Source organism: Hippoglossus stenolepis, chromosome 4 (assembly GCF_022539355.2).
Source record: "Hippoglossus stenolepis isolate QCI-W04-F060 chromosome 4, HSTE1.2, whole genome shotgun sequence".
NCBI lineage: Eukaryota > Metazoa > Chordata > Actinopteri > Pleuronectiformes > Pleuronectidae > Hippoglossus > Hippoglossus stenolepis.
Window position 1 is genome coordinate 20,973,228 of NC_061486.1, and position 251,665 is coordinate 21,224,892.

Consider the following 251,665-nt stretch of genomic DNA (forward strand, 5'->3'; position numbering starts at 1 on the left):
GAATTTTACATTGAGTAGGCTTAAGGTTTAAAAAGAAAATGAATGCCATGGTATCTTTGAAGAGACAAAGTAAACAGTCCCTTTTCAAACTCTACAATGAATAACATTACTTGATACTTGTGAACTTGTGTCAAATGGCTCCAGTCATGAAGTCTTCCTTTGCTTTTGGCTAATGCACCATCAAACCCGCTGTCACGGAGAGACACTGTGATCGTCCGCTGTATAATGTGTGTAGCACAAGGCATATGCTCGAATGGTAGACTCCTTGCTGCCGCTACCATATTACGAGCACTATCTGTTCCAATAGTGATGACCCTGTCCGTTATCCCCCACGTCAAGAAACTGGCGAGCGCATGCTTCGGCGAAATGCCTCGCCTCTGTTTTCACTACACCTAACGCAAACGAGTGCAGCTGCCAATTATCATCTATTAGATGAGCTGTTATGCCGAGGTAGTTATGGTTGCTTACTGATGTCCAGTGGTCTCCTGTCAGTGCAATAAATGAAGCTCGTGCCAGCTGCTCCACTTTCGTTGCCTTTTCACTTCCATAGACTTCATGGATTCTTGTGACAATAGTTCCCCTCGAAGGCGTTTTGTAGGATGAGTCCCCTGAGGCGATCTGGATAATGTCTCGAAGCCCCTTGTCTTCAACTATGTTGATGGGTCTGCAGTCTAGTGCGACCCATTTAGCGATAGCATTAGTTAGCTTAGTTGTTGTCGTTTTGTTGACAGAGCCGGCTCTGCTGCACTCCGCCAGTGTAGCTTGACGAGCACGGCTTGATCTCGTCTCGGTGTTAGCGTCTGTGTTAGCAAAGATGTGCTTTGCACGAAGATGGTACTTCAGACTCGTACTACGGTGGAAAGACAGTTCATCGCTGCAGTATGTACACACAACTTTGGTTTTATCTAAACTCCCATTCCGAAGCTTTTTAAATTTAAATTAGCCGTTAAGCACACCGGGGTCCGTCTCCTCACTCATCACTTCACTACTTCTTCACCCACAGGCAGGTAAACATCCGCGCTGGAGGACTGCGGCAGGAAATTGTGGTCAGACTTGGTGATATGATTAATTTGCGTTAAAAAATAAATAACGCGTTAAGGTTCCCAGATTAACCGCATGCGTTAACGCGTTAACGTTAACAGCCTTAGTTTAAATATAAAATAAATAAAAGAGGTTTTACATGTAAAACCTGCTCAAATCATGGTGCTGTGCTTTACTTTTTTAAATACAGTTTAGAAAGTCTCTATGCTGATTTGGTGTCTTTCTTGAATTGGTTGTGACGCTTACACTCGAGTTTTGTAGTATTGTTGTTAATGACCATATGAATGACAGTAGGCTACTTTTTTGCTGGAATCGGCAGTGGTTGGTCTTTCTATTTTGGGTTTTTTCAAAATGTCAACCACAGTGTATATTTAGGTAACTATAGTATTCGTAACACCCAGTTATGGTGGCGGCTGAGTTCTTGGATTTTGAAGCATGTAGTCACTGGAACGCGACGCACAGTTTAGCACTGATTGACAGGTGTCGTGCTGACTCTAAGGAGTCATGTTTAAAGCACCTATGTTGTTCATTAATAAATAATACTATTACCAGAAGAGATAAACAGGACCATTAAATGTGGAGTATTAAAAAGTAGTTCCTATTGATTTAATAACTTTTCATTACGTTGATTGATTGATTTAATAACTTTTCATTACGTTGATTGATTGATTTATTGTTGGCAGCAAGAAGAATAACTTAATCTAAAAAAAAAAAAACGCTCAAATTAGTTCTACTAACAACATAGTAACATAACAACTAACATAATTACAGCTATAAGTATCGCGGTTATTATTTTCATTGTAACAACCCGTCTGTGCACAACTGACAACAGTGTTCCCGGTCACCCTATCGTCGCTCCCCTCTCCCCAACCCTTTGAAGCAGAAGGCCGCCCACATTTAGCTCAGTTTAGTAGGTTTTTTCCTGTTATTACTTTTTCTATATTGGAAGGTCCTTACTATGTTAAGTGCCTTGAAATTATGTATGTTGCGATTTGGAGCATGACTGTGACTCCTCCTCCCTGGAGGAGGAGTCACAGTCCAGTTTAATAGTCCACTCCAGCTTAATAATCAACCCTCAACCAAAACTTAGAATTCAATTGAAAGTAGCCTTACTCCCCTTTATTTCTGGTCTTGTTTTTAAAGTCATCCTCCTAAAAGTTAGTGCTGCATTTAACAGCATTCAAAGATTAAATGTTCAGAGACTGAAACATGTTATTGGGATTGAATGAACCATCTGTGAAGCCAGATTAAACTAATCAGGTCGTCCAACTTCAGGAATTCTATCTTATAGACATAAAGGTCTGGATGAGCTGTAATTTCTTCCTTGTAAATTCAGACAAAACTGTTTTATATTTAACATAACTGTATTATACTTGGCTCAACACACCACAAAGACATTATCTGATAAGATGGTTACTTGATGTTGATGGATGGTATTACCTTGGCCTCCACCACTGTAAACTTCTTGACCAGTGTGTGCCCTTTGACTCACATGTAACACTCCTGGACAGTCTATAGCACAGCCTTCTTCCTCCTACACAACATGCAAGCTTACACAAGATCCCCTCCACTGATGAAAGTCAAGTCGATACATTTACTCAAGTAATTGAGTTTAATTAAAATATGAATTAATAATGTAAATATTTGTATCTATTTCAATGATTTCTATTCTAAGCTATGTTATACTACAATCAAATTTCAGGTGTTGCACTTGCACTTGCTGATTTGGGTGGAATGACAAACTTGAAACTTTGAACAGTTACTGTGACCTGATTGGTGGTGGGATGAGCATGAGAGAGAAGCGAAAAGGACACATTACATTTAAATATATGTCTTTCCATTTCGTTTACATTGTGAGATGTGTGCAACAGTTACGCAACGTGTTTGACAATTGTGTCAGGAAATCTTTGATGGATGTAAAAAAAATCGGACATATTTGTGGTGACATCTTTGAGTGTGTACGATTTGGTTCAAATAATAAAACAACTTCCTTTATACTTTTATTTATCTATTTCTTTGAGGCTGGCGGACTTGTAAACACTCAGCCGATTGCTATTCTATTTCTGGAACAAAGAGTACCAAAAGACGTTCATTGTTATGACATCAAATCCATTCAGGTCTGCCTCCACTGTCACGCTATGTTCCTAAATCTATTCTAGATAATATACGTGATTTTCTCTGTCAGCCCATCAAAGACGGCAGACTGAATGCTGAGCTATGTTAATTATGATAAGTGTTCCGCTATTGTCAAAGCAACTGGTCTGGCAAAGGAGTCGTCTCTCTGTACATAATTATTAAACATGTTTCTAAGTCTTGCATTGAAGACACTCGCTGGGCCTCTGGTACAATACTGGAGGTGTTGAACTGAGATGTGGTACCTTGGCTCTGGTTGTAGAGTAGAAACTTGACGCTTCCACTCAATTCCAGGAGAATATGAAGTTCACTTTTAATCTTATTGTCCATTATATCAGAACTTTACATGCTACACAGGCCTTTCTGTAAAATGTCTGCAGAAGGTCTTGATTGTTTTCTATGTCTGATGGGACTTCAGTTATTTAATTTACTTTTACTTTTCTCAGTTTGTGTTATGCTGTGTCTCATGCATGTTTGTACAAACAGTACTCACACGCCCATGTGTATGATGAAAGCTCCTCAGATTAGCTTTGGTTGAACTGTTTTTGCACAGAGTGAAGACTGTGCAGTTCATCCTCCATTACTTACACTGCAGTTCATCTCAATCAATCTAACTGTGTACAAAGACCACGTATTGTGGCCCTAAGTGAATTCTTCACATAAAAATCCATTTCTTGCCTTTTACACACGTGTGTTGGGCGGGTGGTGTCTCTCAGGTGTTCATTATGATCTGAAAATTGTAATTATTCTCCTCCTCAGTTCTTTGTTCACTTGGCCAACTTTTGACACATGAAACATTTCCATCTCTTGAAGATTCCTGTATAGGGTTAGGTAATTTATGCTGGTAATTTAGATTATCTGCATGTCTGTGGACTGTGGGAGGAAGATAAGATAAATATCCATTATCATTTATTTCTAAATTAATCAGCGTTAGGTTAAATAAGGAAAGTGAGGTATCTTCTAAATCTGATTATAATCTCTTTAGGATCACCTTTTGGGTGGGAAATGCATGTTGTCCAGGTTACCCCGAACCTGTTAGCTGCAGCTTGCTTCCACACTCACTGCCAGTCACTACAGGGTCACAACAATTTTTACACAGCAACAGCTTTAGAGATTTAACTGGCTAGATATATGTCAGGCATCTGCGGTGCATCAGCAAGTGTCTTGAATCGCGTTTTTGAACCCATCACAAATAGAGAGAGGGTGCTAATTTGTCAGGTGGTCTTCATGGCAATCACCAAAAAAAGTGTTTGCAAGAGGACGATCAGGGCTAAAATCATATAATCTGAACTGGACCTCAGCAGCCTAAGAGTAGTACATGGACCAGTCAGACAGACTAAACCATTTTTAAGAGCCTCCACTTAAAAAAAAAATGAAAATAATACTAATAATAATGTTATAAATATTTTTTCCAGTTTAGGCTTTTCGAGGGCCCTCCCTCTTTGGGACCCTATAGTCAGTCTCACTTCTGGAACTCACGGCATTTTCTCAGCCAATTTGTGTCTCACCTGTGCGGGAAACATATAATTTCGAAGTTTGACAGCACCGTGTTTGTTGACTACTTGAAAAGACAGAAATATCTCAGGCCCTGCAGGCTTTCCTGAAAGGTGGCTGCTTTTTTCAGTTGATGCTTTATTATAGTTGTCCCCTGGGGACATGCAGTCAGGGGCGGCAATAAGACACAGTCAGATGATTCTAACATTGCTTGTTTGACGTTGGAGAATGAACCCTAGCCCCTTTGGTTTTCCCTGCACTACTGAACTTCCACAGCCCAACAAATCTCCCTGGCTCTCTACCTTTTTCAGCTTTTAGTCCATGAAATCCCTCTTCCACCTTTGTCCTCTGCAGGTTGCCAAGTAGCTCTGTAGTGCACCCAACTTTGTTGAACACATCTTTCTGTCTGTTGGTGTAGGGAGATGATTGATCTCTCAGTCATCTGCGATGTGGAGGAACTGTTGGATAGATCTCAGTAACAATCTGGGAAGTAAAGCTGCTATATTCAAGATTTTCATGATGGATGGATCAAATGACTAGACATATGTGAAAGGTGTCACTTGTAGACACCAGCCCCCATATATTTATAACCCAACACAGCAAGCAGTGATTAAGCTCTGATGAACTCATTGAGTGCCACCTGCCTGGCACAAAACAGCAAAGCTGAACACTGTGAAGCATTTAGCAGCCAAAGAGCCAGATATTTTCCGCAGGAGTTGGTGGAGATATAGTGAAAAGTAAAGCAATGGCTCTAAATTAATCCTAATATTATAGAGGGCAGTTTATGGGAGGGCCATAAACCCAAAATAGCCAGAGACAAATGATTCTATGTTAAAATAGATGAATTGGTAATGATGACTGCAGTATAAGGAATTGTTAGGAAATGCTTTTATAGGCTCAAATTATGTAACCGTAACCCATCCCATCATTATCGCATAAAACAGTGAATGTTGATGTCCATATACAGTATATATATAATATTCCTTCTCTCAGCTGATCTACACAATGGTTGAAGAGTAGTTAGGCATAGCTCAATGCCTCCAAGCTCAATGTCAGACCTCACTCTGTTTAACAACACTCACTGTTTGAGGCCCCAGTGGGCAGGTTGGATTACTCTTCTTCTTTCCACTAGCGAATGTTCTTAAAATCACAGGCTCAAATTTATAACATCCAATCCATGGCTTGATGCTCATGACACGTTAATACGCATCTCTGAATTTGTCCTTTACTGTAACACTTTTGAGCTCACTATTCTCTAAAAACAATTTAAATTTTGACACGAGCTACAGTATCATCTTGTTGTAAGGCATTACAACAATATTTGAGACATACAAACATACAAGAGACCTAGACATAACTATACAGAGTCATCCCCCATGGGAAGGAGGACCATAAGGGGTCATGGTGGCTAAACTGCCGGCTCAGTCCCACCATAAATTGTCCTGTTTGGCCCCATCATTTTGAGTCAAATTTATTTTCTCAGTTTTAAATTAATATGTTCCTTTAAATTCCTCTTAATCTCAATTATTTGTTGCCCATGTGATTTTATTCTATTTACATTGAAACCCAAAAGAAATGCTACAGGGCATAATGAGATATTTATAACTTTATTACCTAGCCCTGAATGTTCTACTGTTTTACTATGGCCGAACCAGAAAACTTCAATTTACACATGCGACACTGTTTTCTCATTGGTCAGTAGTGAGAAATGCTCCCAGGTCTCTTTCCCACCAGGCACACGTCACCCCTCTGCTCACCGACCTCCAGTGGCTATAGCAGATTCAAGGCACTAATATTTGCCTACAGAGCGACTTCTAGGTCTGCTATCATCTACTTGAACTCAATCACATTATCTGCCATAGCATTGCTCTTAAGTCTGGCTCAGACTATAGTCGCTATATGAACTCTGAAATGATGCAATTCGAGGGAACTCGAATTTGGCTAGATTTCTAGCAGGCTAAATATCTAGATGAATCAGCAACAACTACAGCCAATCATAGCGCAGGACGGGGTGATGGTGGTAAAGGTACATGTTGCCGTGAGGTGCCCCCTTACTTTTGCATATTGATTTTATGTAAGTATTTCAAAATTAATTTAATTGTAGGCTTAAAGTGAGTATTCAGCACACAAAGTAAATAAAATACATTAACTTAATCAAACATTGTTATTTTTCCTGAGTTAGAAAAAAGGTAATGGCATATATGAGAAAAAATTACTATTTGTAGATTGCGGTGTGTGTACTTTAAATGTTAACATGACAATAATGTAATAAGCGGGTTTCGTGTGAGCTGAAACGTGATCATGGCTTCCCACTGTTTTCGATCACTCACCTGTGAACTGGGCGTGGAGCACAGGCCCCGGGCAGGGGGCGTGTCCCTCCCCTCCCCGGTGTCGACAGTCGGGTGTGACGCAGAGCTGTCAGTCACTCAGAGGCAGGTGCTGCTGCTACTTGTCATTCCTCGGAGCTGAGAGTTAGCGAGAGACACAGCTCGTGACGACGTTTCTGTTCAACTTCTCTCCAGTTGTTCAACATGAGAGGAAAATACAAAAGAAGGGACCGCAGCGACAGTGGTGGCGAGACGGCTGACGTCGCCCCAGGGCTCTCTCCTCTCCCCGGGGAAACCGCGGCGGGCTTGGCCGAGCCTGACACGCCTTTCCCGGGCTTCACCCTCCAGGATGACCGTCGGAGGAAAAAGGGTACGAGTTGTTGTTCTGGTAAACAAACATGGAGTTACGGAGTGTTGTTGTCCACAGATCGTCAGGAGACACGTTTCTATGTTAGTTTTTCACCCGCTAGCTTGATTGTTTGTTAGCTTGGGGTAGCTAATAAAACACTGAAATAACCACACAGTGTTTGTAAGTAGTGGGAGAAATGTACATTTACATATAAATAATAATGGATTAGGTTGCATAAAATAGGAAAATACAAATAAGATAAGTATCTCATTTTTTTCGTCAGTACAGTAATAATTTGAAAGTAATGTTCTTAGCGCCTCAGTGGAAAAAGTTAGTGAGGTTTGTGAACATTTGTTCTAACGTAGTTAAAAACAGGCCAAGCTTAAAAAGAAATTAAATATTTTGGTCAACATTGTTTTTGTATGTGTGATACTGATAGAATAATGCTTTGTAACAGCAGTTGGATAATGTTCAGTCTATATTAATTTTCTTTGTTTACTCAGATAGTAAAAACCAGAGGAGTGTTTCATATTTCATGTTCATAATGACCTTTCTGTCAGCAAGATAACTGTTGCTGTCATCTCTATGGACTTCGTGTGCATGTGGCTGTATGTGTAAAGAAACTCCTGATTCTGTTACTGCGTCACCATTGTGCGTCTGCTCCCACCATTGTGGCTCACTGTGTGTTGTTTCCTCTGCAGGTGTAAGATGCTCCACGTATGACAGTGAGAAGGTCTACCTCGGAGTTCGTGTCAAGTGCCCAGTGAGGGATCTTCTGAGGAAAAAGCGTCTAGCCCTAGGCTGGGAACCTCAAAATGTTCAGGTGACATTTTTGTCTGATTTAGTTTCCAAAAATAGGAGGTTATAATTGTAAATATCTCACGATGGGAATTCAAAAGATAAACATAATCACTAGGGCTGGGTCACGGTAAATATTTACAAACCGGCAATAATATTTGGTCAAATCCCAGAGACAGAGAGAGCCAATGAATGAGTGTGCTGCGATCAGGGCTGCAAAAGTGAGTGCAGCCCCAAAATGTGTTGGAAAAAACCCAGCATTTACCCACCGTAGCAGCTCACACAGCAGCTCCAACACTTGCAGGAGCACCAACGACCAGATGAGTTGCTATGAATCGCCTTTACCAGTTTGTACGTTAGCTCACAGCAGTGAAATGAGTCAACATTTTAGTGCGTTCAGCCACATTTCAAAAACCTGCTCATGTTTACTTACATACGGCTCCTCAAAAAAGCACAAGACCTTTCTCGTAAATAGGGTTGCAAAGGGGCGGAAAATTTCCGGTAAATTTCCGGAAACCTTCCGGAAACTTTCCATGGGAAGTTAAGCTCGGGAATTTTGAAAAAAAAATGTTACCGCAAATTAAACGCTGAGCAATAAAAAAATAATTCAAAACTCTATTTTAAAGATGTATGTAATGCAGCACACGCTGCACGTTGAATTTCAACCCTGCACTGTGCATTTCTCCATCACATGCGCAGTGCATTCTTCCATGTGCAGTGCATTCTTCCATCACATGCACAGATAATTCCCAGCATCCTGCACACTACAGCAGGGCTATTGAGGCCACACTACTGCATTAGCCCAAGAACTAGTCAGGGAAGTTTTGATGATATTACTGGGGAAAATATATAAGCATGCTGATTGAGGATTGTTCATCTGTTCATCTAACCTATTTCTATTCATTTATCCATCAATTGTAAAATATTTTTAAAGACGATTCCAATTGTTTAGCTAACTATTTATATCTCTGGTTTGCATTAGTGTTTTTTACAAGCTTTTTTCTCATCTTATCCTACAGAACAATGCCACGTGCACTATCTCATGTGTGGAGACATTTCACCCCAGCCAATGTAGAAGGAAAGGCTGTGTACATTTGCAAATACTGTGCAAAGACCTGTTAAGAATGCCACAAAGATGCAGAGGCATATAGTCAAGTGCCCAAAGTTTCCTCAGGGCTCAAATCAGCTTATGACAAAACAAAATGTTTATATTTATGTCTGTATATGACAAGGTAAATACAGTTAGTATAAATTACCCACAAAATTCCCCGTTAATTCCCGTATATTCCCGTATATTCCCATGGAAAGTTTCCAACTTTGAATATTCCCGGAATTTTGCAACCCTACTCGTAAACACAATGTGTGCTGTGCGCCTCTTCCTTCACCAAATAAGGTAGTCCAAATAATGGAAATATTAGAAGCAGTTTTGGTTTTTGTTATGTATTAGGTTTAGATTATTGCAGCAATAGAAAAAATTATATAATATAACTTAAAGGTAGGGCTGGTAAGTTGTTTCTTTTTTTTTCAATCTTATATGTTGAGATCCTCTTAATGTATGTACACATATTCATACCATAAACACGCCCACACCCCTGTGATGTGTCCGCCATTGGTCTGCAGTGTGGTTTGCTGCAGTGTTTTGAAACGTCTTTTTCAGGGTTTCTTGCTGAATGCATTTTTTTGTTGCTTGAGCTCTGTTTTGTTAAGCGTCTTTGTTGGGCTGCAGCTCTATAGAACTAGGCTACAGTATGTAGGCCAGCATTACACCATTATTTCTTTCCATTTAACTGCTGTTAAAGCCAATGTGTATTTGCCTGGTTTGAATAAATACTGTTTTGTTAAATTGAACTGGTTTGTGATGCAAGGTTAAAATTGTTCCAACAGAAACCACGAATGAATTTAAACAAGAATGCCATAGTGCAGACTACAACAGGGACAAGTTGTTGCAGGGACAAGTAGAATCTTCATTCTTGTATGAAGGGAGATGTGGCATTCTTCATTACTAGTACTATTTCAAATGGTTAGACACATTTGTGTAACTGCTACAGTGACCTGGTGCACAACCATTGTTTTTTTTGGCATCTGCCTTGCGATACACAAATTACTGCCAGGCGATGGATTTGCAGTTGTTCTCTTCATCCGCGCCCAGCTTCTATTATTCTTTCTGAACGCTCTATAAAGTATGAATTATAAACTCACTTTGGCGCTTAATTTCATCTGCCCTGTTCCCTCCAGATAAACATGTCTCCCCTCTGTACGTTCCATAAACAGGTTATAGTTTTGGATTGGAGGGCGAGTGTGTGTGTGACAAATGTACAGTACATGTGCTTTTTTTCTTGTGTCTGTTTGAGGGAGAGAGCCATAGAAGAGAGCGAGGTGAAAAGCCAAACCAAGTCTCATGGCGGTGGCTTGAAAACATGTCTTGTCAAATTGCACTTGATGTTCCTCATATGGTCTTTTTCTACACGTAACATAGAAGAAGCCGGTAGACATCAAGCAGGATCGATATATAACCCACAGTTATGTGCAGCAGGAGGTTGATCGAACCACTGACCCCAGACCTCAAAGAGTTTTCAGTCTTTTAAACATGAGATCTATACAGATATAAACCTGTCCTGTCCAGCCATACAATATCTACACTAATGTTTGTTTCTGAAAAGCATATATACAGACCTGCACTAATATAACTTTTTCTTTTCTTTTTGCTTCACACTAATGCAGGAGGCGTTCAGCAAAACAGTCAAAGGTCAGTATATACCACATGTATCATAGTAAATTATGTGTTGTGTAGATTAATTCTCCTTTAACAGATAATGTGCTTTATTCTGTCAGTTAAATACAGAATAAATTTTTTTAGATCACCACCATTAAGCAATCAAATCTACCAGACACCAGCCTGCAATACTATACAATGCAATATTACTTTGTGGGCTAACATGGTCTACTCTCTGATTTAAACTTCACTGTTTCTACCACAGGAGACAAGAAACGTGTCAAAACTCGTACAGGACACCAGACCACCAAGGTGAGTGTTGAAAAACACAGATCTAAACTCCCCCCAGGAGGTTCCTCAAAGATGTATGTAAATTGCGGGTTTAGGGATCACTGTCGATCACATGTCAGTTTTGAGCAGCACTTCAGATACCCCTGCATACTTTACCTTGGCTCTTGCTTGTTTACAGAAAATATGTCTCACAAAAAGCCTGGAGGAGCTGGCAATCATCGTGGAAGTGCTGGAAGAGGATCTTAGGGCCATCAACACCCACCACTCCCTTTCCCAAACTCTGTCCTCTAACCCTCCGGTGTCCCCTGCGCAGTCTCCAGCTGGTAATTCACGCAGACCAGATCCACATTTATACAATATGAGCCTGAAGAACATATTAACAGTCACTACTACCACCACTCCTCACATGCAATGTCTTCTCTCCAACATACAGGGTACAACAGTGACGAGTCTGATGAAATGATCCCCAGCCCACAGTCCTACATGTCGTACCCACTGGGCGGAGTGGAGTACTACCAGGCCCCGTCGCCTCTCGGCTTCATGCACACCAGCCTTCAGCCTTCCAGCATTGCAGGTGTGAAAAGAGACAGTGGAGGAAGGGAGGAGTGGCTTGATCCCCAGAACCACAACTGGAACATGAACAGCTCTGCGTTCTTCTGGGCCCAGCTGCAGAAAGAAGAGAACCAGTTGAGGGACATCTCTGATGCACCACTACTGGCCACCGATGAACATGGCAGAACGTAAGTTTGGTGCAAGTCAGGGAATTCTGCTTTTTTATGAGAATACAATCTAGAAAGAAGTGAGGACCCCAGACCAGCAGACTGTCTGCAGTTCAGTTGCATTGTGGTTAATTTAGGCCCAAGGTTTTAGCAAGAAAGAAGAATGTATAAGTTTAAAAAAGATAATCTCTGGTTCTGCATTTATTTTGATATTTTTTGTAAACTGTCCATTATAAGTTACCTCTTACTAGCATTATGCCTTTGGCCAGTAAATACCTGTATTGTCATATGAATTTCTTTCTGTCTAAATATGCTGGATTGTGTGTCTCTCTCCAGGGCTCTCCATAAAGTATCATGTGTCGGAAAGAGGGCACTGGGCTACGCCATCGCTAAAAGGATGTCTGTACTCAACAGCCTGGACCTTAAAGACTCTGATGGAATGGTACAGTACATTTCACTTCAACACATTTCAGATTTACTTCTCTAGTTTTTGATAATAAATCTGTCTCACTCAGTACTGAAATTATCATCTTTTGTGTACAATTCATATTTGCGATTAATTGTGTTAATTGGATGGATTAAGTCTGCAATTAAAAGTATTAACTTCATAATATAATAATGTAGATCACTTAAAAACTCCACACCAAAACTGTAAAGTCTCACAGATACTCATTCAGTTTACACAATATATGAAGGTACAATAAAGAATCATACTGAAGTGTAAAGGATGTGTTTGAACCTTAATTCTAAAAATGTACAGCTTCATTTACACAGATTTTCAGGGCATTCACATCAATAACGATGTGTTAAAATGTCTAATGCTGTTGGTGCCTTGGCAACAGATATAAGCAGACAAATTCATAATCAAATTTATGCTGCATGTCTTATCATTAGACAATATGTAGTTTAATGTTAATGGCCTCCTTTTCCAGACTGCCCTGCTGCATGCGGCGAATCACAACCATCACCTCATGGTGGCAGATTTGATCTGTTTGGGGGCCAACGTCAATGAGACCAACAACTCAGGAAAGTCCTGCCTCCACCTGAGCGCTGAGAAAGGCTACATCCGAGTCCTGGAGGTCAGAGCCTTGTTTTTCTCTCCACTGCCATGTGTTTGAGACAGTGTCTTTCAGACAATACCAATAGAATTTTGTGAAAAACATGAGGCGATGATGTTTCTTATCATTGGGTTTAAAATGACACTGATAGGCCACCGATTACATGTCAGTTTTTCTTGAAAATGTAATTATAGTCAGGTTCAAAAGAAGATGTGTCGTGGTCAAAAGATTGAGTGTGAGAGCCTCTTTCCTCTTTGTTTATATTTTCGTGATTATGGAAATGGTCTTACCCTTTCTTTACACATCAGAACACTTTCACTTTTGAAGAGCAACTTGACTCCATTTGTTACTGGTTGCAACAAATGTGGTTGCCTCTGATCCAAACAGGTTGAACAGGTACATGTCCTGTATACTTGTGAAGGTTTCATCTGCCTCAGTAAATAAAGTATTTTGTCTGCGCCGGTGAAAAGCTCAGCTGGTTCTGTGAGACACGCTGCACTTAGTGTGTTAAATCAACCTGTTTCATGTCTGTATGATGGATGACGCATACTGTCGAGAATGATAGGTAGCATTATATCAGATAACCTACTATAGAGTGGTGTAGAGGGTACATGATGCTTCTGTGCATTGAGAACACACTGTTCATAGCAGATGTTCCAGGTTTTCAGGTTGTCAAAGCTGAAGATAAGTAGCACCTCGGCCAACCTGTCATTATGCTTCTAGAGGAAAATTTCTCTGTATTGTATTAACTTTTATAGACCAACTCAAAGACATACAGCAGATGTTGTTGGACAAGAGAAGTGTTTTTTCACATCAGAGGAAAACTCACCCACAGACTTTATTTTCTTGTAGACTCACTGCAGCAGTGAAGGCACAGTGGTAGTTATTTGTAGAGGTCGACCAATTACTCAGTTTGCACTTGTACACACAGGAGTTGTTACACCCTGAGTGATAGCTCCACCAGTCACACAGGCATGTGTCGCAGCTTTGCCTGCAAGTTCCATTCAGTCAAAGTATTGTTATTGTGCGCCTAAGATGATAGTTTATATTTAATTGGAGTTTAACTTACAGTGAGTCAGCTAAATTTGCAAACTAGAATGGCAGTAAGAAGAGTGCATACCTCAACCAAGGCCCCTTATGAAACCACATTTTAATTAACTAGATTCAGAGTTTTATTTGGATCTTCACCAAATTTTTAACAATCATATATATCAGTCAATAGTCTCAGTCTCAACTTTTTGAGTGATCCACAAAAATGTTGAAAAACATCCTCTCTCACAAAGTTTAAAGGAAGTGTGGGAAAAAATCCTCGATCCAGGCCCTGATCTGGATCCGCACCAAATGTAATGGGTTCTTACCTCACCCATACCACATCCTTCTGCCAAGTTGTGTGGTAAACCAGTAGTTTTTACGTAATCCTGCTGACTCAGACAAACAAGCAAAAGCAGAACAAAAGCAGAACCTTGGCTGCAGTAAAGGATTGTTGGCTGTATTATGGCATTTTTAATTTATTAGACTGAAGATAACTGCTGCTTCTGCTGAAAGCATGCTGTCTCTGTTTAGCTTGCAAGATAAAGTAGAAGCAAGTTTGACGACACAAGTGCATACAACTAACAGTGGCCATATCTGATCATTTGAGGGCCACTTTTGCTCAACATATCTATGTGAGAGATAATTTTCTCAGAAAGCATTGCTATAAAACTTTCCACACATTATTCTTGCGATGGGGTTGGGAAATATGACCTAAATCTTTGCAGTCACCTGGTAAAGATTGGAACAGCTAATTTTAAATATAACGTGATCCATTTTCGGTTTCTTTTTTCCACAGATGTCACATTTTAAAAACATATCGCAACACAACTCGATAAAGGGAGACAGGAAGGGAAAAAAGCTATTCAACTGTATCTTTATCAGTTCAGTGTTCTCTCTTCCAAAAATGTCGGTCCAACCTAACCATGAAAGGAAATCCCAACACATTAGGATCATCCATACTCCATGAATATGCACAAACATTAGTAAAAGAGTGACATTTAACAGTGTAAGAGGATGTAATGTTGAGCTGCACAGAACAGTGCTCCTCCCATGTTGAATACAGCATAAACATTCAGGCATTCAGAAGTAGCTGGTAAGGCTACTTCAGAAGTAAATCATGTCCCCCATGATTGCCCAAATTCTAGCTGATGATGCGATGATAAAGGGCTAATTCACTTTTTAGATGTCTGCTTAATTTTATAATGCTTCTGCAGTTTTTCCTCAAATAAGAAGTCTAATAACCCAGAAAGCTTTTGTGATGACAGCATTTGTTTCTAACATCAGGAAATGAAAAAAGGTTTTAGTCCAACATTACAACTTTAGTGTCATTTTCTCTCATATTGAAGTGTAACTCAAATCATTCCTGTAGATTTTATTAGTAGTAAACACATACAAGTTGTAGCTATATTGAATTAATTAACAATGTTAACTTAAAACTTTACGGCTAGAGTTTGACGCTCAGTGATACAGATTTATTTGTTTCCAATATTTAGTTTTTGTTACTTGGAATGTCGGACATGTTAGATACTTTTTTTCTTGGTCCATGTTGAAATGTTAATCTGGAAAATTATGAGGGACTTGTCTCTATTTTCTGATCATTTATAGACTAAACAATGAATTCATTAAAGAATAAGAAGATTTATTCATGATAAAATAAATCAAAAGTGTATCATCAGTTTCAACATACAATGCGTGCAAGTGCACTCCGGGAAGTGCAAACTTTCATCTACCTGCAGCCAATCTGAAAGCAGCAGTCGTTTGTTACATGAATTGCAAACATTTCCAAAGCTTCATTCTACAGGACATGCTAAACCAGTTGAGTGAAACATAATTAAACGTTGTGCAACACAAAAAAAACCGCACTCTCAGCCCCATCAAACAACACACCTTTTTAGTCTTTATAGTTTAAATTTGCAGCTGGGTATTCAATCCAATCACTTTACATAGTAAGGTTGAGACCTTCTGTCTCGACAGGTTGGGGTGAGCTGAGAAATATGGAGAAGAGAGGAGAGGTGGGTGGAAAGGGGGGGGGCAGGAAGAGTTGTGTAACCATCATTTTAAGCTACGGACTGGTTGTCATAACAAAAATAGTAATAGGGATAATTACAGATGTGTATGTGATGCTGAAGGGACACATAGGACACGCTGACAAAATTACTTTCTGTCAGTAAACTACATAACTGAAATATCTCAGGGCTGCCATTTTCTCCCCTCTGTTTTCATCCAAGAGCAGCAGAGCCACAGCTGCTTTAGTCCCTCAGAGTGTGTCCTGTGCTGCCCTGTGCTGTAGTCACATTTGGACTGGTTTATTGCAACTGTCTATATCTTGGCCAGGAGCTGGTTTGTACTCTATTACCAAACCTTTGTGAAATAATATATTTAACTCATGTGTTTGTTTTCTTTTAGGTTCTTAAACACTCAATGATGAATGGTGTGTATGTTGACGTCGAAGCCACTGATAACTGCGGTATGTACTATAGAAATTATAATAATAGAAAACTTTTTATATAGTCCTTTTCCAAACTGGACGCAAAGTACCTATCTTTCAGTTATGCATAATGTAAAGACAAAAAATAATTAAAACAACATTGTACCTTACAATGGAAATATTCGATCAAAAGGCAAGTATAGGAGTTGATGCTGTAACCACAGTAAAATAACTGAAGAGCTTTCAAATGGTACTTTTTAACTAAATCAAAACATGGTAAGCATTTTTATTTATATTAATATTATTGTAACAAACAGTAATAATATATGAAAAACCAGTAGTAGTAATATTGTAAACATTTTGTGGTTGAATCTGAGACTGGTTTCAGTCAAGCTCGTGGTGTGTTTTTCTTTGTTTCTTTGACCATGTTACAGTTAGGTTTAGGAATGCTCAATTTTAAAGTGAAAGATTAAGGTGCACTTACAGGGAATGAGTCCAGTAATAATCCAAACGGCTTTTGTGTTCTCAGGAATGAGCGTCCTTCAGTGTGCCTCAGTGGCTCTGAAGGCCACAGTACGTGAGCTGGAGAGCAGTAGATCTCCCAGTCACACCAGACTCCACACGCTCCGCCAAGAGCAGATGATGGAGACCCTGGAGTGTCTGCTACACATGGACAGCTACCTTCACACCATGGTGCATCACCCTATGAGAGTTAAGGTTTGGCCTCTTTTCATGTTTCATTAAAAAAAATGTAACGAAGGGAAACTAGGTCCCTTTACCATAGGACATAAATTATGTTTCAGTTGTAGGTTTTAAAATTACATTTCAAGGACATCTGTTCATAGTTTTTTTTACATTTCTGGGGCATTCCTGCTGTTTTTAGGTAGTGACAGTAGAGAGAGACATGACAGGACAGGCAAGAGAAAGAGGGGGGATGCTAGTAAGTAGCAAAGGGCCTGGGGCTGGATTCAAACCCAGAGCTGTAATCATTCAGCTTTGATATGTAGTGCATGTTACACCAAGCAAGCTACCAAGGAGCCCCCTCGTTTGTTTTTAAGAGAAAATCTTTTTTACAGAAGCAGTAACCACGACCCGACTGCTGTACCATCACTCTCGTGCACTGTTTTTGTCCTTGCTCACAGCCAACTGACAGTTGTAGGCAGAGGGTCATTCAAACAGATTAAACAGTGTTGATGACAGCAAGCCCAGTTGTCTCCTATTTGTAGTTCAGCTTTTTGGCAGAGCAAAGCTGGATAGTGAAGTGTATGAACAAACAATGATTCAGCATGTACTTGAAAAAAATTTAACTAGTGTGTATTTACAGAGATATACATGTAGGTCGGGTTCCTCCCTGCTCCCTTGTGGTTTTTATAGTGTAGCGCAGTGGCGAAGAGCCTTTTCCAATCAAGGGTCATTTCCATTTCTGTAATATCCTTTTTTTACACTAATCTCTCTAATGTGATGGCTGGAACTGCTTCTTTGTGAGCCTGATGTCAGATGGTAGTAATGGCGATGCTCCTCACAGATCATTTTCCTGGTTTGGGTCAGTCGTTCTTCGGTCTTTGCAAAAGAACAAACAAAGATGCAGACTTCAATGTCTCCTCAGAATGGGAGATCATAGGATGTACATGAAGTTAATAGAACTCCAGTCATCCACTCATTGTTTGCTTTGCAGCTTAACAATTTTGTGATGTTGGTTTTCAACAAATATGGGTTAGGGTTTTTGTTTACTTTTCAACTTAAGCCTGAAGGACTATTGAAATGTCACCAGCATGTTCAGATGTCATAGCCTTCCCATTTTGCACTTGCAGCACGTGTATGTCGAACAGAGGCGACAAAAAGTGTGAATACAGGGTTTCCCGGACAGACCACTAATACAAATATATTACTATTATATAATATGCTATATATATATATATATATGAAATCGAATGGAGACCATGTGATTCGGAATCAAATCGATTTGGGAAATCAGTTGCGATACCCAGCCCTATTTAGGAACTGTCCAGAAACGGTATAATAGGTGTATTATTGCGGTGCCAAAAGGTGCACCTAAATTATGTGCTGGTGCAACCAATGTAAAAAGTTAGTCTGGAGTCCTACCTTGCGTCAAACTCTGCTGAATATGTCTTGTTGGTGCTATTTGTTATGTCTTTTGTGTCATTGCAGGCCAGAAAAACTGTACATTTCTTGTGGTGTTCTCAAGTTTTTTTTCCACTTCATTTCATATCAGTTATTCATTCTGCAGCTGTTCTTTGAGACAAATTGACACCGTGGAACAATTCTACTGGTTCCACAGCAAGGCTCCTTCTCAGATTCTCTTTTGATTTAGTTTTCGGATTCTTAGCTATCAGCTCGCTTACAACTTGGCAGTCTTGTAAAAGCTGCTTGTTGGTCTTGACAAAAGAGCATTCGTCCTTACAACTCCTCCAGTTTAGCTGCATTCTCCTAGCTGTAATGACACTGGGATTTCTTTTTGTTTTTTAATTTTTGTCTGTTAGAAGCGCCATCAACCCCCTTAGTCGCTCGCGGTGAATCCAGTAGGGGATCACTGGTGAATCCAGTGGGGGATCCCCTGTGTTTAAACATGGACTTCCCCCGGATTTGGATGAACTTTATCTGAGCGTCTCACTCGCACATTTGCGTTCACAAAAATCAGGAGGAACTGCAGAGTCCAGTCCATGTCTGAAAGCAGCCCGTGTGTTGCGATCAAACAACTGGAAGGGACCGCCCTGTAGGACATTTTTGTCCTTTTTTGTATGAATTCCCCCTGCGGGCTAGTTCAAGTTGTCTCTGAAGCTTGACGCTCCCCAGGCCTGTTGTGGAGTATGTTATTGTAAAGTACGGTTAAGTATGCTGTTATGCTTGTGTCATGCAGAAAAATTTGCGTGAGCAGTGGTTGACATGTTCTGTGTGGGAAAGTTATGTTGACACACGCTGGTTGAACGGCAGAGACATTTGTTTCTCTTCTATTTTTAGACATTCTGTCTCTGCGTCTAAAGTCTTGATGAGAATAGGTTACCATGACATGAGACACATTTGATCCCCAGACAATGAACAGTGATGTCAACATTTGAATTTGTTCAACACATGTAATATCAGTATCAGCTATTGTTTTAGACTCATTATGAGCATGTTGTGATTAGCCTGCTAGTATTAGCATTAATTCCGAAGTGAGGCTGAGTTGAAGAGACAACATAGAACTGAGCCTTACAAGATGAATTTAAAACTGAACTTGTTACTGAACTGATCCAGTAACAAATGTTATAGCAATACAAACAATATTTTTTGTTCATTAATTTTTGTTCTCTCTCTCTTTCTCAGGGAAGCTGGAGCATGCAACCTAGAATTGGTTGAGCCACTGGCACCCCCGCCTGGCAGGGCACTTTGGAGACCCAACAGTAATGTTCTGAGTTGGTTCAGGCCTGAATTTGTCATGGAGAGACCTCAATTATTGGGGTTCTTTTCACTCTGAGAATGAGTTCAGGCCTGTAATGTAAAGCATCTGATGTTTTGTGTGTTGTAAAAATGCCTGACTTGCAATCAGGTGTTTATGGTTACATGCACAGAAACGTCAGGTGCCCATTGGCTGGTTTCTGTGAAACTTCCATTGTTTGTTACATTTGAGTAACAAGTTGTTCTCAGTAAGTGTGCCTATAGAGATTCATATGTAAAATCCTATGAGAATATTTTTTAAATATTACATGACAGCAAATTTACATTTTTTGGACTTCTGCACACTGGTTTTAAGGGTCCAGGCATGTTTTAAAAGCCCGGCCCCTAAATACCATATTTTCTAGCAGGGAGGGAAAGTCACGGTTGCCTTATGGACATAGTTTTAGCTTGGATTGTATTTAAGCAGCAGCGCCACAGTTTGTTGCTGCATATGATCCAAAAATTGTTGATTCCATTTTTTGGTCAAGAATCCGGCAATAGATTTGTTATTCCCCACTGGGACCCAGCTTAGTTAAAGAGCTTTACAGCCATTGATTTTACATAATTGTCTTGAAGACATGACAGTTTTACTAAGTATTGTAAGGTGATGGGGAGTGAATATAGTTTGATTTAATTGCCTTCAAATGTCTCGCGTGCAGGGAGTTTTTTTACCACTTAGAATACACTCACTGAGCACTTTCTGGGAAACACCTGCAATTATCCAATCTGTCAATCCTGTCAAAGTGCGGCAGCACATTGTACAAAACCACAGAGAAGTAGGTCAGAAACTTCCTTTTAATGTTTGTATCAATTAAAAATGAGGAACAAGTTTGATGTCAATGACTCTGACACAGTTGTTGGTGCTGACCTGGTTTCAGTACCAGTCTCTATCAGAAGTGGGTTAACTCATAATCTATTTTCTTTAAAGAAGCCCTTCCAGAGGGATAAACGTTGTGTGTTGTAAACAGTGACATGTAAGACAACTCTTGCATATTTAGTTTGCCCAAAAATGTGCCAGTAGTATTTGCACATTGTCACTTTATTTCTAATGCAGATTCTATACTGGCCCACAGACTTTATGGTGAGACACCGATGATATTGTGTTTTAAGTCAACTAAGTAGTCTATGGGCCAGTGGTTTCTGTCACATGGATCAGACGTTGTTGGCCAGAGTGTGTCACCATTATAAAATTATCATTATTTGTCAAGTGGCTGTTTGCAAATATTACTATATAAATAATTCTACTGCTTCAACCCCAATTTAATGGGTTATTTTCTGACCCGTACCACATCCGTGGTTCCGTGGTAATCCATCCAGTAGTTTTTGTGTAATGTTGCTCACAAACCAACAAACCAACAGACAGGGGTGAAAACATAAACAACATCAGAGGAAAGTTTCCAGCATCTTGTCCAATCAGCGATTCAGCTGAGGATGTTTGAGAGCAAATTGACATTGGTGGGTGTAGACTAACCATTTGTATGGTGTTGCTAATAAGTGCTCAGTGAGTATATAGCAAAGTTTGTCTACAGAGACACTGTAAAATATATTGTGTTAAAAGGACAGTTTGTGTTTGCTTTCTTACTGAGAGTGAGAGGAGAGCATCAGTTAATCTCTTTGTGTTCAATAGAAAAGCGTCTTAAATGTGTTTAGTTTAGCCAGCTTAGTTTAGGACTGAAAGTGGGGTGTGAAGAGCAAGTCAAAAATGCTGTCCAAAAACTGTCACTAGTGCACATTGTATCATCTGTATTTAATACATGTTGATATAGAAAACAAAAAGCAATTAGCTCATGCACTGAAGCTATTGACCAACGTGTTGCGCTCATCAGCTGTAGTTATAGTTATTTTAACAGGTATTCATGGGAAGTGTGACACTTGATTGTGCCTCAGATCAGTTTAGGCCATGTGATTCATGCAGTCACTAATTTTCTTTAAAATATATATTGCAAAAGTTTTTTTTCACAAATGAATAGTAATTTGTTTTCTAGTGGATCAGACAAAGATGGTGGTATGAGGTATTTTTCTCTACTGTTTTTATTTTTGGTCTATAGAAGACAATGGGATTCATTTTCCAGTGAGTGGTCAAAGTTATGTATACTCATACTTCTGTAATATTTGTTGTGTATTTTTGAATTATCTGCTGTGTTTGTTACTACTGATGATATTCATACAATTTTTTTTAACACTAATCAATAGTTTTATTTACTGATTAAAGAGACATTAAATGGTGACAGTATTTTTTGTTTGAACAACAAGTATTTACAGTATTCTCATTTACACTATTGTAGTATATTAATATAGAAGTATTTTTTAAGTATCTTACATGTGAATTTATGGCAAAGGGTTTTCAGAGTGGGAGATGAGTCCATGGGGGCTCCAAACCATTTGAGGGCAGACTCAGTGTGTGAAAGTGCAATGATATTACATTAGTAATTACAAAGAGATTGCATTGAACAGACCAACTATGTTTGATGTGCTTATAGAGACTCCCCCAGAGTCCAATCCCCCAGAGTCAGAAACTAATAAATGCCTTAGGAAAGCCCTTTCTGTGTTTGGTGAAGTCTGAAGTTGTATCAATTCAGCAATGTTAGGTTGTCTTTACGTAATTGTTATAGCATCTCTGGGATCAAATACGTACTCATGATTTCACAGGTTTCCACAATTCCAGAGCAAGACTATGCAGAATAAGGTGGTTTGAGTGGGCACATTTTTTACAAGATTTTTTCCCCAAAAATCTTTCCAATTTTTCTCTCAGGGAGTCCACAGTCTAAGACTGATGAGGATATGATTTATGGCAACATGCAACTTAGATTATAATGTTTTCAACTATATTTTTCCCACAGGGATGTCACTTCATATAGCTCTTAGTAAGAAATGAAATGTTACATACCTGTGTTTGTGTTTAATGTAAACCGATGGGTAAGGGATTTTGGTTTCTATTTGTACTGGACTGTATTACGGAAGCTGACAATGTCAATATGACACTTCATGCATGATGTTAACAATTCATTTTAAAAAGTTCAATAAAGCAAATCTTAAAACAAAAAAAGAAAAGTTTTGTGTATTTTTCTAAAGAATTACATATGATTGAAGACTGCAAACGTTTTGTCGAAGCCAATGGAAACACTGGTCCCTGCTTTGTTCACAACAAAATATATGAGTCGAAGTTCCTGTTGAAACAGGAAACAGTTTACGAAGTAACAGTTTAAACAAATGGCAGAAAACATAAAACCAATAAATATACAAGTAAAACTATATGTTTGACTGACTACTCAGTGAACATTACCATAAAAAATTAAAGTTCCCCTTTCTTGGCACTTTACAGGTTCATCATTTTTGTGGCTCTTCCAAAAAGTGTTTACCTGCCGTACACTGCTGCAGCCCCTCTTTGCTCTTGGCCCGCCTCCCACAAAGCCCAGTCTGCTGTGATTGGTCAGCCGGCCCTTTCAACTGTATAGACCGAAATGTCGCCTCTCACACAAAGGCCTCCTGGTGAGCAGTGAACACCACTGCAGCCATGGTAAAAATGCCGTTGGTTCTGCCTTTCCAATTTGCCACCAGCCACGTTACATGTTACCTGGTAATTTAAGGAAAACTAGCCATTAGGACAATGGAGGCATTTCAGGCTTTTCAGGAGCAACGTGTTCTGTGAGAGAGAAGGACCCACTCCACCACCAAGTTTGGTCCTTTTAACTTTGTAAGATTAAGATATTATATGGCCAGGCCATAGTCATGAAGTGAACATTGGGGGGGACCAAAATCTCACAACTCATTATTAACAAACAAGATAAATGTTTTATGTATTTTGCTATTTAAAACAATGTTTAATACTGTATTGTAAGTCAGGTGCTTGGTAATATAAACATGTTTATGTGTATTTTATATAACTTTATATATTCATTTTTTATATTAAAAAAATACAATTACATAACTATATCAAATTATATAAAATATACATAAACATGTCAAATATTGAGATACAAATTAGGGCTGTCAAAGTTAACACTATAATAAAGAGTTGATGTAAATTCCTTTTAACGCCACTAATGTTTTTGATGGGCGCTTAATGCGCGCACGTCCTGTGATTATGACCCTCGGCCCACCCCATAGTTTGTGAAATCAGGAAGCGATGGAGCAGTAAAGTTGTAGATGACAAGCAGAAACAAGCCTCAAATGGATAAAGAAAAGGGTCTTTTGAATGGCAAGTTCAGCTTCAAAGCCAAATATTAGACAGTATTTGTCTTTGCTTTGGATTGTTGCAAAAATAATAAAGACATTTTGTATAAAGCAAGCATATGATAAGCATTGATAAGAGTATTCAAAACTTGAAAAATATCTCTTTAAGGTACATTTAGAACAGATCAAAAATGTACGATCAATTTTTGATTCATCGTGAGTTAGCTATGGACAATCATGCGATTAATCGCGATTAAATATTTTATTGCATTGACAGCGTCGTTCCAGAGTTGAGGAGCCCTGACAGCAAACGCACAGTCACCCCTTGTCCCCATCCTTGACTCAGGAACAACCAGCAGGTTCCTGCCTGAGGGGTTAATAATTTTAAAAGTAGTTCGGGGCCAGGCCATGAAGTGCCCTAAATGTAATCAATAAAATCTTAAAATCAATCCTAAAACAGACAGGCCACCAGTGTAGGGAAGCTCAAATCGGAGTGATATTCTCTCTTCTCCTGGATTTAGTTAAAAGCCCAGCAGCAGCAATCTGAACAATTTGGAGCCTATTGAGTCTTTTTTGCTTAAGACATGTTAAAACACTATCACAATAATCAAGCCGTGAAGAAATAAAAGCATGTTTGATGATTTGAAAAGATCGATCTGATTCTGGATATATTCCTGTGATGGTAAAAACATGTCTGAACAAGTTTGTTAACAGGGCTCTCAAAGTGTAGGCTGGGATCAAATATGAAACCAAGGTTTTTGGTGACAGACCTAACATTGTTGGATAGAGGACCCAGAGATGACTGAATTTGTGAATGTAAGTGATTTGGGCCAATAATGAGAATTTCAGTTGAGAGTTCAATTGAAGGAAATTATTAGACATCCAGTCTTTAATATCTGATAGCAGTTAACTTAACGGGACAGGCTTGTAGGGTTGCTGGGCTTCACTAGAAGATATAATTGTGTATTGTTTATTATTAGCAAACTACTGACTACAAAAAATATTAAGATACAAATACATGTAGGCCAAGTCTGAAAATTCGGATAAGACTGGTATGAGGTCCTTATTTGGTTCTAATCATCAACACAAACCTTTTGTCACTCACCTCCATGTCACCTGCTCTCCCTGCCCTGACCGCATCCTCATTCTCTCCTTCTCTCTCTCTCTCTTTACTCTGAACCACACACAGTGAACATGAATGAAATACTATCAGTGAAGAGGTTGTGTTTTCGGCCAATACGTTCCGGAATGAATCATTTAAAATGTTTGGTCTGAATAGCCCCAAAAAACGTCTGAATATCACCGGCACCCTTTCTCTTCGACATGACAGCACTCACTTAAATCCTTGATAAAAACAACAATGTTAATATTTTAGCTTATGCGCATGACTGTAGGTCGCTGGGTGAGTGGCTGAGTGTGCCCGGTTGCACAAGATGGCGTCTATCAATTTCCGGGTATGCGGGATAAGCTTAACTGTTTTCGGTGGAAAGACTTGGATCGCGATAGCAGTAGCATAACGTTAGCAATAGCAGAATTGTGATCTTTGGTAGATCCTGGAAACAGAAAGTATAGAAAGTCATTTTGTACACCATCTTCAAAACCGGAAGTAGAAGCACGGCGTCTTTACAACTAGTGAATAGCATTCATGGAAACAAATAATGTTAATGACTGCCAATATTTCTGAGGGTTGATTGCCGTCCGTAGCTATCGCGCATGCAGCACAAATATGCTGGACCAGTTTTTTTGGGATGTGTGTGTATGCTCGAAAACAGAAAAGCAAAGCCACGAGCAACACTCATTAAGATACGGTGTATCCGCCGCTGTTTTTGTTGTTGTGCTTAAAGTTAGTGCTAGCATTAGCTGGGAGAGCGGCGTCATATAAACAGACGTATACAGTGACGTCATGAGGCTCACGTGGCTCTTTGAACGGCACTGGCCGGTGGAAAAGCAACTACGTTGGTGGAAAAGGGATATTGGACAAACCGCATGCAGAGCTGCCATAAACACTATATGAGCTGCGCTACACCGTAATTCCTTAATCATTCAAAGTTTCATAGTGACTATTTCGGACGTGTCCCCCCCAATGTATATTATGACTACTGCCCTGTTATATGGGATTTTCGGTCATAACAACAAAGACCTTTACCTTAAGGCAGTCACACAGCACCCTCCTCAAACTGTCAGTGTGTCATGTGTATCTTAATTTACGATTGTTGCCTTCATCTGTCTAGGCTTGCAGGGTTGGCGTGGGTAGAGGACTGCCAGCTATGAACAGTTTGGTTCTTGGTGCCAACTTATAATATGAGTAACAAGAGCATTTGGCAAACTAAGGGACTGTAAGTGACATATGACTCACAGGTTTACAGGGAAACAAGATTTACATATCTCAGCTTCTTCAGAACCCTCGTACACTTTCGCATTCTTAACAATTCCAAGGAACCACAGAACAATGAACAAAAGATGGAGGAGAAATTAAACGCCATTACAAGCAGGAAGGCTAAATGTTTGTGGGCTAAGTCAAAAAGGAGCAACAGGCGGTGCCCGGAATGAAGTTTTAATTCAGAAAACAAAATCAACCTGAAGGAATTTGCATGCTTCATACACCTGCATGTTCAAATACGTAAAGAATGTTTGTTCACCTGAGGGAGAATAGTTATTGCCTCAACTACAGTGTGACTACATGAAGCTCTGGTTAGTTGGAAGGAGAACACATTATTTATGAAATAGCATTGAATGTAACATAAAAAAATATATAATTCATAAATATTAATGAAAAAAAGGGCAGCTGAATTCAAAAACTAAATTTGAACAGTAAGCGTCATATAGAAGCTTTAAAGTTCAAGAATAAGAGAAACATTTTCAAGTTATGGTGTTACTTTTCAATAGCCAACAATAAACACACACAGTGGCAAAGAGTTGCTTTAGTGCTGTGAGCAGCAATATAATATTGACTGTGTTGTGGGGAGGATATATATATATATTTTATTATATATATATAATAAAAAAGAACGTTAACGAATCTCACAATATATGGGATAAAAAAATATATATAATATAGAACAAAATGTTGTAAAAAAAATTGAAATATACATTACAGACATAAAAAAATAAAAGAATATTAAAATATATATATAATAGAAATAGAAATATACAATAAAATATTGTAAAAAAAAAATACTTAGAATATAATTATAAAATAAAGGAAAGTAAGTATGTATTCAATAGATTTTGACTTGTGACCCCAGCGAACACCAAAGACTAGCATTGTTATGAAAAATGCTACACCTGCAGCTAAACCAATAAAACCATTAGTTTATCAAAATGAACAATGATGCATTTTCATAAAACCTCACATTGATGAGCAGCCAAACACAAGTCCTTCAACATCAAAGATGTTTGTGGTTGTTGTGTCCGCTCTTAACAGGAAACTACCTGCAGGGCTGCCAACTAGGACACAGATTTGGATTCATTGTGGATTTTGATTCTTGACGGACAGCTTATGGAACCTAACAATGGTAAGACTTAAAATAATGGCCAGATAATCTAAGAGGTAAGAGATAGAATGTGGAGCGTTTTTGGGGAATTTGGGCAAACTAGCCGTTTAAGATGGGAAACTGACGATGCTCTACATGTTCAAAAAACCTACCAAGAAACACAGCAACATGCAGAGAAGAAGACAACTTGCTAGCAAACATTAAAACAGTAAATTCTAAAAAATCTGCTTCATTGTCTGTTACGCTGCCAAGGAGGTTGGGTTTTCACCCCGTCCATTTGTTAGTTTTGCTTTAAGCAAGATTACATAAAATCTACCAAACGCATTATCAAAATACTTGGTGAAAAAAAGCAATATAGGTCGTTAAATTTTGGTCCAAGAATCTTTTTTCACTTTTATTAATATTGTGAGTTCGGACATTTGACATTTTCACAAATTTTTCAGGGGATAATTCATGGATCTCAATTAAAAATAAAATTGGTCCTATTTAGGGCACTGATATCCACAAGTGTAAAACAATTTATTCAGCTTGGTTGATTTTAAGGGACTGTTGGGCCTTGGCGAACGTATGAGCTCTATGAGTACAATTCTAGTTTATGATGCATTCATAACATTTGCTAGACATCAGGGCGACTCACTATGTTTCACTAAGAAAACATGAATACAAACATAAGTCAGCAGGATACATTTCATTTAACAGCAGAGCAGAACACAGCAGCAGCCACTAAGTGTGCCAAGAAGGATCTACACCTGATCCAGTTTGGTCTGGATTCAAAGAAAAAGATTTTAAATGCATGATTTTTTGGCATTTTCATAAACAAAATGAAGCTTCACAAATCTGAAACTGCATTTTTAAAAAGTATTTAGCCTGTCTGAGATAAATAGTCCAGATGGACTACGTGGTCTAAAAATTAAACAATGAAATGGCCGTGTTTTGCTATAAATAAAATAAAATAAGGCTGTTTCATTGTTTGCCGCAATGCTTTTTTATTGTAATAGATGAAAGTACTGAAAAAGATAAGAGAAAACTCAACTTTATAATTAAATACATTTATTATGTTTGTGAATCCACTGTTAGTGTTGTGGAGGCTGTGGAAGGTTTTACAGTGAAAGTGCAGGAATTCACATTAGAGCGACAGCTCACACTGTCACTGTTGTGTGTTTGACATAATCGGTGCTGGCTGAAAATGAGGATTTCACACTATTATGCTTTTAATTTTCAAGAAAGAAATCATGTGCAATGCAAGGAGGGTGTGTGTTGACCTCTAAACAACAACCACAACAACAGGCCTCTATCATCCTGCACAATTTTGAGAGGGCGCCTCAGGAAAGCATTGAGGAAAAATGTCACGTACGTGATAACCAACAAGCCAAAGTTCAATTGATGTGACAGTGGGGCTCAGGAGTTTGGGCTGCTTGTTGGCCGGTTTGATCCCTGTGTCCTCCGCACACAATGTCGAAGTGTCATTGAGGGAGACCCCAGACTCATATCATCCTGCAGAACGTCTCACATGTGCAATTAAAGGAAATCAACATCTAGTCCTACTTAACTGATCTGAGAGTCATTGTGCAGCTTTCCAGCGAGCATGCAAACGTGTGTGTAAGCTGTTGTCAGTTTAAAGCTGTTGCCCAGAGTTAGATACCTGAAGAGTTTGCAAATATTAGTGTTCCACACAGGAGAATGTTTTCTAATGATGCTGGTGTGACACAGATGTGTCCCCTGCTGACCAACACATGACAAGGTTCCTCAAACACTGACGGACAGATTCCGTGAACTCTGATTTGAAATATTCATGCCGTGCAGAGGAGAAAACGAACCTTTTTGCTCCAGCATCAGAGGAGAAACATTCAAATCTAATGGCGTGATTTCCATAAAATTACAAAGTGTGTTCTTGCTCCCAAGAGGATAAACCCTCTCAGCATCTCATCATCCCTCATCTTTGCCCACAAGACATCTAAAAATCTCATAGGAGGTTTACATTTGTGGGCAAATGTCTACTTTTGATTTAATCCTATAGTTTAATCGACAGGGAGAGAAAAAGTGAGTCCAGGGACTAATTAACACTTGCATAATGACATGTTACACTAATGGTAGAAATGAAAGAGTTGTACCCCTGGTCTGGTCTTCAGTCACATGAGAGCCCCCCAATTCACCCCCACCAACTTTAACCCCACCCCCCCCTCAGCCTCACAGCTCCTCCAATAGCTGCACACATCTGCTCATAATGAATTTAAAAGCTGCACGCTGGTTTACACACAGCCTCAAACTGAGCTGCAGGCCATTCTGCAACACAGCTCGTCCTCCTCTCTCCACCGACTCCGAATGCTCGCTGCGGTCCCTCCACCCGCGCCCCCCTTCCACTTCTCCTCTTCTTGCATCACTCTCTCGCCTCTCTCGCCGCATACCCACCTCACCCCCAACCCCCCAACTTTAATATAATCCCGCGTTGCATTCTTCTTACCCCGTTGTTTCTTTCGCCTGCATGACCACTCACAGTAATATCAATATTGAGCACGTACTCCATGTGATCTAATTTGTCTTGTCTTTATTTATTTTAGTATTAGTAGTATTAAATACTAATTCCTTACTAATTCAAAACAGCCATTACAAAGAGGAAATAAAAACAAGAATACGAAACATCTAAGACAAGAGGCTAATTAATACAATGAATAAAAAAAGACAAATACAATACAAAATCTAAAATCAACGAGAGCAGATTAAATAAGACAATCTAATTTTAAAGTTAAAGAAAAGGATAAAAAATGACAGAAGTAACAGAACACAAATGGACAAGATGAAGGACAAGTCATCCAAAATGGCTTGAAAAATGTTAACCACTACAATTCAAGGAAAATAAGCAAACTCCATCTGCTGATGAAAATAAACACTGTTTATACTATGTATCTCACACCTGAGGAATGTAAACATGCTAGAATTTGATCCGTATCTATTGAAATGGATTTTATAGCTACCAGTGTGGGTCAAATCAAGGAAAATGGTGGTTTTAGGATATCTTGAAAATGTGAAACTGTACATGTCATGTCTGTATGTATTTTGTGGTTCAAGGGGGACCTTGTCTGTCTGTGTTCCCACAACATTTTCTCAGGTTCCCTCAGAGACAGGCACCTGGTCTCAGAAGGGTCAGATGGGAATCTCGAAACTGTGAAAGAGTAAAACAGCATAGTGATCATATATGGTACACATAAGGAACAGACATGCAGAGGTCAGAGAGGGCCTTGACACAGACAGGAGATCTGCACCTGCAAGCACAAGCAATCTAACAAAATAATCTAAAAATAAACAAATTTGAATTTATTCTGAGCTAGCTGAGATAAAAACAGAGATCAGAAGAGGGGTAAGGAGGGGTCACAAGAATATAAAGGTGAGTGAGCTGCCATTTCAGCGACTGAGGTTATGGCAGCAAGACAAAGTGTGCAAGAGGCCCTTGGTCTGACCAAGATGAGGAAGCAGATAGTGATTTGGAGGAGGATGTGTCAACATGGAGGAAAACTCAGATTACAGCCCTTCTGATGAAGACAGTTAGGAAAAACATTACTATGTGAAGTTTGTCCTCACTTCCACATCAAGTTCCAGGCAGGATGGCAGCAGAAATCGTCATTCTAGTGACTCGTTTTAATGGTTATACATGGTCATACATGGTTATATAATAAATCCCAACAGCTCCAAAATGTTCTTGCCATTCTCACTTTCAATAAGATATTGAAAGTGAGAATGGCAAGAAGCTTCTATATTAGAATCATAATGGCTGTTATGTTTTTATGTCTTAGATAAAACAGGACATGATATTGTGTGATAGGAGATGTTTTTCTCCAAAAACGATTGGTGTAATACCTCAAAATTACACTCTCCCTGCTCTCTGAAAGATAAATTAAGGATTAATCATCTATTTATTAATGTCAGATAGGCTATTTTACATTCTAAATAGATCTGTAGTTCAGAATTCAGTATAGAAACGTATTATGAGGGAATTCTTACCCTGTGAAGCCGTTGAAATATAAACATTATGTAAGGGTTAACATTTTATCATATGACATCAATGGGCTTAAGTGGTTTTATAGCATAAATTATCTCTGCATGCTCTCCAATCCACAAGCAGTAAAAAGAATGGTGCGTCCAGAGGTTTGACAGATCTCAGATCATCTGGCAGATTATTCCTGAGAACAGCAATAGTGCCAAAGTAATAAAAAGTACATACTATAATTACCTGTTACACAAAATACAACATCCTCAGTATGTTAGTGTTTTGATGACACTGCAGCTTTGTCTACACTCGATACTGGGAAAAGAATCCAAGTGAAGAGTGGTGCCCAGTAGGAGGAACTAACCTTTAAGTCCAAGCCCAATCTGACGGAGCGGTGACGATCCCTTAAAGTTACTGCCAAATCTTGGCAGAGCATCATGCCACGCCTGATCACCTATTACCGATACACGCGTTACGTACGCACGGGCCTACCGGAAAACCGCACAAACTCTCGCCCAAGGGCACACGCGGGGTGTGCGTTCGCATCGCTACGTCCGCTACTACCGGTAGTTGACAGTCAGGCTTAAAACACGTAAATGACGCCGTTTCAAGTCGAACTTGAATGTCAGGGCTTGCGGACACTTGGATGACACCACACGAGCACTATGGAGGCATGCTATGTCAATTATTTTTTTGGTTATATTTCGTCTGAAGAAGAGGTGACCTTAATGTGTGATTAAGTAAAGTGCATTTTTAAAAGTGCTACATAAGTCAAATGTATTATTCGTAACCATTCTACTGGTACTTCCCGTCATTTAGTTTCCAGTGAACAAAAAGGAAAGAAACGTGAAACCACCTCAGGTGTCATGAAAACCTGAACTTCAACTCAATCATCTTCTACTTGCACAAGTCCATTATGAACATGTTTACCACCCAGGCAGGTTCACGTGACATCAAATCATTCTTCTACACTACGGTGTTTCATTATTAGACTCACTTCAAGTGCAACATCTGTGTTTAATCCTCTTCTAATAGTGCTATTGACAGACACTGTTTCCCTTCACTGCTTTTTGTCTATAAAATGTGTTATTTATTAAATGCACCTACTGGGTACTGGATCTAGTGTGCACTCTATACAACACACTAAATGCCACTTTAGATGTCTATTATGTCTCAAGGCAGAATAAATATTTTAGTAAATTAGTAGTTTCTACGCCAGCTGTAATTACTAGTCACTTTATGCTTGTAAATACCAAACATATGACAGACTTGAAATAGTAAATCAAATAGAATCCATTAGAATTGAAACCATCCCGGAATATGTCACTCCCACATTAACTTAAGTTATATAACAATAATTTTTAAAAACACATTTTAATTTCAATTCGTCCGTACTTGTAAGAATTGTAATTGTAATGGAGCATATGCAGATACTTTTACTGAAGTAATATATATGGGTACTTCTTCCACCACTAAGACATTTCTTTCTATTGAGCATCTAATCGTGTGCTTCATTTCGCTGCTGTGACACTTTGTTGATGCTCTGTGGGGTGTGATTCACATTAGGAACCAAACTATGCACAGCATCCAGACTGAAATACAGTGTGTTATTACTGTGTATTGTTTCAGTGTAACTGTGGAAATCCTAAGTATGAAATAACAACCCTCCAAGTGCAGCAAGTCTGTTTCTGGGCTAAGAGGGACACCTGGTGGAGAAGAAGCCCGATGCATAGTAAGTCCTATGGGAATATTCCACCGACAAGTCTCTGTAGACCTGCTCATGTGAAATTAACACATATTTGCATATATGTATTAATCTCTTGTCCTTACTTGTTACATGTTTATTATTACATTAGTCTTGATTTCTGTGTAATTCTCAGATATTTTCTTTGTTATTGCTGTTTAAGTTTTGTGCGTCATATATCTGGCCCAACATACTAATGTTAATATAATTATAATGTAAAAACTGAAATTTAATTCATACATTTCAATTCAGTGTTTTTGTTTGACATGTTGTATAATTCGTCAGATTTATACCTCATATTTGCTCCATATGCTACAGTATATTTATATTTGTGTTGTTTTTTTCCAGCTGTCATTTCGCAAATTTGGGAACATTCATTTTTTATTATTGTATTCATTTGGATTATCAGTTCTTCTAAGGTATTAAATAAGTAATAATGAAGAAATTTATTGAACACGCTGCAAAAACAGGTTATATTACACATCAGCAGTACAGTCCGTTTTTACATTTCATGTGTATCAAACAAACAGGGAGAAAACTGAATCGACAGATTTAATGGCATTCTCTGTCAACCCAGTACTTTTTTATTCTGATAGTTCACTTGTATCTCTCTCCTCCGTGTGCAAGTATTGTGTGATATTGCCTCATGCACTTGAAAGGCCTACGACTGCTAGGAGAGATACCAAGAGATTTCACACACTCACACACACACACGCACACACACGCACGCACACACATATGTGCATGCATTCGCACACCCTCCACAGGCTGGGAGATGAGATAGGCAATTTATGTTGTCTGTTGACTGCCGGAGCTTCATATCACTCCCCTCAGCCCTGCGGATCAATCATAGTGCAGCAACATAGCACTGAAATATGGGGAAAAATAACAAGAGGAGGGTCCATTAATATTTATCCGAACATACCCCCTCCTTATTGTGCGGCTGTTTAGACAAGTTAACAAACTCCTGGCTCCAAAATCTTAAAGCATGGCAGGTTGTTTGTTTCTGGATTGGCAGGTGTCTTTCAAAGGCTGCCTTGATGTGCTGCCGTCCAGTGGTGGATCCTGGGAAAGAACCCGGACTCAGACTGCATTGCAGCCAAAAAGAGAAAAAGAGAGCGGGAGAGAGAGCTGGAGGCAGCTGATATGGGGCTGAGCAGAGTAAAAGGCAGGAGGGGCAGAGTGGGTTTATTCTGCACCTCTCTCTATCTCTTAATCCCTCCATCTTCTTATTCAGTGTGTGTGCTGTTCTGGGTGCAGTTCATGTGCTTTTGGCGGCTGTAGCGAGGCGTTTTCAATGGCAGCACAATGAATGCGTAATGAACAGCATGCAGTGAAAAACAGTCAGAGATAAATGATACTAACTCTTTTTTTATTTGGCTGCAATTTACCTGATGTATAAATCTCCTGACGCTGACATTGATTGTTAAAAGAACCTGAATTTCAGATACATCAAATTGATCAATTGAACAACAAAACTCCCATGTAGTCGAACCATTACCCAACAACGATTTATTGTTGCGTCAACAGGTGATTGTTTGTTCGCAAAAATACAGCCGAGAGAGAGAGAGAGAGAAGAGAAAAAGGGGGGAACAAAATGAAGCCAGTGAATGTTTCTGTTTCTCAGAGCTGAAAAGCAAAACCTGAGCATGAGCCACACTGGAAAGAGAGAGGGGGGAAACTCAGAGAAGAGTTAAATTGACGCGGTGGAGATCTTGAAGCCATGCAGTTAACAGAATATTGCCTTCAAATAACACTCGCACATGCTTTTCCAAAATCAAACATGCATTGGGTATTTCAGTGGGGAAAGGAGGTGTAAATAGTCGACATTTTAGCAATACAAATTTCTAAATGTTTCTGATAATGAACATTTGTAGAGCATGTTACACACTTTTTAAAAAAAATTCAGCAATCCCTTTTATTCACTTGATTGTTTAAAGCAAACGATAAATGAGCATTAATAAGTAAAAATAAAATACAAAATAAAATATATATTTAGTATGGATCTGCCTCGATAATGCCGATGTGTGTCACAAAAAACCACGAGCAAATTCAATCACTACTACTAATTCAAAGAGCGTTTTTGTAAACGATCAACCATCGCAAGCGCAGACTCAGTCGTCACAAGGCTGTGAGTGCAGTTCGGATCACAGTGGTCACGGACAAGTTCAGCATCTCCTCTAGAAAGAAGCCACCTCACTAAGGCTTTTAATAGTTTTAGTCACCCATCTGGAAACTCCTCCTTTCTTTTGTTTTTCAGAAAGGTGTGTTTTCGTGTCGCCATCCTCTTGGAACAATCATATATATATATATATATATTTTATATATATATATATATATATATATATATTTTTTTTTAGAAAAGAACTACGAAAATCATGCAACTACCATTTCATTTTCGTAAGACAAAAATCAGTTGGTGCTCTTGACTTGATTTTTCTCTTGCTGGTTGGGAGATTTTGGGAGGTGAGGTCAGCGTGGGCATTTTTTAGGCACTGCCATCCTGTTTGAGCCGCTGACTGCGAGCCTTGTAGACCTCGATCAGTAAATCTTTGACGTACTGGATTTCTCGCTCCACCGACTCAGCCTTGTCACGAAGCTCCCGGTTCTGCCCCTCCAGGCCATGCAGCTCCTCCTCCAAACAGTCCAGCTCCGCCCTCTTACGCAGCCTGTACCTGCGAGAGAAAAGAATGCCCTCGGTTGGTTTCGCAGGTTCGTGCAGCCTTGCATCTTTATTCATGAGTCGAGTGAGTGAGCGTGACCTCTGGGCTACGTCTCGTGGATTACCCACACAGCTCAGACACACCTTCCCTCATAGAACAGGCTGTGCTGTTTATTCCACCCACTGCAATGATCAATCTCTACCTTTTCTACTTTTCTTCTAACTTCTTCTACAGACTTTTACGATGTACATTTAAATTTTACACAGATATGAATAGGTTAAACACACAAAGAGACAGAGCAGACTTGTACAAATGGAGAGGTGGGGCTGAATCTGGCAAGCAGTGAGGGACTTTCCATTTCCCTCCTACACTCTGTAGGACATTTAAAGCACTGGGGTGACTGGTTTATGTAAAACTCCAGCCATGTTAACAAAACACGTATTATATCATTATATCATTATATCATTCATCACTATATTATATCATGCATTGATGGATAATGACCCACTCAAACAATGGCTGATTGAAAAAAAAGCTTAACTTAGCAGTGGTGGTGTTTTTTTATTTTATTTTATTTTAAATTATAAACCATGTTTTCAGACTTCTGAGCACAAAGTCTGGTTTTAGGTGTTTATGAGAGTTGAAGTCTGTTTTAGTGAGAAACGAGAAGAAGGAGGAAAGTCACATGTTTACCTGTGAGCAGCAGTTTTGTTCTGGTCTCTCTTCTTCTGCTTCCTCTCTCCAGTGTGGCCCTCCAGAGAAGGGTCGCCCATCACCAGAGACGGTTTGAGGGAGCAGTGCTCATCCTTTAGCCTCTGGGTGGGGCGGTGGATGGGGGCTCCCATCAGCGACTCCTCGCCCTCCCCTCTGGACAGACATTCGTAGCTTTGGTCTGCAAGGCATTCTGGATAGAGGTAGTGGCCATGTTGGGGCTCTACAGCCTGTGCTTGTGACGGCTGATCTAGGTCACCTATAAAGCTATGGTAAGGCTCTGTGTTGGCCATGGACTGGTGGAAGTAGCCGTCACCGGCCACCATTGTCTCTTGGGGAATACTTCCAGAAAGTCCTCCATCTTTGCTGCAGTGCAAAACATCGAGCCCCGAACTGTCGTAACTTACATTGACCTTCACGTTGTGCATCAACTGTCCATCTCGCTTGTGGTGGCTCTCGTACGAGCCGCCCAGACAAAAACCTCGAGCAATCTCTTCGCTGCAAAACATTCCTTCTGAGAAACAATAACTCTCCTCTTCCTTCAACGATAAAGCACATTCTCTCACCTTCTTGACGCTGCCCAGGCTGTTCTTGCTCACTGTCTTCAATGTGGAGTAGTGGTTCACAGACAAGTCTGTGCTTCCTGAGTAACCTCCCCTGGAGCCCCACGTATCAAGTCCAACTTCCTCCCCGACTTTCACAGCCTCGCTGATGATTCTCCGCCCGTTGTTGTGGTGGTAGCGGTGATGGTAGTTGTATGGAGCGGGTCGAGCAATTTTGGTTCTGCCGATGGGACCGCCACAGAAGCTGGCCAGGTCCAGTTCCCCTGTTGCCAAGGTAACAACCACGGGGCTGGCTTCTGATTGACTGGACCCATACGACCCATAGGGTAACTGATAATAAGACTGGGAGCCCATGGCTTGAGCACCCTTGTCACATTTTGAAGATTTCTCCAACTTGCTTGTTGTGGATGTGGACTCGGAGCGGAAGTAGTCCTCCAGCTGAGCCAGCTCCTCCTGCAGCAGAGAGGTCATGACCTCCAGATCCGAGGGCACCTTGACATCTTGTTCTAATGGCGAGGGTGGAAGGGAAGAGCTTGGAGAAGACTCGCTCGTCGACACAAATGAAGACAAATCAACTTTTTCCGTCATCCAATCTGAGTGACCATCACCTATAGGATTCATTAAAAAATAAAAACCATACAGTGAGTAAAACAATCCATTTTTTTGATTCAGCTATTTGTATAAAATAACTGAAATAAAAACTACAAATTCAGGAAAAAATTCCTAAACCACGCAAGGCTGAGAGGATAAAGGCTGAAGTTAAAATCAAGCAAAACATCCGGAAAATCAAAGTGAACAACTAACCGATCATCTGAAAATGATTGAACAGCATCGTCTGCATTCGATAAATATCCACTTAGCTGTACTCACTGTACGACATTAGCCCCGTGCTGCACTGCGGCTCCGACCTCGGGATGTGGAAAAATAAAAAAGCGTCTTGGCGAAACTCACCAATTAAGTGCTGCCTCTCCACAGGCTCCGCCCCTGTCCTGGCCCGTGATTGGTTGTGGCTAGCCTGTTGGAGAAGGGGAGCGCCGAGCTCGCCTGTGGAAATGGGAGGAATTTTCCTGCGAAGGATCGATGCCGCCATTGTGTCGTCTGCTGCGATCAAATTGTTCAAAAGCACAAACCGTGCACTGGGTGGATGAAAGAGCGCTGGAAGACCTGTGGGGGGGAGAAATTAGGAAATAAACAAAAAAGTCACAAATATAAATTCAGCCTTTAAATCACCAATTTCCCCCTGTACAGCTGTTAATAATTCAATCAGCCATTAATATCCATAATTAATAATGACATTATGAATATAGATATGTAAAAATAGCACTAAAATAATAACTTTAATTTAAGGGTATATTAAGTTAAATTTAACTTTTCCAAACACTTGTCAGCTTATACAATGAAAATGTATGGCACAACAATATATTTATGGAGAAGATGACAGACTCAGACAAACAATAAACTAAAGAAAACAAGGAAAACAATAAAAAAACATGTTTATGACATTTATATTACTTGACTAACTTGACCTACATGATATAAAAAGTTATTTGACATGATGTCAAGTAGAGAAACACTTGAATTTATCATTTATTATCAAATAAAAATAAATTCACTCCTCTTACACCTGAAAAAATAACTTTGATATTGTTGCATGGTGGAAATAGTAATAATGGCTGAAAAACAAGGTTGGAGAACAACACAACATTAGTTTGGGTTGCTTTACAAACTAAGTAAGTCTCAGCTGGCGGAGCGGCTCAGTCCGCAGACACACAACACTTGGTGACTTACCCCATAGTTCCTGAGTGGTGCGGTGGAAGTGCGCTGCAGGAGCGGAGCACACGGAGCAGTGAGGCGAGCACGAACACGGAGACACTTTAAAAAGACATCTTGTCTCCTCCGGAAGCCGCAGACTCTTGTCGAAGCGCTATTTCGCCGAGATCACTTGCGGACAGAAAGTTTTTAAAAGCCGCTACTTCTCCAACTCCTGATGCCCGGGACCTGATCACGCGACATGGGATCACTGCGCGGTTTGCAGCGCTCACCCTGGTCGTTACGTCATGGACCCGGGGACTTTCCCATGATTCCACAGGCCTGACACACACTCTGCACCCCCCCACCCCCTCCTGCTATTCATTACACTTCATCCTCTGTTACTCTTTCAATTTTATATTTACACTAAATCTGAATCGTTTGTTACAGAATTCATTAACACTAAGTATCGCATTGCAACCTGAAGAGCAGTCATGTTTTCTTTAGACATCAGAAATTACTTCTTTATAAATAAACAATGTACATGAGTGTTGCTGTTTTTTTAAATAAAGTTTTTACCCTGTTGGAAAAAGTCTCTCCCAGGACACAGCTGTCTTTAAAGTCTACACATTCTCAGTGTATCTCATCCCATCCACAGTCAAAGTAATAAAACAGCATGAAAAAGACACGATTAAAACCCTAAACACACTTTCACACAGGGGAAGCGCTCAGCAGACGGCACAGCCGGCACTACTTGTCTGTGCGCCTCGGCGGAAGGACATGCTGTTGCAGTTCGAAGGTGTAACTTTAGTTGCAGCCCTGTTGCATCAGATCCGCTGGGGATTCGCTGAGCGCTGTAACAATGTGGCCACACCATTGGTTTATCCGGGGGAAGTTTTCTGTTTCTATTGGCCTGCCGTCAGTCTCACACTGATTGCTGATCATCACACATTAGCACCGACCTGGGACCGGAGGAGAGTCTGGTACAAGCAGCGGTGATGTGGTGCTGGAGCCTAAACTCACTCATCACTCTGCACTACACTTTGTTTATGTTCTCCACCACCACCACTTTCTACTGCTGCTGAGTGAACCCTCTTCATGTGTGGACTTAGTGAGCACTAACTCTAATGTTAGCAAATCATTTTATACTGACATTATTCCCTTAATCAAAGTCTTTATGTAGCGAATACTGAAAGGTTCACCAGCTTACTACAACTACACCTGGAGAGGATTCTGTTCATATTTCAGAATTCAATTGTTAATTAAAAGTTTGCAGAAGTATTTCTTTAATACAAATACAGTAGATAAAGGCCTTTTGAGTATTTTAGAAGAGTCTGAACTAAGTGAATTATAAGTATATATATAAATTCACTTAATTATATAGTAGTTATAATCTTAAAACTTTAATAACAGCACTATATTTATTTTCTTATTTCCAAACATAATCAAGCCATATATATAAAATTGTATACTTTTTCACTCTTCTAAAATACTCCACATTTTTGTGATACTGCTTACTTTATATACTTTTTGTTTGTAATTATATCTGACATATCAACAGAAGCCTCACCACAGGTGTAGTCATAAACTATAGTGAATTTTATTAGCTACAGTAAGAGCTTTGATATAAGAATTTATGTTGGGGGAAAATATTTGCTAAAATAAATGAGTTACTTCTCACTAAGTATATGTTTGAGGAAGGTTCACACAGTAGGACACACAATGTAGTACACACTCATGGGAGCGTACAACTACTATATGTGTGTGTGTGTGTGTGTGTGTGTGTGTGTGTGTGTATGTATGTGTACATATATGTAGAAAATATATATATATAATATATATAATTTCTACATATATTTTTGTGATGCTTACTATATACACTGTATTTGTATCTAAAATAATAACAGATGCCCCACAAGGCAGTAGTAGTAAAGACAACAATATAGATCTATTGACTATAAATGGTAATATAGACATGACTGTCAATGACATAAAAATACATTAAAATAATAATTTCTTTAGTTCCACCTCTGACACCTTTGAAACAGTCATCACTGTCACAGCAACATCATTATCATTTCACAGGCCTCTAATAACAGGATCTTAATTTGATTGTGGGGTTTATGAACCGTTATTTTAACTACAGTCACAGCACAAACCATATAAAGAGTTGTAAATCAATCACACATGAGTGGATGTGGATGTTTTTACAGACCTGTAGCTGACCGTCACTTCAGGTCGCTGAAGGACACACGTTAATTCAGCAGTGAGTGATCCTAAATGCCCAATAAAGTGACAGTGACAGGTGAGGTTGTCAGGTTTAATAAGACAAAACTTTTCTCTGGTGGCAGCAATAACAAACTGAAACGTGTGTGTGTGTGTGTGTGTGTGTGTGTGTGTGTGTGTGTGTGTGTGTGTGTGTGTGTGTGTGTGTGTGTGTGTGTGTGTGTGTGTGTGTGTGTGTGTGTGTGTGTGTGTGTGTGTGTGTGTGATAAACCATCAGCAAACACAGTGTCTGTTTGAAATCCTCCTGTATTGTGGTAATGAGGCTGTTTTATACCACAGCAGGTAACGATTACAGTTTTTCTGCAGCCGGATCATATGTGTTTATTCTCTCTCACCAGGCTGTCGCTCTGTTTGTGTTTCTTGTAGCCGACCCCCCCTGGGGCTGCTCATGTGGCGTGACAGGCAGGGTGACAGGTAGGACGTGTGGAGGTCGGCCAGGCTGGCTGACACCCAGCTCGTCCCTCTGCCCTCATTAGTAAAACCAGGATGGCTCTGCTGGCTAGAGCTCCTCTGCCTATCCACGGCCTCCCCAACAAACCAAAAGCTGATTGAAGCAGCCAGGTCTTCCTGTTGCTATAGTAATAGGCAACACTGGCTCGCCCCTCTCAAAAAACGTGTTTTTGGCATTGCAGTCGTGGCTTTTACGGCCTCCCCCTCAGAGCTCAGACTCCCCCATTGTTTACAATAATCGTCTCGCTATTTTTGCAGGCATTGCAGTTTTTTATCATGCGTGATGCACCTCTTTAGTTGCGCATCAATTTGTGACCATCCTGGCTTGCGGAGATCAGGAGAAAGTTGTGGTGATATGTGCAAATGCCCCTGCAAGAATTTGATATTTAATCCCCTCTAACAAATCACTCATCAAAATCAGTTATTGAACACATCAACAACAGCTTTTCCTCTTACAGTTCTCACCTGAAAACTTAACATTCATTAAACATTATCGACTCAATCAAATTTTAAGTTAACTATTAATGTGTTTTATTTATTTTTTACTAAATGTTCAAATGTCACATTACATTTATTATTATTGTTGCAAATGTATAGACATAAAATATTGATATTTGCATTTTAAAAAACGTGAAACCTCCGTGATCTTGGCCTACAAATGAAATATTCTGTTTGATATTAATCCCCACTTCAGCTACTGTATATATTTACAGTCCACAGATTTCAGCCTTGTGTGCAACAGTGAATTTACAATGAATTCCTCAACTTGCAGGCGTTTTCGATATTGCGGCAAAACGATTGCTTGCTTTTTGTGCAGTATTGCCCTCCATCTGTCCTTTTGTACTGTACAACCATACAGGAGCCCTCTCCAGCAGAGCATCGTGGGATGGGAAGAGCCTCCTTCAAAGACGCAGGCGGCCATGCACTCCTCTACTATGGCACATTGGTATCAGTTACACCATAATTTCATCACCAGCAGCTCTCTGTGAATCCTGCTTACATTAACTTTTTACAGGGATTGGCAGCAAAGAGGCAGAGATGCATGTCAGTGCCAGCACTTGAACCCATTTAGAGTTAGCCTCCAATTGAATAGTTTTTCTCAACATATTGTTATTTGTTGATGAAGTGCTGCATTTGAATGAACAAATGGTCTGAATTGTGAATAATCCCTGCAGTTACAGTGGGATTACATTGAGAGAATAGGCGAGGGGGATTTAAAAAAACAAGAGGACGGGGAGACTTCAAAGTGGCAAAGTGTGCAGGGCTGTGTTTGAATGATGGCTTGCGTATTGTTTTGATAAGTGTTCCCTGAGGAGGACATGTGAGGCGACGTGTCACTTTCTCCTCTCATCTCTGCGATACAGGGAGCCGAGCACCGAGGGGATGTCAAAAGGCAGCCGTAATTACAGCGTTCATACAACAATACTGCAGAGCGGTTGGCTCGCACTCGCACAGCAGCACAAACGAAACATGCAAATGAATTAATTTGCTCTAAATGTGAAATTAAATTAACATGTTAGACCCTGAGATGGTAATAACAACACGGGTGCACTGGGAGCAAGAAAGAATATAAAAGAATATAAAATGTAGACAATGTAAATCAGTCCCCATGATACACACATCTGCTTTCATCACTGTGAGATTATCAGTTACTCTAAGTGCTTGTTATGAGACAAAACACGATGTCAGATACACAGTGAATTTCCATATTTGTTTAATGTGAGTCTGAGACTGTAATTAATGCTGCATTGTTTCTGCTTACAAATTCAAATTACAAACGCAGCATGAATAAACATGAGTTAATTAACCCATTACTTTGGCCATGAACATCTTTTAGAAGATGAAATGATGATTATGGGAGGTCGCATTATTAAATCTCTTCATGACGACACTTTGACTTGTTTCATAGATTTGTAGATTTAAATATTGCCGGCACACATACATTACTACCTGGAAAACACACAACTACGTAGACCTAGTCTTTTGTGCATTAAACTATTCTCCCTTATATGTTTCTCGCTCTTATGCAGCTGCAGTAACATCATTTTGTTTTTTAACAGCCTGACCATGGTATTTAAAAAACTGGAACAGAAATGGCACAAACTTTTGTCTAGGTGAGCATTTTCCAAGAAAATTGAAATAATCATTCAAATTAACAGTAGGAGGCCCCAATAATAAAAAGGTCCCTTCTTCTTCACTTTCTTTTTTTCCCTGAATTACTGCATTGTTTTGGCGGCTCTGATCCAAAAAATAAATATTCTCAGACACACACTCTGTAAAGAGAGTTATAATGTAGCTTTGCATTAAGAGGAAGTCACACACAAAAGCCAAGAATATTTCATCTATTAGGCCCCAAATCACAAACTTGCATTAAGGGCTTTGTAATCTGTACAACATAGTGCTCTTTATTTGGACGTGGGAACCGACTAATTAGTGGGGAAAATAAGGAAGAGAAGGAAGAACAAATAATTCCAGGATGACAGACAGAAAAGATTTGGAACCTCTGATCTACACGTGAATGTGTGTGTGTGTGTGTGTTTGTGTGTGTGTGTGTGTGGACAGACAAACAGACATAAAAGGGACCTAATTTAATTTAGATTAATTTGAATTTAATTGGGCTCCATGTGAAAGAATTTTACTGAGATTGAAAAGAAAAGTGGATTCAAAATCATCAAATCTACTAATAATCTGATGCTCTGATGTTGGCTGAGTGCAGGTTAACAGACATATAGGACTGATTTGGGTCAAGGGCCTTTGTTGCATATCATCTCTGTGCCATCATTTCCCGTCTGCTTCTCTACTGCTGCTATCTAAGTAAAGGCCAAATGTCAACCAAACATAATAATCTTTAAATCTCTAAAATAAATAAAGAAGACAGGTCAACAAGCAGTGTCAGAGTACTGAGAGAAAAACGGTGTCATGGACAAATGTTATTCCCATGCACAGCAGCTGTTTGATTAGAGGAGTGTGTGTTATTTCATCATAAAGCCAGATAAAAAACGATTAAATCTTTACTTTGGTTTTCTAGCAGGATCTCAAAGCTGAGCAGATGAGTTTACACCCAGAGAAACCCACATTACTAGATTACTGTTGTGTTTCTCAGGGTGTTCCACTGCAGTCTCTCGTAACGATGTTGTGGTTGGGGGAGAGTGTACCGAGCCATCCCAGCTATTTCAAGTCTTCGTGGTCTCATTACAGCAGGCTGTTGGTAATCCTCCGTCTTTGATCCGGGAGCTAAAGGGAGCTGCGTTTTGCTGCAGTTCAAACAATGTTCTCTGTGCTCCCTCAGCACCTCCACCAGGAGCCCTGTGGTGGCTGAGGAGCCACAGCCTGGCACACGAGGAGACGAAGGTTGGGGGGGTTGGTTTGTTTTTCAGCTGAATGCAGGTGAGACTGAGCGACAGATGGAGGTTTGCTGGTAGTGTGCTAATGTCAACCTGAGGTTAACCACAAGGAGATGTGGGGTGGGGGTGTGGAGGGGTTCCACGCTTCAACAATGGGGTCAGATGGAGCGTGCTTTCAATGCGAGTCAATTCCGAATATTTTATTCATGCCTTAAGGGATGATTCAAAGCAGGCGAGCGCACAAACAATGAGAGACTGGAGCACAGAATATAATTCATACACAAAAACCCACAAAGAACAAAATTAATCAACAACCTTATCATCATACTAATGTCTGGTCACAGAAAAGATCCTTTATACATCTGCTGAGACACGGCCATTTATTACAGAGCTTAGACTCATAATAAAACCAAGTCCACACATTTGTTTTATGTAGCATCACAGTAGTTTTATATAAAAGACTCATTGTGTACATTACATTAAGTGGAGTTGAAAACAGACATGTTTTTTAGGAACTACTATGGAATAGAATTCAGTGGGAGGATTGACAGCATCTTACAGCGATGGATGTAAACAAACAAATGAATGATACGGTTGGAATATTTTTTATTTTTTTTAAAAAGTCATAAAATGCAACATAGTCATAATCCTGATGTCAACTTGTCTGAATAAAGTCACAATGATGCCACTTTCACTCTCAGACTTTAAACCAATAAAGCACTGTCAAAACAAAACAAAAACAGCTATTCTAAAGCAGTTCGCTATTTACTGCTGTCTTCTATACTGCCATTAAGATGTGTTCTGTGTCTGCATGTGAATGCAGATGGATCAGAATGCTTATGTGCACCAGCCAGAAAAAAGCATCTGCACAACAAGTGCACTAAAGACTAGTGCTGCGGTCAAATCAACTGTGTTCCAGTAAAATGACTTAGAAGTGTTTCAACAGCAACCTCGTTAAGAGCTGTGTGATCTCTCTAAATGATAAGGAAATGAGCCTCAAGGATTCCTATCTTATCTCCTTCAGCATAGGAAACACCTGACCCTCCTTTCTGAACAGAAAGGAGAAAATGCCTTCCCACAATTCATTGCAGCAGCAACATTTAAAGCCATGTAAATATAGAAGAAACCGAACAGCTGTTTTATTCTCTCAATACCCCGATTGTGGACAACACAAAAAAAACTAAAAGAATTCTCTCCACTTAACAATTATATAAAAGTCAAAAGTATCATGCCAAGAAACACGATATACTTTTGACTGAATATCATTTACTCTGGCTCTTGGCAAAGTTATTCTATTTTCATTCAATTGTTATTTGAATGGCTCAACTTAATCTACTTGTACATTCTTCACGTATCAAATTATCTCAACTTTTCAGTCCAGTTTATTTATATTTCCAATAATATCTACTTTCCCCTCTTTATAATCTGAAAACATATTTTCTTAGCAGTTGTGACTCTGTACTGGACAGGAAGCTTATCTTGCATAGCACAGTTTGTCAGTCTGTTGTAAGTAAAGTGTGTTTTAGAAAAACCTATGTTTCTTTTCCTAACTAACTTACAGCTTCTCCTTCACATCTTTTCTTGAAATTTTTCATTGAAGTTTTGGAATAGTGGTTGGGAAAGGAAGTTATTTTTTTACTTTTTCATATATGTTGGGCAGCACCTCTAAAACACACAAGTAAAACATGTTAAACGTTCAGTGCGTAAGATAGAGGTGAAAGGGATCTATTGGCAGAAATTTAATATAAAATAATCCTAGTGATGTTTTCACTAGTGTGTTTCATCTAAATTGTACCAACTATTGTTTTCTATACACTAGAATGGGCCCTTTATATTGAAATACTTTATAGTTACATCAGGCCGCCATGTTTTTTACAGTAGCCCAGACTGGACAAACTTTTTGAGTTTTTGTGAGAACAGAAGGCTACCACAGGTTCTCTTTCATGTTTGGAAGGGAGGGTGAGGTGAGGGGTATTCAGCCGCAACATGAAACTTCACCACTAGATGTCACTAAATTTTACACGCTGAACCTTTAAATCGGATGACGTTCCTCAGAGGTAATGGCGACAGTCAAGAAAGAAAACTAAAAAAGATAACAATTTTTTTTTTTCATTTTTCGTATGGATGAAAAAATATAACATGTTATTTATACAACATGTTACATTTAGAGGTGCTGGGAGGCATTAGCTGTTTCCACTTGTTCCCAGTCTTTCTGCTAAGCTAACAGGCTGGTGACTGAAGCTTTATGTTGATATGTTTTAAAGATAAATGACATGACTTCTCCCCAAAAGTGAATCCAATCCATCTTGATTGCCCCCTGGTGGCCAGCTGTAATATAGGTTTTGCCTTCCTTATAGCCGTTCCGACATGAGCTAAGAAAAATGTCCGGGACAATTGCGTTTGCCTTTCACACATGAACAACACAGCAGGAGATTTTGCGCTCAGACACGTTTACAACAACATAGAAATCCCTGGAGTGTTCAGGTGAGGGTAATTCTCCTTGGACTTGTTAGTACAAATAGCACTTTTCACATGTGACTTGTCATGTGACCCACCGTTCACATAAAAACATTAATATTAGCTGAGCCTGGGTCTTATATATGTTGTGGTTTAAACATGTGTTTTGGTTCAAAACATGCTCCTCGGTGCACTGATAGATCTCTGGAGCATATACTGTTTACTACATTGCTTCACTGCAGGCTTTCATGGATGCTTATGTCATCAGCTCAGACAAACCCACCAATGAGGAACAAGCAGTTGCAACAATAAACAAGAATTGCAATGATAATCTTAATAATTTCTTTCTTTAAGTAAAAAAAACAAATGTAGCAATTTTTTCTTCAATGAATACAGCTCAGGTACATATCCCCACCTCTGACTTAAGGTTAGTTTACACTCCTTGTTTCAAAGCTGGCAAAAAGAAAGACAAATGTAATGTATTAGCACAGCCGACATGTCCTGGCCTTTTTCTGCAAAAACCTATTCCAGCTCAATTTAAATTAATTTTCAATACATTTTCACATTTGTTTTTGTTTTAACACACACATACAACATCACCTCCTCTTTAGTAAGTCTTCTAGGTAAAAGTACAATATTCGTTTGGTTGCTGCAATGCTTTACTGTATATTGAACTGAATTAGCCGACATGCAATGTATAAAAAAATAACACTTAACAGTTAAGTCAATCATTCAAACGTATATATAAACTACACACGTGAACAGTAATGAAGCAAATTCAGTTTTGTTTTATGAAAAATATTGACTATAAAATCGTCATTGCAGATAAACTAATTAGGATGAGCACAAAGTTTTCTAACTTCACTCTGCACCATAGACTGTTTATAAAAAGCTCTGAACACAAGGTCCAGCACATGTCGTGTTCTTTTATCCTTAGGTATGAGAAGGGTCGGTCTTAGTTCAAAAAGTATTTATTTAGAAGCAATGAAAAGGTACAGCATAGCTATGGGCACTCAAGGCACAGCCTCGGCTTTTAGTCAGTAGCTCGGGGTAGTCAAGAGTCGCCCCGAACGGACGGCGGGTGCAATATTTATAATAGTAGGTTGAAGGCGTGGTCCCAGCATCTTGGAACTGGAATCCACCAATGATGAGGAGCCGCTCCCAGGTTCGTCACTCCTTTGATAGTAGCTGGGCAAATCTTCACATTCTGACAGTGTTAAGTTTTGTGTATTAAGAAAAAGCCTTTATCCGGCTGAAGCTTTGTGAGTCTTCAGTAGTTTTGCAGACACAGTGTTTTTGTTCATTGGAGTGTGAAACATTGTGTTTCTGTTTTATCGTCTGTATGTTCTGTGTGTGTAAGCATGCGTATTTATCAGACAAGACAACGCCTTTCCTATCTGGCCTTCAGAAGCTGGGGCAGCTTCTTGATTTCTTTCTAAGGCATAGGTCACAGTGTCTTAATGAGCACAGTGCATTCATGTATGTGTGATGTTGAATAAAGCTAAAGGAATACTGTAATATATATAAAGGTTTATGTATGAGAACAAGTTTAAGTACAGTGTATTGTATGCCACGGATTACAGTCCTAACACATAACAAAACATAAATTCTTTCTGTTAAGGTACAAACATGGTGCGTGTAAAATCGATCCTTTTCGGGGCTATAGTGTCTAATTATATTATTAAAATCCTAACACACACAAACAGATTGAGAACGGACACTGCAGTAGTTAAGTGTAAACTTCAATAGCAGTTAAAACAGTATCCTTTAAAAATAAAATGCTAAAACACTAAACTAAATTGGTGAACATCTGCTAAACATGTACATGATAGCGTTGTGAGCACGTTATCATGCATTTTACTCAAAGCAACGCTTTGGTGACTTTGGTGCCAAGCTGCTACATTAGCTGCTAAATATCCTCATGTAAACATCTGTCACTGTAGGCATGTTACATGCTAATGATTTAACTGTAAGAAGTGAAGAATGACATATGTTTTGCAGTGAATAAAGTTGCTGCAAACAATAATTATTTAAGTGGCCACAATATAAAAACAAATAACTGGTCAAAAACCAAGTGAAATGTCACAAAATGATATCTCACTGAAAGTGTCTGAAGAGGACTCTTCCTTTAAATCTTAAGTTGTTTGCAAAGCACAATAAAGCTCAAAGTGTCCGGGTGTCTGTGCACCCATGGGACTGTTGAATCAAACCAAGGCAATAAACCCCTGGAAACTACACAGCCAATAGAACTGAAGAGACCAAAGGCAGCCAGCTCTCTGCTATATCCACCACCTGAAGCTCTGCATATCCCTGCCCAAGCACTGTGGAAACACACACACACACACACACACACACACACACACACACACACACACACACACACACACACACACACACACACACACACACACACACACACACACACACACACACACACACACACACACGCACACACGTACACGGATTGTCTTATACCAATATGGGAATCATACAGTGTGATATGGCCTCACTGACAAAAATTCTCTGGGATTGTGCTCATCGCTGGCTCATGTACCAGTGCTGTGGGCTTCTGTTTGTCCCTGATCTTCAACATTTTGGTAGAAGTGTGGATTCCAATAAAGGCTTGTTAAACAACAGATTTCATTCTCCGACTCAAGAGGGCCCTACATGGCCCAGAGGCGTAAGCTGCTCCTTTGAACATCCAAATCCCCATGCAAGCGACTGACTTCCCTTTGTTATTCACTGGTGGATGCTCCTCCACTGTTTTTCCGTATGTGCTATCACTCTGGAAAGGCTCCAGTGTAGAGGGAGCTTTTAGCTGTAAAAGATCATCTCATTGAGATCATCAAGCCCCAGTTAATTGAACTTTTATATGATATCCTTGTAGGAGCATAGGGTGAACATATTGTTTTAATAAAGAATTCATCAGCCAGAGATGGGGAGCCAGATTTAATGAGCCCTTCCCTGTAATGGGGATGAGAGACATGGAGCAAACACTCTGCTCTCAGCCGTGATGTCTGCTGCCCTCCCCTGTCTGCTGCTGTGAACACACACACACACACACACACACACACACACACACACACACATTCTGATACAGTGAGTATGTTGAAGCCAATGAAGTGTTTTAACAACAAAGTACTTATTGTTCAGCATTTAACCAAATAATAATTACCCATACCCACTGGCAGCATAATCGTAAAATCCAAGACTGTCCATACAGATGTTCCTGGTATGTCAGTTGGTTTCTGTAATTTTTTTAATGTTGACATAAGCTTAACACAAAACTTTAAAGGTTTTTTATTATCAACTGATGTTTCGCCCTTTTTTTCCTTGTCTTGCAGCTTTGTGTGAAAATCTGGTTTAATTAATTTACAAATTGATGTGATGCATTGTTTTGGTCATGTTTAATCAAACAGCAACAATTGACATTACTAAGACTCTGAAAAGCTGGGGTGAGGTAACATTTCACAACATGAGTTTTGGTTGGTGAAATAATTATGTGAGCTGATTACAAATGCAATATCAAGTGCATAAATATCAATATCAGCACCCGATTAGGTCAACAGCAACGTGAATGTGAATCTAGTTTGAAGGTTTCCAGTTGCTCTCAATGTTTATATATATGTGTATTTCAGTCAGACAACTCACGTTTGAATGTTTATTCAACAGTAGAACAGGTTTAGTGTTTGGCGTCTAGGCTCTGACTTAATCACTCCCCCATATGATTACACAGGAATGATGGGAGTGATGAGCTAATACTGTAACCCCCCATCGGAGCCTACAGGTGGATGCTGGGGTGGTGGAGGGGCTGAGACAATTGTCTGTGATACTGCGTAGTAGTTAGGAAGCAGAGAGAGGGATGGGAATTCCCTCTGCTTAAATAGACCGCCTAATGAGGTGGATGAGTACTGTAGATGGTAGTGGCGAGTGAAGTATGTCACATGACGTATGTCACATGATGTATGTCACATGAAGTGTGTCACATGATGTATGTCACATGATGAGTGTCACACAATTGAAACAGCGCAGCTCGAGTTGCCTGCCAGAACTAGCTCGCCGGTGTCGCTCCATATGTGTGAATATATATATCCATTTTATATATCCATTTTTTCCCCATGTATATTCTGCAAAATGTAAAAGAATACCACAGACATCTCCTCCTTATGAAGTATTATTTGATAAACTGGAGTAAAAATATTGAATTCATTAAGTAGGAAAGAAAAGAAAATTCTCTTTTCATGGCAAAGCTAAAACAGCTTTGTTACCTGGCTAAAAGTAAACAAGTAAAATTTACTCAAGTATTAAAAGTAAAGTGTGGAGAAAAACAGGGTTTGTTGTCACTGTGCTTAGAGACCATGCACAGTGGTTTCACAAATGACAGCCATGACACCTTGGTGGACCGAAGATTGTCCCTCTTCTGCATTATAATTTTTTAAAGCACACAAACATTGTAAACACAGCTGTCACATGCCCACCATGGTTATATTAAACCAGAAATACTTACTACTTACTACAGAAATACTGTCTACTAATTATGCTAGCCATGCTAGTATTCATTTAATGACTGAAGGCATCTTGTATAGATAACCTTTAAATAAAAATGTGTTTGTTATTGACTCAATGTGATGAGTCAATAACAGTCTTTACTGACTGGCTTGATTTTTGTATGCCTCTGTTTCGGTGACAGCCATAGGCATTATATTTTTGGGTTGTCCAACTGTCTGTCCGTATGTCCTTATGGGCGTCCAACCGTCCCATTCTTGTGAATGCGATATGTAAAGAACAGCTTTTGGGAATTTCTTCAAATTTGGTTCAAACATTCACTTGGACTCAAGGATGAAGTAATCCGATTTTGGTGTTCAATTAAAGATCAAGGTCACTGTGGCCTCACGAAGCAAATTGTGAACTCGATATCCCTGGAACGCCTAGAGGGAGTTCTTTCACATTTGGTGCAAATTCCCTTAACTGATTTGAAAGCCAATATGATTTTTGGACTCAAGGATTAACTGATGAGATTTTGGTGGCCAAGGTCAAGGTCACGTGACCTCATGTTCTTCTGAACGCGATGTATCAGGAATGCCCAAAGTGAATTTCATTACATCTAACACAATAAATCACTTATGGGGACCTGTTTATAATTTGGTGGTCCAAGGTAAAGTTCATTGTAACCGTTCAAAACTCATGTTTTACCTTGTGAATGTAATATCTCAGGAACACCTCATGAGAATGTTTTCAAATTTGGCACATTTGTTCACCTGATTAACTGCTAAAACTTGGTGGTCAAAGGGCAAAGTTACGGCCTCATAAAACCATTCTTTGGCCTCTTGAATGTGATATCTGTCGTGTTCTTTTATCCTTAGGTATGAGAAGGGTCGGTTTTGGTTCAAAAAGTATTTATTTAGAAGCAATGAAAAGGTACAGCATAGCTATGGGCACTCAATGCACAGCCTCTGCTTTTAGTCAGTAGCTCGGGGTAGTCAAGAGTCGCCCCGAACGGACGGCGGGTGCAATGTTTATAATAGTAGGTAGAACTTCATTGGTCAATAACGAGGGGGAGTCACCGTGGCTAGTGCACAGGCTGGTCCCAGCCTCTAGGCACTGAAATCCACCAATGATGAGGAGCCGCTCCCAGGTTCGTCCCTCCTTTGATAGTAGCTGGGCAAATCTTCACATTCTGACAGTGTTAAGTTTTGTGTATTAAGAAAAAGCCTTTATCCGGCTGAAGCTTTATGAGTCTTTAGTAGTTTTGCAGACACAGTGTTTTTGTTCATTGGAGTGTGAAACATTGTGTTTCTGTTTTATCGTCTGTATGTTCTGTGTGTGTAAGCATGCGTATTCATCAGACAAGACAACGCCTTTCCTATCTGGCCTTCAGAAGCTGGGGCAGCTTCTTGATTTCTTTCTAAGGCATAGGTCACAGTGTCTTAATGAGCACAGTGCATTCATGTATGTGTGATGTTGAATAAAGCTAAAGGAATACTGTAATATATATAAAGGTTTATGTATGAGAACAAGTTTAAGTACAGTGTATTGTATGCCACGGATTACAGTCCTAACACATAACAAAACATAAATTCTTTCTGTTAAGGTACAAACATGGTGCGTGTAAAATTGATCCTTTTCGGGGCTATAGTGTCTAATTATATTAGTAAAATCCTAACAAATCACAAGGCAGCCTTTAGGAAATTTCTTCTACTTTTGTTATAGTTTAACTGATTACATTTCAGTGGTTAAAAGTAAAGTTCACAGTGACCTCATGTGTATGGAAAAAACATTAAAGGGCCCATATTGTATAAAATACATTTTCTGGGCTTTCACTATCCGTAATTACCCTCAAAGTATGATAACAGTCACTCCGCGGACTTTTTCACTCAGTCCATTCTAAGAAAGATGTTGTCAGAAAATCTTGTTTCGTACTTCTTCCCCCGTATGATGTCATTCGGGATCGCACTCGTCTCTCAGCCCCAACCAGCCGGAACCAGTCCAGCCTCCGAACCCACCACCCCCTGCTCCCCACCACCACCCCTCCACACCAAACTCGACAATAAGCTGTTGCTGAGCTAGCAGCTTGTTAGCTACCACAGGCTAACCACAACAAACAACACTGAAGAAACACTGCAGCTTGGAGGGATGCAAGGAAGAGAATGTGTCCTGTTTGAGACCAGCGGTTATGCTTTATTTCTTCTGACGTTCCGTGTCGCTGTGCTCAGTACGGAGTAACGTCTACGTTACACCGATTGAAACTCCGTTGTGAAACTCCGTACTGTAACTCGGGACGTTACTTCTACATTGGCCGACTGTCCTGCTAAAACCTGAACACACATGAGGAGAGTGTAACTTACCGTTCAGAAACACCCTGTTGTAACCGACTGTGAACATGTGGCTGGTCTTCTAAAGCTGTATCCAAACATAACAACGTGTCTTTCAGCTGTGTTTACCAGAGTGAATGTGCCTGATAGGCCTGGTCGCGTGTCACTCAAAGTGCAGTCAGCCAATCAGAGGAGGGGCTCAAGAGGCAGGCGAAAACAGCCTGTTGTGTCTGCAGCTCCAGAGAGAGGCAGAAGAGAGATGGAAATACACATTGCAGCAATTCTTTCGACCACTGATATATCATATTAGGGGTACCAATACCTCAAATTAAATCCCAGAAAAGTGTAAAATATGGGCCCTTTAATGTAGATGGAAACTGCACTGGTCAGCAGCGGCAGACGACCACAGTGCGGTATTTCTGGTTTATTTTTGCTATACAGGCTAAACATAACAAGCTAAACACATATGGAACACACATATGTTCAGTAAAAAACTTGAATTCAGGACATAACAAATAATCTTGGATATTGAATGCAGTCTTGCTCCCAGACCCCTGATTTGTGCAAAATATCATACACTGACCTGAGGAATGATTTTGACTGCAGGTACAGACTCTCAGACTAAACTAGAAGTCTAACAATGTAGGTAAAGCTGACACATTTAATATGGATTAAAATAGGTCTGCACACTGTCTGACTGAAGTACAGTACATTGTTAGCATTTCTCTGCCATTCATTCCCATATTTGATTGATTTTTTTCAGCAGCAGTGATCAAAAGGCAGGAGGAGACAAAAGATTAAAGAAGATAAAAGAAGAGTCAGAGATAACACATCCTAAAACTGTCACCATGTCACCTCCAGTCCTGGTTAACAGGCAGCCCAGCAGACCATGACATATTGCTCTTCATATTTTTATGCAAATGTCTTGTACTTTAAATTTGCAAACTGGGAAGCTCAGACCATACCCTGTCTTTGCTGTGGAAGTAACCAATCATCTCCTCTCTGATTCCTGCCCTCAGACAGGAATGAGCAGAGGGAGTGTGGCATGTCTGAGAGAATAGTTTGAATATCCAGAGAGGAATTCTCCCCATGTTTCCTCTCTCCTCACAGGATGACTGGCCTCCTCCCAGTTACTCTTGATACACAATGTCATGTGGCAGATTCCCTCTGCTGTGTGTTTCACTCACCTCCATCAAGTTACTGGTTGAACCCATAGACTGTATACAATGATTGATGACATGACAGCTTTCCAAAAGTGAAGCCAAAGCTCATAAACCTTGCCTCTTCCATTTCAGTTAATTGGACATGGACCAAATTAAAAAGTCAGAGTAGAAGTAAAATGGATGGTTTCTGGCATTTTATGTAGCTTTAATCACACTGATGTATGTTCAAGTGTATTTGTTAGTTATTTTATGCCATGAAAATCAGTTGAAATGTTATGACTGACAGCTGAGACTGACTCAGGATCGGTCGAGCGTGTGTATTGACAGGACCTCGCCATCGTGGGTCCATCTCCTGTGCAGAATGTACAAAATGGCAGCATTCCTATCTGGGATATTTTGGCCTCATTTCTGGAAGTCAAGGAGCACCATCCATCTTTATTGATAGGCTATGAAATGCACATGCACAAGCACTATACCACACACACAATATTGTCACACTCACTGATCTACAGGTGCTAATGCACTACCAAACCAGCAATTGTGTGCTCTTTTTTTCTTTTTTTTCACACCTGTGACAGCAGAGGCATTATGTTTTAGGGCTGTCCGTCTGTCCTATTGTTGTTAACACGATATCTCAAGAACAGCTTTGGGGAATATCTTAAAACTTGATAAATTCGATTGGACTGAAGGATGAACTGATTAGATTAGACAGACCTTACAAAACAATGTTTTTGCCTTTTGAACAGAATATCTCAAGAACGCCTGAAGGGAATTGATGCTAATTGGGTACAAATATTCACTTGGACTCACAAATAAACTGATTACAATTTAGTGGTCTAGGGTCAAAGGTCAAGATCACTGTGACCTCACAAAACTCTTTTTGTGAATGTGTATAAAAAACCCTTAAAAGAATCCTTTCCAATTTGGCACGGACGTTCAATTATTAGACTCACAGATTAATTGATTAGATTAAGACGGTCAAAGGTCAAGGTCACATGACCTAACACAACATTTTTGGGCCTCTTGAACCTTATCTGTCAAGTCTGCCTTTAGGGACATTATTCAAATGTTGACCTGTTTTCACTCGGACTCAAAGATGAACTGATTCGATTTTAGTGGTCAAAGGTCACGTGGCCTCATATGAGTCTGGAAAAACATGTGTGAAGGCTCAATCAGCACTGGTTGGTGGAGGCATACAACCACAGTTTGGTATTTCTATCTTTACAGCTGAAATAGAGAACAGCATATAGAAATAGTTATAGCTACAAAATGTTTGCTGACAAAAGTCATTCTTATACCTACACTAATGTGAAGAAAGGACCACAGGGGGTCTTCATAAAGTTATTCAGGGCCCCCACAGACTTGTAATCTTGGCATGTTCACTCTGTGTTACAGAGCAGTTTGTTGGGGCATGTTGTTTTCCTCTGAGACAATGAAATACTATTTGGAAAGTCCAGTTGGAGAAACAGTTATATACACATCTAAACACCGCCAGGAGAACAGCTAGGGAACAAGTCTCAGCCTTCTGAGAAGTTTTCTCTGTTTTCATCAGAACTGTTGTTGCTCAACCGTGCTGAAACTGCACGGTGACCTGGTGTGTATCACACAATGCCCTCCCCAAAACTCTCAGCTCTGCAGAAAGTGGGTAGTGGAGGATACTGGCAGGACTATGACATCTCACTTTTGGGAATGGGGAGGTGGCTGCACGGTTCCAACCAACTTGGGGGAGTGACTCCGATGGAGCGGGGGGGTGGAGGTGCTTTGGGGTTATAAACAGCAAACCCCCGCCCCCTGCGCTCGGACAACTTTGTGCACATCCCTCTCTCCCTGTGGTTGAGTCCGGGCAGGAAGTGCGTCCTTCTCCTCCGCCGCAGTCCGCTTTCTGTCGCGTCGTCTGCAGACATGACACCTGTGCTCCAGCTCTGCGCTGTCATCCTCGCGTCGGTGCTCCTGCGCACCGCGACGTCGGCGCACCTCAATGAAACGTAAGTCCCTTTGCTGCGCTGCAAAAGTTTGGCATGTGCGTCACGCCAGCAAGACGCCGAGTGCACGCGCCAGGTTAGGGTTGGTTTAAATGCATGCGAGTCCAGCTGCGCGTGATTGGGTTAGCAAAAAGTTACTCAGAAAGTCAAGTTGTGTCGCGGTCTGTTTTTGTGTGTTTGTTATCGTCAATAACTTGGTCCCAAATAAAGTCCAGCGGTTGGCCTCAGGACACCGTTACGCAATGAAGAGTAAAGATGTGGCGTGAGTGCGTGTGTGCGTGTGTGTGTGTGTGTGTGTGCGTGCGCGTGGTGTGTTTGTATGTGATTGTGTGTGGCAAAGTCCCTCCACCATCCCATCAACAATCTGCTTGTATCTGCCAGTTATCTGGACAACAATGAGAGAATGTGCTGTCACAGCTAAAGTGGTGAGCACACATCGGTTTGAAGAGCTCACTGATTTTTGTTGTTCATGATGACTCCTGACCACTGTCTCTGGATATTGATTTCCATTCTGATCTTTGTTTTGCAGTTGTGTGTCTGTCTCTGTGTGTGTAGGTGTGTGTGTGTAGGTGTGTGTGTTCTGCTCTGGGTCCATCATGACTCTAAAGGCTTTTATAGATCAGAGTCAGATGCTCAACAAGATACAACTTTATTAATCCCACACTGGTTAGAGCAGCAGATAGTCAGAATGAGGTCGATGAAAGTATATAATAGGCATAAAATATAAAAATATATATATACTTATTACTAAAGATGACGGAAAGTATTTGTAGAGAAATGTACTTGTGTGAAGTGCAGTGGCACAGGAGGATTGCACAAGAAAGTCCACTGTATATGCATGAGTATAAATGTGATATATAATGGCTATACATTTACCGTAGTAGCTTATACTATATAGCAGTATATGATAAGAGGCATACACGTGGAATAATACATTTAAGTCATGCAACAGGACACTAATGTGCAAAATGACATTTTGGCAACACACAATGCTTAATTAAATGTGTCCTTTATTTCTACTTGGCATCAGCAGCTTCCTGTGTCGAGCAGAGACGAATTGATCCATCTCAATGGTGGAAGAAGTAATAGCTGTTTTTAGCAAAAGCACCATCACCACATTCCTTTACACTGCCTTAATATTATAATCATCAAACTGCACCTCTAAATCAAAAGCTCTTACATTCTGTAGTAAAGTAAATGTTATTTCTCTCTCAAAAGTAGCAGATTAGAAGTAGAAAGTAGGACATCTGAAGTGTACTTGTCCCCACTAGTCATTTTTGTGCTTTTAAATCTGCAGCAACTGATTTTATCTGCCACTTGGTGACAACAGAAAAGAGCTGCGAGCAAATGTTGTTTAAACTGTTCAAGTCGATGTGGCAAACTTTTGAGCATACAGTTGTCTGTTTACACATCCAACAGACATGTGGCAACATTATTTGCATTGAGTCGTGTTTCTAGCTACTTGATTAATGTTGAGTCCAATATTCACTCTCCTTTTTAGCTCTGTTTTCGTTTCCACCAGTTCCAGAGGAAAAAGAAATGTCAGGGTCTTAAACAGAGAAGAATATCCTCCTTTATGTTCACCAGCTAATGCTTTCTCTACCTCCAGTATTTTCGCAGTGACCGTGAGCTCCCGCCTCACAGCAGGTAAACAAGAGACTGTGTGTGCCCAGATCCACGGCCCCACAGAGCCCGTCTCTCTGATGGTCTCCCTCAACATGGACTCTGGCCAAACCGTCCTCCTGGAGGAAGCTGTCAAACAGGACTTTTACCGGTGCTTGAACTTCCAGGTCTGACTCAGCACGTGCACACACAGTTTGCTTGCTCGCAAATGTTTTAAAAATATTTTCCAGGCACAAAGCTGTTTCCTCATCCCCTAGCCCTCCATTAAAACTAATTGCTCAAATCCTGTGGTCAATATGTACCTAATTATCCAGCCGTAGCCATGACTGAGGCTGTCAACTCCAATGGTGCTCTGTAAATTACTGCTCTGGTTTCTGTCACATCGCTGCTCGCTGTTATGCAACTTACGGGCCTTGCTACATATTGATGCGCAACGATCCACCAACCCCAATTAGCTCTTTGACAATAGCACTTAGTTTCACTTCATTCCCCTTTGGTTGGGCCTGGAGCAGGACTGGTCTGGAATTTGTTTATTTGCAACTAAACAAAGGCTGCAAAGGCTAGTTATGTACCTGCATTCCTCTGGGAAATGTCCTCTGACCCCCTACTCTCAGTCTCACCACACACACACACACACACACACACACACACACACACACACACACACACACACACACACACACACACACACACACACACACACACACACACACACACACCACACACACACACACACACACACACACACACACACACACACACACACACACACACACACACACACACACACACACACAAATCACCCCTGACAGTAGTTGCAGTCCCTATTATGTAACGGCAGCTCCATTATTAAGTGAAAACATATGCTGCGCACGTACGACGGCACTTCATAATTAACCTTTTATAGTGGAAGAGGTACGGTATTGCTCAATATCACAAGAGCTCAGATGGATTTGCTACCTAGTACTCATTCTGTAACATTATAGATGACGGGTGTTTCACAGCAAACACACTCCAAATGAGGAAAAGTTCAATTCAGTACAGAACAAATTGTGCTTTTGCATGAGACAGCATTTAAAACTGCACATTGCTCTCTGATCCCATAGGTCCCAACAGTGCCCAGCAAAACTGTGGCAAACCTCTGTGTGACTATTCAGGGCGAGAGTGCCTCAATGAGGAAGAGGACGAAAGTTCTCATTGAGCCGCCTGCCTTCATCCATATTATCCAGACTGATAAACCCATCTACAAACCTGGACAGACTGGTAGGTGTCTAACGTTATGAATCATCATCAAGAAGCTGGACGCATCAGAATATGATGTGTGGTAGAATTTGTAATACTCTGCTGCGGCTGGACTGTTCATTATGCCCACATTCTCTAGACTGCTTACAAATTCAGCTGTACTTGCACAATTTTTGGTTTTTAGTTCATGAAATCTGCATAATGCTGAGCTACGACCTGACAACTTTAGGAATTATGTGTAAAATGATCACACAAAGAATGGCTGTTCCTCTTGAGTTCTTGGTGAAGTTGTTTATAATCCACATCTTTCTCATAAAAAAAATACAATGCAGGTTTTAAGCGGGGGTTTCCCCCTAATTTTGTATTTGTGTAATTGTTTTTGGAGCACAATTGCCTGTTTGAACAGAAACACGCGTCTCTCTGACAGAGCAGCTAGCACTCAAAGGAAAATGTTATATTCTGTACAATTTATTTCTGTCCATTAGCTTCATTTTGATTGATGGTTATCGTTTGTTTCCCTTTTCTTTAAAGTCAAGTTCCGAATCGTGTCCATGGATACAAATTTCATCCCTGTAGCTCGGGTGGTAAGTTTTATTTACTTTCTTCCAAATCATGTGATACTGTGTGATGTGTGCAATCATTCCAAACAGTGAACTTTGCAATGTGGTGTGTTTTCCACCAAGCAGTCAGTGAATCTTAGAGTGAGGTCTATTTTGGTTCAGGAGAGTGGGAGGTGAAAGGAGGACTGTTTGTTGATCTTGAAGACAGCGTGGGTGTGTAGCGCTGTGTGGAGTAGTGTGATAAACATGCTGTCAGAGTTCATTTGGCGCACACTGCATTTGACCCAAACATCTGAGTCAATATGGGCTCAAGGCCTTTTCCGTTGGTGATGAGAGGCTGGAAACATAACGGTGTGCAGTGACTGTGAAATCCATTCAAATATATCGCATCATGAGGGTGGCATGCTCGTAGTATATCCCATCAGTTATAAAAGATACTTCAAAGTGTCTGAACATTAAAGCTGAAATGTATATAATCTAAATGTTTTTACACACTGCACCACAGCATCAAACACTATGTATCTACTTATTTGGACACGTCATCTAATACAATATTTATATGTTTTTAGAGAAGCAAAAGTCCCTTAACATTTACACATTTTGTGTAACACACAACCTGCCAAATGGACTAGTTTTATCTCTGTAAACTAACTAACTCTGTGAACTAAATGGATATCGAAACTACTGTTATATCACAGTGTAAAAAATACACTATTCTTCATTAAAGTTGTTGTTTCTTTTTTCTTTTAGTACAAAGTGGTGGAGATCCAGGTGAGGAAAACTAATTGACTCCTGCCAACTGTATAATTCATGTCAAGTCCATAATTGTTATTATATACATTATTGTAAAATAGTTATTTGTACTGTGCTCTTATTATGCCCCCTTTTTAAGCCCCTATGTGTTTGACTTTAACCTCCAGTTGTACCAATAATAGCCAGCTCGGCACTGATATCAACCAATCATTTTTCTAAAAACAAATCTGCATTATTTGACATAATAATCACATGACAATACTACACCTAGGGGCTTCAATATAGTGCAGGTTGGAGCAGCCTTGAATAAATGTCTCTTTACTGTTTGTAGGATCCCAATTCAAATCGCATTGCCCAGTGGTTGGATAAGCCCATTGACGGCGGGATCCTTGATCTTTCCCACCCCATGATTCCTGAAGCAGTACAAGGAACTTACAAGATCACTGCCTCAACGGACAAAGGGGAGCAAAAATCCCACCAATTTGACATCAAGGAATACGGTCTGCTGCAGTTACATCCTAACAAATATCTCACATTTAGTGAAAAGTCTTTTTTTATATGTAATATCTTGTTTCCTTTGCTTTAGTTTTGCCAAAGTATGAGGTAAAGGTTGACCTGCCCAGTGTCATAAGCATCCTGGATCAAGAGGCAATGCTTAAGATTTGTGGAAAGTGAGTGTCCTACTTGAATACAACAGATAGAGATTCACAATGTCACTGATGTTTAGGATGGACAGCACGATCTGTTTAGTTGAGTCACACTGAAAATTTCATTCTAACTTTTGTACTTTAATGTACCATCAATGATCAGCAGCCATAGCGCTGTATCATATCACAATTATTTCAATTGAAAACACAGCGTTGCGTCATAATCTGTGAGAAGAACCCCCCCTCTGTGTGTGTGTGTGTGTGTGTGTGTGTGTGTGTGTGTGTGTGTGTGTGTGTGTGTGTGTGTGTGTGTGTGTGTGTGTGTGTGTGTGGTGTTGTGTGTGTGTGTGTGTGTGTGTGTGTGTGTGTGTGTGTGTGTGTGTGTGTGTGTGTGTGTAACGCACACACATTTATTCAGTTAGTATAATTTCGGATTAAGAATATTTGAATTGTATACAATTCTTAAATTTTATTTATGTCATGAGTACAAAAATATAATGTATAAAAGTCAGAAAAGTAATTGTTAAATTAAGCCATTTAGACTTTGTATCCATCAGACATGATGAATATCATGCTGTTTAGTTTTTCGCTTTCTCATTCAATTTTACACTGGCTATGGTCACTCAGCTTTAAATGGTTTAGTTTAAGTAAACGGCTTTCTTTGAATCCGTGTAATATCAGGATCAATTGTTTGTGCTGTTTCCTGCAGATACACTTATGGGAAACCAGTTGTTGGTTCAGTCAAGGCAGTGCTTTGTAGAAAAGCTATCCGGCATTACTGGTATTCAAGAACCCAAGGCGAGGACATCTGCAAGACTTATGAGCTAACTGTGAGTATACCAGATGAAAATGGATGACTCTGTAATCACTGTGATTTATTTTTGAAATTTGACTTTCAGAATATTTTTGTTATTTATTTTTTTAATGCTTTTTTAATTTTTTGATATATCTTCTAGACGGATAAAAATGGATGTGCCACACAAATTGTAAATGTGGCAGACTTTTCCCCCTACAAGACCACTTACGAGGATGGTTTCGAGGTGAATGCTGAAATGGAAGAGTATGGCACAGGTAAGTTGACTGGGTGCCAGGTACTGTTCATTAAGGAGTGAGCAGCAGTTTCTAATGAGCTGTGATCTCTGTTTATCACCATCCAGGGGTCACCCTTACAGGCAGTGGGCAGACCAGTTTCAGCTATCACATCCGAACTGTCACCTTTGAGGATGTACCTGAATCATACAAACCTGGCATTCCATTTGAAGGAAAGGTAATCTGTCTGGAGTGACATGTGTTTCTTTTTATCCATGCTTGTGGCATGGTTATAGGGTTGATGATGTCAGACGACCAAATACTTCAGTCCAGACTGAAATATCTAAACAAACATTGGACTGATTCCCATAATTTTTTCATTCAGGGTCCTCACAGGATGAAACATGTTGATGATCTTCCTGCTTTGCCAACAAAACAGATAGACGTTTTAAAGTCAACACTGTAGCAGATTTTTAAGCTTGGTGGTTGAATGTTCGTGACTGAAATGCTCCTTGGGAGTCTTGGTTGTCTCACTTCCAAAGGTATTTGTTTCTGTGGGTTTTACGTTTCAACTTCTACTCCGAAAAACAAGGAACCAAATATCCCAGAATGCAGTTACTCAACATTTGGACTAATTGAAGTCCAGTGTTTTTCAACCTGGACCCTATGTTAACAAATGTGGTTGTGTAATTGAATGGTACTTACAACAACTTTTTGAATTAGCCCAGTAGATCGCGACCCGTGGCAGTGGCTACAATAGCGACAATCCACAAAATGTCGCTCACTGAGAAGTCTCACTCTCAACCATGCAGCAGCTTGATGTCAATCCTCTACTTGTTGCCTCTCATTACACACGTGCCTTGCAGACACGTGTGTATATTCTCAGACTATTGGCAAATATGCTAAAATAACAATTTGAACCTGTACTCGACATTTCACAGATTCCTGATTCACCATCCTCCCTGATGGGCATGAAATAATGAACAAGGTTATTTAGAGTCCCCAGTAGGTGAATACTTGTTTTTGTAGACCCCTCACAAGAACTCAAATGCCACCAGCACATCAAACTTTATATTTAACCTCATAACAAGGCAGCTTAACAACTATTAGACAGGTAACGATGACAGAGGCTGTAAATCCTCCTGGTCCCCAGAGTTTTGATAACTCTAACCTGTTCACTTGTCAGCAGTCAATATGAAATCAAATTGTGCATTGATATCAATATTTATTATATGCACTTTGATGCTTACCAGATGATGAACCATTTAAATTTCAGACACTCTATTCGCGTTCCTCTTTGGCCACCTACACTACTCTAGCACCATTCCTTATAAACCTGCACTGTAAAAGTCAGATTGCCAAGAATATTTCAGAGCACATTCAAGCTCCAAGAAGTAACAAATCAAATGACCACCTCAATGACATCACTGCAAAGTTAGAGTTTGTATTCTTGTCTTGTTTGCAGGTCAAACTGACTGGTCCAGACAATAAACCTGTCGCCAACGAGCTGGTGTACCTGCTTGCCACCCCTTCACAAAACGTCACACTCACTACAGACAAGAAAGGCATGGCTTCCTTTTCTCTGGACACGTCTCTCTGGAAGGACACAGTGAATCTGCAGGTTGGTTACTGCTCTTCAGTATTTATTCACCGGTTTCTTTTAGTTTCCACCAAATTTATAATCAACATTTAACTATAGCAACTGTCAATGCATCCATTATGTTGAAGGTGGCCCACTTAGGTTTATATTCTAATTAATCATGTTGGTTTTGTGCTGGAGATGTTGTGGTTGATAGTTGAGTGTGAATTTTACCTTTTGACCTGTCACTATTTATGTCAACAGGCAAAGTCTCAAAACAACAACGAGGATGAACCATATATGCAGAAGTTGCGTAGTCCAGAGTACAGGTCGGCCTACCACCAAGTCACAGTGTTTTACTCTAAGAGCAGTAGCTTTTTGAAGCTCATGCAGGTCGGAGACAAGATCCCTTGTGACAAAGATGCGACTGTGCGTGCTCAGTACATCATCCAGGGGGAGGAGCTAAACAGTGGACAGGAAGTCCTTGACTTTTTTTACCTGGTATGTGTCACGGGTTATAAGCTACTCAGAATTGTAACATCCATCTTTTCCTGTGTTATTTTGTACTAACACAGTCTATAAAAATAACATCATAGGGACACTTGTGATTCACTGGAAGTAATGTCTGTGGCATTCATCATATTGTGAGATCACTTGGATTAATTTATACAGTGGAAACTGGATATAGTGATCAACCATTTATATGGATCAAAAAGCTTGAGACAGAATCCTTCCAGAACATATCACGTAATCCGCTTACAGTGTTCATTTTGGGTCTTTTATATATATTTTTTACAGTTTTTACCGGCTCCTCTCTGTGTTTCTATCATTCGTGCTGTGAACAGCCAAACTGAATCGAGCCAAACTGAGCTCTCGCCATCTCCTCCAGCTCTCCATACACTGACTAAGTTCACAGATTATGTTGTTTTTACCCAGTCTGAGTTTACACACGTGTCCGATGACACTGTTTGTTTGTGTGAGTGAGTGTATCGGAATGAGTTTGTGTCAGCGCGAGAGAAAGAGATCTTACTTGTTAAAGAAAAGTATCGTCATTATTATTATTATGTGATGATGAGTGTTGATATTGTGGTGTCATTTTAAAGAAATGAATGTCTAAGCTGTGAGAGAGCAGAGAGAGATAATTTTGACCTGGGACAAACATGATCACTATAAGCAATTTCCACTGTATTAGATTATGGTAATATTTAGTTGACCAATAATTAAACCCAATCCTCATGGCTACATTCCAATGGCTCAGTGTCCAGAGAAGAAGCAGATGTAATTCTTTAATTAAATTTCAAAGAGGGATTTTAATGTGAAAAACCCACATCTGTGCCTGTCTGTCTTTCATTTCTTTCTTTTCTCTTTCGTTGTAGGTGATGTCCAGAGGAGGAATTGTGCAGCATGGCCATATCCCAGTGGCTGTTAAAGCAGGAACTGGTACAGAATATTTTGTTATTTGAACAAAGAAAACTTGGTGATATTCTGCATTCAACAAAGCTCATGAAAAGACCACAAGCTAACTTGAAGTATTTTAGAAAGGCTGCACCCACATACCTACATTTTATTTTTAGAATACAACTCTGCTTAAAGATATGCCTGGTGTCCACACTACTCCATAGCCGTTCTCCATTTTAAAGCTGCTAAAACGGAGAACGGCTGGTTGAGTCATTGAATTTCGATTACGATTACAGCTTCCAACGATTATGAATTATGATGATTATGAAAACCGACATGAAACCATGAGTATCCAGTGTTTCGTTTTGCAATAAAGCTCCATCGTTCACACAGGCAGCGTTTCTGCTGCGTGTCCTCGAATAAAAGTCGGGCTCAGGACACTACAGCAGCCTTTCAGGATCAGGACAGACGCATGTTATGGTCCGGTATCTTTTATGGTGCTGTATCACACTGCCGCATGTCCTCCCTTCTCACTCTCCTGCTGACCTGCGCTCACTTTACACGTTAACAATAAACACCAACACCAATCAGAAGTTATTAGGACATATTCAGTACTTGAAATTTACTTTGTGTGTGTTTGATTGGCTCTAGAGTTTATGAGACCCATATTTAAAGTCATGGGAAAAAATTCGAACATTTTGCGCACGCTGTTCAAATACCACACACACACAGGATGAGACGTGACGCACACAACCAGGACATCAGGGTTAAAGTGGCTGGGACGGATTCACGATCATTTATTGATAAATGTGATTATCAGTTTGTGTGTGAAGAGTAACGGAGATGAGCAGACACACACACACAAGCACTCCTGCAGACAGAAGAGAAGTTCTGCCAGCAGATTATGACACAACGCTGTGTTTTAACTTCATTGTTGCATAAGAAGCGATGCCCCGTTTTATCCACAAACGTATGAAAATATGAATTCAGCAGGTTTTTATAAAGATCATTTCTATTTGTGGGTGAAGTTTGGTAAAGAACAGAGGAGCAGAGTCACAATGCCACGCTGTGCCGGAAACTCACTGCTCATTTAGACTGTGCAGACACTAATCTGTTACCATGGCGCCGAAATTATGTACTTTTCTTTAAAGTTCAATTAATATGTGATGTTTCCAAAGTCCATGAGTAATCATGTTAAATAATCGGGATTACAATATTGATTGAAAATAATTGTGATGCTGATTTTTGCCATAACCATCAGCCCCTTTAAAAAAGAAGTTTGGAAATGCTGCTGGTCCTATTTTAGATTGAAAACTCCAGGACTGTATTTTAGTCTGGACGGGCAGAACCAGAACTGTTGAACATGAACAGTGGCTGTAAAGGGTCACATGATGGGTGATTTCAGGCTTGTTGGTATGGACGTGAGTTATAACTGATATGGAGCCAAAACACTTGTGGACAGATGTCATTTTGGTTTGAAAATGGTGTTTTCATAATGAAAATATGGATGGAACCTAAAATTAAGTCTAGGCAAGTCTGATTATTTCTTATTCCTTTTACCATGGCGCTCCATTGACAACATATCAATTTGACCCATTGTACTGGTAGTCATATACCTTCATTACCATGTGTCCATACCACGTACACTGTCCAGCTAATGTAAAAACAAAAAGACCAGGAATTTTCTCCTGGTTAAATAAGCTTCGACAGAAATTGGAAGGGCCATTTGTTTTAGGAAATTACTTATTTTCCAAAGTAGCTCAAATCAGTGTTGTGCGATCAAATTGCCCTTATCAACTTACAAGATGGGGTTGGTGGCCTCAAAGGGAGCTGGGAGAGATGGAGAGCATAAAGGAATAGATAAAACACTGTTGGTGTAAGTGATTTCAAAAGCAGAATACACCCAGACGTATCCTCTTTCTGTCTTGATGTGAATTGGTTGAGGTTAACCACAAGTATGGGTTTTTTGCTTCAGGCCAACGTAGCAACCTATTAGTTGCTCATGTGCATAAAACAATATTATTTCATTCGGCAAACAAGAAATATATAATTTCTGTTCATTTATGTGTTTTGATAATTGTGTCACGTTTCTTTGTCTCTGTGTTTCATGCCTTAGTCAACAAAGGGGAGTTGTCCATATCACTCCAGCAGGTGACAAACCTGGCACCATTTGCCCAGGTGGTAGTTTACACTGTGATGCCCGGTGGAGAAGCTGTGGCCGACAGCCAGGACTTCCCCATTCAGCTCTGCCTCAACAACAAGGTTGATTATTAAATGAATACAAGACCCTTTTGATGTTTAAAAAGATATATAGATTATTTTTATACATAAATTTGAGGCTTGACAAGAGGATAGACATAAACGTCATCTAATCTGCTCCAAAACTAAAGCAACTGCACCTTGTTGTCTGCTGTGCAGGTGGTTCTGAAGTTCTCCTCCATCCAGAATCTTCCAGCGGAGAAGACCACACTTAGTCTCCAGGCTCACCCAGGCTCCATGTGTTCCTTGAGGGCCATCGACCAGAGTGTCCTCCTGCTGAAGCGACAGCAAGAACTCTCTATCAACTACGTACGACATTGACCTTCATTGCTTATTTTGCCATGTTAACAACTAATCCTGTGCCAAAATGTTACATGGTGTTTGTATTGTAAATTACATAAAGCCTTGGTTTTAGGGATAAGTGGAAGTAGCGATTTATTCACAAAACCCAATGTCTCAGAGTGTTTTCAGTATTTACATCATCACTGTGTGGACCTCCCATCATTCAGTGTGCTGACACACCCCTATTAACACTGGTGTTTTTGTGCAGGTGTACAAACAGCTGCCTTTACAGAAGATGTCAGGTTACACGTATGAGGTTGAAGACCAAGAGCCATATCCCTGCCTGATTGTACTCAGCGCACCTCGTCGAGCGTCACGCTCAATCTCCTTTGAACCTGATCAGAAGAACGACGTCTACAGCATCTTTAAAGTAGAATTTTGGATTGTTTTGTTTGGAAGGGGATAAAATAGATATTGATCAGAGATATGTGGGCTATTGTATATTTATAAGATCTATTGATCTGTGGATTGCTTTCTTATAGTACAGTATTTTTTCTTTACACTTTTTATTCTATTACTCTATCTAGTTCTGACTAACTATTTTTCTCAGTCACTATTTACCTCTCTTTCCTTCTCTCTTCTGTCTTTATGTATCGTTCTATCTCTGGCTCCTTCTGTCATTGTTTTATCTCTTTTGATTTTTCCTCTAGCTGCCTTGATCTAGCTTCATTTAGTATTTAACAGTTTACATGAGGTATAGCATCTGGGTTCACCACTAGCGATCAAATTCTATACAGTTTATGACTTGACATTCTCTCCTTTGGTTTTATCATCACTCTGTCTCTTCTTCTAGGAAATTGGAATCAAAATTGTGACCAACTCCGATGTGAAAAAACCTATTGACTGTGACCGTTACTATATCGCAGAAGGTACGATTTATGTTTTGCAACTTGTATTGTCCACTGACTGCTCACGCAACTGTCCATTGATACTGGTCCCAGAATAAGAAATTTGTCATTTTACTGTGAAGTATATTTAACAGATATGCTTTACAACGATCTGAGTGCTGAAGTTCACCGAGAAGGAACTGGAAAGACAAAGGAGACTATTAGAACATACTTCCCTGAGACCTGGATCTGGGAGCTGGTTTTTGTTGGGTAAGTTGTGTAATTACTGTTTTTGTGTTTGTTTTTTTTATCCAAGCGTTCCTAGATGTCCTAGACTCTCCTGTCCCCATGGCCTTCAACATGATGCCACAGAATTCAGGTGGCGCGCGCAAAGATAAAGATGAACACAAGAAGGAAACCGTCAGGACATTCTTCCCTGAAACCTGGATCTGGGACCTAGTTACTGTGGGGTAATAATCATATGAAACCATCAAGAGATTATAAGATTTTCAGACATGTGCATTTTGAGTTGTGAGAGTATGCATTAGGAAAAATGTTGACTTTTATATATACATTTTTTTTAAATTTTACTTACAGTTTACCAGAGGCCCTGAAGTAAATGTTAAGTCCAGATTGCTTTATCGATGTAACATCACATATTTCCCCATGTGAAACTAATCTAAACTATGAAGCTATGTGAAATTTATAAGAAATAGAAAACAAATACACACATCTTTTCTTTGTGCAATAGCCAAAACAGACATGCTAGTGCTGTACCCCATCACTCACAGTAAGGTTAGTAAGCTAATTGGGAAAATTAGTTTCTAAGGACTTCAAATGTTTGTTTTACCACTGTTGACATGTTTAAACAACATCATGTGCCATGAGGTACTCTGTTTTTAGCCACTGTAGCAATGTAGTTTAAGGGTTTGGCACTTTGTAAAAATGTTGTGCTGACGTTGCTTTGTTACCAGACAAAGCAACCAAATGACTTTAGTGATCTGCAGACTTTTCCCTTAGCACCACAGTGAGGTTTACCTGGTCTCTCAGGTGATTTGCAGTAAATCACTAAAGTTATTATTCCAGTGACAAGCTAAACAATAGTCTGGAGCATGGTATACATGCTTGTTGGTTGCCTTAAATATTATTATTGTTATGAGGTACAACACACAGCCTCAGCTTCTAACATGGCTGCAGAGTCATAGTCATAGTTATTTTTGGGTGCCCTGGTTGTGCAGGAGTAAAATTCCTGTCCACAATCTCTGACACAGTTTGATCTCTGACTAACATGATTTCAATCAGGAGAACTTGTAGAGAAACAAATGGCAATGAGTTCATTAGAATGAAATAAAATGTATGATATGGAGGACATCCACCCGGAGCTTAGGCACTGATGGTGATGAGTAATGGAGCACGATTTGTGACATTTTACGCAGGGCTTCTGGTTGAAGGATGACGACCTGGTATCCAATACAATTGATCTTGGTACTGAACTGACAGCTGAATGACAAGAGGGAGAAAGAAGACAGTGTTCCTGATTAAACCGTTGCTAAACTTAGTCAATGTAGTAGTGATGAAAACTTTATATAATTAGTGAGTCCTGTTCATTCTGCTAGGGAACTAAGGGATTGACCATCTGCCTCCATCTTGGCCTGTCCTAGGCTACGTTTTGGGCCTCTCTTCAAGTCAGATCCATCTCTTTCAGCTTGGCTGTCAAAGTTCACTGCCATGTTGTTTTGGACTGACATCGTTTACGTTTTCCTGGTGGTATCTATCTTGGTGCAGTCTTTGTTATGTGGTTCTGGTAATTTAAGGACATGCTCAAGCCATTGTGTGTGCTGGTATCGGATCAGTAGCACCACACTCCGGCTCTTTGTCTCAGTTCAGATGGACTGCAGTCTTACAAATGGTCTGCATGCTTTCCCAAGCCTTGGATCTGGTGTCCTTTTGTGCTGCATTGTGTAATCTGCCAAGGTAGGTCCTCAACATAGTCAAGTGGGTCACCGTTCATTGTGATGGCATTTATGCACATCACTTTGGTTTTTGAATTGCTGATGACCTGTTCAGACTGTCAGTTTTCTCCTGCAGGTGTTTTTGAGGAGGGAGGCATCTAGGTCATTGGCAAAGTCCAGGTCTTCAAATTTGGAAAAGAGAGTTTCCCTAATGTCTCTGGGTTTATCAGCTGTTTCCTTCAGTGAGATCCAGTAGATAGAGACCAGAAAGAGGAGTGGATAAATGATACATTCCTGTCATACACCAGACTCGCGTAACTGCTATTACTACTTAGCAGTAATAATGTAGCCATCTACTACTGCTACCACTAATAATACTAATAATAACTTTATTTGTATAGCACCTTTCAAAAGAAATGTTACAAAGCACCTCACAAAGGAAGTGCAGTGCCAAGTTTGGTGCGATATGGACAAGCAATATGTGAAATATACAATTGTAATAAACAGGAAAGCAGTGCCTTATAGTCGGTCAGGGCAAGGCTTAACAGGCAGTCTGTGGACGGAGTTCAACATGTCTTCCTGTCTGGCCGACAACTGGCGACCCGTGGGTTAAAACTGGTCCACCACCAATGATATCTGTCCCGCCAGATCGTTTCGATAATTTTACATATCTCACCACATTTTACTGCATATTGCCATGAAATTTGTTCAACATATTCATGTGTCCAGTTATCAGACTTTTTGGGAAATACCATGCCACTAGAAGTTGTTGATTTGTTAATCGGTTGTCTGTTTGTGCAGTGAGAGTGGTTCAGTGAATGTGGAGAAGACCGTCCCTGACACCATCACTAAGTGGGCAGCCGGAGCATTCTGCGTCTCCTCTGTCGGCTTTGGCGTGGCACCCAACATTGGACTGACGGCCTTCCAGCCATTCTTTGTCAGTCTCACCTTGCCCTACTCTGTCATCAGAGGGGAGGTCTTTACACTCAAAGCCACTGTCTTCAACTATCTCTCCAAATGCATTATGGTAAATATTTGAATGACAATGATGGACGGAATGACTTTCAGTTAGTTCCAAGTATGTAAAGATTGTCTGTGGGTAAGATTTATTCAAACTGTAATGGCTGTGAGCTCGTCAGGGATTACAGACATGGGATAAATAAAAGATTTTTTTACATATTTAATGTACCTTGTGCCTTATACTTAACCTATTTGAGCTGTGATGTATTTTTTGCCTGTCTGCAGGTGAAGGTAACACTGGCTGAATCAGACCAGTACACTCTCAGAAACTGTGATGGCTGCCAGTACACTGTGTGTCTGTGTGGAGATGAGAGCAGGACCTTCTCATGGATTGTTACTCCAACCGCCCTTGGTATGGATGTTTTTTTATATTTGTCGTGTATTATTACAAATTATATATGCTATATAGTTATTCACGCCACACAATGAGCTTCCACTGTTAGGACACTTTTCTTTTTTTTTTTTTTTACTGGACAACTCAACAAGAATATTCTGTAAATAATAATTATTGACAGATTGAATTTCACTTATTTATTACAATTCATATATATATATATATTTTATATTTAATATATATATATATATATATATATATATATATATATATATATATATATATATATATATATATATATATATATATATATATCATGCTGTATTTTCATTCCAGTATCAAAATCAAAGTTTTAGAGACTTAATATAGTTCATTACATTAACCTTGATAATATGGCTTAGTGCACTTTAACTTTAAAAACCGTCAGTGGTGGAAAGTACATTTAATCAAATACTGTTCTGATTCTGAAGTGCTTCTACTGCTACTATACTAATATATCACTTTATACTCGGCTATACTTATTTAATGGTGATAGCTGTTAGTCACTTGACATATTGAAGATTTTACTCAGAACATTTCATGAGTAAATGAAATACATTGTCATAGATAAAACTACAGCATTAAGTCATTACATGATTTGAACTACTGGAAGTTACCTCAGCTCCAAGCCCATGAAGAGCTTTGTATGCAAGGAGGAGGACATGAAGAAACCGTATCAATGTGTTTAGAGCAGTTTTGAACGAGCTGAAGTATCTGTTTTTGGGGAGGCCAGTAAAAAGTGTTTCATATGAACTTTAAGGTCAGTTAAAAATAAAAGTATGAGTAGTATTTTGACCAAAAGCCTAGTTGGACCTTGTTTTGATGATAGTTAGAGGCTGTGATAAGACGATTGGCAGAGAATTGGTAAATTAAACATTCATCCTCAGAGCAACTAAAGAAACGTGTCTAAATGTCCTTTTAGAATTAATTGAACGTTGTCTCAATCTGTTTCAGTCACAGCTCTCACTACTCTTATTACAGATAAATTATCCAGTTGTCTGTCATCATTATCACCAGTAACACCATGTGCTTTGCATATCTTTAAGATGAAAACTGATGTTTGTTAGGTACAATTCAATGCTATATACACTGCTCAAACAAATTAAGGGTACACTTAATTGTCACAGTATAACACCAAGTCAGTTCAACTTCAGGCATATCAATCTGTCCATTTAGGAAGCACAAGTGATTGTGAATCAATTTCACCTGCTTTGGTGCAAATGAAAGTGACAACAAGTGCAATGCAGAGGCAAGACAACCCCCACAAAGGACATGGTTTTACATGTGGTGGCTACAGACAGTTGCTCTCTCCTTCCTGACTGATTCTTCTCTAGTTTCGTGTTCTGCTAGTGTCCTTGTCACTACTGGTAGCATGAGGCGGTAGCTGCAGCCCAGTCAGGTTGCACAGGTAGTCCAGCCTCCTCCAGGATGGATCATCCATACATGCGGTCACAAGAAGTGTTGCTGTGTCTCCCAGCACAGTCTCAAGAGCGTGGAGGAGACACCAGGAGACCGACAGTTACACGAGGAGAGCTGGACAGGGCAGTAGAAGGTCATCAACCCAGCAACAGGGCCGGTATCTGCTCCTTTGTGCAAAGAGGAACAGAAGGAGCACTGCCAGAGTCCTACAAAATGACCTCCAGCAGGCTACTGGTGTGCATGTTTCTGATCAAACTGTCAGAAACAGACTGGTGCAGTGGGCCCCTGGTTCCTCCTGGTGCAGGACAATGCTCGGCCTCATGTGGCCAGAGGGTGTAGGCAGTTCCTGGATGATGAAGGCATTGATGCCATTAACTGGCCCTCACCCTCCCCTGACCTAAATCCAATTGAGCCCCTATGAGATGTTATGCATCGTCATGTTGTGTATCATCCGACGCCGCCAAGTACCGCCACAGGAGTCCATGAGCTCACTAATGCCCGGATTCAGGCCTGGGAGGAGATCCCCCAGGACACCATCCCCGACTCATCAGGAGCTGCAGGCACGTGGAGGCCACACACACTACTGAGTCACATTATGAGTTGCTGTGATGATGCAAGCTGGACCAGCCTGTGATTTAAATGTTTTACTATGATTTTCAGTGTGGTTTTGAATCCAGCCCTCAGTGGGTTGATGATTTTGGTTTTTCATTGACCGTTGTTGCGTCATTTTGTTCTCAACAATTATACAATGTATATCAGTAAAGATTTCCAACATGAATAATTTGTTCATCAAGATCTGATGTGTGATTTAAGTGTTCCCCTAATTTTTTTGAGCAGTGTACTTTCAGTGATGAAGATAAAACAGAACAAGCTAATTAATCCCTGTTAAAGGCGCTGACAGCTGTTGTGTCTGCACTGCTGGAAGCAAAGACAGCCGTCTGTCGTCGTTACGCTGCCTGGGCTGAAGGCAGAGCGTTTCCATCAGCCTCCATCAGGCAGGATGGAGATGAAGCTCTTGTGAATGCCAAATTGCACTCCTCTAACTCCCCCTTAGAGGAATGCTGACAATCACTTGTACTAACAAGTCAGGTAGTATCTCTGACGAAACACTCAGAAACCTCTCCCTCGGGGGGTGATCTGTACTTGTCCTCTGTGTGAAGGATTGTGGGCTGTGAGGGGAAGAAGGGAGGGGTGTGGGAGATGGAGCCGTATGGGAGAGAGGCAGCATAATAAGGCAACAAATGGGGATTAATGAGGGCAAATAAGATAGGAAGCAGGGGGAGGAAGTACAACTCAGAGAGGAGGGATGGAGGAAGAGTGTGGATAATGAGCTGGATTGAAAGCAGATGGGAAGTGATATTTGCCTCCGTGTGCAAAATGTGACTGTGACAGGGCGAGGGAGCTGTAACCAAACGTGGGCTTTCAGAATAAGAGTATGTTTGTTTGTGTGCACACAGGTGAGGTGAAACTGAAGGTGAGCGCTGAGGCCCTGAAGACTGACGCACTGTGTGGCAACGAGGTGGCCACCGTCCCTGACATGGGCGGAATCGACACAGTGGTCCGCACCCTGCTGGTGGAGGTCAGTGCCTGTCACAACATGACACTTAAAGGGGACATAGCATGCAAATTCCACTTTGTTAGTGCTTCTACAGGTTAATGTGGGTATCTGGCATGTCTACCAACCCAAAAACTCTGGGGAAAAAAACACTTGCGCGTTTTGTTATAGTTCCTCTAAGTCAGAAACGTCATGCTTGAGTGACTCGATTGAGCTTCCTGGGTTTTGTGTCGTAACAAGGCACTGGAAGTCTCCCTACATGGCCTTGCCCCCCACCTCATCCCCCACACTCGTTACGCCGGGTTTACACCGGAGGCAGCGAGGCTGCGAGGCAGCGCAGCCGTCTTCCCACCGCAGCCGCCTGGCTGTTCACACGGGACGAGCATTTCTCCGCTGGTCAGCCCGCGATTCACTCACATGTGGCATTTGTCTGGATCGTTGGGACTGGGAGGCTGCAGCAGTTGCTCGGGCACGACCGCTCGCTCTCCCATGCGTGAGCTGGAATTTGTGTCAGTGCCACACAGCCAGCAGTGTGGAAGACTTCCGCAGTGTTCAGCACTACTGTAACCCCGGCCAAACACACACACAGAGCCCCCCCACTCGTTACGCCGGGTTTACACCGGACGCGGAAGCGCCGCTGCGAGGCAGCGCCGTTCTGCTCGCAGCCGCCTGGCTGTTCACACGGGACGTGCATTTCTCCGCGCTGGTCAGCCCCATAGACTGTATATATAAGGTCAGCCCGCGATTCTGCTTTCTCCACTTGTTGTTGTACCCGTTGAATGTCGGGGTTCGGGGGTAAATGATGGTCTTCATAGCCCCCCACCACCCCTTTTCTCTCTCTGTCTGTCTGCTTGTGTGCTTGTAGTGGATGGGCAGAGGGGACATTTAATTATGTGATTGGGAAAATTAAAACTCCAGGACAACAGAAGGGAATACAAAGTATGGGATGCATATTTGATAATTTATATCATATAAAATATGTAATTTATATCGTTTAAAATCATGAGGGGGGAGGGGGGAGCTGGCTTATTAGCATTTAAAGGAACACGCACTCAAAACAGGTCACTCTGTGGAGGGCTGTTTTATACAGGGTAAAAAGGGTGCTGTTTTAAATGATCCTTGTGGTATTTTGACCAAAGTATGTTACAGACATTTCATTAAGACCCCAAGGAACCATATCAACTTGTGGTAAAATGGGCATGCTATGTCCCCTTTAAGCAGTTTGTCACAAGATAAGAGTTACTAATCCAACCACGGTTCTCTGAGTTGGATAAAGACAACCAGAAACACTGAGTTAAGCCTATGAATCCATGTCCATGAATCAATTCAAATCAATATTGTTCCCTAACATCTTGATTTCCTGTGTCTCCAATAGGCTGAGGGAACACCACAGATGGTCAGTCACAACGCTCTCCTCTGCCCTGCAGGTGAGCGTTCAGACATCAGCTATCTGAAAGCCTCCAGGCAGACGGCCATGTTGACCCTCTCATTCAGAGAGCTTAAAAGATGCATGTTTAAATGTCATTCTGCTCTGGAGACCTACGTTCGTCTGGGTCAGAGGTTAAAGTTCTCACAGATGTTTGTTTGGCATATCTTTACACTGATGCATTGACATTTAGCTCATGATTTGTACTCACCAAAAAAATGTATCATGAGTTACATATTTTTTGCCTGACTGCATATAATTTAATATTAAGATGAATTAATATATATAATTAAATGTAAATGTACTGGTTGCCTAACTTTAGTGTTTAGTCCATGATATGATCTTGTACTTCAGTTGAAATTGTTGGTTTGATCACATTAAACCTGAAACCTGTGCAAAGTAAAGGATGACAGACATAATCCAAAAGACACCCGTTTTGAATCCTACATTGGAAATGTAATATTGTGTTGTATGGAAGTGCTAAAGAGAGCTCATTCCTTTTTCTCCTCCAGTTTGTGTCATGTGTTGTGTTTTCTCTGTTGCCAGAGGGACCAGTGGAGAAGAATATCTCTCTTCTGCTGCCTGAGGTGTTTGTGGTTGGATCAGCCAGGGCCTCCGTCTCTGTACTGGGTTAGTAACATCAGGTTTCTTACTCTCTGCTATCATGACTTAGTAGAGCATACCTCTACCCTGTCACATAGACAATGTTTGCAATGATGAAATCATCTACCTTCCTTTTTTTTGCTTCTGCAGGTGATCTGATGGGCCGGGCCATGAAGAACCTGGACAAGCTGCTGGCCATGCCGTACGGCTGTGGGGAGCAGAACATGGTGCTGTTTGCCCCCAACATCTTCATCCTCAACTACCTGCAAAGCACCGGTCAGCTGACCCAGGAGATTCGTGACAGGGCGACTCGCTTCCTGGAGAGCGGTGAGTGGTTAGGACCGCCTCTAAAGTCAGTAATGTCAGAGAAACATATGAGATGGACTTACATTAGTGAAACTACTATTAAAAAAAGGTGAAGGCTTTATCCCATGGTTTTCTCTCTCATACCACCTTTCAGACAGCAGACCTGTGAATGACATAGCTCAACTCAACACACATTCTATGTTTTTTCCCCCTCCCTTTATTAAAGAGTCTCTGGAGCAGGATTTACTGATTTCATGTTTAGATTTTGTAATGCTTTCACTCAAAACCCTGCGCTCGCAGTCAAGTCCGCCCTGCTTGTGCTTAGATTTCCTTCTCTTCAGCTTTAGCTCTTCCTCTCGCAGCCACGCTGCTTTTGCGAGCGCGTGAAATTATGCTATTGGATTTGTTTCTTCTGGGCTTGGATTTTTTTTTGGGCAACAAGTCTTCTAAAATTCCCCAACCAATAGGAGGCCAGGTGAAGTCACCAGGTAATCGTTGACCCTCACTGGACTAGAACTGTAATGACTCAAGTCTACAGTGTGAATTACATAACTGATAAACATCTCCCCGCGTCTGCATGGATTTACTCCCACAGTCCAAACGCATGCGGAGAGAGCAAATGATCTCTGTATGTCGGCCCTGTGATGTGTTCATGACCTAAACCTGCCTCTTGCCCAATGTCTGCTGGAATTGGCTCCAGCTCCCCAGCACGACCCCCAAACGATAAGGGTTATAGATAACGAAATGGATGAATGGACTAATAAACATGAGAATTACACTGAATGATATTGATAAATTTATCAGATACATTCATTGTCTTAATCCCCCAAGTGTACACTTTCTATTATCTCAGTATCATTTAATAAATTTACATTCCTGATAACACCAGTTCTCCAAAGCTCTTGGTCGGCTTACGCAGGTCGACCCATACAGATAGACCCCTGACGTGGGGTTAACCCAGGTCGGGTTAACGGGTTGTCAGTTGCACCATCTCTCACTGAATACAGTTTAAATCGTCTGGTCTGGTCTGCATATTGCAGTCAGTCATTATCTGAGTATTTAACCTTTTTTTAAGCTTTAACAAGTAAATGCATAACTGATGCATTCAGGAAAACGGCTTCATTAAGTTGAAAATATATCGGCACCAAAAAAATCTAAAAGTGACTGAATCTTAACTATTTATGGCAACTGTGAATAACCAGTTTAATGCTAAAGGTCTTGTGGGATTGAAGGACCTAACAATGTTAATTTGACTGTGTGTGTGCTTGCGTGTTTGTGTCGTAGGATATCAGAGAGAGCTCACCTACAAGCACGATGACGGCTCGTACAGCGCCTTTGGAAAGAGCGATGAGTCTGGAAACACCTGGTCAGTAGAAATGCACACACTTGCTTCAGTAACATGAGGTATTAGATGCTGCTCAGGATACGTGCACTACACAAAGGGATCGTTTGATTGGAATGACTTAAACAAATGAATGTAGAGCAGCAGCTTCTCTAAGTTGCAAATCAAAACTTTCCAGTATTTAACTTGCACAACAATATTGAACATTTTAAACCAGTTACAAAATGTGTGTCATGACATAAAATCACACAAAATTATATTATACCATTATGTATTCTATATTGTTGTGATTTAGCAACACTTAAAACCGCATACATACACTCTAGAGGCTTTTCATTTCATTATACATTTTTGGATGTTTTTAAATGAGTATTTTATGATAATTCTAGTTTCTACATTTTAGTTGAGATCAAATAATTTTAAAGAATTTAGCCAAAACAAGAGTAGAATTTAGTTAAAACTAGTATGGCTTAAAACATCAGAAGCTACAAACAAACCAAAGAAGCTCAACATGGGTGCGTAACTGTCAAATGAAAACTCCTCAGGTCATTGAGCCGTTCCTAAAAACCCAAAATACAGAGACGCGTAGACTCAGTGTCCTCTATTTCAGCCACAGGCAATGAAATGAATGAAAGAAAATTATTTCATTATCCACACATATTTCTTGTGAGAATAAGTATAAACTGAGAAGGAAGCACTTCTCTTAGAACTGACCATTTTTTTTACGTCATAAATATACCACAATAATGAATTAACTCATGAAAAAATGTTGAAAAACCTTTATTTAGAGCTTTGCTGCTAAACAGAACGTTTCAGCTCAAATCTCACACTTCATTTGACGAGAAAATAGAAAATGACAAGTTGAAATGGTGGGAGTTAGACGCGCGCGCACACACACACGCATACACTCACAGTGTCCTCTTTGGTGTTTGGCACCAGCAAGCATTCTAATAATTTTACTTTCTGAGGAACATGCCAGAACATATTAATATTTTCATGTAATGGGCTTAAAGCACGGAGCCTGCGGGGATTTAACAAACCCTCTGCTGTTTTGAAAGGGTGCTGGGCAGTTTGGCACTTGGTGTGTGTGGGTGTGTGTTTGTGATTAGGGGAAACTAGGGCTCTTACTTGTTCAATTACGCTAGAATTCCATCTGGATATTTGATGAAAATAGCCGCATGCAGTGATTTAGAACTTTGAAACTTTTATTAAAGTGTGAGCAAATATATTCATGTGTATTGTTTATATATTGCTGCACTGAACTATGCAGATTTTCCGCACTTTCTCCGGATGAGGTGTGTGTTTGAGTGCAAATGCTAGAGGCTCTGGTTTATCTGCGGACTGTCTCTGCCTGGCCTCCTGGTATAAAGTCAGCAGAATTCGATGTGTGAACACAGCAGGGGATCACCCGCTGGATGAAAGGTTGATGACTGTTCTAACAAGCCTCAGACGCAAAAATGAAAAAAAAGACATAAGAAAAGGAATAGCTCCTGGTGAAAAAGCGGTGTCATTCACGTAGAAGACGGTGTCTGTGTGTGTTGTAAAGAAAATCAAGTGATCTCCGCAGCAGAATTAATATGTTACCCTCTGCCTGCTGCACAACCCCTCACCTGAATAATATGGAGGACTTGTTGCTGTTGTGAAAGCGTCTGTGTAGAGAAGCTCTCCCTGTGTTGTGCATGCAAACAAAAACTGCAGATAAAGTCTGCAGGTCATGTCTGAAAGCGGCTTATGTAACATGAAAGAGTCGCTCAAAGAAACGACTGCTGTTTCCCTCAATGCCACTTTCTCAGGCATTGGTGGAGTAGGTGACTGAATATTGTACTCGTTGTACCCTTTCACACATTTGTGAAAGGGTCTGGAACCATCTTGTTTCTAAATGATAATGATTTAGCGGCAGTGGCACATATCAGTTGTTGGTTGTGATTGGCCCAGCCTGTCTGAGGACGGATGGAAATCTGAACGAGAGCATCTGAAAGAGTGAATAAGCATGAGCTCGCTGATTGGTGTGGATTCCAGGCTACATTCACCATGTGAAACATGACTACGTGATGGATACTGTTGAATCTTGATAACACTATATGACAGTGTGAGTTTTGTGCTTCCACCTACTAATTCCACAAATGTCTGTGGATCGCATATCTCACGAAGCGTTCGTCTTTTCGGCTTCACACTTGTGTATTGTTAATGGCCAGAGGATGTTAGGTGCTGAGTTTGGTGCGATTTGGACAAGCAATATGTTCAATATTAATACAATTTGAAATAACAGGCATTAAGCCATATAAAAAAAAAAATATTAAAAAAAACTCTCATAGTTTTAGTTTTATACAAAATAAGAACAAATAATAAAAAGGAATTGAGAAATTAAAAGAAAAAACACAGATTGCAAACAGTAATAATCAAGCAAATTCAGTTTAATTTTATGATAAACATTGACTATAAAATCTTCCTTGCAGATAAACCAGGTAGGATGAACTCAATTTGTTCTAACTTCCCTCTGCACATAGACTGAAACAAGCATGTTTAGAACAGGCACTGCACTAGTTAATAGAATTTACCTTAAATTTGCTCTAGTAGTTATTTTATCCAGCTGTTTTGAACCCACTGTAAACTACCTGCTCGATATCAAACAGCAGACAGACGAAGTTAGCGTTGACCCAGACGTATTATTTTTCTTGCTTGAGACCAAACCAGAGCTGAAAGGAGATTAAATACGAGACTGGATCCCGCAAGAGGACAGAATGTGACGATGATATTTCAATATTGTGTTAACAGCCTGTTGTACTGCCCCCAAGTGGCCAAAAAACAATTGCAGTTTGAAATATTTGAATGATTTATCATTGTACCATTCATTGTGTGTAGTAAGTCTATAACTGGGATCCTTCAGAAGCCTGACTCAAGAGTAGTTTTTGAAAACATTACCCAAACATAAAGGCTGTGGATATTAAAATATCCCAGGAGCTTCTCTGTCTGCTCAGAGGAAATGTGTTGTAGACGCATCTCAGGCCAAACAACAATGTGAACGATTTACTTTGTTAAAAAAATTGTGTGTGTTTATGTGCGTTTGACCTTCCAGGCTGACCTCTTTTGTGATGAAGTCCTTCGGGGGGGCGAGACCATACATTTTTGTGGATCCCAAACACATTATTGAAGCCAGGAGGTGGCTGGCAACACACCAGCAACCTGATGGATGCATCCGATCCGTCGGAAAGCTCTTCCACAACGGCATGAAGGTAATGAGCTGAGATATATCATATGCTTTTTAACATGGTTTCATATTCCTGCACTGGTGAATTTGTCCTGTAAAATAAAAATCACACGAGTAGCTCAGTGTGAGGATTCGTTGGAATAGAGAAGAGTCTCATGGAGCTGTAAATGTATGCAGAGACTGGAGATTGCCCCGGGCCTGCAGGGCAGCACGCACGCACGCACAGAGAGAGAGAGAGAGAGCGAAGGAAATATCCCAAACAATTTATTTGTAGCCAAAAAGCTCTGACAAGTGTGTCTGAGAAATCCACTGGGGTTTTGCTAGGGGAAGCCAGGTACCTGTCTTTTATTTGTTATGTATGAAAATCTTTTTGTCAGCCGCGTACTGAGGATTATTATTATGTGTTAAAACGGTTTACAACTGTGATGAGCAGGCCAGTCTAAAGCAAATGCTAGTTGCACTACTTCTCCTTGTTTCCTAATTACATCAGAAATCTTTTTTTTAATGAGTGAACCATCTCTTGTACCAAGACATGGTGTCCAATAAGATACGAGCTTATCTGCTCTGCTGCCACACACAAGATAAGAACTTCAAAATGACATCCAAGTCTTTTCTGATAAATTTGGCTCAGTGGCAATAAAGACGCTGGTGACAACTTCAAATGTTTGACGAGTAGAAGGACGAGTGTTTCATCATCGTGTTTATTGCACAGGTTTCTGTTGAGTTTATATTCAATGATGTCACCTCAACAAAACTAATGTCTGATGCTAAGAACAGGGATGACGCCTGGTGGCCTGTGGGATAAAGACATCAGTCTTTATCCCACAGGCACCAGGGCATCGCAAAATATTGTTATATATTGACATTGTTCATAAATATTTCTAATGTGGGGAGAACTGCAGTAAAAGAGGGACAGTTTTTAATTAAAGAAATTTCAATGATCATTTGAATAGTGTATTATTTAGTGTTAGCTGAGGCTAGCCTTTAGTTACCTTATAAGTTAGCATTCACCTCATAATGTTCTCTGTCTGTAGCACTGTGTTAGGCTTTTACTCTGAAACTGTCAACCTAGAAATTACTAATTTTTATGACACTTATTTACCTCCGTGCGTTTGTTTGTATGTGAGCAAGATTATGCAAAAACTACTCGACGTAAAACCACGAAAGTCGGATGAGTCAGAAAAAATCAGATTAAAATGTAGTGCAGACCCTGATCAGGGGGCGAATACAGGATTTTCTCTTCACTTTCTTTAACATTGTGAGATGGGACGTTTTTTTTTACATTTTCATTGTTTTCTCAGGAAATGTTTCATGAATCTTAATTAAAAGAATCTGTATCATTTAGGGAACTTGTATCTATGAGTGTGTGAAATGTGCTGCAGCTTGATGGACTTTACTGGGACTGTTGGGCCTTGGTGGAGGTGCTGCGTTCTCCTGAGAGCCATTCCAGTTTTACATTTTGTTGAGATTCTGAAACTCTTTGTTAGTTTGTGTTCTCGAAGAACGCTATATGACAATGTCACTAATGTTATATGAAGTTAAAACAAACCAATAACAAAAATATCACACAGCACTAAAATGTAACAAAAATATAACAAAAACAGTAACAGTTTGCATGTTCCTTCGTTCTGTCATTATTGAGAGAAACAGTGTTGACGTTTTTCAGTTCAGTGAAAAGAAAAGCCAGGTTGCTAAGTTAGGGAACTGACGCTTCCTGTGTTTCCACAAGGGAGGAGTGAGCGATGACGTGTCCCTGACGGCTTACATCACCGCCGCCATGCTGGAGCTGAATGCCAGCACCACGGTGAGTCTCATCCGTCTCAGCTTTCCATGTTCAGGCTCGGTTGACCTCTCGCTGCTGGAGCTGTGGGGTGTTCATGGGTTGAACTCATTTGAAATCTGTCTGATGAAATATTTAAAATCATCTTCAAAAAGTAGATTTCTAAAACTGCCTGTGCCGGGAGCCAATATTTATGTTCATTTAATGAGTTATTTTTAGAATGCATCATTTTGATGATATATTTGTAGACAGGAAGTTAAATTAAGGAGCATGTAAGTATTCAGAAACTACCTGACATCTGTTTTATGATGTCTTCATTAATTACGACAAAAGTTGCTTTATGTTCAACTCCAGCAAGTCCAGTTTCTGGAAGCCTTCAGAGAAACTGGTTCGTTCATTCTCTCTGTTATAACACATGCTCCTGTGCACGGCCTCATCTTTGTCTCTGCTGGCTCTTTGACAGGATCCCATTATGCAGAAGTGTCTGAGCTGTCTGAAGGGAGCAGTGGCCGGTCAGATGGACAACCTGTACACCACAGCCCTGCTGTCATACACCTTCTCTCTGGCTGGAGACCAGGACATGAGGAGCAAACTCATCACATACCTGCACCAGAAGTCCAGCACAGAGGGTAACGCAGAGTAACCACCAGCAGCACGTGCACTTCTTCTTCTTTTTCAGCTGTTTTTCACACAAATTAATTTCCTGCCTCCATTGAGCAGCATGAACACTGACACATGTTTTTGTCTCTACAGATTTAACACAAAACATATGAAGTAAATAAAAGAAATCCTGAAAACGGTTGGCGCTCTAGTTGAAGTGGCAGTCAAATGTACACATATTGAAGTAATTTAGAATGATAGATAAATATATGCATGGAATGAAGCTGAAGTGACAATTTAAGTATCAATGGCTATTGAACTGAAAGGAGTTGAGTTGGCAGTTGAAGTGTTGATGATAAACTGTCTTGTAAACAGAGGTTAGATGAATGTAACCCTGAAAGCAAAGGTTATAAAAAGTGCAACAGTGGAAGCTTTGGATTTTTTCAAGGTAGCTTTGATCATTTGCTTCTGAAACACGTTTTATCTTATTTGTTGTTGTTGCGAGGGGGAGGGGTTTATCGGTTGTGTAGTTTAGGCTGCTCTTACTAGTTTTTCCAGGATTACCAACCCTAGCTTTAAAGATGAATGAATGAATGAAAGCAGTTGAAATGTCAGTTGATGTGTAAAATATGTTTATTTGGAAAGTGAAAGTGAGAGTTGAATGCACTGACACAGGACGTCCCATTATTTAATTAATTATTTTATATTATCTGTGGAAATTTGTAACAAATCAACACTACCATGATTTTTCTAGTCCTTTTGTAAAACTGAGATATTAAGAGAATCTCTGTAATCCACTATAGAGTTGAGAGAACATCTGTGGGCAGTAGACCTACATGAACACATGAACCTGCTAACGGATGATTCTTCTGTGGTGACTGACAGGGAGCGCCCGTCACTGGGTCAGAGCCGGGGCCTCAGAGAAAGGCCTGGACTCTCTGGAGGTGGAGATGACCTCCTACGTGCTGCTGGCTCTGCTCTCAGGTCCCAGCATGCCTGACTTCGGGTTGGACTACTCCTCTAGCATTGTCCGCTGGCTCGCTCAGAAGCAGAACCCATATGGCGGCTTCTCTTCCACGCAGGTATGACAGACGACACGCAACACCGGTGGTTTATGGGAAACTCTTGACCCTTAATTGACTCTAACAACACGTTTACCCTTCTTCCTCAGGACACGGTGGTGGCCCTTCAGGCACTTTCTATGTACGGAGCTGCCACCTACAGCCAGGAGGGCAGCACGGCAGTGAAAGTGACATCATTAGGAGGCCTGAGCAAAGAGTTCACGGTGAATCAGAGCAACAGGCTGCTGCTCCAGGAGGAGAAGCTGGATGAGATCCCTGGAGAGTACACAGTCAAAGCCCAGGGACAGAGCTGTGTGCTGGCACAGGTACAGAAGTTAATGGTGAAGGAGAAATGAAAAAGGAAAATGATTGGGTGGTAGAGCTCGTACCACTAACAAGGCTGAGTCCTGCAGCGACTCGGGACCTTTAGTGCATGTCATCACTTCTGCTACAGGAGCCTCTGTCTGTCCGGACCAAACAGGATGGCTGAAGTAGCCACAATACGTTTCTGGTTGTCCCTCCTCTTCTGCTATGCAGGGCCATCGCCTGTCTGTCTTTTTTTGTTTAGCCCAGAATTATTTGTCGACCGCAACTTTCACCGCTGAGTCACTTGGCAACTGAACATCGACCAGCAGTGAATACGTCCGGTCACACTGGCTGCGTGGGTGACGCATGTGGGACGAGGAACGTCTTGCTTTGCTTTTCTGTGTTGTTGTTGTTGTTGTTGTTGTTGTTGTTGTGAATGCGTCTCAGCAGAGAATTGCCTACTGGTCACATGATAAACATTTTCAGGGGCACATTTAATCTCGAAACGTTTTTGTACCATTTTTGCTGAGGTTTCAGGTCTGAAATATTCAAATTTAACTACACCTGACACCGTCAGACGTAGTCTAGTTGACTGTAGTTAGTTTTAAAGTAAAAGTAGTTGTTGGACCGGTTATTATTTTATTTTATTAAGCTCTATGACATCATTAGATAATTTATACCGAAGCAGATGTGCAAGCAGCAAGTGAAGCTACAGTAAAATACATAAACTGTTTCATATACAGGCACATTAGATATATTGTGAGAGCTTGTTTCTCTTCTTGAATTGTGGAGAGATAATGGATCATTGAACAACTCATTTGAAAAAAAAAGAATGTTGAAGAAGTGAAGAATGTTGGAAACCACTGGTTTAGTCTTTCACAATGTGTTTTATCAGCCTCTCATACTATCTATTGTTTAAAATCTTAATTTTAAAGGATCTAAAGCTATCTAATAAATGCAATGGAGTATAAAATACAATAATTGTAAAAGAGCAACTCTAGTAAAGGTTGTCTTCGGTGTGTTCACTGTGGTATGTTGAGTGTGCACGGATGTTTGTGACATTCTGTCTCTGCACAGATCTCCATGCATTACAACATCCCCCCTCCCCCGGACTTCTCCGCCTTCAACATCTCTAGTAGCACCATGGCCAAGTGTAATGCCAGCAGACCCCAGCTCATCCTCTTTGTGCATGTCAGGTAGGTGTGTGTGTGTGTGTGTGTGTGTGTGTGTGTGTGTGTGTGTGTGTGTGTGTGTGTGTGTGTGTGTGTGTGTGTGTGTGTGTGTGTGTGTGTGTGTGTGTGTGTGTGTGTGTGTGTGTGTGTGTGTGTGTGTGTGTGTGTGTGTGTGTGTGTGTGTGTGTGTGTGTAATGATTATTTGTTGCAGGTTTCATGTTTTTTTTGTTTTTTTTTAACTAATCAGATCTCATTGGTTAATCTGCAATTTAGTCTTCTGCAAACTTCTTATTTTCAGTTTTTTTTTTTTTAAGAATGTATCCAACTATTTATTTTGGTTTTAGATTTTTGAGCCTCTTTCTCATGACAAACAACTCCACCTCAGTCAACTGTGACCCACATGTGAGATGTCCAATATCAGCACTTTAAAGGGGTTTTTAGTTATAGTTATTATTATCTAGATGTAGGCCTGCTCAAATTAATAAATGATTACTTTCATGTAGTATTAATTTTTTTTATTTCAAATTTTATGTGCTGAAGCATAGAGCTAGAAGAACAAGAAAAGCTAGATTATATTGAGCTGTGTGTGTGTGTGTGTGCGTGTGCGTGTGTGTGTGTGTGTGTGTGTGTGTGTGTGTGTGTGTGTGTGTGTGTGTGTGTGTGTGTGTGTGTGTGTGTGTGTGTGTGTGTGTGTGTGTGTGTGTGTGTGTGTGTGTGTGTGCAGGTACCAGGGCAGGAGAGAGGAAACCAACATGGTGATCATCAACATCAAACTGTTGTCTGGCTACATCCTGGATAAGAGCTCCCTGAATCTGGTCAGTCATTCAACAGAGGCAGCAGTTTACACACTGAGCCGTTAGGGACACATACTGTTTGTGTTGGTGTTGTGTTGTTGATCATGTTAAGATGATTCGCTGAGTGTGTTTCTATGTGAGAAACTCATCAAAGTCTCTGTGCTGCTGCAGCTGAAGAGCGACCGCTCAGTGAAACGTGTGGACGTAGAGGAAGGATACATCAACATCTACCTAGATGGGGTACGAAGCTGTGTGTGTCTGTCTCTCTGTGTGTGTGTGTGTGTGCGTTTCTGTCTGTGTTTCTGTGTTATGAGAGAGGTCTGTTCTGTAGTATTAGTGAACTGGTACATTATCATTGTATATCTCCATATTTGAGTTAGAAGGTAAATAGTAAAATTTAATTTCATCAGCAGCCTGATTTGTGAGTGTGTGTTTGTGTGTGTGTGTGCAGCTGAAGAAGGACGATACAAAGATACACAGTGTGACTCTGGAGGAGGATATTCCTGTGAGGAACCTGAAGCCAGCTGTGGTCAAAGTCTATGATTACTACCAGACAAGTAAGAACCTCTTCAACATCATTTTCTCTTTGTTCCTCATGTATCTGATGGATCAGTTTCCTTCACTATAAAGCCATTTTCAGACATGTCCTGTGGAGGAACTCCGGAGAGTCGGCTCCAGACTTTCTCCAGAGGTTTAGTTTAGATTCTCCACTCAGTCCAACACAGCAACAAATCCTCCGCAGCATTCAGGAGAGGGGTAGTGCAGAGGCATGATGACGCATTTTTTAATTCTGCTGCGGAGATCACGTGTTTTGTTTACAGCACATCGACACTTAAGTCGTCTCTTGACAACTTCGTCAGTGTCAGAGCGTGTGGCTCTGATATTTTCATCCTGAGGTGTTTGTATTCCTTTTGTCTTTTCTTGTTTGCATCTGTTGCATCTTCAACTCGACCAGGGTGAATCCTGTGGAGGATCTCCTGCTGTTCTCTCACATACACTCCACTGGACTGTTTGCAGGCTTCTCAATTTGCTCTTTCACGTCACTCACTATCACACTCCGTTTGAATTATTGGTTTTCTTTGCATTTGCAGGTGATGAGGCAGTTACTGACTACACATCCCCCTGTGCAGAGAGTAAGTGCAGAAAGTAGATTGAATGTCTCACAGCGAGCTTATCATTTACTTGTTCTACCTCCTATTTTTGGTCCTGTGAACCTGATATCTCATGAACGAAGAAAATCCACAAACTGAAAGGTCCCATCAAAGAATTTATTTGCCAGTGATGTTTTGAGCACGAGGCTCCATCTTCGACCTCAGACTACTGATGAAGAACATAGACGCCCTCTTAAATGCCCACAATCCATTTTGAACAAATCATATTATGTATCAGCAATACAGAATAAATATATATATATTTGATTATTTCAGGTGGTCAAAGGTCACTGTGACCTCATGTGAAATATTGAACACATAGAAGGACGAAGTCTGAAACTCAGTTGAACCTCAATAACCCCAAATCCTGCTACACAGTACGGGTCCCAGGTCAAACAAGGAAACGTCTGCAGTGTTTTTCTTATAATACTGACTTTGAAAGCAGATATAACACGTGTGTAGTTTAAATGTGAATAACACAGTTTTCTCTGCAGGTGACAGCATCAACCAGCTGTAAAACATCCACCTGGAACTCTGCTGCGTCCTGACAGGACCTCTGTCTGTCAGAGGAACACTGTGTTAGAGAAAGAAACCTCTAGATGTTTATTTTTCTCTTTCTCCTTTTTAAACATTTTTAGCTTTTTCAATGAGTGAATCCAACTTTTTGTGTAATTTTAGGAAAACATTTTAACTTTTTTGCTTTTCCTTTTTGTTCTACTTCCTGGTATTGGCTTGTGCACTCAGTAGTCACTGCTTCTCTCTCAACACTGGAACCTTTACTATAACCCACTGAATTCAAGAAAAGCAGACAACACTCTGTAACAGCTCAGTTTTTAATAGATTTGACAAAATCCATATTATTCATACCTGAAAGTGACGCATGAGACCTACAGGGTACCAAGAACACAGTATGGTCCGAGTAGTGTGTATGTGTGTATGAAACAGGAACTACTTTCTAGAAAAAAAAGTACAGTCACATGAGTGCTAAGTGAGTAATTCTGTGTTCTGCTGTAGCAGTAATAAAAAAAAAAAGAAGGTAGATTGATACATCACTACCATTCAATTTAAAATGTAACTGACTGACAATAAAATTTCTAAAATGACAAAAATAAGTAAAAATTGTACATGTTTTTATACAATACTGTTCATTTCAATAGTAAGATCATGTTTTTATGATTCAGGCATCCTCTACAGTATATTTAGATTCCTTTCTTTTCAACATATATAACAGTAATGTATATACCATCTACTATCAACAGACATGATTTAACAGCCGTGCCAGTGTTGAATAGTTTGGTTTGAACATGTTAAAAAGGCAAGGGGGACAGAATATATTAAGGTCTTCTACTTCATGTTCTAGAAGTAAACATGTCACTACCTCAGGCACCACAATCATAAATTATCATCACTGTACCGACACATGAAACACAACAAAGGTTCCACATGCTCCATAAATCACAGCGTCAGGTCTGTCCTCTGCTTCGACACAGCAGAAGACAGCGTCCGGGATCTGTCCCACCACAAACCGATTCCCAACGTGACGACGGTGGCGCCGGGCAGGCTCCGTCAGTTACAGTCTGTTAAAGCTGAAGATGCAAGGCTTCTTTATCCGTCCTCGTGTACGCAGGCCTCCGCTCACAGTGGGGATTCAAAACGGGAAGTGACATTTTGCAGAGTTTGGTCGAGTTATTCTCTGATGATGGTATTTAATAATGCAGCAGCAAATTAAAGTAGATCATTTGTTGTTTTTAAGGTAAATAAGACGAGTATAGTTTTATTACTTGAAATAATGTCCTGTAGATTATGTGAATAATACAGTCGGCAGTCTTTTGCAAACAAAAAGTAGGCAAAGTACGTCATGAGTTAACTCTGCAATAATGAAAGTAAAAAATATTAGGAATATTTTTTTAGGTTTATGGTTCTTTTCCACAATCCACGTTCCAGCTGGTTTAGTCGCAGGAACAAGAGATATCAGACTTTTAGTCTTTGGTTTGGGTCAAAAGAACAATATACTACACTTTGAATAATGCAGCTCAGTATCGCCGTTCATCAGATCCTGCTTTACTGGTAAATGCCCACATCCTTCAAACCACCAGTTTGCAGCAGACTGAAGTTGATAACATGACCGATTTCATCAGGGTTATTCAGACTGATCAGGACTCCTCCTGGCTGGTAAGTGATTATGATAACTTAAACTGGGGAAATGCTCATTTACAAACACATTGTGTGTATTCAGGGTTTAAAATGAATGCTGATCCCCAATGTGATCAGCGCCTCTGATATATCTCCCTGTAATAATGCTACAGGGAGGCGTTCCCATTTTAAAGAAGTTAACCTCATGCGTATCTGTCCACACGGCATTACAGCTCAGAAATGCATTTTGATGCATTCAAATGATTGTATCCTTCCAGTGAGGCTGTGCTGGACTCAGACACATCCGTAACAACACGTAGTCAAGGCACAGCTCTGAATTGCATTAGTCCGTATTGTTGGTCGTGAGCGTGGTCTCTGTAGCGCCCTCTAGGGGTTGTTGCTTTAGGCTGGCAGTGATAATGGCAGCTTCCCGGCTGTGTGGTCGCATCAGTTTGGTGAAAGGCTACTTGGAAAACAGTCAAGCTTCTATTAGTGTGTTTGTGTGCACACGTGGACATGCAGTTTGCACCTGGAGGTGGTGACATGATGGCGTCATACAGACACAATGGGATATTCCTGTTCAACATATTCACAAGGACACCAAGAATGTGGCAGCTATGGTTTAACCAATATACAGTTGTTGGGGTTTTTGGGGAGTCGACCTCGGCTGATTCCTCCGGCTCGTGATTGACCACTTTTTTTTAACAAAATTATTTCAATTATTTAGATTTTACGAACAATGGAAAATCTAGAGAATATTCTAGCTCCAATTGAAGCATGTCTCACAGTAGTTTCACGTTTTGGATAACATGCTCATTTTCTTTCTTTAGAATAAGATATTAATAACCCTTGTGTGTGAGTGTAGGCTAAATATGGTGCTTTTGCAAACGGGAAAAGGAAAAGGTGGAAAAGCTTAGTCTGTCTCTGTCCAAATATTCAAATGTTTCAAAATAAGGCTAATTGGTTTGTTTTAGAGCCAGTCTTTATCCTATGCTAAGCTAATCATCTTGTGCCTCTAGAAAGCAAATGAGCGCACCATTTATCCTTTAGGCTTCTGTCAAACTCCATATTGGAAAAACCAGAGCATGAACTCCTGAGCTGTAGTGGGTCCAAGTCGAACAAAACGGCTCCAATTACTTTGATGTATGTGAAATAAAATAAATTGGGTGAATCTCCGGATACCTTCATTATAGCTGAACTTGATTTCGTGTCAATCTATAGGAGCAGCACTGAGGTGAAGTGACCGCTGTGCACATGGAGGAAGCAGTGCTTTACTGTGTCGCTGGACTCGTAGATCATCTCCAGCTGACTGACTGATTTTCTTTCATAATTTATAGATTTGTACAACATTTTGAATACAACTCTTTCAAATATAATTTTAAAAACGCTTCCACCCCATGACGATTCTTTCAAACTCTTTCTGTCTAAACTCAGCATAGTCGTGATGGAACAAACAAAACATTGGCATTATGTCATTTGGCAATTTTCTCAAAAAGTAAAAAAAAAGAAGAGTAAAACGAAACAAATAATACAAAAGGTTCAACAAACGGTAACTACAAGATCTCCATTTGGCAATATAGAAAGGCTTTTGAAAAGTCTCTGACAGTTTTACATTTTGGTTTATATACAATAGTGTGTGTAAGTGTGTGTGTCCTTCAAGGGCTCCCTTTTTAAATCCAAACAGAACGACATAGAAAATGTTGAGGTGAACATCTACATGGTAAAATCAAACTGTGAGATTAAAAATGAGTAACAAACAAGGCGCTGTGTCTGCTGTGGACTTGAAACAGGGAGGGCCTGTAGAGTCTGTCCCTGCCGAAACTATTTGCTCATCACCTGTACTCTGACCACTGTGCCACGTGTCTCTTAGTTCATGAACTGTGTGTATCCCTCGGCTCCTGTGACGATAACATCCATCCAGATCCTCATGGCCTCCGCTGAGGGGGCCACCATGTAGTAGAGCCGGTCGTGGGTCTTCACGCAGAAGGTCAGCGAGGTGTTGGGGCTCTGAAGGAGGAGAAAAAGAAAAACAAGATGAGACCACTGCTGCACTCCCAAAACCCACAGATTCTTTTTACAAAACTATTCAGACCCCTTACTTTTTGCTTTATTGTGTTGTGGAGGTAATTCTAAAGAGATAAATGAAAGGGAAATTCGGGTATTTTTACTTTTAAAATTGGTCCAGTTGATCGGTTCCGTCGGCCGCCATGAAAGGCTGGCAGTGGCAAAAAATGTGATCTTATGGGGGAACTGCGACAGTTCACGAAATGTGCTTTTTTCGGCAATACATGGCTCAAAGACCCAGAATAACAATGGACATTTCATGAACTGTCGTAGCTTCTCCATCAGGTACATTGTAGCCACTGCATTGCAGCTGCCTGCTGAGTTTTTACGAGAACCACTTATTTACACACCAACATTTACAAACATAGGACCCAGGTTGAAAAATAATGGAACTCCCCTTCTGTCCATCAGTCTACACTCAATAACCCATTTATAACAATGTGAAACACATTTGAGAATTTATAAATTATTAATAAATAATAAATAAATTTATAAGGAGCTGTATGATTTCTGACAAATATATTTTTTAATGTATAAAAAAAGTGTTTCCTCTATTAAGCTGTTATGTTTGGTGTTTTTGTCTTTGTAATATGACACTGCAAGTGACAAGTAAAATCAAAGTTCCAGAGCGGAACACACACACACACACACACACACACACACAAATGTCAAGATGTGTCAGACTGTACAGAAGTATTGTTCTTCCCTACATGAGTCTGTTTCATACAAAAATGAACTGTTCTTAAAAACTTAGTGAGGATGTTTTCCTCTGTTACAGTAAAAGAATATGAATAAGAAAGCTGCTGTTTTTGAAACCACTCCACTGGGTCACATTGGGATCACTGACAGACAGAGGGATCAAACAGGATTAGCAACGCAAGTCACAAACACAAATGATTCAAACCAGTGCACTTTCTGCTCATTTCTTTTTCTTTTGTTTCTGGTCACCATGCGTCGTCGCCTCCCTTTCTCTAATGACCACAAATGGTTTGTACACACAGGGTTCAGGGGGGTTACACCATAGACTGTGTATAAAGAGGGTAACACGGCAGAACGGAGAGCGCAGGATACATACACTGGTCATATTCAAGTTGAAAAATCCCCTCTGTGACAACGGCCAACCAAAGCAAAAGCACAAACAGAGAGAAAAGAAGCAAACCACAGGAGCAAAAAAACATGTTGAATGAAAATAATAAGAGAAAACTGAAATAACAGAGAAAATTGTCATTTTTCCGACTTGATGGAAATCCTACCTTTGTGGCACTGCGGAGGTGATCGTAATAGACCTCTTCTATTGCCTGGAAGTAGATCACACCCTTCAGTTTGGTCTCATGTTTATCTGTGGGGAAGAAGAAAAAACAGGGGTTTGGACAAAAATGGATTGAAAACGACAACAGACGTGTCTTGGCGGGAAAAGACAGAGCACATCACTTCTGAGTCACCTGAAACAGCGACAGTGAGAACACACGATACGGTCATTAAAAAAAAAACAGAAATCATACTTTGATCATGACCAATCTATGGTTCATGATGATGGATGGAAAAAGACAAGCACAGCACTTTTGGCTGTTTTTAAACCAATGGTGCTCTCATTGTGTTTTCAGACTTGACTGCATTCTTACGCTACTCTGGTACATCATTGCAGTTTGTTTCATCAGCCACTGCAGAACTGCAGTAAGGAACCGTTAGGGAACTCAACACCCCTCTCTACCTCCAGGCACAAACACTCCACAAGCCAACTTAAGAGTAGTAGGTAGAAATGCAGCGCTTCATTTCGAGGAATAACACTTTCCTCTTAACACGCAGCTATTATCTGCTAATGACCTCTTTAGCATTCAAATAACCCTGCATTTGCATCTCATTTGAATTCCACTGCATCCAAATCACAAAAAAAATCCGCTTGTTACTGTGATTAACGGGAATTAGCGGCGCTCATGACGAATGCTCGTCACTCCTCGCTAACTCAACTGTTCAAGGTCAAGAGACAAGGGTAAGCGATGCATCTCAATCAGCGTCCTCAGAGAGCGCTGCACTGTGCGCATGTTAACTACTGCCAAAGCAATCTCAGAACACCTCCGCGCCCTGGCTCACTTTCAACACCGTAACGCTTTAAGAAGCTTTAAGCGGAACCTTCTGAGGACTTCAAAGACCCGACAGCAAACAAGTGTCCCAGAGCTCACAGAGCCGAGATCAATTACACGAGCGTGCGCGCTACATACGACACCTGCTCAAGGTGCGGAGGACGCATGTTCTCACCGTCACTCCTGCGTGGCAGCAGATTTCTGCTTCTTTACATGTTAAACCTTAGAACCATCTTCCATCTGTGACATGTAACATTTCCATATAGATGTTATATCATGTTCTGACTGAGTGTGATGTGGACTGCTGTAACGCAAAATAACCCTTCAACAGCAAACCTACAGGAACATATGATTAAAAAAAATAATTTGAAGGACCTATGTAAATTGCCTTGAGATAATGTACTTGGTGCTATACAAATACAATTTAATTTAATTGAATGAATGAGCAGGGACACTTTGCTATTGTCATCATTAGTACTGAAAAGAAGTACTTCAGTGCATTTGAGGTACTTGTATATATAGGTTAATTTTTTTCACTTAAGTATCGTACATTTGTAACTGCACTGCATTACAGATTTTACATACTACTCCAACAATCAGATGGCCTCAATTATCACATCCACTCAACCAACTGGCTTTTACCTCCCGTCACACGAGTTCCTTCTGAACTTGGAAATCTGCCCTTTTCTTATAGTTCAGCTGACTCGTGGAACAAACAACACTTCTACCCTTTGGTCATTTCTGAAATTTGATCTTAAACCTTCCAACTTCCTGTAGCAACTGTATTTTTATTTTGGTTCTAGTTATTTTAACTGAAACGTCACATAACTGTTAAACTATTCAGCATTCTAACTTTGCAAAATTTTTTTTTTTACTCTTCTTTACAATTTGATAATGTTGATTCCTCTGATTGTTCTCATCCAAAGTTGTTTTTAATGCTTTTATTTTGTCAAATTCTGTTGTAAAATCTAATTGTTTATTTGTGTGCACCTACGTTGTTGTTGCTTTTCTTTCCCCTCTTTCTATGATTTGAGTAGAAATTAAAGGGTAACATACAAATGATAAAATATGCAATATGATGCTGTGTTGTAGATTAAACAAGATCAGAGGATATAAATGTAGCTGTTTACACATTACAGCATCAGTATTAACAATCCAATTATATCATAAACTGTATAATGACTATTTTTACTGCATTATGAGTACTTTCACCTTTAATACCTGAAGTACATTTTACTTAAAAGACCTTTTCAATTCAGACATTTATCAACTATTGTTATGTTGTAGGATTGTTAGCTAGTAAAGCATCGGAATACTTCCTTTACCTTTAACCATAATAAAATACAATGAATTACTTGTTATGTTGAACAGCATTATATCACATTATATACTGTGTATACTGCATTATCTATAATGTTACAAGGTGATGCTGTTTTCCCTACACACCTTCTATACCTTTACAGCAGCTGCACGTCTCTAGCCTGATGGTGAATAGAGAGTGAATCCACTTTGACCTGCCATAGTTTTTGCAAGTTTACGTTATATATTTTTTTGCGGCAGACAAAACTAATTCCTGACCAGTAAAAAATATTTTTTTGATACTGATGCCTAAGTGAACCATATGTCTAAAGGACCAAATCACCAGAGTCTTTAACTCAAATGATCTCAAATAATTCCGACTGCTTCAAGAGCCAGATGTTGTGTCTGAGGAGGATGAGACCACTCTGCAGCCGAAACCTCACAGAGCTGAGCACATGGCTCAGAGCACTGAAACCAAATTAGAACATGAATCTCGTGTCTTCACTCTTCTCACCAACATAGTAGGAGAGGGTCCTTTTGAGGCGGTCGAAGACGAACCAGCGTTTCTTCCAGGACTTTATCTTGCCCCCCATCTTGACCAGGTAGCCCTTGCACATCTTCTCAGTGAGGATGACGTGGTAGCAGGTGTCCACGCTGTGGCCCGACGACTCCACGTGAGAGCGCAGGTCGAACTCCTCCTTCCTGATGGGCAGGTAGCGCGTCATAGGACGGGCCTGGGATCAATCAGACAAAAATAAAGGAGAATAAACAACTAGTACAAAAAGGTGGGTGCACTGTCATAATGAGATGGGGCAGTATTGGTTCATATTGTAGCCAGTACAATCTAATAGGTTGGATATGACAAAGATTGGTTACAAGGGAAATTAAATTCCTTTCTTTCCTGCAGAGGTTTAGTGTCCTTCCGTGGTCCCAGGGTTGTTTTGCAGTAGTTTTTCTTTAAATTTTGTATACCCAAAAAATTGGAATTGTAATCATGTTGAATACTGGCATGTATCATTGCCATGATCATGCCATTTACCAGTCTGAAAAAATGGATATTTACCTACAGGTGCCCACATCTGTGAAGCCCTGTCATGTTTTCAGCAGAGAGCTGAAGTGATTTCACACCTTTCTACCGTGCAGACTGAATTAAGTCTCATTTCACTGACCTGAGAGAAGTTCTTGGCCCTCATCTTGACCTCCTTCTCCACAAGCTGCTGCCGGTGGAAAGTTTCATCCTGAAGCCTTTTCTCTGCATCCTCCCTCCTCCTCCTCTCCTCCTCCAGCATCTGACGGCGAACCAGGCTCTCTCGCTCCTAGAGGAGAGTGCTTTGGTTAAATCAAAGTTTTTGATCTTTGAAAGGCGTTAGCAGGGCAGACTTTTCCAGCCAGAACTCAGCCTCACATTCATGCATTCATTTAAAAAACAAAAAAAACATCCAGCACATTGCTGTCCACTTTCTGAGCAGCCTGCTGGTCCTCAGACATTGACTTCCTACAGTATAAATAGGAGTTTCAGGTGTTAATGAGCTTTGTGATAATTAAATAAGGTTCTAAACCTTTTAAACATGCATAATATGCCTATAGCCACTTTTCCACTGGTAAAAACCCCACTAACATCCACTCTGGGTTTCGTCTGCAATGGAAATGGATTCAATCACCATTCACTCCAGGGTCAAATGACTCTGCAGTCATGGAAATGTGAAATCTGATTGAACACGCTCATTTAACAACACAGTGAGAGCGCTCAGTTTTCAGCGTGTTTGTGACTTTAAACATGACGCTCCAGGGGAGGAAAAAAAAAACAGAGGCAAACTCCTCTACTAGTAACGGAAAAGGACTTCATCACCTTTTTTAGCAGCCCTGTGTTTAAAAAAACCTGCGTGCTAATTTTGGTGTCAAAGAATGTTTATGAAATGGAAAAAGTGTGATGTTTACTTAGTCTCAAACCAGACCAGTCGGACTCCGAGCAGTGGCATACAGGTTTAAATCACCTCAACTGACTCAATCAATACAGTATAACTTGTAAAAAGGAGTGTGAAGATGGATGGATGTTCAGCAGAGTAAAGGGAAATGTGAGAGAAACTGATTCAGAGCAGAAAATTGATTGGACCATCATTATTGGCCTTTTTACTTCACACTAAACTTCCTCATCAAAGCACAAAGAGGTTTGAAACACGGAGGCCGATAAAAATGAATGAAAGGACTGAGCTGCTGTCAGGTCCTTTATATCGAAAAGAAAACTATTGACAGGAACGCTGTAAGAGCTCTCATCAGTCACTGTGAATAGATTCAGGATAATCACAGTCTGATGCAGCAACACGCAGACTTGAAGTTGTCTTACCCGCGATTCAATAAGTCTGGCTTTCTCCAGGTGTGCCTCCTTCAGCATTTTCTCCATCTCCTCTATCTTCAGGGAGTCCACTCCTCCAACACTGGTAACAAACACAACAACAAAAACGTTCATTCATGCATTCACACCTATTCTAAGGTTTTAAATGTCATAATATCTTCTTCAAAGGGTTCAAACAATATCTTTATCCACAGGGTAATTTTGTAGACGTAGATATTTGTGAATTTCTTCACAGATAAATTATAGTTCTTCAGTACTTTCGCCAGACATGTAAAAAAAATTCTTTACACTCCCACAGACCAAGAGCAAGGCCTAATGACGATGGTAATTCATGACTATAATGAATACAGACTTTACTGAAGGAAATTTAACCAAATATGTCCATTAGACCTTTAAATATGAAGCTCACTAAATCCAGTGCAACCTTGTTCAATAGTACAACATGGGTCCACTCAAACTTGGCTGAACGCTGTGCATCAGAGGCGGCTGACACTGATTGGACCAGATCTGAGAAAGACGTGTCAGTTTGTTTTCGACCAGTTTGATCCTGCTTTAGTTTCCAGAGAGTTTGCGGAGCTGCACTGGATGAGAGCTTCAAGCAGGTAAATGTATTTAAAAATTGATGTTATTGTGCTGTGAGGATCTGCGAGTGAAAATATGATGAAATATAGACATCTTCAGTCCGTCTCCGCTCGCCAGCACAACAAACGTCTCGTGTATTTTCTCACTGTAACACAGTAATAACAGCTCCTCTACCTAAGAATCGTAAATATGTAGTTTTTCCTAACAGCTCCAAGTAAGTGTGCACATTATATGATGCAACTTTGTGAATAACACAGACATGAAGCTATTATTTATTTCACAGACGGAAAGATTTTAACATGTAAAATAACCAAAGTGAATAGGGAGGGTAAAAATGTTTCTCTTTTGTTAAACCTACAATGTGTAACTTTGTCAGCAGGCGGGCTTTCAATAAAAACAATAAAATATGCACGTTACGTAGCAAACGACAATAAATAATCATGATCCATGACAATACCAACAGCAGAAGGAAATGTTGTTAGTCCCTGAAGTTACAGCAGAGACAAGCAAAGCCACAGGTAAAGTGGATATAACTTAATTAAAAGGCGACCAAAAGGAAATGTCCTGTTACCTTGTTCCCAATAAAATTGGGAATATATTTATATATACATAACATTGCAGGTGGAGTTGTGTTTAGATATTTTAATGAAGCGTTGTTACAATTTATTTGAAATCATAGCAAATAAGTTACTGATATAATGCTATGAAACTGTGTCTTGGCCAAAACTTGGCTCTTAAACTTTGCGTTTTCTTCACCCTTTCCTCCCTACTGTCTTTACCGTGCGTTCTTCATTACAAAACAAATCCCATAAAATGTATCCCCAAAAAATAAAAGTAGCACTAATAGCTTTTGGAATTGCACTCGTGAGAGCTATAAAGGAGATATGAACAGTGTGTGGTGCTGGGAGCCTGCTGTGGTGAACACTTGTGATACAGAACACAGCTTAGAGTCACAGTCACATGGACAGATGGTCTCCAAATGAACCGATCTGTGGATAAAGACTTTAAGTGGTGCAGAGCAATCTGGGAGTGTGATGGCTTGCTGTGTGTGTGTGCGTGTACTTGTACAGATATCTTTGTGAGGACCATTAAGCCTACAACCTATAGAGTGAGGACATTTTGGCCGGTCGTCACTTTCTGACACACTTTTAATGAGCTGTTTCAGGGTTAAGACTTGGTTTTAGGGTTAGGATTAGAATGAGGTTTAGGTTAGGGGCTAGGGAAGACGCTCTAAGTAATAGCAAATCATACAGCCATTATTTTGTCAGATATTCAGTGGAAATTATCATTTTTATTTTCACTCTTTATTCTGTTATATAGTCTGAGTAGAACTGACTACTTCTGTGATACCTATGTAATCAGTCATATTAATTCTGGTTCATGTCATCAGAGGGTTACAATGACTTGACTGATAAGTGATCAATATAAAGCCTTGATCTTGGCCATGACTCGTGTGTCTCTTCCTCAATCGTACCTGGACATGTTATCTGGCGAGCAGGCTGAGTTGTTCCCCGTGGATATGCTGGTGTCCATGCTGTCCGAGCTCTCCAGGCTCAGGGTGTCGTAGGGCTGCTCTCCGGCTGACGAGGGATGGTGGTGCAGGATGGAGTGGTGAACCAGAGGTGGGAGTCCCACAGAGCTGTGGCTCAGCGTGGGGCTGTAGGTCATGACGGGGGAGTAAGAGGGCGATGAGGAGGACGCGGACATGAGGTGGGGCTGAGAGCCATGGAGCGCCTCCCACTGGCACTGAGCCTCCACCGCCGCTCGCTGCTTGAGCTCGGCCAGGCGCCGGCGCTGCTCCTCGATCACCTGATGACCTGGAGGGAGGGAAGGAGCAGATCAGTGGATTTGGATCTGATCAGGTTCAATGACTGAACCGAGACCCTGCGAGCAAAACCATCAACACGCCGACAGAGGCCTGTGTGGCAGAGGCCAGAAACCAACAAGTCGCTGTGGAGGAGGTCGTCCCAAGCATATAAAACTGAAGACGCACAAAATTAACAACCAGCACCAGCCCACAGACTACAAGACCATAAACCATGCACCACACATACAAGTATGTGCTCTCTCAGAATCACAGGCTCGAAGATAACTGTGAAAACCCAGACAAAATCACCACAAAGTTGGAGCAAATGTAAAGCACAAGTTTCTATCTCACTTGTCACATTTCACACCCATGCTGCTGTGAGCACCTGATGCCGGGCAGGTACATCTGGAAAGAGGCGCCAAGGTCGGTGCACTCCAGAGGAGGAGCAGCGCACTGAACACCGAACATGCAAGATTTATTCTCCACGAGCAGGAACGTTCATAGAAGATTGATGGAACGAGAAAGAGCGTTCGATGTTACAGATAAAAGAAAAAAAGATGAAAAGAAATCTTTTGGGGGAGAAGAGTTAATGACACACTAGAGATGGAGGAGGGGGAGGAGGGGGAGGGGGAGGGGGAGGTGAAGACAGGGTCTGAAATTAACAGTCACCAAGTGTTAAGTTCGGGTAAACATCACCTTTGATAGAGAAATCAAACCTGCCAGACTGGTTTTACACATGGACGAAACTTTTATGGTTATTACACAGTCTTTGTTTTTTATCTGTATTGAAGTTTAAGTGCTTCTGATTGGCTGCCTGTTGTGCTGCTCTGTGTTCCGCTGTTTGAGTTTATCTGAATGATGAATTTAAACTCTGCAAAGCTGTTTTCAGACACAACCTCCGGAGGATGTCTGTAAAATTGGGTCCAGACTTTTCACATATGAGCAATGCTGCAGGAGATTCTCTCCGCTCAGACGCGTTCACAACAACACAGAAATCTTCGGAGCCTGTTGGCAGGTGAGGGCTGGTAAAGAAGGCAGAGGCAGGATGTAACGTACTCATTCCTCTGCAGACATAATGTGTTTTTGTTTACAGCACAAAGACACCAACAACTGGCCTCCACAACAAAAGCTATTTTGACATCTTTGTTGTGTGTGTCTTTGACTTTATGTCACAGCTTTTTCCACCTGGGTTATTTTCATTTCTTTCATTTTTTGCATCTGTCGCTTGCAGTGAATCATGGGAGCTTGACCTCGCGATAATGTCTGAACTCTCACATTTGGGTTCTCACATTCTGCCCCTCCTGAGAATGGCAGGAGATTATCTGGAGTTTAGTGCATGTCAGAAAGCAGAAGTGATTTTACCACTTTTTCAGGGATTCAAGGGTGAACATGAGATTATTTCATGGCAGAAAAACTGTTAATTTCAGACACGGCATGTGACGTATGAAGAGACAGCAGATGAAAAAAGAGAGAAAAGAGATGCAGAGTCCCGCTGAACAAAATGAAGAAAACATGAGAACTCATCGACTCCTGGACACTGTGATCCAGCTACCTGCTGAGCTTTCCTCTACGGTGTTCTGTCTGGAGGTCTGGGGCTCTGTGGTGCAACAGCACAGGAAGAGACAAATTCACAGACAAAGACAGAGACGTAAGGAAACCCCTGAACTGCAGACGAGTGTGACCAGCTCCCATTTCCAAACGCAGCACCCGTGGGTGGCAGCCAGCTGCGCTTAAGCACCAGACAGCTGCTTTGCATTGATCCATTTAGTCAAACAGCAACACTGTTCTCTAATGTCGCTCACATACATACAAGAGCTCAATGAAAGAGGGCATGGCAACACTTCACAATAACCACTAACAAGTTAATGAGAATTTGAGTGTGCACTGCTGAAGGCGCCAACTACAGCTGAATATCTGACTGATGTTTTACTCTGTTCTCAGACAGATTTATCATTCATGTCTGCTCCTCAGTCCACAGATGCTGCTGTCATTTGTTTTCTCTGTCTTCTTTTCTGTGTCAAACACTTAAAGCCACAGTGTAAGTAAACTGATCTCTCAGGAAAAGTGAACAACTTTAACCTATGTTTAACCTTCGTCACGACCTTTTGTGCTTGTAACCCCTTAATGTCATCTATTGCACATGCATACTTTACATACTGGTACCAACTGACTACAAAAGGAATAGGGTATTTTTATTTTTTATTACAGGCCTGAAGAAAGAGAAAAAAAAAAAAAATAGATTAAAGACCAACAAAAAAAACCCTGTGCTGCAAATGGTTTCTTTTATCTTCGCTTTACTATCCTGTTGTCTTACGACACCTCACATTTATCTTGCAATCCCTTGGAGGGGGTTGGTTCCCGAGATGACGAGAGTTGACAGAGAAAAGCACATATTTATTTCATCTATTAATAACTGTGTCATTATATGTCACTGACTGATTTATCATGGATAAATAAACCATGATTTCATTGTTTGTAACAAATCTTTTGCCATTAATGAGTTAAAAAAATGTTGGATGCCTGTGTTATGTTCAGATAGATATATGGTCCTGATTATTGAACTATTATGATACAACCTGCTTCATGGATTTTTCAGTGCTAAGACGTGTTGATGTTTGTTGAGTGAAACTCAGGTGCAGGGAAGGTCACTCACCTTTCTGCTGCAGAGCGAGCTGTCTCTTGATCTCTATTTCCTGCAGCGTCGCAGCCAGGTTCCTGGGCAGACTGCCGGTGCTGTTGGCCACCAGCAGGGGGCTCTGCTGGGTCAGAGGGAGAGGACAAGAATATCAGAATGTAATGTCAAACCCCGGGTTTACAAATTGTGTTTAAATATTCATCTAGACTGCAGAAGTGAGCTCGACATTCCCAAAGAAGGTTTGAGGTTGAAGTGTACCCTGGAGCTGGTGTTGCGTCCCAGCGTCGCTGCTCCGTGCTGCAGGGGGGATGCGGAGCCAGACTTGGGCTGATGGAGAGAAAGGCCTGGATCACTGTCCAGCTTGGAGCGGAACACCTGAGTGAGAACCCACACAGGATGTAGACGTCAACATTAGGAATCACCGCCTGTAGGTGCTAAAACCAACCAATGTTACGCCAGGTTGGCGTGTTAGAACCGGGGTTGTAAATACAACTGAAATCCACCATGGATGAGTTGTGAGAACCTGATGGAAACGTGTGGTTAAAAGCATGATAAGCATGATGCTGAGATTACTGGTCACTGATGTAGTCACAGTAAATAGAGTGCTGGCATCCCTACATCAACAGTTTATTCCAGTGTTTATTCCATGCCTGCATGGAGAAACATCAGTGACAGCACACAAATGTGAGTTAACACACACGCAGACACACAACACACACCTGATACAGCAGCACCGCCCTTTTTCATTAATAAGGCCACTAAAAGCTAATGCTGCATTCATGTACTTTAACAACAGTGTGGACTCGTTCAAAGTAAAGACGTGATTGAAGCAGTGATTGAAGTGTCTTGTGGACTCGTGCTACAGACAGCTACTCTCAGTTTTATTCCAACCTTAAGCACATAAATGGCTTCATGTTTTACACCAAAGGAAACAGTGAAAATAAGAGAGACGCTCACAGCACACATCTGTGACCTGCAGCGTCTCTTCAAAGTGTGTCACACCGAACTGTTGTGGTGTCTTGTGCTTTCAAGAGGCTTCAAGGGGGAAGACTGTCACTGCAAACTTTTTATTTCTGATGTGAAGGCAGCATGATGACACAGCTGACATGAAAAAGCTTTATTTTCTTCTCTCCATCCTCTTGACAAAACACACAGAGCCAACTTCTTCTCTGGGTGTGAGTCTGCAGCAGCAGATTGAAAGTTGGCAGAGGAACACACGGGGTGGGCAATATGACCTCACATTGATATCACTGTATTTTTCTGGTTTTCGATGGTGACGGTATTTTATCACGGTATCATATCAAGATATTATTTTCAAGTTTCGGGAGAAGAAGCCTGTTCTGTCTAATGATATCTTTCCATCTCTTACTAGTCCTGGCAATTATGGCGTTCCAGTGGTAAACGCGATGCGTGAGGTGACACTGGTGTGGTTTTGGGATGTGCTCCACCAGCACTGGTTGTCTACACACTGGTTTTGACCCGGGTCCCCTCCTCATATTCACGGGTTCTGTTACATTGAGCTATCTTCTTGATTTTAAAAATTTCTAATTATATTAACTACATCAGGCTCGAGTCGGGTTTGGAAAAAAAAATGGATAGCCTTCCCTTAGGTTTGGGCTCGGTTAGTTTTCTTTCTGGTTTGGACAGGCACAGACAGGAAAATGACCCGAGCCCAATACTGTAGTTTGCTCCGTGTGGGATGATTTAAACCGAGTCAACAGAGTATTCACTCTTAAGGCTGACTCTGTGTCCTAGTCTGGCTTCGACACTCAACTCATCTCTCTAAGCTTAGGCGCTCTAATAGATCAGTTGGGCTGCTCCATGTTTTTACTATGCACATTGTAAGAGACAGCGGCTGATATAGCCCTTATGTTTTAATTTAGTTGTTGATTTATCACGGTGTTTACGGTATTGCACAATTCCTATTATGGTGTACTATAACACCGGTGATGACTATGACACCGGTGAACCTACCCCACCCCTGGAAACACACAAACAGCAAAAGGGTGAGTGGGGAAAAAATGAGGACAAGGAGGAAAGGAGGCCCTCTACCTGCAGCACAGGCCTGCGGCCTGAGAGAGACTTGGATGGCAGAGGGGGAGAACATAGCTGGCTGGAGTCAGCCATCAGCTCCTGGTACCACTGCTCTAAATCTAGCTTGGGCAGGTGATGCCTGCTGCCCTCAGACTGGTACTGCAGAGCACACAGAGGAGCGGCACAGCAGGAGAGGAGAGAAGAGAGTGAAAAAAGAAGACAAGAAAAAGATTAGAAAGCATTCAAAGACAGTAGGAAGGAAGAGGGTAGAAACATTTGCTTTATACACTCTCAAAAGCTGTAATTAAGGTTTGTTATGCTTTGGAAATTAAATATCTGCAACACTTTATTGTTGTCGGCTGCTTTATGCTTTATACCCTGCAGCTGCTCAATCTCGTCTTAACATGTATTTTACTTCTTCTGCATTGACCCAGTTTCTCACAAGAACATTCAAGTTTTCCTCTAATTTTCACTTCACTTCAGCTTTCCTTGGACCATAATACCCACAGTATCTCTGGAGCTGAGGATTTACAGTATCTTAAGAAATAACATGAGAATTTGTTTTGTCATTTTGCAGCTGTTATTGCTGAGGTTTTTACTTTTGTCTGTTCCATCTCAATAGTTCTGCAACGCTTTTTTAACAGCTGACTGAGAAATGCTGCACACATACAGTATCTGCTGCTCACATGACTAGCATTAGCAGATAATCACCACGTAGAACTGTCCTTATTTGTTTTGCTTCACTGCACCACAGTCTTCTCCTCATGGAAATGACGTGATAACGGTGACTTATTCAAATTCAATACAGCGGCGACTATCTAATTTGAGGCTACAGAAGCGGTGACTGGGGGGAAAATGCAACACAGGTGATATCTAATGTGACGGATTACATAAGTAAAATGATGAGAATGACTGTGAGCGGCTTGCAGCAGATCTTTGAAAACAATGGGCGTCTGTGACTTCAGGCAAAGCTGCACTACAACAGACAGCAACAGCTCCAGACTCTGACAAATTCAGCAGCATCGCAGGGTTTAGCGTCTTCATGGGCTTCAGTATTTTCCTGTAGTGCTTAAAGCAATATACACTGACTACATCTTTAAGTAAGTCAAAATAGATTTCCTTTTCGTGCATGAGGCTGGGAGGAGGAGATGCACGGCAGAGCAAGGCACCGTTATACAAAGGATGGAGGCAATTAGAAGACAAAAAGGGGGGAGGGCTGTCTCATTTAAGTGAAAAATAAACTATACTTAAAGCAGACAGTTTGCATACTAAGTGCAGTCAATGTTTGATGTACACTGTTCTCCAAAAATGCAGTGCAAAAAAGGAGAGAATGAACTGCTGACACCTGCAAAACTTTGAATTCATTGTTGCGAGTGGTGAAACTGCTCCAGAAAGAGCAGGGAAATGAAAAATAAGTATAATTTTTAATTCATGCGCAAAAGTCACAGTTTAATTGATCTGATATTTTTCAGTTGTCAAGTCATGACAACTTGTATAATACACTGCATTTAAAAAAAAAAATAGTATAGTTTGGATTAAGAAAACACTGATCTCGTCTTTTGAATTTGTCTGGGAACCATTTCATGAGGTTAAACAAAAGGCAAGCAGGAAAAGATAAATATATTATTAAAACTTTCTTGTTGTGTCCAACTGCAGCTCTGTTGAGACACAACTTGTTTGAACCAGGTCCAGGGTTTGGTTCTGCACTTCCTGTCCCACTGGGAAAGTTTCCTCAGACACTTGATGGAACAGACACGTTGTGAATGAATATTAGTGGTCGCCTGCATGTTTTTTCTGCTGTGATAAGTCAAAAATATCTGCTGTTAAAAAAGCTCTGCAACTGTACAACTACTTCAAGCCCAGTGACACAACTGGTAATCATTATAAGCTCTCAGCCTTTTAAGCAGACATGAGTTTGTTTTATCAACTACTGCCTTACACCCTCAAACAAGTGCGAGCACACAGATGGTCAGCGGGAGAAGAGAAGGGAAGAACAGCACACACCTCCACAGAGAGAGACAGGGAGGAGCCATGAGGAGAGGGGAGGCAGGAGAAGGCAGGGTCTACCCCTCCAGACTGCAGGGGCTGGCGAAGCGGGGAGGTAGGGGACGACTCCACCTTTGGCATCCCATACATCTGATTTAACTGGCCCACCGTCACATACTCCTTCCAACATACACACACACACACACACACACACACAGGTGGAGAAGGAGGAGGAGGGGCGGGGAAGAGAGAGAGAGAGAGAGAGAGAGAGAGAGAGAGAGAGAGAGAGACGTCAGCAGGAGAAGCAGCAGGTGGGAACATATCGAGCAGTGACCTACTGCATCATGAAGGTGTGAGCGAGGCAGGGACGTGAAACAAAACACACACTGGATTAAAACAAACAGCAAAGGGCAACACAATACACCCAATCTGCATTAGAGTCAGACGAGTATATGCAACCATCACTGGCCTCATCCCATCATTCACCACCAACATCCTGGGATTGGTATGATTTTAGATTTATACACTTTCTTTCTTTCATTTAAATTTATTTAAATGTGACATATACGGACACATATAAATCACTTCTTTATTAGTGTTTTGGTTTTTTTGTCACAAAAAAAACTGGTCAAATGGTTTTGGTCTATTATGTTTAGTTAAGTTTCACAAACAGAAATACATTTAATATGATTTGTTTATTTTGTTAAAAAGGAGAAAATGCATAAATGATACTATGATAAAATACTTAATTATACTGACACTGGTATTCATTTATCTTAGATACTGTTTTCTCCTGAATGTTGTAAATATTGTTATGTTGTAGATGTGCTCTCTTAGTGGTGTAATCTATTGCATCTACTCTGTCCGTCCTGAGAAAGGAATCCCTCACTTGTGATAACCCCTGAGGTTTCTGCTGTTTTTTTCTCCTGTTAAAAGAATGTTTTGGGATGTTTTTCCTCGTCCTTCTCAAGGGTTAAGGACAGAGGATGTCCCACCTTATACAGTTTGTTAAGCCCTACGAGGTAAACTGTAATTTGTGAATATGATAAAAAAGTTACCGTTTAATACCTGCAGTTATAAATAAAAAACCTCTGATTGCTGCTATGATCCAGTCACACAAACCTCAGTGTCTGTAAATGAACACTGACTCACAGCTACAGAGGGTGAGTACAAACAAGGCCAACAGTAGAGTCAGGCTGATACACAGCAAGCCAGCAGAGGGCGCAGCGTGACATGAAAACGCAGGGATGGGAAGACAGAGTGAGTTAGAGGCAGAAAACAAGTCAGGGAGGAGACAGACAGGAAGTGATGGTACCTCACAGGTGCCAGCTAATGTAGCATCTACGGCAAACACTTGACCGTGTGAGGCGGGCTTGCTGCTGCCATGGCGGCTGCCACCGCCGTACATCTTATAAACGTCCGACAGCTTCATATACTCCTGAGGCAAGCAGCCAACAACAGTCAGACAAGATGAGAAGCCATGAGGACAATGCAAATATAAAATATAAACACAGATATAAACGCACACACACAGGCACACAAAAGCACAGAGGCCTCCCACAATGCCTTGAACCTATTGGTTTAGAGATTATTTGAGCCAACGACCATGTGTGTTATATGGTTGTTGTTATATTAAATGAAACATGCGCAGTGTGAGTGTTATGAGAGAGAGGTTGTAATATTACTATAAGTGAACAGGTACATTTCCATTGTATATCTCCATATTTGAGGTGAATTGAATTTCAGCAGCAGCCTGTTGTGTGTGTGTGTGTGTGTGTGTGTGTGTGTGTGTGTGTGTGTGTGTGTGTGTGTGTGTGTGTGTGTGTGTGTGTGTGTGTGTGTGTGTAAAGAGAAAGGAACACACTAAGCAACGAACACAGTGCATCTTTAGCGTAAAACATGGCGGACACACAATCAGGTCACAAACAGGCACTGTTGGTTTCCAGCCAATGATGTAGTGGCCGATAAGAAAAATCAAAAATTGTCACCCCTGGTTGATCATAAGGCAAATAAACAACTGTGAGAGGAGAGTGTTGATTCTTCTGAGCATAATATGTGAGCAGAGGAGAATGTAGGTGAGTTAATCCACTACATTCCTGGACCAAACCCAATTTCAGCCTAAAGCGCTTGCTCCTCTTAACTATCATTAATTATGTTCTATTGAAAAAAACATCAGCCTGAGCCAACATAGTGCAGCACAATACATCACAGACGTAATTATAGCCACAGTGCGAGTACGACACCCACAGTGCAATGAGTGACCTTTGGGGTGAGTTGCATTAAAAGCCGTGAGGGAATAGTGGGCTTCATGCAGGGGATCATTAGTCTGATTACCTCCGTAGGGCTGCTGGGGTACAACTGACAGGGAGGGGAGGGATGTAAGTAGGGAGGAGAGGCTTGACAGAGGGAATGCTGGGAGGAGTGGACATCCTCCGACAACAGGTCAGCCTCGCTGATTTGGAGCATTTCCTGTTTCAACAGTCAGGGAATAAGTGTTCAATGCCTGCAGAAAATGTCTGGGACACTAGAAACAAATTCATGTACGGCTCAGGCGTTCTGTCTCTTGCCTTCCCTCAGGCAGCCTTCACCAGTGACAACAGGTTAACAAGTTATACACTTAAGTGAATGGAAGTAGTGACCAATAAGAATTAGTTCACTCTACACAATATTAATTAAGAGCTCATCATGAAAAAGCATTTCAATTACAACATAAATCTGCGGATTAGACTGATTTCACCACATGTAGCATCCAAAGGATTACCCATGAGTCTGCACTGCAACCAATCACAGCCAGTTAGAGAGGTGAACGAGGTGAAGGATCAGCTGTGAGTCATCAAAGCTCTGTGGTGTTTTCAAGCCTGGAGCACTGAGTGTGAATGAGTGTTTGTTTTCACCAAATACACACTGAGCCTCAGCCCTTCTCTCACCTCTCTCATCGCAGTGGAGGACTTGGGGAAGCTCTTTCCTCCAGTCAGGTTATGGTATCTCTTCTCCAGCGCTGACAGTCTCTCCTTCTCCTGGAAACGTAAAGATAAAGATTTATCACATTATTGTCTCATCAATACATTTACTCACTCAACTCCTTCCTTATTGTTAACGTCAAGCCACATGATGGATCGTGGTGGCAGCTAATCGTAGATTATGATTACAACTTGATTGCTTAGATGTGCAATATGCCCACATATAGAACTATTGCTGCCAATACCACTATGAATACACCTCTCCATTTATGCTAGAAACTGTCTTTTCTCATGAATGCTTGTTATTTTGCTATTGCACTTCTGTCTGTCCTGGGGGAGGGATCCCTCACTTGTGACTCTCTGAGGTTGCTGTGTTTTTTGTCTTCTGTTAAAATATTTTTCTTCCGTGGTTTTTCCTTACTCTAAAGGGAAAAGGATGTTGCACCTTTATAAGACCTATGAGGCAAAATGTGATTTGTGAATATTGGCTATACAGGCAAATTTTGATTGATCGATAATGTGCCTGAAACATCAGTATTCTTGTAAACTCCTTAAATACAAAATACACAATCTCTATACTTTCAAATATCCTATTTTTAGTGGAACATTATTAAATGCACTGACAGATGAGTTTGTACCTTTTGGAGCATTTGCAGTGCGAGGCCTCTGTCTTTAGCCAAACGCTCACACTCCTGAGATGCCTGTAGGCTGAGCTGGTTGGCCTGGTTCTCTAAAGCAGACACCTTCTCCTGTGCAGAGGACAACACAAAAACAATTACATTTTCAATGCAAGCAGCACACCAACTATTGCACAACTTTGTAAAAATAGGGTCAGACTAAATACATACTGCATAGCTGAGTATATTATTTGCCACAGGCAGCTTCATCTCTAACACAAAAAACCATATTGTTAAGAGCGTAATCTTGATCTACTAGTGTTCCTGTTCCTCCACAGACGATCAGGCGTTTCCTCACCTTCCTGTTGGCCACGCTGCTGTGGTACTCTGCTCTCTCCTGGAGCAGCTGCTGGCTGATGGTTTCTCTCTCCTCCTCCAGGCTGCTCTCTCTCTCCAGCTGCTGAAACTCCAGGTCCTCAAACTTTTTGGTTCCTGCTTCCAGCACCTCTCCATCCTGATGGAGGCGCGTGCACATTACGAGCGGTTACATCATATACAGAAAAACGTACTGTTTACATTGCTCATTTTAAAGCCATCCTCTATCACCGGACTAGCGTTACTGCTGACAGCAAAGCGAAAACATATTTGACACTTATGCATGAAATAGTTTTAAAATAGTTTTCCCAGCATGGCTGAAGCTCGTGCTCAGTCAAGCAGGCAGTCATGAAACACATGCTTCTACTGCAGCACAGCTACTGGTGTCTCGTCATTAGATTTACTGTAGAATATGGGGGTCATTTAGCCTGAAAAAACATTTCACAATGGAAGATTTATGGTTAAAATCTGATTTGATTCTTCCCATTATCATTTCCAATTCGCTCTCTTGCTAGTATAAAGAATAAACACTAACAATGTAGACAAATAAAGTGAAACTCTAAAGCTAATACATGAACAATGAACAATAAATCGTAATTGCTGTACAAATGCAGCAATGTCTGCAATGAAATGAATTTATATAAAACACAATAAGTAAATACATAGTTTACTTAGAGTCCTTCCTTTTGTTGCTACAACACCTGTAGCTGCAGACAAGTTTAAGTTCCATGTCTCTTGTGTCAGTGGCAGCCAGATGAGTGTTTGAGTCTGAAGGCTCTTGAGTCAGCGTATAGCTCCTGTGACCCAACAGCCTGCAATGTCTAGTCACTGACATGCATGTGTGTGATGAAAATGACTTCTTCTTACAAGTGATCAAAACACAAGAACTGAGGACTCGGATGTCAAACAGCTAGACACCTTGGGAGCAACTTCTGTTTTTTGTTTTGACTTTATCTCCCTTACACCACTGACTGAAATGTGTTCCTGCTCTCCTGACTGAGCCTGAAATTCCCACTTGCCCGTCATAACATCCTGATCTCAGACTTCATATCGACTGGCTGCTCTACTCTCTGAGTGGGATCCAAACAAATGACCCACATTACTTCATTTCAAAAAAGCCTGTTACTTTACATAAAATCTTGTTCTGTCTGGTAAAATTGCATCTTTTTACCATCTTTACCATCCTGATAAGTAAAGAAAGCTAAATTCACATTTGACCCTAAAACAGTAATTTCCATAAAAGAAGTCAAAGGATGAGATTAAGCACAGACACACAATTGGTCTAGTCAGGGCGTATGTTAATTGATTAGTGAGGAGTTATACATATTATGTGAGTCATGAGAATTCACAGAGGAGATGCACATCAGATTCGGGCATGCAGTGCAGTGGGGAGGGGTTCGTATTACATGGAGCACGTTTAACCAAAATGCATCACTAGCAGCTGAAGTGACCAGGGGCCATTTGTGTGCTCCTGTGCGAACCCAGGGCTCCAGTAGCACGTAGGTGCGGCGAGGAGGAGGGAGAATTCCTGCAGCGGGGCACTGAGAGGGCGGCTCATGAATACGCAGAGAGCGTGTGCATGTAAACTGAGTGCTGAAGGGTTAAAGGTCAGGCCAGTAGCGCAGTGTGTGATGGCACCTGTATGTGCCGAGTGGTGACACATGCACTGCCTACAAAGGCAGAGAGAAGTAGGGAGTAAATAAAATAGATTTCAATTTTTCTTTTATATAAGTTTTCTGTTTGATAGGTTGCTGTATGGTTTCCCACAAACAACATAATAAAACTTTTTTTTTTAAAATATCAGTTAATGGTGGTTAAACAACATTAAATCACATAATATCCACCTGACTCAAAGGCTGAGATAGTAAGCTAGCTAGAAGCTAGTTATGCTTAGCAGGAGTTTAGCCAAGTTTCATCATTACAGGATTTAGGTAAGAGCATCATTTGGTTATGTGAAATAACAAACTGAACATCCAAGATGTCAATTTATCAAAGTTAATACTTTTGACAGCATGGGAAAAACCGGTCATTACATTTTTCTCTTAATTTTAGCTGTCTGTTTGGTTTTTACTCTAAAAATATAAACTCAGAGAAATAACACAGTTTTATGACATTGATTGCTAGTTAGCAGGATTACACAGAAACGGATTTCCATGAAACTCTTGCTCTATGGTATAAATCATGGAACAGTCCATTACATTCTGGAGCTGATTTGTTTCAGATGGGAGAAACAGGATTTTTTTTTCACTTTCTTTAATATTGTGGCATTTTCCCACATTTTTGTTGATTTCTCAGACAATAAATCTTGGATCATGGTGAAAAAATCTGGCATATGTGCAAGTTGGAGCAGATCCAAATAAAAATCCAGATCTAATGAATTTAAAGTTGGTTTCATATGAGGACTGTTGGGCCTGGGCTGAAGTAAGAGCTCTCTGAGTGTCATTCTAGTTTTAAGAAGTAAAACTGATGTAGAGAAATGCAGGTCTTAACTCACTTCTGACCAAATATGTAACTACTGTTTTGAATGTGTATTGTCCAGTGCAAGTACCGTCTACACACGTTATAATTTCTAACTTTACAACACGCTTTTTTAAAACACCAGTTGTTATAAGTTCAAAATTTACAGTTGGGTGTTTAACATAGTTCACACTCTTTTTAAAAGACGGTAACTATGTGGCTGCAGAGTTGGAGGAAACTGGGTTGGTGCTACTATCTATAAAGGCAGGAGGGAGTTGCGTGTGGCGGGTGACAGGCCTGGGTCACGTTTAGCAGGTTCAATCGGGGCAGGCTAATGCAACCAAGGCCGGCAGGTGAGGGGGTGGTCTCTAGGTGCTTCTGCTTGACTTGAGGACCCACCCTTTTGAGCTGTTCCTGCAACTGTTCCCGCAGGGACTCAGGACAGTTATGAAGCTGGTTCTTCAGCTCAGCGTAGCCCTCCTGGAGGCTCTGCAGGGCCCGACGCTCGGCCTCAACATTAGCCCTCTCCTAGAAAAAGACAACACACACCCACACATAGGATGGATGGGGTGAGGGGAGAGATAGAGAGAGATAGAGAGCCGGAGAGAGACAGAGAAAAACACACTTCTCAATATCCACACCATGCAAATTTAAGAAAAAACAAAAAACTGCAAGGTGTTAGCATAGACTCGTTGTGGCAGATTTTCAGGGCTTGGCTGGGGATGACACAACTCACAGTGTTGGATTATTGAACGACATACGTGTGCTCTGAATTCAACTTGGAGCCGTATACTAGAGAGAAATGACAATTACATTTCACAAACTTTTTTTTTATGACAATTCAAAGCTCTTTTCTTCCGCTACTTGACATATACAATGTTTGCGACTGTCTTAACAGCAAACCTAGCACTTTATGGTTATGGGCAGTAAATAGACCAGACTAACAGTTAGCAGACTTGGCTGCAGAAACATTTAAAAAGTCACTGCTGAGTGAGCAACATTGACTTGACAGTAGTGACAGTTAAAGTACAGAAGCCTCATCTCTCCTGGGTGCTGCTCCACTTTCAAACTTGGGGATCGATCAATAACGAGTAACTTTGCTGCTATTAGTTGTGTAGGAACAAAGGTGGCTTTGGAATACACTCTGTGTTTGATGTGAAAAACCCAAAGTCCTCTAGGACTGACAGCACAAACAGGAGTCTCACTATAAAAGACAAAGAGGCAGTTTCTTTCTTCGGTTTTTCTACAGCACAGAGCTTAGAACAGTTAAAAGAAACCGTTAACATAACGCAAACTGTTTTGGTCAGCTGCAGAGCCACAGCTTAATGGAGAATATATCCTCTAATTCCCACTAACTGAGGTTTCATTACATTCACACATAAGCTGACTTGTGCTCTTGGTCGTTATTAGGCACAAAATTCCAAGACCACTTCTCATGCTCACCTGACACAATGACTTCATCCCCCAATAAAATAAACATGAATGACACCTTCACTTTTTTGTTGTAAACCCTGTGATGTGCAGACATAAACCTCCCAAGAATTGACTTGAAAACAATATAACAACAAAGTTAAATGTGCTTTCTTTACACTTCTTTTCATTCTTGTGACTGTTTGAATGTGTTGGATGTAGGTAAAAGAAAAAAAAAATAGGGAGCTCTATATAAACTATAGAGGACATGCAGGTAGTTTCAGCTCCTAGAACACGGTGACAAAGTTATCTTGCAGGACTTGTGTACTACAACCAAAGACTACAGAGCCCCGACAGCCACTGGAGGGCAGGTGTCTTGGCCGACAGAGTCCGTCATGCACACAGGGAGGAAAAAGGTGAGCACAGTGGATCAGAGGTCCAGTGACTTGAGAGAAACATTAGAGGTTAATGGATGTCAGTTAGTTAGCGGAGTCAAGCTGAGGAGAAAAAAGGTTAAAATGACAAACTACTAAGTTGAAAACATGCAAGAGAGAACAGCCAAGTCCCTTATTTAACCCTTTATGTGGCCAAATATTCTCTAATCATCAGTGCGGTAAATTAAATTCTCCATATCAGGGACACAGACAGGACTGTAGACTTAGGACTGGGACTCCAACAGTACTGACCCAGTAGTGAATGTAAGACACAGGCAGTGAGTGTGTGTGTGTTTTGTCTCTAAGTGTCAAAAAATGTGTACAACATCAGCAAAAAAATGTTTGAATCCTGTAAACTTGGGATCTTCTGTAAAATCAATGGATTCAAATCATTTCGAAGGCGAGATGTATCCACCCCACTGGTCCCTCTACCTTGTCTTTCTCCCTCTGGATGGCGCTCTCCAGCTCATCCAGTTTGCGCTGCAGCTGAGTGACTATGTCTGTTTCAGCCTCTATCTGGTCGTGCTCCGCCTGCCTCTCGCCCTGCAGCAGAGCACGCTCCATCTCGGCCTGGAAGAGAGCGTCAAACAAAGAGTTACACCTGCTGGCCTGAGCTCCAACCCTCCACATAACAACATCGCCAAACCCCTAAAATACTGTGACCATGAACTAATAATAATAATAACTAGGGCTACGTTGTAGCACTAACGGGCCCGAGCACACGCATTTTGAAGCCTGTTGCGGTTAGTGGAGAGAGCGATCAATGACCAAGCGTTGAATGCGTTTTGCGCACTGCGGCAAGGACAAACGCTTCACTTCCTGCGTCCGTCACACGATGTCGATCCTTGCCTGCTAATTGCTCATTACGGTCCACGCTATCAATTGCACATCACACTGTGAACATTTTATGTAAATCGAATGATAGTTGTAAAACAAAGCTTACTTCCTGTTGCCATTATTATAAATAAAATTAAATCCGTCAGTCTGTCCGTCCCAAAAAAATCAAAAATAATACGGACAGACAGACGGACGAAAATCCGTCCGTCTGTCCGTCCAAAAAAATAAAATAAAATACAGACAGACAGACGGACGAAAATCCGTTCGTCCCAAAAAATAAATAAAAATACAGACAGACAGACGGACAAAAATCCATACTTTTAGTTACTTTTGTACTTTTAGTTACTTTTTAGGTACTTTAGTATTTACGACATGCTACGTTACGCTGTCACGCTACTTTACGCACATTTTGGTTCACACATGCGACGCTACGTTTTACGTCTACATTTTACGTTACGTACTTTACGTTGCTTACTTTTACGTAACATTACGTTTCGTTTCAAAAATAACTAAAAAGTACAAAATTAAATCCGTCCGTCTGTCCGTCCGGAAAAAAATAATAATAATACAGACAGACAGACAGACGGACGAAAATCCGTCCGTCTGTCCGTCCCAAAAAAATTTAAAATGATGCGGACAGACAAAAAAAAAATTTGTTTAGTTACTTTTGTACTTTTAGTTACTTTTGTACTTTTAGTTACTTTTGTACTTTTAGTTACTTTTGTACTTTTAGTTACTTTATAGTTACTTTTGTACTTTTAGTTACCTTTTAGTTTGTACTTTTAGTTACTTTTTAGTTACTTTTGAACTTTTAGTTACTTTTGTACTTTTAGTTACTTTTTAGTTACTTTTGTACTTTGTTACTTTTGTACTTTTAGTTACTTTTTAGTTACTTTTGTATTTTTCGTTACTGTTAGTTAGTTTTCGTAACGTAAAGTAACGTAACGTAACGTAACGTAAAGTAACGTAACGTACTTTTCGAGATACAGAACCTCGTGTTTTGATGGCGTGTAATCAAACTTTGACGCCACGCCACGGTCAACACCGTGTGACGAAAAATCGATCTTTGAGGTAGTTTTCATCTCCATCTTGTTGTGATGACACGCATCTCCATATGAAGTTGATCTGATGAAAGCCCTGGGACAAGTACATCAAAGTAAAAATGTGGAAAATGGCCAATATGGCCACTAAAGTCAAAATGGCGGGCTTCCTGTTGCTTTTCATTGCCATTGCACCTCTGACCTTTTTTGTTTGTCTGGTCATGATACACATGGGCTACGATTTTTGTGAAGATCGGTGAAAGCTAACTGAGGGGCTTTTCCTTAGATGGCGCTGTTGAGCCATTTTTCCACGCCCATTTCAAATTACTCCACAATACAATTACTTTTTGGGGTTTTGAATTCCCTGCAAACTTTGGTAACAATTTGAGCATGTCTAGGCCCTGAAAAAGCCCCAAAAGAGAAATACAAATCCTTCGAAATACAATAGGGCCTCCCACCGGAGGTGCTCGGGCCCTAATAATATCTTGCATTTATATAGTGGGACCCGAGGACGCTTTACATATGAACTGTACATTTCTACTTCTATTCTCTAAGCTGCGTTTAGACTGAAGGTGTCCGATATCCACCGTTAAACACTACCTCTTGTTTAGACTCCTGGAGTTGCTGCTCTAGCTCTGTCAGTCTGGTTTTGAGCTCATCGATTCGAGCAAGAACGCGAACCCGCTCCTCCACCAGGTAGCCCAACTCCAGACGAGCGGTGCTGCCGGAGCTGGATGAGTCCTCGTGCTGCAAGGACAGAGAACAGAGGAGGTCAGGCTTTCAAGAAAGGAAGTGAAGTCAGTAAATACACACCTTTTTATTAAGTAAGATATTTAATGACATATGATTTATATTTATGTTGTACAGTCTCTTAAATAAAGCCTTAGCTTTGTCATTATTATATTTTGACATTTTCATCTGTTTACACAGGATTACACAATAAATTACACAACAGATTTCCATGAAACTTTGTGTAAGGATGGGACATGGGCCAAGATAAAACCCATTAAATCTAAGCAGGTCTGCACAAAGGGGTTGATCCAGGAATTTTTTATCACTTTCACATTGTGAGATTGACATTTTCAATGATTTCACAGTGAACGATGATCTTAATGATAAAAACTATATTAAGGGGTTATTACATCTATGAGTGTGTGCAATTTGGTGCAGATTGATTGAATTTAAGGTTGGGCCTTGGTGGAGGTATGCACTCTACTGAGAACCATTATATGTTTATATTATGTTTTTTTAATTTTAATTTTAAAATCAGGGTTATTACTTCCGCAGTGTTTTGTGTTTCCCGGTGGTATTGATGATTGTTGTCTCTGGTCTAAATGTCGTTTAAGCGGATTTTCCATCTTACTGAAAAAGAACCTCTTCAAAATCGTTTGTTGAAATCAATAAAAAATTGTTGGATAATAACACATTGTATGATCTATTATATGACAGCTTAAAGAAGCATTAAGAAACTTGTCAAAGCAACAGAGACATATGAAACAGAGGAGCGGGAACAAAGGAGTTGGTTAATAAATAAGGTTCATGCAGAAGCCACATAGACTACTTACTACAGCCCATGAAACCAATTTTATGGAAAGGAGAGGGAGGTGCAGGAAGAAGCTGATTGTGTGTTTTCTTTGCAGACGTTTTGACAAATGCAAGAATTATATAAAGTAATATTCACATTTGTTCAGAGACTGAACTTTGACCCATTAGCTTTGTACTATTATGTAACATGGATTGAGGTTTAATAATATGCATCCATGTGAAAGAATATGCTACATCAAGCAGCAACCAAAAAGCCCCTGATAATATCTTTTGTGTGACGGCAAATGACAGCAGTGTACAACGCATTTGTTGCCATGAAGCTGCAGAATACAACTGCATGCAGTTATCATAATTCTAAAACTTTTTTTATCCTCTGTAGTCCCTGTTCCTCAGTTTAAAGAGCAACTGATACAGAAAGAGTCGAGGAAATCACTGGCACATGCTGGTTTCCACAGCGACATGCAGAGAGAGTGTCTTCAGTGGAAAACATGCTTTCCCCCTGACCTGTCTGTCTCCATTGTGCAGTGCTGATGCTGTGCTGGATGCAGGAGATGCCCTCACCTCCTGATGAGTGCTCTCTGTACTACTACACTCCTCCTTCAGATTCTCCTCATCGCTCTCCCTCATTCTCTGTGCCAGGCGTAGTGCAGCTGAGGACGGTGTCCCTCCGAGGACATTCTCCACGGACATTCTCTGCCCGGAGCCATCAGCCTGCCCCCCTGGGAAACCCGTCCTCCCCAAGCCTAGAGGGTCCAGACCGGTGCCCTCTCCTTTGTTGTACTCTGCACAGAGGTTCAGGATGGTCTCTAGTCTCTGTCTCTCCTGTGGCAAAAAACAAAGACAAGTAAATGGTTAAAAGGTTAAAAACAAGGAGAACAGCAAATCTCTCTTTCTCACATCTCTTTCCTTTGGCTTTTTAAAATATAGCAACATTAACTCTTACACACACTCTTAAACCTGTGCCTGTGTTTGAACATAAAATCTGCTGTATTGTCAGCATTAGCTTCATCAGAACCAGCCCTGGTAGAGAATATATGAATGTTTTCTTATTTCCTGTGGGCAAGAAAAGCTAAGTGAGCTCTATGAAAATACCAGCATTTCTGCATACATTTAAAACATGGACTGATCTTAATCTGAGTTACCAAAAAACCTAAAACTGTGTAGAAGCTGGATGATGCAGCAGCACAATGATCAATAACATCGAGGTAAAGCCACGACAAAATGCCTTAAGAAAATGAAAATCAACCTTTTGGAGTAGCCTGGTCAGAGGCCAGACCTTAACCCAATAGAGATGCTGTGGAATGACCCCAAGAGAGCCGATCACACTAGACATCCTCAGATGTACTACAGTTAACTACAGTTAACCACTCTCACATCAATAGTAAACCCAAACTGGTGATCTGACTCAAGAATGAAGATTTTCCAACCAGCCTCAGTTTCAATAAGAACATGAAGTCTATCAAGACTCTTCTCACGCCTGAAACAACACAGCGTTTCACACAATGCTCTCTCTTGGGTGCTGCCTGCAACTCAGACTCAGTGACTTGGTTGTCCAGCTGTCACTACGGAGGGGTCAGCCCACCTATGGGGGCCCCGGCAGTCCAGGCCGACAGAGTAACCTCTTAACCCTAAAACGTCAGCTGCAGACAGAGCGTCTGCAGAGCCCCGCAGAACTGCATCACACATCGACTTCATAAATAACTGACTCCAGTGCTCCGTGATCTGACTACTATATGTAGATTTCATAGGCTGACAGTAATATTTTGAAAGTACCAGTATTAAAGTTGAATAGTGAGTAATCCTAGATGTTAATGTCTTCAAGTGATACATATCTTGATTCAAGGTACACTTACTGGCTTTTCTACTGATTTCAGCTTTCTGAGCAAATGGGAGTTTCTCTTTTTCATCTGCTGAGAAAGACGCCGATAAATGCAAAAAAAAGTAGGTCCACGTAGTGATAGTAATTGTGTAGTGTGTAGACCAAAAGCAGTTGTAAAACAATTTTTTCAAAAAGTAGAGTAGAATATAGGGGTGTAATGATTTTCCAAATTTAACAGTTTAGTTCAGACCTCGATCTTCAAGCCCCGGTTCTGTTTGTATTATTTTTTCCTGATTGATTTACATGTGTTATAGTTATACTATAGTTTGCCTGTAGAGGGCAGCAGGTTGAGGTAGCTTGGTTCCATCCCCCTGTATTGCGATATGAGAATGTGGAAGTTTGTGACGCGGTTTCAGAATCGTTGCATCCTTAGTAGACACACATTTACTATGTTTGTTAGCATTAGGATTAGGAATTTTTGTAATTTGTCAGGTATAAAACGGTCAAATTTCATTTCAATAATACAACTGTCTCATACAACTGTCAACTCAGACTTTAACACACTATAACATTTTTTGGGGTTTCTTGTTGTGCTGGAACGCTTGACAAGCCAGGTGCATCGTCTTTTCAGCATAACGTTCCTACTGAGCTAGCATCTGCATGAGGAAGACTGGCTTTAACCTGTAATCTGGGACCAGTCAGATCTTAACTGAGTGGGTGGGAGTAAAAGACCCCCTTTAGGCTGCAGAACAGTATTCACTAGAAACAGAGTCAAACTTCAAACATTTTCTGGCAAGTCAATGACTACTCTCGAGTCCTCCCACTCAACATCTGCTTGAACATACACATAGATTAGACCATTTAGCGTTCTGATGCCTGTCTCTGAGAGCCAGCACCATCATTGTGTATGCCAGACAGCCTCCAGGCTAACAAACCTGTATGGTGGATGAGTAGCAGCATCACAGAAACACACTCCAAACCATTCAGAGTGTTTGGTCTCATCATAAATCAACTTGACGCAGCATCACATTTGATGCCTGACAACTGCATGCTGACAGATTTGCATGAATCCTATATTTTCTGTTTTCTGATTTGGTATTTTTTTTAAACCATCAGAAGAATGTTTTATGTTCTTATGTTGTTTTCAATACAGGTTATAGTAATATAAAAAATTTAGATGTTATAAGTCTCTGGGTCTCTCTGCAGATATCATTAGCATGTTTGTCAGGGCTCTCAGAGCTGGCTGGGAGAGAACAAGTTGGTACAACAGGTCAGTGTGTTAATCCAAAACTTTTGGCCAGAATGCAAGCCCCCATGTCCCAGTTGGAAACACTGAGGTTGCACGATGGTTCAATAAGCCTATGCAGTTTAAGCCTTTTTAATTCTGCCAGGGTAAACTGATGACAAAACATCCCAAAAGATCGCAAGTAGCCATTTCTTTCTTTTTCTTAAATTAGCCTGTAAAAATTAACAGCAAATCAAATTCAATGTGATCCTGGAGGAAAAAGAATAGAGAAATTGAGAAAACCGGTCTTATACTCACTCTCATGATGGACACTGTGAGAAATAACAGCTTGAATCTTGAGATGAGGCTCTCATCCAGACTGAGCCAGCGTGGCCAAAAGGCAGATGAACAAATACTGGCCTTTGAAAGCTAAGTACCACCCACGATTCCTGACACCAGCGTAACAACAAACCCACCCATTCTCTGGGAGGTTTGGAGGTGACAGTGACTCCACGGCAACTTTCAGCCATCTGACCACAATATAGATTTAAACTGTCTTCAAGGTCAACATATAAAAGGTGTGCAGAAGAAAAAACTACTGTCTTCTCTTATGCTACATATCAAATGTACAACACTGGGATTTGTAAAAAATATTCTATTCTGTGCTTAATAATGTTTGAAACACAGTGTATTGCAGTGCTTTTGGGACTGTGCATGCAGCTAATAGACACCAGTTAATTAGGTTCCACTATTTAATTAGATTCAGTTTTATTTGTAAAGCACTAAATGACAACATTAATTATCTCTCTGCACTTAACTTAGTACAGTGGTACTATTTCTATTTAGTAAAGGTATTAAATTATAATGTTCAGTGTTAATTGTAACACTCAGAAACGTCTCTACCGGCTAAAAGGTTTGGTGTCACACGTCTGTGAGAGATGGACGTGCAGTATTCATGTGACTAGATAACATTTCTCAAGTTCATATTTAAAGCTTTTATTTAGACCTGATTGTAAAATGAAATGAATCAGTTTATAAGTGATGATGGCGGCAATTGGGCAACTCATGTACCAAGATTTTCACCAACTTTGAGTTGTTGTTCCGGCTTGAGATAGAGTTCACGTGATATTCCCAGTCCCAGATTATTCCTACACAACATGAACTCAAAATAACTGACTGATAACTAGAGGAAAAATATGGTAATAATAATATATATATAAATATAATGATAATAAAAATAATAATATCACGGCAACAAACAATTACAAAATGTATATAAACATGATCAACCACAACATTAAAACTTGAAGTGTATGTGTATTTGAAATCTGTTGCGATAATAAGCAGGTCAAGTGATGTGATGAAAGGAGACTGCATGACATCACCTGTCTCTACAGCTCTCCTCTTGCACACAAATCACACATTAAAGCCACACATCACACACTTTACATTACATCATAGTTAGATCAAGTGAAAAGCAACTATAACCCTGTAACCTGTAGTTATGCGTTTAACCCTAAGCTGCATACTAGCCCCTTCGAGGAATGTATGACAAGCTCACTATATTACACCGAAGCACACCAGCTGACAAGTGTGTGTGCAGTCCAAGCTGCTTCTGTAAACCCTGCTGTGTCATCAGGGCATACTGAAAAAACAGCAGAGTCCAAGTGTGAAACAACCAAGGATGTGATACATACAAACACACAGCTCAGTCCAGTCATGTTTTCCCAAACAGCCCCTGAAAGGCAGCGCAGTTATATAGTGCACTCACTTCAATATCCATCTATGAAGGCATGAGTAAACTTTCCCTCACTGATTCATCACTACTGACTGCGCTCCAACTGTAAATAGCACCATCTGCTAAATTACTTCCTAGATATACTGCAGTAGAAGAAATAAACAATGAACATCTAACAAATGCTATGAAATGAGAATGGGAAATGTTATTCTCTTCTTTAATTACCAATTAAGACCCACAGACATTATTAAAAATAACAAAGTATTTGTTAGATGTATTGTGCAGCCAGTATAAATCCCATGCACGTGACTTTTTATGAACCAAACAACCATGGGGCTGTGGAGGAATGCCTGATTCCCACAGTTCACACATTCCACAGCCCCCCATGTCTCACCTAGTGGGTGGCTCTCATTATAACTAATGAAGAGATTTCTGGGTTGAGGCTGCTGCTGCTGCTGATGTATCTAAGAAAAGTGGCTTAAAAGAACTAAACTGTTAAAATCCAATCTTTATCAACTCTTTTAAACTGGTGCTATGGTGACAATGAGTTGTCAAAATAAAAGTGAGAATATTGTATTGTAAAGTTCTAAGTTATATTTTTTTAAACAATCTAAAAGATGAGCGAGGTAGCGAGTAAAAGGACCAAAACCCACAAACGATAAAAAAAAGTCTACTGATTCGGTACAGTGAGTTTACTTCTTGTTTTATTTATTTAATCATTGAAATTTTCATCTGGGACAGACTGAAACACAAAATAACTGCAACACAAGAGAAGATTGTGTTGTCACTTACACAACAATGTTGTTTTTGTGTATTGGTTTGCTTATAATAGGCACCATGTCCATCTCATCAGACCAAGTACGCTGTAGTAAAAAATCTCCAATATAACAAGGCAGCTCATTTAATCTCATTATGGAGTATTATTAAGTCAACTGCTGTTTCCTATTTTAATTGATGCAACAATGCTGTTTGTTGTACACAAAACATTTCCTACACTTAAAGTGCAGCAATTAGGAATGAACCCAGTTCATTTACTCTGCTATGGAGTGTAGACAGTTTTCTAATGTGACATCCAGCATCTGCCTCTGTCAGTTTTCCCTCATTTACTCACAACGCTCTCTTTACTCTAGTCTTTGCTTATTTCCTTCCTCCCAGCAGTCAGCATCTCGTCCCTGTGTCTCCCTCTCTCCCCTGAGAGCCTCTTTGTTGTTTCTCCCTCCCCCTCCTCCTCCTCCTCCTCCTCGAGCACCCCAGGGCCGCTCCCCGTCTGTGCACCTTTGATCAGAGCAGTTATTCCTTTTTTTCCTTGAAGCCCGCACCTATGTCACAGGTGTAAATCTTACGTGCGCAGTATTTCAAGCGTAAACGAAGGGGGAGACTCCCACTCAGCGTCTCCGAAAACAGAAACAAACCTCATTCATGATCAGACTGATCCCCAGAGGCTTTGTCGTGATCCAAACAAGAAATATATTTATATTTAATTTCCAGCTGCAGTTTTTTTTCTCTCCCTTGTTGAACACATAAGCATCAAAGCCAGGCAGGGAGAATAAGACAAGGAGGTTCTCCTGCAGCTGTAAACCTCTGTGGATAACAAGCTGGTGGTCCACCATGTTGGCTGTCGCTGGCACTGATCTCCAGATGAAATTATGGAGTTGCTGCTCCGTGTGGGGGTGGCTGCCATTTAAAATGCTGAACCCTGGAGGCATCTCTTTCCAGTCATCATGTCAAACTATTCCAGACTAGATACAGTGATTACAGGCGAGACAGGAGTCTTATTTTTTACAGTCTCTAAACATTGCTGGGGATAATAAACAGGCTTATGATTTGGTAAATGTTATGGGGCAGAGGTAAGATCAGCTTTGTGATGTGTGCTGTCAGTTGAAACAACGTTATTTTGTTTAATATTCTACTGTGAACAAGCAACTGTGATATTAAATGCCAATATCCCCGAAAGCTCTAAGTTAACAGCACGGGGTTGGTACAGTAGTGGACCATTGTGCTGAATATCCATGTGAGACTGTTTAGCCAGAGGAGATTTATAGTGAGCATACCAGCAAAAGTAAACAGCAGCAAACGGTCACCAGCTGTCAAGCTGGAGGATGCACACAGCCGCCTGCAGCTCCACAGCCCGCTGTCTATTTAAAGAGTTCACAGCTAATTACAATGTAGTGTATCTTTATTAGCGCCAAAAATATATATATTTGATAAAAAAAAAAATCCACCCATCCAGCAGTTGTTGCCATATTTCTGTCTGGACCAAAGTGGTGGATGGGCCGACAGATCAACATTGCCATCCACAGAGCCACACAGCCGGTGAATATGCCAAACTGTTGCAGAATATGGTGCGTTCAGTGTCAACTGAAAGTTTTAGAGTATTGGTTGGCCAAAATAAACTATTCAGAGTCATAAGTCTGTTTGGGCTCTGGCAAACTGAGGTAGGAATCTTTTTACCACTCCCCAGAAATTGCAGACTTAACGAGCATGAAAAATTACATATGAATATGACAGATGATATACAAGGTGAAAAAATGTTGTGAATGTTCTCAAATGATTGTAAAACATCAATATGCAATATGGCATCCAGTGATGTTCCTTGGTAATTACAAAGTGCACTAGACTGCTCTCTCACGTTTCCCTCAGCTTATGGAACCTCAGTTTGATTGGCCAATATATCTGAATTTTTAACTCCCTGAGTCCCGTGTTCCCTGATTATAATGACAGATTAGCGATAACATCAGTTCCAGCAAGTTAGCTTACAGCGCCACATGACTCCACTCACACACTGCTTCAGGTGGTGATGGTGTGACGATTGTGACGACCTCCATTTTCGTAACAAAACACCGAAACATTACGGCATTATTTTACTGATAGGTCAAGAGGCCACGCAATGTGTCAAGCCGACAGTGATCGCCCTCTGCTGGACCAGGTCACAAACTGCTTCAGAGCCTCTAATGCGCTTCTAGACCATACATTTTGAATTTGAACGGGTCATTACAGGTCGAATAAGAACTTTCCCCCCCCACCTTTGAATGAATTTTGGAATAAAAAGAGACAGCCCCAGTGCACAGAGGGGATCTATTAGCAAACTAGCTCAAATCAATAATCTTTGTATGCTTTTACCAAATCTCTGGCCATTGTTTAAATCTGCAGTTATTTTGGAACCCCCTGTAGATCTGAGATTTCCACAGACTACAGGTTGTGTAATTTCCTCAGCCATAATGGGAATACATGTAACATATCATAAGCTCAACTCATAAAGTCCCACAGTCTGAAAGCTCCCTTTGAGCTGAACTGGTAATGACTGAACCAATTGAAAGCTTGGAACCACACATCATCACATGTAGCCAACAGGCCCTGAGCAGTACACTCGTTAATCAGATCAAAACCAAAGACCCCAGCACAGGAAAATCCACTGTGTGTTTTAAATATTTGTTATATCAGCAGCGGCATCAGTTACCTTCATGAGTTCTGCCACACTGTTGAGGAAGACTGGCTTCTCATTAGCCAGAGCGAGCATATACAACCCATCTTGATCCCTTCTCTGACCTCGCCTAGCCGGTATAGTCCTGCTCCCCAGCACATGATACCAGTCCATGACAGACACACACACACACACACACACTCACTCTCTCTCACACACACACACACACACACACACACACACACACACACACACACACACACACACACACACACACACACACACACACACACACACACACACACACACACACACACACACACACACACACACACACAGGATCCACACTCTGCAGCTCTGTAGCAGGACTGGAAGATGACTCAGTCTTCAGAGCTGTGCTTCCATGCAGCTCCTGCTGTACTGTAAAGTGATTTCAGAACCGGCTGCACTACTTTGGGACGAATGGCGAGCAGCCTACCACCCCCCTACCTCAGCCCAACCCCTACCATAGTCTTGTGAGAGATGGTGAGGAGTCTGTGTGAACAGGGGGGGCGGAGTTAGAGATTGACATTTGTAAGGACTTCCTGAAGTCAGGCTTACTGGCTGATTCTAAGAAAAGAAAAGTGTCTAACTTTATATACCAAGAAGATCTTATACAGTCTGCAGTGTCTGCTCGCTTCTGGAAATAGGCCGTCAATTTAATCTAGTGTAAATTTGTAATGTCTTCAGTTTCAAATGTTATAAATACAGAACTCCACGGTGTAGATAACAGGGATAACAGGCTTAAAAATAGAGGTGTTGCCGTATAATTGGTGTTTTAAAAATGGAATATTGGTGTGAGCTGAACACTCAATTAAAAGCTTGTACCCATAAAGCATAAGTACGTGTTAGTATGTTGTAGTATTTGAATAGCTAGTGCAGATCCCATTCTAAACATGTTATGCAGCTTTCTTTCTGAAACTGCACACATGATCGACAGCATTTTTTGCACCAATTTTATAGTCAATGTTTTTTATATAATGAAAGTGAATTTGCTTTATAACTGTTCACGTGTGTGGCTTATATGTAAGTTTAAATGATTTACTTGTGTTTCTATACTTAACATGTCGGCTATTTCAGATATAAAGTATTACAGCAACAAGATGAACATGTGCTTTTACTTTGTAAGACTATTGCTAAACAGGAAGGGATTATATGATTGTTGTTGCCATAATAAAGATCAGCACCCACTACAACAGAGAATGTCTGTGTCAGTTTGATATGGTGAAATAAAAATAAGCAAATGATCAAAATGGTCTTCTAACTTGGTCCACAAACTGCCTGTTAGGGCCCCGCCCCCACTGCAAGGTGCCATTTATTGAAGTTTTATCAATATTGTCACATGTCCAAATTGCACCTATTTCAACACAGCCCTTCCCTGTGCCTCTAACAATACACATGCCAAGTGTGAAGTTGATAAGTTGAATGGAGATCCACATGTAGACAGACCGATATTTCTGGAATTAGTAGATAGATCAACAAAGGTAATGCAGAATTCTACTGATAACAACTTTTTTTCCCAGACTGTCAAGATGTCACAATAATATGATCATGAATTCTGTTGGTCATGATGATCATGTAAACTAAAATCTGTTACAGTGACAGACAGACCTACTTTAAAGGACTGTTAAACTGTTTAAAAAGTATGAGGCATATCTACCGACAATCTAAGTTTGTGTAATTATTTCTCTCTTGGCTGTTAAATAATGCAGACAATCCTGTGTATACACCGAGAACACAGACCTGCCGACAGTTTATCAGTTTTGCAGTTAATACCCGAAATACAAAACCTCAGTGTTAAAATGCTTACGTAGTTTTACAATTCTCTGAACTCTTTTTTCAAATGGAGCCGGAGAATATTCAACCTGAAATGAATGAATGAATAAATAAAGAAGACATTATGAAATAAATACTGACAATGATACAATCAGACAGAATATATAGATTAACACAAATAAATAGTGAAATAATTCAATAAATCTGCAAACCTGTGATATTATTATAAAATGTTTTAATCCTACCTCTTCTTACAATAACGGAATTAACTGCATGTCATTAAAACATTTCAAAAAGCCTTTCTATTGCAACTTCATCACAATGTCTTCATCTATCGGCTGAGACAGCCACGGTAGAACCGGTTATTCTGCTGACTTCAAACCAAGACAACGGACTGATTGGATTTATTATTTATTTATTGGATTATTTAAATTTGTCATTGTTGAATTGTTTATTCTCACTGTATTTATTCATGCCACTATTAATTTAATTGATCTTATTTAGTTATTTATTATTATTGAACATTTTACCATGAACTTAATGAACAATTTAAATGAAGTGGAAGCTGGTCCGTGAAGAATTACATGAATAAAAGAGCGGACTTCACTGTAGTCCTGAACAGTTAAATGACCCCCTCTAGTGGAGAGGGCATTAAACAGCAGGCAGCACCTAGATACCAAGATATTTGTAGTTCTATAAAAAAAAGACACATCTGAAACATCATCATTAATACTGAAAGCACCGATATAGGAAGTATAAAGGCAACAGTGCATCAAGTGACATGATGTGTCCTGATCTGCCACTTGTCTTCGGTGGAGAAAATCCACACGTGGCATATTTGTTGGTGCTTTCTCAAGACTGGATTAGTGCAGCTTTCCTTTGGACGGGCACAGAAACAGATTTATTGCTGCTGTCCCAGATAAAGAGCCACAGAGTCGACCCAACTGTCTTATCTGTCCAAGCTCGTCTCTCTCTTCCTATTAAGTTTTCAACCAAAACATTTAAAATCACAGTAATCTGCCTCCTGACACCCAACCGACGATTTAAACACAAACATGCAGATGGTTGGGTTGATCCAGTAATCCAAACATTTATTTGCTATTTCTTCTTCTTCCTTCAAAAACAAATCTCCTAAGTCACCACTTCAGCATGACTAAAGTTACACCCTCTGGTCAGTGGGTTTGTGCAGCAGTGTATCAGTGTAGGTGCAGGATATATTTGGCTGCCTAGGTGGGAAGGTCTGGTGTCCCACAGGAGCTGGATATATTTGTTTCTACAAGATGCTGGTAAACATGTGTGGTGCTCTGTTTGACAAGAGCGAAGGTATATTTGGTCCGTTAATCCTCGCGAACAGCGGCAAAGATGCCAACAATGCAGGAGCGATTTTTCTGCGTGACAACATTTGTGACAGAAGAGAAGGTGGAGGGGACATAGCAGACTGGTTCAGGTGGTTAGTGGTATAACGACTACACGACGATAAAGGCCAACTTCCTCTTAAATTCTCACCAAACCAAATGTTTGCCCTAGGATATATATTCAGAACTGGAGCTCCAACCATGATATGTCAAGTGGAGTTCCCTGAAAAAAAATCCCTTGAATCCAGCTCCCTGTCATCCCACTCAAAGTTGAGTTGGCAAATTTCAGTGGAAATCAATCAGGAGTTCTTCATCCTCCGAGACGGCGAATAACAAAGCGAGTATTCTAGCTTCTTCGTGATTTTCTGAAAAGAGAAGCTTCAAGGCTTTTTAGCCACCAAAATATCCTGCAGTGCTGGTTACATGCAACACTTTCCATGTCATTTTAAGTAATCTGAAACTCCCATTGTGCCCCCTTTAAAGTAACAGCACACACTGATCCAGTCCCTTCCAAAAAGTTAGCGCTCATTAAAACAATGGTGTCCTCTTATCTAACGTCACTGGAAAGATGAGATCATCTTTCGTGGACAGACGAGCGGGGGCGAGTGTCTGCCACAGATGAAACATGCTGCGACTCGCTTCATATGCCAAGTGTGTTTGGCAAGACAGCGTGTCAGTCGGGTGACCGAGGGGAGAGAGGAGTGCCAGGCCAGACAGCTTGGATCAGATGGACTAAGGAAAAGGGTCTTCCCTGCAGACGGGTCATTAGAGTGGACTTAGACCCAATGCTCCAAACGAAAACATGAATATGAGCAGAATTAAAAGACGCTTAAGGAGTTTTCACTGTCGTTAAACACCCCTACTGATATTAGGAGGGGTGATCTTTTTAAGTGATAATGCCCACATCATCCACATCCTCTTTCTCAACAATCAAGTGTTTGGCCTGCCACCTATTTCGCGTCAAAAGTCTCCTGTGAAAAAGCATGACAAATTGAGGGAGACACAGGATAATAATATATTGTGTACACTTGTGTGAAATCCAGTCACAATGTCGCATGAATTTAGTTCAGCGCCACCATGAAACTGGGGGACCAATGAGAAGAGGGTTAAAAACTGACCAAACCAAAAACTAAAAATGTTCCCACACTGCTGACCTGAATGTGTCTGTGGGTTCTGCAGTCTCAGGGTTATTATTCATCTGGAGCCAGTTAGAAAAACTGTGAATGCAGGCGTGATCATTCAATAATGATTGGACCAAAATAGTCACATGACATATGCAGTTGGAAGAAATAAAAATATATGGAATGTGAAATTAAAAGAATATTTCCCTAACTTTGAATAGAATAAAAATTGTGGACTTTCGTTTCACAGATTCAGAATCAGTTTCAGAATGGTACAGGCCTATAAAAGGGGACTTCCTTTAGAAGTTTGTTACATCTCCAGGTTGACCCAATACATTTAACAGAAGGCAAAAATGATACTATCATATCATCATGTCCAATAATGGGTTTTGATGTGGTTTTAGAGCTAAGCATCTAAATAAATATATAAATATATGAGTTTGCACTTCAAATATCATCTGGTTTGATTAACTTATTGCAAATATAGTATACTAGTATTCAGTAGCTGTGTCTGCAAACGTTGCAGCACATAAATATCAAAATAGATTTGAGGTGATTTTAAAACAGTAAAATGTTCAGCTTACTAACTTCACCATATCAAAATATAAGAGATCTGCATCAAGACAGGTTATTGTCGCAGGTTTATGCTTTTAAAAAGATCTATGTCCAATATATCATTTTTAGATATTGTAATCTCCCCAATATCAGTATTGGCCTAAAGTATTCTGTATCAGTCAGGCTATAGTCCACATGGTCTCCCTCATATTCGATGGTAAATACTGCTAATGAGAAGTTATAAATGATAAATTATATCCACTTTTTTATTTTATTTTTTAAGAAAATATATCTATTTCTAAATGGAAAATATTTCACCCACAATACGACTGAAGTGAGGCTGCCAATGTACATCATATTCACTATATTATGAAAAGGTATTTCAGGATTATTAGGTATAAGGGTGTGGTGTATCATACAATGTATTGCTACAACCCATTCCAAGAGTATCATCAAGCTAATAAATCAGTGTATGTGGGGAAGAGAGTCGCTGTAGCCTCCTGCTGCCTCTGAGCTGTGTACTCCTGTTGATTTCACAATAAGAGTCTCTTCAGTGAACAAACTTCTCTTAGAACTCATAACTTTGTTTTCTGGTAAGCAGGCTGTGTGTGAAGCGCTTTAAACGCAGACACTCCGGGGCAAGAAAAATCTGTCATGACAGTGAGTCAACTGTGACTAATTACAGGCCCTGCAGCTCCACGCCTGAGTTTCTGCACTCGAAAAATACAATAACATAACAGGCTGCTGAGGAATCTTGCCTTGTTCTCAGGCTGCTGGTCCCTGTGAGCCTTATTTACTCCATATAAATGTATCTCTGACCTTGCAGTCTGTGAGCTATTTGCACAAATCTAAAGCAAATATTATCCTTTGTGTGACCATTGTTGTACTAGTCCAAAGGTTGTGGTGGCTAAAGACGATGAGAACAAAGGATGTGAAGTCTGACAGACTGGTGTAAGTGACGGCTTATATGTGCAGTAAAGATGAATTGGTAAAAAATCGCCTGTGTCACATTCATTTGGAGAAAGGTGCTACATTTTCAGGATTAATCTATAGTCCAAGAGTGGTGGGAGAGACACACCTGTGAGAACATTTTCAAAGGTTTGGACTCACCCAACATAATGCAGACTGCTGGGTATAACGTTTAGAGCTTTTCCTGAATGTTTACTGGGAGTTGGCTCCAAACTAAGTCCAACCACCAATATGACATATCATCTAATAACTGAGAGCTAACTTGTGTGTGTTAGGATGCTCCATCAACTTTGTGTTTAACGAGTGAGAATTGAGTGTGAACATGTTAGAAGTACATTTCAAAATGTCGGGTCTAATATGAATATGACTGGAGGGATTACAACAAAACATGGTGGAAGGTGTGTATGGGTCCGGGAAAAATCCAGATGCGGATCAAGTGGCAGAATTTTTTCAGCACTTTCTTTAACATATTTTCATTCATTTCTCTGAGATCAAGTCATAGATCTTGATATCTATGAGTGTGTGCATTTTGGTACAGACCCAAATAAAATTCTGGATCTAGTGAATTCATATAAATGTAAATGTGGTTTTATTAGGGGAGTCTTGGCAGAGGTGGTGGAGTTTTGCGCTCTCTTAGTGTCATTGTAGTTATGTTAAATGATTTAATATGATGCAATACTAAAGCTATACTAGCTTCTTTGTTTCATGTGTTTAGTACTGATATTCAAAGATGAGTTAGTGGCAGAACAGTTTGAATATTTCATGATTTTAAATAAGTTTGGCAACATTTAAAAACCTACATATCTCATGAAAATGTTTGCAGCACAGCAATGTGCATATTACACATCCTCTTAACAGTTTTCTGAACATATGCTTCTTTTCAACTGTTTCTTATAATGTCTACTGCCTGTAAGATGTCTATACAGTTTACCCTCTTTGTTCATTCTCATACTGTAGGTCGTCTCAACAGGTCTTATTATATTCTTATCTCAAAGAATTTACATTTATGTCCAGAAAAAGTAAGGTAGTTTGTCTTTCAAGCATTTTGCACTACTGCAAATGTTACTGAGATTTTGGAAATACGTTTTATAAGTTTTGTAACAACCAAGAAGTCCAGACATTTACACTCAGTGAGAACTTCTTATAGGAACTGCTGCTGATTCCTTCAATCAGAAATCGGCCAATCATGAACCAGCAGTGCAATGCATAGAATCATGCAGGAACCAGTCAGGATCTTCAGAAGATATTATCTAAAGAGTAAAGCTTTTATATCCATGGTGAGGAGCAAATCTAACAAATAACACTGACTAGCATCTGATAAGTATTAAAATGTCAATGTGCCAACTGTTGCAGTCAAATGAGTCAATGTGTGTCTTGATATGACTAACTTGAGTAGATCTCTCTCACTGGCCTTGCAGCAAAGACCTCAGCTCTCTTCACCATCAAGGGTTAAACAGGGTCTTGTGTATGAATGCAGCGCTGCCAAGCCTCTATAGGAGGTACCAGTACATGACCTGGTACATAGAGATGGAAGGCATGTCGTCTCAGTCTATCCAACTGAGCTGGCTTCACTCAGTCTCACACTTTGTAATTACAAGCAGGGCGGGCAGACGCCTACTCACACAAGCACAAACGCATGTAAAGGCTTTTTAAAGGACTTTGTCTCTGCTGTTTCATTCAGACTGGCAGACAAGTTCAAGATGTCTACCACCGCTCCCCACCCCCTCTGTTCAGTTTAGGAAACAACAAACAATTGGTTGCTATGGGCTCATCTGGCGCCCTGAGACCGCATGTCGGCAGCAGTTTAGACAGACAACAGCCAAGTTGCAGACAGTTCATGTTTGTTTGGAAAAGGAGTAACCAGTTCCAAAAATTATCTTGATGGAGATAACTGTAGGCATTACACTCCCTTCCTCTAGGAGGTCGGACAGATAAGAGTTAGACCAGGAAAATTTTATCACAAACAGAAATTCTTCAGGTGATAATCACTCTAATTAACTTCTTTAGATGCGTTAGAGGGAGCTTGAGGGTCTTTCCAAACCTTAGATCCTCAGTAAAATCCTCACACATCACCTTGGGGGGGTCTTTTCTTCATTAGAAGACTAAATTTAGTGAAAATTCTACAATTGCATAATCCTGTTTAAACAGGCATGGTCCATTACTTTTCAAATAATCAACCACAACAATTTGGGGGCTCAGTGCCTTGCTCAAGGGAACATTGCAGAGATAGTTGTAATTATAAATACTAAACGCCTTCAGTTGGCTGGCACACAACTTAGAATACTCCACCTAATCAAAGATTAAATGGTTTAATTTAGAGTGTTGATTGGACAAAATTTTTATTTTTACCTTGGGTTCAATCATGTTCAGTATAAAAAACAATTGTCAATAGTGCATTATCTGTCACAGAATAACTTTTATATTGTGTATTAACGTTTGGTATCAAGTAGATAACAGCAAAGATGCTGTGTGACAAACTGGTAAAACACTAGTAAAATGTCAAATTAAGCCATAACAATGAGTAAAAATCTCTTTAAAATCAGCTACAGAAATGAGTAGAAGTATTAAGCAAAATTACATTAACCTGTAAAGAGATGTTGAGAGATATTCTTAAACTGAATTACAGTTTTTCATGCTGACATGTGATCCTGACTCACCAGTCTCTCCATTTCCTGCTCTCGAAGCCTCTCCTCTCTCTGTCGCCGGTGGTACTCCAACAGCTCATCCTCGTTGTCGCTGATTTCGGTGATGCTGTTCTTCCTCTCCCTCATCCCAGGGTGGGGTCTCCCTGCAGACATCTTTCTATGGGTCCTGGGACTGGCGGCAGGGGACGAGCCAGGCAGGGAGCCCAGACTGTAAGCAGGAGACAGGGTATTCCCAACACTCGCCTTCCGTACCCCCGCACAACTACCACTGCCCTCCATCATCATAGAGGTGGGTGATGGACTGCGGGCTCTGACTCCCCTGCTGCACATCTGCTCCTCAGATGTAGATCCAGTCTTTCGTCTGAGCCTTGGACTCTCTGGGACAAGCTTGCAAAGACTTGAGGGACTATCTGGGGTCCTCAAGGTAGGGATTGTCCCTGGTAGCGCTCCTGGGAGTACTGGGACGCCTCTCCGAGCCATGGAGGGGCTAAGAGGAGGCAGCTCTCTCATAGTGTTGCTTGCTCCGCTCCCACCATTCAGCTCCAGGTTCCTCCTGACCATACGAGGGCTTTCAGGGGGCTGCAGTGAACGTGGATGTTGCTGAAGCGGCGAACCTTGGATGACATGCACAATGGGGTCCAAAGGAGGCTGGAAGGCTCTGAAGGGTTGGGAAAGCTGCCTGGAAGGGCTAGAGGGGAGGGAGCGATCAGCTAGAGTGGTCTGCTCTCTGAAGGGGCTGGCAGGTCTTTCATGGAGCACCGTGGTTGACTTGGTCCTGGGACTGGAGGGAGATGGGGACGAACAAGTAGGGAATTTAGGAGTGAGTCTGGGGCTACTCGGCACAATGTTTCTACTATTGAGAGATTCACTAGAGGACAGCAGGGACATCTGTCGAGGGCTTTCAGAACCATCTTGGCCTAGTCCTCTGCGACTTGGCTTGGGGCTCGGAGGAGCTTCTGCTAGGACCATCCTTTGCAGCCTTGGGCTTTCCTGAACCTTCTGACCAGCCCCACCGCTGCTAAAGTTAGGCAAAATGGTCCGTGGCTGGGGTAAAGGTGGAGGCTGGGAGGTGAAATTGTAGCTAGAGGAGCGTACAGGCACTGGTGGCAGAGAATAACTCTGGTCCTGGGGTCCTCCACTAGGAGATGGGCTGGTAAAGCTCCCACTGCTGGCTGCTGAGGGTGAGGAAAGGGGGGAAAAGGGAGGGGAATTATTATCATAGCTGGACCCCACAGACATGGCCCCCGGGCTGGTAGGAGGGGACAGCAGATACCGTCCTCCTCCATTAACCATGGGTGACAGAGGTGAGTGAGGAATCGATTGGTCTCCAGGAGGCTTTTTGGCCTCCAAGGAAGAAGACTGAGGGTCATCCATGACTAGGGAGTCCATGATGTCCTGGAGGTCCTTCTCAATTGAGCTGACGATTGCACTGTGCTCAGACTGGTTTCTCTCTCCAGGAGCTGGGGGCGACTTGGCGGGACTGGACTGGTGATTCCCATTGACGAAGCTCTCTGTGTCTAAAGGGGGAGAAAACAGGAAAAGAATATCAAGCTTTGGGTTTAAAAACACTTGACACAAGGAAGGTCTATGTGTAACAATCACACTGACATTAACTTTGAATCTGAGAGCTCTGCCAAAAAACTTTCAGGCTTCTCCAACAAGAATGTTAAACTTGGCAATGCAATGTAAAGTCATCTGGCAGAGTTCTGCATTTGTCAATCAAATGGGTTCAAGCCCATATTCCCAGGAGATTTCTCTGAAATGTGTAACAGTGTAATTCTACTGTTTACCCAAAAATTGGCAAAACAGATGATTAACTGAGTGACACTGTCATAACTTTGCAGAATTGGAAATTGTGTGTCACAGCATTACTATTTGGAGAGTGTTAAATATTGAGACTCATGGCTGTAATACCGCCTTTCACTGCATTTTACTTTCTCACCAGTAGGAACATTACTGTCTGCTGTCTGCTCTTTATTCACCAGAATAAAGACTTTGCTCACAGGTCTCTTAACAACTCACCTTAGCTCTTAGCACAAGTATGACTCAATGACTCTTACTCTGACAGTGAGTTACTGCAATATTGGTTTAACTATTGTCAATTCAAAGCAAATTTGTTCATGTTTGCTGCTGTTTTTGCCCCTTATCTTTCCATAACTAATACAAAGTGCTTTGCTTTCATTCCTACATTCCCTTGTTTGGTTAGGTTGTGTGTCTGTGCAGAAATCACACTGCAAAAGTATCTGACCTCTCCAGAAACAAATTTGCTTGATAATTCAGAACCTCCACGTCCAGTCATAATCTTGTGAAAACTTCATCACTAAATATCCATGCTTTCCTGGCCCAGTGTAGAATCCGGACAATCACAAGGGCAGAGAAGGGATTAGTGGTGAGGAAAGAGGGAAGGACAGAAGCGAGGAGATGAACTGAGAGACAGGCCTGTGCAATGGATAGGGATCAGGAGATAAATGTGCCTGCGTAACCCAATTACAGTAAAGCCCGAAAGCAACGTAGGACACAGGCCGAATAATCTAATCTTAACCGTCTCTCTTTAATGTCAGCATAGTAGATTATTGCAACAGAAACACATGGCCACGTGGGAGATTCACCAGCGTGGCCTTAAGGCAAGGATCAGAGCACAGATCAGGTTCTATTACTGCTAAATGAAATCTGCGTAAATTGACTCGTTGTCTGTTTCAATGGAAACATGAGGATAATTGCAGTGTGGAGTCATTAGTGCGAACACGGAGGTAACGCGAGACGACAGAAGAATAGAGCTGTCATGCTCAATGGTGTTGTAATAACATTAGAAATCAGACAGATGACAACGGAGTCAAGCAGAAGATAACACAAAAAAACAGACCAGAATAGAAACAGAAGTCAATTTTGTCTCTTAGTGGAGATGACGTCAGAGAGCGACGTCCCATCAGCAAAAAATAGGCACAAATAATGCATCAGCTGTGTTCAGCAGAGATGGATGCTGCCTGCTCCCTTGTGATGACTCTGCCTTCATGAAACCTGCACACATTCACATGAGCATCATAGAGCATCATGGTCTGCAGGCTATCACACAGACACGCTTCATCTGTTGAGCTCCACGTGAATCTCAATGACAACAACCCTGATGGGTTATTACGTGCAGGGTCAAAAATCTGGGGGGGTGGGGTGTACAGAGGAGGGGGCGACAAAAATAAATGCATCCGTTTGCTGAGGGAAAACCCATGCAATGATGTCATCGCCTCCGAGTCCACCATGCCAAACCTCATTGGAAAATCGGGCAATTTGACGTTTGCTGGCACGGCGGTAAAAACTGCGAGTCTGACACGACACGACATGAGAGATGTGGTTAAACACGATGACATCTACTGTTCGGCATCGGTGACATCATCAGTGAGAGCTTGTTGCGATGCACAAACATGTGGATCTTCTGCTGTCCCCCCACATTCCCTCCCTCACACTGTGATTCTGCGGTCCAAGCCAACATATGTGTGTTTTTCTACTTGATCACATGTTTTATTGAAGACCTGTGTCAACCCTCCAGGACCAACAAGCGAACGGTCTTGTGTCTTGTGGCCGGTGCCTCATCACTTCTCTCGCCCTCACACACCGAGCAGCGGGGTTACTCACATGAAGGAGCACAACTGCGACCCGGTCAGTGTCAGCGGGCTTCACTTGCTAACATGACCGCCCACTGAGGCCCACATCCTCCGGACACCGCGGACAGACGCACCGGGGTGTGACGGAGCCCTGCCGCGCCTGGCTCCACACACACCGAGGGAGATTTGGAGATTCACCGGCGAGGGTGATGTTTCAGCCGGGGCTTGGGGAGCTGAGGCACCGCCGCTGCCCACGGTACCTCTGCCGTCAAGCTACCGGAAACAAAACACGGCTTTTCCCACCAGGGCCTTCAAAGTAAAACCAGCGGTCTCGTTTAAGTGCACGCGGGAAATATTACTGTAAACCTCGTGTCATCGCTGAGAACAACAAAAATAGATTCAGGGTTAATGGGATGTCTTCAGTGTGAGAATAAGTTTATTTTCGTTATGTCAAATACCAACACTGTCACTTGAGTTATGAAAGGTAATAGTAGGCAGGCTCTACACTGTACACTGTATTTTAAGAACAACATGACACCAGAATGAATACCTTTCTTAAATAGACCGCTCCTATCAAATGAATGATGTTGTCTTTTATTTTGAAGGTAAAATCGCCCTACTCCCGGTGTCCTGGTTGACTTGACGTCGCGCTTCCTCTCCAGGCTGCTGTGAACTTTGACAGCTCTTTACTGTGTCAGCGGTGGACTGCTCTCTGTTAATGTCCAAATTCTAGATGAGAAGTTTTTTTCTGAAATAATTATTTTACTATGCTGGTATTTCAACTGCATTGAAAACAATGCATCAGGAGGAGTTATTCTGCTATTGGACCACCAATGAATGACATTCACTGATTTTCTTCAGTGACAATGAGTGGCTTTTTTAAATTACTTGTTTTATAATAAGGTCTGATCATCAGGACAGAACATTAGCTTAAACAGGAACGGAAGTCTTATTCCAACAACTTCCAATGGGAGAAAACTGTGAAGAAAACCGAGGTCGAGTTCTGTCGACAACAGTTTTTTTCTTTGTGGAAGTTAATTCATTTAAAAACACTGTGTTTAGTGCATCTGTTTGAAGTTGTCTGTACACACACACACACAGCCAACAATAACAACTAAAGCCATAACCATATTTTATTAGACCGTAAACTTCTTTGATTTTTTTTAGCACTGGCCTTTTTATGACATGCACCAAAACTATGGGAGGAGGAAGTTAACAGTTCGTTTCAAGAGAAATTCCTGCAGGGAAAATACTTTTTAATTATGTCACATAAATTAAAAGTATTACTACAAAATGGAATTGAAGTATCAAAATTAAAAGTATTTATAAAGCAACAAATAAATGGCAATGTGACTGCTATACTTGTATATGTTGTATAAGTTAATTATTATGTATGGGTAAGAAGATTTTTACTGCAGTAGTTGTTCAAGATGGAACATTTTAAAAAGCTTTATTTGAGCATAAATTGAGTGACATAAAAATACTTGAGTTAACTGAGTTAATTATATCCTGCCACCATTTAAACACATGTTTATAATATAATCAAATAAAATATGATACAGTCTAAACAATAACATTCAGTTTTCACAGAGTCTGTCATATGTGCTGTCAAAAACAAAAAATGCAGAACAATTATTTAATAGGTTATATGTACCATACCTATACTGAGCTTTTTCATATACAATTCTGAATAAAACAAAACAAATGCATCCTAAAATAGAGACCTTATTAATCCATAACCCTAACCTGCTGAAATTCAAATGCGGAGCTAAACGGAATAAAAGGTACAGACTTCTCTTGTTGTCCTGTAAATAATCAAATTCTATTGTATTGTATTTATATTATTGCTCCCGTTGTTTTTATTGCGTAATAAAATCTAAAATGAATAATGAATAATAGAGTAACCACAATAACAATCAACCGCATCCCAAACGTTCAGCTCTGTCGGCAGCTCTGCTTAACACACACTTTCGAGCAGCCAGTGTCGGATACAGCCGTCACATCACAGACAGAAGGTGGACGAAGCAAACATATAGAAGGCAGGTGGGGGGGTGCAGAGGGAACTGAAGGGGAAACCCAGGGATGGAGGGGGCAGAGGTGGCAGACAGTAGAACGAACTGGAGGTTTATAAATAGTTTCTGAGAAAGATACTGTAACCCCAGCCCTCGGCCTCTTTAAGCAAACAGCTCAGCGCCACAAAGCCGTCTGCTGGCCTGGCAGAGAGGCACAGGAAACGTCCAATCAGTGAAGAGGTGGGAGCTGAAAGACAGCTGGCTGGAGACAGCTGGTCAGTGGACTCGTCACTGACCTGGCAAAGCTCACCAAAACCAAACAACAGACAGGTGAACGTGACCGGCATCATGAAAGTAGTGTGGCACCACAAAGCTGTGTGACAAATGAACACAGGAGGAGGACAGATGCAGAATAGAAAAGCAATTTTTACGCAAATGTACCGTTATGTGCCAGTCACCTAACCTTCATCACAGCTGGTGTGTACATTTGATAAGACTGACACATGCAGGGGGTCAACGTAAACTTCTCACCAACTTCACCTACATACAGACTCTTTGGTACAACACGTGCTAGTGATTATCAAACCAACTTCAGCCTGGTGTCTGCACACTTAATCATTTTGAAGTAACTGACTGGACTTTTTGGCTCCTCTTTTCCCAACTTCACTTGCTGCTGGCTTCATGGTGCATGACACCTTCCAATTCATACTCATAACCAATGTGTAATAAACCTGACCTTTACCTGATCTCCTATCTTACTGAACAGATTTGGCACTTATAGGCTACATCCATATCACTAAGTTCAATAGAGAACAGCAGTTTCAAACTGTGCACACAAGTGCTTTCACTCTGTATCATATTTAATCTCAGCCCATACTAACACGCATTCAAACGCATTATCACGTGACAACTCACGTACATGCCTAGTGTACGTGCCAAAACTCTGGTTAACGAGTCCATACACAGATAACAAGTGTAATTTCAAAGTCTCTCCAAGCAGATATGACAGATATGCCCTCTTTATCATGGGAGTGGTATAAGCAGTCTTCATCTGGATGCAACTCAGGAATGCATAATTGAGGAAAATGGTAGGTTTCTAAACAACGGAAGGCTTTCATTAGCGGGAGAGGAAGGACACAGCACCCGGCGATCATGCCTGCGCGCTGTAGTTGTGCCCTGGTAGCAGGTAGCGTCAACAGTAGGAGGGAAATGACACAATGCCATGGCAGATCCGTGCTAGTGGAGCTGGCCAAGAAAAGATACACTTATGGTAGTGAGCCTATGAGGAGGAATATTCAGAATACACGCAGGCATACATACAGCTAAAAACTTTGCTTGGAGACGTAGAGGAATGAGATGCTCATAAAACATGCTGGGCACTCTTCAGGCTTCAGAGTTCAAAGGGTGCTGCATTTTAAATTCAGATACCAACACTAACGCTCTTGTAGCAGAGCTGTAATTACATATTCAACATGTTTAATGTAGAAATGTTCAGAGAGAACCATTTCGGGGCATTAAAAATAATGACATTTTTCCATGTCTAAAAGCAGATCTTACAGCAATAGTGGTGTAAACTCACTTAGCTTATTAATAAAAAATACAAAAAAGAATAACTAAAATACAAAAAAGCTAAATCTGAAAAGGAAATCAAGGTGCAAAAGCAATATATTGGCTCAGTCCTGTATACAGTGACAAATTCAGGGGTGGCAGCTGGAATAGCATTGGCCCCTTGAAGAGCCCCTGTCCAGTCAGTAGTCTTTAAAAAAAATAACAATACCAACAATAAGTATGACCAATTGTTAAAAATATTTGTCTTTGAAAACACAATGTCCACAAGGAACAATTAAAAAATATATATTCAGTGATGTGTGGCTTTGCTCAAAGCTATAGAGCTAACAGTAAACAAGGAATGACTTAAATGTCAACATTAATGAATCAGGAAATGTGCATGGATGTTGGACATATAATTGGCCCCTCTGCGTAAATTGTGGCCCCTTTATGGCCCCTGATTTAGAAAAATCCTAGATCCACCACTGCCTGTTTATCAACAAATGAATACACTTGTATAGTGTTAACAGCTGCTGCTACCTCCACTCTATCCCAGCTATAAAAAAGGGTAAAATGCTCAGGGTTTACTGCAGTGCAAGCAGCCACCTATAAAATGAACAACCCTGCTGCTCCACCTCACCACCAACCTGTTCGCCTCCGAAACAATGTCAGCCATTCATCCATATAAGGCCAAACCGAAACCAGAAATCAGGAGGAGAAATGCTCTTTCTTATTAATGTGACAAAAACTCAGTGTGTCTTTGTTTCACACTGGGCCTGGTGTTTCTTTTTTTAGGTGGAAAAGGGTGTAGCTATTGAGTGAAAACAGGCAGAAAAATACAGTAAAACACGCAAATTAATGGGTGTAATATAAGGATGCACATTAGTGCCTGATGCATTACCTGCACATATTCTGTAGTCCCCCGTGGAGACACTTCCTCCCTGGGGCATCATGCTCTTCATTCTGAAGGCTTCTTCAGGGTGGTTGAAGCGGAAGAAGTTTGATTGGCCAAAACACAGCATGCAGCCTGGAAAACAGCACAAACGTCATTTCTATTAATTTCTTACACACAAAAAAAAACAGCACAGTTTAAAATGTTCTACCTTTAGTTTCAGTGGATTACACAAGTTAGTGAGGCCCACAATCCCACTTGAGCTAAAAGTGCAATTTATTTAAAGTACATAAACTGTAAAGTGCTTTGAGTGGTCATCAAAACTAAAAAAGCACTTTTTAAATACAGACCATACAGACTAATAAATAAACATATTAGTACACATGGCAGATAAGCATGTAAGAGTAAGTTTCTTTTTTAATTCATGTGCAAAACTCTAGATGGAGCACGGAATTGTAAGGCCTTGTTATTTTTTATACTATACTATACTACTATACTATACAATATCATTATAATTTAAAGAACTAAATAATGATATAAAAAGCAAAAAGGAGCAGCAGCTTGAGTGGGGTCCCAGGATGATACATTGCCAACAAGTCAAGAAGTCCTTCGGCCATTTCTGAATGTTCAAATACTGTAGTTTGGTTTATATTGTTTCCCGTTTATCAGTCTGGTCTCAGATGATGGATAGACGAGCCAATGTGACAATCCATTGTGCAGATTTAGAAAGTAGAGTTTTAACTTTTTAAATCAAGTTGACAAATTATTGAGTATGGTCTATTGTGCATGTTATTAACAAAACAGAATAAACTTTTTTTTATGCACAGCAGCCTGTACGCTGACACTGTACCTCAGATGACAGCAGTTTTCCTCAGCTTTTCTTTAAGGACTTCGTTTCTTGCAAGATAAGAGTGGATAGAAAATAAACTAAAGATTACAGTTACATAATTGAATGCAATTATATCTGTGGTGAGATTTCTGAATCTATCAAGCCATACTATATCATTAACTCGGGACCATATCCCAACTGTTGGTTTACAGAGTAAACACAACGAGACAGCATGTTAATCAGTAAGCTTCAGAGGGCCGTGCTACCAGTCTGAATGCTAAGTTCAGCTATTCACCTGCTATATCTAGCTTCATATGAAGTGTACAGATGTGTGAGCAGTACCATCCCTCTCATCTGACTCTCAGATGTGAAACAAATGAGCTTATTTCCTGAAATGCGAAAGTTTTCCAATTGAACATTAACCTAGATTACACCTATTTTAAGCACACAGGTTGGACAGAGACACAGAGGAATGTCGTAATAGCCAAGAGAGGTTGGCAAGGTGTGTGTGTGTGTGTGTGTCTGCTCGGGTGGGGGTGTTGAAGCAGTGCAAGTTGCTAAAACAGGAACCAACAGTACGAAAAGGCCGTACTAACTCAGATGACATCATCAACACTGACTTATGGAAAAACAAAGCATGAGGGCGCCTTTGTCACTGTGAGGTGATAAACTCAGATGAGACAAATTACTGCTAAAATAAAAGACAGAGTGCAGCAATCATCTTTAAGTATCACACCAGTTTGGGCTTTGCATCAAAATGAGAAATTCATAATTTACACAAAAAAACATTAGCATCTCATTTGCATTTCAAAGCCTCTTTTTTTTCTTTCTGGAAAGCAGCAAGTTGCATCAGGAATGTAAATTACATTTTTAATTAGTAAAATACCCCCAATGCTAAATGAGCCCGTCTTCTTTCCGTAAACTAAACCCATGGGTTTAGACATTCAAACTGTCTGATGTGCCTTGCCCCAACATCCTTACAGGAAATGCATCCAATTATGGAGATAAGAAGCTGGAAAAATGCTGTTTTGGTAGATGTTTAATCCCACACAAGACAAAGTGATGACAGACTGAATCTTCTGTTTGAAAAATATAAATTTATAGATCTCAAAAAATATGTGGAACCTGTACCAACCTGTGCAAACAACTCATGAAATTTCAGCATGATTTCATATTTGCATTTGTTTCTAGAAAGTTAAAATTTTATGTAAAAATACATGGAGTGCTATTATAAGGCTGCTGATGCAGCAAGTGGTGCCTCAATTTAGGTTTCAATGTTAAAACGTTAGCTGTACTTATCAATATTTTTATAATAACAAAGGTAGAAAATGACTATGAGTCTCATGTGGCATTGAACCAAATAACTATTTTCACCTTGTTCTGAAGTTCAACATCTACAGAATGTTTTTAGTGTCTTTCAGCTGATTGTTTTAGTTTTACAGACGACAGTTGTATGTTTTTTTCACTCTAGCTAAGTATTCAATAACAAAGCTGCAGCATGCAACACACAGCACACAGACAAATATAAAAACTAACTGGTGGACATAGAGGAGCAATCAGCTGCTAAAGAGCCAGGTAGGTTTAAACAAAGGACAGAGCTAATGTGGGAGTAAATATTGGAGTTAATTCACAAGGTGCTGGATGGGTAAGCAGGCAAATGGACTATATTTATATCACACTTTTCTGTTATGGTCTTATTGACCATTTAAAACACTAAATACAAGTCACATTCACCAATTCACGCACACATTAAGACACACTCAGACACACACACTGCCGGCACAACTGTTGGGTATCTCGCCCAGGGACACTAGCCCACATCCTGGAGGTGCTGGGGATCAAACCACTAATCTTATGGTTAATGGACAACTCACTCTACCTCATGCTCCCCCGCAACCACCCAAATGTTGCTAGCAAATGTGCCATATCCACTTTAGATGGCGAAGAATATTTCGGGTTTGAATTCTTCCCAAATGTCACTGTTATTTTTGAGTAAACATCCATTACTTGTGTGGTACATATTTTGTTTGTGTTTATTCAAGAATAAGGGATAAAAATGTGCTTAGGATTCTTTTTCTTAATATGAAGCAGCAGAAACACAATATTACAAACGCTATAAGTCATGAAGTGACACAGCTGATCCTCACGTTGATCAGGCCTCAGACCCTACAAACACACTCAGTCTCTATGGTGACATAAATCACATCCACTTTCCATAAAGATTTGAAATGTCAAAACACGTAATGCACATAAATAATTCAGCCTCTTCATGTGCCACACAGCCGATAAAAGATAAGCAGTCACATGTTAATTGCTCTCTCAATTTAGCGCCATTGTCCTGCTGAGATTATGAGGGAGAGGTCTTCCAGGCAGAGCAGAGATAAGATCCCTGCTTGTCGTCACAGGAGAACACGAAGGTGGAAACTTCTCCATGACACAGAAGGCTGAGGTGACGTACAATAAAGCCAGATGCCCTTTTATTCTGGACAAACACACACTGACAGGCTGGGAGGAACCACCTGATTAGATCACAAGCTGCGGGCACGGACACAACTGATGCACAATGATGGAAAGTGGCTGTTTTGACAAATAGATAAATCTGCAGCCCAGAGGCAGTAGAACAGGTAAGTAAAAGCAGAGACACTTTAGGAGTCACTCAGAACAGACATAACACACCGGTTTCGACTCGAAAATACCATAATTCCATTTCTATTGTTTAGATATCTTACCCAATCTTTCCACGTTCACTGGACTCCCTGACCCAACACATGAACTAACGCTACATCCATACTACTCAGTTTTTGCTTGAAAATGCATAAACTTTGCTACGGATACACCCGTCATCTACACTTCTCTGAAGTTTTAGAGCTGCTAAAACAGGGGAAGTTTAAAAACGCTGCTGGCCCTGTTTTAGTTTGAAAACTCTGGGGCAAAGTTTTAGTCTAGATGGGCAGAAACAGTGATGTTTAGAAACAAAAACGTAGACACTCACAACCACTTGCTGATTGGGTCTTTTCGGTAACAATTTAGCCTTTGCTGATTCATCACACTCCTATCACATAACCTCTTCCGGAAGAAAACAACTGGCATTAGCCTCGGCTACCAGTGTAGAACTCAACATGGATAATCAATAAAAAGCGTTGTTGACCCCGTTGTGTTTGCTAACAGCTGTTGTGCCGGTAAATTCTGTATTTTACAATGATACAACTGCTTACATGCTTAGGAAATTATTCTTTCCTAGCTATCAATCTGTGTACATCGGCATCGGCTGAGTGCATGCAAGTGGTCCCATAAGCCGTTTTCAAACAAAAAAGGTAGTAGTATGGATGTAGCCTAACGGGGCCACCAAGACAGCCATTCACAAGGCAATTGAGGGTCACCAAATAAACTGGAAGTATTAACACAGTGGGAGAAAACTGGAGCAACACAAGGAACCCCTTCAAGACACTTGGAGAAAAATCAAACTCCACACAAGATAGGACTCTTGAACACTCAACCTTGCTTTGAGTGTTAATTAAAATGGTGCAGTGTATTGAGGAGTTCCAAACTGATTTCCTAAGCTATAACAAGTTCATGCAAGTCATCAGGGTTGGGATAATTACTGCCAGGGTGAAAAAACATTAAGCAAGAGCCCTTCCTTATATTGAACGGAGAAGCCACTTGCTGTTGTTGGGTGTTGATTGTTTTTTTTTTTGTTGTCTTTATTCACCCAAGTGTAAACAATGCTCACATTTGAACTAGCAACCTTTTGGTCACGACCACACTTGTGAATCAAGGCAGCTGTTCTAAAAACATTAAATTTCCCTGAACTACAAGAAATCTCTTCACAAACATTTCTGAAATAACTTAGATGTACAGTTACATCACCTGAACATTCACTAAGTGGTTGGTGGCCATCTGTCAGGTAAATAATAAGGAAATGATTGACAAATATATGCAGTTAGCTCTTATAAACTGATTGGAGAAGGATTGTATTTATTTCTGAGGAAAAGAGTATTAATCGAAAAAGAATAAGATTGTATGAGGTGATAAGTGCACGCTAAACCCTGTGTGTGATACAGAAACCACAGGAATAAAAAGCTGTATAATTAACCTTGTGCAATATTCAACTAAATTAAATAGAATGACTGCAATATTTTATTTTATTGTACATTATATTTTGTAAATACATTATATTTTGTAAATACATTATATTTTAGAGTAGAATACTCTAAAGAAGAATAGTAGAGTAGAGTAGAATACTCTATTCTACTCTATTCATGTATATTTTATATTATTGTTGTTCTGTCTTTATTAATCATTTACTTTATTTTTTAATTCCGAACTTACTTTTTTCAATCGAGCTTTGCAGAAATTTCTTTCACTCTTTCACCACGGGTGTGACAGTATCTTGAATCTTTAGTCTCAGACAAAGCAAAGACCTTGGAAAACCTTCATGAAAGTCAACACTGTTTGTTACTGGAACAACTTGTCTTTCTGTTTTCTTTACACACTGTAGTGTGTCTTGCACACAAGTTAGAATCCTAAGCTTATAAATAATTGCTGACTAGCACAGTGGCAGTGGTAAATAGCATTTAAATTGATATTTTATATCGGTACAATAAATGCCACATGTTGGGTGAGCCAACAGAGTTTTGCTTGTTTGCATTAGTATGTCTTTTTTACCTCCAGTATCTGGATAAAGTGGTGCAGAAGCCTGATTTTAAAGTTTCCATCAGCGTTCCCCTCAGTGGTTACAACACTATCCTCAACATAATTTTGGTTTGTATTTTCCACAGTTGAAAGGGTTTCTGTCAATAGTTGGACGTTTCATCAGCAGGAAAATGAGCACACCATCAGTTCGGTCATGAAAGGAAAAACAAAAAGATGCTGAGTAAGGCCTTTGGAAGCAGCCATCGGGATGTTAATACCGCGGTCTGCAGAGCCACGTCAGCTCAGCCACCGTGTCTTCATGCTCTCCACTTCAGGCGTCATCCGACTCCTTCACCTAGCTCCTGTTTCCTCTGGATTCTGCCAGCAGCGCTCTCCTCCCGTCACCTCCCTGACTCACAACACATACTCCTAACTCGGACTTGCTCTAACACGATTTCCCGAGTAAAGATCAATTCAGGCGCTTCATAGAAGAATGCTGGGTAAAAGAGCATAGCTTGAAATCGCATGTATCTGACACAGTCATAACAGAGCTGGCTCTGTGGCACACCATGCGTCATTTTTACTCAGCAGTAGGGTAAAAACAGTGAGAGGAGATGTGGGAGAACAATGTTGACTTCAGTTCTGCACCTCCAACAGTGTCCTTTTATAAATTACTTGATAAAGTCCTGCTTTAGGGGTAAATGAAGATCCTATCAGTGAGATATTATCTGGTTGTATAACTATTGTTATACAACCAAAAACCATGAAGAGGAAGGTTGTTATTTAACAGCATATATCTTAAATTATACACTAATACCACCTCCTTTTGAATTTCAGGTCCAGTAAATTCATAGCTGGCAGCAGTAAAATTATTGACATCAAAAGACCATGAAGATATTACAGAAGAGGCATCTTTTAGCTCAAAGTACCACAGATGGCATCAAGCTGGCTTTTTTTCTATGTCTTTCTATTCCAAAAATAATTATATCACAATCATCAGCTGTAGCCACTACCTTTTAAATTCATATTAGTTAGTTAGTTAAGTTCATAGTTGTTCATTTGCATTTAAATTACAACACTGTACACACAATTAGCTTGGCTCTTAACAATCAGGGATTCTGAAGATATCAAATAAACAAATAAAGTAGAATGTCACTCAGTAGAGCACATACCTCTTCCAAAGCCCAACAGTCCCCTCACCAGACCACATTTGAATTCACTAGATCCAGATTTTTATTTGGCTCAGCACAATGTTGCACACACTCATAAACATCAGCCGCTAAAACATCAACAAGATCCATAAATCATTCTCTGAAAAGTCAACCAACATGTTTAAAAAACGCCCTCTCGCAACGTGTAAGAAAGTGGAAGAAAAAAGTCTGGTTCCGCACCCTTATCCGGAGATGCGCCAAAATTCAATGGGACCTTCCCTGGGTGATGCTGCACTCCTCAAATTTCATGGAAATTAGTTAAGTAGTTTTGTAATTCTGGATTAAAACTGGAAAACAATTTTTTTTTAAACTAAATGGACAAATCTCCAAAAAGTTCTCATACACATTTGTTTTCTATATGTTATGTATATACTGTTTTTCCCACAACTTATTAACTTCAGTTGATGCTTTGAAAGTTAACACAGAGTATCTGTGAGTAAATCACACATACAATTGTCCAGCGTGGTGATATCGTGTGCATGAACATACAGGCACCACAGTGGTGCAGAGGTTTTTGCTGATGGATGAGAGAAGACACTTCTCTCCTCTGTTCTCTCAGCACAAACTGCTGCTGGCAGCTGACACTCACTCACACACTGAAAGCTCTGCTGCCCCTGAGGGAGCCGGCCCCTGTATCCTTGCACCCTCAGCGCCCTGTCTGTGGTCACTGACAGGACAGTTGCCACCAGGGATGAGTCAGCAAAACAGAGCACACACACACACACACACAAATACAGTCTACACATGCAACACACATGCTCATTCAGAAGCAGTGGCTATGATGCACCATTATTATATATTTGTATAGCCCATATCAACAAATCACAATTTGACTTTATAGTTGCATAGAAATAATGATGTTCAATTTAATTGCATTGTTTCACTATCATACATTATCTTCAAGCTCTCACTACGTTTGGAATCAGAAGTTGGACTAGAGTGTTAATGAGTAATTAATGTCATTGTCAATTACAGTAATGATTTTTTAATCAAATGTAACAAAACAGCAAAAATGTCATCACAATTTACCAAAACCCAAAGCATGTTTACATCTTGTTGTATTTGTCCAGTAGTCCAAAAACAATACGATAAAATTATTGTTATTCTCATACAAAAATGTCCTCAAGTTTTAGAATTAGCAGATCATAACATATCAATTCATCATTAGTGTTGTGAAATAATTCATTCATCAGCTTATTATTTCAACACTTCAGATAAAAGACTTTTGTAGAACAATGACACAAATATAATATTAGTTGCCAGTCAAAATCAATGATTGAGAATATTAAATGATCAACCAGCTCTAGTAAAGGTTTCTCCTACTTTACATTACCTAAACCAAAATGAAAACAGCCTCTCTGTTCAGAAACCCAGACTTCAGCATCTGTCTAAAATTACCTGGGTGATATTCAATAGTATTAGCTCCCTCTTCACAAACAAAATATTTGTCCATTCTACTCATTTCATGAAGGTGAAAATACTTTAATTTGCATCCCTTTGTCCGTGTTGGCAAACACAAAACACGTGTCTGTCTTTACCCACCAGGGTTTGTGACAGATAAAAACATGAAAATGTGAAATACAGGCCTGCAAATATTTCACATCAAAACTATTCCCAGCAGCTACAAATTTGCAACAGTTGCAAAACTTGTTCAATAAAAGTCTCAAACAGAGTCGCACCAGATCATTCTTTGGAAAATTACGACGTCTTCAACATCATCCAGTGAAGATGATCTTGTCCTCATCCTCACTAACATTTCCCATTCTACAGGGTGAAGAAATAAAAAGGGAAAGTTCCACTGCCTCACACAGGGGCTGAAGCTCTACCCCCGCCACTTACGGACATGTTTTAAGAAGTCGGTGGGACGGTTTGAGGTCCTATCGGTCCTGCTAGGGAAGCTAGCACCAGATGTGTAGAGGCAGAGGACCAACAACCAGGAGTGTGTTGACCCAGTGTGGGCCCGTCTAAGGTAAGTTGTATCCTTAACTACATCAGTGTAAAGTGATTGGTTGATGCCTTTACTTATGGTCCAAACTATTTTCTTTATAATCTCCGATCCCGAATTAGTCAGCGTTTAATATTCTACATAATCGTCCCAAAATAACTCACGTCTTTGTTCAGTTAAAAAAAGTTAAAAAACTATTTATGAAGCAAAGCCAGTGTCAGGCAGAACACACAGCATCTTCCTAATCAATCCATTGACTTGTAGTGAAATGCTGCCTGTGAAGACCATTACTGGCAGTCTCTTGATACCAATTAGCACTCATCTAGTCAAGCAGTACAACACCGCACAGCTACTTATCATGATGGATCCTCCAGCAGCGAGGAGCCACCCTGCAGGGAGCATCAGACAATAGATCTCGTCTAAGTAGCAGTGGATTTATGATCCTGTGAGACATGGAGCATTTATCCAGGTCCCTGGAACGGTTCGGAATATGGAGATGCTCTAAACAGGCCATGTATCATACTCATAGGCGAGAAGGTGGGGATGGTTAGGATCATAAATCATACAGTCATCCATTAAAGCGCACCCTCGAAAGTGTTGACACAGAGAAACTGCAGTGCTTCGTTTCGCAATTACGGGAATGACAGTTTAATTTAATGGAAGCACTTGTGTAAAGTCAATGAACTGGGAATGACCGATGTATGAAGAGAGGCCTGTTGGGATAGTTCCAACATTTAAAAACCAAGATTGAAGGAGCAGAAAAAAACGGAGCTAGTCAATAGCTTATGTCAACTGTAAATTTACGTAACAGCAGCTGTTTCTGGTCTCAAACACCAGTCTCCACCCAAATAAAGGGGCTTTTTCTCACCTTATCTCCAGCACTGACCAGAACTTCTGCAGACATACCATTCTCATATCAACCAAACCAATGGGTGGAGTTGTTGACCATCCATTAACCACACCCCAAACCACTAAATCCTCTATTTAGACTGGGAGGGCTTTGGGTGAGAGATGTTTGGGATGAGTCTGTTTTTCTGGCATGTCTGTGCTGCTCAACACATTTATGATTCCTCACAATTACATAACTGGGCTCAACATTCAAATGGTCTTAGCTTCTTCGGAAAGCACCAAGTTAGCAGTGAGTTCTGTACAATTCTGTATGAGCAAAGCACTAAGATGCTTTCTTTCGAGAAAAGAAATGTCCAGAGTTTCCAAAAAAGTAACACAAAAAAGGAGCACAAAAAAGTTTTCCAGTACCGATCCAAAGTCCTCCTGTGCAGCCTGAGTTTCAACCTGTGAGGCCTCGTCTTCAAAGGACATGTTTTCCTCAGTGATCTATGTAGCTAATCAGCTGCGGTGACAGGAAAGGTGAACCCTGGAGGTCGAGCTCTCTGGGGATCAACTTTCTCCACAGCAGAGGGGTGGTCTCTTTGACATTTATTAATGAAGTTTCAAAAGGTTCAGCTACTGTAGCAGTAAATGTTAGATCCAATGAGAAATGGCATCATTTCCTCCGCCAAGGAGGTTATGTTTTCTTCATTTGTCTGCCTGTTATTTAGCGGGATTACGTAAAAACCAATTACCACAAAACTCGGTGGATGGATGTGGTATGGGTCAGGAAAGAAGCAAATCAATGTTGGTGTAAACCCGGACCAGGAGCCAGGACATTTTTTCCCCTCTTTCTTTAACATAGTAAGGAAGGGGACTTATCAACATTTTTGTCAATTTCTCAGAGAATAATTCGTGGATCTTGATGGAAAAATCGGACATGTTTGGGGGACTGATACTAATGAGGTTGTGCAATTCGGTGCATAAAAATCTGAATCTAGTGAATTCAGGATTTTTAAAAGCCGTCTCTACTGCAACTTTTGCACCAATGTAGCCTGATATCTGGACACTTCCACCTCAGATGGTGAGGTGACAGTGGCAGTCCTGGTCAGGTCATCTGATCCAAACAAATGTATTTTGGTTTCATCTCGAACCAATTCATATTCTTTGGCTCCAGTTTCCACTAACAATCCTTGTGCCAACTCAGAAGCTCTTTTCCGTCTGTTTTCATGTAGTTGGTTGCGAATATAGCAAACTGTGTGTGGCATCATTTTTCCAAGGACAACCACTGCACCACAATCTGGTTTCAATTTTTCAGGCAATTCCAAACCATGTGGAGGTTTTTTAATAACCTTGTTCTTGCACTAAGCCTTAATTGAAAAAAACATACGAGTCATTTTCGTTGACTTGCTCTGACGTATTTTGGGGCTCATATTTTCACTATTCACATTCAAAATAACAAACATCAATCACTTCTATGTACCAGTCACCAACAGTCCATTGGCAGTGATTTGGATCTCTTCTGTTGTGTGCAGTATCAGCCCCACATTTGACATGACTGTGTTAGCTTCAGTTATTTAAAACACACCAGTATTTCTTTTTCCCCTCCTTCACCAGAACCCCCTGACCCAGGATACGCATGTCAAGATTCTTCCAAGAGCCAGCGGTTCACAAACATTTTAGGATTAGTTCTCTGAAAGGCTGACGTCAGTGAAATGAGCTGCAGACACTGAGATCAGTTTAATCAACGGCTGCTTTTCAAAATCTTTCCAGCAGGAAAATATGACACATTGCCATTTTCTGAATTACAAGGCATGAAGTCATATAGAACAGGACGGGCAATGTTGGTAAGAGGGATTGAAGTCACAGAGCGGAGGAAGAGTGGTGTGTGTGTGTGTGTGTGTGTGTGTGTGTGTGTGTGTGTGTGTGTGTGTGTGTGTGTGTGTGTGTGTGTGTGTGTGTGTGTGTGTGTGTGTGTGTGTGTGTGAGAAGTGAAACCCCCTCCCCAGTTAATCAGTTAGATTGATTCTCTCATCGGTGTGTGAGTGAACAATTTCTTCTCCAACACTCCAGGAACTGTTCCTCTAATCACCGCCTTCATCACACAGAGTGCACTCTGAGCATTACTGCAAGAACAGCATCCTTCAGCCCTGCACTGTGCTGTGCTCCAGCGTGGCTCCACTTTAACAAAGAAATAACCAAATACTATCAGGAATGTGGGTTAAAAGTGCAATATATGTTTATATATATATATATATATATAAGAAAATTTGGATTTCCATCAATTATATTATTCTGTAAAAACAGAATACCTGTATGGATTTACCATAAGGCTCATCATGTGGAGTGAGGACATACATTGTACTGTAAAGGTCATCACTACCTTCCCACAAGGACACTATGATCCCATTCTCTGATAAAACTACAGGAACACATAAGTGGATTATAGAGCACATACTGTAAAGGAAACAACTGCTACAGATTGAGTCAAGGTGGCGATCTATAAATAGTATTTGTCAGTCAGCAAAATAATAGGACATGGAGATTTTCCCATAAAATAATCCTTAGAGGAGCCTTTTTAAGGAAATACGTGTGCACTACCATTTAATACATTTTGTGAAGTATAAAACATGTGTTAAAAGATATGTTGAATTTGCTTTGTTTTTGTTTAATTTGACCCAGGTTTTCCAGGCAATATAAGTCTAATACGGCTTTAACAAATGCCTGTCACAGTTCAAATTGATTGATTGATTTTTCAGGTTTGTCCGACCAACAATCCAAAAACTAAAGTGACTCAATTTGCTAGAAGAAAATGAATATTTTTAGACACTATTTTCATGATCCATTAAATCATTTGTAAAGGCTAAATACTCTTCAAATATGAGGATCTGCATATTTTCTTTTATGTAAAAAAGTATCATAGTTATTTATCATTTGGATTTAAAACAGAAAAAAACAATAAATCGTCCTATTCTAGAAGTTCAAACCAATAAATAGTTAGGGTTCATCAATAGACCAATCAATTAATTGAGCAGCATAAGTAAAGCTGAACATGGAACTTTCTTTATGGCAGCAAGAGCTCATGGGTACTCATGGATACTGTACTATTTAAAACTATTTGCCAAAATTACAGAAATAAGATTCAGAACATTTGGTACATTTTTCAAGAGATTTTCTTGTGTGTGTATAGTTAGGATATCCTTTAAAAGAGAAAACAGACATGGGAGCACAGAATTGGGGGAAAGCACTTCTGTAACCAGGAGCAGCTCCTGATAGAAGACAACTGTACTAACTCCTGTCGTTAAAGAATTACTGAAATCCAGTAGAGGATTTGAACCAATCAAGGTCCAGTATTGTGGCTTGGATTTAAGTCTAAGGAAATATTAAATACATTATTTACACACATAGAACATTTTTCTAATCCTGAGTCAGTCTAGAAAAAATCATTAAAAATGAACATCTACTAAATCTACAAACTTAATGCCAGAGCTGTCAGGATTAACAATTTTAAAAACCCTTCTGAGTATTTATTTGGGACTATTCAGGCCAATCAGCATTAATGCCACATCATGCCTCAAGGGTACTGTGGCATTAGAGAGAGAAATGGTTGGCAGCACTGGACCTGATCTGAAAAGTGTCTGTGGTACAAATATTCCATGGGTTGTGGTGCGGCCACATTAAATCTTTCCAGAGCGACGGCCTGGCCTCAAGTACATTTCCCAGAAGATTAGATCAGAGGAACCAGAGGTGGTCAGAGCGAGAACGCTTCACATTCTACCAGAGTGAGTTCATGTAGAGTCAGGGGAGTTTGGTTAAAGCGCTAGAGTTACACTTATATATGTTAAAGAAATGCTATTCTGTAAACGTTACATGCTAGTAACACTGGCTCTGCTCTGTTGAGTAGCACATCACGTCTGTGGCTTCAGATCCGGCTCACGAGTGTTGTCACATTAGACTCTCTGCAGCAGCCTGTCTGTCAGAAGCTGTGAAAACACATTTTCATCTCAAGCATGTTCACAGGATCACTGTCACCCAACACCACGGCAAAAAGAACAAGCAGAAAGCGAAGAAACCTGAATACTGGTGGTTTAACGTTATCTGCAGTACTGTGGAAGTCTTTCTTCTTGGATTTTCTTTTGAGGAAGTTTCCATATGTACAGCAGCTTTTCTTCTCATGTTCAGATATGATGGTTGTTGCCAGTTGTCAGATTTATAAGGAACGTACAAGCAGATTCCGAGAGCTCTGACAAGAAATAGTGGGATCATCTGAATTTTGTTGGAGAAAGAAGTGCAGTAGAGCGGTTTAGGCAGCCTGGTTCCAGACCTCATCTCAGTTTTGCTCAGTGATTCAAACAGTCCTGGTTCTCTACTCAGTGACAGCTGTTTGGTAAATAACTGAGCTAATCAGAGCTTTGTTGGTAGGATTTAAAATACGTCATCTAAGAAACTGAACAGACACAAAAAAAAGTTTGTACTTGCAGGTTTTTTAAGTTGGCTTAAAAACATAATAACTCCTAAATCGGCAGCAACAATTGGTCAAGATGACAAACAGGAACTGCAGCTAATGACCACTACTACAAATAACCGATAATTATCGACTGACACTTTCATTGGCTGGATGAATATGATAATCTGTTTTCAGACCTGCAGTGAACTTTGGATAATCTCCTGACATTCTCCAAAGGGGCTATGTGAGAACACAAGTGAGAGGCCCTGAGCTAAGGATGAAAAAGAGAAGAAGAAGTTGTCAACTGAAAAAGACAGCAAGATTCAAGAGCTTTTGCTGATAAAAGTCGACACTGGTGTCAATGTGCTGTGAACAAACACACGTGATCTCCGCAGTGGAATTAATAAGTTTACATCGTGTCTCTGCCTGCTGCATCATCCTTCAGCTGAACACTCCAGAGATTTCTGTGTTGCTGTGAACACGTCTGAGCGGAGAACCTCCTGCTGCGTTGTTCATGTGTGAAAGACAAACTCCAGAGAAAGTCCGGACCCATTTCTGCAGACATCCTCCAGAGTTCATGTGTTAAAAACAGCTTTAGTGATGTTGAATTTCAGTCAATATCATTTGGTGACATGAATGACAGCTCTCTTGGTGAGGTTCTTTACATTCTTGTTTTACCTTTGTGACAAAAAACACTATTGACTTATTTATCTGTGACACACAAAAACAAAATGTAACAGTAACACGAGTACAGAAGAATCATGGGGTCAGCAAGCTGACAGTAACACTTAAAAAAAGAGCTTATACTATATGTACAAAATTATTTACAGTACATAATCTGCTCTTCTACAACAGCTTAGAGAAAATCTTAAAGGTGCCCATTGTTACTTTAGATATTTTCCGTGATGATGAGACGAGTACACATATCAGGAGCAGAGGAAATCTTCACTTCTATATTGCCTTGACTGGAATTCAGATAGCCGAAAATCTGTGTAAAACCCTGAGGCTATGGAGCTTCGCTGCACATCACTCCACTCATCCTTTCAGCCGAACTGTGCTCTCCAGGTCAAAGAACTAACAGCAACTTTTTATCCACTATTAGTTTACTGAGAGGCAAAAAAAACTTGTGATTTTGTTGTCGTGCATGACAAAGGCGTTGCCACTATACCAGGTCACTAAAGTAGCAGAGGAGGTGTAGACAAAGGGATGCCCGCAACTATGGCTGACAGTTGCTATGGAACGCTGATGGTTTACAGCCTCAGCAAAGGCCAGAGAGTCAAGCCCACCAGTTAATCAATGACTGCCTTTCACTGAGCCAGGGCCCATCAAACACAGATGCACATACCAGAGAAAGATATGGGACTGGTCTGAAAGGAGTATACAGGGAAGAGGAGGAGGAGGGGTCAAAGCCTGCATTCACATTAGGAAAAACCATCCGAGCAAACACAAGTTCAGAAGAAATGGCTTGGAAGAAGTGATCACATGTTCGAACCAGTCTGATGCCACTATGGAAGATTTCTCCACAAGTCCTTAGACATGAAAGACCATGTAGGTCATCTGTCCTTACCCTTGGGTACGACTGATAAAACATTGTCCAAACAGTCGCAGGTGTTGCAGACCTTCATGGTCACGGTTACAATAACAAACACACAGTTACGCTTCTGGAATGGTGACAGTTTGGTAACCTTTACGACTTTACGCATAAAAACTACTTTATTACGCTTAAGAAAAGATTGTGGTTTGGGCTAAAGTAAGTGCTCCCTCCTCCGGCCAAGAGAACATTATACAACTGTTTGCACAGTCTGAGTCGTGCCCCTCCTCGAGAGTAAACTAAACTTTATGTGTAACATTAGTGGAATGCTCCTTTAAAACATTCTGTCCCATTCACATCCCCTCTGCTCTCACAGCATCCACATCCCACAGACCAGATGCAGCCTCTGCAGCAGTGCCGTCAGCTGCCGTCTCTAGTGGACGCTCATCACAATTAACGGTCGGAGGCTGGTTACTGCTTGTCCAAACAGATGTTACCTCCCTGCCCAGCCACCCCCCGTCCACTCCCTCCCTCCCTCTCCTTTTGTCACAACTACTTGAGTCAATCCCCTGCTGTTAAAACATGCTTCCACAGGCAGATGGCTGCAGGTCTGAGGATCAATCAGTATCAAACAGAACAGTGTGAGCTGTTTTTTTTAATTCAGATGACAACTAACATCCCAAGCTGCTGTAGTAAACTCAGTAAAATCATATGTCCACAAACCTGTCACTTACTGAATTCAGACATGTCCAGGTTTAAAATACATGAAGTGACCAGTGCAATTGTACAGGTTGTGTACCTGCATACTTGTCAAGCTTTTCACAGGTATAGTTTCTCTGTACTCCCCCTGTCACAATTGCTTTGGTTTTAATTTTTGTCTGGTTATAAACTATTGCTTTCAACTGTTCCTGGCTGGTTTTATTTTTATTTGGCTGTAAGAAGGACCTGCTTTTATGAGAATAAAGTCAATCAAAATGTTACTACCTTTAGTTTGTTTGTAAAAAGCAAACAAGCTTCAAAACTCATTCCCATTACTGCTCCCAATCAATCATTTACTGTAAAGTCAGCAGTAAACTGAGATTCCAGACACTTATGAATCATGTTGTGTGGTGACTTCAAGCTGTAAATTCACACACTGTGGGATAGTTGCCAGAAAGTTGTGTACACGTGATGGATACTGCTGTGAATGTTCCACAGGTGGACATCTACAACATGACAGAATAACACATTAATAAAATGGCAAGGGGGAAATATAGAGCATTAAATACAGTGGTAAATTAGTGATTTGGGACTAAACAATCGTCTCTGCTTCTAATTCAAACTGCATCAGATACAGACAGAAATGCAAGAAAAAAACTGAGTGATTCAGTTTAAATAATATTTTTGTTTTGTTAAGAACAATTATAAAGTAAAGGAAGTTTTCAGTGTAAAATACTCAAGTGCAATACGACAATTTTGTTGTTAAAGAATTAGGATATGTAAATTCAACTGTTGAGCATAAAACCTAAGTTATATTTACAGTCATAACTGTGCAACTACAGTGAAACCTCACAATGGGTGTGTGGAAGAAAATCACATCTTGAAGCAAACATCACTCATCCAATAACTGATCCATTGGATTGGTATCGGTGCCAATATGAGACCGACCTCCTGTAAACATTGTTTCTGAGGACGAAGGTCCTCTAAACTGAAGGAAGCATATTCTCTTAATCAAACCATGATTTATTTTCTAACCAAGAAGTTTTGTGACTGAACTCTACCAAACCATGGTCACAGCCTTAACTGCCTGCTTATTATTGTTGCCATGATGAAAACCTGTTGCTGGTAAACTCCTACAGGTTGTATTATTGTTACGATGATGACAAAGGTGCGGTATGTTGCTGCTGTTGGTACATTATATTGGGTCGTATCTGAAATGAGATGGAATCTTCCTTATTTTTGAGTCTGTTATCACTTACTGTTGACTACAGTTCACTGTTAATCTCTAGCACATCTGTGTAGATGTGTCATTCTTATCTTTATACCCAACCAACTTAAAATGAAACCACTTCCACATTGCTTATGGTTATAGCTTCGGTCGCTGCACTGAGGCTTAGATCATGCCAAAATGGGTGTGGCTTCATCTAAACTAAGTTGGAAAAATTATGAACACGCCCAGTTCAGCAGTGGCCATAGCAACCAAGGCTGTGGTGGTGGCCCTCAGAAGATAAGACAGACAAGGTGACCGGTGGAAGCGGGAAAGTACAGTATTATGATAAGCAGTTGGTACCTTGGGCTCTCAGGGTGACTTGCTGACACAAGGTATTTCTTAGTAGAACAAAGTATTGAGATAGACAAAGTGAGTTAGGTTAAATGGGAGTGGATTAAGGAAAAGAATAGGATTAAGTACCCAGAAGCTACTCATGTATGGATGGATCAGATTGGGGTGGCATTGGTAACTTTTCAACTAGTATTGCTCATTTTCTCCTCAATGCATCAAGCTTCACTTAATGCTGCTGCTTAAAACATCTGAGGTTAACCTGAAAACGTCCACAAGATTTCCTTCACATGATCTCTTTTGAGTTGGACGAATTGTTGGCAAATGACGAGTTTACATCTAGGAAAAACAGACGACTGATATATTGAATTGGTGCTTGGGAATTGGCAGATATCCTGATTTGAGGGATCAAAATCTGTTTGGAAAAAGAAACAAACGGAGGAGTGCGTATGTCAGCATTGCCTTGACAATTAAGAGGAGAGGTGAATCTGAAACTTCAAGGTTCGGTTTCAGGAGTAAGGAAACCTCTTTCAAAATCAAACTAAACTGGTTACTTGTATAGCACATTTGTCCTATGTTATGTTCGTTTCATGAATACGTATTAACCATTTAGAAAAAGAGAGAAGAAGAAGAAAGAAAAGAAGAAAAAAGAGCTTATAAAGAATAGTTGGGATTTCATTATATAGAGTGAACACAACCCTGGTCTACTCAAGGCACTGGTGTATTTGTAGTATTTATCCACTGTCTCATTTGGACATATTGCCTTGACCTTAGTGTAGTCAGAGGATGTGAGGTCAAAGACAACATGCAGGAACACACACACACTAACCCAGCGTATGCACACCAGCTGCTGCCAGCCTCTTTCTTCTCTCACACATGTCTGACCTGTGCTCTGGGCCTGCTGGAGCAGCCCTCTACATCACATCTGCAGCCACCTGATGAGCATTTATCTTAGACTACTCTCTTTACAATGGGGTCAACACAATATGTCAGAGATGACAGATGTTGAGAAGGTGAAGCAGCAGAGACATGACCACACTTCCAAAGGAGTGTGTGTGGTGCAAACGGCTCAGAGAGAAGGCACCCGGGGGTTAGAACTGTCTAATATGAGCAGAACTCAGCGACCCAGAGGCCTCTGGTGAAGCAGAATGCACAGAAGGAAAGCTCTCTTCTATTCCAGGTACCAGCCCTGATCAGGTCACACTGGCAACAAGGAATAGCTGTGTAACAGTAGACAGACACATTAGGGTCTGGTTATGCCAGACTGCAGGGGGGCGGGGGTGTTCTGACAGACCTGTATATGTTTGTAGTCTATAAACAGAACTCACATGGAGGCAGGGACGTAGAATGCTTGGAGCAGGTGTTCATGTTGGATGTGTGGAGTGAAAGACCAAACTCCATTCAAAAAAGCTGCCAAGTTTAACTTTGATTCCATTTAGGTAACATGTTTAGCGTTCAATTATGAATTAAACAACAAATTCATGTCGAAGGGATGATTAGAAAACAATCGGCATAAAAAATAACACGAAACAGGCCTTTCTGTAAACATAATCGAAACTTTCATAATTTGCTAGCACAGCTAACTGCGCCCACTAGGGAGAACTTCAGTGGACGACTTAGCTGAGAAGGAACATCATTATAGTGGAATTATTAAAAACTAGGGTAAGTAATGTTCGCTGGCTGTATGCCGAATGGAACAGAGACTCATTTTAATATATAAAAAGTAAGTCTTGTTCTATTATATAAACATTCAACCGGAACAACAGAGGCATGTTGTATTTTTGATCTTTTCGAGCGGAGGTTTTGCACGTTAGCTGGAAAGGAAAGTGAAGCTAAAATGTGTCATTTTCCACATCAGCAGAAAAGTGTCCACACTCTGTTAGCTAGCCACATAAAGTAGCATGTAGGGATCTAGTTGTTAGTCCGTTATTTGTCCGCAGTTTTCCTTGAGTCAACCACAGGCTTCACTAGTTACAAGCGTGAAGCGAACACACACACAAACACACACACACACCGTACAACTATAACAGTAGAAGCAGGACTTACTTTAACTCCAGTGAATGAAACCTCTCTCTCCCTCCGATGTTTTCATCGCCTCGGCTCCTTTAAATAAAGCCACGTGTTTTCCTCTCTGCCAGTTTAATTTGGAACAACGGGCGCGTTTATGAGCTTTTTGTCCCGACGCGCTTTTGTTATGATAATCCTTAAATAGACTTAATATATTCTGCTCATATCTGAGGGCTCACTAAACAGTGTGTGAGCTGCCCGGACACTTGTTAAACCGCGGCTCCATCCGCTGCTGCTGCCGCTGCTGTGTTGGTATATCCCAGCTCTTTCAAACCAGTGCGGGAGTTCTACTGTCTGCAGTGGGATCCCTGCTCCATTGTCTCCTTCCCGGGGCCATTCACACGCTGGAGACGCGGTATCTCACCCACACAGTGTGGAGGGAAGAAACAGCTGGTTCACACACACAGTCAGTCACCTCAGAGCCACTGCTGTCAGAGAGAGAGTGAAGCGGAGGGAGGAGGAGCAGGAGGGATGAAAAGAAGGTGGAGACCCCGATCCTGAGTCAGAGAGAGGGAGAGAGAGAGAGAGAGAGAGAGAGAGAGAGAGAGAGAGAGAGAGAGAGAGAGAGAAGGAGAAAGGGAGAGAATGGGTGGCAGAAGAAGGTGGAGATCCTGAGTCAGAGGGAGAGAGACAAACAGAGAGAGAGAGAAGGGGGGGAATCCTCTTCCTGAGTCAGAAGTGGGGTGGCAGAGGGGGAGAGAAAGAGATGGGGGGTTTCTATCCTGAAGCACACACACTTCAGGTAGCTGATCAATACCATATATTACATATGATTTATATTACATGAATGTCCGACCATTTCTGTTTTGGAAACACACTCATGATAGGATTACGTGTCTATAGATAGTTATGAGAGCCAATTTTGGTACTATACCATCATTGTGAGGACATTTTGACGTTGTGAGGACATTTGGGCTGGTCCTGACAAATTAAATTGGCTTTTTGAGGGTTAAGACTTGGTTTTACGGTTAGGATTAGAATTAGGTTTAGGTTAGGGTTAGATTTAGGGTTAGGCATTTCTTTGTGATGGTTAGGGTTAGGATAAGGGGCTAGGGAATGCATTATGTCAATGTGTGTCCTCACAACTATAGAGAGACGCAGGAGTGTGTGTGTGTGTGTGTGTGTGTCATATTCTTGTTTATAGCTAAAGAACAAAGGTGAAGGTGTAAAGTAATGCCAGACATTCATTTGCCATAAGTCACATCATCTTAAATCTATAAAAAGCCATAAAAGTACACGTTAAAGGAAAAAGTGAGGATAAGAGTTCCCTTCTTGCACATTAGCCTCTGCAATAAATGTAATGATAATGAAAATGTAGATGTATTGTTATTATTTTTGTATTATTCCTACTGAAACAATACAATTTACTGTAATCAATAAGGGACATGAAAGTCTACAGCTGAAACAAAACTAACAATAGAACATGTAGAATGTGTAAAAATACTTACATTCATATTCTGGTAAATGTATCATCAGCAAACTTAAGTAAAATACCCAAAGTAGTAACCAAAGCTACTGTGGTTTTTTAATATACATATTACATCATGGGCTATTGATACAGATGTATTCATTTGTAAACTGCATATTACTTCTGTAACTTGTCATAGTAGAGTGTTTTAACTGCTGCATATTTAAATCTATTGTAATGTATCCTTTTTTAAATAAGTTATAATATATAATATTTTATATGCAAAATCTGAATCAGAAAAGTAATTATAGCTGCCAGATAAATGTAGTTAAGTAAAATGTACAGTGTTTTGTTCTGTCAGAGATAATGTCTTCAGTGGACATTATCATTAAAGGCCTGTGAATTAAATTTTATGACATACAATGTATCTTAAAATGTATTATCTCGTAATTAAATATTGAACCTCCATAACTTTAACTTACGAGAGACTGATTAAAAAGAACAACCTACATTTCCCATAATGCAACTCAGTATAATATCTACCATAACCCTTACATCACTGTTAATTGTTTTGAAATAATAATCTCCTTGTGTTTTTCCGGATAGGCTGAATCAAAGCGACCAACCGTTGCCCCTTTAAAACGCTCAGAACAAACAGGCTTAGTTTTTACATGCCCTTTCACTGCTGGGATTTCCCTCTGACAGCTCTTCTGATTTATATTGTAAATCCCCGGGGATTACCACTAAACGCACGTTGAGCACATTTTCATTTTGTAACAATACCAACTTCTTTCTGCTTGATTCTCTATAAACTGTAACTCTGACGTTTCAAAGCCGTTTCCAGCTGTAAACTATTCATCTGCCAGGTGTAGAACTACAGAGAGCAGACAGCGTTACATTCCCTGTGACACATATCAGTGTCAAAACATGTATCACTCATATATATAATCTACCTACTAATTCCACAAACGTCTGTCTTTCTGTATGTGGAATGCATATCTCGATAACTTTTCATCTTATCGGATTCACACTTTACATGTGTATTGCAAATTTTTTTAAAGTGCGGGGCCAAAATCGACGCTAGGTTATTTTAATAATGTGATTATTTTTATTCCACCATATCGATATTAACTCTAAAGATCGTGTTGGTTTCTTAACGGACCTCTGGAATAGCCGACATGTAATAACCATACACGCGAACAGTAATAAAGCAAATTCAGTTTCATTGAAAAACAGTAACTATAAAATCATCACTGCAGATGAACCAGGTAGGATGAACACAAAGATGATCAACAGTATATAAGTGACAGTATATTGTAGAACTGTTTGAGGTGGACTCACTAATGACAAGGAATAATTCTGAAGTAGCTCTGGAGCTTCAACACAGGACAAGAGAACAGACCATTTCAGGCAGGTTTAGAACAGGCACAGCACTAGTAAAACCAACTCATGGGAGGAACCACTAAAGTCTGATCTGCTTCCTGTGTTCAGTTTTGTCTTCCTCCAGCATCACTAAAGAAAGCAACATGTAAACAACTCAGACTATGCCTTTCATGACTTCTTCAGCTCTCCCCCCTGTGCAGGACCCCGACAGTGAACTCAACTTTACCCTCCACACTGATGCTTCCACCATGAAACCCACTCTGCAGCTAAAGTCGGATCTGTCTGGGGGTAGGAGGGGCAGTATAAATAGCACTGTGTCCCCTCTCAGGTTACCCTGCCAGGGCCCAGGTTGAAATACCAACAGACAGAGGGGACACATTGACAGACAGCACACACACACACACACACATTACATCACAGAGTCATGCAGGACACTGGATACTGAGTGCAGAGAGCATTTACAAAGGAATAATATTAGTCCATGTTGTATGCATGTACTCTTTGCCCTATTAGTATTTCATTGTGAGGGCCAACACTATTTGAGAATGAGTAATAACGCTGCAGCGTGTGGTTACACATCAGCACAGAGGGAAGTTTACACGGTGAGTAATGGTGAGTCGAGTGTCTGTAACTCACTCTCATGCAGACTGGGCTTCCTCTGAGGCTCTGATGTAAACGTCTATGAATGTGACTTAACTGAAACACTTACATTGACCCCACCTACACAACTAATCAGAACAAGTTCAACTTTTTTTCTGATGATTGCGCATAATGAAAAATCCCCGAACTCCTACACTAGTATATTTATGACTTATTTAATTTTAATGGAGAAGTAAACATTTTTTATTTATTACTTATTTTTGATCATTGAGGATTTTGATCATTTGATTGCTTGAATTACTTCCCCCCAATGGACTCCATTGTAAAATGTCATAACAGCCAGTGGTGGGAAAGGTATTGAAATGTTATATTTGCTTATGTATAATCATTTACCTGTTGATATTATATAGATTTCCTCACTTGGTATGTTTAAGCATATATACCCTGTATTATTGTCCCTAACCCATATATATATATATATACATATATACATATATATATATATATATTGATAGAGTTATAAAGAGTTAATATAAAGTTTATATATGATTTCATATAGAGTTTATATATAAGTTTCTACTTTGGCCTCCTTGTGGCTGTAATGATGTATGTTGGCACCCCCTTAAAAACGAGATGGTACATCTCAAGGGTTTTATCCTTTTAAAATAAATTATATTAGAACTGATCAAATCTTTACACCTGATCAACAATAACTTTAAATGTGAAATAACTGTAGTGGAGGAAAAAGGACAATCTTTGCCTCTGAATTGAAAATGAAGTCTAAAGTAACATAAAAAGGAATTTTTTAAGTAAAGTACTTCACATTTTGCATCAATGTCACATTCCACAGGTCATAATTAATATTGACAATTAAAGCCAACACTGTTCACAATACTGAAAGTGTCAGGTGACATCTCACTTTTGTTCTTCAGCTCAGACACATCACAAAGTGCTGAATCATTCAGGTTCCTTCACTGCAGCTCTGAAAACCTCCATACTGTAATAAGTATTGGAACAAGCGTTGACAACACATTCTGCTATATGTTCCCATTTCTTGACTATCCTTGACTTCAGAAATCTCATCAGATTTCTGAAGGAGTCCAGTTCAATTCACATGTACCTTCTCTACTTCCACTGGAAGCCTTAATTACTATGGGAACAACATTTAAAAAGAAAATCCCAGGGGATCATTTTAGTAAAGTCCTCCACAGCAATCAGTCTAAGATGCAGCAGATTAAAAATCAATGCATCTCCCCTCTGGTTTCTTCATAATATCTGCATGCCTGGGCACAGCAGAGCTCACTCTGTTACCTCATTAACACAGAAACCTCAGGCCGTTCTTCCGTCGATGGCTATTTAGAAGCACTCTGTACATTTTATTGAGCAGACCTGCTGGCTCTTGTGCTGCGTTTTCATTGACCAGGCAGAGAGCTGGTGTATTGATCTCTGGCTTAGCTGGGATCATACACGTTGGCCGGCAGGTGAAATTACAGTGTATGATCATCGGTTTCCTGTAATGTTTGTTCTACAGAGGAGAACATGGAAAACCATACACAGCAGAGGCCCTGTTGTTATCAATGTGGCCGACAATTTGCTCACACTGCTTTAGACTGCACATCAGAAGTGCTATGAAAGATTCAACAGCAGAAACCATCCAAGTAAATCATAGGGCACATGTTGGAGCTGACTGTTACCTTGTGACAGGCGGACAGGCTGCATGATCTGGAGACCATCTATGGCGCAGAGGTTCCCACAGGGGTGCAGCGTGATGACCCCTGACCTGTTCTCTATGTAGCAGTGCTGGGCAGCCACCCCAGGGCCCTGGATGTTGATGTCCATGGGACCACGACCCAGAGTGGTCTGGCCTGAGGGAGGAGGAAGAAGAGTTAGATCAAAATCTGATGTGAAGCAGTAACTGTGGTTCCCCATTCAGACATGTCTTCACAGCCGCAATTAGCAATTTGGGGTTAAGTAACTTGCTCAAAGACACAAACAGGAGGTATTGAACCACCAGCCTTATGGTTAGTGGCCAACCCGCTCTCCTGAGCCAAAGCTGGGTTACATTTATATTCTTGCTGGTAAGAGAGATTTATAATGATAAAAGTGAAAACACAGTTTTGTCATTTTTTCAAATGTATACATTTTTACTATACATTATATTGTAATAACATAATATAATATAAATATCACTATATTACAATTAATATTATTAAAATCTCTTTCTCTTTAAAACCCTTTATTAAGTTCTGTTTAGAAGCTTCGTTGGCATTAATTGCAACTTCCAGGTTTATTTGTACTTGGACAGTTTCTCATTCTTCTCAGACTTCAGAGACTTCCTCAGACTTCATAGCTCTGTGTCTTGTCCTGACTTGTAGTGTGAAGTGTGGGGCCTGATATACACACAGGTGTTTGCCTTTCTAAACTTTGTCTAATTCACTTCAAATGGCCACAGGTGGACTTCAGTCAAGTTCTAAAAACATCTCATGGGTAATAAAAGCAAAGAGGATGAACCTGACTTGACAACAATGCAACATTATTACAGACACTGGTTGTGTCAAGTGGTTGGACTCCATCAGGTCTAGATATAATCATGATTATAGTAGTAACAACAACGTAGGTTTGGTTATAAATATCATAGTAAATTATATTTATATATGTAAAGCGTCCTTGGGTCCTGTGAAAGGCGCTATATAAATGCAAGCCATTATTATTATTATAAAGTAGTAAAAGAAAACAATAAATTCTAATAAATATATGGTTATTGTGCTCAACATAATAGTATTAGAAAATATTCTCTGTAAACTTCTGCTCTGCAGCCATGCTTTAAATTGTTTTCTCTATAGATGCCTGATACTTTTCAATAAGTAACATTTACTACAAAATGTACAACCTAGAGCAGTTACCATTGTATTGTTGACTGATGCTCAGTTCTATTTCTTTAACCTGCAAAACTATGTTGACAATATCCCTTTTTAGTCTGTTTGTAACCTGAAGACCTGTCACATAGCTCTGAACGCACAGAGGGAACAGACTGTTTATCAGCTAAATGGGTTAAACAACTCAACCTCAAACAACAAGATGAGATTAGACACTATTTAGGGGAAACAAGGACACAAGAGCACACCTGGTCTGTCCAGATCCTCGAGAGGAGAGGCCAAGAGCAAATAAAATGTCACAGGCAAGTTTTAAAAAAACACACATTGAACATTCACACACAGACTCTTTGCCTGCTCCTACCATGGACTCATGACAGGGGAATTACCAGCCTGCTGAAGTACAGACACAGACAGGAAGGCCAGCACACAGACGGACAGGCAAGTAAGACCTCAGGTCAAAAAGTCACCGGACAGATTTACAAGATGAAACTGTCCTCGATTGTTCAGACAAAGAGACGGACAAGGACATCAGATGGATATAGAGGTGATAACAGGGTCAGGTCTGCAGAGACACAAGTGTGTGTTGTTGTGGTACCTTGTAATACAATTATCCTAAATATATGTAATTTTAAAAAAGCCATTACCACAATATTAAGGCAATTGTGTAATTATGAATGGGACAATGTCATAGTAATTGTAGGACAAGCTTAGGAAGCATGTTTCAAAAGCGTTTTTCTTAACATGAATGATTCCGTGTATTTTGTAGCACTGGCATTAGATGTTGGGTCATTGTGTCTCTGGAGCTACAGTAACTGGTGTGTTGGTGTTGCAGCAGCGGTCTCACCCTCAGGCAGGGGCAGCAGGGTGATGGCAGTGCTCAGGCGTCCACTACCCAAACTGACCAGGTGGGGGCGCTCCGCCTGAAACTTCAGCCCCTTTCCGGTCTCAATTAGGTCCAGTGGGGTGCTCTGCAGAAAAAGTCAAAGGTCAGAGAGATTATTATTATCTAAACTTTTGGGTTAAGTAAGAAGTCATCACATTCTGGTTTGGATCTGAATCAGGGGCCTGATCCAGGAAACTTATTTCTCTTTATTAATAGAACTGATATCTTTGAGTGAGTGCAATTTGGTGCAGCCTGATGGTGAGAGGAGTGGAAGGGCCTTGTTGGAGATATGCACTCTACTGAGAGCCATTCTTTGTTTTTAAATTATTTTCAGCAGTTTTTATACTTCAAACTCACTGAGTGGATAGTATCTTTCTTTTGGCAGAAAAACACTTGTGGAACTTGTGGTGTGCCCATAACCATTCTGACTCTTCTAAAGGAGGGTGCTTGTAAAATAAGACTGCACTGGGCGGCTGTGGCTGAGGGGTAGAGCGATCGTCCTCCAACCTGAAGGTCGGCAGTTCAATCCCAAGTCTTCCACATCTGCTGGCCGAAGTGTCCTTGGGCAAGATGCTGAACCCCAAATTGCCCCTCATAGAACAAAAAAGTGCTGCTAATAGATGCACTGTATGAATGTGTGCGTGAATGTAAAACTGTACTGTAAAAGAGCTTTGAGTGGTCATCAAGACTAGAAAAGCGCTATATAAATACAAAACCATTTACTGATTTGATTTTATTTGCATTTTAGCACCATTGATTGTTGGAATTACTCCTTTTGTGCCAATTTTACTTAAAACACACAGAATGTTGTATTACAAATACTTTAGAAAACAAGAATTTAGAAAAACATTTCATTTACAGCTACAGGTGCAATAAAAAATATTGTAGGTGACTGGAATCACCAACACTGAAGGTGTCATTGCAGACGATGCAACATATTGTGTTTAATCTGATAAAGCGTCTACATGTCTAAACCTAAGCAGGTCACATCCTCTGTCTCCACAGCTACACTATGTGTGGACTATCAGTGGCTCTCCATGAATGGGACCCAATAGGCAATCATTTCCTGTCCATTAGCTGAACTAATTGTCTCTGCTTAATAAAAAAAGATATGATGCTCATCTTTGTGTCGAGCACTAACTGTAGTTTTACTGCTTCATCGATGCAGCAGAGCCACAGAGAGGTTCATCCTCTGCTCTGGGGAGGAGAACAGGAGTCTGAATGTCTTCACCATGAGAGGCCATTTCTATAGCTGGCTGCTCTGGCTGTTTACATATTCCTCTACACACCGAGTAGTGTGAGCGTGTATGAGTGTGTGTGTGTGTGTGTGTGTGTGTGTGTGTGTGTGTGTTAGTTCTGCCTAAGCCAAACCACCATGTGCTGTCGGCTCAGCAAGGGGGAAGGGATGTCGCCATAGCAACTGCACTCCGCAATTAAGAAACATGAAGCTCCTGCAGGGTGTTCAGCAAGCTTGTGATGAGCACAGCAATGTCTAAATGTAAAGACCATTCTGCTTTTCAGTGATGCTCTCACTGTTAAACTAGCCCATACACACACACACATAGCAAAATGTATTATTTATTATTGTTGGGTTTCACTCTGCCTTGTAATTCTATTTTATGACTTGATAGGATAGAATTGAACTTGTTCTCCTGCTGAGCAACAGAATTATCATTCATTTGATCTTTATAATTCATTTGATCATTTACCTGTGGTTGTCCTCCTGTTACATGTCAACATGACCTGTGATACAGAAGTCACAAGACTGACAAGACTATTAGCTGCAAGCAGACTGTTCCCTCGTTAGATTCCTATTTAGAAGCTTTAAAAAGTATTTCTATCTGCATTAATAAAAAAGATCAGATTTATTTAACAATTATTTTTCTGTAGCGTAGCACTTTGTGTTTTAACCATTCGTTTTGTTGTTGTGCACCTCTTTGTACTTACTGGGCTCCCACCAATCCCCTGACCAACCAAAGCATATAATATATCAGTCTCACAGGACCATGTCGCTCCAGTGACTCCACATCAGGTCACAATCCAGATCGTATTGACTTGATAAACACCGCTTAAAAAGATAGTCCTGTTTATGTTACAGTGCTGAAAATGTTAAATAAACTCTAATGAGTGTGGAGTTACTCCCTGACATGGTCTTGCATTTTAAACCAGCTGTGGCTGTGTCTTTTTGTCCCAGTTTGGAGCCCCTACATTTCTGTTTTACAAAATGCGTGCGATCATTGACTCAGCCTCTCGGCTGGTTAGTTAGTTGTGTGTTTCCTAATAGGATTATGTGATTGTAGTGGTGCTGTCGGTGGAGTGGGGTCAAGACTAAGAGGATTGTTGAGAGACTGGCTGCGAGGCACTGGGAGGCTTCACTGGGAGCGATGGGAGGAGCAGGGAGGGACGCTGCACGATTCATACGGCCTCATCTGCTGTGTGCTGCTGCTCCCATGTGGTGCACACTTCAACAGCTTGCCTCCCTCTCTCTCTGTCTGCACACAGACTGTGCACTGTAATGCATTCATCTAAATTGATGTGCATGGAAAACACAGCGTTTCGACTACATTTATGAATTAAATGTATTTGATTTGGTGCTTTTTTACAGTACAATATTTTACTAACAGACTCTAATCTACAGTACTTATGTATGTATGTATGCATTATTATTGTTATTATTATTGTTGTTATTATTGTTATTATTATTATAATTATGATATACTTCATTATGTGTATATATACAGGAGCTCCACATTAAAATGAAAACCATTCAAACATGAACAGTAAATAATTTACATAGAATTCAAAACTCACACTTTCCATTGTATATAAACTTGCTCAAATCTGTTATTGTCTAATAATTTGGGGGCTGATTTTTAGTTTAATTTAAAATCATAAAATTATATGTACTTTCTGGTTTGTGTTTGTATAAAATATTTTTTTTCATTCCTTTTTTATTTTGTTTTATCATCCGGTTCTTGTTCTTCTTGTTTAATATAAATGCAAAAATAAAAACTGGAAACACACTCACACACACACACACACACACACACACACACACACACACACACACACACACACACACACACACACACACACACAAAGCCCACACTTAATGCCTGATAGGATTGTCTGAGCCAGCAGGTGGGAAACGAGACATCCAATCTGCAGGTCTGTCTAATTACTGACTCTGGCTGAAGATTCCTGCTTTACAACAAACTGACACAAGCTGTCAGGACGCGTTGTGGCCCCACCTGACCTTCTCTAGATGGGTCTTCTCTGGTATTTATCATCCATGGAGACTTTAGAGCCAAAACTCTGTCAGAGCTTCCAAAGTGATGACATTTAAAATCAGTGGCTCCAGTTATCAGAAGAAGAGAGCGCCCACTGTGTGTGTGTGTGTGTGTGTGTGACTGGAGACATGCATCAGAACTGACACACTGACGACATATGACAGGGTTTTTCTGTGAAAGCTGCCAAGTTTAGAACAATAAAGCTCTTTCTGAACTCATTCCTCCTCTCTCTGTTTTCTCGCTCTGCATCTTCTCTCCCATCCCCCACAGCCTAAACCCAGCCACAACACACACCAGCACCACACTCACCTGTAACACCTGGTGGGTTTGCCGTCCACACTCGGGCATGTTCCTGTTCAGACGGTCCATGTCCACTGAGCTGTCCACGGCTCCCTGCGACACATGAAGATCCTGAGGGGGGAAATGACAACATCCATGTGAACCACAACATGAGTAACAAATGTCGTCATGGGTGACCTGATCTGTGCTGGAAGACAATGGTCAGTTTCTGGTTACATCTGAATTATACATTAAAGGTTTTATTTTTCTAAATTGTCTCAAACTCACACATTTTCCACTGTAGCTTAAGAAAGTTGACTAATATTCACTGGGATTCCCCCCTCCCCTCTAATGTGTCACACTGTCAGCACACACGCACACACACACACACACCAGATGGTAGAAAGAATTTAGCAATACACTTAGAGGAAGTAACACACACACGCATTTAAATCTCCTGACACATTCACATTCTCTCTCTCTCTCTCTCTCTCTCTCTCTCTCTCTCTCTCTCTCTCTCTCTCTCTCTCACACACAAACACATACACACACACACACACACACAAATTCCTCCCTACTTACTAAGCCAGTTTTAGGTATTTCCATCAAGTCATCTCAGAACAAGTGGCTATAAATAAATCCCATGTCTATATTAGTACGAGGGTGAATATATGTGAGAAAACACCTTCACAGTCATTATCTTGCGGGAGTGAGGAAACACAGAAAACCACAGGGAAAGGTTAAAAAACACATAATTATCACAATCACAGTGAATCAGAGGACCCGCAGTCGTTTGCTTGCCTAAAATGTTGTGCAGCAGGGATGGAAAATGTGGTTCTGATGTAGTCTGCCCTCAGGATAACAAAACACTGCAGCAGTATCATCATATTTGCTCCTCTGACAGATGGTGGAATGATATTCAGTGAGTCAGCCTCAAGCAAGCCTTAAACAGTAAATCACAAAACACCCAGAAAACAAAAAAACAATGTTTAAGAATTCCATCTGCAAAAGTCTCCCACTGCAACAAGAACTCTTCTCTGAGCCAGAAGAGGAAATAAACCATCCAACCTTTCCATGCTAACCTGTCCTTTGTTGTCTCTATATGTGACAATTACCTTCCTCCAGTTGTCCAGCAAATGCATCGCCTCCATGGTGAAGAGCTGCTCCGGGCTACTGACACAATCCTATCAGCATGAACTTGATTGAGCAGGACACCTCTTAACACCGCGCACTGAATTCAACACAGTTTGATCAGTGCAGCTTCTCCCCATGAAACACAGATTGTTTCTTTGTCTGATGATCTGAGGCTTTTGTCTCAAGCTACCGGTGCTGGATCCTCCACAAACTCCCATTCAGGAGGTGGACCTGTTGCTGCTTGCTCAACTAAACTCAGACCTACATTCCTGACTGGCAGCACCACAGTCCCAGATAACAGAAGTGTGTGTGTGTGTGTGCATGTGTGTGTGTGTGTGCATGATGAAGGCTACTTTTGGGAACATATTGCAGGCTAATGACCTGTTAGTTGGGGGATAAGAATCGGCGGATTTACACACCCACAGACATACAGCTTGGAACTTTACATATTTGTAAAAAGTGATCAAAGTCCCACCACAGTAGCTTATCACCCCCCCTAAAACTCTTCTTAGTTCCTCAGGTTTGTCATAAAAAAATCTCCTCCTGGTCTTAAAGTGGTTTAAACTTAACTCTGCTCCTTTCTTTCTAATTTTGTGACATGGTTCTCTGAATATGCTGACATAGCCCCTCCCCTCCTTCCTGTCGCCACTCAACCAGGATAGGTTTCTTAGGTTTGTGACATCACAGACCCTGGCTGTTTGAAACAGTTTTTATTAGACTGGTATTTGTTATCTGTTTTTTTTTTAAATATATATATATATAAATACATACATACTGTGTACAAAGTTTTGACTTGTCCAACTGGGGATAGGTTTAATTTAGTCTAGGTTAGATTAATGTGTAAATTAAAGGGTTACACCAGATGTGGTTACGGTTGAGGTCAAATTCAAGGAAATTAATATATGTAATTTCTCAAAAAATGACCTACAATAAGATGTTTGTCTGATTACTTGTACTTGTGTCATTGTCAGGACCGATTTCAGAATTAGGACATTTTGGGACGTCCTCACTTTGTGACCCATCTTCAGTGTTTTTTAAAAACCAGGACTTGGTTTTAAGGTTAGAGTTAGAATCAGGTTTAGGTTAGTTGAAGGGTAAAGGTTGAGCTTAGACATTTAGTTGTGATGGTGAAGGTTCGGGTATGGGGCAATAAAATGCATTATTTCAGCGATGGGTTTCACAAAGATAGAAATACAAGCATGTGTGTGTGTGTGTGTGTGTGTGTGTGTGTGTGTGTAAGTAGTGATCAAAAGAGAGAAGTAGAAGAAAGGGTAGAGGAGGACAGAGTGAGGAGTGAAATGATTGATAAAAAATAAAAGGATAGAAATGAAGTGGTACAGTGGTGAACATGTAGAAGCAGGAAGGGGGAGCTCTGTATTGTACACTGCGCTGATGTACCATGATACATGACTGAACAGGCGTGACTATAATGCATACAGTAGGTTTTATGTTCCAATATAAAGAGGTCATTCTTCACTGAGCCCTCACCCGTATGTGATATTGACATCTGACACTTGGCTTCCATATTTTCCCGCTCTGAACAAACAACTCAGGCTTTGGTGCTAAAGTGCCATGCTAGCTGTACATGCAGTGCTAAAGGAAATTACAAAGGAAATACACAACCAGATGAAAAAATACCAGGTTCACCAGCTGCCTCTGCCTCCATGCTCTTAACTTATTCTAACTGTTGATGTCAGACATGATCTGTATTTGCATCAACGTGATTTGATTGGCTATCGTCGCTGCCTGAATATTTGTAATAACGTGATGGGATTGGCTGGTGTCTGCACTGTAGCTTGATGATCACACGTCTGAGTCTAACATGTGGAATTCCTCAAGGCTCCATTTTAGAGCACTGTGTAAAACTGTGAATGGTTTAGAGCCAAAACATATTTCTGATCTCCTGCTACGTTATGAACCCTCCAGACCCTCAGGTCGTCTGGAACAGGTCTGCTTTCTGTCCCCAGAGTCAAAACTAAACATGGAGAAGCAGCGTTAAGTCTTTATGCTTCGTATTTGTGGAACAAGCTCCCAGAGAACTGCAGGTCCACTGCAACCCTTTGCTCTTTTAAAGCAATGCTGAAAATGTCCTTTGCCACAGACTTTTATTCAATTAAATAAATACTCATATCTATAATTCATTGTTACTATCAATATTTTATTTATTATTTTATTTATTTATTTTAATTCTGTATTCAACTCCTTTTTAACTTTAAATTTATTTTAAAATGCTTCTTTTTTTATATTGTCTTATGTTGCTTTTACAATTTACCACGATGCCTTGGATATTTTATGTAAAGAACTTTGAATTGCCTTGTTGTTGAAATGTGCTATACAAATAAACTTGCCTTGCCGTCTCAACTTCTACCCCACATCACAAGCACAGTGAAGCAATGGGACCACAATGCAATTCAACAAAGCATTGATGTCACACCATGCAAAGTGAATGAGCAGAGTTTAAGTTGAAGCCTCCCAACGCATACATGGAAGTGCTCCATTGGAGGTCTCACATCATAATAGAAAATCTTTTCCTTTTTTATTCATTATTTATATATGTATTAATAATTAACATTTCTCTATTCTGAGTTTACTTTAATTAAACCTAATTCATTTAATAATTTAATTAAAAGTCTCTATAGCTTCTTGGCATTACAGTTAGTCTCACATCCAAAATGCACTGATCTTGATGAACTATTGTGTGAGAGGCTGACACCATTTGCCCTGCAACAAGAAAGACTGACCTGACAACACTAACAACACGAACATCAAGTGGCATCAAAATGTGGATCACTGCTGTGTTTTATGTATTTAATGTATTTGTTTGGTTTTATAGGTTGAGCTACTGTATGTAGGAAGCCAAAGTAATTCCACACAAAACTGTACATATCTACATATAGTACATGTACATTATAGCTTACAACCACACTTGTCAACCCTGTGTTCTGCACTTGACCACAAGTTCTTTTCACATGCATGTTGCGTCCTGGTAATTGTCAGCAGATGGTGTATGTCCAGACATTCAGCATTCACTATTTCCAACAAGGATATCTGATCATGTGGCTGGTGGTCAAATAATGTCAACCTCCATGAGAAGAGTTCCTCTGTGGGAACTGAGGAATGGAGAGTAAGGTGGAAGGAAAAGTAAGAGCGTCCTGGGATGGGCTGAAAAAATGCATTCTCAAGTGGACAGCTCTAACAACTAGAACTGTCACTTTTTAATGGAAATTCAAACATTAATTCCAATGTGGAAGGAGAAGTTTGTATTCAACCTGTAGTGATCTGTTCAAATTCAAAGTATACAGTCTAGAAGCTCCTCAGACCGTTTGAAGTTGTATTCTTCCCGATCCAGCAGGAGGCGCTCACTATCAGTTTAACCTATTGCATGCGCTCTTGACCTATCTGCAGAATAATGCCCAATTCATGCTTCTGCAGTGAAGTTACGTCGTAACCTACACGTAGACGTGTATCCCAAGCAGAGCCCTACGCCGTACCCTGACGCGCAAATCACCCAAAATTTTACCATGCGCCATGACGACGCAGACCACAAATGCTGTGATTGGTCCGCTTGGTAGCACCGCATCTCCGACAGACTCGCCTTCATTTTTGAATTGTGTTGAAGGAGCAAACATGGATGGCGTCTTTCTTTTTTTTTGTTGCAGTTCTTTAAGAGAAAGTAATTGCTCTTCAACACCTATCAGCTCCAACACGATCCGCTTAGTAACACTCGCTATTGTTCTGAAGTAAACAGACATGCCAGAGAATTTGTAAATAAGTGGACCAGAAACCGGAAGACACTCAACACCAGCATAGAAACTCCACTACCGCCACTAAAATTACAATTCACTGATCATCCCACTCACCACTATGGCGATGGAGGGGTGGATCAAGTGTTTGAGTGATCAAAACACAGTCTCAAACACAATATGCCTCCATACTGCTCGTGTGGTGTCATCCAAGTGTCAGCAGCTCTGACATTCAAATCTGAGTCGAAACTGCGTCATTTACACAATATTTTTAGCCTAAAAATATGCTACCGAAAGTGGCGATGGTAGCGGATGTAACGATGCTACGCACACCCTGCTTGTGTGCAGTATGTGCGTGTTTTCGGTGTGTGTGTGTGCGCGAACGCAGCTCCAAGGAGGATATCAGAGGACTTTTAGGCTAAACAATGGTTAGTTGACGCTGTTTCGAGTCGAATATGAATGTCGGGGCTTATGGACACTTGGATGACACCACAGGAGAAGTATGGAGGCAGGTGAAGTTTTTTGTCTTTTGTTCTTTTAATTTTGATGAACTTTATATTGCCCTACTCTAGCCTGGAACTAGCCACAATAGCCAACTGTATAGTTATCTAAGTGAGCTAGTTATTTAGCTTGCTGATTTTCAGACTTCTCTAAATACTAGGGTTAGGTTTAGGGTTAGGGTTAGGGTTAACTCTAACTCTAACTCTAAAACAGTTTTTCAGCAAGAATTCCTATTTTGATTTTAAATGAAATGTTCTAAAAGAGAACTTTTGTGAGTGCGACTGCTTGTTCTCACCATATTGACGTCCAGTTGTGTCAGATTGTGGAGGGACATCAGCAGCTTCTCTTTCTCTCACATCCACCAACTCTCACTGACACACAAAAAACTCTCAATCTCTCCATTTCTCTCTCTTATTCTCTCTATCCCTCCCTCCCTCCTCTCATGCCAGGGGCAGAAAGGCTGGCATTGTTTTCTGTTGCACAGGCATGGACCTCTTCTCTCACATGAGGGAATCTTTTTTTGATGGGGTTATGAAAGCGAGAGAGGCTCATAATTTAGTTGGAATTTGAAATGCAGACGCGAGGGAAGCTGCAGTGTGCCAAGTAGAATACAAATGTGAGCTGGAATGAATAACATAGAGGATAGAGGGAGAAAAAGAAGGTGGAATGGAATGCAGCTGCAGAGAGACTGATTTCATTCAGTCAAATTAAAAAATATTTTATCTTCGAATATCCTCACTGACTTGTTTTTTATGCATTTAAATGTAGTTTTGATTGTTGTTTACTTTGTTTCTTAAAATTCTAAAATATCTCTGTTACTTTTTCATGTTACAATGAGCATTAATATTCCAACAGCATATTATGTCTCTGAACTATAGTTTTATAGGCTTGTTTATATGTGTATTTTTTAAATTGAAATTCAGTTTTTACTCTTGGTGAAAAAACGTTGTGACCCCCGATGACCACTGAAGACACTGGACTGGAGAATTAGCAGCACCATCTGTTTTTCTTAATGAACCAACTCCTAAAAGTCACATACCAGTCGTGGATGGAAATATGCATCCATTTGCATTTTTCTTTGCCAATTTTCTCAATTTTAGATAACATTTGCATAATGTTTGGATGAAAACCAATCTAATTGCAATAAAGCCATGAAATAGTTGAAATCAAACCAGATCATATGACTTATTTAAGGGTATCAAACAGGGACAGGAACTTGCAGTGCAGTCAAAGTCTGTGTTTTTCATGCTGCACAGCTTCTCCTCCAGCTGCAGTCACTACTGCAGCATAAATAAACCGTCTCTCAGAGAATGTGGAGATAATCAGGAATGTGAAGACACAGAAAAGGATGAAACATTTCATAAGCACCTGACGGGTGCATGAATCCACCTCCTCTTTTATATCAGCTGTCTGGATTCATGGTCACTGTACAGAGACAGTATCACTCATAATTGTTTAACCTCAACAATTAATACAAATTATTCTTATTCTATTCTTAATCTATGTCGTTTCTCCAGTGATCAGACAAAATGTGACTTTGACTCACACACTTTTGAATGAAGTATCAATTCAGATTTTATATTTGTGTTTTTTATAAAATCATGTATCTATTCATCATGCTCATGATTTTCCGCCACTAGTCTTTGGCTTTTGTTTGATAATTTAGTACAAGCATTAGCTCAGAGGGATAACTTGGCTCGTTCACTGTATTACGTGGATGTTCCCGTCCACCTGAATGTTCCACCAAACACTGTTCAAAAATCTGTCAGTTGAATAAATCATGGTTTCTTCGTCTATTTTAAAAAAAGGAACAAATTTGAATATTTACATTGAACATTTAAATTTAATTCAACTTAGAAAATTCTTAGAAGGGTGCCGCTAGATATGAAATGTTTAATCTTAACTACTTGGAGTACACAGAGTGATTTACGAGATGTGTTGGTGACAATCATGCACGCACACCCACACACACACCCACACACACACACACACACACACACACACACACACACACACACACACACACACACACACACACACACACACACACACACACACACACACACACACACACACACACACACCCACCTCCAATCACTACACTCAGGCCAACATCTTTCTTAACTTTTGTAGACGCTCAAATCCCTTGAACAGATGATCTATCACATTGTTAAATGATACTGTTCTCAGATTGGCTTGAGAACAGACACAGAAATACCCGAGGAATGTCAAATTCCTTGGTTAGGAAACAAAGCACAATGACTGAGGTCATGTAAAGTTGTATCTGTGCTTTCAATCTGCAATAATCACCAGTAATTTGTGAGAAATGTTCATTATTTCAAGAAGGAAACAGCAGGTTGGTAAGACCTGATTTAACCAAGGGTCCAGTTGCCACCACACAGCTCTGCTCTTGTCTCCTGAGCTCTGATAATGAAGCCTGCCATATAGTCCTCCTCCTGCAGGGACATCCATCTTTATATCCCTCTATATTTCCCTCTTCTTAGTAATTCCCTCTTCTTTTTTCTCATCGTTTTCATTCCCTCTGACCTTAGGGTTTCCTCTCACAGATACACACTCAGATACGTAGACGCCAAATTCTGTCCCAAATCTGGTCCAAATAATGCCTCATACTACAATTCAGGTAAACATACTGTATGAAAATTGCACAAAGTCGCTCAGAGACAGGTGTCCGGTTTCTCCAGCAGCCGTCACAGACAAAGAGATGAAGAGATGAATTCTTGCCATTTCAGGCAGTCTTGTATGTGTATGCTGAAGTGTTATGTAGTATTTTCTTGCTGGATGTGGCCAAAGTCAAATGACACATTCCGTTTTTAGAGAGCCACCACAGAAATGCAGTAAACTTGTGCCGAGTGGAGAAGGGTGGATCCACTGCAGGTTCCTTTTTAGACAGGCCTGCCAATGTGCTGTTTATACATTTGCACAGCTCAAGAGGCAAATGGTCAAAATGTTCCTCAACATAGAGAGGTGTAAAATACCCTGAGATAAAAGCCTCTTTCAGCTGGATGACTGAGGTCAGTGGCTCAGCAGCTCAGTGGAGTTTTGCTATGAGGTCATTTATGTGGATAAACCATTGTAACATCAATGACAAGATAACACATCGAAAAACCAAGCACATAAATTATACAAGTCTACTCTCATGGAATGCACAGTCCGACACCGAGCTCAAAGTGGATTTATGGCTCACACACAACACACTTTATATGGGACCACAGTCTGACAACACAGAGGAGACAGCCTGTATCTGATCTCATACACCCACCCACAGACCCTATTGGTTCAGTCCACCTAAAACCTCTTCCACCCACTGAATTTATTCATTTACAAATTACAAAAGTTCTGTTTGAGAAAATAAGGCAAAAAAGGTTTCTGCTACAACTGGACACATGTGGATTTGACACTGGAAACACATGCAGGTCAGATACATGTTTGCATGAACAAATGGCACAAACCAGAGCATTTACAACCTACGTTGGTTTGTGATGGCCGCCCCAAGATCAGCCTTTAAAAAACACAAAACTCAACGTGCTACAGCACATGCTACAATTAGCTATTATAGTAAGCTAACAAACGGTGAAAATACAATTCAATTTCAATGAAATTTAATCTGTGCATCAAACAGTGCATCAAACAAATATAAATGTCATATTTTCATCATTATTTCCATATATTTTTGTTCATTTGAGCTTATACCAGCATTCTTATATTGTTATATTCTCGGTCACCGAGTCACCAAATGTTTAGTGGCAGAAGACTGCAAAAATTTGCACCAACTGTTTAAGTGTTTTTTTTATCAAACTACACAAATCACACAAATAAACTCATGATGACCTACAGGAACTTAAAATACATTTTCTTTTTGAAGAATTGAATGTTCTGGAAGTCAGTGGAAACCCTGGAGCTGTTACTTTTTAGTGTGAGACACAGTACGAACATGACAAACCACGTCCTTTAACTTGTTCCCATTTTCCCATTATTTATTGCACAGTAAATATCAGTGGCATTCAAACTTAAACATATCATGTACAAACTTCATACGCTCAGCATGAATAGCTCTGGTTAGTGGCGTCCTCAGTTGTGGTGACTCAGCTTCAAGAAAGCTACAAAAACAACAGCAGCAACTTTCTCCATTTTGTGCTCTGGCAACTCGTCGACACAAAGAATGTGTCTGACAGACAAAATTGTGACTGAAGAATCGAACTGAACTGAGGAATATGAGATCAACGGTCAAGTTAGAAATCGTTTTACCCTGACCAAAATGAATAGTCATCTATTTGATACAAATAATATGTGTGTGTGTGTGTGCGTGTGTGTGTTTCTTTAAAATAACTGTATTCATGTGGAGCTTTTCTGGAGTTAATGACCACTCAAATTTCAATACATATAGTTTTGTTATTCACCCATTCACACACACACACACACACACACACACACACACACACACACACACACACACACACACACACACACACACACACACACACACATTAATACAGTGCATCAATGTGCTGCTGCACAGGACAGCCATCATAAAAATCTGGGGTCTAGTATCTTGCCTAAGGATACTTTGGCAAGCAGAATGGGAGGAGACTGGGATCAAACCGCCAACCTTCTGGTAAGTGGACGGCCCACTCTACCTCTGAGTCAACACTCCTATTCTATTATCATAAGACTGACACTCTTCAGTTTTAATAATCATGTTATTCATGTCGCACTAAAAGGAGAGTACAATGAATCAAGTTTGTTTTCAAGGCCAAACTGACAAATTGTTCTAGAGAAGAAAAACACTATTATATTTGCATATTTCCAATGATGTAGATTACAATGTGGGATTATCTCCCACTAACCCTTTGTCTTTAAACAGATACATTCTTAAACAGGGACAGAAACAGAGTGTGTCGGCAACAGGAGGAAGTGTGAGACAGATTGAGGAAGAAGATGACATACAGAGACGCTTCGTCCAGCGCTGTCACTAAGTGTCACTATATGTAGACTTCCTGTACAGCGAGCTGCTCCAGGGACCATTTCCTGTTAGTGACACAGGCCAAGGTCAGAGTTGGCCTTTGTTGCAGGACCGAGCTGGTCTCAACGGTGAACACCACAGATGTTTGCTCACATCTGCTCAGACTCCTACATCTGACTTTTACTGTACTGTAACAGAAAAAATAGAGAAAAATGTAGAGAGACATATTTTTACTTATGAATATTTGTCTGCCTCCATGATAAAGTCCAAGTGAACTTCAATCATTTTTTTCGGCATCTCTTAAAACACTTGCAAGGAAATATGAAGCAACAGTCAGCAGTCGTTTTGCTTAACATGAGCCTTGTACTTTAATTTGTTGTGCAATCTAATGTTTTGATTCATCAGTCTTAAAAGTGTTAGCAGATGTATTCTATCACACAGCCGGACTTGCTCTTTACTGCTGTTTGCAGTCTTTATGCTAAGCTAACAGGTTTTAGGCAACTGTTTTAGCTAAAGGCTCTGATAAACACACTGTACACATTCCAAGCGACTGCATGAACAAAGTTAGCGACTGGCCAACTATTTCCAAATAGCACAATATTTTTGTGTGATATTCATCATGTGGCATCAACTCCAAATCAATGCTATGCTGTGCGTCCACTCAATGTGTAATTAGCCACATCTTAGCTAACACGTTAACATGACAAACTTTATGAGGTCATAAATGTCAAACTTTTTTTGTTCTGACCCAAAGTGACCTAAAACAAAAATCTAGTTCATTATGCATCTATAATATCTTAATATTGACTAAACATCTAGAATATATATAACTGAAAAAATAGATATATACATCAACATATCACTACAGCTTTAAATAGATTTCCTATTTTAAATGCTTTAAATGCCAGGCCCAGGCCCAGGCCCAGAGGAGGGTGCTGGCCTGTGCAGATCTTATCCCTCTACCTGCCTTGGACCACTCCCAGACCTCTTAGGAGGGAGTCTTTCCATTGAGGAGTGACATTCTCACACGATTTAAGGTTTTTGTAAATGTTTTGGTTTAGGTTACTTACCCCCCCCTCTTTTAAAAGAGAGGGAGGTAGAGTCCACCAATCCCAACCCAGTATAGTATTTTTCCAAAGATAAGACTAAGCCTAGGAACTACACATTAAGATGCAAATCTATGCACAGTGAGATACCAGCATGTCCCTCGTAGCCCGACAGCATGAGTAAACACAGATTCATGATTTTGGCATAAAATTCCGAGCATTGGAGAGGCGCCATTATCAGCAGGCAGCTAAACACACCAGCTGCCCCGTCTCTGCGTCTCGCACACACACACAAAGTGGTAGGAACACACACAAAGTGTGCACACACATAGACAAACACTGGACTGGCAGGAAATGAGAGGCTTCCCAGGACAGAATGGGAGAAAATATGGGAGTTAAGTGGATGAAAATAGATCCCACCTTCTTTGATGACTACTGCTGAGATGCCCTCGAACTATTCAACTATATCTCACAGTAACGATCTGTGGCTGAAAAAACGCTCAGGTGACTTTCCACAGATGAATACGGGTTACGATACGAGTAAACACAGCGTACATCAGGACATAACAACCTGACTGTGGATCTGTTGTAGTTTGTGTTTTTCAGCAAAGCTCTGAAATTATTACGAGCAGGGAAACTGCAGCTCTGCAGTTCTGAGGATCTGAGGATCTGAGGACTTGCCATTATCAGATTATTGTCTCCAGTGACAGTAGAAATTACAGCTCAACGCCTCCATAAAGGAAATGTTGTCACCATCCAAACCACTGTCATCGAGCACAGCAAAGCAGCAACTGTACTGAGACCCTGAGGCACAGATGACTCAGGGTTTCTCTGAGTGCCTCATTACTCAAGAGTAGAAGTGGAAACAGTTATTAAATATTATTTATTTAACTTTATGAAAAGAAGTCCCTCCCCTCCACCCACAGATACACACACGCAATATTTCCATTTGCTGTGTTGCCGATAGTAAGTTATGAAAGGTTTCTTTACTGGAACTCCATCTGTTGTGAATCACACTCACTTCTGTAATGAAAACAAAAATAATGTCCTCTACCAACTGTTCCTTTAATTCCACTGTTTTCAAATGAATCAATCTACTGAGACCAAACAACCGTCCAAGAGCAACAACAGCTGTGAGTGTGCTGCTGCGCCAACAAATGCCCAGAGCCAAGGACTAATAATATGGTGATAAGAATGACGCTGATGAGAAACACGACCAGATTCAAAACATGGTTAGTCACAGCAGGCAAATATTATCAGTGATGATATGAGTTGCAGGAATAGTTTGTTAGCATCCCAAAAAAAGCTGGTGATAAACCAACAGACTGAGATTTGGGATTTTCAGGGAACTCTGAAAAACTCTCTGAAAACTCTTTTCTTTGTCCAGTTTAATTCATAATCCACAGATTTTGTTTCCGAATCCGATGCTGACATGTTCAAAGAAGCTTTCCCTCTAATGGTCCCAAGGTATTTCATCCAGAAAGTCAGATTATAAGAACTCAAAGCTGCACAAATCAAACATTTTTATAATTTAATATAAAGGTTTCATAAAACTGTATGTAATGTGAAGGTGAATCTTACTACCAGTCCTCAGTTTCCCCCTCAGCACTAGCAGCTCTTTTGTTTTGATCGTTTTGGCTTTAACACCGACAACTTTACTGTTTCGCTTCATCTTGGCAATTTTCACTAACGTCATTTTCAGCCCCAGCACCAAACAGCTGGGGAGTCAGCGAGCTGCTGTGACTCAGGAGGTGCAGAGGGTCATCAAGGAACCAAAAGGTCAGTGGTTTGATCCCCGATTCTTCCAGTCCGAACTGCCCTTGGACAAGATGTTTGAATGTGTGTAAAAATGAATAGCTCTGCGTATAGACCAGTTGTATGAATGTGAATAGGTGAATGTGACTAGTACTGTAAATTACTTAGAGTGGTTGACTCAAGCCTAGAAAAAGCTCTTTATCATTCATGACAGTGAAGCACAAAACAAAGCTAAGATGGACACAAACATGGGTCTAACTGAATGCTTATATTTTTCTTCATGTCTATCGGAGATATTACTATCATCGTAGTGGACAGAACACGGATCAATGCAGCTTTAAAGTCTCAAGAGGTGATTCATTTTCTGATCAGCGTTCTGTTCAGATCAGAGTTCAAATCATCCCAACAGCACCACTGCTCTGTTTCTCCATTTTTTCTATACTTTGGGAGAAATATAGAAACATTATCTTCCCAGTGACGAACCACCACAGACTCTCTGGTGCTTGTTGTTTTGCCTCACAGCCTTCACAAAGTAATGAAGATGAAACACTTGGAATAAAGTGGTAAATGCACGTGCGAATGCCAGGTGTCACATCCACAATAGCTCTTGAGCAGGGGGACTGAACAGGGAAAGTGTGGGGTGGGGGATTCCATTGCTCAGTGGTTCCGTTGACTTTTGGCTCAGTGTTTCCCAAAGGCGTGGAGCTGGACAGGCATTCCAGCCTTGTGGTACAAAGAGACTCTTTCAACAGCAGTAATCCTCTGGAGGAGGAGCGGGAACGCTACTGGCCGGCTGCTGCGTCCAGGCCTGAAGAACCCGCACCACGACTCACAAACACTGCAGGACCACAACACGCCAGAGAGGAGGAACATGTGTTTGTAGCTATGAGGAATAGACCAGTACATATGGGGCCAGTACTTACTCACTACCAGTTATTGAATGAGGTAATGGGACATTTTACAATCCATTCAGGTGGGAAAGAATGGGTTTTATACAGCCAAGATTTCAAACCAACCTAAAATAGAATTACAGTAGAAGAAAATATTTGTTAAGAACTGGTACAGAGAACTTTTAAAATATTTTATTTTATTTAAATTTGTCTCAAAAAAACATAATGTGTCACTTTTTTCTCCTGAAGATGCAGCATTAAAGGGATAGTTCACGGAAAAATGAAAATTTACTAATTATCTACTCACAACTATGCCGTTGGACCATCACAAAAAATACACTTCTGGTGTCTCAGGAGTAAACAGTGCAGGAGCCAAATCCAATACAATTGAAGTAAATTGAAAAAAAAAAACACTGAAAGAAAACATAAAATGCCTCCATACTGCTAGTGGTGTCATCCAAGTTGTGGGTAGATAATGAGTGAATATAATTTTTTCTGTGAAATATCCCTTTAACTTTAATGTGACTGACACACACACACACACACACACACACACACACTGTCACTCACCCTCCCCTCTCTCTTCTCTGCAGTTTGATGCTTCCAGTTCATTCAAAGTTAAGCTTCAAAAAACCATCCTGTGTCCATATTTTCATACGTCCAAATTCCTCCCAGCACAGTCGCATGTTAGGAGTGAACATTGTTGGTGGTGAACTATAAGAGAAGGGAGTGACGGGGAGTAGGAGGCAGTGGTGGGGTGGGGAGGGAAGGGAAATGGAGAGAGGCTGGAGGCAGCGTGGGATATCCCTTTGAGTCATGGAATCTGATCCAAGGAGCAGACATGCTCACAGACAGCCAATGAGCCCTCTGTTACCTCCATGTGTTGTCCCGTCATTCAGCCTCATTACACTGAGGAAAACCAGCAGAAACACTGGAAACACTTACTGTGCTTCCTTATGTCTCTGGAAAACATGCATAATATCACTAGTGAATTCACACACTGTCTGTATTCAACACTTTCTCTCATGTGAGAAAGCACACGCTCATGCACATTGCACAATACTGACTTCATATTTCATTCCACGTATAAGAGACTTGTGGCTGCCAGGTGAGGAGGAAAGGAGCGAGGTGAGGTCAAATCCTCATCTCTGTGCGGGAAAGTAGTTTTTGGCCCTTCTCTGCATTCCTCAGCTCCACAGAGGAGTTCTCCTCCTCATGGAGGTGGAGGGTTACGCAGTTATACTGGACGTCTGCACACATCTGCAGATGATTGTCAGGGATGGATCAGATATGCAAAAAATAAAAATAAATCTTTTCTTGGTGTATTGCAGGAGAGAGAACAATATTGATGAGAATGTGTGGTCAGATGCAGAAGACAGGACTGACTAGTTAACACAGCTTCATGTCTTTATCAGCAGATATGCTATAGAGGTATGTATAGTTTTGGACTACATAACTATATGACTTTTATTTCTTTTTATGCACTTGGATTGACTTAGATCATGTCTGAATCATTTCATCGACATGTAAGGTGGCACAACCTTATTTTCTAATGAAATCTTGGTTAATGCCAAATAAATAAATAAAGCAATTAAAGCTATTTCAAATAAAATATTGGTTTGTATTGCAATGCCACCTGCTGTTAAAGAGATTTGAGGTCCCTCAGTTCTGAGCGACAAAGTGTCACTGCTAAGAGACAAATGTTATGTTCTGGTCGGGAGTTGATCCAGAGATGTGTGTCAACTGTTTTGGTTACAGTGCATCAGTGCATTTTGGATGTGACATTAACTGTGGAGCTGAGCTGTAAAGAGAACTGCATGAAGATTTCTGCAAAAGTGAGCTTTGAATAGAGAAATGGAAAAGTTAAACGATATGATGTGTGTACACATGTTCGCTACATTTTCATCTGATGAATACCTTTCTTTAAAATTCTTACTTATACAGGATGTTTTGCAGTAAATATCAGATTTTCAGACATATTTTAAAAATTGTTCATCAGCATGTCCTGCTACATTAATTTTATATGTAGTAATATCATAATTTATACTATAATTATATTATATATTCACAGTAATATGTTGTCAACACCATATGTTGTCAACACCATATTTGCCCAACACAGTTTCAAGCTGTGTGTGTGTGTGTGTGTGTGTGTGTGTGTGTGTGTGTGTGTGTGTGTGTGTGTGTGTGTGTGTGTGTGTGTGTGTGTGTGTGTGTGTGTGTGTTGGCCTGGTGAAGATGAGAAGCAGCAGCTTAATCACCATCTCATCCCTTACCAGACTACTGTCTCTGCCAAATCCTTAGTTACCATGGCAACCCCTCCTGGGGCAAAACACTGGGATGGGATGTGTATTTTTTGTGTATGTATATATATGACTGCAGAATCTTCCTCACAGAAGGTTAGATGCTGCAACTAACTGTAGCCTATATGAAGTTATGTACAGCAGGTGAGGTGAGGTGAGGTGAGGTGAGGTGAGGTGAGGTGAGGTGAGGTGAGTGAGCGGTCTGATAATGGTTCTGTCTTTGTTTGGGGCTGAATCTCTGGCCTTAAGGCATTCTGCAGATCAAAAACAAACAATATGAAGGGAGGAAATGATAGAGGAGGAAAGAATATTGGGGGGAAATATCTGCAGAGGTCATATCCCAGTCTGCAGATGATATGCATTCTGATTGGCTGCCTCTGTGTGTGTGTGTGTGTGTGTGTGTGTGTGTGTGTGTGTGTGTGTGTGTGTGTGTGTGTGTGTGTGTGTGTGTGTGTGTGTGTGTGTGTGTGTGTGTGTGTGTGTGTGTGCTGCAGCTAGAGGCAGCAGACTGCACAGCTGTTTGTGTGAGGAGCAGAGTGCAGTGAGGAGTATGTGAGGATATGAGTCAAATCAAGTCCATCACAACATGACCTCTGAACTTTAAAGGACAAGGCCAAGACTTGACTGTTATTACATTTGCCGAGGAGTTTGTTTGTTTGTAAGGAAGATTACACAAAAACAACTGAACTGGTTACCAGGAAACTTAATTGGTGGAAGGATGTGGTATTGGTCAGGGCAGAATCAGTTTTTTTAAAACACTTTCATTTACATTACATTAACAATAACCCTTTATCACAATTTTGGGGGGATTTCTCAGAGAATAATTCATGGATCTTGATGAAAATTTTTAGGGGACTGATATATATGAGTGTGTAGTTTGGTGCTGATCCAAATAAGGATTCAGATCTAGTGAATTTAAATGTGGTTTCATAAGGGGACTGCTGGACCTTGGCGGAGATATGTGCTCTCTGAGTGCCGTTCTCATTATCAAGTTAAATGTAGAGATCAGACAGAAATAATCGGTGGAAGTGGAAAAAGCTGTTAAATTACATTTTAGTGATATAAGCATCTATTTGGAGTCATGTTTGGTGAATGTAAGTCCAACATTCACTCTTGGCTCTGCTCTTCATCAACTCTTTGGAAACATGTGTGGCTCTTCAGCTGCTAAATGCCCCACTACATTCACTGGTTGTTAACTTTGTGTGCCTGCTGTTTGGTGCTTGCCAGCCAGTGTACAAAGAGTTTGTGTTTCCTGAAGCCAGCGCCCTGTTGCTGCTGTGAACGACACTAATGAGAATGGTGACACCAAACAAGAACAGTAAAGCTGTGGCCTGTAAAACCAAAACCGGTGAGCTGAAAGGTGCTAAGATGCTCCACAGAGCTGAGGGAGTCGGTGAGTTAGTCACTACGAGCCATATCTTACATATCACAGGTACAACTGAACCGCTGCTGATTAGACCTGGACGATATGGCCAAGAACTATATCAAGATTTAAATGTATATACACTGTGTTTGTGGTTTCAAGTACTGTGACCAAGCTGAAAGTTTGATGTAACATCTGTCAGACTGTTTGTGTTTCTTGCCAACTCTTCAACTATACATTTCAGTCTGTCAAATGTTTTCAAAGCATGGCAAAATTAATTCTATTTTGGCCCTATAACATGTTTATTATTTCATCAGGATTCTGACCTTTAATTATAATTCATCCCAATAAAACCAATCAGCTTAACTTGCATTCATGGGAGTCATCAGAAGGTTGATTAGAACACTGCATTCAGATTTTTTGGGGCATATTTATAGTATCATTATTTTACAATCTGAAATTGAATTAGTAAAGACTTTTTTGTTTCCTTCATTACAGCACCTCCATCACTTCAGTGTGTATTTTAAATAAAGTTTTAAGGATCCCAGCAGTCGTTTTTAATTCTGCAGCTCAGTGCAAATATGAACCTTTCATTAAGCCTCCCCACACTCAATTAGTGGCATGTCAAATAAATGAGCACAACCACATCTGTAGTACCCATCCTCTCCAGTTAACACACGGAGGTCAATTACCACTCAAACAGTTTCACACCACTGACAAATAATCTGATGTTTTATGAAGCAAATTGGCTGCATGTAATGATGCTCTGTCTCCTGCTCCACTTTTACAACCGATAACTGCCAGCATCTGCTCATTTTTCCTCATTAAATTCATTCTCCCACGGGTCATAAACAGAGCAGCCGGGATCCACTGACATCGTAAGCGTATTAAAAGTCCTCTGCTGGTGAATATCCAACAAGGCTGGCTCTCTCCAGGGAAAACAAAATCAAAATGTTTCCCTCAAGGTCACCTGTATCACTACCAGCAGGAGTGGAGTACCCAGAACGCAGAGGAGGCATTCAGACCCAAACACAGTACGAGAGTGGGACCGGAGAGATGTTGGGTGAGGGGGTGATGGGGTGAGGTTGATGGGGGGAGTAGATAGAGTGCCTCTGTGCTGGCCTGATTGTGCCCTGAACAGAATGAGTTCACGTAACAAAGGAATTATTATCATTGGCTGGAGAGTTGCTGCAGTCTGGGAACTCTGTGCAGGCGTTTTCTCTGCCAGGCGCCCGAAAAATGTGGCCCGGCTCTGCTTTGGTGCTCTTTCTCTCTCTCTCTCTCTCTCTCTCTCTCTCTCTCTCTCTCTCCCAATAAAGCAGCCTGTGTTTCGGGGGGTGGGTGGGGGGTGGGAGGGCCGACTAACTAACGTGGCATTGAGGGAGCACTGCCTCTCACAGAACCATGATTTGCTGTTCTCCTCAAATTTATGACTTACAGTATTTTCCTCCAGGTAGAGAAACACTGATGGTCTCAAAAAACATATTTACTCAAGATTTGCTTTGCTTTATAAATGCAAAAACTGTAAACATGATTTTGTGACTCTTTTGACAATTTTTGTAAAATAAAGAAATAAGAGATCATTCCCAATAGGTTGAAAAACTGAAATTAATAACACAATATCACAATATGATTAAGTATTTACAGTGGCATTATTCACAGTAATCTGTAGACAGAAGAATTGCAAAACATCCACTCAAGGCACAAATAATGAAATATACTTGGAGGTAGATGTATTATTACTTTATGAAGTTATTATGGTGAATTATGGTATATTTACACATCCAGCAGACATAAAGCAACATTAGCGACCCCTCTATTTTTACCTCTGTTTTGGTCTCCACCCACTTCTGACAAACATTTCTGTATCCTTAGCTGTTAAATGCTCCACTGTGCATGCTAGTTGTTAATGTTTTAGCTGAAAACAACCTGCTGTTTCTGGCACGCTGGTCGATGAGAGCAGTGAGAGTGACCTAAAACTTTACAAGCTGTGGTCACCAAAACAAACAATGAGTTTAAAGGCAATAAGAGGCTCTGTAGCACTGAGAGGAGCTGCTTAGGCAGGAGATCATTCTCAGTGGAATAGACACAAGCTCTTTCATGTTACACAACTGTCTGAGACTCCTGCACCTGACAAACTCAGCCTGGACTGTTGCGTCTGTGCTGCTGATAAACCTGAGACACAATGAACCTCAGAAGGAGAAAACAACACAGAGATCCCACAGGGAAAAACACATCCATCCATTATCTATCCCGCTTATCACAGGGGTCCGGAGCCAATCCCCACTGACATTAGGTGAGAGGTATACGCATGCAGGGCCAACATAGAGAGACAAACAACCAAACACACTCACAGTCTGCAATTAACCTAACCCCAATCTGCATGTGTTAGGAATGTGGGAGGAAGCTGGAGTGCACAAAGAAACCCACATAGACAACATACAAACTCCACACAGAGAGACCCGGGCTGGGATTCGAACTGGGAGCCTTCTTGCTGTGAGGAAACGGTGCTAAACACCACAGCACTGTGCACATTTTCAGGAGCTTCTACACTGTGAGTGCATACAAAACTGAAATCATTATAATCACAGCGAGACACAAATAGCATTTGCAAAAAATAACATAAAAGGCAAATGTGCTGCTTTTAAATCAAATTTCACTTTGTTAACTAGTAGAAATACACAAAACATGAACTCACACATGCACACACACAAACACACACATAACCGCAGCATTTTGAAAACTACCAGTTTGACAAAGGCCTTTTATCACCCAAGTGTGAAACTTCAACTTTACCTGACTGAGTGGTGGGTGTGTGTGGTGGGAGGGCCCAGTAACACCACAGGACGACACAAACACACCACTGCTGCTCATGAAGACGGGACGGCACTGCTCGTGTCACAGATCAAAAACACATGGAAAGACACAAAACTCTGACTGGCTTCCAAAGAAGTGGCTTCCTCTGTGTCCCCCCCTCCCCTCTCTCTTCTGTCACTCACTGTCTCCTCTTTACTCACACACTCTCTTTATGTCTCTCACGGTCATAACACACACTTGGCTAAAGCCATGTGGCCGACACTGCTGACACACACTGTCTGGCTGCTGCTGGTCACCTCCCTCTCACTCCATCTCTTCACTCTCCAATTGGTGTCTCTCTCTCTCTCTCTCTCTCTCTCTCTCTCTCTCTCTCTCTCTCTCTCTCTCTCTCTCCCCTTTGGCATTACTCACTCATTCACGCACACACACACACACACACTGCTTGAACACATGGACCTCTCTCTCTCTCCCAGTTTTCCTGTCCGGTCAGCCTCGCCCCAACACGGTTACAGTGCACAAGGCTCTCATTCTTCTGGATAAAGAAATCCTGTGTTGCTCAAGTTAACCTTAAACCAGACTCGCTGAGGGCTGAGCATACAGTGAGGGGAACAGACGTTTATTCTGTCAGGCCTAAGCAGCTTATTCTGAACGCCATTCTCTAACATGTACTGGACATTGTCTACAGAGGCCTTGTGCATGACTATGTTTTTAAAAAACTGACAAATCTACATCCAGAGATTTGTGGACACATTCAAAAATGTGAATTAACACAGACAGATACATGAATCAAACAAACAATTGCAAAGAACAATGAACGAAAGGTCAAACTCAAGTGTGAGTTTCAATTATAAAGTCAGTTACTTAAAACCCAGGCACTTCTGACATGTTGTTTTCTACAGGGATCAGAATAATGCAGTGAACTATATTATTGTGAAATATCCATAGGAATCCACATGGTGTCTTCTCAGTGACTCTCTGGTTGTTGAGCACTCTGAAGACCACTTTGACACTTCATATCCAAAAGCCTGTTATATGTATAATAACCCAAATTTCCAGGTTTAGTTCTCCAGGTAAGACAAAAGTAGCTGCATCTCATCTTCATTCAGCAGATAGAGATAGCTCAAGTATCATCATGTGACTTCAACTTGGAACCTCTGTCGAGGACTGACAGTCTACAAACTTCTAACTAAGCCAACTGAACTACGATAACCAAGGTCAACTTCATTAACTTCCACACACAGAAGTTCTATCTTTTACTTGTTGTACAAGGAAAACCATGTATTTTCAAGTTGCTGATCTTTAATATAAAAAGACATTTTGGGTTGTTCTTGTTGATAGGACAGTGCAAGCAGGAAATGGAGAGAGAGAGAGAGAGAGAGAGAGAGAGAGAGAGAGAATGGGGGAAGACACACAGCAAAGGACTGGGTCAGAATTGAACTCGCAGTTGCAGAGGAGGACGCAAGGCTCTGTATGTGGGCCCAGATCTTTAACAAAGTAGAATTCTCCTATTTAAACACAATTAAGCACTAACACTACTACTATTTCAGTTAAATAAACTATTAAAAAACCCTGAATTACCCTAAAAAATGCACCGTCAAAAAGCTCAATACTTTTGAGACTGGACTGTTTTTATCCCAAGTTTTGGAGAGACACTGTTTCCATCAGTCAGCGATAACACGCACTGTCGGTCCTGTTTGATAAATTAAACACAATCTTTAGATCCAGGAGAGATGACTGGTCACTGCAGGGTGTTGCATATCTCTTTAATGTGGCCTTACGCATTCTTTCATTCTCACTGCAGCTTTAGTGGATTAAGTTGTGACTTGGCAAACTGACATCATGAAAATCTGTTCTAGTTTGTGTTCCTGATTGTTGTTGACAGAGAACATTTATAGATTTATGTGAAAATAAATATGATGCAAATGTCCAGACACTCTTCACTGTCAAATCACTGAGCCTGAATTCCTGGGGAAACCGTTGCGTTCACTTTAACGTGTGAATCATATGTCCTGATCTGGAAAAGCTTGATTTTTAGTTGTATGACAAACTGTACATGCCTCACATTCCAGTGAGCCTGGGTGGGAATTAACATGATTTATATGAAGCACACTCATCTGTCAGCCTAAATCACACAGCTGTTATAGAGAAGAACATCCCAAACTGAGCCAGGCACAACATGTTCAATGTGTTTATTCAAATCTAATTCTGATGGTGGGAAATCGTCACTGCGGACGTACATGAGTATATAGGAGTGTTAATCACCACTGAGATGTCTTTCTCACTCTCTACTTTAGAAACAGGCTCTGCCTCCCACCATGACCACCTACTCACAGATTCAACTGCTCAGCTACAACAGCGCATCTTGAGCTGTCGGGCTGTTACTGCTTCAGTTTTTCCAGTAGCATGGTTGTGTGCTCCTTCTCTACCAGACATGTGTGTTGGCTGTAATTATCCTGGTCTGTGTTTCTGTGCAGGTGCACGACTGTACACGTGCTTATTCATCCAATTATCCAATCAACCAATCACGTCTCAGCAGCGATATACGCATGAGGACACGTGGATGTAGGTCAGGAGCTGATGAACACGAGTCCAGTATTTACTGTGTTTAAAGTTCACTCTGCACTGTCCATGTTACTCTATGTGATATTGGGCTGTCCATATATTGTCTCGTGTCACTTCTGTCTATGTTGACGTCAACTTTTTCATGTTGAGATCAGCTTCTTTACCAAAAAAGACTAACTAGTGAATGGATTCACTTGGAGACTATTTTTATCCATACACTAGTTTTCATAGTCTACTCACCAACTTATTGTCTGTTTGTTGTGTGATGCTCAACACATAGCATAGGATTTGTTTATTGGACCTATTTCGCTGAAAACAAAACCCTGCCCATTGGAAATAAAATAGATGAAAGCAGTTAGAATTAAACATAAATAAAACCATAACAACAAGGACCTCAGAGCTTCAAACAAAATGAGTGTGTAACAGTGTAAAGTGTGTGCTGTCATTCCCATATGATTCAATGCATTACACATTTAGCCTCAAGTTCATTTAACACATCCTGAAATGTTAAAGGTTCCCTATGGACAAAACAAAAATTCTGTTTATGCTTACTTCATGTTTTCTCAAAATGATTGTGCATATAACAAACACGTTGCATATGTATTAAAAGATAGACGACATGACTGCTCCCCAAAAGTGAAGCCAAAGATTCTTGATTGTAGCCCTGGTGGCTGTCTGCAGCATAGGTCATAAACCCTGCCTCCAACGTGTTAGTGGAAGGGCCAGGGGCCAAAATATAAAGTAGAAATACACATCAAATACATCTTTCTCATTTTAGGTTGTATATTCTTGTCACTCTGCTGATCAAGTGCAAATTTTTCCAGTCAGTTTTGTTTTAATTATTTGATGCTATAGAAATGGCATAAAATGTCATGATTGACTGCCGAGACTGACTCATGATTGGTTGAGCGTGTTAGAGTCAGGATACCCGAACCCATCTGACCCGACCCGCTTGGACAAAAAAAAATGTTCTCTTGGATTCGGTCAGGGTCAGACAGAACATTGCGCCTTGAGCTGCAATCTACTGTAGAAAGCGTGGATCTATCACCTGATGGCTTCGTCCGTGTCCAGAATATATTGGCTTTATTTAAGGATAGTGTTATATACAGTCCGTGGGAAAATGTAATTCCTCATGAAACATTTACAAGGCCAGTTAAAAAAAATCCAAGTCCCTTATTATTTACATCCATGTCTGTTAGCTAGCACACTTTTTACTCCCTGCCTGTGTGGGCATATCGCTAAGCTTCTTTGGCAGAATAGCATGAAGTCAGTGGCATGAGTATGTCTCACATTGCCTTTATGCTCAAGCATTGCATTTGCATCCACCTCCATCCAATGCAAACAAAACAGGAAACTACAAATGAAAACGCTGCTCTGTGGCGCCACTAGTGGTCAACATTTCCACAGAGTACCTGTGACCAAACTGAGTCCCAACAAGCCACATCTATCACAGTAGACATTTAATCTAACAGTAATATCTGTAACTGGAGCGTTAAAGCACTGCTGACTGATGTGACCAGTTGGATTTCGATCCACAGAAGGTGGGAATGTAAACTTCTCTCTGTGAGCTAAAGTGTGCACGATTGAGCAGCTTTAAGATGAATGCAGTGAACAATTTCCCTTTTAGTGTCTGTCTGGAAAAGACAAATGTTAGCCAATGTGGCACTGAGCCTCCTCTGCTCACCACTGCCGTGCCCTCAGGTAACAACAAATCACTGGGGGTCAAAGGTAAACTTCTCTTTTATGTCTATACACACATACACACACCCTCACACTTACCATAAACAGACGTCTGAAACAGTAAAAGCTCTCCCTGCTTTCATCTTTAATGAAAAGCACATTTGGTTCGGCTCCCCTCTCTCCCCCTGCACCACAGCAGCACCCACGCACCCATTCAAATCCTAACGCCTTTATAGAAACATACAGTGCAGCGCTGCAGGGCTGAGCTGAGGGAAGCGCTCATTATGAACATCAAAGGCCTCGATGGGCACTGACTTGATCCTTTGAGATGATTGGAGTAACTCACTCAGTGAACAAAAAGCTTGGACGTCTCTGCGCGCCTCTGATACTGTCGACCGGGCTGGAAAATTCAATTACCAAGCGATTCATGGCCGGCAAAGGGGGAGGAATGTACTGTGAAGACTTGAAGGAAATGGGTCATCATTTTTTGCCAGGATGTATTTGCAGTTGACGGGTGGTGGATCAGACTCCCACGTGTTGCCCCCTCAGCCCGGGGCCATACTGAAGGAAGCTGCGGCTTTGTTTTATTGAACAACACTATTGCTGAGTGACCGAGTATTCCTACAATAACTTCCACGTCAAGCTTCATGTCATGCTCTGTCTTTCAGCGCTGAAATGTTGTTCCTGTCTCCGACAATGGCCAGCAGTGTTTTAATAATAGACACATGTCTGGGAGTCTTGGTGTTCCAAAGGATTACTGAGAGTTTAGCTTCAGGCATCATTTCTTTATCAGGCTGCGTCTGAGCCAGGAAACAGGTGAAAAACAGAACACTACCGCCATCTAGTGCAGCGGACGCATGCTGCTTCATGGCCCACAGGAGAAATTAGAGGCAGCAGCTTTACACATATTATTGAGTTATAATTATTCATGATGGTTATGAAGAAGAGAGATTAAGTTTATCAGTACTGCCATGATTAGTGCTCTGCCTCTTCTCCCTCCGCCTTCTGGGTGTCAGAGCTCTGGTAATAAACACAATGTTGATGCCAACAGTGACTGAATCTGATCAAAAAGGGCCACCAGAGATTATTTCCAGCAAAAATGTAATCGTTTTCATGTAGACAGGGAAATTGTGACTTAGTTTTGTGTGAATTAACACTTAATTTTTATTTCATTCTGGAACATGTAGAAAAAAACAACAAAACACAAATAAAAACGTAAGAAAATTATGTAAGAATAAACGGAGAACAGAAAAATTCATTATTTAGTATGTCACACTATTAAATTTCTTAGCTTAAATAAGTGGAGTTGCTAGTTTAACAAAGCTTTGTTTAAACGCGGTGGCTATTTCAGCTGAATGTGAATGTTTGCGTGCTGACATGTTCACAGTTATAATTAAACATGTTTCGCTGATCTAATGTTGTTTGTTTCTTTTTAATTTAGGATGGTAAAATTTTGATCTACGAATTTGGACATAAATCACTGTTTCAAAATTGAAGTTCATGATCGTCCGAAAGTGGCTAAAAATGACCATTACTGTCACCTGCATCTAGTTCTTCAGCTTGTGCATTTGTTGATTGCTGACATGTTTTAACCTATGATATATTCGTGAATTCATGCCCTGTGTGTCTGTTATATTTCATTGACTGCAGTTGATAACTTCCCTCCTTTTCCCTTCAAGTGACAGAAAGGTTTTCATTTACCGAAATTTAAATGCCATCTCAGAGTATTATTCCAAGTTACAAAAAATAATCCTTATTCAGAAACATTGAGCACATGCAATTTCCATGACCTTCAATTGCAATTGCTCTGAAAACCCTGAAGTGGCTGTAGCTGTCAAAGAGAAGCTGTTGTTTCGTAGGATTGCAGACAGAATGTAGCAGAGCCGTGTGAGGAGAGATCCAAACAAAAAGCTGCTGAGGACAGTTTGATCGTCAGTCACAGGAAATTCCACAGACACATACAGAATTCATCCAATATCCTCTGTGAGGCCGCAAAACTTTCTGACATATACTTTGCTCTTTATTGTTCAACAAATTGGTTCGACAGTACAATACCTTGTTGGTGTTATACCAAAATCTTTATAGAGAAACATATATAACTTGATTAAATGGTTACGTATTAACACATAAAACATTTTGAAATGAAATCAAGGTGATGCTTCAAATAGATGTATTACAGCTCAAATTGATAATATACTGATGCAACTGCATGAGTTTCCAGTAAAGGTCAGTAAATAATCCTGAGTTTACAGTATGTTCCCAATTAATATTTTTCTTTGTTCATATTTTCCTTTTTTTTAACTCTGGACCTAAACCTCTAGAAAGTGCCACTATAATTCGGGATTTAACAAATTAGAACTTAATGTCAAGCCTTATATACACTTGGAAAACTAATCAGGATTTTATGTATGTCAATTACAAATAAAATGTCCATGTAACTTTATTACATAAGTTCAATGTAAAGAGTCACATTTAGTGAAGTGTTGTCATCATTTGACTAAACTTACAGGACATCATTAACCGCATGCTATCAGGCTCCTTACATTAACACCAAATAATGGAGTGTCACACTTCCCCCTGATGTGACCGCTGCATGCTGGGTCCCCGCCCCACCCCCTACAGTGACTAGTCCATCAGTGTATTGTGTTCTTTACACACAAGTCAATGCTGGACGTCAGTAGCCAGCTTCTACTTTCTAGTGTCCGGACTAAATGCTTTGAATGCAAAGAATATAGTGAGAGTTAAAACAGATCTGTTAGCATTAGGAAAAAGACCAAAAAGCGAGGGTAGCCACAAAGTGAAGCCACCCAACAAAACACATTTTAAAGTAATTTGATGATTTTGATTAAATTTAATAATATGTGTATGTTTTATAATGTTTTTCCATGTCTTTAAAGTGCTTAACGAATTTTATTTTGAAAGGCGCAATGATGGAACAAGCACATGAAAAATGTTCAAAGGTGTGCAAATACAGAAACTAAAATATGTAGTTACTCGGAAAACTAATCAGGATTTTATGTATGTCAATTACAAATAAAATGTCCATGTAACTTTATTACATAAGTTCAATGTAAAGAGTCACATTTAGTGAAGTGTTGTCTATCACGTTGAGTTAGTTTGAATACATCAAATAATTTGATCAGTGTTCGTGTAAAAAATAAACATTTAACACAATTTATTTAATCTAATCACAATTTAATATGTCATTGAAATACATAAAGTCACCGTTTTAGGCATAATCATTTTTTGAGTGTACGGTTTATATTCACGCAGCCAACATTTCTTTCACTCTCCTTCTTTCTCTCAAAGTTTGTGTTTACTTGGCCTCTCTCACTCTCACTTGTGTCCCTCTGCTTCTCGCTGCTGTTGACACACTGCCTGGGAAAAGTGTCACCTCTGAGAGGATGACAGGAGCAGCTGCAGTAACAGGTGAGGGTTGTAGGAAGTGACATTAGACGACTTCAGCTTATGAATGAAACTTTGATCACTCCCACCTACTCTGTCCTGCATCACTTGACTAAACTTACAGGACATCATTAACCGCATGCTATCAGGCTCCTTACATTAACACCAAATAATGGAGTGTCACACTTCCCCCTGATGTGACCGCTGCATGCTGGGTCCCCGCCCCACCCCCTACAGTGACTAGTCCATCAGTGTATTGTGTTCTTTACACACAAGTCAATGCTGGACGTCAGTAGCCAGCTTCTACTTTCTAGTGTCCGGACTAAATGCTTTGAATGCAAAGAATATAGTGAGAGTTAAAACAGATCTGTTAGCATTAGGAAAAAGACCAAAAAGCGAGGGTAGCCACAAAGTGAAGCCACCCAACAAAACACATTTTAAGGTAATTTGATGATTTTGATTAAATTTAATAATATGTGTATGTTTTATAATGTTTTTCCATGTCTTTAAAGTGCTTAACGAATTTTATTTTGAAAGGCGCAATGATGGAACAAGCACATAAAAAATGTTCAAAGGTGTGCAAATACAGAAACTAAAATATGTAGTTACTATACTAAATGTAGGGTAAAAATGCAGTATATGGGAATATGGAAGAAAATATGAGTTATTTACACGAATGCGTCATATTTTCCATGAAGAAATAATAATAAATGTCAGTAGCTGTCGCCTTGTGTCTTGTTTCAGAGCCACTTTAGTGATAACAGTAAATCTTTTATAGCCGTATTTAAGGATGGTGAGAAGAAGGAGCTGCAGCTTCTCTGATGCTGTCCCTGTGCTGTAATTACCGTCTCAGTGTCACCACACAGCCTGAGCAGCAGGCAGCAGCTTTTCTCTTTGAACTGCAGGCAAACGCTGCGGATGAAGGAAATCCAACAGAGGCCCAGCAGAGCTTTGTTCGCTCGCTCACTGTAGGTTTTTTTTAAGGAGGATGCGACATAAAGCTTGTGGATTACGGGTGGATTAAGTCTTTTTTAACATGGGTAAAGTGGTTACACAGATTGGATAAGTAACCTGTTTCCTACTGTTTATTCCATCATGGGGGTTTTCCTCTCTTGTCTCTTTCATATTTACTTTCAAGAGATCACAAGTCAGTCCATGGGGTTTTAGTTTGATTGATTTTGATGGTTCTTCTTCTTTTTTTATCTTTCAACCAAATCATTTGGAAAAAGTACACAACACATCCTGTGAGACAGACGAGTGTCCTCAGGAAAGAGTCATTAGGAGTTTAGAGCATCCACAGGAAAAGATTTATGAAGCTGATACTGGCTGGATCACTATGATATCTTAAGACTGAGAGCAACAAGATGAAGGTTTTTTCTATGACAATGTCACATCATAGTTATAAGGGAGAAAGAACTCTGAGGCACCTCCACATGTTAGACCTGAACAGTGTGACTTTGATCTGACTGACTCTAAAGAGGATTTCTACAGAAACTATATTGTATGAAGTGATGGCTTGTGGACAGTCATCCAGCTGAATGTGTCTATAACACAAGACCGTATGAAATCTTATAATCACAATAGTACAGAATATATGCAGGAAAAGCAAATGAGCTTTACTGTGAAAAAAAGTGGGTGAACTTTCTTACCTTGAATCTGACTTTCTTGAGCATCATCCTTGAATTCAAACAGCAACAAGTATGAGATGTTACCAAACTTTCCCAACTCCACGCTGCATTGAGAAAAAGAGCCGCCACCAAAACTCCAATCAGTTGGGATCCTCTGATTCCAGGTCCAATCACAACATCCAGCCTGAGTCACTGTGTGCTCTGCAGTGTGAGCTGTCTGCCTGCACCCTGTGTGTTTAACATGCCAAAGACAACAGTGTCTGCTCCAGTGTCGCCCTGCTCTCCCCTCGCCCCTCGCCCCTCGCCCTCCTCTGAGACCCTTTACAAAGCTTATCAGCCTGCTCATTCATCCGTAAAACAGACACACCCTCTTTTTATGACTGGAGGGCTGCCATTAACACCCCTCCCCTGCCACACAGTCCATATACGGGTGCTGGTAAGCCCTCTTGAACTCGCCCCCTCTGACCCTTTTAAAGCCCTGCTGCCCCCCCGCCCAGACTCATCATCTCGCAACACTTACCCATCTGTCTGGCCGCAGCGTCTCAGCCGACTCATCTCATCTTTTGGGCTGTTCCGCTTCTTCCGTCACATAATCCATCTGTATGTGCAGGATATAAGAGAACAAAGGATTATCTACACTCCAGTAAATTCAAATGAATTCACATATGCAACAGGTCACTGATCACTGCAGTGTAAAATGAGTGTGAAGTTCAAAAAAGATTTGGGGACATTGCTGTGACCACTTTACTGGAGGGCAAAATCTTTGCATCTATGATGTTACGACAACATCGAGACCCAATGTGACTGAAGTAATATAAGAGGGACATGTTTGCTTGACCTTAGACCTCAAGCTACTGAAAACACATACACACCAAACATGTCTATACCCCATAAAAACCACCTTGGTTCACAGCGTTAGTCACCTGTTGACTGTCAGTGAAGCAGCTTCAGTGTTTAAACATATCTCCAATGAAATGAGATGACTTTCTGGTGAATTACCCGTTTAAGAGCACAATTATCTAAAAAAAATAAAATAAAGCCCAACGTAAACACATTTAAAGCTTCTAGACAATTCAGAAATTAACAACTTGAAAATAAGTTAGACAACATTATTTTGTGTATGACTGTGTTCATGTGATTTCACATGTTTTTCAGAGAGATGGATACATTCAGGCCTAATGATTTCTTCCTTACATTCATGCTCTGCACTATTTCAAGCTTTGGAATTCATCAAAGAGCATACAGAAATTCGGTTGTACCTTTGAATTAATGATAAACATTTTTAAATGTAGTTTCCAACATTTTAAAGTGTGTTTTTCTCACAGTGGCCCCCACTTGGTTCATACATTTGGTAAAAAACTATAAAGCAATAGGTAAAAATAATAGCATAAGAATGTATCTATATCGATATAGATATATATGTATAGAGAGAGTGAAAGACCAAAAAGGGTAGTTAAAGGTCCAGTGTGTAAGATTTAGATGAAAGGGATCTATTGGCAGAAATTTAATATGAAATAATCTTAGTGATGTTTACACTAGTGTGTTTGATATAAATTGTATGAATAGTTTGTTTTTTGTACCCTTATGGGCCGTTTATATTTAAAAGCTGTATATTTACATCAGGAGCAGGTCCTCTCTATGGAGGCCGCCATGTTTTTTACAGTAGCCCAGACTGGACAGACTAAACACCTTTTGAGTTTTTATGAAAACTGAAGGATCCACAGGTTCTCTATCATGTTTGGAAGGGGAGGGTGACGTGGGGGGTATTCAGCTGCAATATGCAACTTCACCACTAGATGTAGATGATACACACTGAAACTTTGGACAAAAAAGCAAAGAAGACAATATTTCTGTTTCTTTTGTAATTAAGATTAAAAAAATTTTAAAAACTAAACCCCTTTAACAGGTACACATCTGTTTTTAGTATTTGTTCGCACCCTTGTTTTCTTAAACTTAACTATTCCCCTGAATTCACATAGACTCTGTCTGGAATCAAACAAAATCAGAATATTGAGTGGGAGTAACTTATGATATGCTTTGTACATTAATTGTTCAGTATTTAACTCAATCAAATCATAACATTTTAGGGTATATTACTTAATAAAAGCGGTGTTAGCTGGTTCACAGTAACCAGATGGAATGACAAATCTTATAGCCTTCCTCTGTAAAGTGATTTGGTTTGTGTTTGGTGTTTCCCCATACAGCCACACAATAGTAAACTGTAGTATATCAAAGAGGTCAAATAAGTTTGTTTTTGGCCTCACATTTGGTTTTCTGAACAAACTTGACGCCTACAAGTTAAAAGCTCAGAAGAAGAAAAATACTTTGCTAAACTAAAATCATTTAAATGTCCTTCCTTGCTGTGTGACAGTTTTAGTCAATGGTTAAACAAAAATTCAGTACTAACTTCCATGTTCCCCTCAGGATGAATTTTGGCAAAACCTTCAGTTTTCATCCAGTGTCAGAATTTGTATTTGCTCCATACTTTTATTTATGACCAAATGCCTACAAATCTATGACATTTCCAACAAGCTGATCAGAGGACACTAAGGTTAAAAACATGGTGTAAATGACAACGTTTCAAGTTAAATATGAATGTCTGGGCTTGAGGACACTTGGATGACACCACAGGAGCAGTATGGAGGCATGTTATGTTTTTCTATTGTTTTTTTACGTTTGAAGAAGAGGTCCCCAGTTACTTCGATTGTTTGGCTGCAACACTGTTTACTACGGTGGGCGGAGGTGGGTCGCGCCAGACACGGATAATATCTGGAAGAAGAGAGGATATCCGCAGCATCGACTCCAGCTCTTAGTCAGAGTCAGCGATGAGCGGGGCAGTGAGGTTCGGACAGTGCGGCTCGGTGCTGGTGACCGGAGCCAGCCGCGGGATCGGGCTGCAGATGGTCGACAGCCTGGCAGGAGGAGGCTTCTCCCCGGGGAAGATTATAGCCACGACCCGAAACCCCGATGGCGCCCAGGTAAACACCCTCCAAACTAACTGATTATCCCCTGAGCTACACACCGTGTGTGGGGGGCTGTGACACGGGGTCAAACTTGGGTCTGCACCGGGCTGAGGGTGCATCATGTACCGGGTAAATTGGTTTTTATTCCCTGTAACTGGATTTGTTTTTGATCCACAGAATCTTCAGGATCTGGCTCTGAAACATCCCAACATCCACATCATCCCTCTGGGTAAGAGAGAGAACTAAGGCTGGGCCTACTGAGATGTGAATAATAAGAATAATAAGAATCACATAGTAAATGTTATCAGGGATGTGCTCAGACATTTTGGGGGGGCAGGGGCTCAAGTGAGAAAAGGGCACTTCCCATAATAATTTATAAAAAAAGTTTTAAAACCAAAAGTAAAATATAGTATCACATCTCTGACTTACTTAACAATATCTTTTTAGGAGCCTACAATGATGAAGTTACTGTTTAAGGCAGGAGACTACAAGCAGAAACATATTGAGATTTTGGTCTATTTTGCTTCCATGTCTTCTTCTTTCACTCTAATGGAAAGAAAACATCCAAAAATACACATTTAGATGGTGTTTGTTGTACCTTCTGTCTGTTTGCTACCAAGACTACTTAGCTATATTGTTTTTTGTCTAGCTGTAAACTCGAGTCACTGTTAGCTTAGTCACAAGCAGTAAAAAACCAGCACAACTGCAACAGGAGCCGGGAGCTGGGAGGTGCTGGCTGTCTGCCATGTCTGTGATGACTGTGTGCTCAATAGTGCACCTTCACTAGCCTCACGATTCAATTAGGATCAATAACAGTTAACTACTCCAATGCACAACAATGCATCTCAAGGCATTTCACTGTATCACATCCACAATTTCGTATATTACTGCACATGGCTGCTTTTTCAAATATGAACTCCCTTTTTATTGAGAAAGTGCTTTAAAAAGAATTATAGACTTACTCTTATTACAAGTGAACTGTAATTTACAAAATAAGCTGTTCCTGGTCTCACTCTTCTCTCTTCCCCATTTTTCTCTGCTCACCCCAACCGGTCCAGGCAGGTGCCACCAGCATTGAGTCTGGTTCTGCTGGAGGTTAATTTTCTCCACAGTCGCCAACGTGCTGCTCATTGTGGGAACTGTTGTTTCTCTATGATTTTTAAGGTCTGAGAACTAGGGATGCACCGATATGGAAATTCTTGGCCGATACCGATATTTAAAACAACAATCTAGCCGCTAGCCGATGCCGATACCGATATTTGTTTATTACTTGAATAATATGAAAAACAGAAAAAGTGACAAGTGTAACTTTAGATGCCATGTTGAAATCCTTGGTGGTATTACCCCCTCTTGAAATGTCGGCTGAACTTGCAAATTGCTAAACGGAGATCTTTCTCTGAGACAGTGAAGAAATCCCACACAGCCGACGCTGCCGACATTGTCTCTGCTGTTTGTATGTAGTACCTGTTGCGCATGTGCACACCGGACCCACATTTCTCCGCGCCGGTCAGCCCGCGATTCTCCGCTTGTTGTTGTATGTAACCCGTTCAATGTCGGGTGTCGGGGGTAAATGACGTATTCTCCAAGCAAGCCTTTAGCCCCCTCTCTCTTTTATCTATATGACTGCTTGTGTGGCTGTAGTGGATGGGCAGAGGGGGACATTTAATTATGTGATTGGGAAAATTGGGAAAATTAAAACTCCAGGACAAGAGAAGGGGAATACAAAGTATGGGATGCATATTTGATCATTTATATCATATAAAATATGTCATTTATATCGTTTAAAATCATTTTTCAGTCTGTTTCCTGGCGCGATACGCTCGCACGCCGAAACCATCGGTGAAGGGCGCTGGCGCATCGCAGCCCATGTGAACCGCACAAAGGTTTAACAGGGGGGTGGATGGGAGGCGCCTGGCTTTCCTTGGCGCTGCGCGGCGCTTCAGCGCCCGGTGTAAACCCGGCGTCAGTGTACCATAATCTGGATGCCAGATTGGCAGGCTGCAGAAAACATACCAATGAACATCGGCCAATGTTATCGGTGAAAGTCAAGTTTATTACCGATACGCCGATGGCAGTAAACGAGGCGAATATCGGCCGCTACCGATATACGGCCGATACATCGGTGCACCACTACTGAGAACCTTTTATTTTAGTTCATTCAATTTTTGCCATTGATTTTGGGAAGCACTTTGTAACCTTGTTGAGATAAGTGCGATACAAATAAAGTTATTATTATATAGAACATAATATGTACATGTGTCTCAAGCGACAGAAACCATTACCTCTTTGAAGTATTCATTTACTTTCCTCATGATATTTTCCACTTTTCTTAATATTTTGTCCTTGTTGTTGCTCATGTCCAGTGTTGATGTCTCTTTTTCCAGATGTACTGAGCCAGGAGAGCATAGATAAATGTGCAGAGGAGGTGAGCCGGCTGGTGCAAGACGAGGGTCTGAACTGCCTGATCAACAATGCAGGGATTAATTTGATGACCGACTTTCACACTGTTACTGCCGACAAGATGATAGAAAACTTCCGCACCAACGCTGTGGCTCCTCTAATGATCACCAAGGTAATGTTTATTAATAGGCTTTGTGCTTTTGGGGGGCAGGGGCTCAACTGAGAAAAAGGGCACTCATAATTATTTATAAAAGAAAAGTTTTAAAACCGAAAGTTAAATAAAAATACCCTTGATATCCTCGCACTCACACAATTGTTAAATACTCATCAGTAGTAGAATGAATAGTTATTAGATGAGGAGCCTACAATCCAAATTACGCAGTTTAAGGCACTACAGGCAAAAACATTGCTTTTTCGTGTACTGGTCAATTTTGAGATTTTGGTCTATTTTGCTTCCATGTCGTCTTCTTTCACTCTAATGGAAAGAAAACGTCAAAAAATACATATTCAGATGGTGTTTGTTGAACCTTCTGTCTGTTTGCTAGCAAGACAGAAGGTACAAAAAATACATATTCAGATGGTGTTTGTTGTACCTTCTGTCTGTTTGCTAGCAAGACAGAAGGTACAAAAAATACATATTCAGATGGTGTTTGTTGTACCTTCTGTCTGTTTGCTAGCAAGACACAAGTTAACTATATATTTTTTTGTCTTTAGTCTAATTAGCTGTAAACCTGAGGCACTTGTAGCTTAGTTCATCACCACTCAGCTCCACACAAGCAAAGAAAAAACACACCTACTGGAACAGGAGCTGGGAGGTGCTGCCTTCCTGTCTGACGTGACTGTCGATGACTGTGTGCTCACTAGTTCACCTTCACTAACCTCATGATTCAATTACGATTCAACAGTCAATGATTCGAATGCACACAGGATGACCAGACCTTTTAATGTGCGTCCGTCCTGGAGCAGCGGTGTTAAAGTTATTCAGTGGTGGGACATCGCTAAAAACAACATGAATAGATTATTGTTCTGTCTCTGCATCAATGCAGAGTCGTCCATGTCGCGATGCATCTAAGAATCAAGAAATGTCCACATAGTGCTCACCACTGTGCAGGAGACGTGGAGGGAGGGTAGAGACTAGTCTAATCTCCGGACCTGATATTTAGATTGTTTATTCAATCAATGTATATTTTTTTTGGACAGGGGAGCTGTGCACAAACAGGAGTATAATCATTTATTTAAAAAAAGCACCCCAGAAAAAGGGCACTTTCTCTCCAGGAAGAAAAAGGGCAGGGGCTCTAGCCCCCTTTGATGCAGTCACCAGGAGGAGGCAAACTCAAATAACAAGATGACCTTGATGGACAGCAGAAACAAAAAACTCTTGACTCTGGAAAGACTTCATTTCATAAATATCACAGATCGACACCCTGAGCTGGTAGAAACTCAGGCTCTGCTCAGGAAGCCTGCCGACACACAGTTTGTTCCAATGGAAGGACAGTGTCTGTAAATACAGTTTGAAGACGTCAACTTGGGTCATGCAAAATTTTGATGGACCTTTGTCAGAGTCTGGACGATATGGATGTTTGGGGGTTGAAGCAGTTTCCAATTTTAGGGAGTAAAGCATTTCAAATACTGATATGTTGGTAGAAATATATATTTAACTACCAAAAAGACAATGTGTCAATGATTCCCAAGATGTTATCAAACCCTGACATTTGATATTTTCCAGTTCAGCCATAAAAGGAAATTCAAATACAAACAAAAACATAGAACATAGACATATTAATATGTCAAATGTAATCATGAATACATCTTTTCTGCATTGTTTATTGTGTACAATACGTTTTCATTTGGCAAACACTGATACAATCAGCTGTGAAAGGCTAAAATTTGCCTTTTTCTTATATTATATAATATTATTATTATTATATTTGAATTGGTTGGGTGCTACTTTTTTTCTATTCAATTTTATAATAATATTTTGAATGTCAAAAAATAAAGATTAACATCTTTTCAGGATACTCAAATTGTATATATACAGTTTTGTGGTAGCTCTGTGATATTATATAGTGTTAGAACATGATGAATTTTGGATTGAATTGCATTTGTATCAAGATTATTGATCAGATGCTGCATCTGCATCTGATCAATAATCATCAATAAAAGTTAAATCAAGTAAATAAAAGTAATTGCAACCTTAAGGCTTCACTGTAAAATTTTAACTTGGCCTGAAATACATTATATTATATTATATTATATTATATATTATTTTTAGAAAAGTCCGCCCTTCTCTCTGAAATTATAAAATTCTGCCTCCAGAGGGCGAAACTGACGGTCTGTTTCCAAACAGTGTAATGTATGTTTGAATCTGGCAGTGAACGCTTTAGTCATTGTCTCCTAATAACTTTATATCTATACATGTGTTGTGTTTCAGTTTCAAATATCAGTTTTATAATAAAATATGTAAGGTATATATTTGTTTCCTCCCTCTGATCCCAGGCCTTCCTCCCTCTGCTAAAAGCAGCTGCGTCCAGAGGAGGAGCAGGCGGCTCAGGGAGCATGAGCATCCAGAGGGCAGCAGTTATCAATATTTCCTCTCAGCTGGGCTCTGTGGAGCTCAACTGGGGGGAGAGTGCAAATATCAAATGGTTCCCCTACAGGACATCCAAGGTGATGTGTCAGCTGCTGTGATGATGTGTTAAACTTCTCTATAGTGGGATGAGTGTAGCATTATGCTTCATGGTAGTTTGATGTGCCTCCTCAGTGTGCCCTAAACATGGTGAGTCGCTGTATGGCTACAGACCTGGAGCCCGATGGGATTCTCTGTTTGGCCATACACCCAGGCTGGGTCCACACCGACATGGGGGGGCCTCAGGTAAGAGCCAGTCAGACAGTCACAGGCCTTCTGAACACAAACTGTGTTTAAATCATATCATCCTCTGGGATAGAAAGAGTGTCTCAGTGCCTTTGGAGAATCTGTGAAACCTCAGCTATACAGTTATTTGAGTCAATTAACCCTGATAAATGAGAATCCCTAGACTGTGTTATACATAGAGTTAAAGATATTATTACAAAGCAGAAGACAGGCCTCAGCTTTCTGCTTTAAAAAGAGTGAAAGATTCCAGCTGTTACAACATAATTCGAAGTGAGAATTGTCTTTAACATTTCAAATATTCAAGAGCTTTTCTACAATAGTGTCCTGGGTGATTATTGTTTTTGTGTGTTTTCGTGTCTTTCCAGGCTCCATTGAGTCCAGAGGAGAGCACCTCCTCCATGTTGTCTGTGTTTGGTGGCCTGAGTGAAAAGGATCATGGGTCGTTTCTGAGCTATACTGGAGAGGTGCTGCCCTGGTGATCCCGAACATCACCAGTAATGAGTATGATGATTATGAGCGCTATTAACTTTTGGCTGTTAAGTCAGTTAAGATCATCTTCAACTATGCAAAGATAAATCTGTTACCGGCTCAGAGTCTTTCTTTAATCCAGCTCCATCTGCTGGAAGAAATCTTTTATGGTTCATTATATGAGTGGGTTAGTGTTCATTAGGGCTGTAATGATTCTCGAATCAATATAGACCACACAGTGTCCAGTAAATCTCATAAAGTCTCATTGATGTGAAAACTGCCACAAATTTGACATGTTTAATCAAAGTTTGTAGCTCTAGATAAACTCCTGTTGTCATGTGCTCTTATTTTGTTGTAAGTATTTCTATTAACTAGAATGTCACTCAGTAGAGAACATACCTGCACCAAGGCCCAACAGTCCCCACTCACGGATTGTGCCTCTTTTATTTTGTCAAGTCTCGTAATAAAAGGGGAAAATAAATACTTTATCCAAGCCAGGAGAAAATATCAGCTTCTGATTTTACTTTTATAAGAAGCACTGTCTCGTGTTAAAGCAAACATAAAAAAAAACCCCAAGGCAAATAGTAATATTTATTAAACTGAAGGTAGCCTACCTCCTAATAAAAAAACATTTTAAAACACTAAATGCTTTATGTGGCAATTTAGCATCTGGCAAAATTTGTGTTTTGGATCATTAAAGGGATAGTTCACTGAAAAATTTAAATTCCCTCAGAAGTATACTTTGTAGCAGCAGAATCCGATTGAAGTCAATGGGGACCTAGACTTCAGACCTAATAAAACAGAAAAACCATAACATGCCTCAATACTGCTTGTGTGGTGTCATCCAAGTGTCCTCAAGGCCCGACGTTCATATTCGACTCGAAACGAGTTCATTTACACTGTGTTATAAGCCTAGGTTTGGAAGGGGAGTGTGAGGTGAGAGGTATTCAACTGCAACATGCAACTTCACCACTAGATGTCACTAAATTCTACACACTGAACTTTTTTTTTTTTTTAACTTTGTTTATTGGTTTTCACATTTAGAAGCAATAACAGTCATTCATCCAATAATTGTGATTATTGTTGCTAGCTAACAACAAACAGACGAACAAGCAAACAAAATGTCTGCTGTGGAAAAGACCTGTGGAGAGCAGACATGAGTCATGGATGTAGAGTTCCACCTGCGGCTCACAGCTCCATGTTTGGTCTGGACTCTGTCACCCTCCAAGGATGAATCATTGTGAGGGATTACAAGTGACTGTGATCAGTCATCACAGAGACACAACACATTTTAACTGAGTTAATCCAGAAAATGTCTCAAGAAATAACAGGCATTACTTATCCTGGTGGCTCTTTTAGCAAGATACTACACAACTGTACAGTGTAGATCACCTCCGATATATCATATAGATGTTTTCTTTTGTTTTATTTCAATGTGGTTATTTGCTGCGTCTGCTTAGTTTTTAGATTCTAGTGTTATGTTATATATATATATATAAATATATATATATATAATGTACTAATGTATGTGTAATGGATGTTTCTGGTAAGTTTGGTTTTAATCTATTTGATGCTATAAAAACAAGGTAAAATTGGCTGATTGAGTGCGTGCATCAAAAGGACCTCGATACCACAGCTCCATTCCCCATCACTTACTGCAGATTCTCAAATGACATCATCAGCACAAGATGGCAGCATTTGTATGCAGGATATTTTTGCTTAATTTCTGGAAATTGGGAGGAAGTTGAGATGCATCGACAATCATAACATACATACTATGCTTCAGACACTTGTAAATAGACTACATGACTCTGTACTTGCAGGGAGTAAGATTGTCAAGAGATGCCCAGAGTCAGGGAGATCCACATCTTCTGCACTTAAATAAAACAGCCTTTATGATTGTTCATTTTGATTGATAGTTAGATAAGTTCCTAATTAAGATAAGCTATTTAAGTTACCAACACCCCCCCCACCCCGGGGCAAAAAAAAGTCAGACTTACATTTTCAATAATACATTTTATTCCATTAAAGATTCTTTTTTCTAATTGTACACTGGAATGTTAAGATTCCCCTTCAGTATTATAGTTAAAAATGCTCAAAATAGCCATTTTCAACCCCACATCCACACAGCCACTGTCAAATTGTAATTTGGGAAGTACAAATGAAAAAGAAAAGGAAAAGAAACCAAGATGAAAAACATTGTTTTGAATAATATTGATGTACAGTGAGAATGTAAGTAAAGGATGACTGGGTGGATGGTCAGAGGTTGTCGGCAGCAGACTTCACTGCGAGGGCTCCAGTAGTCTCTCTGCTTACCTCGAACCTGTGGGGCTGAATATCAGGCTGACAGTCTGATCCCTGCTCTCCTGGTGTGCACGGATTTCTACCATCAAAACAACTCAGACCCACTCCCACCCCAGATCAACAACGCCTTGTGGGGTGTCAGATGTAAGATTAGTTGCTTGTGTGTTGTTTCTGGGCTGTGTTCAAAGAACTTTTCATTCCGACGTATGTAAGGGCTGATTAGTGGACTTAAATGGAGCAGAATGAAACATGGCCACGTTTCCTTCTGACAAAGTGAGGAGTGGTTGCGCTCATGTTACAAAAAAGTCAGAACATTCAATTAATGCGAAAGTCCAATATATTTACTGGTAATTCACTTTGCCCTGCAGCTGAGGCTCCCTTACAAAGTCCTGCTCTTCACTGTCAAATTTCAATATCCAAATTAATGATAAACATTGACAAATTATACAGCAAACAGTAAAAAATATCAAAGTTAAAAATAAAAGGACAATTTTGCTGATGATACCACAGACAGTACATAAAGGATGTTTAGCACTAAGCCATATTTTGCTTTTCAGCGAAGAACCAATGTGTTACCTCCCTACAAAAACTGAAAAATCAAACTTCTCACAAGAAAGAAAAACAAAAAAATTGGCAGTCAGATCATTAGAGCAAATCACAATAGTTTAACAATTAAAGAGCAACAGGCTTATAATGATTGAGACAGCTACAATGCTGCAGTTACTATGGATAACAGAAAGCAAGAACCCCATTTAAGATTTGATGAACCATTGCAATGTGAGTGAGAAGGAGAAAGTTTGTGGAGGATGATCAACTACCAGCTCTTTCTGTTGGAGAATGATACAGTGGCCTCAGGTCCGTGGTCTCCCTCTCTCTCTCTCTCTCTCTCTCTCTCTACCACATGGCAGACTGATGACGAGATGGCCACTGCTGTCCCCCCAGTCATCCTCTACTTGTCTAAAGTTGTCTTTACTGCTCTGGTTGGCAAACACAACAGCATCAGTGTAGTTTTCTTTTTTTGTGTGGGCTTGATGGTTTTACCTGTTCAATTAACTCTATATATAGATGATCCTCTCTCATACAAACATATAAATACACCACCGCTGCTCTGCTCCACCACAGGAAGAGGCCTCGACCGGAGGGCTGATGTCGTCCTGTCGATGTACACAGTCTTTGAAATAGTATACAGGGTGGGCAGGCAAGAAATCTTCAATCTTTCTCTGTAGCATAGAACTTTTTTGTTGGTGATTTTTTTTTTTTTTGATTTTGTCGATTTCTGAATATTTTACAGGATTTCGTATTTGTCGACAACAAAGGAGGTTTCTGAAGAAAATCTAGTGGAGCTGTCGCCATCTACTTGAGTCACTTTGGTAACCTGTGAAAAAAAAGGAAGTCAATTAAGAAGTTTATCATCAATGAGCACAATCAGCAGTGACTACAACTGTTTTACTGCATATTAATACACTATCTATTCATAATGTTAACATTAGGCAAAACATTTTTAGGACTGTATTACCACTTACTTTGAGTTGAAGTGAAAGTTTGTACCAAATTTGCAGACATTCCCCCAAGAACATATCAAAAATAAACATACTTTGTGAGGCCACTGTGACCTTGACCTTTGACCTTGGGCTAACAATATGAAATCCAAGCTCAAGTGGATGTTTGTACCAAATTTGAGAAAATTCCCTCAGGGCATTCTTGAGATATCGCGTTCAAGGGAATGGGATGTACGTCCGTAAGGACAACCCAAAGACGTAATGCCTCCGGCCACTGGCTGTCGCCAGGACAGGGGCATAAACGGCAGTTATAGTGAGTTTGAATGGGGCATTTTTTTGCCACGAAGGTGCCAAAAGGAACTTTTTTTTTTACACAGTGAAACAAAGAAAAAAAATTGTCATGCCATATGCATTAATTTTTGCTTAACATTTTCAAAAATGTTCATCAGGTGCCTTAAGGGTTAACCAACAGCTGAAATCATTTTAGGGTCAAACACATTCAGGTTCAGACTTTTGGAGTCTAAATTGCAAACGTTTGAGATCTCAACTCAGTTAAAACTCTCTTCGGCACCAGCACTCACACGATAGAAACATTCATGAAGACATTGGTGAAGAAAAGATTGCCACCAAACACACAGAAACTCCTGACAGGTAACATGTCTGATCAGTAACCCACCTGGATGTCACAGTAGTTGCGCTTGGACACAAAGGACACGTTGACAGGAAAGAAGTCATTGGGCTGTCCGGCGATGCTGAACTCCAGGCTACCGGTCTTGTTGTTGGAATCAATGACAGGTAGGCACCACTCAAGGATGTTTCGCCTGCTGTCATGTTTGTACTCGCCGTCCAAATCACCAATAACTGGAGCTCCCACCCCAGACCTGCAGAGGAACAGACATTTTTAATTGAAAATGCATCTAAATAAGACAAGGTATCCCAAAAACATTTCTCTATGGATCTTTGTTATGGATGCATTATTTTTTCCCTATGAAAACGTAAAAATCCATAAAACTAAATGAGAAAAGAAAATCATTTTCTAGTCTTTGTGGTTTTGTATTCAAAATCAACTAATTGCAGCCAGATACGATTAAGTTTACAAACCCACACACTGACAGATTGAAGAGTGAATTCTAATAATAACTAGATTCTTAAATCCTATGAACTGCTAGGTATCATTTTATTGTTGTAACAGATCACAGAGTATAAAATGTAAGAACAACAATTACAGCTACTTTTAATGCATCAACAACCCATCAGCCAAAGTCAGTGGGAGCGTATACATTTGTTTAGTGGATGTACTTACGGTACAGGGATGCTGATGACCACGTCATTGAGCTCGAGACTCTCCTCCTGCAGCTCGTACTCAATGTTGACATCACAGCCAGTAGCACTCTCTGAAGGCCAGCAGTTTACTGTGAGAGAAATACGAAGAGGGTGAGACGGCAGCAGGAGACTGTTCAGTTATACTACATTTGTTGTGGCAGTATCAAATCCCCTGTAGTGAACTGTGGCCATCAGGGCAAACAGAGGATGTTGTGCAGCAGTAGAGTTATTGAGGTTAGTTTATGATGATATTGGCCATCCAAATACATGTGTGAACTGTGTAAAGGTGTCACAGTACATGTGCAGCATAGTGCTCAGATTATCTACTGAAATAAATAGTGGCATCATTTAAACTTTACTCCTTAAGTCCCCAGATAAAGCACATGTTAGAACGTACTGGTTAGAGGTATGAGGGCCTCGTCTGTGGTCTGTAGTCTCCACTTAAGCACGCCAACATCGTTGTTGAGAGGGAAGGACTTCTCTGGATTTTTCAGGCCAATCACAGACTCCGCTGTAAACAACTTCTTGTCCACATTGGGATGTGTCTGAGTAGAGAAGATAGAGAAACAAGGTTATCACCCAGAAGTCATGTGATCCACTGTATGTACACCAGACATAATAGTGGCTGTTAGTACTGAACTGATGACGGCAATAGTAACAGGTATTTCAAAAAGTAACTTCCAACATCCTTGTTTTCCAGTCACAATATGATTTGTGTTGACCTACTTGCAGCTGCAACCCTTTGTTGTCATTATTATTGAGGATGAGGCGAATGCGTCCATTCTTGTCATCCGTGACTCGGAGCGTCACCATGCCCAGCAACTCCATGTTCTGTAGGCCACCGTCACGACCACAAGTCAGCGAGATCTTCTCCTCCACACGCAGATGTACACTAGGGTAAAAACACATTCAAACTGTGAGCTGCATGGTCAGATATTCATTAATACAGTTTAGCAGGATCATAATATACAACAAAACCATTACAGTGATCTTACATAATTAAAACAATCCTAAGTATCTTTTTTATTTTCATTTATGTTAAATAATAGACAGGATATACACTGTGAAGCCCCCTTAATTTAAGTCAGGTCAGGAAGTATTGATTTCAAAGATATCAGAAGATTCATATACAGGCCCTGTTGTGTTTGTACCTCTCCACATTGACTGGCGGAGGAAGAACCTTAGATACATCTGAGCCTCTCTTTCCTGTGCTGGGCATGATGGTTTCACCCTCAGACTTCAGCTTGTCAACAAAGTTGTCCACCTCTTTCCCTTTAGCGCCCAGTTTCAGAGCCTTACTGGGTCCACTTGATCTGAAGAAAAAAAAAAAAAAAGGCTTCATAAGTTTTTGCCAAACTACAAAGTTTGTCCAGAAAAATACATGTCAATTGTAATGCAAACCAAAACAATGACAAAAAAACAATGTTCATTTGTGTACTTCTCCCAGCTGTACCTGGCTGTACTGGGTGTGATCTTGGGTTTCTCCGGCTCGACGATGGTGTCTGTGATGATGGACCCTGAGGAGATACTGGTCATGCCAGCGCTGCCGAAGCCGCCGAAAGCAGGCACCTTCTTTCCGGAGCGCTCAGCATCCCTTCTAGCCTGCTGCAGCTCCTTGGCCTTCCTCCTCATCTCTGCCTTGGCCTCTCTTTCTTGGGTCTGTGTAGTATGGTCAGGCATAAGTTGTTATAACAACAGAGAGACACCCGTTCGCTTTCACTGATGTTTACAGTACTCTTGTATGTGATAAATACATAAAATTGCCCAAAAGTATAAAATTGTTAACTATATTTATGCTTGCAAATGCACATAATTAAATTTTTTTGTATTATCCCCTGAGGACGTCACTTTAATGACACAATTGCGAATCGTGAATCTTATTTTATCTCTCACCTCTCTGACAGCACGGAACACCTTCTCCTCATGGGAGTCCATCTCTGTGAAGGTGCGGATCTGAGCCAGGTTGACGTTCTCTCTGTAGCCTAATGCCACAATCTCATCGAAGGCAAAGATCAGGTCAAAACAGTGCTCTGATATTTCACTCTCCTCCAGCACACGACAGTATTCTGGGATCTGAAAAGGTGGGGGGAAAAGAGATTGATATCAACAAGTTGAATCAGAAAAAACATTTTAACACTGCAGTGAGGAAGAGATAGTACTTTTAGAATTACTTAAAGAAAACATATTTCTTTATGACGCTAAAAGCTTGACTGCCCTACAACCACTGTCCTTCTGGATTTGGAATAAGAAGTTAACAAAAATAATGTATGGAAGATGATAGATGTCAGATACATAGACTTTTTAAATAACATAAAGACAAGTATCAGATACACGGCAGACACCCAATATTTAAGGATCAGGACATTCAGAGGAATAATTTTAATCTGGGAGAAAAAGATTACTGTAGAATGATAACATGAAATAACTAACTTGGTTGTTAGTGATCAGTGAGTCCCAGAATACACACACAGCACACTCTCATGTGGTTTCCTGTGGACAGCCCACCAGCCAACAAGGTCTAATCTAGGTTCGCTTACCAGAAATGTTGTACAGCCGCTGTTGTGTACACACTGTTCAACATTCTATCTCTCTCATTTCAAATTCACTCACTATGCTCCATGCATGGTCCATGTCTCAGCTCTATTCTTAACTAATATGAACAGACATTCTGTACGATTATATATATATATATATATGCATCCACTGGAATTGCACACTAGCTGACATGAGCAGTCCATATCCAGACATTAACAAGCTGGTAAGTTTTTATCTTATGTTGGTTAATGTAATCTTTACATTTATCATTTCAACAAACCCAATTGGCCTTAACTAATACTTAAAGCAAACTCCTCGTCACTGAAGTCACAAAGAAACAAGTTGAACAAGATGTTCAAAAAAACACTGTAAATATTCACCATAGTGTCAGTGTTCTACTGGCTAACAAGTCAACAATAGAGAATAATCCATGCACATTAAATGTATTTAACATTTACAAACTGCAACTTTAAAACCAAAGATACTTTGAAAGTTTTATGTTGTTTCAGAAATATTTAATTTAGTTACTAACATGAATAATGTTATGTGTAGGGAATGACCATAGTGGTTTATTTCCTTTTCAGCAGTAATTAGCTGTATGAGCCTGAATGGGTCCCTACCCACTTACTAGAGTCCCTAGTAAATCCACAGCTAATTACCGCCACCTACTGACATTAAATCTCATGAGCTAAACAAGCAGTGCAACAAAAGATGACAAAGAAATGAATAGGGTGCTCAAAAGCTGGCCCTAACCTCCTAAAGTAAAAAAATTACATAAACCCATTATAGCAATAGTGAACTTTAATCTGTAAACTCCTCCTTTACTTATGAACTACTTTTTTACATTTTGGATTGTAATCTAAGTCTATTCATTTAAAAGGATAAATAAAGTGAGAACATATTGAAATGAACATCAACAACAGTTGGGCAGCTTGACCAATACATATCAGCTATTAGTGGTGAGTCATTTTATTTTGCTGATTTAATGGTCTGTCTTCTTGAGATTTCAAATCTGTAATTAATTAACCTGTGGAGCACAATTCAAAGTGTGGCCTTTGGTGGTGCCTGCTGGCTCACCCTTTGCTGTGTCTTCACCCATTCTCTCTACCCATTACACATCAAACTTGTGCGCTTTGGCAGTGAAAAGTTGGGCCTCACACCCAGCACAACAGCCTGTTAATGTGGGCCCATCCACTAAGTCATCTGTGCCCATCCTGGACAAGCCTCCATCCCCGAAGCCAGAGTCAGAATAGCTCACCTAAATAACTGATGCAGATGATAACCTCACTGGGGGTTGCATTCATGCTGGTAAGACTACCCATGTGTTTTCTTCTCAGGCTCATATCACAGGCAGCAGCGCCACGTGATCTAAGTGCCAGATCTAAGTGCCAGACCTCTAAGACTGGAGGCAACCTCTGGAGAAAGAAGGGAACCCAATATTCATGTCTGAAAACAGCTTGTGTGGCTGTGCACCCTGATCTTAACATGCGTTACCACCACCCATCTTTCATTTGGATGCTGCAAGTGGAGAGGTCCTTCATCTGATCTTCAAATTCAATGTATTTCAAATAGTGTCAGACATTTGTTGTTGTTCAGCCTCAAGCTTTTAGCTTATCAAAGATCACACACCTGCACTAATCTACAAGCAATCACTAGGTGTTGGACTGAGCAGGTAAAAAATATGAACTTCTTGCTCAAAACATCTACCCAGTCTCAACTGTGTCACATTTCCTGTGCTACCAACATTTTTATCAGAAAATGAAAGAGGAAGGCGGTGCACAAGAGTTTGCTGTTACACTGCAGACATAAATTCAGGTTGTCACAAGACAACTAGTTGGACCAAATTAGTAAACTTAACAGATTTACAGGATGTAAATGTTGATCAACTGATATACAAAAAGAATAAATTAAAATAATTTTTGGACAAGTATCCTTGCGAGTCAAGCAGTATGGGAAAACATGATCAAAACTACAAGTGAAATTAGGATTAGAAAAAAATTATCCTCAATTTTTTTGTTTATGCACTTAGATTAAATGATTACAGCAGCAGACTGTAATCCATTTTACGTTCAGGTTTCAAATGTAGATAATGTTAAATATCTATAATCTGTTGGATATATATCTGACAGATGTGGCAGAAATATGCAGGAAGACGCCATTATTTCTTACCACGCGGGAGAAGAGTCTGAGCGTCTCCAAGTCCTCAAGGATGTTGCTGTTCTTGGTGGTGATGAGGACCATGTAGAGTTTCTCAAGAGGCTGATACACATAGCGAACACTGTCTGTTTCCACAAAGGTGTGCTGTTTGCCCGTGTTCATCAGTTTGGGGAATGCAGCCAGGAGACCCTCTATACGAGTCCGGGTCATTTCCACAAACTGCCGCGATACAATGGCCTTGCCGGCCTTGGTGCACACCGCCGCTGCCAACAGCACCTGCAGGTGATGAGAAATCATGATTACTTTGTCTACAGACCTTAAGTTAAAAAAATAAAAACATATTGGACAGTCACAGTGTGAGAGTACAAATGAGACAAATGTTCATTGTATGCACCTATATACCAAGGCAAATTCCAGGTAGGTGTAACCCTACTTGGCAATAAATACTTTCTGATTCTGAGACCAAACGGCAGAAGTGAACTATATGTCTACAGGAACTTAATAATAAAGGTGATGAATCATCATTTTACCTCAACTCCGGATGCCACAAACGTTTGTTGTTTCAGGTGAGAGAAAGTGTGGCCAAATTATGTTGTATATGTTTGTTGTGTGCATTTTGTGAAATTGAGAATAAGGTTCACATCTTGCTCTATTGTGCTGTCAACAAGACATAAGGGACGGTCTTTTGAGCTAACATCCTCTATTTATGTCAAATTATTCTGGCTCGGGGAGGACACTTTTTAAAAGCAGATCTTGGTGAAAAAAAACAATCATGGCAAGAAAGTTATGAACCCATGAGGGTTGGGCACTCTGTGTGCAACACACAAAATAACATTACAACTAACATTACAACTAAAGTAGATGAGAATGAAGACTATGGAAGAAGATGGCAGATCCACTATGAGCAAAGACAACGTGAATGTCTGTAACATGTAACAGCGATCCAGCAGCCGTAAGGTCGTTTTTAAGTTGTGTTAATGTCTGACTAGTCGTAAAACCCATTTTGCATCACCACAGTCTTGAATGGTGGTTGGTGCATTAATTCCACGTTGACAATGGCTGAAGCTGGGAATGACAGACACCGAGTGCACTGTATCTCAACTTGATATAAACGAGCAACAACTGTAATAATACAAGTGATGGTAATAATTATGCCAGCATACACTTGTCTCTGGTTTACTGCAGCACGGTGTAGACTGGCTGGGGACAGTCTGGCAGGTTTAGCCCGGATCCGGCTAATGACAGGAGCTAACCTCAGCGCTAGCTTGTAGCGCTAGTTAACGTCAGCCGTATCAGCACATTCAGTGTCGTCCATTCACTACACGTTCAGCTGGGTAATGAAACGACGGTTCGTTTGTCTCACTTTAGCCTGTACGTAGTGACTTGAACCTGTCAACCCGACGGAGTGAAGCGTTTGTATTTCTCCTCCTCGAGAAGCTAGCTAACTGAGACCCAACTAGCGTTAGCTTCTTGCCAGGTTAGCCAATGTTATGATAATTGCAAGGCCCGATAACAGGCAGGGAAATAACTCACCATTTTGGTCCCTCGCTATGGTAGGACGGTCTTCAGTCTCTCGCGTGTCTCGCTTTGAGGGGATTTCTTATCACTCTGGAATAACAAGGAGCGATTGTGCAGCTGACTTCTCGTTGTGTGGTTGTTAGCTAGCTAGCGTCAATATGGAAGCAGCACAGAGCCACGTCTCCACCGGAAGAGCAGCGTTAGATCAGCCCACTGTGGAAACCAGTGACGTGGGCCCCAAACTGTTGTTGCATAAATAACTTACTAGTGCGACTTCCACGGGCGGTTCTTCTTCACACTGTTCAGATTTCCAACATGGTTCTAAATACTGTCCATCTTCATCTCTTTCCTTTGTGATGTAAATATGAAACATGTCAATAAAAACATGTAAAATACCATCACGTTTAGAATCAAACACAGGTTGTGTGTGTGTCTATGGGTAATAATAATAACAACAACAACAACGATGATAATAATAATAATAATAATAATTTGATAATAACTTGATAATAATAACTTGATAATAGTAATATATAATAACTCGATAATAATGATAAACACAAATGAAGAACTGAAGGCAAACATTTGACAAGAATTAAAAGGTCACATGACAGTATGGCGGAAATATAAGAGTGAAAATGCAACAGATGCGAAAAGAGTAAAGTGAAACAAAAATATATGTGTGTGTGTGTGTTATGCAACATGAAAACATCAGGTTCATAGAGATAGGTTTACTTGAGCTTTGAACATCATGCAGATTTACAACTCAATTGAAGTCAGTGTTGACATGACATTTCAGAATGTGCCTTTTAAAAAAATGACTTCTCCTTGATTGACAGCCACTTGGATTTTCACATTTTTTCGAACATGAAATGAAGAATTGTAAATGCCCAGTCAGTAATGTACTACTTGAGGTTCATCATCGTACAGGAAACTGTGGACTGCTAGTAATCAAATAATACACACAATTAATACAGTAGTTAAAAGTGACATACAGCATATTATATGTAAAGTAAAAGACACGGTAACACAGCATAAACTGTTTCTGTATGTTAAACAATCATAATAAAATACATTTTAAAAAGTCAAAACCTCAGAAAAGAACTACTCTGACTATTGAGCAAGCTCTTTTATTGCTCTATGTACTCAATGATCAAGCTTTCAGTTCAGAGAGAACACTAATCCTGTTGTTTCTTTGTTCCTTGTGGTCTAATGTGATCTTGCCTTGCCTTTGGTACAGTGTTCCAACTGGTTTGTGGCACTAAAGCACCATATCAAGTGACACAAGGGCCTTCAGGTGGGTGTTGCCCTTTATATACAGTCTATGGTGTTGTCATAAACTTCATAGGGTTGCAGTAGCTTTTCTTGGTCACCAGATGTCACCATTTCAACTGTGTATGAAAAGAAGACGAAGAACCACACTGCCAGCCCAATTCAATTGGAGAATTAACCAGTGGTGGGATGTAACGACATACATCTACTTTGTTAATGCACTTTAGTACATTTTTCATGTATCTGTATTTTGATTAAGTACATTTATTTTCAGGTACTTTTACTCCACCTCACGTATGAGAAAATATCTGTACCTTCTACTACATGACATTTTTACAATGTACTGTGTTACACGTTCTCATTGTTGAAGAAAGTGGATTCTGAAGACTCAACGATAATGATGTAGTAGCATTAGTAGCATTAGAGAATAGGAGACACTGTGAGTATTTTACTTATAATACTTTAAGTATATTTAAAAAGAGAATCCTTACTTACTTGAACACAAGAAAAATGAATGTGGTGCTTTTAGTTTTACTATTTGTACTTTAACCAAAGTAAACTATTTGAGTGTTTCCTCCACCATCCAACATTTATATTATGGAAGTAAATCAGTCTCATCAGAGTTTGAAATTTTAAAGCCTTTGAATTTCTAGCACTGAATTTTTTTTACATTGAAATTATGCATTTGTATATTTTTGACACTGAATTAAAAATTTGTCTTTCTTCCCTTTTATTTGTCAATGTTATAAATTCAGAATCAAAAATTTGAGTTTAAAAATTCAAAGTATATATGTTCAACTGCTAAAATCCAATTGCGATAATTCAGATGCTAAATTTCTGTTGCATTTTAGCATTTTATACATGGATGCAGATATTTAAAAGTAAATTCCCATATAATCAGATGGAAGAATGAACTCAAGACATTTTCAAAAGTTCTTCAGTACTTGACAGACAAAACTGCCCTGAAACATCTTTCTTTAATGGACTTGTTATTGCTGCTTGAATCTATTTGTTCTATTTTTGTTTCACGTCTGATGTATTATTTTGTCTTTAATCCTGTGTGAACACTAGAACAACCTTTAAAGGGATAGTTCACCCAAAAAGGAAAATTCACTTATCATCTACTCACCACTATGCCAACGGAGGGCTGGGTGAAGTGTTTGACTCCACTAAACAATTTTGGAGTTTCAGGGGTAAACAGTGTTGCAGCCAAATCCAATACAATCATTTTTGGGTGAACTCTCTTTAAAATGTTGCTAAATGCCTTAAAGGTTTGTGATAATTGTTTAAAATAAGACATGGGGAACATCCTCTCATGATCAAAGTATGTAACAGCAGTTTTGTAAATAAATGATTTCACTATCCTCACACAGAATAGGGATTTACACAGCTAACACGGAAAAGGTGACACGTCCAGAAAAGAGAAGTATTAGGCGAATGTTGTTATTTGATCTCGATCTGTAGTACACCCTGACTTCTCCCACGCTCTCTCCCAATAGGAAACTGCAGGACGGAACAAGGAAATGACCTCCAACCGGTCCAATGACATCACGACGTTCCGGGTTCATTCATGTGGGAGCTGTCTGAGAGAAGTACTGCCACTACTTCAAGGCTTTACGGGTTTTTAATGGAGTCACCGTCCACGCAGACGCGCTGTTGATTGAACATCGACAGAGAGAAGCGGACCGTCGACATGTCGGAGGAGAAAAACTCTCCGGTAGGTTTCCTCTCACTTTGGGCGGGTGGTTTTACACCAGGCATGAGGCGCCTTCATTCACTGCTCCCTGTGCTGGCGACCGCCATTTCCGTATGCGTCGTCAAATGGAGCGCGGGGATTGGCTCACGTTCCCGTCAGTTTTAGTATTCTGTTTTCTATTGGGCAGTAGGAAGCAGGAGGGGCGGGGTTTGTAAAAGAAGAAGTGGATAAGCGAAGTTTGATTAGTTGATTAGCTGATGTGGTTACTAATGACGCATGTGACAGTGTCATGGCTTCTGACGTTTAAAGAGAAGTGACACAGACCTTCGGCTCCGAAACCGAGCAGAAACACAACTGCTGTGTTTTACTGCGTTAAAACTAGTTTTGCGAACTTCACGTTTCTTATTTGTCAGGAAGGGAAACACGTTTAATGTTGTCAGTTTTAGTTTATAAAGTGCCATAAGCTCTATTGTACTGATGCCGAATGAAAGTGTCCATTATAAGCTCCCGTAAGAACACACTGAGTGATTTTCATGGTGTAGTAAGATAGTGTTTGGCTGGATTCAAGTAAGGCTCTTGACAAACAGTTCAAATGCAGCCTCAGGATGACTTGTTGTATATGAAAACAGATACAATCACATGAAGAACATAAAGAAATTACATGTATTGTTACAGATAATCTGACATTTATTAAAAGCCTGACACACCAAAGTTATATCAAGAACTTAAAAAATCACATCAGTCAATATCAATCATTATCACAGTGAGTATCATATTATTTCTTTATGAGCAGAGAATGACAAACACTTGATAAAAAGAGAAACAAAATCAATGATGTGTTATACGTCCCACTGTGTTTGATTCATACGTATTATATTGTGGACTTATCTACTGTTGTTATTGAGGAAATTATATTGCTATAATCATTGATGTTGCCCAGTTGCCCAGCCTGAGCCTGAGCTGCCCTATTATGCACATGAGAAACAGTAAAAGGTCAAACATTTGAACCTCAAGTATTTTCACAATGAATTAAATTGGAATCTTCTTCAATATGTTATTCCAAAAAATTCCAAAGATCTATTGTTTCATTTTGGTGTTTCTCTCAGGGACTCTCTTCTATATTCTATTTCACAATATAATTATTTATAACAGTATTATTATCCTCAATCCTCCTCTGCTCAACCTCTCTTAGCTGACAAAGTCAACAAATAAAATGAAATAAAAAAGGTCATTGTTTAATAAAACATTATTCCTTCCTCATCACCAATTTTTAATACAGGAGGAATATATGTAGACAATTTTTAAGATGTGCGTAGTGTAAAATATATGATGCCTCATTCTGTACATATAACTATTTTAATGGATATTCCACATTTCCTTTCAAGTAACAACAGGGAAAATTGTGATTTGAATTTTCATAGTTTTACAGTATTTTTACATTCAGAAATAAGAAAGTTTCCAAACAAAGTGTGTTTTAATGACCACACCTTATACCCTGGAGCTGCCCCTCCCTGCCTCGTATAACGGACTCGGGTGAATAAGCGCCCTTATCTTCAGGGACCAGAGATATCTTGGGGTGGAGATCTTGAAGAAGTGGGGGGTGGTTCCTGGTAAAAAAGACCTCTGTTTAGTATGTAGAGACCATATGACCTCAGCACAGCTCCTTACCAAGACACAGCAGGCATTTCCAGCCACACAGAGCACACAATAGCCTCCACAGTGCAGACACCCGGTACGGACTCAGAATTATGGAGGCTGGACCTTACAAATACATCACGGTGAGGCGAGCAGAGAAAGGGTTCCATTGCATTTATATAAACGTGTAGGGGGGGGATTGATGAACACCAGCCAGAATATCAGGAAGAGGTTCTGCAGACAATGAGTTAAAACTCTTTCAACTAACTTCTCTTTTGCCCCGGCAGGATGGGAATGGCAAGGTTATTCGGCTCATCCGGATCGGAACCCGCAAAAGTCAGGTAAAGTACAACTGTATATTTCCAGTTTATAATTTTGGCTTTGATTAAAGTGTGCGAACTTAGATCCAGCAGAGTCCTAATGTGTCAGTTAACTGTCAGTTATCTCATGCACCGTTCCTGCATGCTGCTGTAGATACAGTAAAGAGATGTCTGGAGCTCTTCTTGCAGAGATAACATACACCACAAGGTCTTTTTAAGATAACTGTTCCTCCTTCAGTCTGATTGGAAGGTCATTTGATCTGTTTTTTTTGTTTGTTTTTTTTAACAAATATGAAAAGAGTCTCACTAAAGTTGAAGGTTTCTATTCTTTTCTATCCCAGTTGGCTCGCATCCAGACTGACAGTGTGGCGGACAAGCTGAAAGGCCTTTACCCTGAACTCAACTTGGAAATAGGTGAGAATCATCCCAAACTTCTGTTTTACTGTTTTATTTAGTTTTTGATACCAAAAAATGCATTGCACATGTAAAATACACTTTTGTAGCTGTGAACTATGAAAAACTCCTTTAAAATGAGCCCAATATACTCGTAGTAACAACGTTAAGTCATTTCTTTTGTCTGACTCACTGATCAAAAACCAGTTACAGTCTTGTAGCCATTCATTACCCTGCCACAGGGTGTGTTACTTCACCTTAATGTCCTCTGTGTCATAACTGAGGACAAATTACTAGTGTCCAAAACCTGTGGATCTGTGTTTTCACCGTTCTGTGTGTGGTTGATCATATTATTGAATCATTCTATCTTCTCTTTCAGTTGGCATGTCTACGACAGGAGACAGAATCCTTGACACCGCTCTATCAAAGGTGATTAAGTGACGATTGTTTAAGCGAAGAATGAACACATCTCGGGTCACAGCTGACAATTATCGTTACTATCAATATCTGCCGATTGTTTTTTAGATTAATTGCAAAATATCCCAGACAATGCCATCCCCAATTCCTGTACAACATCCAAGGTGGCATATTCAAATATAACACTTACATTTAAGCTGGATTCCTGGCATTATATATATATTTTTTTAATTCAAATTGTACTGATTTTTAAAGTCAAAAACTAAAATGCGTTAAAATGCACCTCATGTTCACCACTCACTGTAGAAATGTCTCATTCACTGTAACAGATGAATGTATAATAACGATGTGTTTTGTTTGTCCTGCAGATTGGAGAGAAGAGTTTGTTCACCAAAGAGCTGGAGACTGCTCTGGAGAGGAATGAGTGAGTAGGACCTGTGTCATCTGTGGCTGACACCACACTGTCTTCACTTCATTGTTTCACCAGCTGACACAAACGGTTTAACTGAAAGGGCTTCACGTCGGAAGACTGATACTTCTTGTATTGTAGCTGCCATTTAATATCCTCTCAAAAAAAAAAAAAAATCCATGCAGAGAGAAACCCTTTTGATTTCTCCTGCAGCCTCAGATGCTGCATATCTCTCTGATCTGTGGCTGCCTTGAAGATATAACATATGTCTCACCATTGAGTGGTTGTATTATGTATTGAAACATAAAAGGATCATGTATATATGACTGGGTTCTTCTGTGTCCTACAGGGTTGATCTGGTTGTTCATTCACTGAAAGACCTTCCCACCACTCTGCCTCCAGGATTCACCATTGGAGCTGTGTTGAAGTAAGTGCGCTCACACACAGAGGACATCTGCATATGTTAAGTGTGTCATTTTGGTTGTGAGATTTAAAATCAATTAACTTACAGCCTTACCATGAGAATTATTAGAATTAATAACAAAAATTAAAAAGTCACTGGCATATTTTTGAGTTATTTTAAATGTAATTTTTTTAGCATCTAGCCTTTATTGAATGGGAAACAGTGAAGAGGCAGACAGGAATCAGGTGTGATCCACGACATTGCACCTATGTGGCACGCACTGTAATTATTTGACCTCTATAGCGCTCCACTTTCAACTGGTCAAAGATGGAAAATGTTGATATATTATTTTAGCCCCTATAGGGATATTTGCACAGATTTTCCCCTTTAAAGTTGAAGTAAAATTTGAATTGTCATATTGCAGTTATTGAGCTCATTTGAACTAACTGCCAGGGTACGTGCTTTCTCGTCCCCCACCACAAAACTACCAAAATAGTTTTAGTGCCGAACCACAAACAATTGATTGATTGATGAACTGACCAAATTACAGTTCCGCAGCCGGCAGTGAAAAAGAAGACTGCTAGCAGCACATATTGATGTAAACAAATAAACAACAAATAAGTTATACCTCATGATATTAAAATAATCTAATTAGCAAAATAGGGGGAAGGAAGTGTTGACTGTGTTTTAGGTGAGAAAACTGGATGCAAACATTCCGTCGCTCTCTTCAGAGGAAAAACTTGAATTCACTTTGTTGTTTCTATTATTAACTCAGTTTTCAAACATTTTTTCCTTTTTAATAATTTAATGTAGCTTTTTTATTTTTTATTTTTTAAAGTAGTAAGTATTTAGGAGAGTGGAAAGGTGTTCGCTCAGGCTGTAAAGTTCAAATGATATGAACTGAATAATGTTGTTCTGCTGAGATAAAGTTTTATAAGTCATACGCACAGAGAATCTGACAAACTATTTTAATGTCACAGGCCCCTGACTGATCAGCAACTGAGAAGACAATAGACTTTTTAAATCTGAGGAACATGTTTCAAGGTTTAATAACATATTCGGTAGCCCATTATCTTCCATTAGACAACAGCTAGCAGAGGCATTCAACCACTTCCTTGCCAACATCACTGTTTAATACCAATACATGACACGCTGGGAGAGAGAATTTTATTCTGAAATATCAATGCACCTCTGGGACACAGTTTTTTTTAGCCTGGAAGTAAAATGCACTGGAAACAAGCTTGTAATCTAATGATAAATGCAAAATGCTGGATCCAATGCTCAAGTGCTTGAAACCATCTTTTGTGTTGATGTAAACTGAACATTACACAGAAACATGTTTCAGTGAACTTAATGTCACATAACATTACTGACTTATTGAGAATGTTTCTGAGGTCAGGTGAAAAGACAAAACGATGGTTAACGTTACATTGCTCACTTGATTCCATCTACTACATCTTACTTAAATAAATTAGTCCAAGATGTGCATTGATATTTCAATATGAAAACATCCTTCATGGCTAGGAAGTGGAAGAATGCAAACGTTAGCTGTTGTCTAATGAAAGCTAAATATGTTGTTCAACCTTGAAACGTGGTCTATAGGGAGGATGACTTTTGACAAACTTGTGTAGAGAACTTGGTGTAAAACCTTATCAGGAGGACGCCGTCATTTATTATTTCAAGCCGCTGATGCTAAAGCAGAACAGTGGAGATTGTGAGGCTGTGTTTGGGACCCGTCCTTTGTCGGAACTGTTCCTATTTCCCAGTTCCATAATTGATCGCAGTATAAGTCAAATGTTGCTTATTGTCCGTTCTGCAGATCCCTATAGAATTTGTAGTGTAGACTCTTTGAGGTTGTTCTGACCAGGTGTAATGGCTCACCGTGCTTTGTTTTTTTTATTCCTTCTAGGAGAGAAAATCCCCATGATGCAGTGGTTTTACACCCAAAAAATGCAGGGAAAACTCTTGATTCTCTGCCAGAAAACAGGTAAAGCACAATGGATGATGTCTCTAGTTGTACTTGCTCACAGTCATGTCAAAGGTATGAATTACTTGACCTCATACTGTGTGTTTGTGTAGTGTCATCGGCACCAGTTCACTGCGCCGCGCTGCTCAGCTGAAGAAGAGATTCCCCCAACTCATGTTCAAAGACATCGTATCCTTCAAGAAAGCAAACGATAGCAGCTGAAAATGAGACCGAAATTATTTGTGTTTTACCACACAACAAACCGTCTGTTTAATATTCAGGTTTAAGTATATATTTTCTCATGAGGAAGGGTGTGTTGGCAAGCCCCAGTTTCTGTCCTTAACTGTGGTCCTCAGCGTGGAAACCTGAACACACGTCTGAAGAAGCTGGATGAGAAGGAGGACTTTGCTGCCATCATCCTGGCTGCTGCTGGCCTCAAGAGGATGGGCTGGGACAACCGGATCAGCCAGGTACAGTTCTGACCATATCCTGGTCCTCTGTTTAAAGCTTTCCTGTGTGACCTTTCTCATCTAACAAACTTTTTTCCACTGGTAGATCCTGGAGCCTGAAGACTGTATGTACGCTGTTGGACAGGTAATTGGAATACAACATATGACTCATACAAGAGGAGGATAATTGATGGATGATTGATGATCGATTATGCTAATATGTGTCTATGCCTGTCTCTTTCAGGGGGCTCTGGCAGTGGAGGTACGGGCCAGAGATGTAGACATCCTGGAAATGGTGTCCGTCCTTCACGATGCTGAAACTGTGCTGCGCTGCATAGCTGAGAGAGCCTTCCTCAAACAGCTGGTACACACACAGACACACAGATTCCTCCACTCATTTTCCTTTTCTATGAACCTGGCATACACAGTGTATTCAATAAAAAATGTTCGCCATTTGCAGGAGGGTGGGTGCAGCGTTCCAGTGGCTGTGAACACCGAAGTGAAAGACTCCCAGGTAAGATTACAAGGTCTACTCAGACACACCTGAATCCTGTGAGGGATTTGTTGCTGTGTGCACACGTCTGAGCAAAGAATCTCCTGCTGTTCCATTTTAATGAATTCACTCAGCCGGACATGTTCATGTTTGCCAGTTTCTGTTAAAGTGGCGGACATCAAGTGACGTTATGTGACTCATTTGGGTCTGAGGACTACAAGTTAAAAAAAATAAGCAGACTAGAAGACTGGGTTAAAGTAATAAATATTTACTGTTAAATGATGAAAGTATAACATTTAATAGATAGTTTGTTGTTGTGTTTTCTCAGCTCTACCTGACAGGAGCAGTGTACAGCCTGGACGGATCAGACAGTCTGAAGGAAACCATGCAGACTAGTATCGCTGCTACTGCTGACAAGGTAACAGCCAAACACATCAAAAATATCTTATTTGCCACCACAAACATACAGTCTGGATGGAACATGTAGTAAGAGAGAAATTGTCTGTTTTTCCTCTGTGTGTGTGTGTGTGTGGTATCACCTCCCAAACTTTACTTTGACAATGTGTCTCTGTGTGACAGAGCTCAGAAGAGGTGGACGAGCAGGTCCAACGTGTGGGAGTGACAGCCACAAAGATCTCGGGTGAAGCCCAAGACAGAGCTGAGGGGCTGGGGGTCAACCTGGCCAACCTCCTGCTGAGCAAAGGAGCCAAGGAGATCTTAACAGTGGCCAGGCAGCTCAATGATGCCAGGTAATCCTGCCCCACTGAGGGACGGGGGGCTGCACAGCTGGCAGGGTCCTCGGCTACAGTCAGTCACAGTCTTGTGTCAAGTAAAAACTTGATTTCAGTTTTTTTTATTTAATGTTACACATTTAAAATGAGCAAAAAGTGCCAAATGGGGCCGTTTATTCCTTCTGCACCAGATGAGCTCGGTCAGCAGCCAATAAATTGTTACTTGGACTATTTTTGTGCTCAGTCTGATAAAATGTCTCCTGTCAATATCAGCTTGTTCAGAGTCACTGCCGTGTGCAGCACTCTTGGTCTTGGTTCATAGTACCTCATGGAGCTATCCTCTGAGTCACCGACTAACCACCTGTGATGAACAATGGGAAGCAAAAAATGGCCTTCAAACAGTAACACAAACCTAACCCTCAGCACTTAGGCTACATCTATACTACTACAATTTTGTTTGAAAGCAGTGTAACTGCACAACAGCTGTTAGCAAAAGCAACACGGTCCGCAACACTTGTTATTGATGATTCAATGCCTGCTGTTTTGTTCCGGAAGAGGGTCATGTGATAGGAGCCTGATGAATCAGAGGCTACATCATGACCGAAAAGACAGAATCAGCAAGTGGGTGTGTTTATGTCGTTTCCAAACATCTCCGTTTCTGTCTGTCCAGACTAAAACACAACCCCAGAGTATTCAAACTAAAACTGGGCCAGAAGCGTTTTCCAAACGTCTCAGTTATAGCGGACCTAAAACTCCGGGGTAGTGTGGACACCCGGCATATCCATATCAGAGTTGATGTGTTTTCACATGAAAATGTCATAGTATGGATGTAGCCTTAGAGTACCATCACTGGCTGATGTCCTCATGGTGAAACCCTGCATTGTTTTTTAAAGCATATCATTACAGTATCAGTGTCTCAGAAAAATTCAACATTTTGTATATTTTTCCCCAAGGATGTTTTATCAGCGTCCAGTATCGGTTTCCCCAAGCAGGTAGAAAAGGGTTGTTAAACCAGAGTTCCTCTCATAGCTTTTATCTGCATTATCGTTTGGAAAAAAATGACTTGATGGTACCAAAGACTTGTTTCCAAGCACATGGGCACATTTTCTGTGTTTTGGCTGGTAATTATGCACTGAAGTAAGGCTCCTTTAGGTGGGAGGTTTGTGAAATGTAGATACATATGTAATTTCAGTCATTCATTCATCAGCTCTAAACTCCTTGGAGGTTGATGACTTTCTTTTTTGAACTTCCACCTTCACAAGTTGATCAGACCTCATCCACTGGAGTGTTAAAGTATTGTGTTTTAACATGTAGGCTCCTTAAACAGAGGTTTTCTCTCTGCATGATCTTCATTCAGCTCATGTTGATTCTAACATTTACAGCCAAGGAGGTTTACCATGTTTTCGGAGTATGCTAGCTACTATATAGAGAACATTTATTTCATATACATAACGATAAGCATTTTGTTTTACCCTTGTGGCAGAGCTAAGCTAACAGCTTTGTCCCAAGTATATTTTATGATTTCAGTTTTACTTAATGAGTGGAGAATCCATGTTAACCTCTGGAGTTCATCTGCTCTCAGTTTTCTTGCCTCTGATTTTAAATGCGCTCTGGGCTGTTACTTTGTCCTGTTTATGCTTTGCTGAGAGCATCTTCAAACAATGGTTGTAATATCTGTAACAGACTAGGCAGCAAACTAGGTTTTAACTAAGGTATAAATGCTACGTTTTTGGTTGTACAGGAGTAAAATGAACTGTTTAAAAGGTGAAGGACACAGAAGCACAGCAACTTATTAGTTGTCATATGCTGGCTATGGGGGATACTCCTGTTGTGTACAGTTAGTAAGCGAGACAGACCCTATTTAATTGAAAATAATGCACAATATTACATTACTTTATCAGTATATTACTGTTGTATTGCCACACTCTGAACACTGGCTCAAGGCTTGATTAAATGACCATTATGGACTCTGTCATGTTGATGGTACTATGTTGTGCTGAATTTGAAAGAATCACACCACCTTCACCTAACATAAGTAGGTACTTGTAATAATTACATCTACATCTCCTGAGATGGTTCTCATATTTATGGTGTAGTTTTCTTGAGATAATCTAAGTTATTATACAATGAATAATCATTAAACTCATAAATATGGAATCTGTATCTACACATCTACAAGATATTTATGCTGTTATCCTGAGTTGCTAAGTCATTATTACAACATAGATATGCCAATGAATATTTTGGTGAATACAATGCGTTTCTGTATAGTTCATCCAGACCTATTCAAAATGTTTGCAGTTTAAATGTTTTTGTAAAATTGATGAAAACCTGATGCTGTAGCAAATTTCCAAACTGCTTGACCATAATAAGTTCCCTAATGCAATAAACGTAAATGATTTGTCAGCTTCTATCAAAGTGCCAGCTGTCATTTGTGCCTGAGTAAACTGTATACGCTGCCTTACAGAACTGCAGAACTAAGAACTGTCTGTTTTTGCTCTAAAATCACAGTAGATCTTTATTCTGCAGCAGTAAACCCACAGTCAGTGTGTTATTGTATAAATTTATTTTTTAGTTCTTTATTGTGTATTATACTTAATTTAAACCTCCTGAGAAAGGAGGTAACATCTGCCATAATTATTTTTCAGCTTTAATTTCTGTATGAGTTAACATAGAATGTTCTTTTATTTAGATTCTGTGTCACGGTAACATGTTTTGACACTTATGTGGAAGTCATGTCAAATTAGAAACACTGATATGTCAATAAAGATGTGTGTGTTATACCTGACTGTCCAGTTCTTGTTTTGTTATTAACCAAACCTCAGATCAGTTCAGATACATGTTGATTTACACTTTTGTTTAGATCAGTAACTGTATATAAAGATGCTTGACATATCTGCCCTTCCTACCACTATCCAGAAACTAAGCCAAAGTATCTTGAAAATGAATGCCGATGAATGCCTGGACTTGCTTGTGTTTCTTGAAGACATTTCATCTCTCATCCAAGAGGCTTCCTCACTTCTAAGTGACTAATGGAAGGTTTCAGGTATTTAACCTCTGTGGGTCTGTTCAACTGTGTTGAGAGTTGTTATATATATAACCCAACAGGTTGTTGACCCCCCCATCAGATAATTTGATTTCACACATGACCTGCAGAGGATCTCCAGGTGTTTGTTTGAACAGCACATCGACACTGGCGTCAGTTCTTATCTTGTTAAATTAGCGTCAAGTGTTTTGGCCTTGTTATTAACGATACAGGCCGAACTTGAGGGTACACTGAGGCTAAAGGTAAATCTGAATGGCGCCTTGTTTAGATAGCTGTACTATAACAATAGTTAGCAACCATTGGACACCTAATTGGAAGTTGTAAACAAACATTTGGAATGAAGAACAATCTTATTTTCTTCTAATTATCGTGCTGAAGCAGTTTTGTTCAATAGCACTGAGCTTTTTGAGAACAATTCTTACGAAACAACAAACCCCCACTAAGTTACACACTTAGACTTAGTAAGAGACGAGAAGTGAGCTACAACAAACCCCAGTGGTTGATGGGATAACAACCTGTTGTTTGCAGCACGTTGTTAATGACAATAAGAGACAGAACATGTCTGCGTTTACTAAGTTTAACCACCGTGTGGCATTATAAAGTAATGTTGTACAACAACTCTGGAACACTTTGTATATTTTTTCACAACCGACAAAAACTTAACATAGGCTGAAAGTAGCAAACTAATAACAACTGATTTAGCTTAGGATACTAAAACGAACACCAAAACCTAACAGGAACTGTAGGTTTTTAGCAATTTATGCAAAACGGCAATGGAGAACTGGCAACCAACACATTTCTCACCTTGTGCTTCTTCTTCTCTGGGTCTGGCTTTGTGCTGGATCATCAATGTTCTGATCTCAACAAGCCTGGACAAATTACTGAGAAACCAATCAGAGGCTGCATGCATTGATTTTCATTTGAATGACATCATCACGTACTCCTCTCACAGAAAGTATTTTACAGTATTTTTATATTACAAAAAAACAAAACACTGAAGTATTTTGATACAAAATATGAATCGATTTTCATCAAAGGAGTATTCAGCTGCAACATAAAACTTCACCACTAAATATCACTAAATTCTATAGAATTCTAAAGTCATTAAATGTTTTGTGACTTGGCAAAGAGAAAATAAAACGGGTGGGTGATTAAATGTCTGTATTATCATAAAAACAGAGGTTTATACAGACACGTCTACGTCACTCATACGCTCCTGTTTATATACTTTCCATCCAGCTTTCGGAGTCGCACTGGTTTAGCTCAGTGGTTACTTCATCTACTTTCTTTCAGAATAATGATTACCAGTCCCTCACGGGATCGAAACCACGGGCGCTGTCCAGTGTTTTCTTTTTCTCTGCTCTCACCTGCTCTCTCTCCTTCACTTCACTCTTCCATCAACTCCAGACTTTGTTCTTACACTGAACTATTATGTCGCTTTTCGCCATTAAAACGTTGAACACTTATTTCCGCAGTGAAACCTGTCAAACGGAGCTCTGACAGATCAAAGTGTCGTGGTCACTTTGATGTTGTTGTTTTTATTCTATTCGCCCCGAGCGTTGATGAATCTTATAGTTTCCCGTAAATGTTCAGGAGAATATTGCGGTGAATTTGTTAAAATCATGTTGTCTCGCGCCTGATCATGCACCTCAACACCATGCTCAGCACTGATCCCTCCTGGCTCAGTCTGTAAAGGTTCCTGCGTCAAGTTAACTATGTTGTAACCACTATTGTGTCAAAATAAAACCGTAAATAAAACAGCAAACTTATTTTAAGTTGTTTTCCTGCTGATCAGTGAATACAACATGTTTAAAATACACAAGAAAATGTCAGAATAATCTCTGTTAAATGTTTACAGCACTGCCGACAGCATTATATTTTCTCCAAACGTATGTGTGAGTGTTTTGTATGTATTTTGTGAATGTTTCAATTTGAAAATGAAAAGAAAACCGGACATGCGTGACTTGACTTCCTGTGGCGCATGCACAGAGGATCTGGGCACAAGGATAATTTTGTTTGTCAGAGACAGGTTATCAAACATTATGTTATATTCATTGAAAAAAAGGGGGGAAGAAGGTTGTGAACCTAAAAAATTCAGTTTATGAAACTCCCTTTGTAATTTTAAATACATTTACATATTTTAGAGTAAAACAGTGAGTTACATTTGTGTTATTAAAAGTCTAAAGATTTAAATCATGTCAGAATTTTGATGTTATTTTACAATGAAATAATTAAGGATAGAAATTGCATCAACATGTCCACAAAATTAACAAGAGTTATCAATTCTGCGCTCATCTGCAAATGATAGAATTCACTGGATGGATTTTATGCAATATTTTGATACTGAGGTTTATGATTTTGCAAGGGATGAAAAAATTACGAGGTAAACATATTTTTTCATATTTACTTCTAAATATAATATAAATCTATCAGGGTGATTTAGTTTATATTTAGAAAAATTTGCTGGATATCTTTATTATCACATTTCTTGTCATATATGCTGATGGCATCCAAAAGCAATTCAGATGGAGTTTCTCTTAAAATGGGTCAGTCCTGTGGGAATAGCAGAGTTGTGGTATTTAAAAGGAAAGGAGAGTTGTATCTAAAACGTTCATAGGACAGAATTTGTCCATGTTCATAAAAAACTGGATAGAATATTACTGCTACAGTTTCATTATGAACCAATTGTTTTTAAACTTCTCATAATAACATACGCCTGCAGCTCTAACTGCGTCATCCTCCATTGCTGCATTGTAGTTGTGCACATTGCTGTTTGCAGCACTATTTGCCACATACTCACTCATACTATTGTTCATAAAGTTTTTATCATCCCCACAGACAGTCAGATACATAGGTCAGACCCGACCTCACAGTTAGTTATGAGAAAACCTTCAAGTGGCATGCAATGCAGTTCTCTCTCACCAGAACTTGTTTCGTGAAACTTCTGTCTACACAAAATATAAATTGGGCCATGTCCCACCCAGACATAAAATTTCATGGAAACGAGTTTAGTGATTTTGACATCATCCTTTGTAAGGTTCTGTGTGCAAGATTTAGGTGGAAGGGAGCTATTGGCAGAAACTGAATATAAAATAATCCTAGTGATGTTTTCACTAATGTGTAATCATCTAAACTGTTCGAATTGTTGTTTTCTTTACCCTAGAATGGGCCCTTTATATTAACATCGGGAGTGGGTCCTCTCTATGGAGGCCGCCATGGTTTTTACAGTAGGCCAAACTGGCCAAACTAAACACCTTGTGAGGTTTTATGACAACTGAATTCTACCACAGGTTGTCTTTCATGTTTGAATAGGGAGGGTGAGGTGAGCGGTATTCAGCTGCAACATAAAACTTCACCACTAGATGTCACTTAATTCTACAGACTCATTCAATAACAAACAAACATTTCAAACAATAATCATATTGGCGGAGGAAATGAAGTCATTAAATGTTTTGTGACTTGGCAAAGAGAAAATAAAACGGGTGGGTGATTAAATGTCTGTATTATCATGAAGACAGAGGTGTATACAGACACGTCTACGTCACTCATACGCTCCTGTTTATATACTTTCCATCCAGCTTTCGGAGTCGCACTGGTTTAGCTCAGTGGTTACTTCATCTACTTTCTTTCAGAATAATGATTACCAGTCTCTCACGGGATCGAAACCACGGGCGCTGTCCAGTGTTTTCTTTCTCTCTCCTTCACTTAACTCCTCCATCAACTCCAGACTTTGTTCTTACACTGAACTATTATGTCGCTTTTCGCCATTAAAACATTGAACACTTATTTCCGCTGTGAAACCTGTCAAACGGAGCTCTGACAGATCAAAGTGTCGTGGTGACTTTGATGTTGTTTTTATTCTATTCGCCCCGAGCGTTGATGAATCTTATAGTTTCCCGTAAATGTTCAGGAGAATATTGCGGTGAATTTGTTAAAATCATGTTGTCTCGCGCCTGATCACGCACCTCAACACCATGCTCAACACTGATCCCTCCTGGTTCAGTCTATAAAGGTTCCTGCGTCAAGTTAACTATGTTGTAACCAGTATTGTGTCAAAATAAAACAGCAAACTTATTTTAAGTTGTTTTCCTGCTGATCAGTGAATACAGGATGTTTAAAATACACAAGAAAATGTCAGAATAATCTCTGTTAAATGTTTACAGCACTGCCGACAGCATTATATTTTCTTCAAACGTATGTGTGAGTGTTTTGTATGTATTTTGTGAATGTTTCAATTTGAAAATGAAAAGAAAACTGGATATGCGTGACTTGACTTCCTGTGGCGCATGCGCAGAGGATCTGGGCACAAGGATAATTTTGTTTGTCAGAGACAGGTTATCAAACATTATGTTATATTCATTAAAAAACGGGGGAAGAAGGTTGTGAACCTAAAAATGTGTTATGAAACTCCCTTTGTAATTTTAAATACATTTACATATTTTAGATAAAACAGTGAGTTACATTTGTGTTATTAAAAGTCTAAAGATTTAAATCATATCAGAATTTTGATGTTATTTTACAATGAAAGAATTAAGGCATAGAAATTTCATCAACATGTCCACAAAATTAACAAGAGTTATCAATTCTGCGCTCATCTGCAAATGATAGAATTCACTGGATGGATTTTATGCAAGATTTTGATACTGACGTTTTTGATTTTGCAAGGGATGCAAAATTTACGTGGTAAAATTATTTTTCATATTTACTTCTAAATATAATATAAATCTATCAGGGTGATTTAGTTTTTATTTAGAAAAATTTGCTGGATATCTTTAATATTAAATTTCTTGTCATATATGTTGATGGCATCCAAAAGCAATTCAGATGGAGTTTCTCTTAAAATGGGTCAGTCCTGTGGGAATAGCAGAGTTGTATTATTTAAAAGGAAAGGAGAGTTGTATCTAGTTATAAAACGTTCATAGGACAGAATTTGTCCATGTTCATGAAAAATGGATAGAATATTACTGCTACAGTTTCATTATGAACCAATTTTTTTTTACACTTCTCATAATAACATACGCCTGCAGCTCAAACTGCGTCATCCTCCATTGCTGCATTGTAGTTGTGCACATTGCTGTTTGCAGCACTATTTGCCACATGCTCACTCACGCTATTGTTCATAAAGTTTTTATCTTCCCCACAGACAGTCAGATACATAGGTCAGACCCGACCTCACAGTTAGTTATGAGAAAACCTTCAAGTAGCATGCAATGCAGTTCTCTCTCACCAGAACTTGTTTCGTGAAACTTCTGTCTACACAAAATATAAATTGGGCCATGTCCCACCCAGACATAAAATTTCATGGAAACGAGTTTAGTGGTTTTGACATCATCCTTTGTAAGGTTCTGTGTGCAAGATTTAGGTGGAAGGGAGCTATTGGCAGAAACTGAATATAAAATAATCCTAGTGATGTTTTCACTAATGTGTAATCATCTAAACTGTTCGAATTGTTGTTTTCTTTACCCTAGAATGGGCCCTTTATATTAACATCGGGAGTGGGTCCTCTCTATGGAGGCCGCCATGTTTTTTACATTGGGCCAAACTGGACAAACTAAACACCTTGTGAGGTTTTATGACAACTGAATTCTACTACAGGTTCTCTTTCATGTTTGAATGGGGAGGGTAAGGTGAGGAGTATTCAGCTGCAACATAAAACTTCACCAATAGATGTCACTTAATTCTACAGACTCATTCAATAACAAACAAACATTTCAAACAATAATCATCTTGGCGGAGGAAATAAAGTCATTCAATGTTTTGTGACTTGGCAAAGAGAAAATAAAACGGGTGGGTGATTAAATGTCTGTATTATCATGAAGACAGAGATGTATACAGACACGTCTACGTCACTCATACGCTCCTGTTTATATACTTTCCATCCAGCTTTCAGTGTCGCACTGGTTTAGCTCAGTGGTTACTTCATCTACTTTCTTTCAGAATAATGATTACCAGTCTCTCACGGGATCGAAACCACGGGCGCTGTCCAGTTTTTTTCTCTCTCTCTCCTTCACTTAACTCCTCCATCAACTCCAGACTTTGTTCTACACTGAACTATTATGTCGCTTTTCGCCATTAAAACGTTGAACACTTATTTCCGCAGTGAAACCTGTCAAACGGAGCTCTGACAGATCAAAGTGTCGTGGTGACTTTGATGTTGTTGTTTTTATTCTATTCGCCCCGAGCGTTGATGAATCTTATAGTTTCCCGTAAATGTTCAGGAGAATATTGCGGTGAATTTGTTAAAATCATGTTGTCTCGCGCCTGATCACGCACCTCAACACCATGCTCAACACTGATCCCTCCTGGTTCAGTCTATAAAGGTTCCTGCGTCAAGTTAACTATGTTGTAACCACTATTGTGTCAAAATAAAACCGTAAATAAAACAGCAAACTTATTTTAAGTTTTTTTCCTGCTGATCAGTGAATACAGGATGTTTAAAATACACAAGAAAATGTCAGAATAATCTCTGTTCAATGTTTACAGCACTGCCGACAGCATTATATTTTCTCCAACGTATGTGTGAGTGTTTTGTATGTATTTTGTGAATGTTTCAATTTGAAAATGAAAAGAAAACCGGATATGCCTGACTTGACTTCCTGTGGCGCATGCGCAGAGGATCTGGGCACAAGGATAATTTTGTTTGTCAGAGACAGGTTATCAAACATTATGTTATATTCATTCAAAAAACGGGGGAAGAAGGTTGTGAACCTAAAAATGTGTTATGAAACTCCCTTTGTAATTTTAAATACATTTACATATTTTAGAATAAAACAGTGAGTTACATTTGTGTTATTAAAAGTCGGAAGATTTAATTGATATCAGAATTTTGATGTTATTTTACAATGAAAGAATTAAGCATAGAAATTTCATCTGCATGTCCACAAACTTAACAAGACTTATCAATTCTGCGCTCATCTGCAAATGATAGAATTCACTGGATGGATTTTATGCAAGATTTTGATACTGACGTTTTTGATTTTGCAAGGGATGAAAAATTTACGTGGTAAAAATATTTTTTCATATTTACTTCTAAATATAATATAAATCTATCAGGGTGATTTAGTTTTTATTTAGAAAAATTTGCTGGATATCTTTAATATTAAATTTCTTGTCATATATGTTGATGGCATCCAAAAGCAATTCAGATGGAGTTTCTCTTAAAATGGGTCAGTCCTGTGGGAATAGCAGAGTTGTATTATTTAAAAGGAAAGGAGAGTTGTATCTAGTTATAAAACGTTCATAGGACAGAATTTGTCCATGTTCATGAAAAATGGATAGAATATTACTGCTACAGTTTCATTATGAACCAATTTTTTTTTACACTTCTCATAATAACATACGCCTGCAGCTCAAACTGCGTCATCCTCCATTGCTGCATTGTAGTTGTGCACATTGCTGTTTGCAGCACTATTTGCCACATGCTCACTCACGCTATTGTTCATAAAGTTTTTATCTTCCCCACAGACAGTCAGATACATAGGTCAGACCCGACCTCACAGTTAGTTATGAGAAAACCTTCAAGTAGCATGCAATGCAGTTCTCTCTCACCAGAACTTGTTTCGTGAAACTTCTGTCTACACAAAATATAAATTGGGCCATGTCCCACCCAGACATAAAATTTCATGGAAACGAGTTTAGTGGTTTTGACATCATCCTTTGTAAGGTTCTGTGTGCAAGATTTAGGTGGAAGGGAGCTATTGGCAGAAACTGAATATAAAATAATCCTAGTGATGTTTTCACTAATGTGTAATCATCTAAACTGTTCGAATTGTTGTTTTCTTTACCCTAGAATGGGCCCTTTATATTAACATCGGGAGTGGGTCCTCTCTGGAGGCCGCCATGTTTTTTACATTGGGCCAAACTGGACAAACTAAACACCTTGTGAGGTTTTATGACAACTGAATTCTACTACAGGTTCTCTTTCATGTTTGAATGGGGAGGGTAAGGTGAGGAGTATTCAGCTGCAACATAAAACTTCACCAATAGATGTCACTTAATTCTACAGACTCATTCAATAACAAACAAACATTTCAAACAATAATCATCTTGGCGGAGGAAATAAAGTCATTCAATGTTTTGTGACTTGGCAAAGAGAAAATAAAACGGGTGGGTGATTAAATGTCTGTATTATCATGAAGACAGAGATGTATACAGACACGTCTACGTCACTCATACGCTCCTGTTTATATACTTTCCATCCAGCTTTCAGTGTCGCACTGGTTTAGCTCAGTGGTTACTTCATCTACTTTCTTTCAGAATAATGATTACCAGTCTCTCACGGGATCGAAACCACGGGCGCTGTCCAGTGTTTTCTTTCTCTCTCCTTCACTTAACTCCTCCATCAACTCCAGACTTTGTTCCTACACTGAACTATTATGTCGCTTTTCGCCATTAAAACGTTGAACACTTATTTCCGCAGTGAAACCTGTCAAACGGAGCTCTGACAGATCAAAGTGTCGTGGTGACTTTGATGTTGTTGTTTTTATTCTATTCGCCCCGAGCGTTGATAAATCTTATAGTATCCCGTAAATGTTCAGGAGAATATTGCGGTGAATTTGTTAAAATCATGTTGTCTCGCGCCTGATCACGCACCTCAACACCATGCTCAACACTGATCCCTCCTGGTTCAGTCTATAAAGGTTCCTGCGTCAAGTTAACTATGTTGTAACCACTATTGTGTCAAAATAAAACAGCAAACTTATTTTAAGTTGTTTTCCTGCTGATCAGTGAATACAAGATGTTTAAAATACACAAGAAAATGTCAGAATAATCTCTGTTAAATGTTTACAGCACTGCCGACAGCATTATATTTTCTCCAAACGTATGTGTGAGTGTTTTGTATGTATTTTGTGAATGTTTCAATTTGAAAATGAAAAGAAAACCGGATATGCCTGACTTGACTTCCTGTGGCGCATGCGCAGAGGATCTGGGCACAAGGATAATTTTGTTTGTCAGAGACAGGTTATCAAACATTATGTTATATTCATTCAAAAAACGGGGGGAAGAAGGTTGTGAACCTAAAAAAATGTGTTATGAAACTCCCTTTGTAATTTTAAATACATTTACATATTTTAGAATAAAACAGTGAGTTACATTTGTGTTATTAAAAGTCGGAAGATTTAATTGATATCAGAATTTTGATGTTATTTTACAATGAAAGAATTAAGCATAGAAATTTCATCTGCATGTCCACAAACTTAACAAGACTTATCAATTCTGCGCTCATCTGCAAATGATAGAATTCACTGGATGGATTTTATGCAAGATTTTGATACTGACGTTTTTGATTTTGCAAGGGATGAAAAATTTACGTGGTAAAAATATTTTTTCATATTTACTTCTAAATATAATATAAATCTATCAGGGTGATTTAGTTTTTATTTAGAAAAATTTGCTGGATATCTTTAATATTAAATTTCTTGTCATATATGTTGATGGCATCCAAAAGCAATTCAGATGGAGTTTCTCTTAAAATGGGTCAGTCCTGTGGGAATAGCAGAGTTGTATTATTTAAAAGGAAAGGAGAGTTGTATCTAGTTATAAAACGTTCATAGGACAGAATTTGTCCATGTTCATGAAAAATGGATAGAATATTACTGCTACAGTTTCATTATGAACCAATTTTTTTTTACACTTCTCATAATAACATACGCCTGCAGCTCAAACTGTGTCGTCCTCCATTGCTGCATTGTAGTTGTGCACATTGCTGTTTGCAGCACTATTTGCCACATGCTCACTCACGCTATTGTTCATAAAGTTTTTATCGTCCCCACAGAAAGTCAGATACATAGGTCAGACCCGGCCTCACAGTTAGTTATGAGAAAACCTTCAAGTGGCATGCAATGCAGTTCTCTCTCACCAGAACTTGTTTCGTGAAACTTTTGTCTACACAAAATATAAATTGGGCCATGTCCCACCCAGACATAAAATTTCATGGAAACGAGTTTAGTGGTTTTGACATCATCCTTTGTAAGGTTCTGTGTGCAAGATTTAGGTGGAAGGGAGCTATTGGCAGAAACTGAATATAAAATAATCCTAGTGATGTTTTCACTAATGTGTAATCATCTAAACTGTTCGAATTGTTGTTTTCTTTACCCTAGAATGGGCCCTTTATATTAACATCGGGAGTGGGTCCTCTCTATGGAGGCCGCCATGTTTTTTTACATTGGGCCAAACTGGCCAAACTAAACACCTTGTGAGGTTTTATGACAACTGAATTCTACCACAGGTTGTCTTTCATGTTTGAATGGGGAGGGTGAGGTGAGCGGTATTCAGCTGCAACATAAAACTTCACCACTAGATGTCACTTAATTCTACAGAATCATTAAATAACAACAAACATTTGAAAAACTAATCTTCTTGCGGGGGAAATGAAGTCATTCAATGTTTTGTGACTTGGCAAAGAGAAAATAAAACGGGTGGGTGATTAAATGTCTGTATTATCATGAAGACAGAGGTGTATACAGACACGTCTACGTCACTCATACGCTCCTGTTTATATACTTTCCATCCAGCATTTAGCGTCGCACTGGTTTAGCTCAGTGGTTACTTCATCTACTTTCTTTCAGAATAATGATTATCCAGTCCTCACGGGATCGAAACCACGGGCGCTGTCCAGTGTTTTCTTTTCTCTCTCCTTCACTTAACTCCTCCATCAACTCCAGACTTTGTTCCTACACTGAACTATTATGTCGCTTTTCGCCATTAAAACGTTGAACACTTATTTCCGCAGTGAAACCTGTCAAACGGAGCTCTGACAGATCAAAGTGTCGTGGTGACTTTGATGTTGTTGTTTTTATTCTATTCGCCCCGAGCGTTGATGAATCTTATAGTTTCCCGTAAATGTTCAGGAGAATATTGCGGTGAATTTGTTAAAATCATGTTGTCTCGCGCCTGATCACGCACCTCAACACCATGCTCAACACTGATCCCTCCTGGTTCAGTCTATAAAGGTTCCTGCGTCAAGTTAACTATGTTGTAACCACTATTGTGTCAAAATAAAACCGTAAATAAAACAGCAAACTTATTTTAAGTTTTTTTCCTGCTGATCAGTGAATACAGGATGTTTAAAATACACAAGAAAATGTCAGAATAATCTCTGTTCAATGTTTACAGCACTGCCGACAGCATTATATTATCTTCAAATGTATGTGTGAGTGTTTTGTATGTATTTTGTGAATGTTTCAATTTGAAAATTAAAAGAAAACTGGATATGCGTGACTTGACTTCCTGTGGCGCATGCGCAGAGGATATGGGCACAAGGATAATTTTGTTTGTCAGAGACAGGTTATCAAACATTATGTTATATTCATAAAAAAAACGGGGGGAAGAAGGTTGTGAACCTAAAAAAATGTGTTATGAAACTCCCTTTGTAATTTTAAATACATTTACATATTTTAGAGTAAAACAGTGAGTTACATTTGTGTTATTAAAAGTCTAAAGATTTAAATCATATCAGAATTTTGATGTTATTTTACAATGAAAGAATTAAGGATAGAAATTTCATCAACATGTCCAAAAAATTAACAAGACTTATCAATTCTGCGCTCATCTGCAAATGATAGAATTCACTGGATGGATTTTATGCAAGATTTTGATACTGACGTTTTTGATTTTGCAAGGGATGCAAAATTTACGTGGTAAAATTATTTTTTCCGATTTACTTCTAAATATAATATAAACCTATCAGGGTGATTTAGTTTTTATTCAGTAAAATTTGCTGGATATCTTTAATATTACATTTCTTGTCATATATGTTGATGGCATCCAAAAGCAATTCAGATGGAGTTTCTCTTAAAATGGGTCAGTCCTGTGGGAATAGCAGAGTTGTATTATTTAAAAGGAAAGGAGAGTTGTATCTAAAACGTTCATAGGACAGTATTTGTCCATGTTCATCAAAAATGGATAGAATATTACTGCTACAGTTTCATTATGAACCAATTTTTTACACTTCTCATAATAACATACGCCTGCAGCTCTAACTGCGTCATCCTCCATTGCTGCATTGTAGTTGTGCACATTGCTGTTTGCAGCACTATTTGCCACATGCTCACTCACACTATTGTTCATAAAGTTTGTATCGTCCCCACAGACAGTCAGATACATAGGTCAGACCCGACCTCACAGTTAGTTATGAGAAAACCTTCAAGTGGCATGCAATGCAGCTCTCTCTCACCAGAACTTGTTTCGTGAAACTTTTGTCTACACAAAATGTAAATTGGGCCATGTCCCACCCAGACATAAAATTTCATGGAAACGAGATTAGTGGTTTTGACATCATCCTTTGTAAGGTTCTGTGTGTAAGATTTAGGTGGAAGGGAGCTATTAGCAGAAACTGAATATAAAATAATCCTAGTGATGTTTTCACTAATGTGTAATCATCTAAACTGTTCGAATTGTTGTTTTCTTTACCCTAGAATGGGCCCTTTATATTAACATCGGGAGTGGGTCCTCTCTATGGAGGCCGCCATGTTTTTTTACATTGGGCCAAACTGGCCAAACTAAACACCTTGTGAGGTTTTATGACAACTGAATTCTACCACAGGTTGTCTTTCATGTTTGAATAGGGAGGGTGAGGTGAGCGGTATTCAGCTGCAACATAAAACTTCACCACTAGATGTCACTTAATTTTACAGACTCATTCAATAACAAACAAACATTTCAAACAATAATCATCTTGGCGGAGGAAATAAAGTCATTAAATGTTTTGTGACTTGGCAAAGAGAAAACAAAACGGGTGGGTGATTAAATGTCTGTATTATCATGAAGACAGAGGTGTATACAGACACGTCTACGTCACTCATACGCTCCTCTTTATATAGTTTACTTCCTGCATTTATCGTCGCACTGGTTTAGCTCAGTGGTTACTTCATCTACACACAATTGATATCCAGTCCCTCACGGGATCGAAACCACGGGCGCTGTCCAGTGTTTTCTTTTTTTCTGCTCTAACCTGCTCTCTCTCCTTCACTTAACTCCTCAATCAACTTCAGACTTTGTTCCTACACTGAACTATTATGTCGCTTTTCGCCATTAAAACGTTG

General features: G+C 40.2%; 7 protein-coding genes across 13 annotated transcripts; 4 read left to right on the forward strand and 3 right to left on the reverse strand.

The window, feature by feature from the left end:
- The first annotated feature begins 7,109 nt into the window (after positions 1–7,109).
- Positions 7,110–22,827, forward strand: zgc:113279 (uncharacterized protein LOC553749 homolog). Its single transcript, XM_035155241.2, has 11 exons — positions 7,110–7,365; positions 8,046–8,167; positions 10,864–10,888; positions 11,121–11,167; positions 11,325–11,469; positions 11,580–11,886; positions 12,202–12,307; positions 12,798–12,944; positions 16,362–16,422; positions 16,913–17,100; positions 19,708–22,827. The coding sequence occupies exons 1-11, from the start codon at positions 7,200–7,202 to the stop codon at positions 19,738–19,740; spliced, it is 1,347 nt and encodes a 448-aa protein (XP_035011132.1). The 5' UTR covers positions 7,110–7,199; the 3' UTR covers positions 19,741–22,827.
- Positions 22,828–33,642: 10,815 nt separating this feature from the next.
- atf5b (activating transcription factor 5b) lies at positions 33,643–39,245 on the reverse strand. Its single transcript, XM_035154351.2, has 4 exons — positions 38,937–39,245; positions 38,100–38,312; positions 36,568–37,756; positions 33,643–35,886 (listed from the first exon to the last, which is right to left on the reverse strand). Exons 2-4 carry the CDS (start codon positions 38,236–38,238, stop codon positions 35,700–35,702), a joined length of 1,515 nt encoding a protein of 504 aa, XP_035010242.1. The 5' UTR covers positions 38,239–38,312; positions 38,937–39,245; the 3' UTR covers positions 33,643–35,699.
- A 17,951-nt stretch (positions 39,246–57,196) lies between these two features.
- Positions 57,197–90,828, forward strand: LOC118106163 (alpha-2-macroglobulin). 2 transcript variants are annotated; one of them, XM_035154484.2, is made up of 36 exons: positions 57,197–57,394; positions 59,001–59,181; positions 60,121–60,277; positions 60,788–60,840; positions 61,567–61,587; positions 61,901–62,069; positions 62,156–62,240; positions 62,926–63,046; positions 63,173–63,287; positions 63,374–63,483; positions 64,711–64,866; positions 65,089–65,325; positions 66,201–66,264; positions 68,339–68,484; positions 68,641–68,790; positions 69,032–69,193; positions 69,617–69,692; positions 69,806–69,920; positions 72,404–72,629; positions 72,848–72,974; positions 75,872–75,993; positions 77,345–77,396; positions 77,942–78,025; positions 78,149–78,325; positions 79,589–79,670; positions 82,723–82,879; positions 84,584–84,658; positions 85,098–85,263; positions 86,120–86,316; positions 86,406–86,621; positions 87,679–87,797; positions 88,499–88,589; positions 88,740–88,808; positions 89,020–89,125; positions 89,660–89,701; positions 90,214–90,828. In XM_035154484.2, exons 1-36 carry the CDS (start codon positions 57,312–57,314, stop codon positions 90,234–90,236), a joined length of 4,332 nt encoding a protein of 1,443 aa, XP_035010375.2. In that variant the 5' UTR covers positions 57,197–57,311; the 3' UTR covers positions 90,237–90,828. The 2 variants fall into 2 exon arrangements, with proteins under 2 accessions (XP_035010375.2, XP_035010374.2); XM_035154483.2 differs by lacking the exon at positions 69,806–69,920 and adding an exon at positions 69,967–70,120.
- phldb1b (pleckstrin homology-like domain, family B, member 1b) lies at positions 90,534–196,353 on the reverse strand. Of its 5 annotated transcripts, XM_047339562.1 has the most exons (26): positions 196,058–196,353; positions 175,576–175,677; positions 171,938–172,061; positions 169,912–170,082; positions 145,089–145,214; positions 137,044–138,548; positions 120,873–121,190; positions 119,424–119,570; positions 117,379–117,516; positions 115,502–115,630; positions 112,629–112,784; positions 112,292–112,402; positions 111,621–111,710; positions 110,009–110,131; positions 108,712–108,873; positions 106,726–106,866; positions 104,932–105,048; positions 104,692–104,797; positions 103,591–103,635; positions 101,706–102,048; positions 99,641–99,731; positions 98,466–98,612; positions 97,811–98,030; positions 95,170–95,255; positions 94,992–95,021; positions 90,534–93,859 (listed from the first exon to the last, which is right to left on the reverse strand). In XM_047339562.1, exons 1-26 carry the CDS (start codon positions 196,133–196,135, stop codon positions 93,719–93,721), a joined length of 4,947 nt encoding a protein of 1,648 aa, XP_047195518.1. In that variant the 5' UTR covers positions 196,136–196,353; the 3' UTR covers positions 90,534–93,718. The 5 variants fall into 5 exon arrangements, with proteins under 5 accessions (XP_047195518.1, XP_047195519.1, XP_047195520.1 ...); XM_047339563.1 differs by lacking the exons at positions 103,591–103,635; positions 110,009–110,131 and adding an exon at positions 111,028–111,162; XM_047339564.1 differs by lacking the exons at positions 103,591–103,635; positions 110,009–110,131 and adding an exon at positions 111,028–111,162 and having other exon boundaries at positions 104,692–104,794; positions 196,058–196,352.
- An 11,825-nt stretch (positions 196,354–208,178) lies between these two features.
- LOC118106402 (C-factor-like) lies at positions 208,179–214,306 on the forward strand. The gene is made up of 6 exons (XM_035154911.2): positions 208,179–208,331; positions 208,494–208,545; positions 210,701–210,888; positions 213,213–213,383; positions 213,478–213,588; positions 213,954–214,306. Exons 1-6 carry the CDS (start codon positions 208,179–208,181, stop codon positions 214,065–214,067), a joined length of 789 nt encoding a protein of 262 aa, XP_035010802.2. The 3' UTR covers positions 214,068–214,306.
- A 1,746-nt stretch (positions 214,307–216,052) lies between these two features.
- On the reverse strand, positions 216,053–225,608 carry arcn1b (archain 1b). Its single transcript, XM_035154635.2, has 10 exons — positions 225,408–225,608; positions 223,887–224,150; positions 221,076–221,255; positions 220,636–220,841; positions 220,334–220,495; positions 219,909–220,074; positions 219,580–219,727; positions 219,163–219,271; positions 218,536–218,740; positions 216,053–217,735 (listed from the first exon to the last, which is right to left on the reverse strand). The coding sequence occupies exons 1-10, from the start codon at positions 225,408–225,410 to the stop codon at positions 217,646–217,648; spliced, it is 1,533 nt and encodes a 510-aa protein (XP_035010526.1). The 5' UTR covers positions 225,411–225,608; the 3' UTR covers positions 216,053–217,645.
- A 2,582-nt stretch (positions 225,609–228,190) lies between these two features.
- LOC118106432 (porphobilinogen deaminase) lies at positions 228,191–238,359 on the forward strand. Of its 2 annotated transcripts, none has more exons than XM_035154971.2 (14): positions 228,191–228,381; positions 230,283–230,336; positions 230,657–230,729; positions 231,088–231,137; positions 231,494–231,549; positions 231,884–231,961; positions 233,847–233,924; positions 234,017–234,092; positions 234,260–234,373; positions 234,459–234,497; positions 234,597–234,716; positions 234,813–234,866; positions 235,174–235,263; positions 235,425–238,359. In XM_035154971.2, the coding sequence occupies exons 1-14, from the start codon at positions 228,358–228,360 to the stop codon at positions 235,596–235,598; spliced, it is 1,080 nt and encodes a 359-aa protein (XP_035010862.1). In that variant the 5' UTR covers positions 228,191–228,357; the 3' UTR covers positions 235,599–238,359. The 2 variants fall into 2 exon arrangements, with proteins under 2 accessions (XP_035010862.1, XP_035010861.1); XM_035154970.2 differs by lacking the exon at positions 228,191–228,381 and adding an exon at positions 229,980–230,138.
- Positions 238,360–251,665: the final 13,306 nt, after the last annotated feature.

Coding starts and splice junctions, on each gene's coding strand:
- zgc:113279 (XM_035155241.2), top strand. CDS start 7,200: ATGAGAGGAAAATACAAAAGAAGGGACCGCAGCGACAGTGGTGGCGAG. Junction 11,470..11,579: donor CCCTGCGCAGTCTCCAGCTG/GTAATTCACGCA, acceptor TCCAACATACAG/GGTACAACAGTGACGAGTCT. Junction 17,101..19,707: donor ATCACCCTATGAGAGTTAAG/GTTTGGCCTCTT, acceptor TCTCTTTCTCAG/GGAAGCTGGAGCATGCAACC.
- atf5b (XM_035154351.2), bottom strand. CDS start 38,238: ATGGCGGCATCGATCCTTCGCAGGAAAATTCCTCCCATTTCCACAGGC. Junction 37,757..38,099: donor GGAGAGGCAGCACTTAATTG/GTGAGTTTCGCC, acceptor TGAATCCTATAG/GTGATGGTCACTCAGATTGG. Junction 35,887..36,567: donor AACAAAACTGCTGCTCACAG/GTAAACATGTGA, acceptor TTTCTCTCGCAG/GTACAGGCTGCGTAAGAGGG.
- LOC118106163 (XM_035154483.2), top strand. CDS start 57,312: ATGACACCTGTGCTCCAGCTCTGCGCTGTCATCCTCGCGTCGGTGCTC. Junction 69,194..69,616: donor ACGTCTACAGCATCTTTAAA/GTAGAATTTTGG, acceptor CTCTTCTTCTAG/GAAATTGGAATCAAAATTGT. Junction 78,026..78,148: donor GGCCTCCGTCTCTGTACTGG/GTTAGTAACATC, acceptor TTGCTTCTGCAG/GTGATCTGATGGGCCGGGCC.
- phldb1b (XM_047339562.1), bottom strand. CDS start 196,135: ATGAGCAGCAGTGGTGTGTTTGTGTCGTCCTGTGGTGTTACTGGGCCC. Junction 175,678..196,057: donor CACACCCACCACTCAGTCAG/GTAAAGTTGAAG, acceptor TTCCCCCCTCAG/GATCTTCATGTGTCGCAGGG. Junction 104,798..104,931: donor GACGCAACACCAGCTCCAGG/GTACACTTCAAC, acceptor CCTCTGACCCAG/CAGAGCCCCCTGCTGGTGGC.
- LOC118106402 (XM_035154911.2), top strand. CDS start 208,179: ATGAGCGGGGCAGTGAGGTTCGGACAGTGCGGCTCGGTGCTGGTGACC. Junction 208,546..210,700: donor CATCCACATCATCCCTCTGG/GTAAGAGAGAGA, acceptor CTCTTTTTCCAG/ATGTACTGAGCCAGGAGAGC. Junction 213,384..213,477: donor TCCCCTACAGGACATCCAAG/GTGATGTGTCAG, acceptor GTGCCTCCTCAG/TGTGCCCTAAACATGGTGAG.
- arcn1b (XM_035154635.2), bottom strand. Junction 218,741..219,162: donor GTCATCAGCATCCCTGTACC/GTAAGTACATCC, acceptor GTTCCTCTGCAG/GTCTGGGGTGGGAGCTCCAG. Junction 217,736..218,535: donor GCAACTACTGTGACATCCAG/GTGGGTTACTGA, acceptor TTTTTTTCACAG/GTTACCAAAGTGACTCAAGT.
- LOC118106432 (XM_035154970.2), top strand. CDS start 230,109: ATGGAGGCTGGACCTTACAAATACATCACG. Junction 234,717..234,812: donor GAGCCTTCCTCAAACAGCTG/GTACACACACAG, acceptor CGCCATTTGCAG/GAGGGTGGGTGCAGCGTTCC. Junction 234,867..235,173: donor CCGAAGTGAAAGACTCCCAG/GTAAGATTACAA, acceptor GTGTTTTCTCAG/CTCTACCTGACAGGAGCAGT.